Genomic DNA, 288,358 nt, shown 5'->3' on the forward strand with positions numbered 1-288,358 from the left:
GGACAAGCCAATTCTAACTACACACAGCCAATCTTCCACAACTCTACCTTCATCAATCATTTTCATCACCTCCTCAAAAAACTCAATCAAGCTCGTAAGATATGACTTGCCCTGCACAAAGCAATGCTGACCGTCTCTAATTGGGCCATAGTTTTCAAAATGCTCATAACTCCAATCCCAAAGAACCTTCTTCAGTAATTTCCTTACAACTGACTTGAGACTCACCAGTCTACAATTTCCAGGATTATTTCTGGGTCCCTTCATGAATAATAGAACAACATTAGCTACTCGCAGCCTTCCAGAACTCGTTGGAATTTAGAAGATTGAGGGGAGATCTTATTGAAACGTATAAAATCCTAAAGGGATTGGACAGGCTAGATGCAGGAAGATTGTTCCCGATGTTGGGGAAGTCCAGAACGAGGGGTCGCAGTTTGAGGATAAAGGGGAAGCCTTTTAGGACCGAGATTAGGAAAAACTTCTTCACACAGAGAGTGGTGAATCTGTGGAATTCTCTGCTACAGGAAACAGTTGAGGCCAGTTCATTGGCTATATTTAAGAGGGAATTAGATAAGGCCCTTGTGGCTGAAGGGGTCAGGGGGTATGGAGGGAAGGCTGGTACAGGGTTCTGAATTGGATGATCAGCCATGATCATACTGAATGGCGGTGCAGGCTCGAGGGGCCGAATGGCCTACTCCTGCACCTATTTTCCATGTTTCTATGTTTCTAGAACCGTACCTGGTCAAAGGCTCATCAATCTCTTCTCAAGCCTCTCTCAGTAACCTGAGGTACGTCCCATCAGGGATATACCATCTTATCCATCTTAGTTAGCAAATTATTGGTAAGTTCCACTTGCTTGCTGTATTGATGATTCCATCACTTCCATAGAAACCATAGAAACTACAGCACAGAACAGGCCTTTTGGCCCTTCTTGGCTGTGCCGAACCATTTTCTGCCCAGTCCCACTGGCCTGCACACGGACCATATCCCTCCATACACCTCCCATCCATGTATCTGTCCAATTTATTCTTAAGTGTTAAAAAAGAACCCGCATTTACCACCTCGTCTGGCAGCTCATTCCATACTCCCACCACTCTCTGTGTGAGGAAGCCCCCTCTAATGTTCCCTTTAAACTTTTCCCCCCTCACCCTTAACCCATGTCATCTGGTTTTTTTTCTCCCCTTGCCTCAGTGGAAAAAGCCTGCTTGCTTTCACTCTATCTATACCCATCATAATTTTATATACCTCTATCAAATCTCCCCTCATTCTTCTACGCTCCAGGGAATAAGGTCCTAACCTATTCAACCTTTCTCTGTAACTGAGTTTCTCAAGTCCTGGCAACATCCTTGTAAACCTTCTCTGCACTCTTTCAACCTTATTTATATCCTTCCTGTAATTTGGTGATCAAGACTGAACACAATACTCCAGATTCGGCCTCACCAATGCCTTATACAACCTCATCATAACATTCCAGCTCTTATACTCAATACTTTGATTAATAAAGGCCAATGTACCAAAAGCTCTCTTTATGACCCTATCTACCTGTGACGCCACTTTTAAGGAATTTTGTATCTGTATTCCCAGATCCCTCTGTTCCACTGCACTCCTCAGTGCCTTACTATTAACCCTGTATTTTCCACGTTGATTTGTCCTTCCAATACCTCACACTTGTCTGTATTAAACTCCATCTGCCATTTTTCAGCCCATTTTTCCAGCTGGTCCAAGTCCCTCTGCAGGCTCTGAAAACTTTGCTCACTGTCTACTACACCTCCAATCTTTGTATCATCAGCAAATTTGCTGATCCAATTTACCATATTATCATCCAGATCATTGATATAGATGACAAGTAACAATGGACCCAGCACTGATCCCTGTGGCACACCACTAGTCACAGGCCTCCACTCGGAGAAGCAATTCTCTACCACCACTCTTTGGCTTCTTCCATTGAGCCAATGTCTAATCCAATTTACCACCTCTCCATGTATACCTAGCGACTGAATTTTCCTAACTAACCTCCCATGCGGGACCTTGTCAAAGGCCTTACTGAAGTCCATGTAGACAATATCCACTGCCTTCCCTTCATCCACTTTCCTGGTAACGTCCTCGAAAAACTCCAATAGATTGGTCAAACATGACCTACCACGCACAAAGCCATGTTGACTCTCCCTAATAAGTCCCTGTCTATTCAAATGCTTGTAGATTCTGTCTCTTAGTTCTCCCTCCAATAACTTACCTACTACCGACGTTAAACTTACCGGCCTATAATTTCCCGGATTACTTTTCGATCCTTTTTTAAACAACGGAACAACATGAGCCACTCTCCAATCCTCCGGCACCTCACCTGTAGACAGCGACATTTTAAATATTTCAGCCAGGGCCCCTGCAATTTCAACACTAGTCTCGTTCAAGGTCCAAGGGAACACCCTGTCAGGTCCCAGGGATTTATCCACTTTAATTTTCCTCGAGACAGCAAGGACCTCCTCCTTTTCGATCTGTACAGTTTCCATGATCTCACTACTTGTTTCCCTTAATTCCATAGACTTCATGCCAGTTTCCTTAGTAAATACAGACGCAAAAAACCTATTTAAGATCTCCCCCATTTCCTTTGGTTCCGCACATAGCCAACCACTCTGATCTTCAAGAGGACCAATTTTATCCCTTACAATCCTTTTGCTCTTAATATACCTGTAAAAGCTCTTTGGATTATCCTTCACTTTGACTGCCAAGGCAACCTCATGTCTTCTTTTAGCCCTCCTGATTTCTTTCTTAAGTATTTTCTTGCACTTCTTATACTCCTCAAGCACCTTATTTACTCCCTGCTTTCTATACATGTCATACAACTCCCTCTTCTTCTTTATCAGAGTTGCAATATCTCTTGAGAACCAAGTTTCCTTATTCCTATTCACTTTGCCTTTAGTCCTGACAGGAACATACAAATTCTGCACTCTCAAAATTTCTCCTTTGAAGGCTTCCCACCTACCAATCACATCCTTGCCAGAGAACAACCTGTCCCAATCCACACTTTTTAGATCCTTTCTCATTTCTTCAGATTTGGCCTTCTGCCAGTTAAGAACCTCAGCCCTAGGACCAGATCTATCCTTGTCCATGATCAAGTTGAAACTAATGGTGTTATGATCACTGGAACCAAAGTGCTCCCCTACACAGACTTCCGTCACTTGTCCTAACTCATTTCCTAACAGGAGATCCAATATTGCATCCCCTCTAGTTGGTCCCTCTATATATTGATTTAGAAAACTTTCCTGAACACATTTTACAAACTCTAAACCATCTAGACCCCTAACAGTATGGGAGACCCAATCAATATGTGGAAAATTAAAATCCCCTACCACCACAACTTTATGTTTCCTGCAGTTGCCTGCTATCTCTCTGCAGATTTGCTCTTCCAATTCTCTTTGACTATTGGGTGGTCTGTAATACAATCCCACTAATGTGGCCATACCTTTCCTGTTTCTCAGCTCCACCCACAAGGACTCAGTAGACAAGCCCTCTAATCTGTCCTGCCTCAGCACTGCTGTAATATTTTCCCTAACAAACTTCATTGACAACTTGATGGTTGTTAGCTAGATTTGATTTGTCCTGATTGTTTTGAATAAATTGGGGTGATTTTTCTGTATTTTGGGTGGATGTCAGTGTTGAAACTGCACTGAGCCTGGTGGATTGAATGGAAATGGGAGGAGCAAGGATAAATGTTTCCTTGGCAGAGGAGTCTACAATCAGAGGTCAGTGTCAGTGTCGAGAAAAGGAGATGGTTCTTTACCCAGAGGGGCTTCTTTGCTCTGGATGCCGTGGAGGCTTGGTCACTAGAGTCATTCGAAACATGGGCTGACAGATTTCTGGGTAGTCATAGTAGTGTTAGTCATACGAATCAAGGGAGATGGGGAAGAAGAAGGGCAGGTTTGTAGTTCAGCTCCTGCTCCTGTTTCTTGTGTCTTAGTCCTTGCCTAGTTAGTCGGTCAGCAAGTAAGAGGTGAATTCTGATTGTTTGGGGAGAATTCCCTGATATTAAACTGAACTATTGAACACCAAATTATATGAAACACTGTGAGAAAGGGAGTTAGGGCAGATTTGTTCATTTGTTGGGAGGCGTGGGATCCAAGGAGACATTGCTTTGTGGATCCAGAACTGGCTTGCCCACAGAAGGCAAAGAGTGGTTGTAGACGGGTCATATTCTGCATGGAGGTCGGTGACCAGTGGTGTGCCTCAGGGATCTGTTCTGGGACCCTTACTCTTCGTGATTTTTATAAATGATCTGGATGAAGAAGTGGAGGGATGAATTAGTAAATTTGCTGATGACACAAAGGTTGGGGATGTGGAGGGCTGTCAGAGGTTACAGTGGGACATTGATAGGCTGCAAACCTGGGCTGAGAAGTGGTAGATGGAGTTCAACACAGATAAAAGTGAAGTAGTTCATTTTGGTAGGTCAAATAAGATGGCAGAATATACTATTAATGATAAGGCTCTTGGCAGTTTGGAGGATCAGAGGGATCTTGGGGTCCAAGTCCATAGGACACTCAAAGTTGCTGCGCAGGTTGACTCTGTGGTTAAGAAAGCATATGGTGCATTCGTCTTCATCAATCGTGCGATTGAATTTAGGAGCCGAGAGGTAATGTTGCAGCTATATAGGACCCTGGTCAGACCCCACTTGGAGTACTGTGCTCAGTTCTGGTCGCCTCACTATAGGAAGAATGTGGAAACCATAGAGAGTGTGCAGAGGAGATTCACAAGGATGTTGCCTGGATTGGGGAGCATGCCTTATGAGAATAGGTTGAGTGAACTTGGCCTTTTCTCCTTGGAGCAATGGAGGATGAGAGGTGACCTGACAGAGGTATGCAAGATGACAAGAGGCATTGATCGTGTGGATAGTCAGAGGCTTTTTCCCAGGGCTGAAATGGCTAACACGAGAGGGCACAGTTTTAAGGTGCTTGGAAGTAGGTACAAGGGAGATGGCAGGGGTAAGTTCTTTACTCAGAGAGTGGTGAGTGCGTGGAATGGGCTGCCAGCGACGATGGTGGGGGCGGATATGATATGGTCTTTTACGAGACTCCTGGACAGGTATATGAAGATCAGAAAAATAGAGGACTATGGGTAACCGTAGGTAATTTCTCTGGTAAGGACATGTTCGGCACAGCTTTGTGGGCCGAAGGGCCTGTATTGTGCTGTAAGTTTTCTATGTTTCTATGTTATGTGCCGAGTCGTATAACATGGGTGATCATGGTCTTTCCATGACTGTGATTGTTCTTGGCCAAGAATCTTGCCCAAGGGTGACCTGCTGGCTAGTGGAGGGAAGGAGCGCCTTACACCTCTTTTCGTAGAGACGTACCTCCACCTCGCCACCCTAGGGCAGATTACAACGTTAAAGTGACATCTGTTGAGAGTATTAACGATGCGTGCATTTTTATTGGACAGCTTAGAATAAAGTTACAGTTGAGAGTGAACACATTTATATACTCTGGACTAGAAGGTAAGTTACGTGTTCCAGGTCAATGGTTTTTGCTGAACGAACAAGTGAAGATGCTTACACTGCACAAAGTATGGATGCTGTCCTGAAGTTTCACAGCCTTCCAGTTTTGTGGAGGATTTTGCTTTCTCAAAGGAAAATGGAGTATGTAATTTACCTTTTGTTCTTTCTCCAGATTACGTGAAGAGTTCGGTCTGCAGCTCCAGCACATGTTCCCTGAACAGCAGTGAGAATCCATACGCTACCATCAAAGACCCACCAGCGCTGGCCTGCAAACACTCTGAAAGCAGCTATGTGGAGATGAAGTCCCCCGTCCGCAGGGACCCTCTCTACGCGGAGAGTGAGACCACCAAAAACAGAAACGTCTATGAAGTTGGCAAGTGCATATCAGGAACCTCACAATATTTTTAGAAAAATGCTCGAAGTTTTGACTTTATATCGTGCCGCATGTCATAACTCCAAGGAGTGGTTATATAACCACCAGAGTTTATTTTGCATGCTTGTTCCTGCTGCCTTCATTCCAGTGCCAACACACACTGTCCTGGAGACCCTGCCTCATTACCTGACTTCTTGCCTCATGTCAATTCTCTCAGATCAGGCTTTTGTATTGGACCTGTCATTTATTGAGTTCTTGCAGATTCCAGAATCTTGACTTGAATTTGTTCCTTCATTATCTCGTCCTTGGTTGAACTCAGTACCCATGCCAGGATACCAACAGGGTTAAGGCTTGGTACTGGACACACCCTTGGATCAACCTACCGATCAATTTCCAGTGACTTTTCCATGTGGAAATATCAGGAGAATGATGCAGGGTCTCATTCACTGCTCTGTTCAGATGCCTGATTTCTACACCGGTGTGGGGGAATGTTGAGTGCATCTGATTAATCATCATGCTGATAGGGATATGGTGGAGGCTCTGGCCTTCTCCAGTCATTTCAGCAGTCAGCACATAGCTGAATGTGTGGCCTCCTTCCTACTTCTCCCAGTTAAGTCACTATTGAGTCAACACATTAATCTAGTCTAGTAAAAATTAAGAATCAGAATCAGGTTTATTATCACTGGCATATGTTGTGAAATTTGTTGGTTTATGGCAGCAGTACAGTGCAATACATAAAGTATACTATAAATTATAATAAATATATATTTAAAAATTAAATGAGTGGTGCAAAAATAGTGAGGTAGTGTACGTGGGTTCATAGTGCATTCAGAAATCTGATGGCAGAGGGTTAAAGCTGTCCTAAAGCACTGAGTGTGTCACTTTGAACGTTTGCCTGTGGCAGCTTAGAACTCTTAAAGCCAATTCATGTAGTGACCAAGTGATGTAAGATGGAGATATATGGGGTACTTACTTTGGAGAAGACAAGGTCTGTGTGTGGGATGTGGGAATTCTGGGAGACCTCCTGGCCTCTCGTTTAACCACATCTGCGCCGAGCTGCAGCTCCTCAGGGAACGTGTGAAGGAACTGGAGCTGCAACTTGATGACCTTCGACTCAGAGAAACTGAGGAGGTGATAGATAGTCACCCCGAGGTTGCAGGAGGCCGGTGGAAGGGTGGCTGTCTAGGGAGGGAAGGGAAATAGAGAACCGGTACAGAATACCCTTGTGCCCATTCCCCTCAATAACAAGCATACCATTTGGGGGGGGGGGGTAAGAAGGCACACTAGAGGGGTGCCACAACACAACGGATGGGTTTCTGTCACTGAGTCTAGCACTGTGGCTCAGAAGGGAAGGGGGCCAAGGAGAAATGCAGTGGTGAGAGGAGATTCCATCATTAGAGGAGTACATTGGAGATTCTGTGGACCTGGTACAGAGACCCAAATGGTATGTTGGGAGGTGGTGGGGTGGGGTTTTGACATACCACAGGTGAGCTGCAGTGGCTAGGTCTCTGGCACTGAGTCTAGCACTGTGGCTCAGAAGGGAAAGGGGAAAAGAGTGGGAATAAAGGGATCCTTTTCAGATTGGCCGCCAGTATGTATTGGGACAACTTCTTTCTACGTTGAATGATGAAATTGATGCCACATTTGCAGACGATATGAAGGTATCGTTGAGGATGCAGAGAGGTAGTAGAAGGACTTAGACTCGGAGAATAGGCAAAGAGGTGACAGATGCAGTTTTGGAAAGTGTATGGCCATGCACTTTGGTAGAAGAAATAAAAGCATAGACTATTTTCTAAACAGAGAGAAAATTCAAAAATCCAAGGCATAACCATATAACATATAACAATTACAGCACGGAAACAGGCCATCTTGGCCCTTCTAGTCCGTGCCAAACTCTTAATCTAACCTAGTCCCACCGACCTGCACTCAGCCCATAACCCTCCATTCCTTTCCTGTCCATATAGCTATCCAATTTAACTTTAAATGACAACATCGAACCTGCCTCAACCACTTCTGCTGGAAGCTCGTTCCACACAGCTACCACTCTCTGAGTGAAGAAGTTCCCCCTCATGTTACCCCTAAACTTTTGCCCTTTAACTCTCAACTCATGTCCTCTTGTTTGAATCTCCCCTACTCTCAATGGAAAAAGCCTATCCACGTCAACTCTATCTATCCCCCTCATAATTTTAAATACCTCTATCAAGTCCCCCCTCAACCTTCTACGCTCCAAAGAATACAGACCCAATTTGTTCAACTTTTCTCTGTAACTTAGGAGATGAAACCCAGGCAACATTCTAGTAAATTTTCTCTGTACTCTACCAAATGGATTCAAGAGTTCTTGTGCAGGATCACCTAAGGGTTAATTTGCAGGTCAGATCAGTGGTGAGGAAGGTGAATGCAATGTTAGTATTCACTTCAAGAGGTCAAAGCAGGGATGTAATGCTGATGCTCTATAAGGCACTGGTGAGGCCTCATTTGGAGTATTGTGATCAGTTTTAGATCCTGTATTTAAGAAAGGATATCCTGACATTGGAGAGGGTTTAAAGATGGTTCACAAGAATGATTCTGGGAATAAAAGGGTTATTGTATAGGCAGTGATTGAAGTGGGCCTGTACTCACTGGAATTTAGAAAAATGAAGGGGAATTTCATTGAAACCTATTGAATGTTGAAAGGCCTAGATAGAGTGATTGTTTCCTTTGGTGGGGGAGTCTAGGACCAGAGGGTAAAGCCTCAGAGGGACAGCCATTTAGAACAGAGATGAGGAGGAATTTTTCTCACCAGAAGGTGGTAAATTTCTGGAATTTGTTGCCACAGGCAGCTTTGGAGGCCAGGTCACTGGGTGCATTTAAGATGGAGTTTGATAAGTTCTTGATTAGTCAGGATGTGAAAGGTTACGGGTAGAAGGCAGAGGAATGGGGCTAAGAGGGGAATGAATCAGCCATGATAAACTGGCACAACAGACCTGATAGGTCGAGTGGCTTAATTCTGCTCTGTCTTATGAGTATAAGCTGGCAGGCGATAGATGAGGACGAAGGTGGGTGGGGGGAGGGAGATGAAGTAAGAAGCTGGGAGGTGTTAGGTGGAAGAGCTAAAGGGCTGAAGAAGAAGAAGGAATTTGATTCGAGAAGAGAATGGATCTTGAGAGAAAGCAAAGGCACCAGAGGGAGACGATGGGCGGGGAGGAGAAGGGGTAAGAGTGGAACCAGAATGAGGAATGGAAAAAGAGAGAAGGGGGAAAGGGGAGAAATTAATTGGTTAGAGAAATCAATGTTCATGCCCTCAGGTTGGAGGCTACCCAGATGGAATATGAAGTGTTGCTCTTAAACCTGAGTTTGGCCTCATCATGGCAGTAGAGGAGACCATGGACTGACATATTAGAATGGGAATGGGAAGTCGAATTGAAATGATTGGCCACTGGGAGTAGAGATAACCAAGGAAATTATCGACCAGTGAGTCTTACTTCAGTGGTAGGCAAGTTGTTGGAGAAGATCCTGAGAGGCAGAATTTATGAGCATCTGGAGAAACATAATCTGATTTGGAATAGTCAGCATGGCTTTGTCAAGGGCAGGTCATGCCTTACGAGCCTGATTGAATTCTTTGAGGATGTAATAAAACACATTGATGAAGGTAGAGCAGTGGATGTAGTGTATATGAATTTCAGTAAGGCATTTGATAAGGTTCCCATGCAAGGCTCCTTCAGAAAGTAAGGAGGCTTGAGATCCAAGGAGACCTTGCTTTGTGGATCCAGAATTGACTTGCCCACAGAAGGCAAAGTGTGGTTGTAGATGGTTCGTATTCTGCATGGAGGTTGGTGACCAGTAATGTTCTGCAGGGATCTGTTCTGGGGGTCCACCTCTTTGTGATTTTTATAAATGACCTGGATGAAGAAGTAGAAGGGTGGATTAGTAAATTTGCTGATGACACAAAGCTTGGGGGTACTGTGGGACATCGATAGGATGCAGAACTAGGCTATGTGGCAGATGGAATTCAACCCAGATAAGTCTGAAGTGGTTCATTTTGGTAGGTCAGATTTGAAGACAGAATATAGGATTAATGATAAGACTGTTGGCAGTGTGGAGGATCAGAGAGATATGGTCCATGTCCATAGGACACTCAAAGCTGCTGCACAGGTTGACAGTGTTGTTAAGAAGGCATATGGTGTGTTCTCCTTCATCAACCATGGGACTGAGTTCAAGAGCCGTGAGGTAATGTTACAGTTATATAGGACCCTGGTCAGACCCCACTTGGAGTACTGTGTTCAGATCTGGTCACCTCACTACATGAGGGATGTGGATACTATAGAGAGAGTGCAGAGGAGATTTACAAGGATGTTGCCTGAATTGGACGGCATACCTTATGAGAATAGGTTGAGTAAACTTGGCCTTTTCTCCTTGGAGCGACGGAGGATGAGAGGTGACCTGATAAGGGTGTATAAGATGACATGAGCCATTGATCGTGTGGATAATCAGAGGCTTTTTCCCAGGGCTGATATGGTTAACACGAGTGGGCACGGTTTTAAGGAGCTTGGAAGTAGGTACAGTGGGGATGTCTGGAATAAGATTTTCACACAGAGTGTTGGGTGTGTGGAATGAACTGCCGGCGAACGTAATAGAGGCGGATACAATAGAATATTTTAAGTGCCTCTTAGATAGGTACATGGAGCTTAGAAAAATAAAGGGCTATGCAGGAGGGTAGTTCCAGACAGTTTCTAGAGTAGGTTACATGGTCGGCACAACATTGTGGGCTGAAGAACCAGTAATGTGCTGTAGATTTCTATGTTCCATGTTCTGTAGGAAATCCCACCTTTGTGACAGATAGAGCAAAGTTGCTCAATGAACTGGTCCCCAAATCTGCGTCGGGTAACGAGCGATTTTTGTTTCTCCTCTCTAGAGCCAACTGTCAGTGTGGTGCAGGGTGGTCAGGCACCTCCCCCAAGCTGCAGTCAGAACCCCTATGACCTCCCGAGGAACAGCCACATCCCAAGTCACTACGACCTGTTGCCAGTGAGGCACAGCCCAGTACGTGTCTCTGGAGATAAACACCAGCCAATCAAAGAATGACTATGGTCAGCTCACCCAACTTCAGCATCTTTTGCTTGCGACAAGAGGTGGCAGAGAAGACTATCTTTTTGCCCTAACATATGCTGAAACTCAAAGATGACTTGAAAATAAACTGATTATGAACTTAACATTGACACTGGCACTCAGCCAGCCTCCTGGGACTTCCCGCATGATTTCAAGGAAAGATATTTAATTTAATCAAATGAAAAGGCTCAAGTCCAAACCAGATATTGACTATTGTTTCTGAAATAAAAGTTTGCTGTCACTGCCAAGTTCAGGGTTAAACTAACACCAAGGTGAGGTGAGGGAAACGATTAAAACTGACAGCAATAAACTGAGCATCAGAAGTACAAATTCATTATTGGTGGAAGTTCAGAACAAAATCTGGCAAACGTTGCTCTAACTTTAATTAAATATTTTATTGCCATAATTCTGATGACATTGAACTAGTGCCACGGTTTAATAGGATTAGACAAGTGTGGCCACAGTGTAACTCACCATTCTGGTTCTGTACTTCAAGATGTGGTAGGGTCTTCCTTAAGGTAATAACATACTGAAGGAGAAACGAAGGTGAGCAGTTTCCACCTGTATTTTTCATGTTCAGAGTGCCATGGGCTGGATTTCATTGTAAATTAGTGGTCTGGAGATGTTGAGGTTTGAAGATTCAGGGGAGTTAAATTTAAATTTCAGACCATTCATGTTTGGATGGCCCATGAGGATTAATTTGCCTGCCAGGTTCGTCTGTGACCTGTCTTATCCGCCTGCTTGATAACTTAACTTGGAATAGATACTGTGCTGAAACGAACATCACACATAGAGGGAGTCCTGAGCAGGTGTGGCACACATCTTATCACACTATTGAAGACATGAAGAACATAGGTTTGCCTCTGTCATGAATAATTACTAGGGGAATTACAGTGAAGGTTGCAACATTCACTGACAAACCATGTATAGGAACAGTTAGAAGCTCCACAATAAAGTGTGTTTCTAATCACACCCTCCACAGCAAGAACAGGGGGAGTCTTCAAGATCAATGAGCGGTTTTGGCTACAGCCACCATTCAGGTTCTTCTTTTAGATGGTTTCAATGCCTCCCTCAGGAGGCTGACCAGTCCCTTTGCCGAGGTTGTTTTGTGTGTGAGAGTGTGTGTGTGTGTGTGTGTGTGTACATATGTACGTACAAAACAAAGTACAATTAAATGGCAAGTGAGTGTATGGTAAAGCAGCCATAAATGGCATGGACTCAGTCCTTGTAGCTATAGAAGAGGTTGAGAAAGTCGTGGTACCAGTACAACTGCTGCTGCACCATCAACATTCTTTGGGAGGAACTTTTCACAGAGCAATAAAACGTGATCACTTTATATTTTAAAAATTACAGGTTGACACTGACGTTAATACATTATTCAGGTTGAGTCATGTTAACATGGAGTATGTTTGGGATTCCCCAGCTGGAGGTCTATAAATAATGAAAAAAGAATGTTTCCAGTTAGAGAGGGAAAACAGATTTCATGCAGCCCGATTGTACAGTTACAGTAACAATTCAGGGTCCTTGAAACAGAGTCCTTATCTAAAACATTCAGAGTATACATGCATGGTTTGTGATTTTATAAGTTAGTAATTATTTTGCTATTGTCTGGCTTTGCATATCTGTAATTGAACAGCAAACCAATGCAGCAGGGTAGTCAAATCATTTCTCACTTCAATATTTCCATTGTTCTCTGTTTGTTATACTATTTTTGGATGAAGTTTATTAAAACTAAAATATTCCCATTAAATGTTGGTCTGGGTTTGATAGTACTAAAATGTGACACTGTTGATTTTTTTTACGTTACCTGCCATGCAAAGTATTCCTTCCCTTACTGTTACTTTATATGAAGTTGTAAAAGCTGGTTGGATGAAATGGGTTAAATTTACTCCTAAGAAGGAAAAAGAGATCTCTGAAAAAGTTACAAAACAGAGAATTTGCTGTAACCATGTCCAGATGAGATTCAAGGGAACAGCTAGCAGAATGGGAAATACAGAAAGAGCAGAAAGACTCCTGTGAGGAAAACTGGCAAATAGAGTTTCGAAACTTTAGACTGAGCTTCACTGATTCTTGTAACAGAGAGTTATTCTGTTGTTACAAGATGATTACATGTCACTCACTAACTTCATTTATCAGGAACTTCAGCTTTAAGTTTACAGTATTTTTCCCCATTGCAATAAAATGTTTAGGAGTTAAGTTGTTAAAACTTTACATCAGACCCTAGTTTTGAATAAAGCAGGAGTTCCCACTCTGGGGTCCAGATACCTTGCTTAATGCTATTGGTTCATGGCATAAAAAACGGTTGGGAACCCCAATTATGGAGGGTAACTAAACATTTTAAGCTTTCTCACCTTGAAAAATGATGGGGGAATAAACTAGGAACAGAAATCAAATCAGTTGTTGCTGTCAGTTAATCCCTTCAAAGTCCTGGTGAGGATAAACCGAAATGACAGGATTACATCAGTATAATCACGTCAAATAAGGAGTTGTGCAAATCAAGGAATTGTCTACAAAAAGTACACAGAGGAGTAATTGATTACTTGATGAATATTATTTTCAATAAAGGTTAGGAGAAATTGTGCAGGATTCGTGTAGAAAGGAGGTTGGTGTGCAGCAATGGCCATCGCCAAACGGTTACCACCTCCAGTTCAATGTTTTGTAGTAGATACAATTTTGAATTAGAAAAGGAGCAGTAATCATGGGGTTAAAGTAGTTGATGTTTAATGAATAGCTGGCTACAAAGCCGAGTGTTGAACAAAATTAATTCCTAAGAACAAGGAAGAAGTAGGGTTTAGTTGTGTAAGAAAACAGTTGGGTGAAAGTTCCATATGATGTTTCCGGGTTCTTCAGTTCACTGATGTGCACCTCTGTGAGACTAACCCACAAAGAAAACCCCGACAGTCAGCCGGTATTAGCATGATTGGCTGCCTATTTGCCCAGGAACGGTGTACTTATCAATATGAAGCCACAGCAAAACTACTTCAGAAAGAAAAGCAAAGGAAGACTTTCATTTCAACTGCCGTTGGGGCCATTCCAAAGTCTCTGCATCTTCATATTCCACTTCGTTTGAAAGGTTTTGTTTGGGCAGATCCTCACAGCAATTTGGAGTTCGAAGATTGGCAATGTTCTTTTCCATTTAAAATTGAGGACCAACCAGCAACTTATCAGTAGATTATACTTCCCAATGTACAGAAGTGTGAAAGTCATCTATGAATTTGAGCAGCTTTAATATAGCGCCCTTTATGATAGCTGCTCAGATCTTAGCCTTTGGCTGATGCTCACGTTATTTTTCTTTAACCAAAACAAGGTATATAGAGGTGAGCGGTGCCAGCTCCATGAACAGAACAGGTGGCACAATAATTCCATTGTTTAAAGAACTACTTTGTCAAACATTTGCTGTTGTCACATTAAAAATAAATATTACTTTCACCAGAACTATATCTTATGCTTTTTTATTTGTAATTACTTTATTCTGTCCCTTTAGGACAGTGTTTGTGGTGGGGACAGTCAGTTCTACGCAGGTAGTTGTTGCATTGTTCACAACCTCCTGCGGATCACTTCCTGGTTTTACTATTGGGAAGGAGTCAATCCAATAGATTGCTACTTTCGTTAAAAACTGATTACAAAAAACGCTGTCCATTTCAAAACTGACTTCATGAAAGAGATTAGAAAGTATTACCATGAGGCTCAGTGCTAGGCTCCTTGTTTTTCTTGACATATCGAGACCTCACACAAAAGTGTATGAGGTACGAAGCTAGCAATGGTTATCAGGGGAATAAGTTCAAATCTGCTGCCTTGGATCAGGGTGCTTAAGTAAGCGCAAAAGTACAAATGAAATTCAATCTCTAGAATTGTGAAGCAATGAGTTTTTTTTGGGGGGGGTCTTTAAACAATGCGGGGGGAGGTACATAATAAAGGGGATAGAGGAAGAGGAGAAAACCAGAGACTCCTGAATCTATCAGGACAAAAAAAATTTAAGTGTATTAGATATAATGCTAGAACTGTATGAAGTACCATTTAGGGCACAGCTAGAATCCTGCATACAGTTCTAGACACAGTACCAGAGGATTAAATAGCAAAGAGACACAAGGATATAGGAACAGTTAGGAGAGACTGGATTTGCTTTGCTTCAAGCAAAGGAAGCCAGGGAGAGGGATGATTAGCGAAGCCTTTGTCAAAGTTCTCACATAGCTGACCAGACTGGAAGGTTAAGATTGCATGGAATCCTATGTGATCTACTCAGCAGAATACAAAATCCTATATGATTGGTGGGGCATTGTAGGGATCAGTGGTGTGCCGTAGGGATCTGATTGGAGGTCATCGGCCAACGGTGTGCCGTAGGGATCTGATTGGAGGTCATTGGCCAATGGTGTGCCATAGGGATCTGATTGGAGGTCATTAACCGACAGTGTGCCGTAGGGATCTGATTGGAGGTCATTGACCAGTGGTGTGCCGTCAGGTCAGTTCTGGATTTTGCAAGCAACAATGCATTGTAATAAATAATATCTATAAAAAAAATGAATATGTAGCACAAAAAGAAAAAATTGTGAAATAATGTACATTGGTTCATTGTCCATTCAGATGGTGGAGAAGCTGCTCCTGAAACATTGAGTGTGTGTCTTCAGGCTCCTGTACTTCCTCCCTGTTGATCACAATGAGAAGCCAGCATGTTCTGGGTGATGGGATCCTTAATGACACAGGCCACTTTTTGAGGCATCACCTTTTGAAGGTGTCCTTGATGCTGGGGAGGTTGGTGCCCATGATGGAGCTGGCTGAGTTTACAACTTTCTGCAGCTTTTTCCAATCCTGAGCAGTTCCCCTCCAATCCGGACAGTGATGCAACCAGTTAGAATGCTCTCCACGGTGCATCTCAGAAATTAGCCAGAGTCTTTGTTGAGTGTCCTCAAACTCCTAATGAATTATAGCCGCTGGTATGCCTTCTTTGTAATTGCATCAATATGTTAGTCCCAGAATAGACACATAGGAACGTGAAACTGCTCACCCTTTCCACTGATGATCCCTCGATGAAGACTGGTGTGTGTTCCCCCAACTTCCCCTTTCTGAAGTCCACAATCAACTCCATGATCTTACTGACACTGAGTGCAAGGCTGTTGTGACATCACTCAACCGGTGGATCTGACTCACTCCTGTATGGCTCTTCATCACCATCTGAGATTCTACCCATTGGCAAATTTACAGATGGCATTTGAGCTGTGCCTAGCCACACAGTCATGGGTGTAGAGGAAATTGAGCAGTGGGCTAAGTACATATCTTTGAGTTGTGCCAGTGTTGATTGTCAGCAAAATTTTACTTCCAATCCACACTGACTGTGGTATCCTGATATGGAAGTCAAGGAGCCAGATACAGAGGGAGGTAGAGGCCCAGATTTTGGACCTTTTTGGTTAGATCTGAGGGTATGATGGTGTTGAACACTGAGCTGTAATCAAGAAACTACAGCTTGATGTGGGTATTGCTATTGTCCTGCTGATCCAAAGCCGAGTGCAGAGCCGGTGAGTTTGCATCCGCTGTGAATCTATTGTGGTAATAGGCAAATTGCAGCGGGTCCAGATTCTTGCTTAGGCAGGAGCTGATTTTGGCAAAACAAACCTCTCAAAGCACTTCATCATAGATGTGAGTTCAATTGGGCAATAATCATTGAGACAGCTCACCCTGCTCTTCTTGGGACTGGTATGATTGCTGCCCTTTTCTGTCAGATGGGAGCCTCCAACTGCAGCAGTGAGAGACTGAAATTGTCTACCACCAGTCAGTTGGCACAGGTTTTCTGTGCCTTACCAGGCATACCATCAGGACCCGACACCTTGTGAGGGTTCATCGTCTTGAAAGATGTTCTGACATTGGCCTCCAAGTCAGACCACAGGGTCACCAGACGATGCAAGGACTCACACAGTTATAGTTTTATTTTCCCTTTCAAAGTGTGCAAAAAAGGCTTTGAGCATCAGAAAGTGAAACATCACAGCCATTAACAATGTTAGGTTTCACTTTGTAAGAAGCAATGACAGAGCAGACGTCCATTTGATTTCATTTCTAACCTCCATTGGAATTGTGTTTTCACCCTTAAAATAACCTTCCATAGGTCACACCTGCACTTCTTGTGTAGTTCTGATCACCGGCCTTGAATGCCACAGATCTAGCCGTCAGCAGATTATCAATCCTCTGGTTCATCCACAGCTTTTGGTCTGGATATGTTCAGTATGTTGGTACACACTCACCTACACAGGTCCTAATAAAGTTGGTGACAACTGTGGCATATTCATTCAGATTTGAAGATGAATTCCTGAATATTGGCCAGTTCACCAACTCAAAGCAGTTCTGTAAGCACTGTTCTCCCTCCCTTGACCATATCTTCTCAGACCTCACCAGTGCTGTGGTCTTTAGTTTCTGCCTCTACGCTGGAAGTAGAAGTACACCCAGGTGATCAGACTTTCCAAGAACAGAGTGGGGGATGGCATGGTAAGTGCCCTTGATAGTGCTGAAGTGTCATGGACAAAATGCTGGAAGCTTTCTGCAGGCCAGGCAGCTTCTTTGGAAAAGAGTAAACAGTCAACGTTTCGGGCCAAGACCCTTCATCAGGTGGGGGGAGGGGAAGAAGTACAAGGTGACAGGAGATAGGTGAAACTGGGAGAGGGCATGGGGCTGAAGTACAGAGCGGGGAAGTTGATTGCTGAAAGAGAAGGGCTGGTAAAGGGGTAATCTGATAGGCAAGGGTAGACCATGGAAGAAAGGGGAGGAGGGATGAGATGGGCCAAAGGGTGTAGATTTGTGCTGAAGAATTCCATGACAGCTATGACAGATACACAAAATTAAGAGCATAGATAGCAAATTGTACATAGCTTTTCCTGTTGGCTAAAAAAGGGGAGAGATTTGTATGAGATTTGAGAGGTAGCTACACAGAGGGTAGAGAGTACCTGGAATGAGCTGTAAGAGGAAGTAATTGAGGCAGATGCATTTGCGACATTGAAAGGTATTTGGAGAGGTCTACACCCTGGGGGCAGGAAAGTGATGGGCTGAATGAATGCAACTGGGTGTGTCAGGTAAGACACTGGTTTGCATGGATGAGTTGGGCTGTATCCATGCTGTATGACTCCAGCTCAGTCCTGCAAAAATAAACATTAGTTGGCCACGAAATAAACAAAACAAATTCCCCTACAACTCATTTTAATTAAGATTTAAGTGCACAGAATATATTTTGAACTGTTATAACTAAAATCTTGGAAAAACAATCAAAGTACATGCACAAAATACACAGGACTAATTTACAAAACATTGATTACATCCAATATGACAGAGGAAATGAGGGAGAGAGCAGCGATGAGTGAGAAAGAAATGCCGTCTGTGTGGGGAAACACTTCATGAACATTCCGTCTTGTAAAGCACCTACGACAGTAAGGCTTCGTGGTGTTTTATTCAACAAGCCGTTTGCTAACACCACTTAAAAACAGCATTACTTTACATGATAAACTTATTTTTACACTACTTGTGAATATTATAAAAATGCTCTGTAGCTGAAATTAATTTAATGCATTAATTTGCTTATAAAGATGTGTAACAAGTTGAAGGTAATTGTAACATTGATCATATTTTAATTACAAAACAAACAGCAAGCGACAGACACAGGTTCAACAGACCCAGGCCCAGGAATGGTGGATGAACTTGGTTCAGATATTTTGACAGCACTGCATCTTTGGTTTGTTTTCAGTCGTTGGAGGCATGTGAATGGGGACCACGTTATTACTCGGTGACATGTCGTTTTCACGCTTGTCTGATATTTGCTTCTGCGACACAATACGATAAATTTCTAGAGGGGAAAATATAAAATTATTACAAACCTTTGAACTAGAGCCAACAGTATTAATTCAAATTTTACAGAGTTCATTTTTGTGAAACCCCAATTTCACCAAAGGCAGTAGTTTTAGTGACAAGATGGTACCAACCTTGTTTTTTTTTAAAAAAAAAATCTTCAATTCAGAATAGAGATCACTCTAATTAGAATAGAGATTATTTTTTAAAAAAACATAAAATGCTGGAGGAACTCAGAAAACAGGCAGCATCTATGCAGGGAAATGAACAGTCAACGTTTTGGGCCATGACCCTTCACTGATAAAAGGACTCAGCCTGAAACATCGACTATTCATTCCCTGCTGAGTTCCTCCAGCACCTTGTATGTGTAGATCTCTGGATTTGCAGAATACTGTGCCTATGACTAAAGTGCAAATGTAACAACTAAAAATCCATAGGTAGCCTCAGTTTCCAAAGCTCTGCAGTGAAGGACTGGAGATCCAGCTCCTCGTCCACTGCACTAGATCGAAACATCAAGTTGAAGGGAGCAGGAAGCTTGCAAAGAAACTATGGCAACAGAGGGAGGCGTAGCGAACTACAAACTCATCCCCTTTTCGTGGTGTTTTTTTTTGGGGGGGAGGAATGGTGGGAGGGGTGCACAAGAACAAAGTAGAGACAGCAAACTACAACCTCACCACCACCTTCCTCTATTTTTTGGAGGGGGGGGCAGGGGTGCACAAGAACACAGTACAGACCAGTCCTCTTCCCTGATCTGCCTTGTGCTTCCCTTTTGACACAGAGTAAAGATTGTCACGATGAAAGTGAACAACCAGTAGTCAAAATCTTGTTCCCAGCAGGCAACCACACCCTCAGCGGATGGATAATCCTCGTTCCAACTCAGCTCTGAAGAGCAGCTACAGCTTCTCATTGTTAAAATTAACGCAATCTAGTCTCTGGCAAAAGGCAGCCTGGAACATTTAAATCTGCCTTTAGCCAGTCAGTAGGAGTTCAATGCTCTCCAGAAATAATACTTTTGAATTGTGTCCCAACTAGTTAGATTTTTAACAAAAGATATAATCAAGTGAAAATTATATTGTTATAAATTCTGCTTATGCACAGAAGTTAAAACAAAATACAAAGGTCCAAATCAGCAAATCTCTAACCCCCAGAACAAGCCATTGCTCACACATGATGGGCTTTGTACAATTACAGGAAGTGAGTTTTAAACAGAAATCCTGTGTTATTTTTCCTCTCTTCCTGCCTCCGGGTTTACCAGCTGCCGCTATGCTTTCTACATTGTTTGCTGATGGAGAAGTGAACTCCATTAGAATTGCAGGTGAAGAGGACAGGACTGGTTAAACCAGGAGAACGGGTAGGTATTACTCAGCCAGACCATTGCAATGCCATACAGAACCTAAACATCTAGGCCACTGTCAGTGAGGACTAACCAGGACAGCTGCTGCTGCGGCTACTGAGAAGGTACTGTGTAGCTGGCTGAGGGATCCCACGGGCTGCTGTGTGTGAAACTCATCTGCAAGGGTGGACTCTCATTACACCAAACCCACAGACAAGCTCAGCTACGTCAGCTGCCCTTCAGCCCATCACCGTCATAACCCCATTTAGCTGCTGTGTAGTCCTTGTTGGTGACCTAAGTGCTCTTTGATGGTTGGATCACGAGAATCTCTGCCTCCACCTCCCCTCATTACAACCAGATGTGGGTGGAAAAGTTCACCCTCTGGTTCTGTCCTTACCCCAAAACTAGACCGTCAATGGATAGATATTTCTCACTGTCCACCCAGGATTTGCACTCAGGCTGTTCCTCATGACTGAAGTTACCTTGGGGAAATCTCCTCTACTCCCTCACCATCACTTCCTTCCTACAGTGCAGAGCTCAGAACGCACAATATAGCCTACAACATTGTACCGTCACCTCCTAGCTCATACCGTGCCCCAGCGAACAAACTTATCCTAAATGCCTTCAACACCCTATCTACCCGGGCCGTGAATTCAGGGATGCTCGAGCTCATAAACTGAAGTCCCTCTGCTCCTCAGTACTTCCACTGTGTAGTGCCTAGTCTCATTAATCCTCCCAAACTGCAGCAACTGCCACTTAAAGGGCAAATTCCCCTCGCCATTGTTGGCCCATGCTACTAATCGATCAGTATCAGCTTGTAGACTACAACCACCCTCCACAGTCACATGATCTGTACCTCCATTCATAAACACCCTCCAGTCACATGATCTGTACCTCCATTCATAAACACCCTCCAGTCACATGATCTATACCTCCATTCACAGCCATGTCATTACTGTCTGTAACAACCAGCAAGGGTCTGAGCACCAATGTGGGCAGCAAAGTGGCACAGTGGCTAATGTAACGCTATTACAGCCACCTGGGTTTAATTTCCATTGCTCTCTGCAAGGAGTCTGTACCACACGTTCTCCTCGTTACTGCATGGGTTTCCTCCCACACTCCAAAGGCGTGTGGGTTAGTAGGCTTCCATAAGACCATAAAATATAGGGGCAGAATTAGGCCATTTGGCCCATGACTCTGTTCCACCATTTCATCATGACTGATCTATATTCCTTCTCAGCCCCAATCTCTTGCCTTCTCCCCGTATCCCTTCACATCCTGACTAATCAATAACCTATTAACCTCCGCCTTAAATATATCCAATGGCTTGGCCTTCACAGCCTCCTGTCTTCCACAGATTCACCATCCTCTGGCTAAAGAAACTCCTCCTCTCTGCTCTAAATGAACGTCCCTCCATTCTGAGGCTGTGTCCTCTGATCATAGGCTCTCCCACCATAGGAAGCATCCTCTCCACATCCACTCTATCAAGGCCTTTCACCATGTGATAGGTTTCAATTACGTCACTGTTACAGAGTGGTTTTTTTGGTTTAGGACATACACATTTAACAACTGACTTTGGCTGCCAGTCTTCACATCTGAGTATGTGTTGTGGATTTAATTTAGATCATAAAACCATAAAATATAGGAGCAGAAGTAGGCCATTTGGCCCATCAAGTCTGCTCCACCATTCAATCATGGGCTGATCCAATTCTTCCAGTCATCCCCACTCCCCTGCCTTCTCCCCATACCCTCTGATGCCCTGGCTAATCAAGAACCTCTCTGTCTCTAATTCGGAGAGCAGCTCTGAGCAATGGGTTGCTAAAAGCTGTGAATCCCAGTCCAGACAATCCTGATCAAAATTCATTTCCATGTCTGTGGTGTGGATGTGAATCAGGAGGTGTGACGGTTGTATGTAGTTTCAAAGAAAGCATTGTCCGTACATTGTAAATATGGAGTTGTCCTTTGATGTTTGGCACATAAAATATCGAGCCCCACGTCGGGCCAGCAGACCTTTCCACCAAAAGCATCTCCATATGAAGCCTGCTGTACCTTGTTTTGTCGAATAAAGAAGTTGTTTTGCATCTACCAGGAATTTTCTCCAGTGACTTCATTCATGCAACAGTCACCCTTCATTCTTCAGAGGTCACCCCAATTCTAAACACCTCCAACATCCTCTTCTGCCTCGTATCAACGACATCCCTGTGATCCACCACTGGCCCAGGCTTCCAATTCTAAACACCTCCAACATCCCCCTGTCTCCATCACTTATAACCATACAACAATTACAGCACGGGAACAGGCCATCTTGGCCCTTCTAGTCCGTGCCGAACTCTTACTCTCACCTAGTCCCACCAACCTGCACTCAGTCCATAACCCTCCATTCCTTTCCTGTCCACATATCTATCCAATTTAACTTTAAACGACAACATCGAACCTGCCTCAACCACTTCTGCTGGAAGCTCGTTCCACACTGCTACCACTCTCTGAGTAAAGAAGTTCCCCCTCTTGTCACCCCTAAACTTTTGCCCTTTAACTCTCAACTCATGTCCTCTTGTTTGAATCTCCCCCACTCTCAATGGAAAAAGCCTATCCACGTCAACTCTATCTATCCTCCTCATAATTTTAATTACCTCTATTAAGTCCCCCCTCAACCTTCTACGCTCCAAAGAATAAAGACCCAACTTGTTCAACCTTTCTCTGTAACTTAGGCACTGAAATCCAGGTAACATTCTAGTAAATCTCTGTACTCTTTATTTTGTTGACATCTTCCCTATAATTTGGTGACCAAAACTGTATCACTTCTGGATTCAAATTGTCAACTTACCTTTGGCTCTGTTCAAAGGAAAAAAAACTTGATATCAACGTACATATGTTATTATATATTGGATTTTGGTTAACTGGGACACATTCACACTGGTACATTTTGGCTATATTAAGTGGCTGCCCCAATTAGTCCAAGTATCATGGAAATAGTTAAAAAGGTATAAAAAAGACAAACTGAGTAACAAATTATACATTTTAAATGAAATACAGAACAAATCAGAACACTAAACATAATACTAATATTAGTTCCTAATAGTTATCAACAGAAATTCAGTATACGCTGCTCTGTTCTTTTGACTGACTGTAAATGAATAACATCAGCACAGGCCCTTGGTGCGGATAATGGACTTTAAAAGTCCAGTTTTAAAGTCAAAATAAAAAAGTTATGAAAAAAAATCACTGCTTTCTGAACCTGTCCTTCAGCACAAATGGATAACATTACACAAGCACACACAACTGAACATTTTGAAAACGGTTTGCGTTAAGCACTGTGTAGTGTCTGAAGGCCACACAGGTGCACGACTGACACTAACTAGAAACTGTTCGGCAACAGGCTCCTATCCCAACTAACTGGAATCCACCGCATCATCCCGAGATTCACTTACTTGCAAACATTGACAGGAAAATAAAGAAATACAATAGAATTTATTAACAACTATACAGAAACAAATACTAAATTTGCAGGAAAAAAACTAAAGGAATTAGGAAAGCCAGGAGAGGCCATGAAAAGTCTTTGGCAAGTAGGATTAACGCGATCCCAAGGCATTCTGTACATACAGCAGGGGTATGAGGTTAACTAGGGAGAGGGTGGGACCACTCAACGATAAAGGGAGGGACATTTGATTGGATGCAGAGGATGCCAGTGAGATACTTAATGAGTACTTTGCTTCAGTACTTCCCAAGGAGCAGGAGATCAGTACGGAGCATTTCAGCTTTTGGAGGACAAGGAGGTTGAAGTGTTGGGCTTCCTATTGAGTATCAAGGTGGAAAATGCTGGAAAAAAATTCTTGGGGATAGGATATATGAGCATTTGAAAACCCATGGCCCAATTAGTGAGAGCCAACATGGCTTTGTATGTGGCAGGTCACGCCTTACCAACTTGAGAGAGTTTTTTGACAAGGTGACAAGAGAGATTGATGAGAGTCAGGAAGTGGATGTTGTCTACATGGATTTTAGAGGGGCATTTGACAAAGTCCCTCATGGGCGGCTAATCCAGAAGATTAAGATACATGGGATCTGTGGTGAAATGGCTGTTTAGATACAGAAATGGAAGACGGGTTGTGGCTGAAGGGATTCTTTTGAGCTGGAGGTCTGAAATTAGAGGAGTTCCACTGGGATCTGTGGGACCTCTGCTGTTTGTGATGTATATAAATGACCTGGATGAAAATGTAGATGGGTGGGTTAGTAAATTTGCGGATGATACCAAGATTGGTGGAGTTGTGGATAGTGTAAAAGACTGGCAAAGAATACAGCACAATATAGATCATTTGCAGAAATAGGCTGAGAAATGGCAGATGGAGTTTCATCCTAATAAATGTGAAGGGCTGCACCTTGGTACAGGAAATGCAAGGAGACAGTACACCGTTAAGGGCAAGATCCTTAACAGTGTTATTGAGCAGAGGGATCTGGGATCCAAGTTCATGGCTCCTTAAAAGTAGCTACACAGGTTGGTAATGTGGTTAAGACTTGTTTTTATGAGTTGAGGCAATGAGTTCAAAAGTCAGGAGGTTATGTTGCAACCTGATAAAACTCTGGTTAGGCCACACCTGAAGTATTGCAGACACTGTAGGAAGGGTGTTGAGGTTTTGGAGAGGGTGCAGAAGAGGTTTACCAGTATGCTTTTCAGCTGGTCAGTTCCTGTGCTGTACTCTTCAATCTTCTATGTACACGTATATTACAGGCATTGCTCATCAGAAGCTCCTGGCATTCACCACCTTTGATAAGCCGAGATGTCAGAGGCAAGTATTTTTTTTAAAACACACACAAGGAACGCACTGCCAGGGGTGGTGGTAGAGGCAGGCACATTAGGGACGTTCAAGTGATTCTCAGTTAGAGGTGAAGTTGAAAGAAAAGTGAAGGCCTTTGTATTAGAGGAGGGTGAAATTGAACTTGGTGTAGGTTAAATGGCTGGCACAGCATTATGGGCTGAAGTTCCTGGACTGTGAAGTAACGCTCGCCGTTCTATACGTACACGCAGATTTATGAGTATCCCTCCTTATCTATAGAAACCAAGGGCAGTGAACATTTCTTGCTTTTCTCAACTTCTGCTGTAAACAACAGGAAGCTGCTGCCTACACTGGAATTCAGAAATGTGGTCACAGGAAGTTGTTGATCCAAGAAACCCTCATCGTTACGAGAGGGAGCTTGGTTAGCCAAAACAAAATTACCCCTGATCTGCATAATGACTTGTTTATCAGACCTGTATGTAAGATTATCTGACCCTAGTCTAACAGATAGTCATACACAAGGCCATGTACCTGTGAGAATGGTCTGGAAAGCTGTCTCCACGTTTGTTGAGTCCAAAGCTGATGTTTCTATAAAAGACAATCCATTTTTCTCTGCAAAAAAACACATTCACATCAGCTTCAGCAAGAAATGGATCTGCTTATCTACAGAGCATAGACAGCCCCTCCCACATTCCATGGTGACTGTCACAAGGACTCCTCCCCACCCACTAACAGGCAGTTCCCCAACCTTCACTGAACTGGCATTGCTTCCACATTGTACATTTACAAGGAAGAAATTAACTACTTAATAATGACATTCAACTACTGAATATAAAACCTTTCCCATTATAAACAGGACACAAATTTAAAATAGTCAATTCCTCTAAACTACAAATTGCAACACAGCCTCCTGTCACAGGGATGAATGTTATAATAGTGCAGACAATCTCCATACCCTCAAGCTGCCTGTTAAATTGATGCTTCTGTCATTTAGTAAATTCAGTTTGAACTAAAACTCTACAGTAAGAGCACGATTTACAACTTTAAACAAGGATTGTACTCTCCTCCACACTCTGCATCTCCTGCCCTGGACCCAAACATCGTGCAAAACCATAGATTCGGAATACTCCAGACCAGGGGTCCATGCAATAAAAAAGGTTGGGAACCCCTTCTCTAGACTAACCCAGGAACAGAGTGGAAGATTCCACCCAAGTTGTAAAGAACTACCCAGCAAACAGACTGCAGAGTGAAAAGTGGGAGGGACTGGCTCGAAGTTATCAAGCCTTAAAGTACAGAATTTATCTTCAGGAGACCTGCCCTCTGTGCATGTCTTCTCCAGCCCCAGGGGAACTCTCCAGCCAGAAAACTGTTCAGTCTAACACTGAAATGAGCTGGAGGAACTCATTCATCAAGCACCTGGCGGAACCTGCTATACAACCGAAATGGTCCAGAACACGAACCTGCAAAGGCCTTCGCCTCGTCTGTGGGGACAGCCCGGAGATGCCGCAGATCACTCTTATTGCCAACCAACATGATGACGATGTTATTGTCCGCATGATCCCTCAGCTCCTTTAACCACCTCTCCACATTCTCGTATGTTAGATGTTTGGCAATGTCATATACCAGCAAAGCGCCAACAGCTCCACGGTAATATCTAAAAACACAACAACATGCAGAGTTAGCTCATCAACACTAAAGGCACATTCAACCTCATTAGATTGGGCCAAAATGTTGGAGGTTTCAACTACAGAGCTTGTTTGCACGCTGGCCAAGACTAAAACTCATTTGGATCTATGCTTATGCCAAAGCAGGGATTCCCATCCTGGGCTCCACAGACCGACCCCTGGCCCAATGGTATTAGTTCATGGACCGACCTCTCCCTCAATGGTACTGGTCCACGGATCTGGGGTTCAGAGACCCCTTGTTATATGGTGTTGGTCCACAGCACAGAAAAGGTTGGGAAGCCCTAGCCTAAAATGACCCCATTTGCTCTTAAATGACAGGCTCAGACGTGTAACACCAAACCAAACTGGAAGATGTGATACCTGCAAATGGAACTACTGTTACCACCCAACCTGTGGCCCCACCACCACCAGTCAGATAGGCAGCCTGCTACCCTCTGACTGTGACATTGAAATGTTGACACCCTATAATCAAACCAAACACCCAGCTCAGCTCTGTAGCTGAAATATAGAAGCGGTGAGGGGGGAGGAAAAATCCCTTGACCCAGTGAATGCCAGACTTACGCTGATGTGATAGCTCGATATCTCTCCTGACCAGCCGTGTCCCAGATTTGGGCTTTAATGGTCTTCCCATCTACTTGGATGCTCCTGGTTGCAAATTCCACTCCAATTGTGCTCTTGCTTTCCAAGTTAAACTCATTGCGTGTGAAGCGGGACAGGAGGTTACTTTTGCCCACTCCCGAATCACCAATCAGGACAACTGCCAAACAGAGAAACAATAAGGAAGCTGTTACTTGCAACGCACTGATTGAGGTCTTTCTGCCAGAGGCAAAGCCTAAAAAATAATTCATTGCCATATATGTTATCCCACAATGATCTTAACGACCTTCCACACTATCCACATCACCACCAACCTTCACGTCTTTATCTCTGAAAAGATGCGTACTTGGATCAGTTACCCCGAGAGGACAATCACCTCAGAACCAGAGAGATGTCACATTCACAGGTTAGAAATGTAACTCCACAGGTACCCACAGCTCTTGCTTGTCTGGTACAATAATCTGAGCATGTCTACACAGAGCTACAACTTGGTCAGAGCCAATTTATCAAAACTAAATCAAGAACTCATGTTTATGAAATAGCTTCTGCAATCACAGATCTCAACAAAGCAAGGTTCATTTGAATAGTGGACGCTGCCCTGACACAGGAAACGCCTGCACATCCTTCCTGTCATTTATGAAGGGGATGCATTTTCTGCCAAATGTTTTGTTAAGTGAAAGGTTATAAATGGAAAACGCCAGGCAAAATCCACGATGAGTATTTAAAAGCCTGTTTCTGTCTGAGGCGGGTAGCGTGCGATTCATTTCAGAGTTGTAAGGCAAAGACACGTAGCCCAAAGTCAGTGTTGGAACAAAGATTTGCAAATCACAATACAGCAAGAACCAAACCAGACATAATGAGTCATTTGTCATAGAGAACTACAGCACAGGAAGAGGAACTTCAGCGCATCCAGACTGTGACAAATACGAGCTTTCGCCAGTCCGGACATCAGAAGTTTGAGAGGTGCAGTAGCTATCAGAGTGGACAGAGTCTTGAGGCTTTAGCTCGTCGTGACTTTAGCGAAGAAAGGTTCTAGGTTGGCTTTTCCCTTCCCTTCTTTATAACTGCTCAACGGCAGGTGCCAGGCAAGAGAGTGGGAAGGCAGAGAGACCTCCAGTATTCCTGATGACTACAACTGCGAGAAGTGCTTAGAGCTACAGCTTCTAACAAACTGGGTTAAGGAGTTGGAGCAGGAACTGCATGAACGGGACCATTCAGGAGGTTGAGGGGGTGATAATTGGACATATAGAGAGGTAGATACACCCAGGACACAGGGAACTGGGTGACAGTCAGGATGGGGAAAGGGGTTAAGGAGCCAGTGCAGAGTACCCCTGTGGCAGACCCCCTCAACAAAGAGCATATAATTTAGGATATTTTTTGGGGGGGTGGGGGGGGAGGGGGTGGATTGTTGACCGTCAGAGGAAAGCAACAGCAGTCGGGTCTTTGGAACTGAGTCTGACTCTGTGACTTAGAAGGGAAAGGGGAGAAGAAGAGGCACCCTCTGGTGACTGGGGATTCGTTAGTTAGGGGAATGGATTCCCTGATGGTACATTGCCTCCCGGGTGCCAGGGCTCGGGACATCTCGGATCTAGTCCTCAGCATTCTTAAGTGGGGGGGGTGAACAGCCAGAGGCCGTGGTTAACGTAGGTACCAATGACACAAGTAGGATGCGACGAGGTTCTGCACAGGGAGTTCGGTGCTAAGCTAAGGGGAAGAGCTCCAGGGTAGTGATCTCAGGATTGCTACCCGTGCCGTGTGCTAGGGAAGTCAGAACTGGGAAGATTATACAGTTTAATACGTGGCTAAGGAGTTGGGGTAGGAGGGAGGGCATAAGATTTTTGGATCACCGCGCTCTCTTCCAGGGAAGGTGGGACCTGTACAGAAGGGACGGTTTGCACCTGAACTGGAGGGGAACTAATATCCTAGCAGGAAGGTTTGTTAATGCTGCATGGTGGGGTTTAAACTAGAGCTGCAGTCTTGCCAAAGGTTTTTGGCCCAAAACGTGAACTGTACTTTTTCCCACAGATGCTGCCTGGCCAGCTGAGTTCCTCCAGCATTTCAGGTGTTTTTCTAGAGCTGCAGGGGGATGGGAACCAGATTGCCAGAACAGGGAGTGGCGAGGTTGTGGGAGACTGATGTTGGTAAGACCTCAGACAAAGACAAGAATCAAAAGGTTGAGCATGGTACAACTAGTGTCCTGTATTTCAGTGCAAGTAGCTGCATAGGAAAGGCAGATGAGTCGAGGGAATGGATCAACACCTGGAATTATGACATTAGAGCCATTAGTGAGATTTAGTTACAGGAGGAGCAGGTCTGGCAGCTCAATATTGCAGGGCTCTGTTGTTTTAGACGTACAGAGCTGCAGGGACTGAAGGAGGCATGGCATTACCAGTCAGGGAAAATATCATGGCAGTACTCAGTCAGACTAGAGAACTCGTCTAGTGAGGTGTTATGGGTGGAACTGACAAATGAGAAAGATATGACCACGTTAATAGGGCTATGTTACAGACCACCCAACAGGCTGAGGTATTTAGAGGAAGAAATTTGTAGAGATTAGACTGTAGCAAAAAAAAATAGGTTGTTATAGTAGGTGATCTTAAATTTACAATGTGGGAGTCCCAGTCAATATGTGGAAAAGGACGAGATGGGATAGAGTTTGTCAAATGTGTTCAGAAAAGTTTTCTCAATCAGTACATAGAAGTACCAACAAGAGAGTGTATGATACTGGATCTGCTATTAGGGAATAAGACAGGGCAGGTGATAGAAGTTTGTGTAGGGGAACACTGCATTGTGACCACAATGTCATTAGTTTCAAAGCAAATATGCAAAGATGTAGGTCTGGTCCATGGGTCGAGAATCTAAATTGCAGAAAGGCCAATTCTGATGGTGTGAAATGATCTGACAGGCAAAGGTGTACTTGGAAAGCTGGGAGGCCTTCAAAAATGAAACATTGAGTGTACAACGCTTGTATGTGGCTGCTCAGAATAAAAGGCAAGGATAACAAGTGTAGGGAACCTTGGTTTTCAAGAGATATTGAGGCCCTGGTTAAGAGAAAAAAAAGGAGGTGCATAGCAGGTATAGGCATGTAGTAACAAATGTGGTGTTTATGGAGCACAAGACATGGAAGAGAGCAATTAATAAAGAAATCAGGAGGGCTAATAGGATGCATAAAGGTGAAGGAGAATCCTAAAGAATTCTACAGATATGTTAACAGCAAAAGGATTGCTCAGGACAAAAACTGGTCCTCTGGAAGACCAGAATGGTAATCAATGCATGGAGCCAAAACAGATGGGAGAGATCTTAAAAGAGTAACTTAAAAAGTTAAGAGAGAACTTCCGTTAATGCCCCACCTTCCCTTCGTACCCTATCCGTTATTTATTCATTTATTATTTTTTTTTCTCTCTCTCCTTTTTCTCCCTCTGTCCCTCTCACTATACTCCTTGTCCATCCTCTGGGCTTTCCCCCTCCCCCTTGTCTTTCTCCCTGGGCCTCCTGTCCCATGATCCTCTCGTATCCCTTTTGCCAATCACCTGTCCAGCTCTTGGCTCCATCCCTCCCCCTCCCACTTTCAAATCTCTTACTAGCTCTTCTTTCAGTTAGTCCTGACGAAGGGTCTCGGCCCGAAATGTCGACTGTACCTCTTCCTAGAGATGCTGCCTGGCCTGCTGCGTTCACCAGCAACTTTTACGTGTGTTGCTTGAAATTCCAGCATCTGCAGATTTCCTTGTGTTTGTACTTTGATAATAAATTTACTTTGAACTTTTCAACTTCAGACCTTAGGTTGCAAAGATTGTTAAGCACAATTTCCACCAACTGGGCACCTCTCAGTGCAAGAACAAGCAGGCAGAATCTGACCTCACAGCAATTACTTTTGACTATAACCTCACTCCGATAAACTTGCCATTGCACCAGCACGAGTCAGTAGCCGGGAGGCAGTCTGGTGAATTGTCACAATGCAAAAGCAAATGCCTTCAGCAACACCCCTCTCTGCAAGGCCAACTGCACGCTCCAGAGTCTGGAGCAAACTCAGCATTTGAGGTTAAACTTTGTCACACTCCAATTTCAGTACAAGTTTGTGCAAAACTGAGGTGGGAGTGGGGGGGGGGGGAGGAGTGAGGAAAGAACTACATTTATACATTACCCTTAACATAGCAAACAGATACATACAAACAAACCATAAAAGACTTTGGAGCAGAATCAGGCCACTCAGCCATCGAGTCTGAACCACCATTCAGCCATGGCTATTTTCCCTCTCAACCCCATTTTCCTGCCTTCTCCTGATAACCTTTGACACCCTGACTAATCAAGAACTTATCAACCTCCACTTCAAATATCGTTTTGTTTCTAAAGGCGTTATTTATTTTGTACAAACATCACTTCCTGTTCATAAGTTTTTTTTTAAAACATCATTTCCTGCATGGGTTAATTTAGATTTTGACTTGGAGCAAACACGATAGGAAGACATCCATCTCCATCCACTCTTTATTTGCCCTTGAAGCAACAATATCGAGAATGAGCTTCCTAATATTGGCAAACATTTCATAGATGTACTTTGAAGGAAGTATTATGACCATTGCTCGTTGTTATTAAGTTATTGGTCACACCATGATTTGCCCTAGTTCCCAGCATAACTGTAGACTGTTGCACATGTTATTCTGCTGCTTAACACTGACAAGAATAATTGATACTATTACTTTATTCAGGCACATGACGATTCTGTATTGAATCTAATACACGTTCTGTTTAACTCTCTGCAGTTTCACTAAGTTTTTTCATTAAAACCCTGAAGAAAGCTTCCGGCTTGGGTAATTTTTGAACTCCCTGCCGAGCTTTGTACGCAATGCACTGCAAGGTCAGTAGAAATACACTCAATGGCATGGTCTCCACAGTCATCTGATGCAAAAGAATTCCAGATTCACCACCCTCTGACTAAAGAAATTCCTTCTCATCTGTTCTAAATGGAAGCCTTCGATACTGGAGCTGTGCCCTCTGGTCCTCGACTCCCCCACAACAGGAACTTGAAATGCAACCACATGGGAGATGCTGAGAGAATGACTCAGAGTTACAGACGGTCCTGCCAGCTCATCAGTAGACGTTACTGTCGGGGGAGAACCCCATGAACCCAAGCCAGGCTGATACAGGGTTTAATGTGCCAACCACTGTACAAACTGGGAAGGGGAAAGAGTCAAGTCGACAGCCTTATGAAATAGAAATGACTGGACAGGCACGGGAAGCAGCAAAAAGGAAGCTGTTATGATATTTTAGGTGACCCTTTCAAGAGAACTCAAACTTATCTCCATTAGATTCAGACATGCGGACTTTGTATTTCCAATAATATTTAATTCAGGGGGTTTTGTTATATTTTTAAACAATGCCAATACGACCCTTGCGTGGACTGACCTGTCAGCATTAGCTGCCTCTACACAACTCACAGCCGCTTACAATCACAAGTACTCGGCCAGAACAAAATGCTCCAACAGTCAAAAGTCAAGCATATTCTGCGGCTTTTTCAGAATTTGAGTGAACACAGTTCACAAAATAAAACACAGGACCAATACAATAGTGCTCAAGTTCTTCCAACGAAGTTAAAGTAAATTTTAATCGAAGTACATATATGTCACCATATACAACCTTGAAATTCAATGTCTTGCAGATATTCTCAATAAACCCAGACAGTAACCATAACAGAATTAATGAAAAACATGGGCATGCAACCAGTGTGCAAAAACAAAAAGAAATTTAATAATAAATCAGCAAGAAATATCGAGAACATGAGATAAAGAGTCCTTGAAAGTGAGTCCACTGGCTGTGGGAACAGTTCAGTCAGTGATGGAGTGAATGAGCTTGAGTGAAACTCTCCCCTCTGGCCAAACAGCCTGATGGTTGAGGGGTAATAACTGTTCCTGAATCTGGTGGTGTGGGACCTGATGGTTGAGGGGTAATAACTGTTCCTGAACCTGGTGGTGTGGGACCTGATGGTTGAGGGGTAATAACTGTTCCTGAACCTGGTGGTGTGGGACCTGATGGTTGAGGGGTAATAACTGTTCCTGAACCTGGTGGTGTGGGACCTGACGGTTGAGGGTAATAACTGTTCCTGAACCTGGTGGTGTGGGACCTGATGGTTGAGGGGTAATAACTGTTCCTGAACCTGGTGGTGTGGGACCTGATGGTTGAGGGGTAATAACTGTTCCTGAACCTGGTGGTGTGGGACAATAACTGTTTCTGAACCTGGTGGTGTGGGACCTGATGGCTGAGGGGTAATAACTGTTCCTGAACCTGGTGGTGTGGGACCTGATGGTTGAGGGGTAATAACTGTTCCTGAACCTGGTGGTGTAGGTCCAGAGGCTCCTGTATCTCCTTCCTGATGGCAGCAGCGAAGGAGCGTGTCCTGGGTGGTGGGGATCTTTGATGATGGGCGATGCTTTCCTGTGACAGTGTTTCATGTGGACATGCTCAGTGGTGGAGAGGATTTTACCCGTGATGGACTGGACCATATTCACTACTTTTTGTGGGATTTTCTGCCCAAGGGCATTGGTGTTTCCTTACCGGACTGTGATGCCGCCAGTCAGTATACTCTCCACCACACATCCATAGAAGATTGTCAAACATCGGGGTTTGAACAAGCATCACCTATTCGCACAAATGATACCCAATGTGACAATGCCAAAACTATCTCCAGTATTGATCTATAAATCCCATCACTCTAAGAAATCCTTTTTCCAAATTTCTTTCAGCAACTTGGGTAGGGCAGGACAGAAATCCTGCAACAAGCCATCAGCAGAGGCCCAAGATGGAGTCCCCACTGATCTCTGGTTTGCATCCAGATAGAGGCCAAGGCTTTAGCTATATTTAAGGCAGAGGTTAACAGATTCTTCATTGGTCAGGGCACAGAGAGAAGGCAGGAGATTGGGGCTGAGAGGAAATTTGGATGAGCCATGATGAAATGGCAGAGCAGACTTGATGGGCCAAATGGCCTAATTCTGATCCTATATCTGAGGAATCCCAGAGCCCATTTCACAACCTTTGAACAGCTCAAATCAACTTTATGGCAGGAAAGTAACTGAGATGTTGGAACATCTTCATGTGGCAAAACTTTGACGCGCAGTAACAAGATACACGACATGCCGTAGATGTTACCCGAGGGACCGAGGGACAAAGCACGCCACAACTTACCCTGAAGTCTTCAGAATGTGGGAGGAAACCGTAGTGCCCGGAGGAAAGCCACATGGTTACAGGAAGAATGCACAAACTTCTCACAGACGACAGCGGGAACTGATTGGTGACCATTGGCACTATAAAGTATTAATGCTAACCACTACACAAGTGTGCCCCTCCTTCTCGTTCTAATGCAAGATTCTAGTTTTGACCAATCATTGGAAAGACTACAGCTTTAAGCGGGATGAGAGTCTGACACATCCAGATCTAGTAAAGGATGGCGGAACTTAATGTAGTTGCTGATAAGCCGTGTGTTTCTGGAAAAACGGACTCATGTATAATCAAGCTGGAGCACAAGGTCAAGAGGTGTGCCAGAACTGCACTGGATTGTTTGAATTTAAACTGCTTCACCTCAAGTAATGAAGACAAGGAGTAACTGGACAGGAGCCAAGTGCAACAATTATCTAGAACTGGATTTGCAAATCCATTTCAAACCTGTACAATAATGAAACAGGGATATTTCTATGAAACAGTAAGAGCTAAAGACTGAAATTTAATTGCGGGACAAATTGGAGTACCAACCTTTCCACTGAGGCTGAAACTCCTCAACCTCTTCACATTTAGCTGCAGTTCTACTTTTGCCTGATATTATTCCACAACTATTACAAAGGTGTCCCAGTTTTTAACACCGACAGAAAAAAAATTACAGAAATAACATAGTAGGTGCCAGAAATCAGAAATTTAAACAAAAGGAAAGCGGAGAGATCTGGTTAACGTTTTAGGTAGATGAGCTCGCAGTCCGAAGTTTCTCTTTCCCAGATGCTTTCTACACTATGGAATGGTCTGGCTTTCACATTTCAATTTCATATTGAAATCCAAATGTTACATGTTCTGTTGACTCAGATTGTATTCATTTCACATTTTATTCGATGGTAAATGGTCAATGTATTGAGTTAGATCAGGAAAAGACAACGTTAGTAAATTTCTCTGGATTCTGCACTTATTGTCTACCTGAACTGCATCTTCTGTGTAGCTGTTACACTTTATTCTGCATTCTATTATTTTACCTCAATGCACTCTGTAATGATTTAATCTGAGTGAACAGTCCGCAAGATAAAATTTTTCACAGTATTGAGTATGTGACAGTAATGAACCAATTTCAATATTAACAAGTTACTGTGAGCCACTGTCGAATGATGAATAAAACTGACGTCTGGGTTACAAAACGGAGCGAACTGCAAACCAAGCTCTCACAATAAAATCCCCTGCAAGGGCAGGGAGATAGTTCAAAGATGCTGAGCACAAGCTGAACACTCACAAATCTCAAGTGACACCACAGTGGCATAGGGGTTAGCATGACGCTATTGCAGCTCCGCACGTTCCGGAGTGTGGCCTTCTATTCAGGGTTGCTCTGCAGGGGCTATGTATGTCCTCTCGGTGGAATCCACGACTTTCCTCTGGGTCCTGCAGTTTCAACCCACAGCCCAAAGACACAGCAGGTAGGTTAATTGGTCTTGTAAACTATCCCGTGATTAGGTTAGGGTTCATCGGGGTTACTGGGAGGCTCTATTCTGTACCCTATTGATAGATAAATATGAGAGACTATATGATGATCACCTTCATGTTGAAAGGAACTTTGACCACAGCTGCACAGAACACTGGTTTGACTTCCCCTGAAACAGTGACCCTGGGCCCTAGGATGAACTCTTCACTGGGGCAGCACGGCACGACACGCAGCAGTTAATGTAGTGCTTTACAGCACCAGCAATCAGGATTCAGTCTCCACCTGCCTACGAGGAGTTTGAATATACACCCCACGACCATGAGCTTTCCTCCAGGTACTCCGATTTCCACCCGCTTTCCAAAGGTTAGGAAGCTGCGGGCACGCTCTGTTGGCGGCGGAAGCGTGCCAACATCTCTGGGCTGCCCCCAGCACATCCTCAGACAGCGTTGATGGAATGTGGGAGAACGTACAAGCTCCGCAATTGACACATCACACTATCTTTAAGTTTTTTTTATTAACCAGGGAGACTACCTGGCTTTCCTAAAACCTGAAAATGAAGTAATCTACTCTTTCAGAAAAAGTGAAAACTTATCGAAATATTCATTCAGGACCCATTCCAACATTTATCAATCAGAAAGGATGAGCAATTTTAAAGGACAGGAAAGCCAACGAAACAAAGACCTGCCCAACAGATATTTGCAACGCATCCTGCCAACAGCTGGTTTAGGGTTCAGCTATTTGCAACACCTCAATGAAGTGTCAGGAATGGCCATTTCTCCCCCGAATAAATGCATTCCTTGTTTGTATAGTAAATGGGTTAACTTCTCATTCAGGCTGAACTTTGAGAACATTTTATTGGAAATTCCAAACAGCTAACACCAGTAAAAAAATTCCAGTGGCTATTTATATTATGACAGTGTCAGCAATGTTCTGGATTACCTGATCAATTGTGTGCACAGTGCTGCAAGCAACTGGCTCAGTGACAAGATGGGGAGGAAGGATGAATCATACTTTTTGCTTATTCAGGCATCGGTACACAATCCAGCAGTAGATCACTGAAGCATTACATTGTTATCTTTTTCACAGAGGCCTGCTTCATAGTTGAAAGGCAGACATGAATCTGAGTGTTGAAAAGGTACTGAATTCCAGCTAGCACACAGAGTGGTAGCAGAAAGATTGTCAGCAGAATTAGTTCCACTAGATCCTAATATAACCACGTCCCAGTGAGGAGGTTTGTGATGAGTGGATAGCTGTTCTATTGGAAAACACAAGTAGGTGCATGGAGTCAGCTTAGAGATTAGCCACAATCTCCAAATTCTGTTACAATGGCTCCTGATACTGCTCTCGCCAACAAGCAACTTCAGTTGTTACTGAAATACTCACTCAGGACCCATTCTAACATTGATCAATCAGTTAAGGAAAGCCAAGACCTGCCTGATTGATATTTGCAATGCATCCTGCCAACATCTCTTCGAGTGGCACCGCATTTCTAAAGAACCTGTCAATTCACTGTGGCCCATTGGATTGTGGGTGGCGTAGTAGATCGTGCAATCACTTTACAGCGCCAGCCAGTATTACCGCTGTCTGCAAGGAGCCTGTACGTTCTCCCACACTCCAAAGATGTACGGGTTAGGGTTAGCAAGTTGTGTGCATGCTATGTTGGCGCCAGAAGTGTGGGACAATCCAGCACAATCCTCGCTGATTTGATTAGACACAAACAATGCATTTCATCTTTCAGTGTACACGTGACAAATAAAGCTAATTTCCTAAAACACAACAGCAAAGGTCACAAAGGTGACAAGGTCCACGACCAGCTGATTGTCAATGGATATAGACTTTACCACTAATTGATCTACTATAGGATTGAACAAATCAATACAAAGATCTCATTGCTTTCAATGCTCTAAGAAAATAAATTTGGTAGGAGCCAACAAGCACTCCAACAGTCAGCAGGGAACACTTTAACACATTTAGCCTCATTCACATTAAACTGTGAAGCCAGTCACCAGCACAAACTGATCACCCTGACAATGACAAAGACATCAATGTATTAGTCAGATCGAGTGTTTGAAACAAGGACAAGGTCAAAGCAACAGGCAGTAAAAATTAAACTGATTTATAATTAATAGCTACTATTCCCAATCTAGCCTCTTACCTCTTCTCCTCACCTATCAGATTCCTTCTTCAATCCTTTACCTTTCCCACCCACCTGGCTTCACATATCACCTTCTAGCTAGTCGTCCTTCCCCTCACCCGCCTCTTTATTCCAGTGTCTTCCCCCTTCCTTTCCAGTCCTGAAGAGGACTCTTGGCCCAAAGGGTCAACGGTTTATTCATTTCATACATCTGCCTGACCTGCTGAGTTCCTGCAGCACTGTGTGTGCTGCGCTCTGGATTTCCAGCATCTGCAGAAACTCTTGTGTTTATTAAACCACTTAGTTCATCACCTTTCACCTGCTCAACGTCCTTCTGACAAACATTTTGCTTTGGTTATATACAAGAAAGAGCAGGTCATTCTGCCCTCTCTGCCTGCTGTCACGCGACTGATCTGTTACTTGCGGCTGACATTTCCTACATGAACCCTACACCCTTTAGTAGGTAAAGTATTTGAGAAGTCAAATAGTGGTCAGACATACAGTAGATGAGAGTATAAAGGAATTTTTACAAACACCAAGACTGAGAGGGCCCAAGCCCATAGTTCCCTGAAAGTGGGTGCATTTGGACATGAAGACATATTGCATCCTTCTCTTCACAGAATATGAATATTGGAATGTTCTGTTGCAGCTTTACAAAACAGAGTGTTGCGAAAGTAGGGTGTGATGGCACTGGACAGAATCCGGGGTGCCTGGATTGGAGGACTGCAGTTATGAGTAAAGATTGACTGGCTGGGCTTGTTGTCCCTGGAATGAAGGAATCCAAGCGATGACATGGTCATGAGTCGTATAAAGTATGGTGGACGTGTATTTATAATATATACACACACACTCACAGAGTGAGGGTGATGATCACACTGTCAGTGTGGGTCACACAATCTGTCTCTTAAACATCAGATTCAGCAGAAGAGACAAGACAAGACATGGAAAGTCATGGGCTGGATACAGCAGCAAGGGTTAGTGAAGATTAGCAAAAAGGCTGACACAGATATGGTGGGCTGAAGGGCCTGTTTCTGTGCTGGACGACACCCTATGACTCCGTAGGAAAACCACACCTGTTCACAATACTCCCGATGAATCTCTCCCCCATTTTGTATCTGTGCCTTCTGGTTTTGGTCTTGCCAACTTGACAGAAATCTATGACTGCCAACTTTATCTGTACCCCTCATGATTATATACACATCTGGGATTTCCCCTCATTCCCCTACGCTCCAAGGAATAAAGATCCTGCGTGGCCAATCTCTCCCTATAGTTCAGGCTCTTTAGTCCAGCCAGCATCTTCGTAAATCTCTTCCTCCCCCTCCCCAGCTCGACTGTAATGCAGTGACCGAAACCGTACACAGCACTGCCGAGTGCGGCCTCACCAGTAGCTTGTACACAGCAATGTAATGTCCCAACTCCTAAAGTCAATGCCCTGACAGCACACTGAGCACCACCTTCACCACCGGCTACGTGCACGGTCACTCCCAGTGAACCGTATTCCCAGGTCCCTCGCTTCCACAACACTCAGCACCCTGCCACTCACTCTACACGTCCTACCCTGGTTTGACTGTCCGAAGTGCATCTTCTCACACGTCTCCAAGTTGAAACCCATTTGCCTTTCCTCGGCCCATCTCTCCACCTGAGGTCTCTTCACAATTGACTGTAACCTGCTTCACTCTCAACAAGGACCCCCCCCCCAGTGAATTTGCTTTTCATGCCGTGTACATCCATATGCAAATCATGATTAAGGGGCATAATGAATAACAGAGTCCCAACACTGAACCCTGGGACACCGCACTAATCCAGTCAAAGAAAGGGCCTTCAACCATCATCACCCCCTGCTTCCAATCATCAAGCCAGTTCTGAACCTAATCCCTCCTGAATCCCAGGCCGCCTAACCTTCCAGACCAGCCTCCCATGTGGGACCTAATCAAAGGCCTTAAAAGTCCAATAGACATCCACTTCCCTGCCTTCATCTCTTCTAACCTTCCTTATCCCTTTGGAAAAACTCCAAATGTTCAATTGCTTGCTGTACCTAGATGCAAATGCTGTGTGATTCATGTCAAACAAAGGTCCTTCTGAATACAAAATTACCATTTTAACTATCGCAAAGGATGATCTCACTTCAGGCGTGCCCTGAACTATTTCCTTAACCTGCCTCGCTCCACCACCGCCTCCCTGAATTCTTCTCACAACCACACAGGTGCCTAGTGTTGTTCACACTCAGTCTTTTTATCCAAACCATTGACGTGGATTTAAACTGGAGTCCCAGCACCGATTCGTCAGACACCCCACCCACAGACACAAATCCTCCTGCTGTGTTTCATTGTTGGGTAATCATTCCACAATACATGGAGAGAGCTGAAAGGAGGCTAGATAGACTAGATGTGGAGAGGATGTTTCCTATGCTGGGGGAGTCGAGTACCACAGGGCACAGCCTCAGAATAGAAGAACATCCATTTTGAACAGAAATGAGAAGGAATTTCTTTACCCAGAGGAGCTGAATCTGTGGAATTCATTGCCACAGGCCAAATCATTAGGTATACAGTATTTAAATCAGAGGTTGATAGATTCTTGATTAGTCAGGGTGTCAAAGGTTACAAAGAGAAGGCAGGAGAATGGGGTTGAGAAGGATAATAAATCAGGCATGGTGGAACGGTAAAGACTCGATGGGCTGAATGGCCTAATTCTCCTTTATCTTATGGTCCCAATACCGTGCGGTTGTTTCGTCTAATAATCGAAACATTATATAAGAATTCAGAGATATCAGTGTAACCAGATGTCAAAATGTCTAAACCACGAGAGTAAAGGAGGGACAAACTTTAACGCAGATTATTACCTAGAGAACATTTTTTAGGTGAGCCTACCGTGCAATCGCCAGGTGGGTGTGGAGACAAGAGCCAGCGGTGTCCCGACCACCAGCAACACGGCTCAGCTGGGAAAGGGGGAGAGGAGGTGGATTTCGGGCCGGGAGGGAAGAGTTGGAGGACGGGACTGGCGCCGGCGATGGGAGAGAGGATAAGGGGCGGCGTCGAGAGGGGAGAGAAGACGCAACCCGGGAACAGAGCCGGGCTGGGCTGGGGGTCGGTGGGGTGGATAGAGCCGTGGGGGGGGGGTGGTGGATAGAGCCGTGGGGGGGGGTGGTGGATAGAGCCGTGGGGGGGGGGGGGTGGATAGAGCCGTGGGGGGGGGGGTGGTGGATAGAGCCGTGGGGGGGGGGGTGGTGGATAGAGCCGTGGGGGGGGGGTGGTGGATAGAGCCGTGGGGGGGGGGTGGTGGATAGAGCCGTGGGGGGGGGGTGGTGGATAGAGCCGTGGGGGGGGGGTGGTGGATAGAGCCGTGGGGGGGGGGTGGTGGATAGAGCCGTGGGGGGGGGGTGGTGGATAGAGCCGTGGGGGGGGGTGGTGGATAGAGCCGTGGGGGGGGGGTGGTGGATAGAGCCGTGGGGGGGGGGGTGGTGGATAGAGCCGTGGGGGGGGGGGTGGTGGATAGAGCCGTGGGGGGGGGTGGTGGATAGAGCCGTGGGGGGGGGGTGGTGGATAGAGCCGTGGGGGGGGGTGGATAGAGCCGTGGGGGGGGGTGGATAGAGCCGTGGGGGGGGGTGGATAGAGCCGTGGGGGGGGTGGATAGAGCCGTGGGGGGGGGTGGATAGAGCCGTGGGGGGGGTGGATAGAGCCGTGGGGGGGGTGGATAGAGCCGTGGGGGGGGTGGATAGAGCCGTGGGGGGGGGTGGATAGATCCGTGGGGGGGGGTGGATAGAGCCGTGGGGGGGGGTGGATAGAGCCGTGGGGGGGGTGGATAGAGCCGTGGGGGGGGTGGATAGAGCCGTGGGGGGGGGGTGGATAGAGCCGTGGGGGGGGGGTGGATAGAGCCGTGGGGGGGTGGATAGAGCCGTGGGGGGGGTGGATAGAGCCGTGGGGGGGGGGAGACAAGGACGGGTCGTGCCGGGAGAACGGGTGCGGACGGGAATGAGGGTCAAGCCGCGACGGGAGGCGGCTTGAGGGGAAAGGGGATCGGGACAAGGGACAGCTGGAGGACGGAGAGTGGTGGGGCGTGGCGGCGGGGACGGGCCGGGAGAAGGGATGAGGACGGCTGCGGTAGGGAGAGAGAAGAGGAGGGTGACGGGAGCGTCGGGGCCAGGCCGGCCGGGAGGAAGGGAAGAGGCCGCCGCCCCCGGTCACCGCGGCCTCGCCCCGGTACTGAGGACCCCAAACCGGGGCTAGGGGTGGGGAAGGACACCCACCTTTGAACAGGTAATCATACTCGTCGTCCCGCGTTCCCATTTCCTGTCTGCGGAGAAATAAATAAATTAAAGGCAACGTCCGAGCAGCGACCGAGCACCAGTCCGGTGGAAAACCGACTTACACTTCCCCTTCCGGGGTAAAGTTCATCAATAAGTTCTTTTGCAATCCTACACGTAGTTTGTGTTTTTTTAAATTTCCCTTTCAGCAAGGGGATGTGACTAAATCTTTTCGCCCTCTGTCACCGGTCGAGGACGGCGTGTTTAATAGATCGGTGTTTGAACCGGGGCAATATCCTCACGGTATCGTCAATCAGGAACTGGTTGAGGTAACGTCACGTGGGACTGGACAGTCCGGCTGTCAATCATTATCGCGCCGGGCTGCAGCGCCCCCCGGGAGGAGGCGGCGCGGAGGAGCAACTGCAGCGGGTGGCCGGCGCCCGGAGCCCCACTCCGGGACGGGGCTCGCCCCCTTCAGTCCGGCTCCTGATGGCTTCCCCGGGCCCCCGGCTCGCCGCCTCCGGCAGACTGACCCAGTGATGCGGGGGCAAAGCACCAGCCAGTGGCGCTGGCTTTGAAACTTGTCACGGGTGTAGATGGCAACCCACATAAAAGTTGCCGGTGATGGAGACTGTGGGGTGGGGATGGGCACCGTTTCAGTCCCGAGGAAGGGTCTCGGCCCGGATCATTCCACCAAATCAGTGCATCAGCCTCGTAAGGTAACAGTGCGGAGCAGAGAGAGAGTGCAGTGCAGGCAAACAATAAGGTACACGGCCAGAACGAGGTGGATGGTGAGATTAAAAATACATTTCATTGTTAAAAAAAAACTTTCAATAGTCTCTCACAACGGGTGAAAGCTATTCTTGGTTCAGATAAAAGCAATTACGGGTGGCAGGCCCGAGAACTGGACAAGACTCAAAAGATAGTCATAGTCATAGTCATAGTCATGCTTTATTGATCCCGGGGGAAATGGTTTTTGTTCAAAGATCAATAAAGAAGGAAAATTTAGTGCACAAGATAAAACAACACTGACCGTAAGGTAGTACGGAGAATTCCAAAAGTAATGTTGGAAAGTGTTGTTCTGGAATTAATGAAGGGAAATGAATGAAACAGGTAGTTTGCGCCGGTTCTCAGTCCAATTCCGTCAATCCCATCCCACCCCCCCCCCGCGTTAATTCCATTCCCTCCCGCATCTCCCGCCGCACAATTAAATGAGTGATGATTTGCTGTGGCTGATTAGGGTTAACACAAGAGACTCTGCAGATGCTGGGAGTCTGTAGTAACACACACACAATGCTGGAGGAACTCAGCAGGTAAAGCAGCATCTTCTATGGAAATGAATAAACAATCGACGTTTCAGGCTCGCGATCGGATGAAGGGTCTGGGCCCAAAACGTCAACTGTTTATTCCTCTCCATAGACGCTGCCTGACCTGCTGATTTCCTCCAGCATTTTGTGTGTGTTGCTCTGGATTAGCAGCAACTGCAGAATCTCTTCCGTTTGCAATTCATTCACTTTGTGTTTGGTTTTTAAATTACTGTATTTATTGTTTACTGGGATTGAATTGGTGAAGAGAAAGGTACTTGTTTTAAAGGTTAATATCTCTGTGTTTTTTGATGACAGCTCGCTGGATTTGAAATACTAGTTTTAAATGAAATTTCAAAACCCTGAATGTAACAGCCTTTCATTATGATCAATAGCATAGAAACTGACTGCGTTCTCTGTAAATTTCACAGAAATTGCCATGAAATTGGAAATGTAAATCATAAGTTTGTGTTCACAGGGTGCTGCTCCATCAAAACCTAAGCAAACAAGAGACTTGCCATTGAAACAAAGAAAGATTCAAAAAACTGACTTTATGACCTACACTACAGTCTCACTGTCGAGGACTCTTTACAGCTCGTGTTTTCAGTATTATTTTATTTGCACAGTTTGTCTTTTTTGCACATTGGCTTTTTGTCTATGTATAGTTTTTCACAAAATCTGTTGTAGTTCCTTACTTGTCTGGTGAATACCTGCAAGGAAATTAATCTCCGGGTGCTATATGAGGACATATACTGTCCACACTATGACAATACTTCAACGAGGATCATCACCTTGTCGTGGTGGAGATGCTTGTGGGTTTCTGAACTCCCGAGAGCAGAGTCCCCTGGAGTTTAGCTCCTAGCAGGGTCACCCAGAGCAGGAAGGTCAGGGGGAAGTTCTACTCAAAGAGCGATCCAACCAAGACCTCAGCAGTGGAGCTGGCGGAGGATAATGACACACCACGCCGGCAGTGAAGGTCGCAGTGGTGCAGGGTCCCCAGTCCAAGCCACTGGACCTGACTGACCTGGATCTGTCAAGGACCGTGTGTGGCTGCCCGTGCATCAACCTCCCCACGTTACACAAAGTCACGCACAGGCGCTCTCCACTGACGGGATAACTCCTCAATTCGAGGGGTTAATAATAAATAACTTGATCATAAATTTACTTTGAACGTGGAACTTTGAATAAGTGCACCAGAAGCAAGTCTGGCATGAAAATTAGCAGGGTTTTGCATGTTGATACTTATTCAGACCTTAATGTGTGTTGAGAATTTGAATAACTGAAATTATTTAGATAAAAAGAATTCTCTCCATCTTATTTCTTTAATCCAGTCTTTCTTTCCGTGCCTTTGCTTTCAGGTCTTGATTTGTTTGTAAATTTGAGTCTAGGTAATACCAGCAGTGAATGAGAATCAGGTTTATTATTTCAAACCTCTGTGTGTTGCATCAGCAGTTCAGTGTGATGCCTGAAGTACACTGGGTGGCCACACCTGTACATCGGCTCGTAATGCAAATGTCTCATCAGCCAATTACGTGGCAGCAACTCAATGTCAAGCGGCTCAGTTGTTGTTCAGACCAAACATCAGAGTGGGGAAGAAATGTCATCCGAGTGACTTTGACTGCGGAACGATTGTTGGTGCCAGACGGGGTGGTTTGAGTATCTCAGAAACTGCTGATCTCCTGGGATTTTTACGCACATCGGTCTCTAGAGTTTACAGAGAACGGTGCGAAAACAAAACAGAAAATTCTGGTGAGCAGCAGTTCTGTAAGAGAAGACACCTTGTTAGTGAGAGAGGACAGAGGGGAACGGGCAGACTAGGTCAAGCAGACAGGAAGGTGACAGTAACTCAAATAACCACGCGTTACAACAGTGGTGTGCAGAAGAGCATCTCTGAACGCACATCGTCTTGAACCTTGAAATGGATGGGCTACAGCAGGAGCACACCAGTTTCCTCTCCTAACCCTAACAAAGTGGCCACTGAGTGAAAATTCAAGCAACACACAGCAAAGTTGCTGGTGAACGCAGCAGGCCAGGCAGCATCTGTAGGAAGAGGTGCAGTCGACGTTTCAGGCCGAGACCCTTCGTCAGTCCTGACCTGCTGCGTTCACCAGCAACTTTGATGTGTGTTGCTTGAATTTCCAGCATCTGCAGAATTCCTGTTGTTTACTGAGTGAAATATGTTGTTTTGTGGCATCATTACAGTGCAATATGTAACATATACTGTAAATTACAATAAGAAATATATTATACACACCGTATATACAGAAATATATTATACACACCTTATATACAGAAATATATTATACACACCGTATATACAGTGCACATACATATAACTCACATGTTCTTGAAGAACAAAAACAAGTTGAGAAAATAGCCTTCATTTCTTCGGGACACTGCTGTTTAACGGTGGTGTCTGAAAAGAGGATGCTGTCCAAGTTGCATGCCATCTTGGACAATGTCTCCCATCCACTACATAATGTACTGGGTGGGCACAGGAGTACATTCAGCCAGAGACTCATTCCACCGAGATGCAACACAGAGCGTCATAGGAAGTCATTCCTGCCTGTGGCCATCAAACTTTACAACTCCTCCCTTGGAGGGTTAGACACCCTGAGCCAATAGGCTGGTCCTGGACTTATTTCATAATTTACTGGCATAATTTACATATTACTATTTAACCATTTATGGTTCTATTACTATTTATTATTTATGGTGCAACTGTAACGAAAACCAATTTCCCCTGCGATCAATAAAGTGTGATTATGACTATGACGAATTGGGGCAGGAGACGGTCAGTCGCGTGCAGTCGTGTGTCTGTCAGACACTACACCGTGCTCAGGGTGAACAGTTACATGTGCCTGTGTTACCTTATCCTTTTGGGCTGGTGGCGCCAATTCAATCTCGACTAGACCAAATTGAAAGCTATCCACCTAACAGCACTCATCATCAGTTGTTAGAGATAACCGGAGAGCTGAAATCTACAACTGCAAGCTTGAAACATCAGCAAGGTAAACTAAAAGTTCAAAGTAAATTTATTATCAAAGTAGATATGTGTTACCATGTACAACCCTGGGATTCATTTCCTTGTGGACACACTCAGTCAATCTATAGACTAATAACCATAACAGAATCATGTGGACATGGTGGAGGATTACAAATACCTGGGGATACGAATTGACAATAAACTGTACTGGTCAAAGAACACTGAGGCTGTCTACAAGAAGGGTCAGAGCCGTCTCTAGTTCCTGAGGAGACTGAGGTCCTTTAACATCTGCCGGACGATGCTGAGGATGTTCTACGAGTCTGTGGTGGCCAGTGCTATCATGTTTGCTGTTGTGTGCTGGGGCAGCAGGCTGAGGGTAGCAGACACCAACAGAATCAACACACTCATTCGTAAGGCCAGTGATGTTGTGGGGATGGAACTGGACTCTCTCACGGTGGTGTCTGAAAAGAGGATGCTGTCTAAGTTGCATGCCATCTTGGACAATGTCTCCCATCCACTACATAATGGACTGGGTGGGCATAGGAGTACATTCAGCCAGAGACTCATTCCACCATGACTATGACTATGAAGGACTGTCCAATCAGAGTGAGAAGACAACAAGAGCCTGGTGGTTGAGGGGTAATAACCGTTCCTGAACCTGGTGGTGTGAATCCTGAGGCTCCTGTACCTTCTCCCTGATGGCAGTATGTCCTGGGTGGTGGGGGTCCTGATGATGGAGGCTGCTTTCCTGCGACAGTGTTTCATGTGGATGTGCTCAATGGTGGGGAGGGCTTTCCTTGTGATGGACTGGGCCGTATCCACTGCTTTTTGGATATACTTTGTCATAGTTATAGTCATAGTCATACTTTATTAATCCCAGGGGAAATTGGTTTTCGTTACAGTTGCACCATAAATAATTAAATAGTAATAAAACCATAAGTAGTTAAATAGTAATATGTAAATTATGCCAGGAAGTAAGTCCAGGACCAGCCTATTGGCTCAGGGTGTCTGACCCTCCAAGGGAGGAGTTGTAAAGTTTGATGGCCACAGGCAGGAGTGACTTCCTATGACGCTCTGTGCTGCATCTCGGTGGAATGAGTCTCTGGCTGAATGTACTCCTGTGCCCAACCAGTACATTATGTAGTGGATGGGAGACATTGTCCAAGATGGCATGCAACTTAGACAGCATCCTCTTTTCAGACACCACCGTCAGAGAGTCCAGTTCCATCCCCACAACATCACTGGCCTTATGAATGAGTTTGTTGATTTGTAGGGTTTTCTATTCAAGGGCTTTGATGTTTCCATACCAGGCTGTAGTGCAGCCAGTCAATATACTCTCCACTATACATCTGTAGAAGTTTGTCAAAGTTTTAGATGACATGCCAAATTTCTGCAAACTCCTAAGGAAGTCGAGACGCTGATGTGCTTTCTTTGTAATTGTACTTACGTGCTGGTCCCAGGACAGATCCTCCAAAATAATAACACAGAGGAATTTAAAGTTGCTGACCCTCTCCTCTTCTGATTCCCCCGATGAGAACTGGCTCATAGACCTCTGGTTTCCTCCTCCTGGATCAAAAATCAGCCTTGGTCTTGCTGACATTGAGGGAGAGGTTATCGTTATGACACCACTCAGCCAGATTTTCTGTCTCTCTCCGGTCTGCTGATTCGTCACCACTTTTGATTCGGCCAATGACACTGGTGTCATCAACAAACTTGAATATGGTATTAGAGCTGTGCATAGCCTCACGGTCATGCGTGTAAAACGAATAGAGCAGGGGGCTGAGCATACAGCCCTGTGGTGAGCCTGTGCTGATGACGATTGTGTGGGAGATGTTGTTGCCAATCTGAACTGACTGGGGTCTGCAAGTGAGGAAATTGAGGATCCAATTACACAGGGAGGTTGTGAGGCCGAGGTCTTGGAGCTTATTGATTAGTTTTGAGGGGATGATGGTATTGAACGCTAAGCTGTAGTCGATGAAGAGCACCCTGATGTACCTGGTGAGAAGAATGGGCATGGCTTAAGGGACAACAGAAGCGTCCCAAAAACGGAAGCAAGAAGGTCAGGGTTTGGGTGTTGAAGAGGCCCTCAGTCAGTGGTTTTCCATTGGAACTGGATGAGGTGTGTGTGTGTCAGTGGACCAATGTTAAAAAATGTCAGAGGAGCTAGCTAAGGAGATGGGCCATGAAGATATGAAAGCAACAGCTGGTGGGTTGTCTCGATGGAACTGTTGGCACCACATTAGATTGAAGAAAGCACACACGAGAAAGTGCAGAAACGTGGAAATCTACAAAACTCCCAACTTGCTTCAGAAAATGTGCGGATGGTATCTACAATGCCAATGAAACAGGCCTTTTATTGTCGTGCCCCGCCGGGTGGTTCCCTTTGATAAAAACATGCAACACTATCAGGTTCAGAGAAGGCAGTGGATCACATAACGGTGTTGTGTTCTTCAAATATTGAAATTAAATTGTTGGCTATTGGGAAAAGCGTTAAACCTCGATGCTTTAACGGGCTGAGAATGGATAGTTTACCAATTGACTGCTGTGCCAGCATATACTCGATGAATTCCTCTGTCAGTAGCCATTACAAGCTAATATATGATTTTATAGTACTATTGGTAGTGTTCTAATTTGTTCCATATTTCATTTAAATACATAATTTGTTACTTAGTTTGTCTTTTTCGTACTTTTTAATCTATTTCCATGAAACTTTGGCTAATGGGGGCAGCCGCTTAATTGGGCCAAAACACTCTGGTCCCAATGTGCCCCAGTTAAGGAGAATATATAAATTAAATAAGTTGAGCAAAATTAGTGAAGTGGTGTTCATGGGTTCATCGTCCGTTCAGAAATCTGATGACGGAGGGGAAGAAGCTGTTCCTAAAACATTGAATATGTGTCTTGAGGCTCCTGTCCCTCCCGTCTGATGGTAGTAAAGAGAAGAGGGCATTTACTGGGTGGAGGGGGCCTTGATGATGGGTACCACGTTTACGGCATTGCCTTTTGAAGGTGTGCTTGATGGTGGGAAGGCTAGGGCCAGCGATGGCTCTGGCTGACTGGTGCTGTGCAGTCGATCCTCTCTGCCAAGTGGTCATGCAACCAGACCGAATTCTCTTCAGAACCTGGCTAGAGTCTTCAGCAGCATACCAAATCTCCTCAGAATCTTAGGATGTACAGCCACTGACATGTCTTCCTCATTACTTCATCAATATGTTGGTGTCAACACAGTTTGGATCTGGCCCAAGTGCAGAGTGAGAGACACCGAAGCAGGTCGATAGTTCACAGACTTTAATACGGACAGTGTTAAAGGGAAAATAAACAATAAACGTTAGGCCGAACAGGGCCATTAACTAAAACTCTCAAAGGAAAACAAACAACATACATCAAAGTCGCTGGTGAACGCAGCAGGCCAGGCAGCATCTGTAGGAAGAGGTGCAGTCGACGTTTCAGGCCGAGACCCTTCGTCAGGACTATTCCTTCAGTTAGTCCTGCGTTCGCCAGCAACTTTGATGTATGTTGCTTGAATTTCCAGCATCTGCAGAATTCCTGTTGAAAGGAAAACGAAGCCTACACTGCGGCTGAAAAGAACATCTAAACGTTAAACGAATGCCGCTAGTCTTCAGAGTCAGTTGATTTGGAAGTCCAATAGTTCAGGGAAGGTCGAATACAAAACATTGCTGTGCTCTGTCCAAGTCTCGACAAGCACTATGATGACAAGTATGGAGTTAAATACAATCACAATTAAATAATAATTACCTGACACGTGCAAATTCACAAGTGCAATTGCCATATCTACTGTGTTGCCGAATCTGTGGTTGTGACAGTTGGGCGCAGGACAGATGCTCTGAAATGTTTGTACCCAGGAACTGGAAACTGCTCACCCTTCCCACCGCTGACTCCTTGGTGTAGACTGGTGTGTGTTCTCCCAACTTCCCCTTGGTGTGGACTGGTATGTGTCCTCCCAACTCCCCCTTCCTGACGTCCACAGTCAGTTCCTTGGTCTTTCTGACGTTGAGTGCAAGCTTGGGGCTGGCATCACTCAACCAGCTGATCTACCTCGGCCCTGTACACCTCCTTGTCACCATCTGAAAGTCAGCCAACAAAAGTTGTGTTAGAGTTTGAAGAGATTTGGCATGTCAACAAGTATGCTCGAAAACTTCTACAGTTGCACCATGGAGAGCATTCTGACAGGCTGCATCACTGGAGGGGCTACCACACAGGACAGAAAGAAGCTGCAGAGGGTTGTAAATCTAGTCAGCGCCATCTTGGGTACTAGCCTACAAAGTACCCGGGACATCTTCAGGGAGCGGTGTCTCAGAAAGGCAGCGTCCATTATTAAGGACCTCCAGCACCCAGGGCATGCCCTTTTCTCACTGTTACCATCAGGTAGGAGATACAGGAGCCTGAAGGCACACACTCAGTGATTCAGGAACAGCTTCTTCCCCTCTGACATCTGATTCCCAAATGGACTTTAAAGCTTTGGACACTACTGCACTTTTTTTAATATATTGTATTTCTGTTTTTGCACATTTTTATAATGAATTCAATGTACGTAATTGATTTACTTGCTTATTTATTGTGTTTTATTTTATTTGTTATTTTTTTCTCTCTGCTAGATTATGTATTGCATTGAACAGCTGCTGCTAAGTTAACAAATTTCACGTCACATGCCGGTGATAATAAACCTGATTCTGATTCTGATTCATCAGCAAATTTATCAATGGTTTTTGAGCTGCGTCGAGCCACACGGTAACAGGGTTAGAGAGAGTAGAGCAGTGCGCTAAGCACGCGTCCTTGAGGTGCGCCTGTGTTAATTGTCAACAAGGAGGAGATGTTATTTTCGATCTGCACAGACTGGTCTCCCAGTGAGGAAGTCAATGTCCCAGTTGCAGAGGGAGGTACAGGGGCCCAGGTTTTGGAGCTTGTTGATTAATACTGAGGGTATAAAAGGCATTGAATGCTGAGCTGTAATCAATAAATGACTTGGGTATTGCTGTTGTCCAGGTGGTCCCAGTCTGAATGCAGAACTAGGGAGATTGTATCCTCTGTGGACCTGTTGCAGGTCTAGGTCCTTGCTCTGGGAGGAGTTCATTCTAGCTACAACCAACTTGTGAAAACGATTCATCACAGTGAATGCAAGTGCAACTGGATGATAGTCATTGAGACGGTTCACCCTGCTCTTCCTGGGCACCGGTATGATTGTCACCCTTCAGAAGCAGGTGGGAGCCTCCAATTACAGCAGTGGGAGATTGAACCTGTCCTTGAACACTCTCGCCAGTTGGTTGGCACAGGTTTCCAATGCCTTACCAGGTACACCATCAGGTCTTGGCACCTTGCAAGGGTTCACCCTCAAGAAAAGTGTTTTGACTTTGGCCTCCAGGACAGAGATTACAGGGTTACCAGCTGCTGCAGGGATTTGCACAGGGATTTATTCTGCCTTTCAAAGCTGCATAAAGGGCATTGAGCTCATCTGGAGTGAAGCATCTTGTTGGTAAGAGATGGAATTACATCTTTAGAGAGAGATGACATAGGGTCAGAGAATGTTGAATCCTTGTGGGTGGAGTTAAGAAACCGCAAGGGTAAAAAAAATATTATGGGAATCATGTATGTGGGGTTGAGATTGCAAAGGAAGCTGGAAAAGGCACGTAATAAGGGTAATGACACAATTGTAATGGGGGACTTCAATACGCAAGAGGATTGGGAAAATCAGGTTGGAGTCAGATCGCAAGAGAGGGAGTTTGTTGAATGCCTGTGAGATGGCTTTTCAGAGCGGTTATGCTTAAGCCTACTAGGGGAAAGGCTATCTTAGATTGAGTATTGTGTAATAACCCAGATCTTATTAGGGAGCTTAATGTAAAGGAACCCTTAGGAGGCAGTGAACATAATACGATTGAATTCATACTGCAATTTGAGTGGGAGAAGCATAACTCACATGTATCACAATGGAAATTACAGAGGCATGAGAGAGGAGCTTGCCCAGGTGGATTGGAGAGGGATACTGGCAGGGATGACGGCAGAACAGAAATGGCTGAAGTTTCTGGGAATAGTTCACAAGGTGCAGGATAGATAGGTCACAGAAGAAGAAGTTCTCAAATGGCAGGGATAGGCAACCGTGGCTGACAAAGGGAGTTAAGGACTGCATAAAAGCCAAGAAAGGGCATATAAGGCAGCAAAAGTGAGTGGGAAGTTGGATGATTGGGAAGCTTTTAAAATCCAACAAAAGGCAACTAAGAAACCCTCAAGAAGGGAAAAGACAAAATTTGATGGCAAATGAGCCAATAATATAGAGCAGGATACTAAAAGTTTTTTTCAGTTATATAAAGAGTAAAAGGGAGGTGAGAGTTGATATCAGACTACTGGAAAATGACGCTGGTGAGGTAGTAATGGGGGACAAAGAAATGGCAGATGAACTTAAAGAGTACTTTACATCAGTCTTCACTGTGGTAGACACTGACAGTGTGCCAGAGGTCCGTGAGTGTCAGGGAGCAGGAGTGAGTGCCATTGCTATTCCAAGGGAAAAGGGGCCGGGCAAATTCAAAGATTTTAAGGTGGGTAACTCACCTAGACCAGGTGGACTAAATCCCAGACTCCTGAGAGAGGTTGCTGAAGAGATGTCAACTGTTTATTCATCTCCATTGATGCTGCCTGACCTGCTGAGCATTGTGTGTGACTTGCTTTGGATTTCCAGCATCAAGTGTTTATGAGATGAAGAGTCCCTGAAGGTGAGTCCATAGCTCGTGGGGACAACCTAAGTTGCAGTGTAGAGTTGAGAACAAAACTGAACTCATCTGAAATTGTTGCTGGCACCATGAATAATGGAATGGCTTTTGAGAATCAATGGCTGTGGTAAACAGTTTTATTGGCTGAAGAGTGGGGTTACCCGTGGGTCATCGCTGAGACCGCTACTTGTCGCGATGGTGTCAAGCACTTGAGCAGGACGCAACTCAATCTACTTTTTAAAATTCAAAAATACTGCAGGATAATAGGCCCTTCTGGCCCAACAAGCCCACACCGCCCAGTTATATGTGACCAACCAACCTGCTAACACTTTGGAATGTGGGAGGAAACCAGAGCACCCGGAGAAACCCACGCGGTCACAGAGAGAACATACAAACTCTTTACGACAGCAGCGGGAATCGAATCCCAGTCACTGGTACTGTCATATCGATACACTACTGTTCCACCCTACTTCTGATGATGGTGCAGTTACACCAACTCCACTTGCTGGTTGGTGGAGGGGGACAGTGAAATTAAGAAGAAATGCAAAGTGATAGATTTTGCGAGGAAGTACAAAGTTGATGTAATCCAAAGGCTACAGTTCTGTGGGGGGGGGAGGGGGCTCAAGAACAGTGAAACCCAGAAGCATATTCGAGAAAAGTCTCCTGAGACAGACCTGAGTGACAAAGTTATTCTGATGCCTATGGGCTCCCAGGAAATGTATGCACAGACACATTTTTGAGAACTGTTATAATCGTAAACACAAGGAATTCTGCAGATGCTGGAAATTCAAGCAACACACATCAAAGTTGCTGGTGAACGGAGCAGGCCAGGCAGCATCTATAGGAAGAGGTACAGTCAACGTTTCGGGCCGAGACCCTTTGTCAGGACTAACTGAAGGAAGAGTTAGTAAGTACCTCTTCCTAGAGATGCTGCCTGGCCTGCTGCATTCACCAGCAACTTTGCACTTTTACAATGTTCTGGTAAGGAGGCATTGACGATATTGTGTCCTTTTCCAATCAAAGTCAAAGTCAAATCTGATATCGAAGTATGTTTATGTTGTACACTGCCTTGAGATTCATTTTCTTGCAGGCATTTACAGGACAAGCAAAGAAATGCAATAGGATTTATGAAAAACTAGCTCAGGACAGACTTTGATACATAAATAAAGATCAATAGATAATTGATGTGCAAAAGAAGACAGATTGTGTAAAAAAAATGATGTGAAGTTGCTCAAGATGACAGGAAAGTCACTGGAATGGGTCCAGAAATGAGGGATATTTGCTCCTGGGGAAGGCTAGAGAGCAATAGAACAGACAATGGTGGGATATTGAACAGAAGTGTTGAAAATCCTGAGCTGTTGGTTTAATAGACAGATAGATACTTTATTGATCCCAAAGGAAATTACAGTGTCACAGTAGCATTACAAGTGTACAGATATACAAATATTAGAAGAGAAGTAAGAAAGAATAAAAAATAAGTTATCTCAAACAGCCTAACCGGGGGGGGGGGGTGGCGGGTCTTCACTTCCCCGTCTCATTATAGAGCCTAACGGCCGAGGGTAAGAGTGACCTCAGATAGTGTTCTTTGGAGCAGCACTCGTGTCTCAGTCCATCACTAAAAGCGCTCCTCTGTTCAGCCAAGGTGGCATGCAGAGGGTGAGAAACATTGTCCGGAATTGCCAGGATTTTCCACAGGGTCCTTTGTTCTGCCACAGGCTCCAGTGTGTCCAGTTCGAATCCTATAACAGAGACAGTCTTTCTAATCAGTTTATTGACCCTGTTGGCATCACCTGAGTTGATGCCATTGCCCCAGCACACCACCAGATATAAGATTGTACTGGTGACACCAGACTGGTAGAACATGCGAAGGAGGGGCCTGCATACTCCAAAGGACCTCAGTCTCCTCAGGAAGTAGAGGTAACTCCGCCCCTTCTTGTACACAGCCTCTGTGTTGGTGCTCCACTCAAGTCTGTCATCCAGGTGCACCCCAGGTACCTGTAGGTCCTCACCTCATCTATGTCCTCACCATCAATAATAACAGGGAGCACTGCAGGCTCAGCCTTCCTAAAGTCCATCACCATCTCCCTTGTCTGACTGATGCTGAGCTGCAGATGATTCAGCTTGCACCATTTGACAAAGTCCTCCACCAGGGCCCTGTATTCATCCTCCCATCCTCCCTATGTATGCCCAATTATTGCTGAGTCATCAGAGAATTTCTGCAGATGTTGTATCTAAAGTCGGAGGCATAAAGGGTAAACAGGAATGCAGTCCCCCGTGGGGCCCCAGTGCTGCTTATAGACATGCCTGGCACACAGCTCTGAAGCTGCACAAACTGTGGTCTGCCAGTTGGGTACACGTGGGTATCGCCCCCCGCATATCCCAAATTATGTTGGTTGTTACAGTGCAAACGATGTATTTCACTGTGTGTTTCAATGGACAGGTGAATAACAATTACACTGGTTCCGGTTAATTGGGCCATCGGTTAATCGGGGCAGCTGCTTATTTGGGGCAACACTTAAAGAACAAAAACTAATGTTGAAAATAGGATTCCCTTCGACTATGTGCCGTTCGGTTGGTCAGGAGTCTGTTGGATTTCTCTGAGCAAAGACTCTATGGTTAAGTGCCCATAGAGGGCGCTGTGGTATATCTGTGCGCCTTCGGACTCCGAGGATATCCCTGATAAAATATGAGGCTGGCTGGAAATTCATTCAAGGGCTCAAAACATTGTACCAGAATTGTTTTCCGGCTTTCTTTTACGTCATGTCACCATGGTCTTGCATCCAAGACGGATGGTTATCGTGTCAGCCGGATATCAGAGATCTGAGCTCACTAACTTCGACTGTCCCTGTTTACGACTAAAGGGTTGCAGCTGGCAGGGGGAGCGTGGTCCAGTCAGTGAGATAACGCTGAGAGAATGTAGCATGTGGGAGGGAGAGGCACACTGTGGGGAGGGGTGGTATTGAGGGAGAGTTACACTGTGGGTGGGTAGTACTGAGGGAGGGGTGGTATTGAGAGACAGTCACACTGTGGGGGGCGGGTTTGAGAGAGGGTTACACTGTGGGTGGGTAGTACTGAGGGAGGGTCACACTGTGGGACGGACAGTACTGAGGGAGGGGTGGTATTGAGGGAGAGTTACACTGTGGGAGAGGTAGTACTGAGGGAGGGGTGGTATTGAGGGAGGGTCACACTGTGGGACGGGCAGTACTGAGGGAGGGGTGGTATTGAGGGAGAGTTACACTGTGGGTGGGTAGTACTGAGGGAGGGGTGGTATTGAGGGAGGGTCACACTGGGACGGGCAGTACTGAGGGAGGGGTGGTATTGAGGGACAGTCACACTGGGGGGGGTTTGAGAGAGGGTTACACTGTGGGTGGGTAGCACTGAGGGAGGGGTGGTATTGAGGGAGGGTCACACTGGGACGGGCAGTACTGAGGGAGGGGTGGTATTGAGGGACAGTCACACTGGGGGGGGTTTGAGAGAGGGTTACACTGTGGGTGGGTAGTACTGAGGGAGGGGTGGTATTGAGGGAGGGTCACACTGGGACGGGCAGTACTGAGGGAGGGGTGGTATTGAGGGACAGTCACACTGTGGGGGGGTTTGAGAGAGGGTTACACTGTGGGTGGGTAGTACTGAGGGAGGGGTGGTATTGAGGGAGGGTCACACTGGGACGGGCAGTACTGAGGGAGGGGTGGTATTGAGGGACAGTCACACTGGGGGGGGGTTTGAGAGAGGGTTACACTGTGGGTGGGTAGTACTGAGGGAGGGGTGGTATTGAGGGAGGGTCACACTGGGACGGGCAGTACTGAGGGAGGGGTGGTATTGAGGGACAGTCACACTGTGGGGGGGTTTGAGAGAGGGTTACACTGTGGGTGGGTAGTACTGAGGGAGGGGTGGTATTAAGGGAGAGTTACACTGTGGGAGGGGTAGTACTGAGGGAGGGGTGGTATTGAGGGAGGGTCACACTGTGGGACGGGCAGTACTGAGGGAGGGGTGGTATTGAGGGAGGGTCACACTGAGGGAGGGTCACACTGTGGGACAGGCAGTACTGAGGGAGGGGTGGTATTGAGAGAGAGTTACACTGTGGGAGGGGTGGTACATGAACAGTCCATGGACACAACTTCATTACTTTGCTCTCTGCACTATGTATTTATATTTATATATTCTTATTGTAGTGCGAGTAATTTTTATGTCGTGCTCCGCAGAACAGCATATTTCACAACATATTTCAGTGATAATACACCTGATTCCGATGTATGTCGATTTGCTTTACAGGCACCAGATTGTAAAATATCTTGACTAATGCTCTGATGTGGAAGCTACCGTAAGTTTGGGAAGGCAGCATCCTGCCCACAAGGTCGGAATGGCCCTGAAAATTCAAACTGCTGGGGGATCGTTTCACATATGGAAACGTGAAATAATCGTGCCACTCCAAGGGACTGGGAAAAATATTCACAGTGACACGATGACGTGACAAAGAAATGACCCCAAAAGTTGTATATAGTAATTTGAAATATTCGTCTGACTTCGAATATTGGTCCTGACCCATCAACACTGCCTTGTTATTCCTTTTTCCTGCATTATTTATTTATTTTATATTTTATAGTCATTTTAATGTCGCTGCACTACTGCTGCCGCAAACTATAAATTTCATGTCATGTAAGTCAGTCGTAAGGGAGTAGAGGGTGCGTCGGTGGGTGGGAGGGAGGCAAAGGGCTTGTTTTTGCTGTTCTGTTATTGTTGTTGTTGGTGTTTTCTGCTGAACACTGTGGGTGTGCCATGTTGTAGGTGGAACGTGTGTTTTTCAATGCAAACTACGTATTTTACCGTCTCAAACAGGAGGAAATCTGCAGATGCTGGAAACTCGTGTGTTGCTCTGTCAGGGTGGGCGCTAGGACCGCTCGGCAGCAGCCGGTTACGGAGAGGGGCGGGGCCAGATAGCGGTACGGCGACAGCGCGCGTTGCCTTCACAACCAAGATGGCTGCCGGCGAGGAGAGAAGGGTAGTCTCGGGATCACCGTCAGTGGCCGTCACCGATAATGAATGAGAGTAGCCGCCGTGGGCGTTTATGTAGTTGGCTGTAGTCTGGCGAAGGGCGCGGGGCTCGGCGCCCCCTGGAGCGGTGAGTGGTGTCCGGTGACCGGCGAGCGGATCGCAGCCGGCACTTCTGTCATAGCGCATGTGCAGCTGGGGCAGATCCCAAACAGCCAATTCCCGGGGATAACGGGAAGGGTCGGCACCGGGGTCATACCGGGAGGGGGAGGGTCGGCACCGGGGTCATACCGGGAGGGGGAGGGTCGGCATCGGGGTCATACTGGGAGGGGGGAGGGGGTTCGGCACCGGGGTCATACTGGGAGGGGGAAGGGTCGGCACTGGGGTGATACCGGGAGGTTGGGTCGGCACCGGGGTCATACCGGGAGGGGGAAGGGTCGGCACTGGGGTGATACCGGGAGGTTGGGTTGGCATCGGGGTCATACCGGGAGGGAGAGGGGTGTCGGCACCGGCGTCATATCAGGAGGGGGAAGGGTCGGCAGTAGGGTCATACTGGGAGGGGGGAGGGGGAAGGGGCGGCACCGGGGTCATACCGGGAGGGAGAGGGGTGTCGGCACCGGGGTCATACCGGGAGGGGAAGGGTCGGCAGTGGGGTCATACTGGGAGGGGGGAGGGGGTTCGGCACCGGGGTCATACCGGGAGGGGGGGGAGGGTCGGCACCGGGGTAATACCGGGAGGGAGAGGGGTGTGGGCACCGGGGTCATACCGGGAGGGGGAAGGGTCGGCAGTGGGGTCATACTGGGAGGGGGGAGGGGGTTCGGCACCGGGGTCATACCGGGAGAGGGGGGTGAGTTATTAAGTTTGCTGATGACACAAAAGTTGGGGGTGTGTGGATAGTCTGGAGGGTTGTCAGAGGTAACCGAGCCATCGATAGGATGCAGAACTGGAGTGAGAAGTGACAGATGGAGTTGAAACTAAGTGTGAATTGGTTCATTAGTGGAGTGAACTGGTGGCGGTGGTGGTGGAAACGGATACTGTACAGAGCCTCTTGGATAGGTACATGGAGCTTAGAAAAATAGAGGGCAATGCGCTAGGGAAATTCTAGGCAGCTTCTAGAGTAGGTTACGTGATCAGCACAACACTGTGGGCCGAAGGGCCTGTAATGTGCTGTCGATTTCTATGTTCTAACATACTGTATCTTGTGTTGGTCTCAACAGAATGGAAATTCTGTAGTAGCAGATGAAATGCTTGTTGAATGAGGTTGTAAACGGGAGAACAGACATGCTTTTGCTTTGAGAACAAACTGTAAAGATTCTCCAAGGGGCGCTTTTGTGGTGTGTGTGTATTCTCATTGCCTGATTGAATATGTCCTTGCATTAAATTCATTTAGGATTTGGCTAGTTTTTCACAATTAGAATTCAGGTTTCGACATTAGTTTTTGAAGAATGTGGGGGAGGGGGTGGATTCATTGAAACCTATCAAATATTGAAAGGCCTGGATAGAGTGAATGTGGAGAGGATATGTCTTAAAGTGGGTGAGTATAGGACTAGAGAGCACAGCCTTAATTAAAGGGCATCTATGTAGAACAGAGATGAGGTAGAATTTATTGAGCCAGAGTGTGGTGAATCTGTGGAATTCATTGCCATAGGCAGCTGTGGAGGCCAAGTCATTGGGCATACTTAGGGCGGAGGATGATGGGTTCTTGATTAATTAGGACATCAAAGGTTACAAGGAGAAGGCAAGAGAATGGGATTTAGAAAGATAAGCAGAGTGGCCGAATTCTGCTTCTATATCTCAAAATCAGAATCAGGTTTATTATCACTGGTATGTGTTGTGAAACTTGTTAACTTAGCAGCAGCAGTTCAATGCAATACATAATGTGGAAGAAGAAAAAATAATAAATAAATCAATTACAGTATATGTGTTACAGCTTATGGTCTTAAATAGTAATTTCAATTTTATATGAAGAATTGGTTGCCAAACTTTTTGATATGTGTCACATACAGGGGATTTCAGCCAATCTTTAGCAAAATGTGAAGATAATATGAGAATATATATCGACTGAAATAACTGATCAATTTTCAACTGTGACACTTGTTCTATACATGTATGTGTGGGAATTTGATGAGAGTTTCAGGTCTCGAGAATTATTACTGTCATTTCTGTATGCACTTGTCAATAGGGACTTTTCATAAACAATCTCATCTCTAGGTGGGAAGTACTTCTGTGTGAAAAACTTGAAATTTATATGTCATGACAGTTTTGGAGCTATGTAGTGTGTTTAAGATAATTGGGCAAAATATCTGACTGTTGCTGACATGTTGAATTCTAGAATCTCATCACTTAAGAGGAATTAAACATTTTAAAATACTTTTCTGAATAAACTTCACAGCCACATGGCTGCAACCACAAATGCACAGTTTGGAACTGGCTGAAGTATTTAAAGTTCTGAACTGGTGACCTGTAACAAGCTGTGAATTGAATGGAACTTTCACTGTTGTTGATCAGTTATGCATCTCTCTATTCGTAAACAGCGTATTTCCTAAGACACTACCAGTATGGCAGTGCTTCCCCACAGACTGGCTAATTTAGTTTTTGTTCCCCGATGCAAGCAGCATTGTTGGCCGCGTGCCAGAGGAGCAGGTGTTTCATTCGCTGCACAGCTTTGTGATTGGTTTCTAGGTGGAGTGATTTTCCTGATCTGTCTCTGTACTGCTCTATCATTTGAGAAAACATTCAGTAATTCTAGCCGAACTTACATGAGCTGTGGAAATCTCCCTATTCCCATCATGTGATTGTGGAGCTGTTTTTAAGTTACAAATTCTAATTAAGCATCAGGTTGCTGAGATATCCCCAAAGGTTTTGAAATCACCTCATGTCTGCAGAATCAACAGCCTTGACCTATTTGCACAGCAAGTTGCCATAGGAAAACACACACAAGGTGTTGAATCAGGATCTGAAGCAGGGTCTTGGCCTGAAACATCGACTGATTATTCCCCTCCGAGGATGCTGAGTTCTTCTAGCATCTTGTGTCTTGCTGTGAATTTCCAGCATCTGCAGTATCTCTTATGTTTGTGACAGCAGGGAAGCTCTATTAGAAAGTGATTGTAGTTTAACACTTGTTGCAAAACTAACAGTATTGGTTTAGACCCGGGACTGTTTGGATGGACTACAGCTTCATTGCAATGTCAAACCTAGCTCGGAGAGTTGCTCAGCAGCTGTCATCTTTTTTGGATCAACCTGAATGACACAGATGTTAAATACACAGATGTTCAGCCTTTTCTTGCCTTGTTAAAACAAACCAGTTCAGCTTGCTTCCTCACATTTGCATATTTACTTCTGACACAGGGTGCAGCCATTTGGGGTTCATTGAGTTTCTGTCAGTTCTTGTACAATTCCATCAATCCTATTCCCCACTTTATTTCCAGTGATCTATTCCCTCTTGTACTTCCTACCTCCCAATTATGGGGGATAACTTACATTGGCCAAGCAGCACGGTGAGTGAGGGAACAGGAGCAGCTGTAGCTCAGTCCATGTCGCTGCATGGAGAGAGCTCCTCACATCACCAGAGTCAGAGTCAGCTTCTACTTGCTACAGTCTAATACTCTCCTAACCCTGTAACTTTCCAGCTTTCATTCCAGAAATATGTTTTTCCTGATCTGAAATAGAAACATAGAATGGTACAACACAGTACAGACCCTTCAGCCCACAATGTTACGACCCTTTAACCTGGAACGAGCTTCCAGCAGAGGTGGCTGAGGCAGGTTCGATGTTGTCGTTTAAAGTTAAATTGGATAGATATATCGACAGGAAAGGAATGCAGGGTTATGGGCTGAGTGCAGGTCGGTGGGATTAGGATAGGGTAAGAGTTCAGCACGGACTGGAAGGGCCGAGATGGCCTGTTTCCATGCTGTAATTGTTATATGGTTATGGTTATATTCTTACATCAATCTCACCTGTCCCTCCCATGTACCCCTATTTTTCTTTCATGCAATAATACAAGCTTTAAATTGATTCTTATTGATCACAACATGGTATATCCATGCTGGAAGGTCTTTTCCTAACTTGAAATTCACATTCCAAGTTAGTAAGAAAGTACTTTTTGGACATTTTGCAGTGAATAAGACTTCATTTCAGGAAGGTTGACTTTGTTTATTAAGGCCACTGACCTGTGTTACTTGTTTTCATGGCTGTGAGATTTGATCAGCAGGAGGTTTGGGCCAAAGGACGAATTTGACAAGTATAACTACATGAACATTTCCTTTCCAAGCAGTCCTTTTTAACATAGCGAACTTTGATTAACTATTGTGTTCGTCGTGGAACATATTAAGTACCTCAAAAATAGTTAAAGGGGCAAATAGTGAGAGAAACTTAAAGCAATCATTACATGATGGAATACATTTGGACAGGTGCATAGATAGGAGCGATTTCGGTCAGACATAGTCAGATGCTACAGGCTTAGCTGGGCATTTTGGCATGGGCGAACTGGCTCTCTGACTTCACTATATAGTGTAAGGCAAATAAAACTAGGACCCAGTACAGTACGGCAGAGAAATAGGCCCTTTGGCCCACAGTGTTGTGCCAAAATAGTTAAATTAGTAATCAAATGTCCAATTAAATTAATCTCTTCATCCATACACCTTCATTTCTTGCCCCTTCCCTTCATGTGACTGAGCTCTGAAATGCCCCCATTGTGTTTGTCTTCACCAGCACCTCAGTCAGCACACAGCACATCCCAGGCACCCACGCTCTGTGTAGTAAAAGGGAAAAAAATGGCCCCACAAATGTCCTTTGAACTTATCCCCTCACCTTAAACACATGTTCTGTGGTATCTGACATTTTTACTGGCTGTCTACTCTTATCTATGCTTCTTATAATCTTCTAAACCTATATCAGATCTCCCCTCAGCCTCCATTACCCCAGAGAAAATAACCCAACTTTATCCAACCTCTCCTTTTAGCACCTACTGCACCCCCTTCAGAGAGTCGACATGCTTCCTAAAATAGGAGCTGAAAGCAACACTCCAGATGCACCCTGACTGGAGTACGTTAAAGCTGCAGCATCCCAAGTCTTGAATTTATTTTCTTGATTAATAAAGGCAAACATGTCATATGCCTTCTTTACATCTTATCAAGGTGTGCAGCCACTTCATGGCTTCTGGTATTGGGGCCATATTATTAACAAGGATAGTGGATTGGTAAGGTTTCAGTACAGCAAAGTATAAATAGTGGTTGCAGTGGAATTGTTGGGGCTAAAGCAAAATACGACATCAATGAAGGGGGTTGAGTGTATTGTATCGCAGTTGTTGACATAAACAGTAATGAGCCCGCAGAGAGAATGCAAAGAGTTGTAGATGGGTTAAATGAGGAAGCAGAAAGATGGAAGATTGAGGCCAGGTGGGGCCATCCATTTTGCGAGAGGAAGAGTGAAAACATTGCCTGGATTGGGGAGCATGCCTTATGAGAATAGATTGAGTGATCTCAGCCTTTCCTCCTTGGTGTGACAGAGGATGGGAGGTGACCTGATAGAGGTGTATAAGATGATGAGAGGCACTGATCGTGTGGATAGTCAGAGGCTTTTTCCCAGGGCTGAAATGGCTAGCACGAGAGGGCACAGTTTTAAGGTGCTTGGAGAGGGGATGTCAGAGGTAAGTTTTTTACGCAGAGAGTGGTGAGTGCGTGGAATGGGCTGCTGATGATGGTGGTGGAGGCGGATATGATAGAGTCTTTTAAGAGACTCCTGGATAGGTACATGGAGTTGGAAAAATAGAGGGCTATGGGTAACTCTAGTTAATTTCTAAGGTAGGGACATGTTCGGCACTGCTTTGTGGGCCGAAGGGCCTGTATTGTGCTGTAGGTTTTCTATGTTTCTAACATTATATACTGAATGAAAGGGTTAACATATGAGGGTCATTTGATGACTCTGGACTGGAGAAAAATGAGGGGGGAATCTCATTGAAACCTTTCGAATATTGAAAGGCCTAATTAGAGAAGGTGTAGAAGGGGTAGGTTTCCAATGGTAGGAGAGTTTAGGACCAGAGGGCACAGTATCAGAATAGAAGAACTTTTGTTTAGATTAGAGATGAGGAATTTCATTAGCCAAAGGGTGGTGAATATGTGGAATTTGTTGAACAGATGGCTGTGGAAGCCAAATCATTAGGTATATTTACAGAGAAAGTTAATAGGTTCTTGATTAGTAAAGGTGAAAGGTGTCAAAGGTTATAGGGAGAAGGGAGGAAAATGGGGTTGGGGTGAAGAAGGAAAATCAGCCTTGATCAAATAGTCGAGCAGATTCAATGGGCTGAATGGCCTAATTCTGCTCCTATGTCTGGTTTTAAATTATTTGAATCTCCTAAACACTGAAGTTTCAAGAGCTTTTGGTGTCCCATAAGTTAACATGTAGGTACAACAGCTAACCAGGAAGACGTATCTCATATGAGAGGACTACAGAGCTTAACTTTCTTGCAAAGAGCCTGACTGGTAAACAGGAGGAGTAGAAGCCTTGATCAGCTGTGATCATATGTTACTGCATTCACTGAGACATGGTTGAAAGTCTAGGCCTGGCAACATTGCATTTCAGGGGATAGAAACTTTAGGAGGAGTGTAATAGAGGACGGAACATTCGATTATTGATGAAGGAGTCCATCACCACAGTAATGAAGGGGGATATCTTAGAAAGCTTTTCATTTGAAGCTGTATGGGTGGAGTTTTAAAATAAAGAAAGGGTGCTTACTTTGCTGGGATTTTCCTGCAGGTGGGAGAAAGAAGTTGTATAACACACAAGGCTGGAGGAATTCAGTGAGACAAACATCTTCCATGGGAAGTACACAGTGGACAATGGGCTATCCATTTCTCTCCATAGGTGCTGTTTGGTCCTCCGAGCTTCTCCAGCATTTTGTATATTGTTCCACTCTGCAGATTTGTAGTCTCTTTTGTCTCCATAATTGTCAGGGGAATTCAATTTTCTCAATATTAACTGGGGTTGCCATACTGAAAGGATTAGCTGGGGTGCAAATTTATTGTCTTTCTTGGGGAAAGTAGGAAATGAACCTGATCCAATGGGAGAAGAATTTAGACCTTTGTAGATAAAGTTTAGTGTAGTAATGCAAAGGGATAGTCTAGAAACTTTCCAATTTGGAACAAGGAAAGAGTGGGGCCATTAGGGACAAAGAGCTTTAATGTACGAGCCAGAGGACATGGGCAAAGACTTAATGAATATCAAAGTTCAAAGTAATGTATTGATTTAGGAATGAAAGACCATTGTGGTTGGAGATTTCAATTGGGATTGTGAAGTTTTAGAGCATGTATTTAACTTTAAAGTTATTAGATAGCGAGGGCAGAAAGGTAGATGAGTCCCTAGAGACTGATGAAATGTATTCCAGACTTATGGTGGCCTTAACAGAGTATTTAAATCTGCTGACTAGCAGTGAGGTGCCAGCGGACTGAAGGACAGCAGTTATACTACCTTTACTGTAGAAGGGTATCTATAAGCCAGGCATTCTGGCTAGTCTTACATCAATGGTAGGGAAATTATTGGAAAGCATTCTGAGAGACCCGATTGAAAGGAAAAAACTGATCAGAAATATTCAGAAATGATTGGTTGGTGGGAGATTCTGTCTGACTAGCGCAGTTAAGTTTTTTGAAGAGGTAAGTATACTGATGAGGTTAGAGAAGTTGATGTGGTGTTATGTGGATTTCATTAGGGCTTGATTCCATTATTAAGGACCCCCATTGCCCAGCACATGCCCTCTTCATTGTCACCATCAGGGAGGTGGTACAGGAGCCTGCAGACACACACTGAACATCTTAGGAACAGCTTCTTCCCATTCACCATCAAATTTCTGTTACAGTTGCCAGTTGCAGAGAAAATACAGTGTAGGTAGACAAACAAGATGAAAGAGCCACTGTGAGGTAGAGAGAGAGATCGATCAAGGGTTCATCTTTATCGTACAAGAGGTCCGTTCAATAGTCTTGTAACAGCGGGGATGGAAGCTGTCCTTTAGCGTGGTGGGCACGTGCTTTCAAGCTTTGTATCTTCCGCTCAGTGGGAGAGAGGAGAAAAGAGAATAGTCAGGGTGGGTGGGGCTCTTTCATTATGCTGGCTGCTTTCTCAAGGCAGTTAGAAGTGTAGAAAATCAATGGAGGCAAGGCTGGTATTCGTTATAGACTGGGCTGTGTTCACAAAACTGCAGTTGCTTGTGGTCTTGCATAGAGCAATTGCCATACCAAGCTGTAATATATCTGAATAGGATACCTTCTACACTGTATTTTCAAAAAAAAAATTAGTGAAGGGTCTTTTGGGGCATGCCAAATTTCCTTAGCCTTCCGAGGAAGTAGAGGCACTAGTGTGCTTTCTTGCTTATAGCATCTATGTGGTTGGATTAGGACAAACTATCGGTGATATTTATACCTTGAAACTCTCAATCATCTCCACCTTAGTACATTTGATGCGGATTGGGGCATACACTGTGTCACACTTCCTGAAGAAAATGAGCAACTCTTGTGATGGTGACATTGAAGGAAAGATTGTTGTTTTGCCAGCATGTTACAAGGCTTTTTATCTCCATCTCGTATCCTCTTCTGTTAAGAGATGTATATCGGCTTTTTTTTGTCAACTGCACCACTCAGTCCTTTTACACCACTCAGGTCTGCACCCGGTGTTTGTTCACAAAACAAACTTTCTTGTCTGTGACCAACCGTATCTCCACATTTCCTTCCCGAGACTTGGAGTTCGTAGACTGGATATTGAGAAATAAATATTCTAATATGTGAGGTTATTGTTAAAATAAAGCATTTGCATAAATACAGCCTAAATCTACTCTAATCACCTTCATCATTATGTGACATGTTATGTGATGTGGGTGATCATGGTCTTTCCATGACCGTGATTGTTCTTGGCAAATTTTTTTACAGAAGTATTTTGCCATTGCCTTCTGTGAAGTGTCTTTACAAGACGGATGATCCCACCCATTATCAATCCTCACCAGAGATTGTCTGCCTGGTGTCATTGGACTTCTGATAATGCACCAGCTGCTCATACGATCATCCACCACCTGCAGGCTAGTAGGGGGAAGGGATGCCTTACACCTCCTGTGGTAGAGACAGGGTCTCCACCCCACCACCCAAGACCCTGAACAGTTGCTTAAAATTCTCTTCAATTCTGTTTTGGACCAGAAGCTGGTAGAAAGGAGGGATGAATTTCTGTGGGAAGCTCAAACTTAGATGGATGCATCAGACTGTCCTGGTTGATGGAGTTGAGGGCTTTAACATGGTCAGAACAGGCCAAATGGATTTGTTGACACTGTTTTCTGCATTTCTTTCTGACTTATCCTCACCATAGAGCCATTAACACGAGATTCTGCTGATGCTAGAAATCCAGAGTAATATACACAAAATGCTGGAGGAACTCAACATTCCTGATGGTCAGGACTGTTCTGATGAAGGGTCTCAGTCTAAAGCTTTGAGTGTTTATTCATTTCCATAGATGTTGCCTGACTTGCTGAGTTCCTCCAGCGTTTTTTGTGTGTTCCTCTCTCCCGCAGCTCTTTCCATAATCGACACAAATTCAGGGAGTCAATGGTGATGACGTTCCCTGTGGCAAACAGCAATAAGACCTTTTTGCATGTCCTGCAACATCTCCTTTCTTGAAGATGCTCACAATTGTATTTCTGAGGTGCCCTGGCATGTCCAGGCATTTTCTAGACTGGAGGTTGAGGTTGTGAGTTTGTGATTGAAGTTCCAGGATTTCATCTGGAATGCCCTCTATTCTCAAGCCCCTGGTTATTAGTTGCCAAGTGGTCTTTTTAACTTGGTCGGGGGATGATAAAGTTGGATTGGATGGCTTGCTATGGGACCATGATCATGTCAAGGACAGAGTCACAGTTGAGTCTTTAAACTGTTCCTTCCAGTGGACACTGATAATGTTTCTAGAAACATAGAAAACCTACAGCACAATACAGGCCCTTCGGCCCTCAAAGTTGTGCCGAACATGTCCCTACCTTAGAAATTAATAGGCTTACCCATAGCCCTCCATTTTTCTAAGCTCCATGTACCTATCCAAAAGTCTCTTAAAAGACCTTATTGTATCCGCCTCCACTACCATTGCCGGCAGCCCATTCCACGCACTCAACACTTCCTGTGTAAAAAAAAACTTGCCCCTGACATCTCCTCTGTACCTACTCCCCAGCACCTTAAACCTGTGCCCTCTTCTGGCAACCATTTCAGCCCTGGGAAAAAGCCTCTGACTATCCACACGATCAATGCCTCTCATCATCTTGTACACCTCTATCAGGTTACCTCTCATCCTCCGTCGCTCCAAGGAGAAAAGGCCGAGTTCACTCAACCTGTTTTCATAAGGTATGCTCCCCAATCCAGGCAACGTCCTTGTAAATCTCCTCTGCACCCTTTCTATGGCTTCCACATCCTTCCTGTAGTAAGGCAACCAGAACTGAGCACAGTACTCCAAGTGGGGTCTGACCAGGGTCCTGTATTTCTCTATCAGTTGACCTTTGTTCTTGGCTGTTATTGGGTTGGGCCTAAGGGTGTTTGGGCTGCAGATGGATTTGATGGTGTTGAGGATTCCATGCATGGGGATAAATAAGATACCAAATCCACTCTATGTTCATTAGATTAGATTTCATGTACTTGTGGAGCTGTTATTTCCCTTGGTGGACTTTCCAATCCAAGAATACCTCATGTTTGCAATTAATTTGCTCCACAGTCCCTTGGGAATTCTCATTAAGCCAGTGCTAGTTTTTATTCAGAGTCTTTAATTATGGTGAACTTCAGGGTCTGTGGACACTCTGCAGTTTCTCTTAGTTAGGACTGACCTAGTGAACAGATTGCACTAAGCAAAAAACCACAAGAGATCTGGTACCACACTAATGATCAGGACATATGAATAAGCATAATGTGTGATTTCTTCAGTACTATAAGTGCCACCCAAGGGACAATGGTGCTCATAGACAAGACTGGACACAAATTTGCAAGGGAGGTGACCAGTATCCACTGGACAAAGCACTTTGGAGAAGCAACTCATTTCTTTACATGCTTGCCCTTGATCCTACTCTGCACTTGCTTTGTCTTTGCTACCACCTCTGACGGATAGAACTCACAAAAAGGCCAGAGACATAAGAACCTCTGGAATCTGGAGCGTAGAACAAATGGAGCAGGAGTTGGGTCCAGCAGTGGCTAAGGCAGTGTTTGTAGAAGCAAAGGCCTCCTCTACATTGGCAAAATTAAAGACTGGATGACAGTTCTGCAGAGCACATACAGTGTGCCAAAATTGGACATCTCGTGCTTTTGGCTACATGCCACTTTAAAATCCCTTTCCATTCATTCACACATTGACCTTCAGTCTTTAGCATTATCCTCTGCATATTGAGGTCAATTGCAAACCTAATGAACAACACCTTAGATTCCAATAATCTCTTCTCAGGCTTCCAGCTAGGTGAAGGTATAGATTATAACCAATGTGTCGATGACAGACTCTGCCATCTTCTCCATACCTGTACCCGACTGGAAGCCCGAGGAGAGTTTATTTGTCATATATGCAGGGAATTCTACTTGGGCAGCTGAACGGCTAACGGTGTGAACATTAAATTTTTCAATTTCAGGTGACCTTTGTTCCATTGCCACTCCCACTTGTCCATCTATGTTCGCTCTCTAATTTCCATCTGTCCATCATTCACACATCTATCCACTTTGGTTTGTGTTCTCTTCTAACCTACCCTGGTTGTTCTCTCCCTCCCTCCCTCAAAAATCTGGTTCCTTCTGCCCATTACCCCTCTCTTATGTGTTTTCATCAACACCTACCAAAGTTCTATATGTTTTCACCTATCACCCACCAGCCTCTGGCTCTGAACTGCCTTCCCCCCTCCTCTACCTGGTTCCATCTGCCCATCGCCCCACCCACCCATCTTGCCTCGTTCCACCTCTCGTATACCATCCACTGTCTCATACCAACATCTCTTTATACTGGTTATCTTCCCATTACAGACTCAGTCACAAGCCAAAATGTCTGCTTCCACAGATGCTGCTTCACATTCTGAGTTCCTCCAGCTGTTTGTTTTTAATCAAAAAGGCCATTTGTCAACTGAAGGACAAGGTCTAGGGACAATCAGGAGCCCTGCTGAACTTCTGAGAAGATGCAGAGGAACTTCAGTTGAGACATTATCAGAAAACAGCCGACTTTGCTGCAAAGACCTTCATTATGTTTTCCTGTGGCAACATAGAGTAGGTTTTCCAGATACCTTCCTCAAGCTGGCATTTGAATGTGAAATGGAAGAGTTTTATTCTACAGTTGACTGTCCTGTGCTCACTGAGACGACTGTATTTGCACTGGGTGTTTGGAATTGTGACTGTGTAAAGATTTAAAGTAAGTTAAAGATTTGAGTGCATTGAGCAACAAGAAAGGACAGTAGATGAAGTGATCAATAGAGTAATAAGTATAGGCATGATTTTAACTGGCTATTCAGATACAAGTTAAAGCATAATGAATATGTACACTTAACCCTCAGTTATTTGGAGTAATGAGAGATTGTGCAGACATAGTTAATGCGAAAACTCCTTCAACCACAGTGAAAAGAGTCTAGACACAGTACCACCGTGTCAATAAACTTCCATGTTTCTGAAATCATTAATCACTTCTTAATTCAAGCTAACAATAATAATTGCACTTCATTTCAATTACAGTTAATAGATTATTTCTGTTCTCTTATGTTATTTAATGTATTTTCACTAAACACTTTTCAGATGTAGGCATTTGAAATCTGAAAAAGAACCTTTAAACCAAGCATGAATAACCCGTAACCAGTACATTAGTTGCTGGTTAATCAAGTATGCACAATTTGAAAATGTGTAACACAAGGATATGGCAAGAAGATGAATGTTGAAGGAACTGACACTCAGTTTTATGATTGCATCATCTGTTCCCCTTGCAAGAGTGAAAAGATAGTTGCCTCTTACAAAAATGGAAGTGAGCATTGTATATTGTGCAAAATAACAGGAAATGTTTTGACATGATTAAAGCCCTCTGGTTTTGGGTATATGCTTACTGTTTTAAAGTAAACCAAACTTCCATCATGGAGTACTTGCCATTTCGTTTGAAATTTATGGTGCTGTTAATGCATGTCATGTCATTGTGTTATATGGGGTGAACTACAGGTCTTCATTGAAATAAGTGCATTGTTCCCTTATACTTTAACTGAAGTAAACTAGTTTGCCATCTCAAAAATAAGTGCCCTTTCATTAATGAAAGGATGGCATTGCTTACAGATTGTCAGATGTTTTTGAAGATTTCTCTGCAAGTTTATCCAGAATAAATATAAAGTGTAAGTGTTTATTACAACCGTGAGGAATTGGATTGTGCCACTGCTCTACGTACCGTTCTTACACATCTGGAGAAGAAGGATGCTTAAGTGAGAATGCTGTTCTTGGACTACAGTTCAGCATTCAACACCATAATTCCATCCAGGCTCAACAAAAAGCTCAGAGACCTTGGCCTTGACCCCACCTTGTGCAGCTGGATCCTGGACTTCCTGTCAGATTGCCGGCATGTGGTAAGAGTGGGCTCCCTCACCTCCACCCCTCTGACTCTCAGGCCTGTGTACTAAGTCCCCTCCTTTATACCCCGTATACCCATGACTGTGTCACCACCCACAGCTCTAATCTGCTAATTAAATTTGCTGATGACACTACATTGATTGGCCTAATCTCAAACAATGATGGGGTGGCCTACAGGGAAGAAGTCATCTCTCTGACACAGTGACATCAAAAAAACAACCTCTCCCTCAATGTCGTAAAAACAAAGGAGCTGGTTGTGGATTACAGAAGGAATGGAGATGGGCTAACCCCTATTGACATCAATGGGCCTGGGGCTGAGAGGGTAAACAGCTTTAAGTTCCTTGGCATCCACATCACCGAGGTCCTCACCTGGTTTGTACACACCAGCTGTGTGATGAAAAAGGCACAACAGCACCTCTTTCACCTCAGACAATAGACAATTGGTTGAGGAAGTTTGGTATGGGACCCCAGATCCTAAGGACTTTCTACAGCAGCACGATCAAGAGCGTCCTGACTGGCTGCACCACTGCCTGGTACGGGAACTGTACTTCCCTCGATCGCAGGATGCAGCAGAGAGTGGTGCAGACAGCCCAGCGCATCTGTACTTGTGAACTACCCATGATTCAGGACATTTACAAAGACAGGTATGAGAAAAGGGCCCAAAGGATCATTGAAGACCCGAGTCACCCCAGCCACAATCTATTCCAGCTGCTACCATCCGGGAAACAGTTCCGCAGCATAAAAGCCAGGACCAACAGGTTCCGGGACAGCTTCTTCCACCAGGCCATCAGACTGATTAACTCACGCTGATCTGAGTGTATTTCTATGTTACATTGACTGTTCTATTTATTATAAATTACTATGGCATTGCACATTTAGACGGAGATGTAACAAAGATTTTTACTCATGTATGTGAAGGATGTAAGAATAAAGTCAATTCAATTCAATAACTGCATAGTAGTGATGAATTATCCAAAATGAAGGGTGAGCTATGATCTTTCAGCAAAGGTCTGCAAACCATTTCCTAGTAATGTTCTACTATATGGGACAGATATAGTTGGGTACGAGTCAGCACTATCAATATTCATGGAATTCAGAGTATGGTCTTACGCCACTTTCTCCTTGCTCATATAACTGGGCACATTCCTGATTTGGGGTTTTAACCCAGAACATGGACAGTTCTTATCCCACCGATGTAGCTCGACGCGCTGGGTTCCTCCAGCAGTTAGTCTGTTGCAAGCAACAACAGGAGGTCACTTACCTCCTTATGTATGCTCAATAAATTCATGCCAAAAACTGGGGATCTACGGAGGGGGGGAAAACAATTTCAACTCATCTGGCTTATTTTTAATTAGTGAAAGAGAAAGCGGGTTAGAGTTAGTAAGCAATACACATCAAAGTTGCTGGTGAACGCAGCAGGCCAGGCAGCATCTCTAGGAAGAGGTACAGTCGACGTTTCGGGCGGAGACCCTTCGTCAGGACTAACTGAAGGAAGAGTTAGTAAGAGATTTGAAAGTGGGAGGGGGAGGGGGAGATCCAAAATGATAGGAGAAGACAGGAGGAGGAGGGATGGAGCCAAGAGCTGGACAGGTGATTGGCAAAAGGGATATGAGAGGATCATGGGACAGGAGGCCCAGGGAGAAGGAAAAGGGGGAGGCAGGGAAATACCCAAAGGATGGGCAAGGGGTATAGTCAGAGGGACAGAGGGAGAAAAAGGAGAGAGAGAGAAAGAATGTGTGTACATAAATAAATAACGGATGGGGTACGAGGGAGAGGTGGGGCATTAGCAGAAGTTAGAGAAGTCAATGTTCATGCCATCAGGTTGGAGGCTACCCAGACGGAATATAAGGTGTGTCTCCAACCTGAGTGTGGCTTCATCTTTACAGTAGAGGAGGCTGTGGATAGACATATTAGAATGGGAATGGGATGTTGGAATTAAATGTGTGGCCACTGGGAGATCCTGCTTTCTCTGGTGGACAGTGCGTAGGTGTTCAGCAAAACGATCTCCCAGTCTACGTCGGGTCTCGCCAATATATAGAAGCCCACATCAGGAGCACCGGACGCAGTATATCACCCCAGCCGACTTGCAGGTGAAGTGTAGCCTCACCTGGAAGGACTGTCTGGGGCCCTGAATGGTGGTAAGGGAGGAAGTGTAAGGGTATGTGTAGCACTTGTTCCGCTTACAAGGATAAGTGCCAGGAGGGAGATCAGTGGGGAGGGATGGGGGGGACGAATGGACAAGGGAGTCGTGTAGGGAGCGATCCCTGCGGAAAGCAGAAAGTGGAGGGAGGGAAAGATGTGCTTAGTGGTGGGATCCTGTTGGAGGTGGTGGAAGTTACGGAGAATAATATGTTGGACCCGGAGGCTGGTGGGTGGTAGGTGAGGACCAGGGGAACCCTATTCCTAGTGGGGTGGCGGGAGGATGGAGTGAGAGTAGATGTGCGTGAAATGGGGGAGATGCGTTTGAGAGCAGAGTTGATGGTGGAGGAAGGGAATTTAAAGTTCCCTTTAAAGTTAGTAAGTTGTGAGCATTCTGGTGGTGCCGGAAACCTGGACACAAGTGCCACATTTCATTGTGTTTAAATGTACGTGACAAATAAAGGTAAGTTTTAATTGGTGCAGCTAAGTCTCAAAGATTGAGTTTTAAACCTTAGTCTCTGCTTAAACATCCTCTCGACATTCACACAATCTTGTGTATTTCAGATTTAATCTTGATGCCTGTGCCCCATTCTGTTGCCCATTCTTCACCTCACTGGTTTTTGAAAAATATGGCATTTAGCTCATAAAGTTTATAAAGGAGCTCTCTGGCTTTCCCTCTCCTTTCACAAGATCACCCCTGGTGATGGTTTTACATATTAATATATGAAGGCACAAGTAGTCAGTTGTGATTAGTAATTAAATTTCCCAGTGTTTTCTGACTGAACCTATTTGATCACCATTGCCCTTCAGAACAGATGACTCATTGCTTATCTGAACATGGACAGTTACTGGAAGGGAGGTGTGATGCAAGCCACGATGAAATGTTGAACACAGTTTGGTGTTGTCCAGCTGCTTGCAGCTAGCATAGACTGTGCTAACCTGACATTGGAATAGGAACAAACATGGAACTTTGAATGTCAACATATGACATGTTAAGCATAAGATTCCTCTTGTTCTGTTCCCTGGTTTGTTCCTTTATTCTTGAAAGTGACGTCTGTTGGATGTTCATCTGTGTACTGGAGTCAGCCAGTGTTTATAAGTCTTGCCTATCCAACTTATCAACTTGTAAAACGTTTTTTTTCAGGAATGTACATGCTGCAGAATACTTTAATGGACATTTTAATTTAATTAAAAAATACATGTTCTTAGATTGCTTTCATTGTGTTATATGAGAGTCTGATCAGATAGGAAGGGAAAACTATAGGAGTTTCAGGAATGAGTGTTCATTTTTTCAACTAAGTACCACAGTCGTGTAAGCTTTTTAATTCATAACTAATTTTTTTAAATTCCCTTTTTCTGATTGTGGGAATCAAATTTCTCTCTTGTAGAACATTTATATTGAATGTTAATGTTGAAAGACAGCCACGATAGTAGGAGTGTGATTCCTTAAGTCGAGTTTGATGTTCTCCTAAGGATTCTCTATTGGCGAAGGCCGATCAGGGATCTATGTATTTTGGTGAGTTTGGGCAAAGAGTCTAGTTTCTTTGCTTCTGACTGCATATATTGATCATCTGGACATGGTGACTAGCGGCTTCCAGGCCTCATAATTTTTCCACTTTCACCACTTGCTGCTGATCGCCACAAGACTTAATTCAGGACGTTGGGGGGAGTTCCCTTATGGAGAACGCCTCTGCGTGACTTTGTTTAATGTGGGAACACAGATGCACAGACAGCCACCACACAGTGTTTGACAGGTTGGGGTCAGGGTTCAGAGGTGTGGAGAGGAAGGTGACTAGGGACCCTTCACTTCTGCAGCCTTCCTCCACCTTCACTGCTGTTGTGATGCATCACTATCTTCTGCTAAATCTTCACAGTAAATACAAGAAACACAACAGAATCAATGAAAGACCACAGCCAACAGGACAGACAATAACCAATATGAAAAAAAAACAAACTGCAAATACAAAAAGAAAGAGAAAAAAAGAAGTAATAATAATAAAGAAATGAGCAATAAATATCGAGAACATGAGGTGAAGATTCTTTGAAAATGAGTGCAGTTCAGTGTTGGGCCGAGTGAAATGATCCCCCCGGTTGAATCAGTCTTTGTCTAAAACCTCCCCCTTGACCTTACTGTGACACACAACATTCACACTCAACATCTGCATGTTCCTCCTTCTTTCATTCTTCAACTCATTCGTTATTATTTTGAGGATGTTCTGGCAAGGTCTGCAGTTATATCCATCTCCATTTGCTGCCCTGAACTGAGTGGTTTGTTGGAGTTTTTGGAGTTCATTAAATATCTACAACATTCTATGTCAGTGCTCACATTGTGCCAAGCAGATGGTAAATTCACCTCTGAAGAGCATTACCAGGTGGCTTCCAAATGCATTCTGCTCAGTTCAGGAAATGCACTGATGATGTGTGTTTTTTTAAAACTTATTTCAATTCTTTAAGTACCTGAGTAGGATTCAGATTTCACTCTGGATGTCTATTCAGGTTCAGTGGGTCAAATGGCCTTATTCTGTTCCTATATCTATGTCCTATAGTCTATCCATTGTTACAACGCCATACTATCTTATCCCTTTGGATATTTCTGGGAAAGAAGGAGGTGTATTCGTAACTGCATCACAAAACTTATTGGAGATTTATATCTGTATTTCTGATTTTTTTTTCTTACTATGCCAAAAGGTTGCAAATTTCCTGTTGGTAAAGGAATTACGCAACAACGTACGCTTTCCTTCAATATTTGCTGGCAATCATTTAAACAAAAACAACTTCAACTTGCTCACAGGAGATGTCCACAACATTGAACCTCTTCAACACACACACAATGCTGGACTCTTTTCCATAGATGCTGCCTGGCTTGCTGAGTTCCTCCAGCATTTTGTGTGTACAGTATTGCTTGAATTTCCAACAACTGCAGATTCTCTTGTTTGAACCTGTTAGTCATTTAAGAGGTGGTACTTCAAGATAGATGCTTCATTGATCTCAAAGGAAATTATAGTGTCACAGTAGGATTACAAGTGCAGAGATATAAATATTAGAAGAGAAGTAGAAATAAAAAATAAATTACCACAAACAGTCTAACTTCCCCAGATATAGGCTGACTCATTATCGAGCCTAATGACCTCATATAGCGCACTTTGAAGCAGCACAATTGTCCTAGTCTATTACTGAAAGCTGTCCTCTGTCCAGTCAAGGTGGCATGCAGAAGGTGAGAAACGTTGTTCAGAATTGCTAGGATTTTCCATCGGGACTTTTGTTCTACCACAGCCTCCAGTGTGTCCAGTTTGACTCCTATAACAGAATCAGCCTTTCTAATCAGTTTATTGAGCCTGTTGGCATCACCTGTGTTGATGCCCTTGCCCCAGCACACCACTGCATAGAAGATTGTTCTGGTGACAACTGCTGGTAGAACATGTGAAGGAGAAACCTGTATACTCCAAAGGACCTCAGTCTCCTCAGGAAGTAGAGGCAACTCTGGCCCTTGTACACAGCCTCTGTGTTGGTGCTCCATTTAAGTCTGTCATCCAGATGCACCCCCAGAACATTAAATGGAGTCTCTGATTTAAAGTGCAATAGATGAGCACAGATGATGATAATACAGTCCAGCCAACTTCAAATTGTTGTCAATTTACTGTAGTGTTATGGCTCAATATTCCTTTCAGACTCAATCCGGTTTTGGAAAGACAAAGTAACACACAAAATGCTGGAGTAACTCAGAAGGTCGGGCAGCATCTATGGAAATGAATAAGCAGTTAACGTTTCGAGCTGAAACCCATCGTCAGGCTGGCGAATTCTGAAGAATGGTTTCGACCCCCAGAGGTGCTGCCTTGCCTGCTGAGTTCCTCCAGGGTTTTATGTGTGTTACTGTGGATTTCCAGCATCTGAAGAATCTCTTAGTTTTGGAAAGACAGAATCTCAAGCTGTACTTCAAAATAAAAACTGAAAATGCTGAAAACACTGAGCAGGTCAGACAGCATCAATGGGATGAGAAACAATTTTAATGCACAAGGTCAAAGACACTGTTCTTATGAATGATAATTGACCTAAAATGTTAATTCTGCTCTGTTTCTACAGATGCTGCCTGACCTTTGGAGTGTTTATAGCATTTTCTTTTATTTATATCTAGCATCTGCATTTTGACTTTCTAAACTGTGACAATGTAATGTCAAATGTCAATCGCATTGCTGAACATCCAGCTCATCAACCAGATGAGCCAACTTAAGCAACACAGTATTGACTAATACCAGTTCTCTTTGATTCCTGCTTTTTATTAGACTCATAGACCCTAGTGCTTCTGAGAAGATATTTCCCATAAAGGCAGAAACAAAATATTTAATTGCTCTGCTCTTTCTTTGTTTGTCATGATAAATTCTCCCATTTCTGACTGAAGTACCTACATTTGTCTAATTCTTACAACTATATAAGACCTTGGTCAGACCCCAATGGGTCACTTCATTACAGAAAGGATATGGATACTACAGAGAGAATGCAGAGGAGATTTACAAGGATGTTGCCTAGATTGGAGAGCATGTCTTATGAGAATAGGTTGAGTGAACTTAGCCTTTTCTCCTTGGAGTGATGGAGGATGAGAGGTGACCTGATAAAGGTGTGTAAGTTGATGAGAGGCATTGAGCATGTGGATAGCCAGAGGCTTTTTCCCAGGGTTGAAATGGCTAACATGAGTGGGCATGGTTTTAAGGTGCTTTGAAATAGGTACTGAGGGGATGTCAGGGGTTAAGTTTTTCACAGAAAGTGGTGGGTACGTGGAATGCACTGGCGGTGGTGAAAGCGGATACAATAGGGTCTTTTAAGAGTCTCTTAGAGGTTAGAAAAATAGAGGACGATGCGCTAGGGAAATTCTAGGCAGTCTCTAGAGTAGATTACATGGTTGGCACAACATCGTGATCTGAAGGGCCTGTAATGTACTGTAAATTTCTATGTCTTGCACCCTGGTTGAAGCTTTTACAATTTATTTTCATGTATCTTGCAAGTGTACTGTAATGTAGTGATTCAGCTTGTAGACGTGCCATCTCACAGTGACAGATGCTCAGCTGCTTTGTGAAGTTTGCACATTTTCCCTGTAGCCATATGAGTTACCTCTAGTTTCCTACCACATCCCAAAGATATGTGGGCTATTTGGTTAATTGTCCCCCAGAAATTACCCCTAGTGTGAGAGTGATTAGGATGATCTGGGAGAGAAAGGTAGGGATATGTTCAACACAGCTTTGTGGGCTAAAGGGCTTGTATTGTTCTGTAGGTTTTCTGTTTCTATGTTTAGAATCAAGAAGAAAGTATGAATGTCAGATTAGTGTAAATGTGTGAGTCATGGTTAGTGTGGGCACAATGGGCCAAAAGGCCGGTTTCTGTTCTCTTTGGCTGATCAATCTCTCGATTTATTTTGCTGAATTTAAAACCACTGGTTATCCTCAGGCTTAGTGGCAACTTTGCACAACTCTTCTTTCAATCTAATAGTAAAAATCTAATGAGGTACTGAAGCCTGTAAGTCCCACAGCAGGTTCAAGAACACCAACTTCCTTTTAACCCTTTGGTTCTTGAACAAACCTGCATAACCATAGTCACTACCTCAATATAGCAACTCTGTGACCATTTTGCACTACAGTGGACTTTGTTTTTATTGTAATTGTGCTCTTCCTCGTATAATTGGATCTTTCTGTGAATGTGTATTTGATGCTCCGCGCCTCTGCTGCTGTAAGTTTTTAATTGCACCTGTGCATACATGTACATATGACAATAAACTCAACTTTGACTTTTAATAACAATTCTTAGCATGATTAAAGCACATTTTTCATAAGAAAATAGTATCTAACTATTGCTGATCCTACATTCTATTGCTCATCTGTTGTCACGTCTCAATCTTCAATGGCCAACGCACTCCTTAATGCTTTTGCTTTGTTTAGATTTAGAACTCTAGTTTCAGAATGAACTAATTTATGAAGGATTTTATCATGTTGTGGTCCCTTTTCCTTAACGAACCTTCCACAACAAGATTTTTAATGAATGCTTTCTCGTTGTGCACTACTCAGTGTAGGATGGCCAACAGCCTCATTGCCTCCTCAGCACCCTGGTCTAACAAAATCAGTTTGGGACTTTATCGCTGTGATTGCTTAAACTAAAGACAGATACTTGAGTAGTGGGTAAAAATATTCTGCAGAAAGTCAGAAAGCATTGAGGTTCTTGTGTGTTTTTTCTTAATAAGTAATTATCCAGGTCTGAAAGGAAACCACAGCTTGAAATAATTGAAAGATATGATCAGTAAATCTGACTGTTTGCAGGGAATCAGCATTTATTTTAATAACTTTCCTATAATAAGTTGAAGTCCTGAACTTATTGAAGCTTTGATTTCCTTCCCTCCCCCCATCCCCCTGCCCAGGTGATAAGAAGAGAATCTTCAGTTTTGAATGAAAAACAGATTTTTATCTAATGGAGATAGAGAGGAGAAGCAGTTGTATATTTAAAAAAAAGAACATTTATTAAAGTTGTGAGAAGTGATAAATCTAGATATTTTATATTTGATAAATATTGATATTTAGTAATATTTAAGAAATTCATAATCAGAGTGAAAGGATCATTGTTAGGAGCATAAGGAGGAAAAATTGCAAGACATTTCTTTTTACTTGAACTTTTATTCAAATTATGAATATATTATTACAAATAGATCTAAAATCTAATTTAATTGTATACTTCTACAATTTTTTTTAGTATAGTTTGAGGTTAAGATATATAGAGAAATAAAATGCAGAAGTTGTAGACCCAACAGTATAATGTGATTTGATTTGCAAAATGTTCATGTTTATCCACGTTATAACCTTAAACTTTATTACCAAGACAAATCAGTATCTGTTCACTCCTCTACAGATAATTTAACAATTAAAAGTTATGAATAATGATGTCTAAATATCATTCTAGAGGAACCAAAATATTAAAATTCAAAATATAAAATTAGTGTTGTATTAAATTCTTCATTGGAATTAATGGTATAAAGTTGATGTTCGAATAGGCCTTCATAATTAACAAAGTAGGCCTTTGAAAAGCAGAGAGCAGGAATTATTAGCAGGAAATGTACAAGTGTTCAAGTTCATCACTCATGGTAAAGGGCAATGGGAACTTTATATGCTCACTTGATACTCTGCTATATTATGAAGCACAATATAGATTTTTTTTTCTTTAAATCCTGTTCTAGTTTGCCAAAGAAAAATATCTGGAGCAAAAGGAAGAGTTTGATTCCCAGTGTGAAGATCTTGGTCAAAAACAGTCAATATTTTTGGTCACATTTGTCCCTGAAACTGCTTTGAGTTTGTTTGCTTAGCACTTTGTTGTATTTCAGTGGGCCGTTCAGGGATCTTTGGAAACTGTAGGGCTGCACTGAAAGTAGGAAGTGGTATAAACTGTGCAATGGGTAAGACAAGTTTAGAAAGTCAATGGTGCTTGTTGATGGCTGATTCAATGAGTGAGCATGTGTTTTTACATTCATTGACTCTGGAAATAATGAGGCATCTGACCACTTTGGGTAGTGATTTGGAAAGGATAGTGAGTATTTTTTTGCAATGCGATCTGCATTTCTGAAAGGCATGGCATGACAAAAGGTAACAATTTAATGCTCCTCAGTTTTCATAAGTAGTAGATAATTTGGGTGAAATTACAAAGCTTGTTTGAATTAGTTCTTAGTTATTCACCATCAGATTTATTATTACTGACCAATGTCATGAAATGTGTTGTTTTGCAACAGCAATACAATATAATATATTAAAATTACTGTTTAATTAATAAATATTAAAAAATAAGCAGTTAAAAAACAAAATGGTGAAATAGTGTTCATGGACAATTCAGAAATTTGATGTTTAAAAAAAATTAAAAGTAAAGAATCACATTAATTGTTCTCAGCTTTCAATTTTGGAACGTGTAACATTTAAAAAAACTCCTTCTGTAATGTAATTTTGTGATTGTGGAACCTGAAGCAAACCAGCCATGTGTTGAAGTTAAGAAGGCAGTGGCAATTTACAGTTAATTTGTTGAGTTTGTTCCCTGAAGATAAGTAAAATTACAAGGCTGACTTAGGTTTGCGTTAAAGAATATTGCCCAGTTATGCAATCATGAAAAGTGAAAGTAACAAATTTCATTGTTTTGGAAAATAACCCCTACAGATTAGTCTGGTGATTTTAGATCTAACATCAGATATGTTAAGTTATTCTGCATGAACAAGCAGCTTAACCTGAGACAGTTAAGTTTCTGATGATGATGGTGTTGCTATATGCAGTTGTGTTTATGTATATTCCCATATGCAAAGTTATGTTCATAATTTTGTGCAAGTTTTTGCTTGTTATTTATTTTGGTAGACCACAGGTCATTTTCCATCTCCTCCCACTTGGCCCTTTTACTCTGTTGGTAAAATTTTGTTCCCATCTTCTCTGGCATAACATTAGCACACATTGAAAACCCTTTAAATGATCATCAAGCATTTTGTGACACCCGAAGTTCATGAAGGCCCCAATATAAATTTTAATAATGGACTTTGCTTTGAATGAAGCTCGGAAGCAGTTCAGCTTTTACTCAGTCAGTTGTGGTTAGAAGCCACTTTCTTCAGTGTTCGAGAGTCTTATTGTATAACCATATAACAATTACAGCACGACAGTGGAGCAATTTTTGAAAAAACTAATTTCTGAGTTCAATGTATGTAGATGCAGAACTTGTAAAGTCAAAAATAGATGCTCAACAACGACAACATGAGTGTACTAATCCAGTTGGGATCCTGACATGTGTTTGAATTTATCATTCTACCTGTCAATTATGTACTACACATCCATGATCACTCGTAATGTATTTGCAACAATTAATAATCTAGACTTTATTATTAGACTTTTAAGATCCCTATCTATTGCCCTGGAATCCTAGAAGGTCAGCAACTTAAATCTGTCACAATGGGATGCAGCTGTTTCTAGCTAAGCCAATCCAGTACAAGCCTGCAGAATATCCTCTTGATAAAACCAATACAAATGCAGATCATAATCACCCACTCCATCTCCTCTGGTAGAGGCATTGTGCCCACTGGTATCATATGTTTTTATTCACCACTAACCTGCTCCTTAATGCCCAAGTTGAGTTTCAAGGAGCCACGTTGCTTTAAGCTCTTATTTCTTCCCACATCCCAAGAATGTGCAGGCTGATTGGTTGATTTGCCACGATAAATTTCCCCTAGTGTGTAGTTGTGTGGTAGAATATGGAGGGAACTGATGAAAATGTGGGGGAATAAAAAAAGTTTGATGTAATGTAAATGGATAACTGATAATCAGCACAGACCCAGTGGGCTGAAGGGCCCGTTTCTGTGCTGTATCCCTCAATGGGTGCCCTTTACATCAGGGCAGTGTTAGCATCAAGGGTTCTGGAAAAGCTGAAATCAATCAGTGAAACAATTTGTCGCTACTGGTGAAAGCGCAGGCAGCACAGCAGCGTAGTGGTTAGCACAACGCTTCACAGTGTCAATGAGATGGGTTCAATTCCCCATGACCATTTGTAACCAGTTTGTACATTCTCCCCGTGACCATTTGGGTTTCCCCTGGTTTCCTTCTGCATTCCAAAGATGTACAAGAAAGTAAGTGCATTAGTCATGTGGGTGTAATTGGGCAGCGCAGGCTCACTGGGCCGAGAGGGCGTGTGACCATACTGTAGCTCTAAGTAAATAAGGAGAAACACTTCATTAGCTGGAATCAGACTTTGCAGAAAGAATGATGATTGCGGTTGTTGGCAGTCAATCAACCCAGCCCCAAGACTTCACTGCAGAAATTCCTAGGGCAATCATGTACTGTTTGTCAGTGACTTTCATCCTTCACAACATTAAAAATCTGGAAGTTCGCTGTACACTGGACAAATTCATTTACAACTCCACAGTAAGTGAACTGGTAGCTTGTAGCAAGAAGAGGATGCAGACAATAGTCAAGGTATGGGCTGATTAAGTGGCAAGTAACATTCCTGTTAATCAGTCCATGCCTGATTATGCCAGGCACTGACAGTCTCCAACAAAAAGTCTAATCAGATAGCTTTGATCTTCAGTGGCACTGCTGAGGCGGAAGTGCACCTGAAACTCATTTGGACAAGGCACATAAATACCGGGACCACAAGAGGTAGAAGCTTCATATCTGATGTCCTAAACACTGTCCACCATCTACAAGAAATAAATCTGGAATATGTTGGAATACTTTGCCTTTGCTAGAATGATTGTAACTCCCAAAAAACATTGAGAAGCCCAATAACATCCAGAACAAAGTAGCTGGCTTAGTTGTCATTCCAGCAATCGTACTAAATATTCAACCTTTTCACCAGCAGTCGCAAGTTTTACTGCAGTTACTTGACTTAGCTCCACCAAGACCCAAGCTTTCCACACAATCATCAGGAAGGATAAGAGCATCAGGAGCCTGGAAACCAACCATCTACAGGTTCCCCTCCAAGTCACATCAACCAGAAGTTAGAAATATGAAAATGAGTCTTAATAAAGTATCGCCAGTCATTAATCATCATGGGTCTAAATCCTGCCCAATGGCAGCACTATGAAAATACCTTGACAAAGAAGGCCCATAGTGATTCAAAAAGGTGATTTACCACCTTCTGTGTTTAAAACAAAAATGAAAATGTTGAAGAATGATGTGCTGGATGTAGAGGCTGTTTGGGTGAAAGATAAGGTCCAAGGGAATTCCATCCCTTTCTGTCAGGGGAAGGCAGGGTGAAAGCAAGCTTTGGGAAATGGAGGAGTTGTGAGTGAGTGTTGCATCGAGCCAAGTTCACTTAAAAAGGACATCTCAGGTGACCTGGAATGGAAAACTTCTCAGGAACAGATGCTGTGGAGACAGAGAACCTGAGAGAAGGATCAGAATGAGGTTTATTATCACTGGTGTATGTCGTGAAATTTGTTAACTTAGCAGCAGCAGTACAATGAAATACATAATATAGAAGAAAAAAAACTAAATATAATAATAATAAATACATTACAGTATACGTATATTGAATAGATTAAAAATCATGCAGAAAACAAATAATATGTTAAAAAAGTGAGGTGATGTTCGAGGGTTCAATGTCCGTTTAGGAATCAGATGGCTGAGGGGAAGTAGCTGTTCCTGAATCATTGAGTGTGTGTCTTCAGGCTCCTGTATCTCCTACCTGATGGTAACAGTGAGAAAAGGGCATGCCCTGGGTGCTGGAGGTCCTTAATAATGGACGCTGCCTTTCTGAGATACCGCTCCTTGAAGATGTTCTGGGTACTTTGTAGGCTAGTACCTAAGGACGGCCTACTTACAAGAGACAGGGTGGGAGGAGGAATAGTCCAGTTAGCTGTGGGAGTCAGTGAGTTTGCTTTAAAAACTAGTGGATAATTTGTCTGAAATGGAGACAGAGAAATCAGGAAAGGTCAGAAAGCTGTTAGTCATAGTCCAAATGGATTTAAGGGCAGGTTGGGAGTTTGTAGTGAAGTTGATGTTATTGACTAGTTCTGAACTGGAGCAGAAATAAATACATAGTGCAAAAAGAGAACAAAATCAGTGAGGTCGTGTTCTTGGGTTCATTGTCTGCTCAGAAATCTGATGGAGAGGAAGAAGCTTCGATAGGTAAGTGACTTGGATAGGTTAGGTGAGTGGACAAATTCATGGCAGATGCTATTTAATGTGGATAAATGTGAGGTTTTCCACTTTGGTGGCAAGAACGGGAAAACAGATTATTATCTGAATGGTGGCCGATTAGGAAACGGGGAGGTGCAACGAGACCTGGGTGTCATTATACACTAGTCATTGAAAGTGGGCATGCAGGTACAGCAGGCGGTGAACAAGGCGAATGGTATGCTGGCATTCATAGCAAGAGGATTTGAGTACAGGAGCAGGGAGGTACTACTGCAGTTGTACAAGGCCTTGGTGAGACCACACCTGGAGTATTGTGTGCAGTTTTGGTCCCCTAATCTGAGGAAAGACATTCTTGCCATAGAGGGAGTACAAAGAAGGTTCACCAGATTGATTCTTGGGATGACAGGGCTTTCATATGATGAAAGACTGGATCGACTAGGCTTATACTCGCGGGATTAGAAGATTGAGGGGGGATCTTATTGAAATGTATAAAATCCTAAAGGGATTGGACAGGCTAGGTGCAGAAAGATTGTTCCTGATGTTGGGGAAGTCCAGAACGAGGGGTCACAGTTTAAGGATAAAGGGGAAGCCTTTTAGGACCGAGATGAGGGAAAACTTCTTCACACAGAGAGTGGTAAATCTGTGGAATTCTCTGCCACAGGAAACAGTTGAGGCCAGTTCATTGGCCATATTTAAGGGGGAATTAGATATGGCCCTTGTGGCTAAAGGGATCGGGGATATGGAGAGAAGGCAGGTACAGGGTTCTGAGTTGGATGATCAGCCATGATCATACTGAATGGTGGTGCAGGCTCGAAGGGCTGAATGGCCTACTCCTGCACCTATTTTCTATGTTTCTATGTAAGCTGTTCCTAAAATGTTGAGTGTGTCTTCGCGCTCCTGTACTTCCTCTCTGATAGTAGTAATGAGAAGAGGCCATATCCCAAATGGTGAGGGTCTTTAATGATAGATGCTTCCTTCATGAGCCATTGCTTTAAAAGGTGTCTTTGATGGTGGGGAGACTAGTTCCCATGATGGAGCTGGTTGAGTTTACGACCCTCTGAATCTTTATCCAGTTCTGTGCAGTGGCCGCTCTGTACCAGATGGTGATGCTCCGAGTTAGAATGCTGTCTTGAGTTAGACTGTGAATTTGTGACAGAGATTCCTTTCTGTTAAGTTTTGGAACTTTAGTCTGTTCCTATCATTCAAATATCGTCTTTTAGACTTGCTTCCAGTCAAGGGTGTCAGTGATGGGGAACCAAATAATTTTCGATGCAGTGGAAGAGTTCATATACGCGGAACAGTATTCTGGCTGAGGTGTTCTTTGATGAGGAGCCCCTTCTGATGGGTGCTGACTGCCTCTCTGTCTTGATGAGTTCAGTTCTCAGTGGGGTGGGGTATTGAGCAATTGACTGCAGATGGCCATGACAACACTAAAGAATTCATGCATATCATGGTTGTTAACACGTTTCTGGACCCTCCTGTACTCTCTTCACCAGCCATCTGTTCTGTAGGCCACATGTTTTTTTTATTGGATCTTGGCATTCATTTTCCTGTAGAGCTGTTTCTTTTCCCTGAGGTATGGTGCAGCTTTCAATCCAGGAACAGTGTGTTTTTGATTAATTAACTGCTGGATTTCCTGGCAACCCCTGTCATAGTGTTTTCTAATCAAGAAGTTGGGATGACCACAATGACTGGACACCAGACTTCAGCAGATGGATGGTATGCACACTTGCACACTTTCACACTTTCACACTTTCACACTTGGATGTGCTCAAACACTGCTGTCTCCTTCCTTTCCCAGCATCTTCCCCCACTCCTACCACTTGTTCTTAATCAAGAGGAAAATGGAAACTGAGGAAGATGTACATTATTCAGCTCCTTGTACCTGCTGCATGATTCACTAAGATCATGTCAGTCTTTTACCCCAATACCATTTTCAGCATGAAAACATAAATGTCTGTTTGGAATTTGCTCACTGACTGATTTATGAACATGGCTTCTGTAAATCCATATTGACTCTGGCTAATCCAGAAGCCTGCTATCACTTAATTGTAGATCCTAGCATTTTTTTGTTTAAGATTAGATTATGAGGACACTCAGTCCTCGTTTATTGTCATTTAGAAATGCATGCATTAAAAAATGATACAATGTTCCTCCAGAAAGATATCACAGAAACACAAGACAAACCAAGACTAAAGCTGACAAAACCACATAATTATAACATATAGTTAGAACAGCGCAAAGCAATACCGTAATTTGATAAAGAGCAGACCATGGGCACAGCACCCTACTTGACAGATAACAGATATCATTCACTGGAGTGGCTGCTGCAAGCTGCGTTGTGCTGCCATCTTCTCCCTGTTTCCTCTTTCTCTCACATTTTAAATTTCTTCAACTCTAACTTTTTAATATGCTGAGTTATTTGGGCTCCTCACTCATATTAAATCTATAGTTTTGGGAGGCTTTCCTATGTCTCCCATGAAGACATTCATACATAGAAGGATATGGAGCTAGTGCAGGCAAATAAAATTAGCGTAGAAGGTCAGAAAGGTCAATGTGGATGTAGTGAGCTGATGTACAACAGAAATAGGCACAACTCCTAAAGCCTGGCACAAAAAGCATCATATTATAGTACACTGTATTGACATAGTAACATTAAATAACCTAGGGTCATTTTAGCACATTCTTGGAAGTTTACCCATTTCTTTAATTTTTTAGATCTACAGTTTAAAAACCACCTCAGCAAATTGAGGATATTTAATTAACACACATTATTTCCTGTCACTGGATAAGTTGAATATAGTTGAATATTTCAGGTCTTTGGCTGGTTATCTTATGAGGAAAGGTTGACTGAGGTTAAATCTGCTGGAGTTTAGAAGAATTGGAATGGGATGGCTTGATCAAAACATACAGGATCCTGAGACTGAGGAGAAATCTCTCCTCTCGGAGAGCTGTGCAACTCATTGGAATTCTCTGTGCGAGAGAGCTGTGGAAGCAGCCATTGTCAATATTCATCTTGATTATTTTCAGGAATTTGAACAATGAGTGAGAATCCAAGGAGTTGGTGTTGTGGCCAAGATTGGATTAGCTATGCTTGTATTGTCTGGAGAGTTGTCATTAACACTAGAACGCACAATTCCATGCTGAGTGATAAATGTTTAAATGATTTGAAGGCATGATTGGAAACAGGTGTGAGTTGTATATAATTCTTCTGTGTAGTTCTCAATCCAGTTTCTATGCAGGCGGTTGATTACTGGTTTCCAGCTTTACCCTTCTTTGGGATTTTACAGAGCTGTTTCAATCTACGTGAAAGAGCAAAACCCTGTAGCAGTTGCTGGAAGTGTTAGCCTATCTACTGCTCGAATCCACCAAAACACGCAATATTTTGGAGGGACTGAGATAGCTGATTTAAATTTGCTCTTCATTTCCAGCAGGCAGAGTCTACAGAAAGCCTCCGGTATGTATTTGGGGAAAGAAGCAACTGTTGAGGGAACAGTGCTAGAGACCGTGAAGTGCACAATGGAGATATACATATGCAGATATGAAGTAGCTATTGGACTTAAAGTAGCATAGACTTCTTCAATCAAAGGGACTGTATCCTCACTATATTTCTCTGTGCCGGGGTTCTAGCCTTTTTTATGCCATGAACCCCTACTGTTAACTGAGGGGTCCGTGGACCCCAGACTGCTCTGTGCTCTCTGACTATAATGTCATGTCTGCTGTAGTGATTATGTTTAAGCATTCTTATCTTATTGTTTCTCAGCCTTTTGGCTAAGATTAAGTGTAGTGCTGTGTCTAAACTGTATGGCTATTCATATTATCTCTTACTGATGCTTAACAGGCATAATATTGTAATTGAATGATCATTTTGGAGAGAGTTTGGGTCTCAGCCCGAAATTGTAGACTGTATTCCCCTCCATCGATGCTGTCTGGTCAGCTGAGTTCCTCCAGCATCTGTTTATAATCTGGAGAACTAAGTTAAGCAAGGCAGTAAGGCCAATGCATATTACTTAAAGAATAGTATATCTGTAGAGATATATACCCATTTTGAAGTTGTGACTCTGGGCACAGGAACACTAAATAATAATGTGTATCAGAATATATTATTATGTGAAGCTTTGCCTTTTCTGTTCTTAAGGAGGGAACTTGCATTTAAAATAAATCTATTCTTGAGCCCAGTGTAAAAAAAAGTGTTGTCCAGGGCACCAGTAGAATATCTTTTATTCAGAATGCCCGCAGGGGACATTTTATATTTAGTCAAACAAGGTGAGCTTCAATTTAATTCTGGAAAATAATACCTTAAGCATGCAACCTGCTATACTGAGCTGTCAGCCAAGTTTGTGGTGATGCATTGTTGGACATCTTAAAACCACAGCCTTCAGATTTAATTGCAAAGGTGCTCCAAGAAATACAAACTAACCTTGGTGAATGTATTTTGTATTCTGTGTACTTAAAAATATAACAATTAGAAAATACTTAGTAGTTGACTGACTAAATTAGTTATGATTTTTAAAACTTTTTGTGTTTTACAGATGTTTAAAGTTAAAGATGTGTGTTATTTGTCTTGTACATTGAAATATACAGTGGAATGTGTTGTTAACAGGAACGACCGACTCAATCCAAGATTGTGCTGGGGGCAACTTGCAAGTGTCATCATGTTTCTGGCACTAACATAGCATCCCCACAATTTACTAATCCTGACCCGTTTGTCCTTGGCATGTGGGATGAAACGCATGCTGTCAAGTGGAGAATGTACAAACTTCTTACAGATAGTGGTGGGAATTAAACCCCAATCTTATGATCGCTGGTCCTGGAAAGCATTATGCTAACCCACGATGCTACTGTGCTGCCCTTTACATGTTTAGTATAACAAATACATTTTCTAAGCTGTTGGCTTAGAACAAATGATCTGACCTTGCCTGGTATTAACCAACAAGAACATAGTAAAATCCCAATCTGTTGTTGAGTTAGAATATGAGGTTTGAGCTAGAGAAGGTGAAACTGGAAGTAGTTGCCACAGCCTTTTACTGCGTATTGTAAAATGAAGAGGATCTCAATGGCCAGAACTCTGATCATTGAAATTACTCTGATATTTGCAGCTATTATTTGTAATGTTCTTCTAAAACCCAACAAGGCACGTTATCTAGTATCTCAGTGGGTCCTCCTGAAACTGCAGCTCACAACCGTTTACATTGACGCCATATCCATCTCAATCACAATGATATGTTGCAGGAAGATTCAAATGTCAGAACTAACGTTTTGCCTGGCATGTTTGCCATTTTGTTCTTACTTTGTGCTCCTATTGTATAATTTTATCTATTGGTGTTGCTCAGGCTGTAGCTTGCACCCTTGCACCTACCATTCTTTCACCTCCAACCTCTTGCAGCCTAACTTCAAGCTTTAGATCAGGGGTTCCCAACCTTTTTTATACCATGGACCCTTCCCATTAAGCAAGGTTTCATGGACCCCAGGTTGGGGAACCCCTGCTACAGAGCAACCCTTCCAATTGATGGATGGTTGGCAAGCTGGGATTTAGTTTTGACTTTTCTAGTTAGGGGAAAATTTTAAGGAAACAAGGGTATGTTGGTATTCATAATGTAAATGGAGAGACAATTTTACAAGACAAACTGTAATTAAATTGACTACTTCCCCTACCTCCCCCCCCCCTTTTGTTTGGAGAAAGGAGCTCTGGGTGATGGCTCTCAGGCATGGACAACGGGCTGGAGAGAGACCCCGCTCCCCCAGTGATAAGGTGTACGGGGGGTAGGAGAGAGCAATGTCAGTCAAAGAGTTCATCATACCAGAGAGCCCAGAAGAGTGCAATCAAAGGGAAAATTAGAGAAGCACAGGGAGGGTAGGAAAGCAGATTGGCAAGTGGAATGAAAGAAAATCCAAAATGCCTTCAGAGAAGGAGGATGTAAGGAAATCTTACTGAATATTTTGTACTTCACAAAAGAAGAAAATGGTACTGATGTTATTAAATCAAAATATGAAATATTGAAGTGGGATGGTAGCATAGCATTTACACACCAGCAAATGGAATATCGGCGTTTAGTTCCTGCTGCTGTCCGTTAAGCAGTTTATACTTCCCCTGGTGACAGTGTGGGCTTCCTCCAGGTAATCCAGTTTCCTCCCTCATTTCAAAGACATGTGGGTGAAGAGTCTTGGCCCGAAACATCGACTGTACCTCTTCCTATAGATGCTGCCTGGCCTGCTGTGTTCACCAGCAATTTTAATGTGTGTGGGTTAGTGATTATAAGTTGTGGGCATATTATACTGGAACTGGAATCATGACAACACTTGCAGGCTGCCCCCAGCACATCCTTGGACCATGTTGGTTGTTGACACAAATGACTCATTTCACTGTATGTTTGAATATTTCAATGTACATGTGATAAATAAAGCTGATCTTTAATGTTCATCTTTAAATATGAGCTGAGAGAAACAGAGGACAAATTAAGGGATTTATTATCTTTGAAAATTAGTAAATTGCCAGGCCCATATGAAATGTATCCCAAATGATGCTAAAAACATTCCACCCGATGAGGGTCCTTCAGCCTGAAACAATAACTCTGTTTCTCAGCAGATGACCTACTAAGTGTTTCAGCATTTTGTTTTCCTTTGTGATTTCTGCTGTTCATGACCGCCAGCTGAGAGTCAAAGACACTTAAGAGCTATTAAAATTGAAGCAAGTACTATTTAATGCAAAAAGTAAAACCTCGCTTTAAAATTCCTGAGAAGTTAAAACGTTAGGATTATTTTGCTATGGTCTAAAGGAGTATCTTGCCTTATCCTGAGTCATCACTAGTTTATAATCCCAATTGTAATCATTGGGAAATAGTGAATAGACACATTTGACCTTTTGAATCCAACACAAACATAACCTATATTCCTTAAAGTTCTGAATGCATGGAATGATTTTTGGAGCATATGTTGTCTCATGGTATTGACTGGTTCTGTTCCATTCCTTTGACCCTGCTGATGAGAAGGGAATTCCTGGGCCACTCCAGCTGGAGCCGTTCGCACTGTTCAGTTGGTATTCCACACAAAACAAAAAAAAACAATTGGGAGTTGGAAGAGGAGGAGGTGGCCAGGCCTTTAGGCCTGCCTGTCACTCAGTGCAATTGTGATCTATGTCGGCTTTGATTACTCTTCTGTGCCAGTTGATCTTTTGAATATTTATCTATCTCCATGATAAATGATCTGGCTTCCACTGATTTGGGGGCAGCAAATTCCAGAGTTGAAGAAACCTTCAGTGAAGGATAGATAGACTTGTGCCGGAGAACCTGATGCTCCGTCTGGATAATTTTTGTTGTAATTTTGTAAAATTGAATTAATATCGGTTTAGTCCTCAGCGTGAACCATGGTGAAATCTCTGACCTATGCAGAATTAAAATGTGCACATTTGAGAAGGGGAATGTTTTAGGCATTAACTCAAATGATGGAGTTTTATTTATTTTTTATGTGCCTGCTGCTCTTATAGAGTCATAGAGAACTACATCACAGAAACAGACCCTTCGGCCCAACTTGTCCGTGCCATTACTGTTACGCTGCCTAGTCCCATCGACCTGCACATGGACCATAGCCCCCTATATCCCTCCCATCTATCCCCTTATCCAAACATTTCTTGAATATTGCTATTGAACCTGCATCCACCACTTCCACTAGCAGTTTGTTCCATGCTCCCACCCAATTCTGAATAAAAAAAGATCTCCCTCAGGGTACCCTCAAATATTTCACTTTTCACCCTTGACCTATGACCTGTACTAGTCTCATCCAACCTCAGTTTAAAAAGTGTGCTTGCATTTACCCTATCTACTACATACTTACAATTCTGTATGCTTCTGTGAAGCCTCCTCTTATCCTCACCTACTCAACCTTTTCCTATAACTCAGCAACATCCTTGTAAATTTTCTCTGTATTCTCAATCTCATTGATGTCTTTCTTGTGGGTAGGTGACCAGAACTGCACGCGATACTCTGAATTTGCCCTCACCAACGTCTTGTACAACTTCAACATAGTGTCTCAACTCCTGTACTCAACCTTGATGCCGTGTCCAATCAAGAACCTATCAATCTCTTAAGTACACCCAACGATGAAGGCCAAAGTGATAGGCCAATTTACACCCTATATTAGATAGCATTGAGGAGGTTTGCGTTTATTAATTACAGGAATGTGCCAGATTAACATAATAAATAGCTTCTAACTATAGAGCATAGGAGAATGAGGAGAGATTTGTCAGAGGTATACACAATTGAGGGATATAGGTGGGGTAAATGTAAGCAGGCTTTTTCCACTGAGGATGGGTGAGACTAGAATCAGAGGACAGGGTTTAAGGATGAAAGGTGAGATGTTTAAGGGGAATACGAGAGGGAATTTCCTCACTCGGAGGGTGGTGAGAGTGTGGAACGAGCTGCCAACAGAAGTGGTGGATGCAGGTTCGATTGCAATGTTTAAGGGAAATTTGGACAGATACATGGATGGGAGGGTTATGGAGGACTATGGTCCCGGTGCAGATCAATGGAACCAGGTAGATTAATAGTTCAGCACGTACTAGATGGGCTGAAGAGCCTGTTTTTGTGCTGTAGTGTTTTATGACTTCTATCGGTACAGGAAATCAGATAGTTGTTAGTAAAGGGTACAATGATATGCATGTTGATGTAACTATAATTGGTCTACCAGTGACTTTGGTTTAAAACGAATCACTGTTTTTTGAATCTTTTCAAGGGTTTGACACTTTTTACTACAACCTTCTGTAATCTGTGTCCAACAATTTGAATGAATCCTGATTTTAATTGCACTTCTTATGCATAAACATTGGAATTCAATCTTTCTTCTGCTTAAAAACTCTGATCAAATCTGTGGTCGCCTGTCCTTTCATAATTTGGTAGATAATATGTAATCAGGTATTGCAACAGTGTGGTGATAGTTTGATCATTATGAACTCACTGTGGAGTAAAGTTGAGTTTTTCAGTGACCTTGGAAAAGCCATGAAACAACTGGTGATGGGAGGTTTATTGTGTTCTTATATTTGATGTGAACTGACTTAGTGCATTGAAGACTAAATACTAATCCTGAAGATGATCTAGTCCCTTGACTTCATTAGGTTAATTCAGACAGAATCCTCTGACCATTTATAAAACTAATAAATTTTGCATGTGTTGTCAAGATAATAATTTTCGCATTTCTAACATAAACCTATAAAAAGAAGAAATGGTTAACCATGTTCTAACAAAGGACACAGCAATGGCATTTTCCAGCTCTGATTAAGTACTTGCAACTTGTGCTTGGACCTTTATGAGATCTTCATGATTTACTGTTTGTCTCCTTACCTTTTGTAGATTAGGCATTGATGATTGAAGGTGTTCTGTTTAGCTGGGACAGGAAGTTATATCAGTCTGTATTATCTCTATGGAGCTGTAATGGCCATGTTATGATTGTCATTTCAACTGTGTACCTGTCTGCTTTATCCAGAAAACAAAGGATACCTGAAGAGCACATCTAAAGCATGTAATGGATATTTTGAAAAGACTGGCAGTAACATGCCTGCAGTGTATTTTGACTGGGATTATAATTCTCTGATTTTTTTGTATTTAGCAATTTGTGGGCAAATCTGTTTTAAATACATTTCTTTGGGTACTATTTCATCATTAAACTTGGGAATAATAGCTTCAGAAATGGGATATTTGAAAGACTTTGTTTTCCAGTTAGCATTAAACTTAATTGAGAACCATGATAGTTGAAATACAGAATAATACTTTCTATATTTTGTATAGAAAGGGTACAGAGGAGATTTACCAGGATGCTGCCTGGTTTAGAGAGTATGGATTATGATCAGAGATTAAAGGAGCTAGGGCTTTACTCTTTGGAGAGAAGGAGGATAAGAGGGGACATGATAGAGGTGTACAAGATAATAAGAGGAATAGATAGTGGATAGCCAGTGCCTCTTTCCCAGGGCACCACTGCGCAATACAAGAGGACATGGATTTAAGGTAAGGGGTGGGAAGTTCAAGGGGGATATTAGAGGAAGGTTTTTTACTCAGAGAGTGGTTGGTGCGTGGAATGCACTGCCTGAGTCAGTGGTGGAGGCAGATACACTAGTGAAGTTTAAGAGACTACTGGACAGGTATATGGAGAAATTTAAGGTGGGGGGTTATATGGGAGGCAGGGTTTGAGGGTCGGCACAACAATGTGGGCCGAAGGGCCTGTACTGTGCTGTACTATTCTATGTTCTATGTTCTGTAGTCCAATAAATATCATATCAACCTTTAAAGCCACCAGGAACCAGAAAGACGTGTCAGTGTTGAAAGCAACATTTGGGGCTGATTGTGGGGTGTGGCGGGTGGAGACAAAATATGTAGATATCTGAAATAAAAGCATGCTTGTCTCAGATCAGACAGCAGCTGTAAGAAAGTAGAATTGTGCTGGAAATCTTGTCGTTTAGTAATCTTCCTGAGTTGGCATTGGTATATCAGTCAGCCAACTAGTTAATTGCAGCCCTACTCCGGTCAGAGGAGGGACTGTTTAAGGTAATTCTTATGGGGATTAGTTTCATTTGGGGAAAGACAATTGTTAGAAGACAATGACTGGCAGGCCACGTTACCTGCCATTTGTTAAGTACTAGCCTTAAGTATTTAAGTTTCCACTTGAAGGCAGGATACGAGAACCAATAACCATGAAACCTTGCATCTCAAATCTGCTTCTCTAATCACTTTGTGAGCAGATCATTAAATCTGCTCAAATCTGCTTCTGTATTCACTTTGTGAGCAGATAATTAATTATGCAGCAAGAAATTTACTTTTCATCTTGAGTTATTCACCCTCTTTTTATTTTCAATGTCATTAAATCTAGATAAATCTGAATAGTTGATGACTAGAAATTAGATTTAAAGTAGCTTAATTGATTTTATCTCTAGAAATGAGAGTGGGGTAGTCAGGGACAAAAAGGGGAATTCTGTGTATGGAGCTGGATAACATGGCTGAGGTCTTTAATGAATATTTTTCATTTGGATTCATGAAGGAGAAAAACATAATAGTTGGAGATGTTTGAAGCCCAAAGTAAACTTATTATCAAAGTATATGTCGCCGTAAATGACCCCGAGATTCATTTTCTTGCAGGCATACTCGATAAAGCCATGATAGAATAATAACCATAATAGAATCTACGAAAGACTGCACCAACTTGGGTATTTAAGCAGTGTATAAACGACAAACTGTGCAAGTACAAAATGAAAGTAATAATAAGTAAGCAATAAATTTCGAGAACATGAGATGAAGTCCTTGAAAGTGAATCCCTAGGTAGTGAGAACATTTCAGTGATGGGGCAAGCGAATTTCAGTAAAGCTATCTCATCTGTTTTAAGAGCCTGATGGTTGAGGGGTAATAACTGTCCCTGAACCTGGTGGTGCGAGTCTAGAGGCTCCTGTACCACCACCTTGATGGCAGCAGCAAGAAAAGAGTGTATCCTGGGTGGTGGGGGTCCTAGATGATGGATGCTGCTTTCCTGTGACAGTGCTCCGTGTAAATGTGTTCAGTGATGATGTGGGCTTTACTCGAGCTGGTCAAGGCCGTATCCACTACTTTGTGTAGGATTTTTCTGTTTAAGGGCATTAGTGTTTCCATACCAGGCTGTAATGCAGCCAGTCAATATATTCTCCACCACACATCTATAGAAGTTTATCAGAGTTTTAGATGTCATGCCAAATCTTCGCAAACTAGTGGAGGGGCTTTGGGGCCTTCTTCGTAATTGTGCTTGCGTGCTGGACTAGGGCAGGTTTTCTGAAATAATAATACCAAGGAATTTAAAAACATACAAACACGAGAAAATCTGCAGATGATGGCAATTCAAGCAACACACACAAAATGCTGGTGAACACAGCAGGCCAGGCAGCATCTATAGGAAGAAGTACAGTCGACGTTTTGGGCCGAGACCCTTCGTCAGGACTAACTGGAAGAAGAGATAGTAAGAGATTTGAAAGTGGGAAGGGGAGGGGAGATCTGAAATGATAGGAGAAGACAGTAGGGGGAGGGATGAAGCTCAGAGCTGGAAAGTTGATTGGCAAAGGGGTTACAGAGTGGAGAAGGGGGAGGATGCCTGCTCTCCATCTTCCTCTGGGCTCCCCTCCCCCTTTCTTTCTCCCTAGGCACTCCCAACCTGATGGCATGAACACTGATTTCTCTAACTTCTGTTAATGCCTCTCCTCCCCTTCTTACTCCATCCCTTATTTATTTATTTATCCCCCCCTCCCCATTTTCTCTCTCTTTTTTCTCTCTCTGTCCCTTTCATAATCACTTCTTGCCTGCTCTCCATCTTCCACTGGGCTGCCCTCCCCCTTGCTTTCTCCCTAGGCCTCCCATCCCATGATCCTCCCCCTTCTCCAACTCTGTATCCCTTTTGCCAATCAACTTTCCAGTTCTTAGCTTCAACCCTCCCCCTCCTGTCTTCTCCTATCATTTCGGATCTCCCCCCTCCCCCTCCCACTTTCAAATCTCTTCCTATCTGTTCTTTCAGTTAGTCCTGACGAAGGGTCTCGGTCCGAAACGTCGACTGTACCTCTTCCTATAGATGCTGCCTGGCCTGCTGCGTTCACCAGCATTTTGTGTGTGTTCCAAAGAATTTAAAGTTGCTCTCTACTTCTGATCCTCCAATGACCTCTGGCTTCATCCTCCTGAAGTCAATGATCAACTCCTTGGTCTTGCAGACTTTTAGTAGGAGTTTGTTGTAGTAGTACCATTCAGTCAGGTTTTCAATCTCCCTACTATGGTGAAATTCCAGAGCACATTAAGATTAAAAAGGAGAAGGCATTAGATCTCTTAGTGGGAAATAAAAGTGAATAAATCCCCAGATATATTCCAGACTGCTATGGGAGGTGGTGGAGTCGACTGCTGGGTCCTTGCCAGATGACTGAGAGTCATGATGAAGGGCAGCCAAGGAATTGCAGGCCAGTGAGTCTAATATCAGTAGTGGGGAAATTATTGGCAAAGATTTTGTTGGACACGAATGATCTACGCTTGAAAAAACAGAGATTGATCAAGGATAGTCAGCATGGATTTGTTGGTAGAAGGGCAAGTATAATTAATTTAGCTGTGCTTTTTTTTTTGAAGAGGTAGCTGAATGTGATTTGCATGAATTTCAGTGAGGCCTTTGACAAGGTCACACAGGAAAGGTTGCCCAAGGATTGGAGCCTGAGGGATCCAAGACAAGTTGACAAACTTGGATCCAAATCTGACTTGGTAAATGAGACAGAGGGTGATGGTGGAGAGTTGCTTTTTAGTGACTTGAATCCTGTGGCTGTACCGTAAGGATCGGCTCTGTGATTCCTGGTAACTATTAATAACAAATGCGAATGTAGGAGATGCATGGATTCTATACCATGGTTAAAGAAGACATCTGCAGATGTACTAATCATAAGAGCAGGGGAGTCATGGTACAACTTTATAAATCATTGATTTGGCAACAGCTGGAATATTGTTTGCATTTCTGATCACCAGAATAGGAAAGGCATGATTGCCCTGGAAAGGCGATAGAGGAGATTTACCAGCATGTTGCCTGGGATGAAGGACCAGATAGGCTGAGTTTGTTCTTGGAGTAGAGGAGGCGGGGGGTGGGGGGTGGGGACAAGTGTACAAAATATCAGAGGGAGATGTAAACAAACTTTCCCCATGGCAAAAGTGTCTTAGACCAGAGGGCATAGGTTTAAGATGAGGAGAAGTCAGTTTGAAGGAGATGTAAGGAAGACTCTCTTCAGCTGGAACATGGTTGGAAAATGGAACACACTGTCTGAGAAGGAGGTGGAAGTAAGCACGCTTGTGACATTTAGGAAATATCTGTATGAGCACCCAAATTGCGAAGGCATGGAGGACCAGGTGCTGGGAAGTGAGGGGAGTACAAATAGTTTCTTGATGGTTAGTATAGACATGGTGGTCCGAAAGGCCTGTTTCTGTTCTGTGTGGCCTTGATTCTAATAAATGTAATTGGCCTTCCTACGTAACTATTTCCTGGAACGTTTATTGGGTTACATAAAGGGACTGTTATAGACACTGCCTTACACCTGTTAAATGTGGAGAAAGGGCAGCATGTCCTTCACCTCAGTTGGACGGTGTACCATTGCCTTTCTAAATTAAATCATGTATTCAGCTGAACAGGAACAGAAAGGAGCATTAAATGGCATGCATGCAGAAAATCCTCATCCTGAGGTGATTTATCTGTGTTGTAAATCTGACCTTGAATTTAGTCTGTGATGTAAATGTATACTCCAGTGAACTCTACTTTGTAACTGTTACGTTCTCGGTACATTTCAGTCCAACCATGTGTGGTTGGGAGCAATGCTTCCCTTGGAATGAGATTGGGAGAATTAACAATGTTAATGAGCTGCCGATATAAGAATTTTGCAATAATTCAGCCCTTTACTGCAGGATTGGACTGTCTCTCAATCGTGCACTCGTCACTTTGCATCTTGCACAACGCTGGTTATAAATAAACCATGTAACTAAACATGGAACACGCAGTAATAGGCCCAATCAAACTGGATTCAGTCCACCATCCAGACTCTCTCTCTGTCCGCACTTTACAGAGGTGCAAGATGAATTTGTGCAGTGCATGAATGTTGGTTTTTGGAACAGTATGTTGAATCTATCTAGGAACAGACTGTTTTAAATTTGGTTGTGTGTACTGAGGCAGGATTAATGAAAGGTGTTGTGTTTAAGGACCACCATGGGAGGTCTACTATTACATCATGATGGATACAGTTTGGGGATGATTAGTCCATAACCAATGTCCTCATTTTGTATATGGATAATTGCAGGGTACGAAGGCAGAGTTCACTGAAGTGGATTGGGTAAATAGGCTAACTAGTAGATCATCAGAAGAGCAGTGACAGTTATTTAAGCAGTTCACAACACTCAGGAGAATTTTGGTCCCTTTTAGAAAGGGGGATCCAGAGAAAAGACTCCTGATGAAGGGTCCCAGCCTGGAACATTGACTGTTATTCCCCTCCGTGGATGGTGCCTGACCTGCTGAATTGCTCCAGCATTTTGTGTGTGAGTGCTCAGAAAGACTATTCATTCAATTTTAAGAGATCAAGCAAGATATGTAATCAATGACTAGAGTTTACAGAGTGGTGAAGTCTAATGGTAGAGGTTTTGGAGGGGGGGGGTGGGTACCTAAAGAAGAAAGAATAAAAAAAAACTGGAAGAACAGGGAATTGAAGCAAGTGAAATCAGCACAGAAGAGGGATAAAACCTGGAACAGATCAGCTGTGATTGTATCGAATGAATAGGCAAGATAGAGGGGACTTTCTTGTGTTTATGAAGATGGAGAGGGCTTGGTAAACTGATCCTGCGTATATGAATCAGGTTTATTATCACCGGCATGTGATGTGAAATTTATTAACCTAGAAGCAGCAGTTCAATGCAAACATAATGTAGAAGAGAGAAAAACATAAATAAAATTTAAATATAAATAAATTACGATATACATACATTGAATAAATTTTTTAAAAGTGTAAAAAAAAAGAAATACTGTGTATTTAAAAAAAAGTGAGGTGGTGTCCAAGGGTTCAATGTCCATTTAGGAATCGGATGGCAGAGGGGAAGAAGCTGTTCCTGAGTCACTGAGTATGTGCCTTCAGGCTTCTGTACCTCCTACCTGATGGTAACAGTGAGAAAAGGGCATGCCCTGGGTGGTGGTGGTCCTTAATAATGGACGCTGCCTTTCTGAGACACCGCTCCCTAAAGATGTCCTGGATACTTTGTAGGCTAATACCCAAGATGGAGCTGACTAGAGTTACAACCATCTGCAGCTTCTTTTGGTCCTGGGCAGTAGCCCCCACCCACTCCTCACCATACCAGACGGTGATGTAGCCTGTCAGAATGCTCTCCATGGTACATCTATAGAAGTTTTGAGTATATTTGTTGACATGCCAAATTTCTTTATAACTACATCGATATGTTGGGACCAGGTTAGATCCTCAGAGATCTTGACACCCAGGAGCTTGAAACTGTTCACTCTGTCCACTTCTGATCCCTCTGAGGATTTGTATGTGTTCCTTCGTCTTACCCCTCCTAAAGTCCACAATCAGCTCTTTCGTCTTACTGACGTTGAGTGCCAGGTCATTGCTCTGGCGCCACTCTAGATCCTAGCTTTTGGCTAGGATCTTTATGACCTCGCTGTCCATGGGAATGGTACCGTAGGATTGGAGGGAGGCATATCTCACTCCTGTACACCCTCTCGTCACCACCTGAGATTCTACCAACAATGGTTGTATCGTCAGCAAGTTTATAGATGGCATTTGAGTTATGCCCAGCCACACAGTCGTGTATACAGAGAGCAGAGCAGTGGGCTAAGCACACACCCCTGAGATGCGCCAGTGTTGATTGTCAGTGAGGAGAAGATGTTATCACCAATCTGCACAGATTGTGGTCTTCCGGTTAGGAAGTTGAGGATCCAACTGTAGAGGGAGGTACAGAGGTCCAGGTTCTGCAAATTCTCAATCAGGATTGTGGGAATGATGGTATTAAATGCTGAGCTGTAGTCGATGAACAGCATCCTTTCATAAGGTTTGCGTTGTCCAGGTGGTCCAGAGCTATTTGAGATTGCATCTGCCGTTGACCTGTTATGACAATAGGCAAATTGCAATGAGAGCTAGCAGTAAAGGCACAAACCAACAGTTGGGCTTTGGGTGGTAAACGGAGATCTCACACCCAGAACATTGTCTTAGTCAAAGCTGCTAAGGCTTTATGACTCTCACTCTGATTTTAAGAGAAATGTAATGACTGATAAAGTTGCCTGTATTTAAGATCTTCTGAAATTTAAAAAACACTGAAATACTAAGCATAGGTTAGTTACCGTGCATTTTTCTCCTCTCCAGAACGGGAATCCTCTTTCAAAGAGCATTAGCCCAGAATGGGATGGCAGAGACAGATTCCCCAGCATAATGCCACTGAGCTCCAGCATGTGTAGGCTTTGCCACTGGACCCTATGTGAAGCCCACATGCCCAGGATGTGCTTTCTTGAGGATGACTAGGTGGCAGCAGTTTCTCACAGAAGTATAGTCAATGCAGTTTGGTTGAAAGTAGTGTTGTGTCAGTGTTACGATGGGCAGAGCAATTTGTTCTGAGTCCTCAAATATGCAAATATGCTTTCCTAAATTTTTGCTGAAATTGGTTAATACAGTGGATTCTGGTTAATTGGGCCATTCTTTAATTGGGCAGCTGCTTATTTGGGACAATTTTTAAAGAACAAAAGCTAATTGCTTTTGGCTAGGATCTTTATGTCCTCATTGTCCAAGGGAATGGTACCGGAGGATTGGAGGGAGGCGAATGTTGTCCCCTTGTTCAAAAAGGGTAGTAGGGGTAGTCCTGGTAATTATAGACCAGTGAGTCTTACGTCTGTGGTGGGAAAGCTGCTGGAAAAGATTCTTAGAGATAGGGTCTATGGGCATTTAGAGAATCATGGTCTGATCAGGGACAGTCAGCATGGCTTTGTGAAGGGCAGATCGTGTCTAACAAGCCTGATAGAGTTCTTTGAGGAGGTGACCAGGCATATAGATGAGGGTAGTGCAGTGGATGTGATCTATATGGATTTTAGTAAGGCATTTGACAAGGTTCTGCACGGTAGGCTTATTCAGAAAGTCAGAAGGCATGGGATCCAGGGAAGTTTGGCCAGGTGGATTCAGAATTGGTTTGCCTGCAGAAGGCAGAGGGTCGTGATGGAGGGAGTACATTCAGATTGGAGGATTGTGACTAGTGGTGTCCCACAAGGATCTGTTCTGGGACCTCTACTTTTCGTGATTTTTACTAACGACCTGGATGTCGGGGTAGAAGGGTGGGTTGGCCAGTTTGCAGATGACACAAAGGTTGGTGGTGTTGTAGATAGTTTAGAGGATTGTCGAAGATTGCAGAGAGACATTGATAGGATGCAGAAGTGGGCTGACAAGTGGCAGATGGAGTTCAACCCGGAGAAGTGTGAGGTGGTACACTTTGGAAGGACAAACTCCAAGGCAGAGTACAAAGTAAATGGCAGGATACTTGGCAGTGTGGAGGAGCAGAGGGATCTGGGGGTACATGTCCACAGATCCCTGAAAGTTGCCTCACAGGTAGATAGGGTAGTTAAGAAAGCTTATAGGGTGTTAGCTTTCATAAATCAAGGGATAGAGTTTAAGAGTCGCGATATAATGATGCAGCTCTATAAAACTCTGGTTAGGCCATACTTGGAGTACTGTGTCCAGTCCTGGTCGCCTCACTATAGGAAGGATGTGGAAGCATTGGAAAGGGTACAGAGGAGATTTACCAGGATGCTGCCTGGTTTAGAGTGTATGCATTATGATCAGAGATTAAAGGAGCTAGGGCTTTACTCTTTGGAGAGAAGGAGGATGAGAGGAGACATGATAGAGGTATACAAGATAATAAGAGGAATAGATAGAGTGGACAGCCAGCACCTCTTCCCCAGGGCACCACTGCTCAGTACAAGAGGACATGGATTTAAGGTAAGAGGTGGGAAGTTCAAGGGGGATATTAGAGGAAGGTTTTTTACTCAGAGAGTGGTTGGTGCATGGAATGCACTGCCTGAGTCAGTGGTGGAGGCAGATACACTAGTGAAGTTTAAGAGACTAGTAGACAGGCATATGGAGGAATTTAAGGTGGGTGGTTATATGGGAGGCAGGGTTTGAGGGTCGGCACAACGTTGTGGGCCAAAGGGCCTCTAATGTGCTGTACTATTCTATGTTCTATTAATTGATTAAAATAGCTGGGATTTCCTCCTTTTATTTGGGACACAATGCAGCTTAATTGGGACAGGTGACTGTTGCCAGTTTCTGATTAGTGTCAGTTAATGCACTTGTGTGTTATTAGACACCACACTGTACTTTAAAGCAAACAGTTTTTAAATGGCATCTGGTGCATGTGTTTGTGTTCGAAAGGCAGCAATTTTTGTCGCTGATATTTGACGAGAAATAAGCAGTAAGATGATTCAGAACTGTTTTGCTCACCGTGGTTTCAAACATTCACGCTTTGAAATGCCAGAAATGGCTGGGAGTGAAAATGAAACTATTTCACTGCTTGAAAATGAAACTATTTCACTACTTATGAATTACAAAGAATTTGAAAGCATCAACAATCATCTTGAATGTTACAATGAAAATGAAGATTTGAAGGATTTAGTCGTTGAAAGGCTTGCATGACAGCAGTCCATTATCTACACTAGGTGCCTCTGCTGATTTTGTTCATATACAGCCAATCAAAAGAACACTGGATGAATTCCTCCATCAGTAACCATTAGCAACCATTACATGTTTTGTAGTATTGTAGAGGTATTAGTAGTATTCTAACTTGTTCTGCATTTCATTTAAATACATAAATTGTTACTTAGTTAAATGATAGTTTAACTACCTTTTTAACTATTTCCATGAAACTTCAGTTAATTGGGGTACCCACTTAATTGGGCCAAAGTGATGTGTCCTAAGTAACTGGAATCCACTGTAATAAGATGGATAGCTTTATTCCCTGTTAGCTTGTACTAAGACCTTCAAACTGTTGCTCCTCAACCAGATTTTTTTTCTCATCTATTGATATTTAACTTTTTAAAACTTGTTAGATCTTGCCTAATCCCGTAATTTGTTTTAACTTTTCCAATTTATTTCATTTTTAAGCCAGGTACTACTGAACCCTACAAGTTTTGCAATAAAAAGCTATTTATGTTCTTTGAGCTATTGTTTCCCATTTGATTGATTCCATTAACATTGATGAGATCATATATCGCATATGACTGATGTGTTGATAGATTTTCAAAGTAAATGGAATAATGACCATTATTCATGCAAGTTGATAGGCTGGTTAAGAAGGCATATGGTGTGTTTGCCTTCATTAGTCAGGTGGTTGAGTTCAACAGCCTCTGTAAAACCGTGGCTAGATCACACTTAGAATATTGTGTTCAGTTCTGGTCATCCCATTTTAGGAAGGATACGGAAGCTTCAGAAAGGGTGCAAAGGGTGCTGCCTGGATTGCAGAACATGTCTAATGCAGACTTAGGGCTTTTCTCTTTGGAGCAAGGAGAATGAGAGGTGTCTTGTTAGAGGTGTACAAGATGAAGATGCTTAGATGGAGTGGACAGCCAGAGACATTCTCCCAGGGGGAAATAACTAGTACAAGGGGGCATAATTTTAAGGTGATTGGCGGAATGTCTGGGGGGGATGTCAGAGGCAAGTTTTTAACATGGAGTGGTGGGTGTGTAGAACACCCTGCTGGGAGTGGTGGTAGGGAAATTGAAGAGGTTCTGAGGCACATGGATGAAAGAAAAATGGAAGGCTCTGGGGGAGGGAAGGGTTAAACTCATCTTGAAGTAGGTTCAAAGGGTAGCACAACATTGTGGGTTGAATGGCCTGTACTGTTGTAAATTTTTCTTGGCCGGAAGCATTGACTGTTCATTCTTTTCCATAGATGCTGCCTGAACTGCTGAGTTGCTCCAGCATTTTGTGTGTGTTGCTTCCTCTAACCACTCTTCTGTGATTGTATTGGGTTTAATTCTTGAAAGCTTACTTGAAGTGTTACAAGCCACTGGTACCTTTTCACTGCAAAAGTGTTGAATTACGTGTGGTGTAAAATGGCCACCTTTGATTGTCTGCCATGAAGCTTTGCAGTTTGCAAAATCTTCATATTCTTTTTGTATTTCAGGTGATCAGTCATGATGGAAGACAAATGTCCACGTGTTGCTGACTATTTTGTGGTGGCAGGCATGACAAGTGCATCAAAGCCACTTGAAGAGGAAATACATTTTAATGACAACTGCCATAAAGTAGCTAAACCGAAAACACCAATTACAGATGTCGCTGTCATTGTGAAATCACTGGGAGAAGAAGTTCCCCAAGGGTATACATGTGTGGAAACTACTCAAACTGGATTATCAGCTGATCTCAATAATGGAAGCTTGATGGCTCCTCAGATTTTTCTCTGCTACAAAAGAGGTAGAGATAAACCACCACTGACTGATCTAGGGTATGTTACTGAAATTAACTTCTTTCCACATTATGTGCTAGTGAATGCCTTCCATCTTTATATGTACTCGGCATTCATTTCAGCATTAGGTATAGCTTGTTTACAATGGGCATTTCAGAAAGTACATCCAGTATGTCACCATATACCAGGGTGTTCCCAAAGGTTTTTATACCATTGACCCCTACCATTAACCGAGGAGTCCGTTGACCCCAGCTTGGGAGCCCCGCCACAAACTGCCTTGAGATTCAGTTACTTGCCGGCACTTACAGTAGATACAAAAAAGCACAAAATAGAATCAATAATAGACTACATACAAAGATGGAGAATCAATGAATGTGGCAAAGACAACAATTTGTGGATGTAGAAAAAGAAAAACAAAATAATGATAATTGAATAAGTAATAAATATTATTGAGAACATGAATAGTATACTCCTTGAAGGTGAGTCCATGGCTTCTGGAATCAGTTCAGAGTTGTGGTGAGTGAAGTTAACCATGCCAGTTTGGGAGCCTGAACTTGGTGGTGTGGGACCTAAGACTCCTGTACTTCTTTTCCCAATAGCTACAGCAAGAAGGGAGCATGATTTGGATGGTGGGAGTCTTCGATGATGCATGCTGGTTCCCTGCAACAGCGCCTTGTAAATATGAGTTTATCAGTGGTGGGGTGGCCTAAAGATATATTGAATTGGATGTCGTAGAGTCATAGAACACTACGCAGAAATAGGCCCTTTGGCCCATCTACTTCATGGTGAACTATTTATCTGCCTAGTCTCATCTACCTGCACCTGGACCATAGTCCTCCATACCCCACCCATCCACGTACCTATCCAAATTTCTTTTAAATGTTGAAATCAAATCTGCACCCACCACTTCCGATAGCTCGTTCCTCACTCTCGCCACTCTGAGTTCACCCTTAACCCATGATCTCTAGTCCTAGTCTCTCTATCTGTGCCCCTCATAATTTGGTATCAAATCTCCCTTCATTCTCCTATGCTCCAGGGAATGAAGTCCTAATTGATTCAACCTTTCCCTTTAACTCAAATCCTCAAGTCCTGACAACAACCTGATGAATTTTCTCTGCACTCTTTCAATCTTATTGACATTTTTCCTGTAGGTAGGTGACCAAAGCTGTACACAATTATGCCCACAACTCACTAACCGTGACTTGTATACCTTGGAATGTGGGAGGAAACCCATGTAGTCACAGGGAGAGCGTACAAACTCCTTACAAACTGCAGCAGGAATTCAAACCTGATCACTGACACTGTAAAGTGTTATGCTACTGTACTACCTGATTATGGGATCTAGCTTTCTGCTCCAAAAGTTGCTCATCTGATTAGAAAGGAAGTTCTCCCAGACTTTACATTAATTGGAATGCCCGATCTTCTGAAGATGTTAATGAAACAACTCATTTTCAGTGTAAGAGCATCATAGTTGATTTGCAAGCTTCTGTAAGTCTGATTTAGTAACAGTATCTGATTTGTACTTGGTGGTGTAGTGACATTAATAGTAATTGACGTAGTTGTATTGTTTTCTAGCGTTTTGTACGAATGGAAGGAGAGACTGAAGCACGGATGCCAAATCATTCAAACCACACCTTATGGCCGACCTGCTAACATCAGTGGTGGCACCTCATCTCAGCGAATCTACATAACATATCGGCGAGCACCAGAAAACTTTGCCCAGAATTCCCTGTCTGTTACTGATATCTGTATAATTATTCCAAGTAAGGGCGAGACCCCACCACACACTTTCTGCAGGGTGGACAAAAACGTCAACAGCAGCATGGTAAGATACCAGATCACCAGCCTACTTTTGGGTAACTGGATTTGCTGTGTCGTCCAAACTCAGTAACAGACAGATAAATCTTTTAAGGATAGGTTGAGTGAGCTAGGGCTTTTCTCTTTGAAGCAAAGGAGGGTGAGAGGTGACTTGATAGAGGTGTACAAGATGATGAGGCAGAGATTGAGTGGACAGTCAGAGACTTTCCCCCAGGGTGGAAATGGCTAAAATGAGGGGGCATAATTTTAAGGTAGTTGGAGGAGAGTGCACAGGGGAAGATCAGAGGTAGGTTTTTTTACACAGTGGTGAGTATGTGGAATGTGCAGCTTGGCTTGGTGGTAGATGCAGATACATTAGGGACACTGAAACTCTTAGATACTCACGTTGATAGAAATGGAGGGTAACCTGGGAGGGGAGGGTTAGATTGATCTTGGAGTAAGTTTAAGGGTCAACACAACATTGTGGGCTGCAGGGCCTGTACTATGCTGTAATGTTCTATGTTGCAAGTCCTCCACGGTGTGGTAGCCAAATCTATATTTGATACTGTCTGTATTCAAGTACAGTACTTGTGTTTGAACAAAGTTATGAATGTAGATGAAGCCTACAGTTTATTAATGTTTAAAATAATTGCTATTTTGTATCCCTGCAATAATTCTAAATAATTCTGTTTGACCCACTCCCATCAGGGAGGAGGTTATGTAGCATCCACGCCAGGACCACCAGGCTCAAAAACAGTTACTTTCCCCAAGCAGGTGCTCTGATCAACACTCCCACCCACTATCTCCACCACTTCATTATTTCTCATCAATCACATTATGTATAGCCTCACATCACTTTATGGACATCAGTCAATCTATGTATATAAGCTATTTTTATTATTTATATTTATTGTTTTTTATTGTGTTGGTTATCTTTTTTTGTGCTGCATCAGATCTAAAGTAACAATTATTTCGTTCCCCTTGCACTTGTCCTTGCACAGGAAATGATATTAAGCAATAGTGAATAATTTTAAAGGAATGTTTATTTATTCTTTAATGAGGATTTCACCTGTAAATAGTGAATTCACCAACTGCCTGCAAAAATTACTTTTAAAATAACCCATCCATAGCCCACGGTAATTGGTGGTTTTTGATTGCAACATAGTAACAGAATGAATGAACAGAAATAATCTCAAGATTCAACTTCCCTAATGTTACCATCCACTTAATGCTGTTGGAAAATCTGATCAAATTAAATCAACACATATTGAACTGCTAGAGGTTTTTAAAAACAACAGATTCTCAGAAATGTCTCAAGACTCTTCACAACAAAATACTGTGTTGCATTGAAACATAGTGATTGTTTCACATAAATCAAAGAACATTTAACAAAGTGATTAAAACAGTGATTCAGTTCCTGGTTTTTGATTGATAAGGTACCTGGAAGATTAGTTTTCTTGATAATTGTGCAACTCAGTCTCCGGGACAAAAAAATGTAAGTAACACATGAAGATGGAACTTTCAAGAGTGCAATACTCTATCAGCTAGCATCAGCCTAACCAACGTAACGCACACAAAACACTGGGGGATCTCAGCAGGTAGGGCAGTATCTACGGAGGGAAATAAACAGTCGGTATTTCTGGCTGAGACCCTTCATCAGGACATCAGCCGAGCCACGTACTTAGGATCTCAATTGGAGCAGAAACCAATAATGTCCAATTTGGATGCAAGAATGTCCTAGAGTGTTTTGGGGGGTATTGGAATGAAACGTAAGGCATATAAAAATGTTTATTGTTCACTTGAATTGTGAAAAATATCCAACTGGATAGACTTTGCTATGTTGCCTGGACTGTGTCAGAAGAAGGCATTTGATTTGATTCCACCAGAAGAAGTGGGATTTCCCAGTGGCCACCTATTTTAATTCCACGTCCCATTCCCATTCTGATATGTCAATCTACGGCCTCCTCTATTGTAGTGATGAAGCCACACTTGGGTTGGAGGAAAGACACCTTGTATCCTGCCTGGGTAGCCTCCAACCTGATGGCATGAACATTGATTTCTCGAACTTCTGGTAATGCCCCCCTTCGCTTCATCATCCCCCATCCCCTCCCCCCTCTCACCTTATCTCCTTACCTGTCTATTGCCTCCCTCTGGTACTCCTCCACCCACCCCCCTCCTTCTTTCTTCCATGGCCTTCTGTCCTCTCCTGTCAGGCTCCCCCTTTTTCAGCCCTGTATCTCTGTCACCAATCACCTTCCCAGCTCTTTACGTCACCCCTCCCCGCCCGTGTTTCTCTCTCCCTTCCCCCTGCTCCCACCTTTAAATCTACTCATCTTTTTTTCTCCAGTCCTGCCAAAGGCTCTCGGCCTGAAGTGTCGACTGTACTCTTTTCCAAAGCTGCTGCCTGGCCTGCTGAGTTCCAGCATCTGCAGATTTTCTCATGTATTTGATTTTAATTTTGTGAATTTATGATGAAATGCAGAGTTATTCCAGCTGAAGCTGAGTGTTGAGCTACAGTGAAGATGTAATCTATTTCAACTCTTCCCCCAGGCTTAAATGCATGCTTATGGATATGTTCTGATGTAAAGTATATTGCAAAGGTTATTTATTTTGAGGAAAACAATATTTTATGTAATTAAACATCGGTTTTATAGCACATTGGATAGTGAGGAGGTTTAAGAATTAACATTTTATTCCTCTGTATTGTGCTGTGAAATCACTTTTCAACTTCTGTTTTGCAAACAGTTAAAATTGTAGGTCATTCTTCGGACAATTTGATATACCCTGTGGTAGACTAGAGTACCAAATATCTCTTAAGCTAAGAGTGACTGTCCATACATTTGCCTGTTCAATTATCAACGTCCTGTTACTTTTGATAACTGTTCTCTTTTGTGATTTGTAAGAACTGTGTATGCCCACCATTGTCTGTTCCAAATAAATGCTTCCACTTTGAAAAGATTAATGTTATCATTTAATAAGTAACAACTATTTGCACCCTCAAGAGATATCTGCAAAGGGGACAGCCTGCAACTAAAGCATTTGTTTTAAAAATGTACACAAGTTTGTTGCTTCATAATATCAATTTCCATACTTCCTATCATGAAGAAGGCATTTTAGCCCATCAAATCTACCCTGGCAAACAGGGAAATTCCACTCTCCCACTACTCTTTCTCTGTGACCTCTTCGCCCCACATTCCCTTCAACTGCTCCGGATATACCACTCACCTACACATGAGCTGCAACTGAGAGTGGCCAATCTGAGACGTGGCAGGAATAATGTGCAAATTTCACTGATACACTGGATGCAAAGGTGGAACTCAAGGTGCTGGAGCTGCTCCTGTGCATGTGCTTAAGGAAAGCTAACGTGCCACCAAAATTGCTGGCTAATTTTTATATATGTGTGATAGAGAGCATACTGGTATACAGAATTGCAGCAAGACAGATCACAAAGCACTCCCAACAGGTGATTAGGACAGCTCGACACATCATTGGGACTTATGAACTACTGGACCTGGAGACAATCTACAACTCTCAATGTCCACGGCATGTTCGTAACATCTTTAAAGGCCCATCCCATCCTGGATACTGTCTGTTCAATCTCCTGCCAAGACAGCAAGACTGAAAAACAGCTTCTTCCTGAGGGCTGTTGTGCAGCTGAATAATGCTACACCCTGGCTTGCCAATGGCCTTCGAGTACTATGCACTATTGAAATCACTTGTTGCATGTAAATATGCGATTTTTAAAAATTAAGCTGTATTACATGCATTGCAAATATCTGTTTTTCATGGACTGGGGTAGCACTGCAATCTTGTTGTCTTGAGCAATGAGCATAAAGGTCTATTCTGTCCTGTGCTGGTCTTGTTTTGGTGAATATTAGTTTGTATGTGCAATCATGTGATTTTATTTTTGTTCCAGTGGGGATCAGCTGTATATCTGTGCTACAAGAAGTCTTTGGCCAAGACCAACACTATAGCTTACAAAGCTGGTAAGTGCTGAATCCGTAATTAGATCAGGGTATTAACATTCGTGCTCCAACTAGGGATAGCAATGAATCAAAGACAACATATGGCATTAGCATGAACATTTCTAATATGCTTGAAGTTAGATTATTGATTAGAGCATGAGACAAAGATAAATTGGAAATAAGATGTTAATTTGCTCTCAGGACTTCAATATTAAAGTGGGTTGGTTGTATTTTATGAACCTGATTAATTGATTATCATAAGTCAAATACCCAGTGGCCACTTTATTAGGTGCACATGTACACCTGCACAATATTGCAAACATCTAATCAGCCAATCACGTGGCAGCAACTCAGTGCATAAAAGCATGCAGACATGGTCAAGAGGCTCAGTTGTTGTTCAGACCAAACAGCAGAATGGGGAAGAAATGTGATCTGAGTGACTCTGATTGTTGGTGTCTCACGGAGTGGTTTGATTAGCTCAGAAACTGCTGATCTCCTGGGATTTTTCACACACAGCAGTCTGTCGAGTTTACAGAGAATGGTGCAATAAACAAAAAAAAAAGTCCAGCAAGCCCAAGTTGAAAATACCTTATTAGAGAGAGGTCAGAGGAGACGGGCCAGACTGGTTCAAGCTGACAGGAATGTGACAGTAACTCAAATAACCACATGTTACAACAGTGGCGTGCAGAAGAGCATCTCTGAACACACAACACATCGGATCTTGAAGTGGACGGGCTACAGCAGCAGAAGACCACGAACATACACTCAGTGTTTGTACAGGAGGTATCTTATAAAGTGGCCACTGAATGTATATAATAATTTTTCAATATACTGTGTTCCCTTAAAGTAGACTTACAGTGCTTAGCATTTAGTGTATGGCTCTAAACAAGGCTGTGTAAATTACTTATTTCTCCTTTAACTTCTGTTTCCAAAGGCATTTGCGTTTTTATCTGTGATTAATTTTAGCAAGTCATAATTTGAGTAGTTGGGGGAAATTTATTCTTACTTGCTAGGTGCCAGGAATGCTGCTTAACTGCTCAACAAAGGCCTTAGCCATGAGGTTTGCAGTGGCTCAGGTGACAGCACCAGTCCTGAAAATTCATGCTTTTCTCAGTGAATTGCTCAACTTCCAGTCAATTCAGTGAAATTCCAGATTGTGTGAAGGGGGCCTCAATGGTTCCTGCATGGCTATTCATGGCTATTGCCAGGGGTCTGTAAAGTCCTCTGAGGGAAAAGTTGCGAAAATTTGCAATTCTACTCTGAGCAAGTCATGGTGTAGTGACCAAAGAAGTAATTTTTGGACCTTTCTCTTGTCTCTATTGCAGGTTTGATATGTAGATATCCAGAAGAAGATTATGAATCCTTTCCTTTGCCTGCATCAGTACCTCTCTTTTGCCTGCCGATGGGGGCAACCATCGAATGTTGGCCTAGTAACACCAAGTATCCGCTCCCTGTTTTCTCTACGTTTGTGCTTACGGCAGCTTCTGCAGAGAAGGTATATTCTCATCATGTGTGTTAGTAGTGCATTATGTTCCTGTTGGGATTTGCTTGAGAGTTGGTTGTGTGTAATTGAAGGATTCCTCATCACAACGTTACTAATTGCTGAGAAGTAGCCCTTCACATATTCAGATAATTTCAGGTTTTATGAATTGTAAGAATTATTTTTAAAAATTAATTGCTCCTTTACTTGCATTTTAAATTGTTGTTGACTATAAACAAGGATACACTTATGTACAGGCTTTTTGTGTTATTATAAATTAAGAGTTGGCAGTTAAGATAATCTCATTGGAACATATTAAAAAAATGCATTGTGACCTAATATGGTGGGTGCGAATGATGTTTCTTGTTCATGATCCAGAATTTACAGACTTAAAGAGCAGGCCATTATAGGGACTGAGGTGAGAACTTTCTTCACTCAGAAGATACCAAGTGTCAAGAAGGCTGTTGAGATTCAGTCGCTGATTATATTCAAGGCAGAAGTAAATAGATTTTTTGGATATTAAGGAACTGCAGTCATACAGCCATAGAATTATACATCACAGAAAATTGCCCTTTGGGCCAACTTTTCTATGCTATCAAAATGTCCCTTCAAGCTCATCCCATTTGCCAGCATTTGACCAACAGCCAAAACCTTTCCAATCTCTGTACCTGTCTAAGTGTTCTTTAAAAGTTGTTATTGTACCTGCCTCAGTCACTTCCCTGGCAGCTCAGTCACGTAGATACCACTTTGTATAAAGAACTAGTTGCCCTTCAAGTTGCTATTAAATCTTTTCCCTCTCACCTTCAATCTATGCCCACTAGTTCTTGATTCCCTAACCCTGGCAAAAATACTGAGTGTATGCACGCTATCCATGCCCCTCATGATTTTATAGACTCCTGAATTATCACTTCTTGGGTGTCCTATGCTCTGAGGAGCTGAAACCCTTCATGGAAAGGAAAGGATAGGAAGGATGGGAGGGCTGCGGAGGAATACAAGCTGGCAGGTAGGTGATAGATGAGACCAGGTGAGGGAAGGGGATAAAAGAAGAAGCTGGGAGGTGATGGGTGGAAGAGGCAAAGGGCTGAAGAAGAAAGAATCTGATAGGAGAGGAGAGTGGACTGTGTAATAGAAGGATCAGCCAGTCCAAAGTTTGTAGTAGACCTGACTCTGTCAGAAACTAGCAAACGCTGCACTTTGAATAATCACAGATGGTAAATTTAAGAGAAAAATAAAAAGCAAGGCTTACCACCTGAGTTATGGTTTAGAAATTATAAAATGCAGTGTTGGGTTACATTTTAACTGGATTGCTTGTGCATTTATGACTACAGTGTACTTGTAATTATCACATGGTATTGTTCTGCACTGAATAGATTCAAATGTCGTTGTCCCCAGGTTTATGGTGCAGCCATTCAGTTCTATGAGCCTCTTCCTCAAGAGAACTTAACAGATAAACAGCGATCACAATTGGGGCTGGTCAGTGCAGCTGACCGAAAACCTATCCTCTCAAAGACTGTTCACACTAGCAAGTGTATTTGTCTTCTGTCACACTGGCCATTCTTCGAAGCTTTTCGAAAATTTCTTACATTTTTATACCGCTATTCAATCTCTGGACCTCATGCACTACCTATTGAAAAGTAAGTTTCCTATATAAGGTGATTTTGTTTTTCCTTAAATGTACTTAAAACTATCAGTACATATTGCATGGTCTCAGCTTGGTGCTCAGTTGGGCAGTAACTATAGGTCACAAACGAGCAAATCTGCAGTGCTGGAAATTCAAGCAACACGTAAAATGCTGGAGGAACTCAGCAGGCCAGGCAGCATCTACGGGAAAAAAAGTACAGTCTACATTTCAGCTGAGACCCTTCAGCAGGACTGAATAATAGGTCACTGTCTGGAGAGTAGAACTACAAGATTTCCACACTCACAGTACTCAGCAACTCCTGATAGAAGTGAATGCTTCAAATATTTGGTTGAGGACCAAGTACTGTGGTTCCCCAGTGACCAAATATCCAGAGAAACACTGTGTCAAAATTTATTGTTGAAAGTCAATAAAGGATCTGAAAGGGTCATAGTGAACCCTTAAGGAAGTGCGGGTTACTGCCTTTGGCAAGGAAGGGACGGATACAGCTGGCAAAGATGTTTATAGATTAAAGACTCTGTCTATAAACTCCACTCTGATAAACAGCAGTTCTGTAGTGCCTGATATAATTTCCTTTTATTTTCATTCTAAAGGAAGACTGACTCATTGCAAAAATTTGGGAGGTTAAAATATTTATTGTGAATGAGTTGTTGTTACAAATAAACGAGTTGTCACTATCACTGGTACACAGGAATTTATATTACTCACCTAAAATTGTACTGAATAATTAATGTATCTTCCACTTGAATATTTTCCTTCCACTGTTGGCAGTGTGTTGACATATTATCATACAAGAACATATGAAATAGAAGCAGTCAGCCCATGGCTGTATGAGACTACCCTGACCATTCAGAGTTCTACGTCAGTGCTGTTTCCCATCACAATCCCATGTACAAACTCCTTGCGAAGTCTCACCAAGGCCCTATACAATTGAATTAGACTTTCTTACACCTCTTGTTATCAAGGCTAACATATACTGTACTATTTTCCACCTTAATTGCTTGACACTCGTCTTCAGTAAGTGGTGTACAAGCACACTGGGGTGGCTTTGAACATCAACACAACTCATGCTCTTACTGTTTAACATTCATTCTCCTTTCCTCTTACTTGCACTAAAGTGAATGACCTTGTATTTTTCTACATTAGATATTATCTGCCAGGTTTTCACACACTCAATTTAACGGTATTCCCTTCAAGCCTCTAATCCTTCTCCACCCTTTAAATCCCACCTGGGTAATATTGTCAGCAAAGCTGGAAGTATGATATTTGGTAGTTTAAGACAAATCATTGGTTTGTTGTAACAGGTCAGGGCACGAACACCTTGTTTAATGTGGACCATAACACTGTCACTCATCTCATCACATCAAGAGACCAATGCGGAGCAGTCTTTGTTCCAAGCCTACGCTATCGCCATTCCCCAACTCTTTCTCTGATACATGGACAACTCACTGTTGTCCCCTACTTGCCCATTTTTACCTTTGGTACTACTTGCTGCTCCACTCGCAAGTTCATGTGTACTATTTCTGTCACTTCCCTTTTCTGGGTCTCTTTGTCAACATCTCAGGAGTCAAGCTATCCACTGACATTTACTATAAACCCACTGTCTCCCTCAGTTACTAAGGCTACAGCTCCTTCCACTGTCCCTCTTCTAAGGATTCCTTCCCTTTCTGTCTCCACCCCATCTGTTCTCAAGATGAGGCCTTCCATAACAGGTCATCTGAAATGTGCTCTCTTTTTCAGGAAATCAGAATCAGGTTTATCATCACCGGCATGTGTCACGAAATTTGTTAACTCAGCAGCAGCAGTTCAATGCAATACGTAGTATAGAAGAAGAAGGGAAAAAATAATAATAAGTAAATCACGGTATACATAAATTGAATAGATTAAAAATTGTGCAAAAATCAGAAATTATATATATTTTAAAAAGTGAGGTAGTGTTCACAGATTCAATGTCCATTTAGGAATTGAATGACAGAGGTGAAGAAGCTGTTCCTGAATCGCTGAGTGTGTGCCTTCAGACTTTTGTACCTCCTACCTGATGGTAACAGTGAGAAAAGGGCATGCCCTGGGTGCTGGAGATCCTTAATAATGGACGCTGCCTTTCCCTTCTATTGAGTTTGATGGAGCTTCCTCTTATTTCCTCTTTTTCAGACTTTTGTTCTCACCCTACCTTGCTCCAGTCAGAACAGAAAGAGTTGCCTGGATATTTCATCCTACTAGCCTCCACATTCAACACCATCTTTTGTCATTTCTGCAATCTGAAACAAGATTCAACCACTATCCACATCTGCTCCCCTCCACCCCCACCCCTTTTTGACTACCACAGGGACTACACCTTTTATGACTCCCTGGTCTGTTCATTCCTTCCCAGTCTTCTCTGATTCCGGATAATTTCTTTTGCAACTGCAGTCTGCAACCCTTGCTCCTGGAGTTCCTCCCACACCACCATCCAGGGATTGAAGCAGATCTCCCATGGGTTCAAAGTGTCGTGTTCAGCTTCTCCTCCTTTGCATTCTCTGCCCCTGAAGCTCCGTCTCGCTCTACGTCAGCAAGATGATTTACACAGTCCAGTTCTCTGTTTGCAGTAGTCATGCTGAACTCCCAAATACAAGCCTCTTCAACTCAAAAAAGTTCAAAATAAAGTTATTATCAAAGTACATATGCATCACTATTTTTTTTAGGCATCTGTTAGTCTCATGAGACCATGGATTTTTGCCTTGGAAAGTTTCCAGGGCGCAGGCCTGGGCAAGGTTGTATGGAAGACAGGCAGTTGCCCATGCTGCAAGTCTCCCCTCTCCATGCCACCGATGTTGTCCAAGGGAAGGGCATTAGGACCCATACAGCTTGGCACCGGTGTAGTCGCAGAGCAATGTGTGGTTAAGTGCCTTGCTCAAGGACACACACGCTGCCTCAGCCAAGGCTCGAACTAGCGACCTTCAGATCACTAGACGAACGCCTTAACCACTTGGCCACGCACCAACACTGTGTGTCACCATTTACAACCCTTGAGATTCATTATCCTGTGCGCATACTCAATAAATCCATAATGGAATAAGAACTATAATAGAATCAATGAAAGACCGCACCAACTCGGGCACTCAAGCCGTGTGCAAGTACAAAAAGAAAGGAATAATAAATTAAACAGTGAATTTTGAAAACATGAGTAGCAGTCCTTCCAAACGGACCATAAGGTATCGGAGCAGAATTAGGCCATTTGGCCCATCGAGTCTGCTCTGCCATTTCTTCATAGCTGATCCATTTTCCCTCTCAGCCTTAACCTGCCTTCTCCCATGACGTGAGATGAATCCAAATTAACTCCCTTTCCATTCCTGCATTGACCTGTCTAGCCTCTGCATTCTTCACTGCTAATTTAAACTGGAAAAACAGCCTATTCTGCCTATTCCACCTGTGTGGTCCTTAAAACAAAGGAGAAGAATTAGGCCATTCGGGCCATTGTGTTTGCTCTATAATTCCATCATGGCTGATTTATTATCCCTCAGAAAACCATTCTATTGTCTTCTTCCCGTAACCTTTGACACCTTTTCTAATCAAGAACCTATCAACTTCCACTTTAAATATACTCAATGACTTGGCCTCCACAGCCATTGATGGCAATGAATTACTTCGAATCACCACCTTCTGGCTAATGAAATGCTTCCTCATCTCTGTTCTAATGGTAGCTTTCAATGTCATTTGGGTCAGTGGTTGGTTTGGGGAGATACTAAGGTGCCTGGGAATAGACCTTAGAGAACCCATGACAGCTACCATGAGGATGCAAGAAGGGAAATTTGTGAGAATAGGATTGAATAGTTTGTTGTACAAGATCTTGGAGCACGTGTAAGGAGAGTGTTTGAGCTGTGGTGGCGGGGGAGAAGCTTTCAATCTGAATAAAAACTGCTTTGTGTAGTCTAATTTGAATGTTGAAAGAAAATCTGATTTATTATGTTCGGAAAGGTCAATTGAATGTGAACTTATTTTCTATGGTTTCAAGTAAGACTATATTAACTGATTTATTGGATCTAGTATTTGTTTAGAAATGGGACAATAAACATATAGTTGATAGCTTTTTGACCACAAGGGCCTGGTTATTAATTTACAGCCTGATTTGTATTTTGCAGACATATCTGCCACTTTATGCACAAAGTTCCATTTCCTTCTCCTCAAAGACCGAGGATTCTTGTGCAGGTGGGTGTCTGTTTAATTGACATTTTTAGCAAAGATATATTGCTGTGCAATAAATCTCTGATTGCATTAAAGCTGGAAAATGTTATGGTTTGGCACATTGATGAAAGTACATTCCAAGTACGCTGGATTGATTTTAATGAACATGAAATAATTTTGGTATGCAGTGATCTGTTAGGTAGATCTGTGTTCTTTGGCGTTCAGAAGAATGACGGGTGATGTTATTAAAGCAAATAACATCCAACAGTGGCTTCGTTGTGGAGACTTTTTCACTAATAGGAGAATTGTAAACAAGGGGACAGTCATTTAAAACCAAGCTATATGGAAATTCCTTCACGTAGAACCTGGTCCTTCTCTGAAATTCTTTCCCTGAGCATTGTGGAGACTAAAGCAATGAAAGTATTTAAAATGGAGGCAAATAATTTTTGGAAAGATAGAGATTAAGGGCTCTATAGATTTACCACAGAGAAGCTGAGCCCTGGGGAGAAGGCCATGATTAAATTGAATGCCGGGCGTGCTGAAGGAACCAGGTGGCATCATTCTTTGTTCCAGGTGATTGGTAAAGTCTAGGGTGTAATTCAAAAGCATTTAATGGTGACGAAAATAAGCAGAAGAAATCTGGTGGTGAGAGATGTGCTTTTGGGAATAATGGAGGACCAAATGAAGTTTTGGAGCAGAGAGACAGACTTTGCTGGGACATGATTTGCAGCTGTGAAAGTGTACAGAATGTTACTTTTGCCTTTCCTGTTACAGCTATCGCCTCATGACCACTTAATGCTCTGCCAGCCTGTTTCCTCACCACTTCCATTGAGGTAAGTATAGTTCAGCCCTGGTTTAATTTTATTACTTTTGAAATGTATATCCTCCTTTTTACCAGTCCCAAGTCAGCAAGAATGGGGAAGAATCAGTCACTAGCTAGAAGAGTAAAATGGCAGATTTTTTTTCCAATGTTCGTGAACAGTTTGCACAGTCTGTGAATATAAACTAATTTAAGTGACTGAATTCAAATTCACAAACTGCCATGGTGGGATTTTACAGATATCTCTGCTTCAGTGTATGCTTTAATATTAACTCCTGTGAAGACCGGACGCCACAGTAGGTTAGCGGTTTGGGCGATGCTATTATAGCTGGGGGTGTTCTGGAGTTTGGAGTTCAGTTCCGGCGCCATTCTGTAAGGAGTCTCTGTACATTCTCCCCCCGGAACATGTGGATTTTCTCTGGGTCCTCTGGTTTCCTCCCGGGTAGGTTAATTCGTCATTGTAAATTCCTTGATTAGGTTGGGGTTAATCAGATTTGGTGGGGTTGCTTCGGTGGTACACAAGGGCCTACTCCACACTGTATCTCTAAGTAAATAAAAGAGCAGCGTAAATGTTGTGAATGTAACCATTTTCTTTGTGATACTACTGGCAGCTTGTATGCCAGTGTGATAATCCCTCAATGCTTGATTATAGTCTGCATCATACTGGGAAAATAGACTGATTGCATCTCAGCATTAATAGTGGGAGATCTTGTATTTACTTATCTGGTCCTCAGAATAGGAGGGATGGCCACGTAAATGATGTACAGCTTCCAGATGGATGCCTTCATGTTTCACAATGCCATGTGCCAGACTATATACAATTCAAATGTCTCCATAATTGCGATCAATCCTGCCAGCTAAATAAAACTTTGTATGGTCACAAAGCAAAGATGAAGGTTTCCAGTAATGCTACTTTCACATCGGATGAGAATATATATTAAAAAGGTCTTCACTGAATTCTGATTGTATCTGTCATTTTACAGTGGTGGTAGTTTTGCCACTTTGCTACAGAACCTGGGCCCCGAGAAGGCAATAACTCTGCTGCTGTATGCAGTGACTGAACACAAAATTCTTATTCACTCCCTTCGCCCAGCTGTGCTGACCAGTGTGGCTGAAGCACTTGTTTCTGTAAGTATCACTTTAATTTCTGAGAGATTTGCAAAAATATAGCTTTGTTTTTATAGGAGGTATTTGATTAAGTTATTGCAGAAAGTGGATGTTCATAGTATAAGAGATATAGGTGAGCACTTGCAAGACATCAGGCCCTGATGGTGTACCTGGTAGGGCATTGAAAACCTGTGCCAACCAGGAGTGTTTAAGGACACTGCTGCAGTCAGAGGTTCCTGCCTGCTTCAAAAAGATGACAATCGTACCAGTGTCCAAGAAGAGCAGAGTGAGCTTCCTCAACGACTATGACCCAGTTGCACTCACATCTACTGTGATGAAGTGCTTTAAGAGGTAGGTCTGCCTGAGCAAGGACCTGGACCCACTGCAATTTGCCTGTCTCCATGCAATCTCACTGGCTCTCCACTCAGCCTTGGAGCAACTGGACAATAACTAAACCTACGGACTTCAGGCTACAGTTGATTGATTACAGCTCAGCACTCAACATGATCAAACCCTCAGACCTAATCAACAGTTCAAAACTTGGACCTCTGCAACTGGAGCCTTGATTTCGTCACCGGCAGACCACAGTCATTGCAGTTTAGAAATAACATCTCCTTGCTGGCAGTCAACACTGGCACATCTCAAGGATGTGTGTTTAGCCCACTGCTCTACTCTCTCTACACCCACGACTGTGTGGCTAGGTGCAACTCAAACACCACCTATAGATTTGCTGATGACACAACTATTGGCAGAATTTTAGTTGGTGATGAGGAGGTGCACAGGAGTGAGATAGATGAGCTGGTTTAGTGATGTTGCAACAATAACCTTGCCCTCAACACTGGTAAGACCAAGGAATTGATTGTGATTTTCAGGAAGGGGAAGTTGGGGGAATACACACCAGTCCTCATCGAGGGATCAGCAGTGGAAAGAGTGAGCAGTTTCAAGTTCCTGAGTGTTGACATCTCTGAGGAACTTTTCTGGGTTCAACATTGATGCAATTGCAAAGAGGCTAAAATTCATTAGGAGTTTGAGGAGACTTGGTACGTCACCAAAGACTCTTGTAAATTTCCATAGGTGTATCACAAAGAGCACTCTTAACTGGCTGCATCACCATCTGGTATGGAGGGGCCACTGTACAGGATCAGAAAGAGCTGCAGAAAGTTGCAAACTCAGGCAGCTCCATCGTGGGCACTAGCTTCCCCAGCATTGGGGCCAGTTTTAAAACGTGATGCCTCGGGAAGGTGACATGCACCATTAAGGACCCCCATCACCCAGGACATGCCCTCTCCTCAAGGAGGAGCTACGGCAGCCTGAAGAGAGAAGCAGCTTCTTCCCCTCTGCCACCAGATTTCTGAATGACAATGAACCCATGGTCAATGAGTGCATGAAGACTCCCTCGCTTTCTTTTGCTGTCTTTTTGCACGACTTAATTTTTTATATATCGTATTGTAATTTATAGACTTTAAAAGTATTGCACTGAACTGCTATTGCAAAACAACAAATTTTACAATATATGCCAGTGACATTAAGCTTGATTCTGACTAATTGAATCACTGTAAAGACAAAGCAGTGGCATTTACAAGATTATGCCCTGTCTTCATGTCAGCGTAGCTTCACAGATTGTTGAGAGATTATGCATTACTGGTGATATCAGAAGGCAGATTATATCAGTACCAGTATTAAATATTGGAATATTTGGACATGGATAGATGGTTGGCTGCTACCAGGAATCAGGGCATAAATGGTTCTTTTTCTGTTTGTCAAAGTGTAATGAATTGTATGCCATAGGGATTGTTGAGTTTCATGCATAAAATGCTGGAGGAACTCAGCAGGTCAGGCAGCATCTATGGAGGGGACTAAATAGAAGTTGTTTCGTTGTTGAGTTTCAGTATTTTGTAATTTGTGTAAATGACTTGGATATAGGTATTCATCATATGATAGCTCATTGTGCTGCTGACACAGGATGGATGCGAACGTTGGTTACGTAAGTAGGAAGTGGTCAGGAAATGGAGTATAATATAGGAAAATGTGAACTTATTTGTTCCAGCAGGTAAAATATGAATGAATATTATCTAAATCAGGGGTCCCCAATCTGGGGTCCACAGACCCCTTGCTTGATGGTATTGGTCCACGGCATAAAAAAGTTGGGAACCCCAGTCTAAATGGTGAGAAGTTGCAGAGTTGTGAGGTACACAATTCATAAAGGACTAGTGTGAAGATGCAGCTCGTCTACTGAGGCTATTTGGGTGGAACTGAAGAATAGGAAAGGGATGTCCTCATTAATGGCATTGTAGACCTTCCAGTAGTCAGTGGAATATAGAGGAGCAAATTTGTAGCAAGATAGTAGACGGTTGCAGAAAAATAAATTTGTGATAATTGGTGATATTTAACTTTCCAAATATTGACTGGGACACTCATACTATAAAAGGTCTGGATGAAATAGAGTTTGTCAAATGTGTATGAAAGTTTGCATAATCTATGACTCTCAGAATGTCATTGTTTAATGGAAAATGGGGAGGTTATGCTCATTTATACAGGGCATTGGTGAGACCTGTACCTGGAATACTGTGTGCAGCATTAGTCTACTTAAGGAAAGATGTAAATGTGTTGGGAACGCTTCAAAGAATGTTTAATATCTCAGGTGGATGGGTTTCCATAAGAGGAGAAGTTAGGCAGGTCAGGCTTTCATGTACTGTAGCTTAGAAGAGTGAGAGACAATTTGAGTGATACTTAAAAGGCCTTGAGGTAGTCTGACAGGTCAGATGTGAAGAAGGTGATTCTTGCTCTGAAAGAATCCAGAACACTTCAGCTCAGAGGATACCGATGTAAAATAGATGTGGTGAACCCAGAGAGTTAAGAGTTTGCAGAAAACTCTCCCTCAAATGCCGGTGGAATCAGAATCTTTGAATATTTTTAAGATGAGGATAGATAAATTCTTGATAAGCAAGTTAGTGAAAGGTTGGTATGAGTTGATAGAAAGGCAGAGTTGATGATACAATCAGAACCGCAGTGATCTTTTTTAAATTCAGAGATAGAGCACAATGCAGTCATAAGAACATAAGAAATAGGAGTAGGCCATCCGGCCCATCGAGCCTGCCCCACCATTCAATAAGATCATGGCTGATCTGTCCGTAAACTCAGCTCCATCTACCTGCCTTTTCCCCATAACCCTTAATTCCAGGTCCTTCTGCCACCCATGTGGCCAATTAACCTACTAACCGGCATAAATTTTCTTTTAACAACACACATCAAAGTTGCTGGTGAACGCAGCAGGCCAAGCAGCATCTATAGGAAGAGGCGCAGTCGACGTTTCAGGCCGAGACCCTTCGTCAGGACAGCAACTTTGATGTGTGTTGCTTGAATTTCCAGCATCTGCAGAATTCCTGTTGTTTGCGTTTAAATTTTCTTTTCAAATCTTTTTATTATTATTATCCAAAATTAACGAGTACATCAAAGTAGGCAACACTTACAATGTCTCAAGAAAAAAAAACATTTTTGTTTTAAAGATTGAAAACATTTTGGTGACAAAAAAAAGAGGGAAAAAAAATCCCTACTAAAGCAAAGGAAAGTGGAAAAAAAAACCATTAGGTGTTCAACCCTGGAGCCATGCGTCATACAAAAAGCTTCTAAAGATAAACATCAAACCGCCAGCAAGATAAAAAAAAAAGTACCAAAAAAATCACAATTAGATCATGGAGGAAATCTATCAATTAACTCAAATGATAGTAATGAGCAAATTAACCCCATCTTTTCTCAAAATCAAACTTAGGTTCAAAGGTTCGACTTCTAATTTTCTCCAAACTAAGACATAGCATCACATGAGAGAACCATTGTGACAGAATGGAGCCAACATATCCTTCCACTTCAACAAAATGGCCCTCCTAGCTATCAATGTAACAAATGCAATAACATGTTGGTCAGACAAAGAGATACCGCGGATATTTTGAGGAATTATTCCAAAAAGCACAGTTAATTTGTTAGGTTGTAAATTAATTTTAAGTGCTTTAGAAATTGCAGAAAAAACTGACTTCCAGAACTGTTCCAGTATAGAACAGGACCAGAACATGTTGCATAACTTTTCAATATGGGAGGAAATGGGAGCACCTGGATGAAACCCACACTGTCACGGGGAGAATGTACAAACTCCCCACAGACAGTGGCAAAAATTGAACCCAGGTGGCTGGCACAGTAATGGCATTAACCACTATGCTACCATGCTGTGCCATCTTGTTAACTAGGGGAGCATACTTGAAAGGCTAGGAGACTGACTCTCATTCTTAATCTGTATGTTCCTAACTTGTCAAGTTTTGGTTTTATTTTGCCAGGGGCTGTATCATCTTATTTAAAATTACCCATAATAATGTCTGTAAAGATTAGAACTTAGGTTTACAATGTATATAACAATTAGATTAATTCAAAATTTTAATATGAATTTTTAAATTGTGATGAAAATCTTTGTGTAGATTTCAGTCTGGAGTTGGCAAAGGATTATTGTTGCAATCATTAAAATATTTGATTCTTGAGTCGTGTAGTTTTTGGTTGATTTTATTGTATTTCTCTGTACTGCTGTGAATGTCTGGAAGAAAATGAATTTCGAAGTATTATATGGTGATTTATGCCTTCATAAATCAAAATATGGAGTTCAGGAGTTGGAATGTTATGTTGAAGTTGTATATGGTGGTTAGGCCTAATAAGTATTATGTGCAGTTCTGGTCACCTACCTGCAGGAAAGTTGCCTATAAACTTGAGAGAGTAATATATACTCTATGCACTTTGATAACAAATTTACTTTGAACTTTTCCAGAGTGCCTCTCTTGCAGACTGTTGTGGGTTGTGTTAGCAAGTTGTTCCATGGGCTCTGGCTGCCATAGCCTGTTTGATTATTCTTCATGCTGTCCCACGCAGTAATCCTGGGTGGGCTGGTACATAGGCGGGTTGGGTGGGGACTTCATTAAATCAAGCCTAGTGATCTTTCAGCCACTGCAGTGTTACCACCTGGAACTGTGATCCTCACTGCTGGCCACTCCAGGGATTCGTATTGGCAACATGACCAACATTTGCATCTGGAACCTTCTCACCATGTTTCTTGAACCAAATGTAGAGAGACAAAAGTTGAGAGCTCAGCCAACACACTTGATCTCTTTTACGTTATATATGGAGGCAAACAATTTTAATAGCTTATGTTTTGACATTTCCAGAAAATGTAAACTGATTGCACGTATAAGACCATAAGATATAGGAGCAGAATTAAGTCTTTTGATCATGGCTCATTTATTTTCCCTCTCAACCCCATTCTCCTGCCTTCTTTCCATAACCTTTAATGCCCTTATTTAGCAAGAACCATACTGGTATCTGAAACAGCTCACAATACTCCACATGCAATCTGACCAATGCCTTATAAAGCCTCAGCATTCTATCCTTGCTTTTAAATCATAGTCCTCTTGAAATAAATGCAAACACTGCACTTACTTTCCTTACACCAATTCAGACTGCAAGTTAACCTCTGGAGAATCCTGCACTAGGACTCCCAAGTCCCCTTGCACCTCTGATTTATGAATTCACTTCCCATTTAGAAAATAGTCTTTCCCTTGATTCCTTCTACCGGAGTGCACTGAAGGAATGGTGATGCACTGTGTTTCCAATTGAGATGGGAGGGAAGCCTGCAGGGAGCAGTATTCATTCCTCTGCAGCTGTTGCCCTTGTCCTTGATGGAGGAGTCATGGGTTTTGGCCGTTGATGTGGAAGGAGCCGAGATGAGCATCAGCCCTTCATTTTGTCAGCTGTTTACATGGCAGCTACTATGCGTCAATGGCAGAGAGAATGAACATTTGAGTGGTTGCAATGATGCTGTTCGTGTGGACTCGGTAGTCCAGCATGTTGTTCAAACTGCACACATCAGGAGGTTCTGACATACTGCTGGCTGGTGCATTGTGAATGGCAAAAGGCTTTGGAATGTCTGTGAGAGAGTCACTTACCACAAATACCTTCAAGGTGTCAACCCCACTCTCACTTTCATCACATTTGAAACTTTTGTCTATGTTTGAACCATTAGGAGGTGTGAATGAGTGTGATCCCAGCGAAAGCCAAGCAGGCCATTGGTAGCATAGATAGCCTCTGATCTCTATCCATAAATGCAAGAGAATCTGCAGATATTGGAAGAGCACACGCCAAAATGCTGTAGGATCTCAGCAGGTCAGGCAGCATCTATGGAGAGGAATGAACAGTTGACATTTCAGGTCATAAACAAGAGAAAATCTGCAGATGCTGGAAATCCAAGCAACCCCCACAAAATACTGGTGGAATTGGCAGGTCAGGCAGCATCTAAGGAGAGTAAAGAACAGCTGATGTCTCTGGCCAAGACCCTTCAACAGGACAGGACCTGAAATGTACAGTCGACACTTTGGGCTAAGACCCTTCAGCAGGACTGGAGAGCAAAAGATGAGGAACAGGTTTAAAAGGTGGGGGAGGGAAGTGGGAAACACAAGGTGATAGGATGAAATCGGGAGGGGGAGGGATGAAGTAAGGAGCTGGGAAGTTGATTGGTGAAAGGGATACAGGGCTGGAAAAGGGAGAGTCTGATAGAACAGGACAGAAGGCCGTGGAAGAAAGAAAAGGGGGAGGAGCACCAGAGGGAGGCGATGGGCAGGCAAGGAGATGAGGTGAGAGAGGGAAAAGGGGATGGGGAATGGTGAAGGGGGGTGGGGAACATTACTGGAAGTTGGAGAAATCAACGTCTGTGCCATCAGATTGGAGGCTACCCAGATGGAATATAAGGTGTTGTTCCTCCAACCCGTGTATGACCGCATCGTGACAGCAGAGAAGGCCATGGAATAACATATCGGAATGAGAAGTGAAATTAAAATGGATGGCCGCTGAGAGATCCCGCTTCCTCTAGCGGTCGGGATGTAGGAGTTTGACTAAACGGTCTTCCAATCTTTGTTGGGTCTCACTGATATACAGAAGGCCACACTGGATACAGTAGGTGACTCCAACAAACTCTCAGGTGAAGTGTTGCCTCACCTGGAAGGACTGTCTGGGGCCCTGAATTGTGAAGGAGGAGGTGTAGGGGTAGGCGTAGCAAAGACTTCTCCTTGCAAGGGAACAAGTGCTTCACCTGCTTTACACCTCCTCCTCCATTACCATTCAGGGCCCTAAAAAGTCCTTACAGGTGAGGTGGTCTTTCACTTGTGAGTCTTTTGGGGTCATATACTGTGTCTGGTGCTCCTGGTGTAGCCTCCTGTGTATCATAGAATATAGAAATTCACAGCACATTACAGGCCTTTTGGCTCACAATGTTGTGTCAACCATGTAACCTACTCTAGAGACTGCCTAGAATTTTCTTAGTGCATAGCCCTCTATTTTTCTAGGCTCCATGTACCTATCTAAGAGGCTCGTAACTCCAGGTCAGGGTCTTCAAAAGAACCCTGAAAGGAAAAAATAATGATATTAGAGGTAGAAATAGAGCTGTTTCCAAAGATGCAAGCAGAGGAGTTGCTGTAGGGCGCCATCATTCCTCCTAAGCAGAAGAAGCAGGATCTCCTAGTGGCTACCCATTTTAATTCCACTTCCCATTCCCATTCCAATATGTTGATACATGGGCTCCTCTACTGTTGCGATGAGGCCACGCTCAGGTTGGAGGAACAACACCTTGTATTCCATCTGGGTAGCCTCCAACCTGATGGCATGAACATCAATTTCTCAAACTTCCGGTAATGGCTCCCCCTCCTCCTTCACTACTCTCCATCCCCGTTTTCCTCTCTCACCTTATCTCTTTGCCTGCCCACCACCTCCCTCTGATGGTCCATCCCCCTTTCTTTCCTATCATATTCCGCTTTCTCCAGCCCTGTATCTCTTTCACCAACTTCCCAACTCTACCACATCCCTCTGCCTCCCAGTTTCACCCTATCACCTTGTTTCTTTCTCCCCTCCTTCACCTTTTAAATCTACTCCTCAGCTTTTTCTCTCCAGGCCTGCCGAAGGGTCTCATCCCAAAACGTCGACTGTACGTTTCAGGTCAAGCACTGTTGAAGGGTCTCAGCCAGAGATGTCAACTGTTCATTCCTCTCCATAGATACTACCTGACCTGCAGATTCCGCCAGCATTTTGGTCTATAAGCCATGGTGTTTATGTGCTTGTCCAGACGAGTTTCTGAGCTTGAGTGACTCTCGGGTTGTCGATGATAGGGGATTAAACCATGGTAATGCCATTTAATTTCAGGGCGTGTGGTTAGAATTCCTCGGAGTTGGTTGTTGCACAACATGAGGTTATTTTTCCTTATCAGCCTATGCATATTACCCAGGTTTTCTGCAAGCAGCCTCAGATTGTGTCATGGTACATAAATCATTACAGTATGCATTAAGGACCTTCCCTACCTTCTCTGACTCCAGGCACTCGTTTCTTCTTTTATCACTGATTAGTTCTTTAGACCTCCTCCTGTTCTTTAGAACATCTTAAGAGTTTTCCTTAGTCCTACTCAGCAAGGCCTTCTTGTGTCCTCTTTTAGCACTCCCAAGTCCATTATTGACCTACTTACTGGCTACCTTGTAATTCACTAGCTGATTGTAAGTATTTGTTAATGTGTAGTTTTACATAAATTCTGTTGAATTTCTTCATTTTCCTACAAATGCCTACAGGAATGTCTATGTCGTACATGGTAACATATGCACGTTTTGGTAATAAATGTACTTTGACTTTGAATCAAGAGCCCTGCCTGATTCTTGCTTTCTAAACCCGAAGTTTGCTTCTTCCTTTCTCCTGTCTAGATGTTCTACCTCTCGTCAGCCTTGGTCCCTTTGCCCTGCTATTTATTCCCTGCCTCAAAGGGATAAACCTATCTAGAGCCCTATACAAGTGTTCCATAAAAAATCCTCTGCACTGTGCATTTCTCTGAATACATCTGTTCCCAATTTATGCTCTCAAGTTCCTGCCTAATGACATCATAACTTGCCCTCCCTCAGTGAAATGCTTTCCTATTACCATCTGCTTCTATCAGTATCCAAGGCTATAATAAAGAAAATCTTTAAAGAAGACACATCTTTTAAGATTACGGCTAGTGTATAGCACTTTATCTTTGGGCTTTAATTCAGACTACTTGGATCTATTAAAGATGTTGATGTACTTCCTGTTGTCTTGTTTCTGGAATAAGTATTCTTGTCTAACTTGAGTTAATTGTGCAACATTCCTTCAATTTTAAGCACAAGAGATTCTGCAGATGCTGGAAATCCAGATCAGCATACATAAAATGCTGGAGGAACTCAGCAGATCAGGAGGCATCTATAGAAAAGAGTAAACAGTTGATGTTTCAGGCCGAGACTTTTCTTCAGGACTGGAAAGGAAGGGGGAAGACGCCAGAGTAAAAAGGTGGAGAGAGGGAAGAAGGTTAGCTAGAAGGTGATGGGTGAAACCAGGTGGGTGGGAAAGAAAAAGAGATGAAGGAAACTGATAAGAGAGTAGAGTGGACAATGGGAGGAAAGGACCCGAGAGGAGGTGATAGGCAGGTGAAAAGAGGTAAGAGGTCAGATTGGGGAATAGGAGAAGGGGAGGGATTTTTGTTTGCTGAAAAGAGAAATCCATATTCATGCCATCAGATTCGAGGCTACCCAGACAAGAGTACAAGGTGTAGCTCCTCCACCCTGCGGGTAGCCTCATCGTGGCTCAAGAGGAGACCATGGATCAACATGTCGAAATGGGAATCGGGTTTAAGATGTTGAGCCACTGGGAAGTTCTGCTTCAGCGGAGGTGCTCGACCAAGTGGCCCCCCAATTTACAGTGGGACTCACCAGTGTAAAGGAGCCTGCTTTGGGAACACCAACTACAATAATCAATCAGCAGGTTCGCAGGTGAAGCACTTTGGCCGCTTGCAGGGATAGTTGCTGGGCAGGAGATTAGTGGGGAGGGATGAGTGAACAAGGGAATCACAGAAGGAGTGATCCCTACAGAAATTGGAAGTTGGGGAGAGGTAAAGATGTGTTTGGTGGTAGGATCCCTTCAGAGAGATGGTGGGTGGAGAATGTTGTGTTGGATGTGGAGATCATGGGGTGGGAAGGTAAGGACAAGAACTCCATCACTGTTAAGGCAGCAGGAACATGGGCTGAGTGTGGATGTCCAGGAAATGGAGGAGATGCAGATGAGGAAGGGAAACCCCGTTCTTTCGAGGAGAAAGAAAAGGAAAGCCTCATCCTGGGAATTTCATTTTTGAAGACCCTGACCTGGAGTTACACGCTGACTACGGTTCTTTGCGGGAATGGAACCCCCTCTCAGGATTCCACAATCAGCCTCTATTCGGCATGCCAAAGGCTTGGCCTAAGATTTCGGCTCAGATTCGGAAGCCTGGGATCTCGAGGAACTGGAGACGGGCAGATCAAGGGTTGGTGTCGCCACAGGAGACTCATGTGTCATTGGGGGAGTCGGAACATCTGCTGTGTGCCTGGAGACCCGGGATCCTTGTGATCTTCAGACACAGAGCTCAGAAAAAAGCAACGTTACGGACTTTTAACATCATAAGCCAGCAAGTTGTTTGTTAAGTCTCCCTGCTCGTTGGAAAATGGAGTCACCTCTTTCTCCTTTATCAGGACAGAGAGAGCCTGCAGCATGTCGAATTATTGGGTGAACAATGTAGTCTTTGGGGTAACTGCAAGTCTGTGTCTTTGCTATTGCCTTGCTCACGCTTGAGTGCTGGTAGCGGGTGCACTTTACTTTTGCCGGTGGGGAAGGGATTGTTGCTCGCTTCCGCATGTGAGGGAGAGAGGGGAGCTGGGGGGACTTCGGGGTTCTAACATTTAACTGTTGTTCATTCCTGGGGCACTTCTCTGTTTTCGTGGATGTGTGCGAAGAAAAAGCATTTCAGGATGTATATTGTATTCATTTCTCTGACATTAAATTGTACCTTTGAAACCTTTGAATTTGCTTGTGGCACCAGAGAGAGGCTTTATATTGATCTCTTGAATACTAAGGAGACGACCAGCTCTTCTAGAGATTATAATATCTGAGATGTCATAAAGGCCTACAGAGACCAAGCAAAAGTTATGGACTATTTTTGAACTCAAGGACCAGGCAGTTACTGCTTCAACAGCTGTCTTTTATCACTGCTTTTATGTGCAATCTATTTTATGTAGTTTAGAGAAAGAGAGTACTATAACCCATAAAACCTTGAAATGACAACTCCTATAATTTCACTTAAAATTCCTAAAACCTGAGACAACATGGTGATTCATATTAATTGTTCTCTTAAATGTACAGATCTTTCTGGCTGAAAAAATGATCCTTGCGTATTTTGGGAGAGATTTTAGCAATGAAATATTGGATTGTAGTTTTGAAGTTTTCACTTTCACTTATTTTCTGTGAGATCTACCAAAGTCCCAACGTACAGCTGTTAGAGTTATAGAACACTATAACAGAGAAACAGGCTCTTTGGACCATCTAGTCCATACCAAACTATTTCTCTGCCTAGTCCCATCAACCTGCACCTGGACTATGTACCTATGTTGCAATCAAACCCATGTCCCCCTTAAATATTCTACTGTTGAAAGTAAACTTATCAAAGTATATATATATCACCATATATAACCGTGAGTTTCATTTTCTTGTGGGCATACTCAATAAATCCATAATAGAATAATAACCATAACAGAATCAATGAAACACTGAACCAAATTGGGCATTAAACCAAGACGACAAACTGTACAAATAAAAAAAAAGAAATAATAATAATAAATAAGCAAAAAATATCGAGAACATGAGATGAGCCCTTGAAAGTGAGTCCATATGTTGCTGGAACAGTTCAATGGTGGGGCAAGTGAAGTTATCCCCCATGGTTCAAGATCCTTTCACCCTTAATCCATGACCTCCAGTTCTAGTCCCACCGAACCTCAGTGGAAAAAGTCTGCTTGTGTTTACCTTATCAACTCTGTTTTGTACTTTGAGGAATAAAAGGCTTATGATTTACTAATTTCAAAAAATGAGGTTTGTTTCATCCTAGTGAGACGTTGTTGATTTGAGATATTAACTTTTGTACTCTTTCTGTCACTCTTGTCTTACCTGCTGGGTATTTACAGAAATTTATATTTTTATTTTGTATTGCTACAATTTGCAGTGTCTGCATTTTTAAAGATTTGTACGTTTTCACTCAAGTTGTGGGAATGTTCTAAGCAGTAGCTCTAGGTGATGTTTTGACATTAGTTGTGCTTTGATACAATGGATACATTTTCTATTTGTACTGTATTTCTGAAAGTATGTTGATTTTACTGTGATTCTTTACATGCAGATGATATTTCCATTCCATTGGCCGTGTCCGTATATTCCTCTGTGCCCTTTGGCTCTGGCAGATGTCCTTAGTGCCCCTTGCCCCTTCATTGTAGGGGTTGACTCCCGCTACTTTGACCTATATGATCCTCCAAGTGATGTAAGCTGCGTGGACCTAGACACTAACACCATCTCTCAGTAAGATTTTGACATATACAATTAAATTGTAAAATGTGGCTTTTGATTATTAGTTGAGTTTCAAAATAGTAATTATTTGTATTGCACTGTACTGTTGTCAGAAAACAGCACATTTCATGACATGTCAGTGATAATAAACCTGATTTTTATCTTGACTCTCCTCTGCACAGCAGCACCTCTCTTTCCAATTATTGTGTGACAGGCACACATTATTTACTGAAATGATTTTAAAATCTTCTGACCCACTGCTAGAGCTAATGGAAAGAATTACCAGTGTTTCTCTGCAGAAGCCCCAGTTTCCAGCACTGGCTTGTTCTTGAACTGATGGATGCATTTTCTACCTGCCGCCTGAGCTGCTGGCTGCCCCTCACGCTGATGGACTCCTCCACCATCCCGCCCCCCCCCCCCCCCCCGGTCTGTGGGTTCATGTTCAAGCTCGTGAGAACTCAGCTACTGGGATATGTGGACTTCAGAATTAAATTCAATTAAGTGTTTTTATTGATTCTGTGGCTATTTTTAATTTTTGTGAGAATAAAAAATTAATACCTGTAATATTTTTACTATAATCTTGACAAGTGCCTTGACTACTTACTGTCCAAAAATATGTCTACGTCTACCCTAGCCTGAGATACAGATTTTTGGACCATTAGGGAATCAGATGTTATGTAGAACAAGAAGGAATGTGCCGAATTAGACCACAATTCATTGGAACAGAATTAGGCCATTCAGCCCATCAATTTTGATCTGCTATTCAATCATGGCTGATTTATTTTCCCTTTCAACCCCGTTCTCCTGATCAGCATAGATCTTGTTGAATAGAGAAGACTAAAGGATACTTGTAACCAACATTTTTCTTAAGATATTTGTATGTAACTGTTCTTTCCATTAATGTGCAGATAATATCAATTGGTCATTTTGTAATTACATTAACAAGTGCTTTACTGATGATGAAGTCACAACCCCAATTCATAGTTTGTTGTCTCTATTATTGCAGTTTGCCAATCAGCATGTTCTGTACATTTAATTACATTTCAGATTTTTTTTGTTCAATTTGCTATCAGTTACAGTGTTCTTTAATTTTACTGATACTAAAAGTAATATTGTGATGCAGTTTCAAAATTCACTTGCTGGGTATTTGTGTCCAAGGTATGTATTTAAAAGTTTGTTCTTTCAGAACTGATGACAGGAAAAGCCTTACGTGGAAAGTACTTCCAAAGAAAGCCTGTAAAAATCTGATCAACTCTTTAAACAACATTTATGAACAGCTGGCTGAGAGTAAGTACGTTATGAACTCTGTATTGCTGAAATTTGTCCTTTTCCTCGAAAGATACAGGCCTTTCAGCCCACAGTGTTGTGCTGATCCTTTCACCTACTCCAAATTCCCTCCCACGTAGCCCTCAGTTTTTTCTTTCATCACTGTCTCTTGAAAGTCCCTAATGTTTTTGCCTCTACCAGCACCCCGGCGGCACGTTCCATGTACCTACCACTATGTGTTTAAAGAAAAAACCTAGCTCTGTTGTCCCTTCTATAGTTTCCTCTGAACACCTTAAATTATGTCCTCATGTATTAGCTATTGCCACTCTGGGGAAAATGGGCACACTGGCTGTCCACTCTATATATTTTTCTTTACCATCATATGTGCTACTCTCAAGTCGGTTCTCACTCAACTTCACTGCAAAGAGAAAGGCCCCAGCTTGCTCAGCTTTTCTTCACAGGTCATGCTCCCTAATCCAGGCAGCATTCTGGTAAATCACCTCCGCACCCTCTCGAAAGCTTCCACGTCCTTCTTCTAAGATGATTAGAGCTGAATGCAATACTCCCAAATTTTGTAGAGCAACAACATTACCTCAAAGCTCTTGAACTCAATCCCCTGACTAGCGAAGGCCAACACATCATGTGCCTTCTTAACCATCCTACCAACTTGCATGGCAACTTTGAGGTATGCAGGAAATCCAGAATCCAGGATGGATGGTATCTATGGACTTGGACCCCGAAATACCTCTCTTCCTTCACAATGCTAAGAATCCTACCAGTAACCTCGTGTTCTGCCTTCATGTTCAACCTTCCAAATAAAATTATTTTGCACTTTTTTCCAAATTGAACTCCACCTGCCACTTCTCAGCTCTGCATCCCATCAATCTCCTGTTGTAACTTACGACAACCTTCTCTCCTTTCCACAACACCACCAACCTTACTTTGTCATCTGCAAACTTACTATTCCACCTTCCCACATCCTCATCTAAGTCATTTACAATATTAAAAAAATCACAAAGAGCAGGGGTCCCAGAATAGATCTACTACCACCTTCTGCGTTCTGTGGGCAAACCAATTCCGAATCCACACAGCCAAGTTTCCTTGGCTCCTATGTCCCCTTACTTTCTAAATACGTGTATCATGGGGAACTTATACTCTCTACCTTCATCAATTTGCTTTGTCACTTCCACAAAAAGTCAGTAAGGCTCATGAGGCATGATCTGGCCACTACAAGCCCACGCTGACCATCTCTGTTCAGACTCTGCTTCTCTAAGAATCCTCTTATCCCTATTAACCTTCTGGTACGTCTCCTGTGGCCAGTGAGGATTCAAAGATCATCACAAAAAGTCAGCAATCTCTTCGCTCACTTCCATAGTAACCTGAGGTATGTCCCATCCAATCCAGGGGACTTTCAAACATTCCAGCACATCCTCTTAACCTCGACCTGTTCCAGCGCATAAGCTGATCTCACTTTCATCGAGATCGCTCTCTCTTGTGAATACTGATCATTCCTTTTAAAAACTAGTGACTTTCAGATACCATGGAGACCACAGAGTTATCTGTGCAGCAGCAAGGGATCTTTGCCAAATCACTGTCATATCCGCAGTCTTTTGGTCCTGGTAACTCGTGAAGTGTAGAGCTGGCTTAGCATCGCCTTGCATGTATCTTATATATATTGTGTATTTCCAATATCCTGTAATACACATCGTATATTGGAATTATTAAAAAGGATGTGTATTTTCTAGGAAAAGGTTCTATGACTATAATTTCATTGAATTGGCTGGTCCTGGACCTATTTCCTGGCATAATTTACATATTACTATTTAACTATTTATGGTTTTATTACTATTTATTATTTATGGTGCAACTGTAATGAAAATCAATTTCCCCCGGGATCAATAAAGTATGACTATGACTATGAATTGTATAATCCTTATACTTGGTAATACATGAGATGCTGGAGGAACTCACCAGGTCAGGCAGCAACTATTGAAAGGAATATAGAGTTAACGTTTTGGACCAAGACCCTTCATTGGACCCTGATCGAGCCCGAAATGTCAGCTCTTTGTTCCTTTCCGCAAATGCTGCCTGGCCTGCTGAGTTCCTCTGGCGTTTTGTGATTGTTGCCCTGGGTTTCCAGCATCTGCAGAATCTCTTGTGTTTATCCTTGTACTTGCCCAGGTTTGTTGACATCAGATGTGCAGTCTGATCACATTAGTTGCTCATGCACTTAAAACAGAGTTTCTTCTTGATCAAAGCTGCAATTCTTAACTTCACACAGGATGCCTAGTTCTCTTTGTAATCATCCCAGGCACTGTAGAACTCCACTTTCAGTTTACAGAAATCAAAAAGTTGCAGGATATCTTGATTTTTTTTATTGGATACAAAATTCCCAATCAAATTGCTTAAGATTTAGAAGGCCACAGAGCTGATTTGCAATTCTTAATGTGTGTTCATTTTTGCTGAAGCCAGCAAGATTGTTGTTCAGACTCTTAAAATTACCTTCACCCAAGATTGTGGAGACCAATAGTCAGCTGCTTCTTCATCTTGCCAGAAACATACATGCTTTAATGTTCTTTAGTACATTCAGTGTAAAAAAAATTTGACCACTCATGTTCTCGGTATTGTTTACTTACTTACTTATTTATTATTTTTTTATTTGTGTTTGCATATTGATTGTCAGTATTTGTGTGTAATTTTTCACTGATTCTGTTGTATCTTTTTTCTATTGTGAATATCTGCAAGAAATGAATCTCAGTAGTAATGGTGACATGTAAGACTGTAAGATATAGAAGCATAATTAGGCCATTTGGCCCATTGAATCTTCTCTGCCATTTCATCATGGCTGATACATTTTCTCCCTCAGCCGCAATATGCTTTCTCCCCATATCCCTTCATGCCCTGACTAATCTATAATCTATCAACCTCTGCCTTCAGTATACCCAATGACTAGGCCTCCCCAGTCTCCTATGGCAACAAATTCTACAGATTCACCACACTGTAGCAAAATAAATTCCTCCTCATATCTGTTTGAAAAGGACACCCCTCTATTCTGAGGCTGTGCACTCTGTTGATAGACTACCCCACCATAGGAAACATCCCCTCCACATCCACTCTCTGGAAGCCTTCCAACATTTGATAGGTTTCAATGTGGTCACCCCTCATTCTTCTGAATTCCAGGAAGTACAGGCGCAGAGCCATCAAATGCTCTTCATATGACAAGCCCTCAATCCAGGAATTATTTCCGTGAACCTCCTATGAACATTCTCCAATGTCATGTCATCCTTTTTTAGATAAGAGGCCCCAAACTGCTCTCAGTACTCCAAGTGAGGCCTCACCAGTGCTTTAAAGGGCTCAACATTACAACCTTGTTTTTATATTCTTGTCCTCTTGAAATAAATGCTAATATTGCATTTGCCTTCCTCACCACAGATCCAACTTGCCAATTAGCCTTTAGGGAATCCTGCATAAGGACTGCTAAGTTGCTTTGCACCTCAGAATTTTGTATTTTCTCTCCATTTAGAAAATAGTCTTCCATTTTACTACTTCTCCCAAAATGCCTTCCCATACACTTCCCAAAACTGTATTCCAGCTGCCACTGCTTTGCCCATTCTCCTAATCTGTCTAAGGCCTTCTGTAGCCTCTCTACTTCTTCAAAAAACTACCTGCCCCTTTACTTCGTATCATCCGCAAACTTGGCCACAAAGCTATCATTTCCATCACCTTAAGTCATTGACATATAATGTACAAAAAGGGGTCCCAACACAGACCCCTGTGGAACGCCACTGGTCACTGGCAGCCAACCAGAAAAGGCTCCCTTTATTCCCACACTTTGCCTCCTGGCAATCATCCAATACTCTATCCATGCTCATATCTTTCCTGTAATACCATGGGTCTTAACTTGTTAAGCAGCCTCATGTATGGCACCTTGTCAAAGGCTTTCTGAAAATCTAGTACACATTCACCAATTCTCTTTTGTCTATCCCGTTTGTTATTTCTTCAAAGATTGCAACAGATTTGTCAGGCAAGATTTCCCCTGAGGAAACCATGACTACGGCCTATTTTATCATGTGTCTCCAAGTACCTCGAAACCACATCCTTAACAATTGACTCCAACATCTTCCATCCACTAACTGTCAGACCTATAGTTTCCTTTCTTCTGCTTTTCTCTCGAAGAGTGGAGTTATATTTACTATTTTCCATTCCACCAGAACCATGCCAAAATCAATTGATTCTTAAAAGAAGGTTATTAATGCCTCCACAGTCTCTTTAGCCACCTCTTTCAGAACCCTGGGGTGCATACCATCTGGTCCAGGTGACTTATCTACCTTCAGACCTTTCAGTTTCCCAATAAGCCCCTCCCTAATAATTCCAACTTCACACACTTCTACCCCCTGACACACTCGAACCTCTGACATACTACTAGAGTCTTCCACAGCGAAGACTGATGCAAAGTACTTATTCACTTGGGCTGCCATTTCCTTGTCACCCCTGTTACTACCTCTCCATCATTTTTTCAGCGGTCTGATATCCACTCTCACCTCTCTTTTACACTGAATGTATCTGAAAAAACTTTTGATATCCTCTTTAATAATGGATACTCTAGAGGGAATGCAGAGGAGATTTACAAGGTTGTTACCTAGATTGGAGAGTATGCCTTCAAAAAGAATAGATTGAGTGAACTTGGCTTTTTCTCCTTGGAGCAACGGAGGATGAGAGGTGACCTGATAGAGGTGTATAAGATGATGAAAGGCATTGATTGTGTGGATTGCCAGAGACTTTTTCCCAGGGCTGAAATGGCTAACACGAGAGGGCACAGTTTTAAGCTGTTTGGAAGTGGGTACAAGGGGATGTCAGAGGTAAGTTTTTCACACAGAGAATGGTGGGTGGGTGGAATGTATTGCCAGCAATGGTGGTAGACACGGATACAATAGGGTCTTTTAAGAGACTCTTAGATAGGTACATAGAGCTTAGAAAAATAGAGGGCTATGCAGTAGGGAAATTCTAGGCAGTTTCTGGAATTGGTTACATGGTCAGCACAACATTGTGGGCTGAGGGGCCTGTAATGCGCTGTGCTGTAGATTTCTATGTTCCATGTTCTAATATTAATGGCTAACTCACCTTTGTATTCCATCTTTTCCTTTGACTTTTTAGTTGGTTTTCAGAAGCTTTCCAATATTCTTAACTTCCTATTAATTTTTGCTCTATTATATGCCCTCTCTTTGGCTTTTGTATGACTTTGACTTCTCTTGGCAGCCACGGTTGTGCCATCTTGCCTTTAGAATACCTTTTTGTCTATGGGATGTGTATATCCCGTGCCTTCGATATTGCTTCCAGAAGTCTGGCCATTGCTGCTCTGTTGTCATCCCTGCTTTCCAATCAGCTTTGTCCTGCTCCTCTCTGATGCCTCTGTAATTCCCTTTACTCCACTGTAGCACTGATACATCTGACCAGCTCTCCTTCTCAAACTTCAGAGTGAATTCTATCATATCATGATCACTTGACCCCTAGGGTTCCTTTACCTTAAGCACTCTAATCAACTCTGGTACTTAGATATATGTACTGCGATAATGAGTTTACTTTGCTTTGAAAAACAAATAATGCCATCAGGATTACACCATTGTTAGCTCTTTGCCTTTTTATTCTGATTCTGTTTCCATAAGTTGTGTAATTTTTTTTCACTTAAAGTTAAAATTGAGTAGCTTTCATTTTTTTTTACATTTCAGTGAAATAATGCAAGTGTAAATACTTATTGTTTATGCTTACAAGGGAAAATTAGCCCTGTGAGGCTTCAGTGGATTTATATCTGTCATTAATCAGGGCATTGACGGGGGAGGAATTAGAAAGGATAATATTCCCAATTTTTTTTCAAGTCAGATCTTCAAAATCAATTAAAATTGCTCTATTTTCCACTGCTGTTCATTAGAGGATGCGTAATTTACATTAAGCATTTAAATGTAAAACTAAATGTGTTTCCTTTCAGTGCATCAAAGACCAAGAGAGGAAGCTTTAATGGAATTAACAATGAATGATCATGATTTAAACTCTGGTAAAAAGATGCAGGTGTTCGAACTGGAAATACAAGAAGCTTTTCTTCGCTTCATGGCTTCCATTTTGAAGGGTTACAGAACATACCTCCGACCTATCACAGAGGCTCCTTCTGAGAAAACAACAGACGCTAGCTCACTGTTTGATCTTCAAGGTGGTTACCGTTACTTAAAAATGTCTCTGATTTTTGAATTTGCACTTACCAAGTATTTGAGACATACACATTATTAACTAAACATGCAAATTGCTTGAATTCAAAAATATTAGTGAGTTCCTTGGTTTTAGATCAAGGTTAAGTTTTGCTGTGAAAGATAAATGCTTCATAGTTTATAACATTTCCTTTTAATCTAGTAAAAAAAACCTCATACAGTCCACAAAACTAATGTTATGATATTGTGGAAATAAGAATAATTCATCTCCGTGCAGCTGTTAACTTTGAATGTTTTTCCAAAGAAATATTTAGAGCACAGGTTCTGGGCACCAAACTTTGATCTGTTTGTGTATTTTTTAGTGCAATGTTTTTACAGCACCAGTGACCTGGGTATAATTCCCACCGCTGTCTGTAAGGAGTTTGTACTATATGTTCTGTCTGTGACTGTGTGGCTTTCCTCTGGGTGCTTCAGTCTCCTCCAACATAAGGAGTAGGAATAGGAGCAGGAGTAGGTCATCTGGCTTATCGAGCCTGCTCAACCATTCAATAAGATTATGGCTGCTCTGGCCATGGGCTCATCTCCACCTACCTGCCCTTTCCCCATAACGCTTAATTCCCCTACTATGCAAAAATCTATCCAACCTTGTCTTAAATATATTTACTGAGGTAGCCTCCGCTGCTTCATTGGACAGAGAATTCCACAGATTCACCACTCTCTGGGAAAAGCAGTTCCTCCTCATCTCCATCTTAAATCTACTCCACAGAATCTTGAGGCCATGACCCTAGTTCTAGTCTCACCTACCAGTGGAAACAGCTTTCCTGCCTCTATCTTATCTGTCCCTTTCATAATTTATGTTTCTGTAAGATCTCCTCTCATTCTTCTGAACTCCAGCAAGTACAGCCCCAGGAGACTCAATCTTCCCTCATACTCTAACCCCCTCATCTCTAGAATCAACCTGGTGAACCTCCTCTGCACCACCTCCAAAGTCAATATATCCTTCCTCAAGTAAGCAGACCAGAACTGCACGCAGTTCTTCACGTGCGGCCTCACCAGTACCCTGCACTGTTTGCAGCATAACCTCCCTGTGCTTAAATTCAATTCCTCTATCAATGAAGGCCAACCTTCTATCTACCTTCTTGATACACTACTGCACCTGCAAACCAACCTTCTGTGACTCGTGCACAAGCACTGCCAAGTCCTTCTGCACAACAGCACGCTGTAATTTTTTTTACCATTTAAATGATGATCTCTGTCATTTTTCCTTCCAAAGTGAATGACCTTGTATTTACCAACATTGTACTCTATCTGCCAGACCCTTGCCCACTCACTTAACCTATGTATATCTCTCTACAGACTTTCCGTATCTTCTGCAGAATTTGCTTTTCCACTCAATTTAGTATTGTCAGCAAACTTAGCTACACTATACTCGGTCCCCTCTTTCAGATTGTTAATGTATGTCGTGAACAGTTGCAGGCCCAGCACCAACCCCTGTGGCACACTGCTCACCACTGATTGCCAACCAGAGTAACACCAATGTATCCCAACTCTCTGCTTTCTATTAGTTAACCAATCCTCTATCCGTGCTAATACATCAACCCAACTCTGTGAATCCTTATCTTATGGATGTCTTTTATGTGGCACCTTATCGAACGCCTTCTGGAAATCCAAGTAAATAATGTCCATCTGTTCCCCTCTCTCCACTACGCTTGTTATATCCTCAAAGAACTCAAGTAATTACAAAGGTGTACCAATTAGTTGGTTAATTGGCCACATGGGTGTAATTGGGTTGCATGAGCTTGTTGGGCCGGAAGGGCCTGTTACCATGTATCTCTAAATAAATAAATAAAATCAGTTTCTTCTTCCAGATTACTGATTTCCTGAATATTTGTAGCATATTCTGTTTTCATTTTACAGTTCAGTTTCACTCAGAAATTCCCAGAGCTATATTGTATAAAACAGTTAAGAATTCTAACGAGGGCCAACCAAGATTTTGATTTGTATAGTGGAAACAAATTTAATTGGACAAAAATATATTGAAAATCATTTACTTCATGTTAATTATTGTAGGTTTTCTGAGAAGCAGAGATCGTTCCCACCAGAAGTTTTACTCATTGATGACAAAAACACAGATGTTTATTCGTTTCATCGAAGAATGCTCCTTCGTGAGTGACAAGGATGCAAGTTTGGCTTTCTTTGATGATTGTGTAGACAAAGTAAGTCACTGTAGATTTTTATTAAAGAAGGAAGTGAACTGTAGTTAAAGTTAGGGCTTCTGAAATTGGAAATCCTTTCAGATCCTTGTGCACAATTTTAAGTGGTCCATGTTTAAGTAATTCTGCAATGCTATCTACTTTGCAGAACTTCAGTCTGTTTCATAACTGAGTCAAATAAGGGATGTTCATTTAGAAACTTGAGTTGACAGTATTCACCTGACCGCAATCATGTTCCTGTGTGAAACTTACCAGTATCAAACAAATTAATAATCCATAACATCCAAATGTCGTTAAATATCTTTCATTCATCACTAATACTATCTAGTGATGTATTATCAAGAAAACAACCATAAATCAGGGTTTGAATACAAAATACCAGTGAAGATTTGATATGCCAACTTTGTAGTTCAAGCAAGCAACTTTACCATTATTTTAGTTTGTATGTGTTTGCTTATTTTCTAACTTGGTTAATGAACTAAAGTGCTTTGTTAAATCTCATGTTTTGTGCTAATACTAATAATGTGGAAAGGATGTTTCCTATATTAGGAGAGTCTAGGGCAAAGAGTGCACAGCCTCAGAAAAGAGGGACATCTCTTTCCAATGGAGACAAGGAGTCATTACTTTAGCCAGAGGGTGGCAAATCTGTGGAATTCATTACCACAGATGGCTGTGGAGGCCAGGTCATTGGGTATGTTTAAAGCAGAGGAGGATAGGTTCTTGATTAGTCAGGGCACCAAAGGTTAAGGGGAGAATGGGATTGAGAGAGGAAAATAAATCAGCCATGAAAGGTAGAGCATCTTGATGGGCTGAATGGCCTAATTCTGTTCCTATGTTTTGTTTTTTAAACTCTTTTTGTTTTCTGTCTGCAGAGTTAGCAGAATTGCTATGGGTCGATATGAACGAATTTGCTGCTTTTCTTTAGGGCTTGAAGTTACAGTGTGTTCTAGCTGGTAGTGCGCTACTTGACTGTTGGGGAAATGCTTATCCAGAGAAATGGATCATGGCCTCTTCCACAATGATAGTACAAGGGTTTAGTTTGCACAGTGCAGAGTCATTTGACAGACAACAACTCTGACCTTTTACAGCTGCTGTATTTACTGTTAATTTCCAGTCACTATCACCCACAGCATGCAGATAGATCAACAAAGGTGCACCTGAGGATGTGTGCTTAGCCCCTGCTCTGCTCGCTCCACACCCATGACTGTGTGGCTAGGCACAGCTCAAACTGCATTTATAAATTCGCTGATGACACAACTATAGCTGGCTGAATCTCAGATGGAGACTTTCCCTGAACTGAGTTGAGGCGTTAGGGTTAGGTGTTCAAGGGATGTCATGATACAAAAGCTCTTATTACATATAGTACTTAGGCACCCTAGTTTTTTGTTTTAAGCATTTATTTTTGTCTTCTACATTAGTGGTGTCAGTAGAAAAGAGCAAATTTTACATTCCTGAGCATTCATATTCCAAAAAATTAAATGTTATTGGTTTTTATATTTCTTTAAAGAAAGTGACATTAAGCGATAGAGCACTTTTCAAATAAAAACTTGATTACTTTGTGGATTGACAGCCCAGTGTATGATTAAACAAAGGTGACATCAACATAAGCTGAATGAACTAAATGATTAACTGAAACAGAAACGGTGTAGAAAGAATCAAACGTGGCAAAGGTGAGCATAGCAACAAGACGCAAGATGATCATCCTGCATCAACAAGGTTTCTCCCAAGCAGAAATTTTGCCTCTGACTAGAGTTTCCCGAAAATGAAAACCAATTTCCCCCGGGATTAATAAAGTATGACTATGACTATGAGTTTCAAGCTGTGCTGTCTGAGCTCTTCTGAAGAAGCACAAAAAAAAACGCAGAAGGTTGAGGACTAGAAATGCAGTGGTTGGCCACGGGAACTGAGTGCAGTAGATGAGAGATACATCAAACTGACCTTCCTTTTAACTCGGAAGAAGTCCAGCACTGCTATCAGCTCTGAACTCAGAAACAACTGGAAATCAAGTACACCCTCTATAGTCTGGGGAAGTCTTGTCAGAAATGGTCTTCATGGAAGAGTTGCTGCCAAAAAGCCATTCCTCCAAGTGGAAACAAAGCCAAGTGGCTCAACAGTGCAGGAATTGACTTTATTTCTACATCCCTCACATACGGGAGGAGGAAAAATCTTTACGTTATCTCTCTGTCTGAATGTGCAATGTGCAAATTATAGTAATTTGTAATAAATAGCATGTATAGTAAGATGTACAACAGAACAGTCAAAATAGCTTAGAAATACGTTGTGTCAGCATGAATTAATCAGTCTGATGGCCTGATGGAGAAAGCTGCCCTGGAGTTTGTTGGTCCTGGCTTTAATGCTGCAGTACCGTTTCACAGGTGGTAGCAGCTGGAACAGTTTGGCTTGGGGTGACTCGAGTCCCCAATGATCCTTCACGCCTTTTTTATGCACCTATCACTGAAAATGTCCTGAATAATGGGAAGTTCACATCTACAGATCTGCTGGGCTGTCCGCACCACTTTTTGCAGAGTCCTGCGATTAAGGGAGGTACAATTCTCATACCAGGCAGTGATGCAGCCAGTCAGGATGCTCTCAGTTGTACCTCTGTAAAAAGTCCTTAGGATTTGGGGACTCATGCCGAACTATTTCAACTGTCTGAGGTGAAAGAGGCGCTGTTATGCTTTTTTCACTACACAGCCGGTATGTACAGACCACGTGAGATCCCCAGTGATGTGTATACCAAGGTAACTGAAGCTGTTCACCCTCGATCCATTGATGTCGATAGGGGTGAGCCTATCTCTGTTCCTCCTGTAGTCTACAACCGGCTCCTTTGTTGTGACATTGAGGGAGAAGTTGTTTTCCTGACACCACTGTGTCGGGGTGATGACTTCTCTGTAGGCTGCTTCATTATTATTTGAGATTAAGCCAATCAATGTAATATTGTCAGCAAATTTAATTAGCAGATTGGAGCTGTGGGTGGTGACACAGATCTTCTGCTGAAGATCTGACAGGAAGTCCAGGATCCAGCTGCACAAGGCAGGGTGAAGGCTGAGGTCTCTGAGGTTCTTGTCAAGCCTGGAGGGAATTATGGTGTTGAACACTGAACTGTAGTCCAAGAACAGCATTCTCGCATAAACATCCCTCCTCTCCAGGTGTGTAAGGACAGTGTATAGAGGTGTGGCTATTGCGTCATCTATCAATCGGTTGTGTCGGGAAGCAAATTGTGGGGATTCCAGTGTGGGTGGTAGCAAGCTGCAGATGTAGTCCTTGACCAGCCTCTCAAAGCATTTGCTTATTATTGAGTTGAATGTGACAGGACGCCAGTGGTTTGGACGTGGTACCTTGGTCTTTTTAGGTGCAGGGACAATGGTGGATGTTTTGAAGCAGAAGGGCATTATACACTGGAAGAGGGAAAGATTAAAAATGTCTGCAAATGCACCAGCCAGTTGTGCCGCACACACTTTGAGTACCTGCCCTGGGAAGCAAAAACACAAGGACTGGAATGCTGAACAATGGCAGCAAATGCTCTGTACTAACGAGGCAAAATTTGAAAGTTTTGCCTCAAGCAGGAGGCAGTTTGTCTATAGAAGAGTTGGAGAGTGCTTCTGCAAATGGAGTTTATGATCTGATGAGAATTAATGGAACCCTCAATGCCGCGAAGTACAAGCAAATTCTCATCCACCACGCAGTATCATCAGGCAGGTGGCTGATAGGTCCCAACTCATTCTGCAGTAGGACAATGACTTCAAACACACAACAAAGATCATAAAGAACTATATTCAGCAAAAAGAAGAGCAATGAGTTCTGCAACAAAAGGTATGGCCTCCACAGAGCCCTGATTTCAACATCATGGAGGCTGTCTGGGATTACCTGGAGAGACAGAAGCAAGCGAAACAGCCACAGTCTGTAGAACTGTGGCAAGTTCTCCAAAATGCTTGGAACTTTCCGGCCGATTTTCTTATAAAACTGCATGACAGTGTACCTAAGAGAATTGATGGAGTTTTAAAAGTAAAAAATGGTCACACCAAATATTGATTTAATTTATCTTTTACTGTTCACTGCTCTTTATAGTAATTTTTTATATATTAAGAAAGAGTTCATTTCTTTATTTTCAAAAGCATCTTCACTTTACTGTTTTTTTTACGTGTCTAATACTTTTGCACAATACTGTAAAATCAAAGTCTTATTTTCCATTCTTGGTGCTCTATTTTGGAAATTCCTAAATGTATAACTTTAAAATATATGGTAACATAAATAGATGATCAAGTTTCCGGAAAGAGTTCCAAAAATAAGTCTCATTTTCTATTTCACTGGTGTCACTCATTTTACTTTCTTGCACAAGTGTTTGCCACATTGTATTACTAAGCACGCAGGCAGAGACTATTTACGAGCTGAGAGACTGGAAACAATTCTACTGGGTTTGCTTTACCCTACTAATATGCTAATTGAATTGAAAAGCTGCTGACTCTCCATTTAGGATGCAGAAAATCTCTCTTTCTTTCAGCAGTCTTTGTTGCTTTGCTTTGGGTCAAATCGAACAGCAAAATTAGGTCACCTGCCATTCTCTGGAAGAGAATTATTGCAAGTGTATCTGCTGGTCTCACCACATAACAATTTGGCAAGTCATCTTTATTTCAAAGTATTTTTTATTCATTTGAACTGTGAAAGCACCTTTAGTTGTATGTTGATGTCAAGAATAAAGCATTACTTTTTAATGCACTGATATGTCTTACAAAAGGGCTTAATGCTTCCCAGCCAGTGGTAGATTTTTGTCCTTTTAATGAGATTTAACTGTGTTGGAGACGAGCTTTTTTGGAGTGACTGAGGGTAAGATTTATTTGATGATTTTGATGTTGGCAGAGGAATCAGTGACCTCAAAGTAGAGCTTTACTCCGTAGAATGAACCCAATAAGTGTCACATCTGTTTCTCTGTGAAACTTTGGGTGCATGAAAGAATTTTGGCAGAGCAGCCAGTCGATTTGTTTTTATTCCTTCAGCTGGCATTGAGCAGAAACATGTTGTTGCTGTCCACTGTGTGTATGAAATTCTGTAATGGAATATGAGCTGCACTTTCCTGTGACACATGAGATGAACATTCTCTGGACACCTCATAATTATTAGACAGTGTCTATCCCTCTGAGAACACCGTTCCTTTCAGACCAGTTTATCTGTGAAATATTGAACTGTATCTGTGTGTGGAGAAATCAATGGTACTAGATTGAAGAAACCTGTTTCTGCATACATTTTATTCGCTTGATATTCTTGATGCTCAAGTGTGTGCAAAATTATAACTATACATGTGAAGGTTATTGTGATTTCTGGGAACTGAACTTGTAAATTGTCTCTTTAAGTTCACTCTGTGTGAACAGTGCAATGTATAACTACAAGAGAAAAAATGTAAATTACATTTTTTGCTTCCTGCCAACTCTAATCGTAACTTCAGATGTGCTGCTATCTGCATTCGAAAGCGAGCTGCATGCCTTGGTAAATTAAAAGTGACTTTGGGGAGAGCAATGTTCGGCAGTCTGGTACCCCAGGTCGTGACCATGGAACAGTGTTAATGAACCATACATTCTGTTATATTCTTTAAAGAATCATTCAATGTCCTTCAGAATGCTGTGTTCAATTAATAACGAGTTGTAGCAATGGGTATCAGTTTCCTAGTGCAACTGGGTCTTTTTTGTTAGAAATATTTTAGTGTCTAACTACTTATCTTGATATCAATGCATCGTTCTCTTTAATAAAGATGACAGTTCAAACAAATATTTCCTTGTTTTGAACACTTTTGCCAAGTCCCACTGCAGTGTTGGCAGTGGGTTGTCTCTGTAACTCAGACCTCTGCCATTTTTTGCTTGAGGCCTGTGGCGAGATGCTGCATAGGAGCAGGCCCCTTCGACCCCAAGCCCCACCAATCATCAGACACTGGTTTCACGTAATCCTGCATTAATCCAATTTCTTTTCTCATCAAACCTTTCAAACTCTACCACTCACCCTCACACCAGGAGCAATGTGTAGTGCCTAATTAACAAAGATTAGTTTTATTTCTCACATATGCATCAAAACAATGAAACCTGCAGTAAACTGCATTGTTTACAAAAAGCAGTGGAGACGGCCCAGGGCGCTTCCCACCTTTGAGTAGATCTACATGAAATGCTGTCGCGAGGAAGCAGCATCCATTATCATGACCCCCCACCACCCAGGACATGCTGTCTTCGCGCTGCTGCCACAGGAGCCTCAGGACTCTCACCACCAGCTTCAGGAACAGTTATTACCCCTCAACCATCAGGCTCTTGAACCAAAGGGGATAACTTTACTCAGTTCTTGCCTGCCAACAACTTGCCCTAACCCATACATTTCAGTAATGTGGGAGAAAACCAGAGCACCTAGAGGAAAACCGTGTGGTCACAGTGAGAACTTGCAAACTCCTTACAGACAGAGGCAGGAGTCAAACACTGTTCAGTGTCCACTGGTGCTCTAAAACGTTGTACTAACCATTACACTACCGAGCTGCCTCTCCCACACAACACATCTTTCAGAGTCCTGCTTGAAAGGTCTTGGCTGGAAATGTCCATTGTACTCTTTTCCATAGATGCTGCCTGGCCTGCTGAGTTTCTCCAGCATTTTCTGTGTGTTTCTTGGATTTCCAGCACCTGCAGATTTTCCCTTGTTTATGTAGATAAACTCTTTCCCTTTGAGCATCTGTGAGCACCTTCAGACTATCCTGGTTTACATTAGAAATGGATGTCAATGGTAATCAAATTACTGGAGTTCCACACATTAGCTCAAGCAACAGGAAGTATAATTTGGACAAGTTGCTGGAGGACATTGCTGAAATTTGAGAGGCTCAAGTCAGATGTATCAGTGTTGTATTGGAGTGAAGGGAATTACAGAGGCATCAGAGAAGAGTTGGCCAGAATTGATAGGAAAAGAACACTGGCAGGGATGACATCAGAGCAGCAATGGCTGGAATTTCTGGATGCAATTTGGAAGGCGCAGGATATATGCATCCCAAATGGAAGAAGTAGTCTAAAGGCAAGATGACACAATTGTGTCTGACAAGAGAAGTCAAAGCCAACATTAAAGCCAAAGAGAGGGCATATAATTAGTGCAACACACATCAAAGTTGCTGGTGAACGCAGCAGGCCAGGCAGCATCTCTAGGAAGAGGTGCAGTCGACGTTTCAGGCCGAGACCCTTAGTCCTGACGAAGGGTCTTGGCCTGAAACGTCGACTGTACCTCTTCCTAGAGATGCTGGCTGGCCTGCTGCGTTCACCAGCAACTTTGATGTGTGTTGCTTGAATTACCAGCATCTGCAGAATTCCTGTTGTTTGCATATAATTAGTGAGATGTTAGAGGATTGGGAAGCTTTAAAAAAAACAGCAGAAAGCAACTAAAAAAGTCATTAAAAAGGTAAAGATGGAATACGAAAGAACCTAACCAGTAATACTTAAGAGGATGCCAAAGTTATATAAAGTGTAAAAGAGAGGTGAGAGTGAATATTGGACCACTGGAAAACAATACTGGAATGGTTGTAATGGGAAGAAGGACATGGCGGATGAACTGAATAAGTATTTTGCATCAGTCTTTACTGTGGTGAAAGTCACGAGTGGTATGGTAGAAGTTCCAGGTGTCGGGTCATAAAATGTGAAGCTATCATTATGAGAAGTTTCTTGGGAAATTGAAAGGTCTAAATGTAGATAGGTCACTTGGAGTTGGTATGCACCCCAGGGTTCAAGAAGGGAGAGAGGAAAAAGAAAGGAAATTATAGGCCAATTAGTCTGACCTTAGTGGTTGGGAAGATGTTGGAGTTTATTATTAAATGGATAATTAAGGATGAAGTTTCAGTACTTGGAGGCACATGATAAAATAGGCCGTAGTCAGCACGGTTTCCTCAAGGGAAAATCTTGCCTGACGAATCTGTTGCAATTCTTTGAAGAAATAACAAATGGGATAGATAAAGGAGATTTGGTGAATGTGTACTTGGATTTTCAGAAGGCCTTTGACAAGGTGCCAAACATGAAGCTGCTTAACAAGTTAAGACCCATGATATTACAGGAAAGATACAAGCATGGATAGAGCATTGGGTGATTGGCAGGAGGCATAGAGTGGGAATAAAGGGAGTCTTTTCTGGTTGGCTACCGGTGACCAGTGGCATTCCACAGGGGTCTGTTTTGGGACCCTTTTTTGTACATTATATGTCAGTGACTTAGATGACAAAATTGATAGCTTTGTGGCCAAGTTTGTGGATGAAACGAAGTAAAGGGGTAGGTAATTTTGAGGAAGTAGAGAGGCTACAGAAAGACAGACAGATTAGGAGAATGAGCGAAGAAGTGAGATGGAATAGTGTTGGGAAGTGTATGGTCATGCATTTTGGAAGAAGAAATAAAAGGGAAGACTATTTTTTAAATGGAGAAAAAATACAAAATTCTGAGGTGCAAAGGGACTTGGGAGACCTTGTGCAGGATTCCCTGAAGGTTAATTTGCAGAGTGAGTCTGTGGTGAGGAAGGTAAATGCAATGTTGGCATTTATTTCAAGATGACAAGAATATAAACGCAAGGATGTAATGTTGAGACTTTATAAAGCACTGGTGAGGCCTCACTGGGAGTATTGTGAGCAGCTTTCAGTCCCTTATCTTAGAAAGGATGTGCTGAACCTGCAGAGGGTTCAAAGGAGGTTCCCGAAAATAATGCAGTGAATGTAGAGAGGATGTTTCCTATGCTGGGAGAGTCTAAGACCAGAGGACACAGACTCAGAATAGAGGGGTATCCTTTTAGAATGGAGATGAGGAATTTCTTTACCCTGAGAGAGGTGAATCTGTGGAATTCTTTGCCACAGACAGCAGTGGAGGCCAAGAACTTGTGTATGTTTAAGGTGGAGGTTGATAGACTCTTGATTGGTCAGGACATAAAGGGATCCGGGGAGAAGGCAGGAGATTGGGGCTGAGGGGGAAAATGGATCAGCCATGATGAAATGGGAGCAGACTCGATGGGACAAATGGCCGAATTCTGCTGCTGTTATGGCCTTGTGTATTACTGCATAGTAAAACGGGGAGACTGGGAGGATAAAAATCAGTAAGTAAGGTGGCGGTACAAGTGCAAGGGAAGTGCTGTTCAGCATCTGGTGTTTGTGCTCAAAACCATCATTTTTTTCTAAACAATTCTCCTACATTCCAAAGACGTACAGGTTAGTGAGTAAAGTGGTGTAATCGAGCAGTGCAGGATTGTTGGGTCAGAAGGGCCAGTTACCCTGTTGGATCGCTAAACAAAATTTAAAGATATAAAAAAAATCAGCAGCTTTCCAGTGGCAGAATTGTACTTTTATTGATTAAAATTACCTGAAGAAATAAGATTTTTGACAAACCCCAGATGACTACAAGATATGACAGCTTTACTTCTGAAGAAATTAATTGGCTTTGAAGTGTTTTGGAATAAATTTAGTGCAAAATATGATATTTTGTCTATATGATCAGGCATTTCTTCAACATAAAATTTCATGCCCTTTTTGTGCACAGTGAGCAAATGACATTGAAAAGGATCACTGAAGATAGGTTTGTAGCAGATCAAGGCTGGTGATGCAAATCAGCTGTATTTACAATGTGCAAATACTGCATTCTCTAATGTGGCTTTTTATAATGAGTAGAAATTTTAATGTAAGTTATAAATTGTAAGATTCTGTGAGAAACACAATTGGTTCCTCAAATCTCCACTGTTCTTATCTTTGTTTATATAAGGATTAGGTTTTAGAGTCAATTTTCCATTGAATTCTCCAAAAGCATTTGCTAATTTTAATGGCTTTATATCAATGTGAATTATTGTAAGTACTTGGTAATCAGATTTTGGATAGCATTTTAAAACCAAGGAACGAGTGCAAAGAGGATTAAGTAGAAAACGACCTGTAATATTGAAGGCAACAGGAGGTGGAATTGAGCTGAGAAGGCTATGGAAGATTTCAGAGGCATCTCTAGAAGCAAGAGGGTTTGATAAAGTAAGAAGCTGTTTCTCTGGCAGATGAAGCAGAAACAGATGATGTTGGAGATTCTCACCAGGTCAGGAACATCTGTGGACAAGGAACTTGTCAATGGCAGATGAATTGGTATCTACACAGTGACGGGTTCAGGATAATCAGTGAGTGGCCCAGTAGCATGGTTTTACATGGTGAGTTTCTGTCAGCAGGAATGCACTTCCTCAAAGATCAGTAGAGAGAGATTCAGAGAGACTGTCAAAAGAGAACTTGATAATCTTGGAATGGACAAGAATTACAAGGATGTAGAGAGGCACCTGGGAAAAACAGAGCAACTTCAATAATTGAAATGGTGACACCGACCTGATGAACCACATGAATGCCTCCTGTAGTAAAATCTTGTCCTTCCAGTTTTTAGTTTGATGTCTTTGTGACTAATCTCCTTTCAGAATTTCACACAGCAGGGATCTGTTGCAGGGAGGGACTGACCATTTGTGGTCAACTTCATTCCCTCATGTGGTTCCAGAGTGTCTGCAATTTGGATGGAGGCTCATGCACTTCATTAAACTGAATAAATAAAACTCTTCCCAGAAACATTGATTTGATGATTTACTGGTGCAAGTCATTGTTTTGTTTTATATTGGTTTTGTGGTAGTATTTTCGTGGATTCCAGTTATTTGGGACTCATCGGGACCAGTACATTTTTGGCCCAGTTGAACAGCTACCCCAATTAGCCACAGTTTCATGGAAATAGTTAAAAAGGTATAAAAAAGGCAAACTGGGTAACAAATTATGTATTTAAATAAATACAGAACAAATTAGAACACTATTAATACTATAGTACCATAAAACTGTATTAGTTCCCAATAGTTATCGACGGAAGAATTCATCCAGTGTACGCAATGAACACATTCAGGACAGGCATCTAGTGCAGATAATGGACTGCCTTTAAGTAATGCTATCAATGATTGCATTCACCAAATTTTCATTGTAACATTTAAGATGATTGTCAATACCTTCAAATCGTTCGTAGTTCCTAACTTGAAGCAGTGAAATCATTTCATTTTGGCTACTGACAGTTTCTGGCATCTCCAAGCCTGAATGATTAACTGCAGTGAGCAAAGCAGATTCGAATTGTCTGACTGCTTATCTCATGACAACTATCAGTGACAAAAATCACCGCTTTTTGAGCACAAGCGCGTGCAACTGATGCTGTTTAAAAACTGATGGCTCTAAGCGCGGTGTTGCATCTAACAGCCATACAAGTGTCCATGAGTGTTGCTAGCTAGAACCTGTTCAGCAACAGTCTCCTGTGCAGTGTGCCAAATAAGCAAAGGGAGTCCTGGCAATTTTTGTTCTATAAGAGTTGTTCCAAGTAAATGGCTGCCCTGATGAACTGATGGCCCAATTAGCTGGAATCCATTGTATGAAGCACTAAATGTCATTATCAGGGATTCATGTTAATTATGTCTTTAAATTTACTATCTTATCCTGTTGTTTGGTTAATTTTTACTGAGAAATATTTTGAGTTCCGGTGGTGTTAAGGGTTTTAGCCACTTTGAATTATCGTTACATGATTTTACAAGGAAGTAACATCATTGGAGATGTATTCATTAATATGGAAGTTTTCTTCATCTATGATATTTGATTCTTTCACTTGAGGTGTTGAAGAATGAGGAAAGTGTACAATATCGTTTAAAAATATATTCATATGGTAAGGAAACAATAGCAGAAGGAATTAGGTGAATTATGGAATGTGGGAGCATTTTGACTCAGTACAACGGGAGTAGAAGTCATGAACAAGGCAGCAAACAGATGATATTCAGATGTGTTTTGAACAGGATGATTTGGGAGAAGATTATACACATTTGATTTGTGCTGGCTGTAATTTCTGACCTATTGTGTTACAAGTGCGGTCTTCTGAAAAATGCAATGGATGCATTCTAAACTTCTTGGCAACTTCTCTGTTACACACCATGTGGTTTAAATGGTGACGGGTGTGTGAATGGGAAGCCGAGTCCAATCTGACGTTCTACGAACAAAACCAAGTGGAGAGGGAATGGTCAATGTTAGAAGTTAGTTACTTCACCTCCAGGAAATTAAACACAGGACTTGGGTAGAAAAAGGGAGGGGGTCTTGAAAACAGAGCACAGGGAGTTCAGAAGGAAGCTGAAAAGCAGGACCTCAAGGGTGGTAATCTTGGGATGTCTGCCTGTGCCACACCACAGTGAGGATAGGAATAGAATGAGGTGGCAGATAAATGCGTGACTGAAGAATTGGAGCGGGGGCAGGGATTCAGATTTCTGGATAATTGGGACCTTTTCTGGGGCAGGTGTGACCTGTACAAAAGGGACGGGTTTCACTTGACTCCAAGGGGAACAATATTCCTGCGGGCAGGTTTACTAGAGCTGTTGGGAGTGCTTTAAACTAATATGGCAGAGGGATGGAAACCAGTGTGATAGAGCTGAGGATGAGCCAGCAGGTTTACAAGTAGATGATGGGTGTAACGTGAACGTAAGGAAGGACAAGCCAGTGACTGGATACAAATGCAGACAGAGTAAAGAGTTAAATTGTACCAGAGAGGCAAAATTCAAAAGGGTAAAGAATGCAGGACTGAAGATGCTTTATTTAAATGCACTTAGCATTCAGAATAAGGTAGACGAATTAGAGATGCGCAAATAGAGATTGGTCAGTATGACGTTGTGGGCATCACTGAGTTGTGGCTGAAAGAAGCCCATAGTTGGGAGTTTAACATCAAAGAATATACTTTGTATCGAAAGGGCAAGTAGGAAGGCATAGGTGGTGGTGTGGTTCTGTTGGTAAGAGATGGAATTACATCTTTAGAAAGAGGTGACATACAGTCAGAGAATGTTGAATTTTTGTGGGTGGAGTTAAGGAACTGCAAGGGTGATAAAAACACTATGGGAATCATATATAGGCCTCCAAATAGTAGCCAAGCTGTGGGATTGGGGTTGTAAAAGCAGCTGGAAAGGCATGTAATAAGGGTAATGACACAATTGTTACGGGGGACTTCAATATGTAAGGCGGTTGGGGAAAATAAGGTCGGTCAGGACTGCAAGAGAGGGAATTTGTTGAATGCTTACGAGATGGCTTTTTAAAGCAACTTGTGCTTGTGCCTACTTGGGTAAAGGCTTTCTTAGATTGGGTGTTGTGTAATAACCCAGATCTTATTAGGCAGCTTAATGTAAAGGAACCCTTAGGAGGCAGTGATCATAATATGATTGAATTCATACTGCAATTTGAGCGGGAGAAGCACAAGTCACATGTATCAGTATCACAATGGAATAAAGGGAATTACAGAGGCATGAGCGAGGAGCTTGCCCAGGTGGATTGGAGGAGGATGCAGGCAGAGATGATACTAGAGCAGGGATGGCTGAAGTTTCTGGGAATAGTTTACAAGGCACAGGATAGATATATCTCACAGAAGAAGTTGTTCTCAAAAGGTAGGAGTAGGCAACAGTGGCTGACGAGGAAAGTTAAGAACATAAGAAATAGGATCAGGAATAGGACATCTGACCCGTCAAGCCTGCTCCACCATTCAATAAGATCGTGGCTGATCTGGCTATGGTCTCATCTCCACCAACCTGCCTTTTCTCCATAACCCTTAATTCCCTTAGTGTGCAAAAACCTTGTCTTAAGTATATTTGCTGAGGTAACCTCCACTGCTTCATTGGGCAGAGAATTCCACAGATTCACCACTCTCTGGGAAAAGCAGTTCCTCCTCATCTCCATCCTAAATCTACTCTCCCGAATCTTGAGGCTATGTCCCCTAGTTCTAGTCTCATTCATCAGTGGGAACAACTTTCCTGCCCTCTGTTATCTATCTCTTTCATAATTTAGATGTTTCTATAAGGTTTCCACTCATTCTTCAGAACTCCAGTGAGTACCATCCCAGGCAACTCAATCTCTCCTCATAGTCTAACCCTCTCATCTGTAGAATCAACCTGGTGCATCTCCTCTGCACCACCCCCAAAGCCAATATATACTTCCTCAAGTAAGGAGTGCATAAAAGCTAAGGAAAAGGTATATAAGGTAGCAAAAATGAGTGGGAAGTTGACTGATTGAGAAGCTTTTAAAATCTAAGAAAAGGCAACTAAAAAAACTATAAGAAGGGTAAAGATGAGATATGAGGGCAAAGTAGCCAATAATTTAAATGAGGATACTTGAAGTTCTTTTTAGTTATATAAAGAATAAAAGGGAGGTGAGAGTTGATATTGGACCACTGGAAAATGATGCTGGTGAGGTAGTAATGGGGGTCAAAGAAATGGCAGATGAACTTAATGAGTACTTGACATCAGTCTTCACTGTGGAAGACATTAGCAGTATGCCAGAGGTCCATGAGTGTCAGGGAGCAAGAATGAGTGCCATTGCGATTACAAAGGAAACTCAAAGGTCTTAAGGTGGATAAGTCACTGCGACCAGATGGACTACATCCCAGAGTCCTGAGAGAGGTTGCTGAAGAGATAACAGGTGCATTGGTCATGATCTTTCAGGAATCACTTTGATTCTGGCATGGTCCTGAGGATTGGAAAATTGCAAATGTCACTTCCCTCTTTAAGAAGGGAAGAAGGTAAAAGAGGAAATTATGGGCTAGTTAGCCTAACCTCAGTGGTTGGGGAAGTGTTGGAGTCTATTATTAAGGATGAGGTTTCGGGGTACTTGGAGACTAATGATAAAATAAACAAAGTCAGCATGGTTTCTGTGAATGGAAATCTTGTCTAACAAATCTGTTAGAGTTCTTGGAGGAAGTAACAAGCAGAGTGGACAAAGGAGAGGCAAGCTAAATTCCTATGGTGTTACAGGAAAGATATTGGCATGGATAGCAGAATGGCTGACAGGCAAGAGGCAGCGAGTGGGTATAAAGAGGGTCTTTTCTGGTTGACTGCCAGTTACTAGTGGTGTTCCTCAGGGATCAGTATTGGGACTGCTACTTTTCACACTGTTTGTCAATGATTTAGATAATGGAATTGATGGCTTTGTGGCAAAGCTTTCGGATGATACGAAGATAGGTGGAGGGGTAGGTAGTGCTGAGGAAGCAATGCGATTGCAGCAGGACTTCGGCAAACTGGAAGAATGGGCAAAAAAAGTGGCAGATGGAATACAGTGTTAGAAATTGTATGATAATGCTTTTTGATAAAAGGAATAATAGTGCAGACTATTATCCAAATGGGGAGAAAATTCAAACATCAGAGGTGCAGTGGGACTTAGGAGTTCTTGTGCAAGGTGCCTAGAAGGTTAATTTATAGATTGGGTCTATGGTAAAGAAGGCAAATACAATGTTGGCATTTATTTCAAGCAGAATAGAATATAAAAGCAAGCAGATAATGCTGAGCCTTTATAAGACACTAGTCAAGCCACACTTGGAGTATTGTCAACAGATTTGGGCCCCTTATCTCAGAAAGGATGATTCTGGGAATGAAGGGGTTAACATATGAGGAGTGTTTGGCAGCTTTGGGCCTGTACTCACTGAAATTTAGAAGAATGTGGGAGGATCTCATTGAAACCTACAGAATGTTGAAAGGACTAGATAAAGTGGATGTGGAGAGAATGTTTCCTGTGGTGCAGGTATCCAGAACTAGAGGACACAGCCTCAAAATTGAGGGGTGACCTTTTAGAACAGGGGTAAGGAGGAAATTTTTAGCCAAAAAGTAGTGAATCTGTGGAATACTCTGCCACAGACTGCAGTGGATGCCAAGTCCATGGGTATATTTAAATTTGATAGTTTCCTGATCCATCAGGGCATCAAAGGGTATGACGAGAAGGCAGTGCAATGAATGGGGATCTGAAGCACAGATCCACAAGATGCCATAAATGTTACAAAGATTAGGAAGGAAAGATACTAAAAGATATTGGTAAAGGACAGTGAACCAGGATTATAACAAATAATGTCATGGACAAGTCACAGAGGAAGCTCGTGTTCCTGTAAAACAGGAGAGGTTAATTTGAAGGGCTTCTGTGTAATTCAGTGCAGTGGTGCACTATATCGATTCCTGAGCTAATGACATGCCATTTTCCACACATTTGCTTTATTGTTCTCCCTGAAGTCAACTAGAAGTAGGACCAGGAACTCAGGCTCAATCTGATACTAGGTGCAACAACCTTGTACTTATCGTCAGAGGAACCACAGAATTGATTGTGGACTTCAGGAAGAGGAAGTTAAAGGAATACACACAAGATCGATCCCAGGCTCGATATATTGACTCTGTTACAAAGGGATACACACAGCACCTGTATTTCATGAGGTGCTCGAGATTTGGTATGTCACCAAACACTCTCACAAATTTCTGCAGGTGTACTGTGGGAGAGCAATCTAACTGGTTGCATCACTGTCTGGTACGAAGGGATTGGAAAAAGATGCAGAGAGTTGTCAACTCAGCCAGCTCCATCATGAACATTACCCTCCCCAGCATTAACAACTCCTTCAATAGGTGATGCCTCAAAAAGGCTGCATCCAACATTAGGGATCCCCATCATCCAGGTCATGCCCTCTTCTCATTGCTACCATCAGGGAGGAGGTACAAGAGCCTGAAGACACACATGTGGTTGTTACAGCAACAGCTTCTTCCCCTCCATCAGATTTCTGAATGGACAATGAACCCACAAACAGGATCTCACCGTTGTTTCCTATCTCTTTCTGCACTACTGATTTAATTTATATTTTCTGTATGCTTAGTGTAATTTATAGTTTTTATTATTATGTATTGCTCTATAGCGCTGCCACAAAACAACACGTTTCACCACATATGTCAGTGTATTAATTCTGATTTTGAGAACACACGCCAGTCTACCTTGAAGGTGTCAGCGGTGGAAAGGGTGAGCAGTTTCAAGTTCCTGGGCATCAACATCTCAGAGGATCTATATGGGGCCCATCAAGTTGATGCAATCACGAAGGAGGCATGCCAGCAGCTCTGCTTCGTTATGAGTTGAAGATTTAGTGTGTCACAAAAGATTCTTGCATATTTCTATGGTATGGAGGCTCCAATGTGCAGGATCGAAAGAGGCTGCCGAGGGTGTTGACTCGGCCAGCTCTATCACAGGCACAGCCCTCTCCAACACTGTGGACATCTTCAAAAGGCAGTCCCTCACGAAGATAGCATGATTATTAAAGGCCTTCACCATCCAGGGCATAACCTCTTCTCATAGTCATCAGGGAAGATGTGCAGGAGCTAGAAGATGCTGATTTGATGTTTCAGGAACAGCTTCTTCCCCTGTACTGTCCAATTTCTGAACGGTCCATAAACACTACCTCGCTGTTCCTCTCTTGCACTATTTATTTGTAACTTGTGGTAATTTTCTGTTTTGTACTGTACTGCTGTCACAAAACAACAAATTTCACGCCATGAGTCAGTGATCATGATTTCTGATTCTGTTGCTTCATTTTCTTCCACATCCCAACGATGTGTGGATTTGTCACTGTAAAATGCCCCAGTGTGAGGGTGAATGGTAGAATGAGGGAGAAGTTGAAGAGAATGTGGGAAAAATACAAAATGGAACTGATGCACAATTGGTGTACTGTAACCGAGTGGTTCATAGTTGGTGCAGGCTAATGGGCCGCACAGTTTGTTTCCATGCCCTGTCTCTCTGTGACTGTGAAATGCAGAAACTGTGTGAGTTAATGCATGTGCTAAAATTACAACTTGTCTCATTCTCCTCCCACATCAGTTTCCACCACTGTTTACTAATGATAATGTATGGCTGTATATAGAGTAAATGTGCAAGAAAACATTTTCTGAATAAGCTATCTTATTCCACTTCTGATGTTCTGCTTTTTGAAATTATCCAGTTGGATGCAGAGCGCATAGAGGACTTGCGCCTCATAGAATTGGATGAGTCTCACAAAAGTGAGCACACAGTTTTCATCACGCCACCTGAGCTTCCAAGTCTTCCTAATGAAGAAGAGTATCCGCTTCAGTACAGGTATGTGTTCAAGCAAGTGTGGAGCTCAATCACAGCTGCAGTTCAAAATGTGAGAGAGATTTGCAAATTGTTTCCTACTCTTGTTTTTTTAAAGGGATTCTATTTTTGTTAGTGTCACTGTTAGATAATTATTGAACATTATATAAAATTGGTGTTGTTACACTGAATTTCCAAATCTCCTTGCATGATGGTGGTTTGTATGTTCCTGTAACAGGGTGAAATCCAAACACTTGTTCCACCATGGTTATCTAAGGATGTGCTAAGTTGTAATTTAAAAGTCATGAGTTAATTACCGTCTCTGATGCTTTTTATAAGCTGACATACAGTATTTATAATATAATTTGGAGAATCATAATTATGCAGCAGCCTTCAAATCACCCCCACACAGCCAATTCCATTTTTATGCAGTGTCATGGTTTATTTTTGTGCTGAAGACTAACTCTGATTTGAGTTGCTGCTATACCTAAATAAGATGCATCCCGTAGATGATCTGCTGTTTACTCTGGAAGCAGAATCCTTATTGATCTGTTGTTCAAGCTTCAAGAATAGAAAGTAGATTCCTCTCAAGGTGTTGCCTTTTTGCTTGAACATGCTCCCAGAGGTTTTCTAGGTTCTCCAATAGCTCTTAAATAGCCCACCCAGATTTCTGATAGTGACCTCTCTGGGTTGGAGACAAGTCCTTAACTCGTCCTCTCTGAGGAATGTAATCTGGGCATCACAAAGTGGCACAGCAGCTGGCATATTCTCTGAACTTGCTCAAGCTGTGACCGGGGTAAACTGCAGAAATGGTCAGAAGTATCTGTGGCAAAACCTAACACTTATTATATGGCGTCATTGGTGTTTTGACCAAGTATGTGTTCCATTATTCTCTCCACGAATTCTGGGTACACTGTGGAGGGTCACTATAGTGCTTTCTATTTCCCTTTCTCAATTTGTTCCACTAGAAGTATTAATTTGGTGTCCAACAGACCCGTTGGGTTTTCCCTGTGTTCTGCTTTCTTTCCACATTTGCTGTTTCTTGTTATCTCTGAATTTACTTGTGGTTGAAATATATATTCCAATAATAAGAATTGTATTCTGCATAATGTGCATTAAAGCTGTCAGTTAATCATGGACTTTAATGAGTGATGATCATCAGCTGCTCCTGTTCTTTCAGCTACATCGGCTTCCCTGTGCTATCACCACAACTGTTTGATAGACCCGTGAGTTTACTAAAGACACCAGCCAGCAGGTTAACTTCAAAGAATAGTTGTCCCAACAGTCCAGCACCAATGGGTAGAAGAACCAAGCAGGTATGTGACTGAGTATGCCTGTGATACAGTGTATGTGAGTATTTGTGACATATCAATCTGCTATCATTATCCATTATCCTGTGGATTGTGAAGCTGTAGCACAAGTAAACTGAGCGTGACAAACAGCAGGAATTCTGCAGATGCTGGAAATTCAAGCAACATACATCAAAGTTGCTGGTGAACGCAGCAGGCCAAGCAGCATCTATAGGAAGAGGTGCAGTCGACGTTTCAGGCCGAGACCCTTCCTGACGAAGGGTCTCGGCCTGAAACATCGACTGCGCCTCTTCCTATAGATGCTGCTTGGCCTGCTGCGTTCACCAGCAACTTTGATGTATGTTGAGTGTGACAAATCTGATGCTACATTTCATACCACCTCTGTACAAGGAGAATGATAGAACTTTAAAGAGGCAGTATGGATGTTCTCAACATACATGTATTTATTTCATTCCACAACAGTTTAATAATAATTTTGTTGCATTTTAGGAGATAAAGTCAGCCCAAAAAATGGCAAAACGTTATTCATCAGTTCCTCAGATGTGGTCAAAGTGCCTCCTACGTCACTGCTATGGGCTCTGGTTTATTTGCCTTCCTGCTTATGTGAAGGTATGCCATTCAAAGGTCAGGGCCCTTCGGACGGCTTACGACGTACTGAGAAAGATGCAGGTCAAGAAATTGGATCCACCCGATGAGGTGAGTAACATTGATGTGCCTGATGTATCCCTGTTTGACGGGGAGCAAAATTGTATCACCAAACACAATTAACAATGCACACACCTTGTTTGCTATATGTCCTAATTAAGTTTTAGTGTTAGCTTTGTACCTGTCTGTATTCTCTCATTTGTTTTAAATGATTATAAGGCATGTAACTTGTTCCTACACTCCCTTTTAGTCTCCTTCATCCTGAATTCTTGCTCTGTGATCCTGAATGGTATGTGAACCAGTATCTGACACCTGTTCAATTCTCAGTTCAAAGGGAGAACTTTCACCTGCAGACAATGGTTCAGCTGCAGAATCAACACCAGTTATCCCATGTTTTCATCAGATTAATTGCATTCCCTTGCACTTGAATGGTGAAATGTGTGCTGAGCCCAGTTACTTGTTCCTGTAGTTGTGGCACTACCAAGCTTCAAATTTCCTGTCCATGGAACCTCTTCAAATTTGCCTGCCCACAGAAATGTATCTAATCATATTCATGATCCATGAGATCATGCAAGCCATGATACTAATTAACAGATCTATAACAGAACCATTTTCGGTGAAGATCAGCACCAAACAGCCGTGCACCATTTATAAATTATCTGCCAAAGATAAAAGTCATAGAGGCATATAAAACAGTGCAAGATTGCACCAGCAGGTTTCTCTACTTGGATGCAAGGTTAGACAAGCTTGTGGATCTGGATCTTGGTAAATTGGTTTATTATTGTCACTTGTACCAAGGTACAATGGAAGATCTTGGCTTTGCATGCCATTTATACAGATCAATGTATTACAACAGTGCATCAAGGTAGTGCAAGTTAAAACAGTAACAATTTGCAGAAGCAAGTGTTATATTTACAGAGAAAGTGCAGACGATAAAGTGCAAGGCCTTAACGAGGCAGATTGTGAGGTCAAGAGTTAACTGTATCTGATCAATTGCGAGAATGTGGCAAGTATGCATCCACTGAATTGATCGCACAGTGAATTGATTGGGCCTCCTATGCACAGAAAGTCCCTCTCTTTTAGCCCGGGCTTTCAAGTGCAGCCGTTTTTCATCTCGGCAGACACGGTTCATCAGTGAGTTGCTCAGTGTATACAGTGGCTAACATGACATCCTGCACGCTACAGTTCCTGAGGAGACATTAGATTGCGTAGAACAGGGGTTCCCAACCTGAGGTCCATGGACACCTTGCCTAACGGTATTGGTCCATGGCATAAAAAAGGTTGGGGACCCCTGGTGCAGAGGGAGAGAGAGTTTAAAACAAGTGAGTGGGGACACTTGACGCATTTTGCGCACCAGAGTTCTCAAGGAGCCATTGATTGCGTAAAGCAAGCGAGTGTTTAAAAGAAAGGAGCAGGGACAGTTAGCTCATTTTATGCACCACGGTTCCCAAGGAGACACCGCATTGCTTAAAGAGAAAAAGTGTTTAAAAGAAACAAGCAGGGGCATTCAGCATATTTTGTGCTCCACATCTCAAGGGGACATCGGATTGCACATAATGAGGCACTTGGCAATCAAAAGAAGTTAGGTTTATGCGGACCAGCCATTGTGGGAGTGGGCCAGTGTTGAGGCTTCAGTCATCGAGGCTTTGGCAAGGAGAGGCGTACACTGTAGGTAGATTTTTTTCATCATTTATTCTTTCTTATTTCACATTTTAGGGCAGTGGGGTTGTCAGGCAGGATATTGGAATGCTCCTCATACGGGATGTTGGAAGGCAAGGAGGCCTCCAGTGTCCCTGACAACTACAACCGCGAGCTATGGCCTCTAACAGACTGTGTTAAGGAGCTGGATAAACTCTGGATCATTAGGTAGGCTGAGAGGTTGATAGACAGGACATACGGAGAGGTGTAGGACACAGGTAACTGGGTGACCGTCAAGAGGGGGAAGGGGTTAGGCAGCAGTAGCTAGGCAGTGTAGAGTAGCCCTGTGGCCATTCCCCTCAACAACAGGTATGCTGCTTTGGATCCTGTTTTTTGGGGGGAGGGTGGAGAGCAAGCAGAGGAAAGTTACAGCAGTCAAGTCTCTAACACTAACTCTAGCTCTGTGACTCAGGGGGGAGGGGGGATAAGAGGCGAGCTGTAGTGACAGGGGATTCATTGGTTAGGGGAACAGTAAAGGGGTTCTGTCGCTGAGAACGAGGTTCCCAGATGGTATGTTGTCAGTCAGGCATGTCTTGGATCTAGTCCACAGCATTCTTAAGTGGGAGGGTGAACAGCCAGAGGTCTTGGTCCATGTAGGTACCAATAACATAGGTAGGAAGAGGGATGAGGTCCCGCAAAATGAGACGGGGAGTTAGGTGCTAAGTTAAAGGACAGAACCTACAGGTTTGTGATCTCAGGATTGCTACCCATGCCAGTAAGGCCAGAGGTAGGAAGATCATACAGTTTAACATGTGACTAAGGAAGTGGCACGGGAGGGAGGGTGGAGAGGGTGTCAGATATTTAGCTGATTGGGCTCTCTTCAAGGGAAGGTGGGACCTGTACAGAAGGGACAGTTTCCATCTGAACTGGAGAGGGTACAAATATCCTTGTGGCAAGGTTTGCTAGTGCTGCACAGAGGTGAGCTGGAGTTGCAGGAGGATGGGAACCAGAGAGCTAGAACAGATAGTGGAGAAAAATGTTGTTAAGTCTACATAGAAAGTCAGGAATGAAAAGATCGAGCATGCTGGAACTAATGTTCTGAACTGTGTATGTACCAATGCAAGAAGTAGCGTAGTAAAGGCAGGTTATCTCAACACATGGGATTATGATATAGCCATTAGTGAGAAGGGCAGGACTGATAGCTCAACGTTACAGGGTTCCGTTGTTTTAGATGTGATAAAGCAGGAGGAAGGGTGGCATTTACTGATCCGGGAAAATGTCACGGCAGTATTCAATCTAGTGAGGGAGGTTTTATGGGTAGAGCTGAAGAACGGGAAAAGTATTACCATGTCAATGGCGCTGTATTATAGACCACCCAACAGTCTGTGGGGAATAAATTGGTAGAGCGGTTACAGACTGTTACCAGAAACACAAGGTTGTGATATTAGGTGATTTTAACTTTCCACGTATTGACTGGGATTCCTATACTGTAAAAGGGCTGGATGGGATAAAGTTTGTCAAGTGTGTTCAGGGAGATGGTTAGGAGAAGGGAGGGAGCAGGAAGCACAAGAGCAACATTCTGTCATGATCAATATATCAATTATTTTTTGAATCAAATAACCTTGCCTGGTGTCTAAGGGCTGATTGTGTCTGCACCTGTACCACCACCATCTCTCCACCCAGCCCCCCTCCATCCCTGGGTCCCTGACATTCCTTCTCTGTCACCTTCCCAACATCCTTTGTTCCTGCCAGATTTACAAACTCGCTCTCTGCTCCACGTTGACAAATACAGTACTGTATGTATGCCTAAGACTTTTGCATAGTACTGTAGAATTGAGGCAATGCAGCAGCGATGTTATGGACCCTATACAGATTATTGAGGAGGAGGTGTTTGCTGTCTTGAGACAAATTAGGGTGCATAAATCCCCAAGGGCCTGACAAGGTGCTCCCTTAGATCCTCTGGGAGGCTGGTGCATAAATTGTAGGGACCTTAAAACATCTTTAGCCACAGGTGAGCTGCCAGAGGATTGGAGGATAGCCAATGCTGATCTGTTGTTTGAGAATGGCTCTAAGAATAAACTAGGATATTATAGGCCAGTGAGCCTGACATCAGCAGTGGGAAAGTTATTGGAAGGTATTCTGAGCGACCATATATATAAATACTTGGATAAAGAGGGACTGATTAGGAATATTCAACATGGCTTTGTGCATGGCAGGTTGTGTTTAACCCATCTTAGAGTTTTGCAAAGAAGGTACTGGGAAAGTTGATGAAGGCAAGATAGTGGAGGTTGTCTACGTGGACTTGAGCAAGGTATTTGACAAAGTCCCACATGGGAGATTGGTCAAGAAGGTTTAGTTACTTGGCATTCAAGATGAGGTAGTAAATTGGATTAGACATTGTCTTTGTGGGAGAAGCCAGAGAGTGGTAGTAAAGGGTTGCCTCCGTACTGGAGGCCTGTGACCGGTGGAGTACCACAGGGATCGGTGCTGGGTCTGTTGTTGTTTGTCATCTATATCAACAATCTGGATGATAATATGGTAAACTGGATCAGCAAATTTATAGACAACACTAAGACTGGGGTCATACTGGACAGAGGAAAGCTATCAAAGCTGGCAGTGGAATATGAACCAGCTGGAAAAATGGCAGATGGAATTTAATGCAGACTAGTGTGAGGTGTTGCACTTACATTGAAACACAGAAACATAGAAAACATACAGCACAATACAGGCCCTTCGGCCCACAAAGCTGTGCTGAACATGTCCTTACCTTAGAACTACTTCGTCTTTGGGAATATCAACCAGGGTAGGTGAGTGGTGGGGTGCTGAGGAGTGTGCTAGAATAGAGGGATCTGGGAATATGGATTCACAATTCCTTGCAAATGGTATCACAGGTAGATGGAGTCGTAAAGAAAGCTTTTGGCACCTTGGCCTTCATAAATCAATGTATTGAGTACAGGAGCTGGGTTGATGTTGAAATGTTATTTATAAGACATTGGTGAGGCCTAATTTGGAGTAGTGTGTGTGGTTTTGTTCACCTACCTACAGGAAAGATTTAAGTAAGATTGAAAGAGTGCCGAAAAAAATACAAGGATGTTGCAGGGTCTGGTGGACCTGAGTTATAGGGAAAGATTGAATAGGCTAGGACTTTATTCTCCTGTAGAAGATTTGAGGGGAGATATGATAGAGGTACACAAATTTATGAAGGGTATAGACAGGGTAAATGCAAGCAGGCTTTTTCCACTGAGTTTGGGTGAGACTACAACTAAAGGTCATGGGCTGAGGATGAAATATTAAATATTTAATGGAAACATGAGGGGAACAACTTCACTCAGTGGATAGTGTTTGTGGAACACAAGTGATAGATGGGGGTCAATTTCAACACTTCAGAGAAATTTAGGTAGGTACATGGATAGGTAACAGTGGGATAGAAACTGTGTACGTGTTTTCAAGTTCTTGTATCTTCTTTCAGTGGGTGAAGAAGCACGTCCCAGGTTGGGGGGGGTGGTCTTTGATTCTGCTGGCCACTTTACTATGGCAGCATGGTGTGGACAGAATCCATGGAGGAGAGGCTGGTTTCTGCGATGTGCTCAGCTGAGTACACAATCTCTGCAGTTTCTTGCAGTCGTGGGCAGAGCAGTTACTGTACAAAGCTGTTATAATTCAGGATCAATTAAAAATGGTTGGAAGTCGACAGAGATGTGCCAAATTTCTTTAGCCTCCTGAAGGAGTGGAGGCGTTGGTGAGCTTTCTTCGCGTGGCTGTTGCTTGTTATTGAAAGCACACAATGTCATTCCTTTTGTGATGCCCCTCACAACCTTGAAGTGTTGCAGACATGACCGTACAGTTTTGCAAACTACATCTGATTCTGGAGTAACTGGGAAAAATGGGTATTCCAGGGAACTACTTAAGCACCTTCACCAAGTCTTCCTGAAACTTGTTGGTCTGCCGGCACATCAAGATGCCTTTAGGGCAGGATTCCAACCCTGGGGTCCAAGGACTCCTTACTAAGTGGTATTTGTCCATGGCATAAAAAAGATTGGGAACCCTTGCTGTAGAGAATGTTGCCAACTGGCATATTCCAGGCTGCAGGACGCACCGTAGCTTAGTGCAGCAACTGAAAGGGCTCAGTGGGTTAGGACCATCGTGTGGAGTTCTGCTACTGGAGAGGGAGAGTTTGGTTTGGTTGAGCAAGCCCCACATTTATTGTCCCAGTTTGCCACCCCAGAGGGCCACATGAGTGGCGGCAGTGATTCGGGATCTAATAAAACAGTACAAAAATCATTGACTATGTATGTAAGAATTAAAATGTATTGCACTTTTTGTCTTGTAAATAATTTTTATTGTGTATAAAGTTTATTTTGATATTACAATGAAGCCCCTGGTGAAGGAGCTGTCAGTGATGGAAACTGTGTTTTCTGCGCTAGGTCTGTTACCGTGTCCTGATGCAGTTATGCGGCCAGTACGGACAGCCAGTATTAGCTGTCAGAGTCCTGTTTGAGATGAAGAAAGCTGGTGTTCACCCAAACGCTATTACATATGGTTACTATAATAAGGTAGGGGCCTTCTGTACATTACCGAAATATTTTGGTGTTGCTTTTTATTGTAACTAACTTTGCTTATTCTTCCTTAATTTTAAACTTCAAGTTTATTGTCATTCAACCGATGAATACTGCCAAACAAAACAATGCTCTCTGGACCAAGGTGCATAACACAGTACAGATAACTCACACACCACACACTGACCACAAATAATTAACAACTAATAAAATATATTCCAGAAGATTGACATAAGATACATTTACAAAGCAAGTTAAAGAGTAAACCACATAAAACAACTGGCAATTCATAAGTGATAAGACCTGGGTGGTGGCAGGGAGTTCCGTAATCGCTTTGAAGGGCCTGATAGAGTGGACATGCAGAGGACATTGCAATAGTGGAAGAATCTAGAACCAGAGAGTACTGCTTCAGAATAGAGCGATGTCCATTTAGAATAGAGATAAGGACTTTCTTTAGCCAGATGGTGGTGAATCTGTGGAATTCCTTACCAAGATGGCTGTGGAGGCCAAGTCACTACATATGTTTAAAGCAGAGGTTGATGTGTTCTTGATTAGCCAGGGCGTCAGAAGTTACGGGGACAAGACAGGAGGATGGGGTTGAGAGGGAAACTAAATCAGCCATGATGGAGAAGTTAACGGGGACAAGGCAGGAGGATGGGGTTGAGAGGGAAAATAAATCAGCCGTAATGGAGAAGACTGGCTGGGCCCAGATGGCCTGGTGCTGCTCCTGTGTCTTACAGGTCAATGTGGACTTTTGTAGCTACTGTCAATGCTGCATTTTATCACACTTCAGTCCATCTGTGGCAGCGTGGGTGGTTCAAGAAAGCTTTATGGGAGTGTCAAAAGGACGCAGGGGGTGTGGAAGAAAAGTGACATCATTCTGAATATTCCCTCCCTCAGTCGAAAAGAGTCATGTCTGCTCGGTGGCCTCTTCAATTTCATTGTAAGCTATAAATTCTTCTGGATCTAATTAAGAATAATAAATCCAAAACAATCTGAAAAATATCCACGTTAAATCAATAAGCTAATTGCAGATTTTTAAAATTTCTAGCTTCAATGGTTTATCACCTAGAAGAATCTACAGTGCTTGTGAATTTCCTACTTGCAAAGATGACCTTTTTGGTTGAATTTGCCTATTAGTCAATGAAGTATAAATGGTCTATGGATGATATTCCCATCGAACTTGCATTGCATAACCCATGAGGATAGATAGCTAATCCATCAAAATCTGGTGACCAGGACTGAAAATTTCATTTCCCTATCAGTTGTTCACAGAAAATTACCTATTTTCAACCAATCTTCTCTTTAACAAGAATGCAAAAGGCACATAAATGATTAATATTATTTGCCATCAAGCTTGTGACTTTAAGCTTTAACACAAATGAATTGAATTAAGCTGTAGAACTTTAGTGTAGATGAAGGCATTTATAATCATTGTTAGAACAACATTGTTCCCAGAGGAACGTTATTTTGTTTAGCTGGTTGAGTGACAATAAACTTGAACGTGAACTTGAAAAATCCAAACCCTTCCGCAAACTTTTAAAAATTGGAATTAAATACACAATGTACAAAAGCATTGCCTTTTGCTGCACTGGTTTTCCCCTGGCATGTTTCCTTTATCTTCTAAAGGCACCAATGTACTGGGATCTTGTTTCCATGGGAACTGGCTCTGATAGCTACCTAATTAGTGGTTTGCTCAAGAGTGGGTGTCCTTACTGAATTGGTGAGCTACTTGACCAAGAGCTGTCAAAGCTTGTCTTGGCCTTGTCTGTTCAGTGTTTTAGGAGACTGTAAGTGAGAAAAAAGGACATAAATTGTGGCTGTGATATTCCCCCATGCTCACATCAGGAAAACAGCTGAGATAACAAACCTTCACACCATATAATTGAAATGAGCACATTCAGCACATTTCAAAAATGGAATTCAGGATTAAGGTGAACCAATACCCCGCATTTCTGGTCAGTCCTGGTGTCACTTTCATATAAATACAAAATGTTTGAAACATAGATTGCACTACCATCTATGGGAAGAGAAACAAATATTTCAGGCCAATAACTCTCCAACAGAGCTGGAAGACTGAGGAAACAGAAACATGTGTTATATTATGTCAAGAGTGAGAGAAATAGGAGAACAAAGGAAATGTCTCTGAAAGGGGGGTTCAGAGTTGTCCAGGTGACGCAGTTGCTTTCAGCTCCTCTTTGAAAGAGTGCAAATAGAGGAAGATTAATGAGGGCAGTAGTAAGGTAAGTGCTTGGAGCCAGAACTGTGAAATAGTTAACTCTTCCTTCAGTTAGTCCTGACGAAGGGTCTCAGCCTGAAACGTCGACTGCACCTCTTCCTAGAGATGCTGCCTGGCCTGCTGTGTTCACCAGCAACTTTGATGTGTGCTGCTTGAATTTCCAGCATCTGCAGAATTCCTGTTGTATTGGTTCCCTTCCTGTTTACCCGTATACCTCAGTCTTTAGATACAACACTGAGTCATGTCATCTGCAGAAGTTCACTGATAACTCAGCAATAGTTGGGCATATAAAGGGAAGTCAAGAGGATGAATACACGGCTGTGGTGGAGGACTTTGTCAAATGGTGAAAGTTGAATCATCTGCAGCTCAACGTGAGTAAGACAAAGGAGATGGTGACTGGACTTTAGGAAGACTAAGCCTGCATTGCACTATTGTTGGTGAGGATGTGAATGTGGTGAGGATCTACAAGTACCTGGTGGTGCACCTGAATGACAGACTCGAGTGGAGCACCAACACAAATTCTGTGTACAAGAAGGACAAGAGTTGTCTCTACTTCCTGAGGAGACTGAGGTCCTTTGGAGTCTACAGGCTTGTCCTTCATGTGTTCTACCAGTCTTTTGTCACCAGTACAATTTTCTATATTGTGGTGTGCTGGGGCAATGGCATCAACATGGGTGATGCCAACAGGGTCAATAAACTGATTAGAAAGGCTGGCTCTGTTATAGGAGTCAAACTTGTCACAGTGGAGGCTGTGGTAGAACAAAAGACTCTACAGAAGATCCTGGCAATTCTGGATGATGTTTCTCACCCTCTGCATGCCACCTTGGCTGAACAGAGAAGCACTTTTAGTAATGGACTGAGACACCTGTGCTGCTCTATGAGGTCATTCTTACCCTCGGCCATTAGGCTCTGTAATGAGTCAACCTATAGCCAGGGAAGTGATGGCTCCCCTCCTGTTAGACTGTCTGAGGTAACTTTTTTTTTAATTCTTTCTTTCTTCTCTTCTAATATTTGTATATCTGTGCACTTGCAATGCTACTGTGACACTGTAATTTCCTTTGGGGTAAATAAAGTATCTATCTATCTGTTAGACCATGTGGGGTGACGACGTTGGGTGCTAAGGGATGAGGCAAATAAAACAAATGGTGTGTCCTGGGGAGTGTTAAGAGAGGAGCCACAAACAGCTCTCTCAAAAAGAATATGGTTAGTGGTTACAATCTGCCTAATCAAAGAGTGAGGAGCTGGTCTTAAGCTCAAGTTGAGCTTCTTTGAAATGATGTGGGTGGTCAGTATCCGTGAGGTCAGAGTTGGAATGGGGCAGGAATTTCAAGTGACAGGTGAACAGAACTTCAGAGACCTAGTCTCAGGCTACGTCCACACTAGACCGGATAATTTTGAAAACGCTCGTTTCGAGTAAAAATGACAGGCGTCCACACTACGTGTTTTTCAAAATATCTCTGTCCACACCAAAACGGATATTTGGGTGAATCTACTCCTACTGGGCATGAGCAGACACATCTACAGAAAACAAGCAAAGAGGAAATGGTATAATATTTACGTTTCCGCGGCAGCGTTGTGCTATTTCCGTTGGTCAAAAACTAGAGTACCAACAACAACAGCGAAAGAAAGTTTTCAACAATGTCTTCGAGGAATACAAAGAAAACCTCCGCTGGAAAAATCAGACCGGACTTCTTCGTTTAGACAGACAATGAAGTCGAGCTGATTCTGCGAGTTACAAATGACTACAAAGTCAGCAAAGCAGTGGAGATGTTTAATTCCAAGCAAGCTATTAGCGTAGACAATAAAGTAAAAAACACACATGAAGCCGTGCTCTACCCAAGATCAACAAGAGATTGGAATCTTCTGCCGCCAGACCTGCGCAGTATTTCTGACATTAATATTTTTAAAGATAGACTCAATCAAATCAATTTAGGGGATCTAGTCAAAAAAGCTCACTTTACAATTTAACTCTCACGCCGTTCACACTGACTGCATGTTATAACAGCCGTCTGGCAGTGCTTGCGCAGTACCAAGCAGAAGCAGAAAAAGCATTGTTGTTGTGGTGTCATGACAACGTTTTTAAATCTCTCCATTTACCCCATCCACACGGCAACACGAAACAGTCGTTTTCAAATTTACACACTCTGGAGAGTGTTTTCGAAAATCTCCATTTTGGGGGGATGAAAACGCTGTTTCAGTGTGGACGGAGGATCAAAACGAAGAGAAAAAGCTTCGTTTTCAAAATTATCTGGCTTAGTGTGGACGTAGCCTCAGATTTAATGCAGGTGTTACCTAAAGTGATCACACAATCTATTTTGTCTCATTGCTGCAAACGAGAATTTATTGTGAGCAGGAAATGGTTTATAGATTAAGTGAAGTACAAGTAAGTCACTGAACCACCTGGTGGAGGAAATACTTGGATTCCCGGAGGCTGATAGGGGGATGATAAAAGGTCAGATACTGTGGTGATGCTGAGGCAACAAAGGTGAAGGGGTGGGAGTGGGCAGAAGGAAATGTTGGAAGTGAGTGAAAGGTGAAACTGAATCAGAACTAGTGGACACGTTTGTTTATATTCTGTTATTCATGAGTCCTGATGAAGGGTCTCGGCCCAAAACAGCAACTGTTTATTCCCTTCTATAGATGCTGCCTGACCTGCTGAGTTCCTCTAGCGTTTTGTGTGTGTTGCTTTAGATTTCCAGCATTGACAGAATTTCTTGTGTTTAGGAAATCAAACCTGGTGTGTTTCAGTTTGGATGGTTCAGTTTGTTAGAATGAAGGAACTGGATGCTGAAATCCTCAGGATTTTCCAAACAATTGGATTCCAGATTATTGAAGTTTTAATATCACATGCTAAGATCTAAATTAAAAGCTTATAAATTGAATTAAAACTGCTTTGCTTAAGGTCCACAGCGGAATATGTGATAATTTCATGATATTTAACCTCTGCTTGAACACTGGGCTGATTACAGTTGATTTTCTGCAGGCAGTTTTAGAAAGTACTTGGCCATCAAGCAATAGAGGTGGATACTTCCTGTGGATGAAGCTGAGGAATGTTGTACTTGCAATAGCTCAATTCCGCAGAGCTTTGAAAAAGACTCCAACAAACCCACTACAGGCACAGGTGCTGTCAGGTAAGACTGAGATTGACCTGGGAGTGAACACAGTGAAACTCAGAGAGCGTTACATTGCTGAACTACCACATTGTGTCTAAAAGAAACTCTAGTCAAAAATATTGGCAAATATAGTTAAGGGAACACATTTTCCATTAAAAAATGGCTTTATGGACTTTTTTTCCTAATGCATTCAAGGGCTATAGTGTACCTGGCAAGGCCAGAACTAATTGGCCATTCTAATTTCCCTCAGCTCAGTGGTCATGTCACTCAGTGTAGTAAGTTAGACTTAAACTATTGAAGCCATATCTTCAAATCATTTGTCCAAATTTGTGGGTGTTCAGTTCAGTAACATGATCGGCATTGTGTGGAGAATATTGACTGACCTTTTTAGAGTATTGTACACTATTTTTTGATAGATTTCTGTTGTTTTTTGTTCGTGGAAGAAATGTACTAATGGTGAGACCATCATTTAATAACTAACCCTATTTATCCTGGTAAATTTCCTCTGCACCCTCCAAGTGTGGTCTAATGGTGTTTATAGAGCTGCAATATTACTTTGAATTTGGTCCCCTGATTAATGAAGGCCAACCCACCAATACACCACCTTAACCTTACTAACTTGCACAGTAACTTTAAGGGATCTGTGGTCGTGGACCCCAAGATCCCTCTGTTCCTCCACACTGCTAAGAATCCTGCCATAAACTGCCACGTTCATGTGCATTTATGTTGGAAGTCATGGCAATGTTAGAATAACAGCAAGGTGGGCCTTTTGCTGTTACAAAGGCACTTTTTTTTGGTGCAGAGCTATTTGTCAGCTTAACCGTTTGGAGTAGGAATGTTTGATTCAACATTTTTTGCATAAATCAATCCACCATCAAGTATTTTCAGTTAGCATAATTTCATTGAAAGTATATATATTTTTAGGAAATGCTGATTGCCAATTTAGCTGGAGAAGAATTATTAAATTTACTGGCTTGAGTGAGCTGGGCTAATATTTCAGGGTGGTTCTGCAATTCCATAATTCCATCCATCTGTGTTCTAGTTTTCTAAGCCCCTGAGCCCAATAACAGCTTCAAGTCATTTATTTCACTCAGTAATATTACCATTGGTATTAACGCCAGACACATAAGAACATAAGAAATAGGAACAGGAGTCGGCCATCTGGCCCGTCGAACCTGCTCCACCAGTCAATTAGATCATGGCTGATCTGACCATGGACCCATCTTCACCTAACTCCCTTTTACCCAGAGATCTTAATTCCCCTATTATGCAAAGATCTATCCAAAGATCTTACATATATTTATTGAGGTAGCCTCCACTGCTTCGTTGGGCAGAGAATTCCACGGATTCATTACTCTAGGGGGAAAGCAATTCCTTCTCATCTCTGTCCTAAATTTACTCCTCCGAATCTTGAGGCTGAATGCCTGGATTCTAGTTTCACTTACATAAGATTGATTTATAGGATTTGAATGGAATCAGAAATTTGGAGTTTTGAGAAAACTTCTATTTGAGGCAATTCCTTTTTAAATAGATTCTGTTACTCAACAAATTTAGAGAACGAATTATTGAACAATATGGGTCAGGACAATTACAGATTTGATTGGTCAGCTGGTATCTAATCTTAGCTTGCTCGCCAGTAGAGTCAATGCTCCAGTAACCCAGGAAAGGGATAAGGGTTCCGATTTCCAGATTGATCCCAGTCTTGCAGTCCTTTATCTGGGACGGCGTGTGTGTGGATATACAGAGAAAAAGAGAGAGGTGAGGGTTCAGACTCTGATGCCAACCTTACAGTTAAACTGCATATTAACACCCAATACTAGTGTAATCACCAGCTCAATAATGTTTGTTGGCCACTCCGACCCCTTTAGGATGGGAGGGAGAAAAATGAAATTGTCGGTTTGCAGTGACTTGTACTAATCTGTCTGTTCTCCAAGCAGATGGCAGTGATCTGGATGCTGTTAGCCACGGCAGCATGGATAGCTCTACTGAAACTAACACTGTGGAGCAGTCCCAGTTCAGCTCGGAGCAAATGAAAGTAGATTCCACTGATGATAGATCTAGTACAGGTACATCTTAAGGTGTCATCAATATCTGTTGACTCAAAACCTCTCTTTTGTTTTGTTCATTGCTTTTTGCTGTTCCCTCTGGTCTGTCTGCAATTATCTGCTTGTATCCATCTTACGTGGCTTTTAATTTCTGCTTCTCATGCATCTTGCCCTTCCATAAACCTCTTTATGTTCATCTACCATCTGGCATACCCTTGTATTACTGCTCTCTGCACACAGCTCGGCTTGGCTCTAGCTCCAGCTATGGGTATGGCAGTCAGGAGTCCTTGAATGAAAGGCTTCCTAGTCTTTCTCTCTGGATTTCCTCAGAACTGGCGGATATCCACATGTTTTCAGGTAATTGTCTAACTTTTTGTCTCCTTTCTAGTTCTGCTTTGACTGACTTAGACTTTTTTCCTGATTGTTACAATTTTTAGCATTTTCCCAGATGTGGTGTACAACATAAGACATAGGAGCAGAATTATGCTGTTCAACCCATCGAGTCTGCTCCACCACTCCATCTTGGCTGATCCCGGACCCCAACCAACCCCTACACCTACCTGCCTTCTTGCCATATCCTTTGATGCCCAGACCTATCACGAAATGATTAACTTATGCCTTAAATATATCCATGGACTTTGCCTCCACTGGAGACTGTGGCAGAGCATTCCACAGATTCACTACTCTGGCTAAAAAAAATTCTTCCTTCCTCTGTTCTAAAAGTCGCTCCTCAATTTTGAGGCTGTGCCCTCAAGTTCTGGATACCCCCACATAGGAAACATTCTCTCCATATCCACCTTATCGAGTCCTTTCAACATTCAGTAGGTTTCAATGAGATTCCCCCCACATTCTTCTAAATTCCAGTGAGTACAGGCCCAAGACTGCCAAACGCTCCTCATATATTAACCCCTTCATTCCCAGAATCATCCTTCTGAACATCCTCTGGACTCCCTCCAATGACAATACATCCTTTCTGAGATATGGGGCCCAAAACTATTGATAGTTCTCCAAGTGCAGCCTGACTAGTGTTTTATAAAGGCTCAGCATTATCTCTTTGCTTTTATATTCGATTCCCCTGAACTAAATGCCAACATTGCATTTGCCCTCTTTACCACACACTCAACCTGTAAGTTAACCTTCTGGGAGTCTTACTGGAGGATTCCAAAGTCCCTCTGCACCTCTGATGTTTGAGCCCTCTCGCCATTCAGATAATAGTCTCCACCATTGTTCCTTTTACCAAAATGCATCATCGTACATTTCCCAACACTGTATTCCATCTGCCACTTTTTTGCCCATTCTTCCAATTTGTCTAATCCTGCTGCAACTGTATTGCTTCCTCAGCACTACCTACCCCGCTACCAATCTGCGTATCATCTGCAAATGTTGCCACAAAGCCATCAATACTATTATCCAAATCATTGACAAACAATGTGAAAAGTAGCGGTCCCAATACTGACCCCTGAGGAATACCACTAGTCACTGGCAACCAACCAGAAAAGACCCTTTTTATTCCCACTCGCTGCCTCCTGCCTGTCAGCCATTCCTCTATCCATGCCAGTATCTTTCCTGTAACGCAATGGGATTTTATCTTGTTAAGCAGCCTCATGTGTGGCACCTTATCAAATGCCTTCTGAAAATCAAAGTAAACGACATTCATAGACAGAACATTCTACAACATAGAAACAGGCCTATCGATGCCGACCATCAGTTCTATCTATACTAAACCTACGTGTCTGCATTAGTTCCATATTCCTCTATCTCAGAGGTTCCCAAGCTGAGGTCCACTGATCCCTCAGTTAATGGTGGGAATCCATGGCATAAAAAAGTTTCAGAACCCCTTCTCAGTCAGGTACATATCAAGGACTTCCTGTCCAATCTTAAAGCTCCTCGCTGATTCACTTGGCAACTGGTGGAACAGTTTCTTCTGCACTTCCCTCCGGAGATCTGGTTCCAGGAGGTCTATGCGAGATCTCAGATTCCTGCTCACGAACAGCATTGCAGGTGTTTGATATGGCGTCATATGAACAGAGTTCCGATACACAAAAAGGAAGTTGTCCATCCTGTGCTTCAGAGAAATGTCCTCCTCAAAACGTCTATAGATGTACCTTGGAGAACATTCTGACAGACTGCTTCACAGTCTGGTATGGGGTGGGGGAGACTACTGCACAGGACTGAAAGAAGCTGCAGAAGGTTGTAAAATTGGTCAACTTCCATCTTGGGTACTAGCCTACAAAGTACCCAGGGCATCTTCAAGGAGCAATGTCTCAGAACAGCAGCGTCTGTTACTAAGCCCCTCCAGCACCCAGGGCATGCCCTTTTCTCACTGTTACCATCAGGTAGGAGGTTCAGAAGCCTGAAGGCACACACTCAGCGATTCAGGAACAGCTTCTTCCCCTCTGCCATTTGATTCCTAAATGGACATTGAACCCGTGAACACTGCCTCACTGTTTTTGCGCTATTTTTAATCTATTCAATATATGTATACTGTAATTGAGTTATTATTATTTTTTCTTCTATATTACGTATTGCATTGAATTGCTGCTGCTAAGTCAACAAATTCCACGACACCTGCCACTGATAATAAACCTGATTCTGATTCCTTGTCTATTGCTTTAATGGATTTCTTAAATATTTGGATAAACCTTTCAGCTAACCTACTCGTTGCTGGGTGGTGAGGAGCTGACTTGAAATGTCTGATGCCATTTTTTTTCATGAATAGTCCGAATTCTTCAGATGTGCATTGTGGTCCGTTGTCACTCACAATTTGTTCTGGTAAGCCATTTCTAGCGCAGATAGTCCTCAGAGCAGTAATAGTCTTTGCTGATGTGGTTGACTTCATTGGTATAACCTCCGGCCATTTCGAATGAGCAATCAGGAACATGGAGTCCATGAATGGCCCAGCAAAGTTAATATGTACTCTTTGCCATGGTGAAGACAGCCACTCCCATGGGTGTAATGGTGCCTGTGGGGTGTATTTTGATGTTTTGGCCTCCCGAACAGCTTTTGGCCAAGCCTTCATTCTGTTTATCTATTCCTGGCCACCACACGTAGCTCCAGGCAAGACTTTTCACCTTGACTGTACCCAGGTGACCTTTGTGCAGATTCTCTAACGTTCTGGTGCGCAGTTTAGAGGAACTGCACACAAGATCCACACATCAGCGTTCTTTGACATACAGACTCAGGACTACAATGAGCTGGCCATCCTTCCATGGTGACGTCATTGACTTTTGACAATGTTGGGTCATTCCTTATTTCTCTTATTACTTCGGGATTTGTTACCAGCAACTGGTCCACAATGTGGTGTGGAACACTTCTACTGGGTCACAGTTTGAGGACTTTTCTTCTTCAGTTGTCAGCAGTGGAAGACGTGACAAGCCATCAGCATTGCTGTGTTGTTTGGTACCCTAGACTTTTTATGTCATAAGAGTAGGGTCCTAGAAATAGTGCCCAATGTTGTAACTGGGTAGCTGTCATCACTGGAATTATCTTCCTGGGATTGAAAACAGACAAAAGGGGTTGCTGACCCTTGTGTAAACTTTTGTCCATAGGAGTAGTGGTGGAACTTCCTTATTCCCTAGACTAAGAACCTCTCGGTCAATGTATGTGTAGTTGCATTATGCGCACATCAGTAATCTTGAAGGAAACACAATTGGTCTTTCAGATGCATCTTTCATAATGTGTGACTAAACGGCTTCAATGCCATAGGAGGACGCATCACACACCAGTCTGATGGGTCATGATGGGTGAGCAGTTCTTAGGATGTTATTAGTCCCTTAGTTTCCTTGAAAGCGCTTTTACATCTTTCTGACCATTCCCACTTTGCTCCTGTCTGCAACAGTGCATTGAATGGATGCAAAACTGTCGCAATGTTGGAGAGAAAGCAGTGGTAGTAGTTTACAAGGCCTGAGTATGATCTGAATTGTGACAGATTTTCCAGTTGGGTGCCTGTAGCACTGCTTCAGTCTTCTCTTGTGACTTATGTAAGCCCTGCTTGTCAATGACATGTCCACAACTTGAGATTTCATTCTTGAAAATCTCTCATTTGTCTCTCTTTGTGCACAGACCATACTCACTCAGCCTGGTAAACACTCTACCAGGGTTCTGGAGCTGCTCTTCATTATTTTTACCAGTCATGATGATGTTGTCAAGGTAGCATTGTGTTCCTGGGATATCTTGGAGCACTTGGTCTATTGGTCTTTGTCAAATCTGACATCAAAGATGAGACGGTTGTACTGGAACAGACTCTTGTGAGTGTTTATTGTAAGGAACTTCCTGCTTGACTTCGCAATCTCCATTTACTGATGGACAAGTCAATCTTTGAAAACCTCTCCCTGCCCGCGAAAGATGAAAAAATGTCTTCTATTCGTGGCGGGGAGTGCTGCATAGTATGCAGCACCGGGTTGATGCTCACTCTGAAATCCCACATATGTGAAAGGTCCTGGCCTTTCCTTTCTTGATCACTGGGACAATGGGCGTCGCCCAGTCACTCCACTCAACCTTGGAAAGAATTCCAGACGCCTGCAACCTCTGTGGTTCAACCTCCACTTTGGAACATAGTATGTAAGGCAACGGACGCGCTTTAAGGTATCTTGATGTTGCTGCTTCATCCAGTTCAATTCTGGCCTTCGTGCCTTTGAGTTTACCAATACCCTTCTCAAACACCTTCTCATTAGCATTAAGCAGTTGTGGCAGTCTCTGCTTAGTGCCACCATTTGGCCTGCCGTTGCCTGTTGATGCCACACTGAGAGCTTTGATTGAATGCCAGTCTAGTTGAATTTTTCTCAACGATTTGCATCCGAAAAATGCTGGCCAACCACTTTTCAATACATAAAGCTCTAACTGCTGTATTTGGCCTCCATGTGTCACATTTGCTTTCAGTTTGCCTTTGGGAGACATTTTTTCACTTGTGTTAGGCTTTAGCATTGTTGAGGTCTTCTCTAATGGTATCTTAAAATAGTCTGTTGTAGTCAGCCTCTGGAATTATAGACAAGCTGACCCTCTATCCAGTTCCATTTTCAGTTTTACACAAGATGCATCTATTGTGATCCGCTTCAGTTGTCCCATGCAGTTCTAGACATGACAGTTCACCTTCGTCAGACTCTGTTGTCTGATTCTGTCTTACATTTGGTAACTTTATGCATTTGCTTAGTTTTGTGTTTGAGACTTTTCACTTGATTGTGCTTTCTGTCTGCTTTGCACATTCTATGTGGCCTTGTCTATGACATTTTCTGCAGACTTTTTCTTTGAACCAACAGTCATTTGCATCATGGAAGGATTTGCCACATCAATAACATTTCTGGCATTTAGCACTACATTCAGGGACATTTTGTGCATTTCACATTCTAATCTCCTTTTCCGTAGTTCTGTTACATCCTTTGCTGCAGTCTCTAACGATATGTCTCTAACGGTTATGTCGCTTTCTGCCAGTAGCCTCGTTTGAGTGCTTTGACTGTGCAAGCCACATACAAACCTGTCCCTTAATGCATCAGAAAGTCCATCTCTAAGTCACAGTACTGGGAAAGTTTGAGCAGTTCTGCAATGTATTCAGGAAGGCTTTCATCTTTTGACTGGTTCCTTTCATAAAATTGAAATATCTCGGCTATTATCAGCGGTTTGAGGCTCAAGTGATTTTGTAAACTTGTAACAATTTCATCAAAATTCTTGCTTGCCAGCTTCTCAGGGGTTACTTGGTTGCATAAGAGACTGTACATCCTTGCACCCATTAAGCTAAGAAATACAGGGGCTTTCTTTTGCTCCTCCATGTTGTTCGCATTACAATACAGTTCAACACTCTCAATATACAACTCCCAGCCTTCATTAGTGCTATCAAGTTCATCAGGTTTCCCGACTGAAACCATTGCCACATTATTTTCACTTTAAGTTTTGGGACGGCCTTCTGGTGCTGTTTAAGTCTCTGTTTCATCCTGTAACTGTCAGTGCAGTCAATGATATTTTCTGACATTCAGGTTCGAACTCATCGCCAATTTGTTGTGTCTATGCACAACTACATGTATATTAAATAAAAGCATGCACATGGGAGATGACTTTAACTGGTGTGTTCACATTGCAGTGAGGGCGAGAGAGAGAGAGCGATGCACATGTGTAGAGAACAGGTCAATGCGGATGCGCAAATAACAGATCAATACATAGTGCTAAGGGGTAGGGTCATTGCTCTAAAAGAAATAGATTCATACATTACAATCCCCACCACTGAATTTGCAATCGTCCACATATTTAGAAATAGTTTTTAATTCCAGAGCCAGAATCATGAATGTAGTGTGAGCATCAGTAATCCCAGTACTGATTCATGCACTCGCCATCGTTCACTGTGGATAACTATCCTAGTTATATTATACCCTACACACCAGCTCTCTGTGTTCTGTTCTGAAACCACCTACCACAATCCACTCTGCTGCTCCTTTGGCATTTTTGAACCCACAAGTCTGTTGTTGGTTACCTCAGCCAAACTGTAATGTAGGTAAATTACTTTGACAGTGTTTCTATTGTCTCTTCTGTATTAATACCTCTTCAAACAATTTAGTTTGTCAATCAAGAGTATATTTATCTCTCTCCTCCAAAAATCGAAAATCACTTTAGATTGTTTGCTTTAACTGTTGCTGCACCTAAAGCAAGGAGTGTGTATGAATAACTTTCCAAATAAGCATTCAGTCAGACTTACTCAGAGTTTTTGTAACTCATCTCGGTTCATGCTCCATTGATCCTAAAAGCATTTTCCAAGTAAATATTTAAAAAGGTCCAAGTTGATACATCCTCTCAGTTATTGGCTTTCGTTCTGTTTGAAAGCTGCGTTTGCCAGTGATAATCTGCATCTGTTTATTTGCGCTCTAGCCAAGATCAGTCTGGAACTTAATGGTTAACACAACACTTTACAGAGTGCTGGCTGCAAGATCTAGGTTCAATTTCCGATCCTGTCTGTAAGGAAATTGTGCATTCTCCCCGTGACCATGTGGGTTTCCTCCCACAGTCCAAAGACGTGTGGATTAGGGTTAGTGATTTGCGGGCATGCTCTGTTATCGCCATAAGTGTGGTGACACTTGCTCAGCACAATCCTGATTTGATTTAACACAAAATGATATATTTCACTGTATGTTTCAAAATATATGTAACAAACCTTTGATGTGGTTAACCTGTGTGTTGCAACTGTTTTCTCTTGGTACGGCTCACTTTCACTGTGTGAGTGAAGGTGTATTTAGGGTTTGCAATATCACCTTTGTTGATTGTGGTTACTGATCAAGTTCAAGTTTATTGTCATTCAACCATAACATATACTGCAGATTGAAGCAGCAAACCACTGGACAAAGGTGATCATCTGAAGAGTAAATTCTTCTTTGGATTTTTGACAGTGTGAATTAATTGTCTAATGGTTATTTCTCCCTCTTCCCTTTGCTTAAAGACAAACAAAAAGGAGCAAGAGTCAGCCACTTGGCTTTCCAGCCTGTTGTGTCATTCACTGTGATAATGGCTGGTGATCTACCTCAGTGTCAATTTTTACGCCATCCCCATAACCCTTAACGTCCAGGAATCTTATCAATATTTGTTTTGAATAAATATAATGACACAACCCACACAGCCCTTAGTAGAGTATTCTGAAGTTTCATCATCTAGTGAAGAAAATTCTCCTCGTGATTGTCCTAATAGCCTGTCCCTGTCCTGCAACTGTGGCTCCTGGTTCTATAACCCTCAGTGAAGGGAGACAGCTACCCTGAATCTAGTCTGTCAAGTACTTGGAGAATTTGCATGTTTCAAAGAGATCTCCCTTCAATCTGCTAAACCTTATCAAGAATAAGGTTTCAGTGTATTCCAGCTCACTTTATACAACACCCTAAAATTTTGTGAATGCTCTCCCTCTGTGGCAAGTACATCCATGGGAAAGGAGATCAAAGCTGCACACAGTGCTCCATATGCAGTCTCAGCAAAGAAACTTCCTTATTCCTGTATTCAAGTCCTTGGGTATTAAAGCTAGTGCAGCATTTGCCTTCCTAACTGCTTATTGCACCTTCATTTTGGCCTTTAGTTGACAAGCATTCATGCATGTTACATGCAGCTGAGTGCATAACTCCACAATTTTGTGCATTGATATTTGTTAGGCACAATCTCATCCTCTCCCTCTGCTCATCCAAATATTCTTCAGACCCCTTTCATTCTCCACCAGCCAAATCATTGATATATGTAGATTGTGAGCAGCTGGGGTCCAAGTACCCGGTGCACCACAGACTATCACCGAGATAAAGAATGGTTTATTCCTATTGTCTGTTTCCTGACTGTCGTCTCTCCTTCACTCCGTATACTCTCTGTTTCCTGACTGTCATCTCTCCGTCATGCCGTGTATTGTCTGTTTCCTGACTGGCGTCTCCCCTTCCTCCCGTATATTGTCTGTCTCCTGACTGTCGTCTCCCCTTCCTCCCGTATATTGTCTGTTTCCTGACTGTCGTCTCTCCTTCATCACATGTATTGCCTGTCTGCTGACTGTCGTCTCTCCTTCACTCCGTATACTCTCTGATTCCTGACTCGTCTCTCCTTCCTCCCGTATTTTGTCTGTTTCCTGACTGTCGTCTCTCCCTCATCCCGTATATTGTCTGTTTCCTGACTGTTGTCTCTCCTTCCTCCCGTATATTGTCTGTTTCCTGACTGTCGTCTCTCCTTCATCACGTGTATTGTCTGTCTCCTGACTGTTGTCTCTCCTTCACTCCGTATACTCTCTGTTTCCTGACTGTCATCTCTCCTTCCTCCCGTATATTGTCTGTCTCCTGACTGTCGTCTCTCCCTCATCCCGTATATTGTCTGTTTCCTGACTGTCGTCTCTCCCTCATCCCGTATATTGTCTGTTTTCTGACTGGCATCTCTCCTTCATCACGTGTATTGTCTGTTTCCTGACTGTCATCTCTCCTTCATCCTGTATATCGCACCCAATCCCATGTGCTCTAAATCTGCATGCTAACCTCGTAAGCCACCACAGCCACTGGTTCTCTCTTACCTTTTCTACTAGTTTCATCTTCCAAAAACTCACATAGCTTTATTACTTTTTTATAAATCCCCTCAATCTGATTCATTTTTTCCAAGTGTTCTGTTATTCCATGGTATGTAATAGTTTCTGGTATTTTGGGAGCTATTGTAAAGGATGTTATGATTTGCTGACAAAGGCATTTAATCAGCACTGTAATGGCGTTTTATTATTGTCGTCTAAGGTGGACAGTCAGATCTAGGATACAACTCATTATCGAAGGATGAGGTGAGACGGAGTGAAGTGCCTTCAGCCCTTGGCTCGGAGCAGTCTGCTGTGTGTCAGCCGGTGGACAAGGATGACAAGAAAGAGAGCGACTCCAGTTCATGTACATCTCAACTCTTATTCCTTTGTAAAGCGTATCTCTGTGTATGGTTCACATAGCATAAACTGGCTGGATTTGATGGAAAATTTGATCACAACACATGGTGGAGATAGTTCTCTCTCTTTGTACACTTGGCTATGCTTGAGTTGTCCAGAATTAATGTCTTGGTGTTTGGGGAGGTGTCGCTAGACTATGGGAAGATAATTGAAAAGCTCTGGGAGTAATCATACCTGCAGTTGTGAGTAGGGATGATTACTGATTCCTCAGCCCCTCAAATCTAGATCAAAAACAATCAGCCACCTGGTTTGTAAAGTAGGTTTGTATTCCACAAGTTTGATTCCTGATGAAAGGTCTCAGCCTTGACTGTTTATTCCTCTCTATAGATGCTGCCTGACCTTCTGAATTCCTCCAGCATTTTATGTGTGTGTTGTTTTTGTATTTCACTTCCGAGTACCTGAGCATTAAGGGAGTTGAGAGAGATTAGTCAAACAGCAAGTAAAAGATCGAACAGCCACCATGTTAGTTCCAGTTGTTCCTGAATTCCTGAAAGTGAAACAGCAGTCAAATGGCTGAATTTATTTGACATCTTAAACTGTGGTATTGTAGTGTGAGAGCTTCAGAAGTGTAACCTAAAACACTAGATCAGATTTCAGATTCTGGACAACTCCACTTTCCATTTGATTTGGATGATCTATTCTGGGTTCATTGTAGAAGCTGGTTTCCAATTTCTCAGACTACCTAAATGACAACTTTACCCTGAATTAATAACCAAGGTCACATTATTACTGATGTTTTATTTGATTAATTCAACATGTAACTAAATTATAATCCCAAGAGTTTCTGTAGATGCTGGAAATCCAGACCAACACACAAAGTGCTGGAGGAACTCAGTAGGTCAGGCAGCAACTATGGAGAGGAACATGAGCCTATATTTCAGGCCGAAACTTTTCATCAGGAATGGCTGATGAAGGTTCTTGGCTGAAAACGTCAACTCTTTATTCCTTTCCATAGATGATGTTTTCAGATCAAATGTTTTTGTTAATTTGCCCAATAATGATTTTTTTTTTGCATTACTTCCAGTATCTGAGTGTGAAAGTGCAAAGGGCAGTGGAGATTGTCTGCCCCATTTGGAATTTCAAGGAAGCAGTAGCAAATTGAAATCGGTCTCCAGCATCGTGAAGATGAATTGCAACTTGGAGGCTGCTCAGCCAAATCCTAATGCTGAGGAAAACAATGGTGTGTAATTCCGGCATGTTTCATATCAGGAAATTCCATTTAAAGATTATTGCAACTTACTTTCTTTTTTTTTTAATTTTATTTTTATTTGGATAAGGAGTTCACAATTATCATGTACTTTTTTCACACATATAACCTTTTCCTTTTTTATATGTATAAAACCACAATTATTTATACATTCTTAAGTACACATTGAGATGATATAAAAGCAAAATAAACATTTAAATAGATAATTATGTACTGTGGTAAATCTAACCTATTAGGCTAAGTAATGAAATTAGTTGTTAAGAAAAATGGTAATAATAGTTTCCATACAACCCTTCTGGACCATTTCCACTGGTCCAAAATGTTGCATACAAGCCTATATACCAACCATTGTAGGTGATTATATCCCAATTTGTTCGTGCTTGTTCCTGCCCGCAGACATAATTATCCAATCCCTATGTACTTATTTACTTAATTTTTTCATTTTTTTATCCCTTTCCCAAAAAAAATTTTTTACCTTCTGCCTTCAAGGTAAATCCAGCCACAGCTATTCCCCTGCTTTTTCCATTAGCCCTCTAATTTTCTCCCTCAAGCGTCTATTTACTCTCTTTCTTAGCTCCTGAATTCTGTCAGCATGATTAAACCAAGGTTCTGCTTGTTTCATTATGTGAACTTGCTGCAGCCTCTCACTTCGGTCCTTCACTAAGGCACCAGGAATGCAGCGCAGAATTCTAGAAGCAGGTCAACTGAATGTCCCAACTATCTCTAATCCCTGATCACAATAGTTTGTTCTAAGTATCCTCTGTTCCCCTGCCTTCCCCCCCCCCACCAGGTTTACTGATGCAAGTGAAAATAAATTTATCATCAATGTACATGTCACCAGATACTACTCTGTGATTCATTTTTGGCAGGCATTTACAGGAAATAAAGAAGTACGATAATATTTACGAGAAGCCATAAATAACAAAGACTAACAGACAACCAGTGTGCAAAAGAGAACCATGTGTATGGGGTGCTGAGTTCTTTATTCTGTCTGCACTGCCCAGGGTGATCCATTTAAAATGAGATGCACTTAGAGCACTGCTGCACTGCAAGCCTGGTCTGCTTGGACTGCTGTCTGTTTGTCCTTTCTGCCTGCTACTGACATCCACTTACACTGTGGAGTGACCCCACTGTGAAACATGCCCTGGGCAGATGCCAGTCTCGCAGATGCTGTGACAGGACACCAGGTACCATGTATGAAATCTGGAGCTTGCACACTTGCAAATGACAACATTTCCTGCCTCTGTTGTCATGCGGGTTGTATTTTCTTAGGAGTTTACATAGATTTAGCATGTTACTAAAAACTTTGACAAGCTTTTACCAGCTGGAAAAATGGGCTGAAAAATGGCAGATGGAGTTTAATACAGACAAGTGTGAGGTATTGCACGTTGGAAGGACAAACCAAGGTAGAACATACAGGGTTAATGGTAAGGCACTGAGGAGTGCAGTAGAACAGAGGGATCTGGGAATACGGATACAAAATTCCCTAAAAGTGGCGTCACAAGTAGATAGGGTCGTAAAGAGAACTTTTGGTACATTGGCCTTTATTAGTCAAAGTATTGAGTATAAGAGCTGGAATGTTATGATGAGGTTGTATAAGGCATTGGTGAGGCTGAATCTGGAGTATTGTGTTCAGTTTTGGTCACCAAATTACAGGAAGGATATAAATAAGGTTGAAAGAGTGCAGAGAAGGTTTACAAGGATGTTGCCGGGACTTGAGAAACTCAGTTACAGAGAAAGGTTGAATAGATTAGGACTTTATTCCCTGGAGCGTAGAAGAATGAGGGGAGATTTGATAGAGGTATATAAAATTATGATGGATATAGATAGAGTGAATGCAAGCAGGCTTTTTCCACTGCGGCAAGGGGAGAAAAAAACCAGAGGACATGGGTTAAGGGTGAGGGGGGGGAAGTTTAAAGGGAACATTAGAGGGGGCTTCTTCACACAGAGAGTGGTGGGAGTATGGAATGAGCTGCCAGATGAGGTGGTAAATGCGGGTTCTTTTTTAACATTTAAGAATAAATTGGACAGATACATGGATGGGAGGTGTATGGAGGGATATGGTCCGTGTGCAGGTCAGTGGGACTAGGCAGAAAATGGTTCGGCACAGCCAAGAAGGGCCAAAAGGCCTGTTTCTGTGCTATGGTTTCTATTGTTATGGTAAGCTTCTATAGATGCACAGTGGAGAGTATCCTAACTGGTTATATCACAGCCTGGTATGGAAACATCAACAATCTTGAACAGCAAACTCTACAGAAAGTGGTGTGTGCAGCCAAGACCACAGGTAAACCCCTCGCCACCGTTGAGCATATTTGCGTGGAGTCCTGCCAGAAGAAAGCAACTTCCATTATCAAAGACCTCCACCATCCAGGCCACGCTCTCTTCTCATTACCATTGGGCAGGAGGTCCAGAAGCTTTAGGTCCCATACCAACAGGTTCAGGAATAGTTATTATTTTACCGTCATCAGGCTCCTGAACAAGAGTAGGTAACTTCATTCATCACAACTCTGAACTGATTCCGCAACTCACTTTCAAAGACTGTTTACAACTCATGCTCAGTATTTTTAATTGCACAGTTTGTCTTTTGTACATTGGTGTTTGTCAGTCTTTGTGTATAGCTTTTCATGAATTCTGTTGTATTTTTCTTTACTGTTAGCTACCTGCAAGAAACTTTACAACACTTTTTGCTTTTACTTTTGAAAGCATTAAATGTGAAATAGACTGAAACGCACTGCAGTATTTAGCCAAATTGAAGATGTTTACTATTTGTTCACAGGTAACGTAGCAGGCATGCTGTTTACCAGCTCCTTCGATAAAGCCAGTTATCTTGAACCCGGACTAGTGCAGAGCAACAGTTTACGCAAGCGGCACAAAAGTGCCGTGGAGCCTGGCCTACAGGAGCAAATGATGTGGGGAGGAAGGAACCGTAACCTCAGTGGTGACATTTACGCAGGGCTGATGGTACACAGAGGGAGAGTGTCCAGTGACCCCCGGGAAATGGCAGACAAACTGGGCGCTGACGCCAAAATCCTGTCAACCGCTTTACAATTGGCTACCAGACCGAACACGTTACAGATTGGCAAACACAAGCATGTACTCAAACAGGCAAGCTTAAGCCAAGAGAAGGAACTGAGTGATGAAGATACCCCATTCGAATCAGATGAAACATCAGTTAATACAGAGGATAAAACAGACTCTCCTGCCATCTTTGATTTGGAAGATTTGGACAGTGAGCCTGATAATACAAAGTCTGGTGGAAAACCACATCAGGACCTGAGGCAGCCACCTAAGGAGTTGCAGAGGAGTCAAAGTGCAGCAGCAGGGGTCAAGCTGGCAGAAAGAAAGGGAGTTCAAAGAGGCTACGACCCCCTTTCTCTTCTGGCTGCAGAAACTGATCAAGAGAAGGAAGATGATGAAGATGAAGACGACGATAAATGTGTCTTCACTCCTTCAGCCCGTCGGAACTTGGCTGAAGAAATAGAGATGTACATGGACTCCATGAACAGCCCCTTGTCTAGCCGTGCACCGAGCATGGATTTCTCAAAGCCAGAGGAAGAGAGCAGTGCATCAATTAACACCAGGGTGCTGCCTGCCATGAAAGGATCAAGGCGATGTAGCCTCCCATCAAGCTCACCCAGATCAGCGGGGCTCTCTCGCTCCAGAACGTTTCAACCACAAACAAATGTCCGGCGAAGAGACAGACTTTGGTCCTCCCCATCGTATTCTCCAAGTAGCACCAGGAGGGTGGGGGCTCAGGAGACTGGTAGAGCCTTGACCCTCATGTCACCACCTCCTTTTAAATTAGACTCTTTATTGCCACCCACCTTTGATGTGCTGAAACACAGCATGTTCTCAGCAGGGAAGGGAGTGGCAGAAAAGGCAAGCAAGTGGTACACTAAGTTAGCAACATACGCTGTACCTATCAAAGAAAACGGCAAGGTAGGCAACTTTACAATGGGGGGTATTGTAAACAATGCATTTGAGTTTCCTTGAATAAATTGTAAAGTTCATTAAAAATCACCTCAGACAGATTGGCCCAGATGGTGTCTGTTATAAGTCTGATGTGTAGTGCAATCACTCAAATCAAGTATGCTGTTCTCCCAAAGGATTCTGTACAGGTGAGTCCTCTGGTGGCTGTAGAGGCCAATCTGGGATCTACATAATCCTGAGCAGTGTTGGCAAGAGTAAATGTGCCTGTGGTTAGTGACTGGGTCTTTTGGTTGTTCAGTCTCTCCTTTCACAGCTGCTGCTTGTTCTGTGTGGCGCAGTGGAGATCACTCTCATGTAAAGCATCAACCTCTTGAACAGGTTTCCTCCTGTGTGTCTGTTGAGTGCAATGTCTGCCCAGTTTTTCCATGTGTCAGGTGTAAACTGGAATTGTGCAGATGCTGTTAATGCCTCAAACCATAACCTGCTTCTGGCATTGTTGGTCTTTTTGAAAGGTGTTATGTTTTGTAACCACAAAACAGAAAATTAATTGAAAGGAAAACCAGGGAGTCAAGAGATATGAGTCTTAGTTCGTTTTTACTTTAAGCAAGTTGTGCACGTACAATATATGTGCATAATTACGTTTGCCATCTTACATTCTTTTACAGATAACCCCCGATGCATTAAGCAAACAACAAAACACTTAATAAAACAGTTTATTTACGTTCTTACCCTAATATTATTGGATGATTAAATGCACAACACTCTTCCCTTAGCTTCTCCGTGGTGGTTGTAGGAGACTGCAGCAAGTGGTTCTGACAGCGCTGGACACCTCTCTTGTCCTTTTCTCAGCTTTTCCCTCTGGATCTACCTTGATCTTCGCTTCTCACCCAGTCCCGTCATCATTCTCTCTCTCTATCCCATTCTTCATCCCTTTCACAGGCACGCTGCCCTTCCTTACCCATGGTTCTCTCACCGTCCCTATTGTGTTTTCGCTCACAGCTCCAGTCGCACTCACGCTCTCATTCCTGCTCTTTTTCTTCTTTCTAGTTTAAGCATCTTGATCTTGGGAAGGTGTGGTTAGTTCATTGGAGTATTTTCTTATTAATCTTTGTATTGCTTTCTTTACGATCTGATCTCTCTTGGTTTCCTCATCCATGTCCTCTGACAAATCCTTTGTTTTTGTATATTGACTCCTTTTTTTTTTGGCCTTCCATTCAGACAGCTTGGCTTTGGTCTTTGCATCTACTTTTATAAGCAGCTATTTCTGTCCCACTTGAAGTTCATGCAACAACCTTAATGCACACAGAGTAGATTCTGGTTCTTTATACCCACGAAAGATGAATGCTTGCAACTTTCCTAAAGCTCCCTGAACACTCTAATTAACATATCAGAAGCTTTCTCAGATATGTTACCTACAAAACTATTGTAGTCGGACCACAACTTTCATGCTTCTTCTGAGCGGCATGGTCCTTCTTTGGTCCAATATGCTTTCCAACCAGAGTCAGAGGTTGGCAGCAACACCTGTTTGCCCTCTGTTAGGCAACAGGTCATGGTGTTTAGCATGGAGACAGTTGTGGCATGTAATTGGTAGATGGATCTCCAATCAAGTTGTCGTCTCAGCCAATCATGTCCCCACAATACTGGCGCTCCTGTTGTTATTAACCAGCAGCAATAGAGATGAATTTGAGATGTTTTTTTTTATAAAATAAACAACGACATTTATTAACCTCTACTCAAAAAATCATGGAACAGTAAATGATCGATTAACTTAAACGGATGTTAACAACGTTATGCATCTATAGGTATCAAACAGTTGAACTTAAAGACAATTCTTAACAGATCTTTATTAAGCACAGTCTTAAAGTGGTAATTTAATAAGTCCAAATGATTCCTGAAATATTCGAGAGGAGAGACTTCCCAAACCAGCTTTGGAACAGTCGCCGAAGCAAAGACGTCACTGTTGACGCAGCTCCCAGCCAAAATGTCTTGTCTGAAGTTATGATGCAGAATACGATTTCTCAACGTAACTGACCTTTCGATAAAGTGATCATCACACAATACCCAAACCGTGTCGGGGTTAATAAAACGTGCGTGCCACGTACGGACGGTTCCAGATGTCAGTCACACCCGTAATGCACCGAATGCCGCTGGTTAACCCCAATCCTTTTGGGGTTCGTTCAGAGCTGGGGATCCTTCACTCTCACTCTTCCTTCTTCTCCGATGGTGTAACTACCAACGGTGTACTCCCAACAAAACGAACTACGCAACAACTGCTGTTTCCCCTTATATACCAGTTGGAATATGCCATCACATCACCTCACTATCACAAGACAATTGCATCATTCCAATGGTACGAGACCATTACATCATATTCGCGAGATACTTACAGGACAGGTAACACTGTTTTTACCACATACAAGCTCAATGTGGCTTGCTGGTTGTTGTATTTCATTGTCACGAATGTCATTCCCACAAGAGTTATTTTTTCTACAGTATAAGTTCTTCCTTGGATATCTTCAGTATCTTTGAAATGTAGTTCAAACTCATGTTGTGGAATGACTGAAATAGCTGAGGCAGTGTCCAATTCCATTTTAGTTAATTTGTCATTCACTTCTGGTGTAAGCCATATTGCTTGTCTACTAAAAATACACACAAAATGCTGCAAGAACTCACCAGGCCAGGCAGCGTCTAGGAAAAGAGTACAGTTGACGTTTCAGGCTGAAACCCTTCGGCGATACTCTTTTCCTAGATGCTGCCTGGCCTGCTGAGTTCCTCCAGCATTTAGTGTGTGTTGCTCGGATTTCCAGCATCTGCAGATTTTCTCTTGTTTGCTTGTCTACTATTAGTTTTCACATTTTAAATCTCAAGGCTACCCCTGTCCTTCATCACTCTTATTATTATCAGATTTTTCATCAACAGCATGAAGATTATTGCTGTTTTTGAAACTGCAACTTGACCTTTTATCTTTCTCTTCCTTGTGTAGTCTCACTGTATGTGTCCTACTTGGTTATGTTTTCTGCAAGTTTCACCTTTACACCTGCATTGGTCTAGTGTATGTGAGCCCCTGCCACAATGGTAACACAATCAGACTGTTTTCTGTTTAGACGTTGTAATTTTGTTCATGCTGACTTTCATTCCTGACTGCAACTGAATTGCATTTCTGTTGCTTCCATTGATACAGCTATTTCAACTGCTTTAAATGTAAGTTGTGCTTCAGTTAGGAGCCGTTTTTGAATGCTTTCTTGAAAGATACCACAAACTAAATGATCTCTCATTAAGTCCATCACTGAACTGAGAATGCTCAGACAACTTCTTCAATTCAGCCACATATGCTGAAATGAGCTCTCCTTCCTTTACATTACACTTATGAAACCTAAAGCGTCTGCGATCAACAGTGGTTTCAGTTCTAAATCTTCCTCGGGCTGGTTTAAAACATACTCGCCACCACTGTTATGTTTGTAACTGCAAAACACAAAACTAATTGAAAGGAAAACAAAGGAGCTGAGAGATGAGAGTCTTAGTTCGTTTTTACTTTAAGCGAGGTGTGCACGCATGTCTCTACATACTTTTACAGATAATCTGCAATGCATCATGTAAACAACAAAGAATGCTTATTCATACAATATATTTACAATATTACTCAAATATTACTGGAATGTAAAATGCCCAGTAGTGTTCAGCCATTAAGATTGTGTGAAAATAAATTAATTTTTATTGTAGTATTCTATGGAGTTTAGTGATGCTGGGGGACGGGGTGTGGAGGAACTCAGCAAGTTAGTCAGCATCTCTGGAGAGACAAACAGCTAACATTTCAACAAAAGGCAATCCGTCAAAACTAAGAGAGCCCCTGTTCTGAAGAAGGGTCTCAGTCTGAACAATTCTTGTTTCTCTTTCCACAGATACTGCCTGACTTAAAGATTAAAGCTTAGCTTTATTTATCACACAGAAACATAGAAAACCTATAGCACAATACAGGCAACAGGAATTCTGCAGATGCTGGAAATTCAAGCAACACACATCAAAGTTGCTGGTGAACGCAGCAGGCCAGGCAGCATCTATAGGAAGAGGTGCAGTCGACGTTTCAGGCCGAGACCCTTCGTCAGTCCTGACGAAGGGTCTCGGCCTGAAACGTCGACTGCACCTCTTCCTATAGATGCTGCCTGGCCTGCTGCGTTCACCAGCAACTTTGATGTGTGTAGCACAATACAGGCCCTTCAGCCCACAATGCTGTGCTGGACATGTACTTACTTAGAAATTACCTAAGGTTACCCATAGCCCTCTATTTTTCTAAGCTCCATGTACCTGTCCAGGAGTCTCTTAAAAAACCCTATTGTATCTGCCTCCACCACTGTTGCTGGCAGCCCATTCCACGCACTCACCACCCTCTGTGTAAAAAAAACAAACAAAGAAACTTACCCCTGACATCTCGTCTGCACCTACTTCCAAGCACCTTAAAACTGCCCTCTCGTGTTAACCATTTCAGCCCTGAGAAAAAGCCTCTGACTATCCACACGATCATTGCCTCTCATCATCTTATACACCTCTATCAGGTCGCCTCTTATTTTCCGCTGCTCCAAGGAGAAAAGATTGAGTTCACTCAACCTATTCTCATAAGGCATGCTCCCCAATCCAGGCAACATCCTTGTAAATGTCCTCTGCACCCTTTCTATAGTTTCCACATCCTTCCTGTAGTGAGGTGACCAGAACTGAGCACAGTACTCCAACTGGGGCCTGACCAGGGTCCTATATAGCTGTAACATTACCTCTCAGCTCTTAAACTCAATCTTTCATCAATGCACCGTATACCACCTTAACCACAGAGTCAACCTGCGCAGCAGCTTTGAGTGTCCTATGGTCTCAGACCCCAAGATCCCTCTGATCTTCCACACTGCCATGAGTCTTACCATTAATACTATATTCTGTCATCATATTTGACCTGCCAAAATGAAACACCTCACACTTATCTGGGTTGAACTCCATCTGCCACTTCTCAGCCCAATTTTGCATCCTATCAATTTTGTCCCTCTGCAACCTCTGACAGCCCTCCAGACTATCCATAACAACCCCAACCTTTGTGTCATCAGCAAATTTACTAACCCAGCCTTCCACTTCCTCATCTAAGTCATTTATAAAAATCACAAAGAGAAGGGGTCCCAGAACAGATCCCTGAGGCACACCACTGGTCACCGACCTCCTTGCAGAATATGACCCGTCTACAACCGCTCTTTGCCTTCTGTGGATAAGCCAGTTCTGGATCCACAAAGCAATGTCCCCTTGGATCCCATGCCTCCTTACTTTCTCAATAAGCCTTGCGTGGGGTACCTTATCAAATGCCGTGCTGAAATCCATATACACTACATCTACTGCTCTACCTTCATCGATGTGTTTAGTCACATCCTCAAGATATTAATCAGGCTCGTAAGGCATCACCTGCCTTTAACAAAGCCATGCTGACTATTCCTAATCATATTATGCCTCTCCAAATGTTCATAAATCCTGCCTCTCAGGATCCTTTCAATCAACTTACCAGCCACTGAAGTAAGACTCACTGGTCTATAATTTCCTGGGCTATCTCTACTCCCTTTCTTGACTAATGGATCAATATTTGCAACCCTCCAATCTGGAAACCTCTCCCATCCCCATTAATAATGCAGAGATCATTGCCAGAGGCTCAACAATCTCCTTCCTCACCTCCCACAGTAACCTGGGGTACATCTCATCCAGTCCCGGAGACTTATCCAACTTGCAAGTTAAAACATACAGTGAAATGCATCATTTGCATCAACGGCCAACATAGCCTGCAAATGTACTGGGGACGCCACAAGTGTGGCTGCACATTCTGGTGCCAGCTTATCATCCTTTACCAGTACGTCTTTGGAATATAGAAAGAGATGGGAGCACTTGGAGGAAACCCATGTGGTCACAGGGAGAATGTACAAAATCCAATTATCTGACTGTTTCATTTGGTTTTGTTTCAGATTTTCAGTGTCTGAGTTTTCTGTTGTGTGCAGGTAACTTCAAGCAGGAGCTCTCTACAGGAGAAAAGCATCATCTCTGCTGTTTATACTAACTGAATATTACTTCGCCCTTTATTTTTAGAGATATTATATAGAGGGAAACAGCACCTCCTCACCTGGAGTGCAGGATCCTGAAGTATCATCTTTAGATGATGAGGCATATGAAGATTCAGACAGATTACCTTACTCCCAAGCTGGGAGCATGCCTACAGGGGAGACCAGAGGATGGAGTGTGAAACAGCCTAGTGTAGACAGCTCTGGGACTCATGAGGGGACCCCCAGACAACAATTACAAGTTGGTAAGTAAATCCTGGAGTGAACATGGAAACATACAGTGAATTGTGTTGTTTGCATTAATAGCCACACAACCTCAGGATATGATGGGGACTCCAGTGTCGCCATACATTCCATCGCTGGCCTGGTTAGCCCAGCATGCCCTGTAAAACAACAAAGGATACAACAAGCAACAAAGCAAAAACAAGCCCTGTTCCTCCCTCCCACCCACACACATGGACAGTCCTCCATCTCCAGGGCAGGCCTCCAGTATCCAGGCTTCAGTCATCAGGCTTCAACTTTCAGCTCTGATCTTCTCCTCCCTCCTACCCACCCACTCACTCATGGTTAGTCCTCCAGCTCCAGGAGCTTCAATTTCCAAACTTCCAATCAACCTTCAGGCTCCAAGCTTCTCCTCGCTCCACCCGCCCACACACACAAACAGTCCTCCAACTCCAGGAGCTTCAGGCTAACCGATAATAAATTCCCAAACTCCTGGAGTAGGTGCTTCAGAAACCATTGACTCATATACACCTAACAACACACATCAAAGTTGCTGGTTGAACGCAGCAGGCCAAGCAGCATCTATAGGAAGAGGTGCAGTCGACGTTTCAGGCCGAGACCCTTCGTCATATACACCTGATAGTATTTGCACCCAAAAGTAATGCAAATAATTGTCAACCAGCAGGCAACGGCCCTTTCCTCTGTCAACTGGCTCAGAGAAATGGGCGAGGAGGCAGTGAAAGAAGAGTTCACGGCCATGTTGGGCCGTGACTTTGTTTATAGACACAGGACTGTGGATGTTGGAATCTGGAACAAACAAAAGAAAGCTACTGGAGGTGCTCTGCAGGTCCAGGCAGGATCTGTGGAGAGAAACTGACCATTGATGTTTTTGTTTAAGATCAACCACCTGGACTTGGATGGGGGCACAGGGTCAGAGCTCTGCTGATGACTAGTAATTTCATATCAGGGTCTTCAATCCAGAACGAAAGTCTGCTTTTCACAGATGCTGCCTGATCTACTGAGTCCTTCCCACAATTTCTGTTCTGATTTCAGATTTTCAGCATCATTGTTGTTTTATTTCTAAAATCTGGGTATGCAGTGTGAAGTAAACGTCTCCCAGACAAATATTTCAGCTGGTATCATCATAATGTGGAATTGAATGCTAATTGTTTATAGTAGTAGTAGTCATATTCATGCTTTATTGATCCCGGGGGAAATTGGTTTTCGTTACAGTTGCACCATACATAATAAATAGTAATAAAACCATAAATAGTTAAATAGTAATATGTAAATTAAGCCAGGAAATAAGTCCAGGACCAGCCTATTGGCTCAGCGTGTCTGACCCTCCAAGGGAGGAGTTGTAAAGTTTGATGGCCACAGGCAGGAATGACTTCCTATGACACTCTGTGCTGCATCTTGGTGGAATGAGTCTCTGGCTGAATGTACTCCTGTGCCCACCCAGTACATAATGTAGTGGATGGGAGACATTGTACAAGATGGCATGCAACTTGGACAGCATCCTCTTTTCAGACACCACTGTCAGAGAGTCCAGTTCCATCCGCACAACATCACTGGCCTTACAAATGAGTTTGTTGATTCTGTTGGTGTCTGCTACCCTCAGCCTACTGCCCCAGCACACAACAGCAAACATGATTGCACTGGCTATCAGTGTCCTTGAACAAATTCTACTCATCTTTAAATCAATGGGGCTTACTCCTAAAGTTGATTCTTTCCTTGTATGAACTGGCGAACTAAGTGGGCAATGAAACTCAATCTTTATATTAAAAATCAGTACAGAAGTGAGTACCAGCCACTGAGGTGATCAACAAGATAGTTTAAACTTTTGTCCAAGGTGTAGGATTGGAGTGAGAAATTATAGGGTGCTGGCAAGCCCTTCAATCAGCCTTTGTAAAATAGACTTACTTTTGAAAATGGGATGATTGTTCCATTAAAAGGTTATAATTGGGATGTGTTAACTAACTGGGTTTCGTTTGTATTCAGGTAGTGCTCAGTCAACTGGTTCGAACTTCCCTTTGCCAGACAAGTCAGATGTTGGATCTTCCCGATACACAAGCAGCACCAGCATCTTCCAGAACTATGCCATGGAGGTAACCAAGCTCAATGTGCAGTCACCTCAGTTATTATTTACAGTCGAAAAACGGAGCTTGTGCTTGTAGAAGCCCCATTGCTGAACTGTTCACACAACCTAAGGGCTCACTCTCAATGACTCTTCATCTCATGTTCTCAATATTTATTACTTATTTATTTTTTCCTCTTTCTTTTGTATTTGCATAGTTTACTGTCTTTTGCACCTTGATTGTTTTGTCCTTTTGGGTGTGGATGTTTGTTGATTCTTATTGTGTTTCTTGTATTTACTGTGAATGCCCACAAGAAAATGAATCTCAGAATTGTTTATGGTGACATACATGTACTTTGATAATAAAATTTACTTTGAACTTTGGAGAGTGGCTTAAGATTATAAGAGTGTAAAACACAGTAGCCAAAGATTTCAGAAATAGATTCATCATCGGAGGAACATTAAGGGAAACTTCTTCACTCGGAGGGTCATGAGAGTGGAATGAGCTGCTAGCATAAGTGGTCCATGCAAGCTCAATTTCAACATTTAGGAGAAGTTTGGATAGGTACATGGATATTAAAGGTATGCTCCCAGTGCCAGTCGATGGGAGTAGGCAGTCTAAGTGGTTTTGTAATGGACTAGATGGGCTGAATGGCCTTTTTCTGTGCTGTAGTTCTCTATGACTATCACTGATGTTTGATATGAAATATGTTGTTTCTGCACATGAGCTGATGAAGAATAACAGTGGAAAATGTGGATTTGAGCAACTTTTGAAAATGGGAAGAGCTGGAACATCGCATATGAGTGAAAGATCCAAGAGATTTGACTCCCTGGAACTGGGGTCAACAGGGGAGAGGAAGACCGTTGTTATCAGCAGATCAAGTTGGAGTGGTTCCATAGCTGAAGCTGCCAGGGGTGTAGAGAATTTTCTAAGGATTTTAAAACTCGTGTACTGGGGGATTTGAAAATGGAGAATAGTGGGGAGCTGGATGCTTTGGAAGTTGGTGAAGACTGTACTGATGAAGCTGAGGTATAGAAGAGAGCCTTAGCACTACAGAGCTCAGATGGGAGGTGGAATCACGAGTCTTCCTTTCATTTTGGGACCTCAACATCACTGACTTGGCCAGCTTTTGTTACCATCCCTAGGTGCCCTTTGAAGGTAGTACCTTGCTGAACCATACAGTCTGAGTGGAGCTACTTCCGTAATGCCGTTGCATGTCGAGTGGCAATGAAAGATTGGAGATTTATCTCCAAGTTTGCGTGATGTATCAATTCACTTTATTTTCCGTGAGGAACTTCATTTGCGCAGTGGTGAGGACAACATCACAGAGCTTAAGATACACAACACCACACTACATATAGTTAAACACAATTTAAAGTACAATAGATACAAATACTAATAATAATTGCATGTAATTTAAAATACAACTACACATAATGAAACTGACTGTTTTCACTGTCAAAGCTGCTATGCATGCTATAACTGGGTGTGAGGAGGTGAATAGAGGAAGGCACAAAACTGGATAAGGCTCTTCTGGTGCCGATGGGTCAGGGACCCGTAGTGATGCCCAGATGGCATGAGAATGTAGTGTGTGTGAAGTGTCCGTGTAATGTCCTCCAGCATTTGTTGAACCTTCTTTATTGTCCGTCTCTTATGGATGCTGCTGAGTGATCCTTGTTCCTGACCAATGATTTTACTACTTACTCTTCTGTGCAGTGGGCTGAGTTTGATGGTGCTCAATGCTCCGAACCATGCTGTGATATTGTAGGTAAATATTGATTCAGTGGAGAATTTATAAAATGTCTGGAGAATCGATAGCTAGAGCTGAAGTTTCCACATCTTCCTGAGGGAAAATGGCCGTTGTTGGCACTTGGAGAGCATCAACGGTGATTTTGTTATCTATAGTTGTGCTGAGGTACCTGTATTTTCCAACACGCCCTATCAAATTGGCCACTGATTTCCAGGGTTGAGACAGTGTACTGTTGTTTTCTAAAGTCCACTACTATTTTCTTAGTTTTACTGGGGTTCAGGTCCAGATAGTTGTTTGTGCACCATCCAGCAAATGCCTCACTGATCCAGTCATCAGAGTTGGTAGTGTCAATGATGACTGTGTCATCCAAGTACCTGATGTACTGCATGCCTGGATGTGAGCTTCTGCAGTCTTCCGTGTACAGTGTGAACAAGACTAGTGAGTTAACCGAGCCCTGTGGTGCTCCAGTTAATATTTGCCTGTTAGTGCTCATATAACCATGAAATCTCACTTTTTGATGGCTGTCTGTGAGGAAGGAGAGGACAAGGAGTATGAGGTGAGGGTTTAGATTCATTTTCTGGAGTTTGTGTCCCACGAGATGAGGTTGCATAGGGTTAAATGCACTGGAGAAGTCCACAAACAACATCCTAACAAACAATCCAGGCCTCTCCAGGTGTGTGTGGGTATGGTGCACTAACATTAGTACTGCGTCATCCACGTCCCTTTTCAGCCTGTAAGCAAACTGGAGTGGGTCAGTGAGCCCACAACATCACCTGTAGCTGTGGTAGGAGGAGCCTCCCAAAGGACTTCATTCCCAGCGATATGGGATTGAAGGAGTGCCTGTGGGTGGTGAGGTTCCCATCATTGGTGAGATACTGCTGGTATAGAAGGTGTTGTTGTAACTAGGGTGAAAAACTGCAGTGTGGTTAGTAGATGGGGTACACTGTCCATGGTGAACGGAGTAAATATTTAGTGTGGCTGGTGAAGTGCCAATTAAATGGGCTGTTGTGTCTTGGATGGTGTGTAGCTCCTCAGAGTTGCTGGAGCTGCACTCTTCCAGAGGAGTGGAGAGTACACTGCTACCTGCTTGTGTACATTGCCAAGGGTGGTTTTGTTACAGAGTGTCACATCCATTATTTCATGTTCAAGACAGAATTTGTAACACGGAAGACATAAGCAATAATGTACATCAGGGTTCAGAAGCAGAGATAACCAAGACAAATAGTTGGTTTCTGTTCATGAGTGCAACAGGTTTAAGATTCCTGTCTGAAGAGCACATTATTCCTGTAACACAATTGTCACTGTTGGTGGGCCAAGTGTATAATAATGATTGCTGTATTTGGTGGTCAGCACTTCTGGCATTTTTCTACAGAAGCATATTGTACAGAATCAGTAAAACAATAGTCTTTCACAAAGTGTTTTTTGTTCATGTTTCCCAGATTCTGATCTCCAGTTGTTCTCGGTGTCGAACCTGTGACTCGTTGGTGTATGATGAAGAAATCATGGCTGGCTGGACAGCAGACGACTCCAACCTGAACACAACATGTCCATTCTGTGGCAACTTGTTCCTTCCTTTCTTGGGGATTGAAATCAAAGACCTGCGAGGGCCTGGCAGGTAATTTATTTTCATTCCTGAAGTAAAATGCAAGTAAGAGAGCTAGATCTCATATTTCCTTGAGACATTGAAAGAAGCTATTTGGCCAGTCGAGTCTCTTCTGGCACTCTCAGCATTCCCATCGCCCACTTATAGCTCAGAAAACCTATTCCTACTCTCTCTCTAATGCCCATCACCTCTCTCTCCCCCCCCCCCACCAACAATGCAGGGATAAACTACAGAGGGCATGTACCTTGCAGCCTGGCAGGCCTTTAGAGGTGGCAGGAAACCTGAGAGGAGAGTGTGACTTGAGCTAGAGGATAGATGAGATGAGAACTAGGGCTCAGGGACTGGAACAGGTAGTCATAAGTTAAGTGTGACAGGTGAAATATTTAAGGTGAACCTGAGGGGGAACCAGAGGGTGGTGTAAGTGTGGCACGAACTGCAGGATGCCCCCGTTTGGTTCAGGACGTCAATGCTTGGACCATAGGAAAGGTTAGCTCTATTTGTCATGTGTACCTCGAAACATACAGTGAAATGTGTCATTTTTGTCAATGACTAGCACAGTCCAAGGACTGTGCTGGGGGCAGCCTGCAAGTGTCACCATGCTTCCAGTGCCAACATAGCATGCCCACAGCTCACTAACCCTAACCTGCACATCTTTGGACTGTGGGAGGAAACTGGAAGACCCAGAGGAAACCCACACAGTCAGAGGGAGAATATACAAACTCCTTACAGGCAGCGGTGGGAATAAACTTGTTTTAGTCTGCTCAGCCTTTGATGATTTATTATCCATCTCAACCCCATTCTCCTGCCTTCTCCCTACAATTTTTGATATCCTTCCCAATCAAGAACCTATGAACCCCTGTTTTAGATACACCCAATGACTTAGCCACCACAGCCGTTTGTGGCAATGAATTCTAGAGATTCACCAGCCTCTGGCTAAAGAAATTCTTCATCTCTCTAAATGGATGTCCCTCTGTTACAGAGGTTCCCAACCTGGGTCCACAGACCCCTTGCTGAATGATATTGGCCCATGGCATAAAAAAGGTTGGGAACCCCTATTCTGAGGCTGTGTTCTCTGGTCTTAGATTTTCCCGCCATTGGAAAAATTCTCTCCATGTCCACTCTAACTAGGCCTTTCAGTTTTCAATAGGTTTCAATAAGATTGACACCCTCCCCCCCCCCCCCAATTCTTCTAAACTCCAGCAAGTACAGGTGCACAGCCATCAAGTTTTAGGTTGGGCTTCTTCCAGGAATCACTGATAAATTCATTTGTTCACTTTTGTAGTATTTCGGAACTTCATTTGTGAATGTGGGCTTTTTTGAGTTTGGGTGAATAAGATGTGCAGTGTGATATCACTGTGCAAGACATGAATGTGTGTGTCGGAGTCCATTCTCAATCTTCTGAAAGTTTGGCGTCGAGCTGAATGGATTAGTTAACTGATAAAGTGACAGTCTGAGCAAACTGCTCCATAGCATAACTGCATCTTCATTTCAGACTTCCTTCCCATGACTCATCTGATTATTTTCCTGATTATAATCATTAAAAAAGAACTGCAATGTTTTTTTTTATTTTATAAGGTACTTTCTGAAATCCAGTGCATCTGCAGAAAGTATACAGAATTTGCAGTCCGTACAATCTTGCCGAGGAATTAAGAACTTTACAGTCTCTCCGTCTAGTCTGGGTGGGAGCGATGTCAACAAGCCTCACTCTCCAAGAATTATGGTGCAGGAAGTTCCAGACATGCAATGGTAATGTCAGGGTCACATCCCAAGTCTGGTCGTGCTTTCAACCCAGTGAGAATCAAACCTGCAACTCTGTTGTGCTGTTTCATTGCAAGTCGGAGATTCTGCATTCGTATCTCTATACTTCAAACGTTTTTGTCGTTATTTCAGTCACAGTAAGGGATTGGAAAGCATAGCAATGAAGGATTCCACAGTCTTGAGAACAGACCCCACTGGTTTAGGCTGACAATCTAATTTCCATTTGGTTAGGTTTAGGCTTAGAGGCAAGAGATTTGAAAGGGACGTTAGGGACAGCCTCTACACACATATGTAGACGTATACGTATGTGTGTGTGAGAGAGTATTGTAAGCTGCCAGAAATAGTGGCTGAGGTGGGCATGGATCAGAGGTCATAGTCTCAGAATAGAATGATGTCCCTTTAGAACAGAGATGAGGAGAAATTTCTTTAGCCAGAGGGTGATGAAACTGTGGAACTCATGGCCAAGTCATTGGGTATATTTAAAGTGAAGGTTGATAAGTTCTTGATTAGTAAGGGCATCAAAGGTTCAGAATCAGGTTTAATATCACTGGTATATGTTTTGAAATTTGTTGTTTTGCAGCAGTATATTGCAATACGTAATTTTAAAAACTATAAATTACAGTATTAAATATATTTTTAAAAAATTAGTTTAAAAAGAGAGCAAAAATATTGAGGTGCAGTAGTGTGTATGGGTTCATTGTCCATTCAATTATGGGGAGAAGGCAGGAGGATGGGGTTGAGAGGGAAAATAATTCAGCCATAATCAAATGTTTTGGTTTAAGTAAAATTTGAAGAGACTATCCATAAATAATTTTCTCCACCACTGTTATTTACTTTTGAAGACTCTGAACTGAATGGCCTAATTCTTTGTGTATGGTCTTATGTTAGCAATGTTTAAAATCCATTTCGATAAGTACATGGGTAGAAGAGGTTTAGAGGGCTATGGGCCAAACAGGCCAGATGGGACTGGCTCAATGCCAGTACAGTTGGCATGGATGAGTTGAAGTGAAGGGCCTTTTTAAGTGTTGTATGATTATTTAACTCCGTTCATAATTGCAATTGCATTCTAGCCCTGGAGTAACCAATAAACCTGGCACCTCCAAACTATGTATTTTGAGAAGAAAGCTGAGTGAATTTCCTCAAGTTTTAGAAGTTTAGTCTGAGTGAATTTACATATCACCAGGAAAATAAATCAGAGCAGGGGCTGGCTGTCCTGCCCTAGAGATCTGCTGCTCCAGTCATCAAGATCACAATTGATCTTCCACCTCCAGTACTGTCCACATATTCCAGGAATCTTATCAATTGGTGCTTTGAAAAGCATAAAGCTCGAGCACCTGTGATCCTCCAAGACAGAGAACTCTAAAGAATCAGCACCCGTTCATTGACAAAACAGCTTGTCATCTCACCGCTGAACAACCTAACTCTAATTCTGAAACTCAGCCCTGGTCCCAGACCCTTCAGCCAGCAGAAACCACCTCCCTGTATCTAGTTTACCAGCATTTAATGGTTTTGAAACTTCTGATGAGATCTTCTCTCAGCCTTAACTCTGCAGAGGTGGGTGAGACTAGAATTAAGGGAAACAACTTCCAGATTCGGGGAATAGATTGAGGATGGAGATGAAGAGAAACTACTATTCCCAGAGGGTAGTGAATCTATGGAATTTGCTGCCCAGGGAAGCAGCAGGGGTTACCTCATTAAATATATCTAAGAACACAGTTAAAATTTAGCACATCAAGGGAATTGAGGGTTATGGGGGAAAGGCAGATAGGTGGAGCTGAGTCCATGGTCAGATAAGCCATGATCTTATTGAATGGTGGATCAAGCTCAATGGGCTGATTGACAGACTCCTGCTCCTAGTACTTGTGTTCTTACTGAATGACAGAGCAGGCTCGATGGGCCGATTGGCCAACTCCTGTTCTTCTGCACCTGTATTTGTATCAGCATTTGTGTTCATCAGGATTTAATAAAGAGAATTTAAATCTGCATTTTATCCTTAATTGTCTGTTTCTTTGTGTCAGTGGTGTGCAGCTACCTTCAGCAAGGTGCATTCAGATTCCTTCTGATCGATGGCACGGGATCAGTGAGTCCTTCCCCTTGGACCAGCCGATAGCCAGAAGCGTCAGTGGGTGCGGCGGTGTGCCTGACGAGCCTGATACACGGCGACATATCCCCACCATTCCAACAGGCAGCCTGCCCACTCACTTGAGTCACTCAGCGGTATGTGGAGTAATGAAGGAGATGCAGGGTCATTTCAAAAAATCCTTGGAGAAGAATTAGAACATTAGTTGTTCCAATTAGCTTTGGAAAAACTAATTGCTAATTGGAACAATTCATTTTCACTCTGTCCACATTCTGAATTGTGTATGAGTCACAGGTACAGGCAGAGCTGAAAATGGAGCAGGAATATTTTTATTCCAAAGAATCCTGCTGTTATAAGATTATTGAACAATAAGATGGCCTCCTTACCTTGTAATATACCTCATTATAATCTTGTGTGATTAGTGTGGGCACGTGGCCAAGTGGTTAAGGCATTGAACTAGCGACCTGAAGGTCGTGAGTTCGAGCCCCAGCCAAGGAAACGTGTTGTGTCCTTGAACAAGGCACTTAATCACACATTGCTCTGCGACGACACTGGTGCCAAGCTGTATGGGTCCTAATGCCCTTCCCTTGGACAACATCGGTGGCGTGGAGAGGGGAGACTTGCAGCATGGGCAACTGCTGGTCTTCCATACAACCTTGCCCAGGCCTGCACCCTGGAGAGTGAAGACTTTCCAGGCGCAGATCCATGGTCTCACAAGACCAACGGATGCCTTTATAATCTTGCTCCTTCTGTCTACCCTCACTGCACTTTACTGTGGCTGTGTCTTCCCTTGTACTCCCTCAAGGATATGCAAGACAAGTTTTTCCACTATATCTCAGTACCAATTTATCAATTTCTGTATTTGTATTTCTGTATTCTCCCTATAAATTTAAAACTACTTGGAAAGAGTCAGGTTTAAGGTATCAGTCAAAATTTCATGATCTTTAATGCAGACTTATTTTTTCCAACAAAATTATTTTCTGAAATCCTTATACTTGTAATTTTCAAATAATTTATTTTCAGAATGTTTTGTTTTAAGTAAAATTTGAAGAGACTATCCGTAAGTAAATTTCTCCACCACTGTTGTTTACTTTTGAAGGATCCATTGGGCTTGGAGTGGCCACTAAGCCATCCTGAGCCCATAACAGTGCCGTATCTGAGCCCCTTGGTGTTGTGGAAGGAACTGGAGAGTTTGCTTGAGAATGAAGGGGACCAAGTGATATCCATGGCAACGTTTGTGGATCACCATCCCATAGTATTCTGGAACTTGGTGTGGTACTTCCGTCGCATTGATCTGCCCACCAACTTGCCGGGACTTGTACTCACTTCAGAACACTGCAACAAAGGTGTGACGGTAAGCCATTCGATAGGCTGAATGGCCTAATTCTGCTTTTATGTCTTATGATGTGGTGGGTGAAAAGGATAAAGGGTGGACTTTATTCACTATATACGGTTTACCTGTATGAGGAATTTGCAGTGTGTGTTGGTTGGAACACAGCATGAAACAGAAAACAACGTTCAACAATTATAAAGGTAAAGAATGTATTTTAAAAAATGGATAGAGGTTAAAGTACAGATATAGAAAAATGTGCATGAATACCAGTATGTATTTACAATGTCAACAGCATTATTAAAAGCAGTTTATAGTGTTCACGGTACAGTATTTCAGTGTTTTGTTAAGTTTAGGGACTCACTGAAGCTGGAGTCTGTGAAAGGGAGAATTGTACATGCCAGTGAGAAGTGGGAATGTTCCTGTTTGCAGTGTTAGTTCACCTGTACCTCAGCAGGTACCAAAGCTGTGTACATGGCAAACAGCGACGCCTGAATAGCGGTGTTCAGCATTGGCCGCTGTCACCGTTAACACCAGTACCACACAAGTAATAGGCAATTGTAGTTTTCTTCCAGGAAGAGTTTAATTGTCTTCCTTTGAAATGTCAGTGTAACAAGTGAAATCACTGTAATCACTAGCGTCGCATTGACCAGGCCATAATCAGACTAACTATATAAATACTGTGGTTGCTGGAGTGTTTGGATTCCGTTGCAGTTTGCCACTATCTGTTAGTCGAGCACCACAGCACAGAAACAGGCCCTTCGTCCCACTTACTCTGTACCAAAGTATAATTCTGCCTAGTCCCATCGACCCACACCCGGACCATAACCCTCTGTGCCCCTCCTATCCGTGTACTCATCCAAAGTCCTCTTCAGTATTCAAACCGGACATTTCAACAGTGAAGAGAACCAACACCATTGTATGATAAAATACTCTCTACTTCCCTGGACGAGTGCAATTCAAACAAGATTTAAACTTGACAGCATCGGGGATAAAAAAACTTGCTTGTTTGGTGCCCCATTCTGACAATCCCTCCTACACTTTCCTCCAATCACATGAAAATTATGCCCTCGCATATTTGCCATTTCCACCTAGAGAAGGAGCACAGAAGCAGTTCTGGAAGGTTACCCACCACCATATTCTCCACACTCAATGATAACTGATGGAGGTCCCCAAACACTGGTCTTGCTAGTGATGCCCACGTACAGTGAACGAATTTTATAAATGCCCTGCAGTACACTTGCCATTTCTACCACCTTCAATACCAAATATGTAAGCTTCAGTTCTTAAGTATTTTTCTTCAGTTGTAGCTCAAATGTGGAAGAATCATGAGTGTAAATTGGACAAATAAACTAGTGGGCCAAAATGCAAAGGTTTTGGGCTTTGCTCACTGCTATTGAGAGCTGAAGCCTGTAATTAAAAATGCAGATGAACTTTCGGCTTCCTAACAGCTGTGCAGTGCTGCTATCCAAATCGGGATGCTTCAATAGCGTAGCGGTTAGTGTGACGCTATTACAGCTCAGGGTGATGGAGTTCGGGGTTCAATTCCGACATTCTATGCAGGAAAGTTTGTCTGTCCTTCCAATGTACGCATGGGTTTTCTGCGGGTGCTACAGTTTCCTCCCTCTGTCCAAACGCGGACCAGTTAGTACATTAATTGGTCATTGAAAATTGCCTTGTGATTAGGCTAGGGTTAAATTGTCGGGTTGCTGGGCAGTGTGGCTGCAAGGGCCTGTTCTGGCCTGTAGCTCTAAATAAATAAAAAAAATAAATAGATTCAATTTATTAGACTTGGCTCTTCTGATCTCTTGCATGTTGCCAAGTTCCAGCCCATAATCACAGACTAGTTAATAGACTGACTGGTATAGTTAATTATAGATTTTGCAGTGTTTTCTGCACGCTGAGAACTGTTGCGAGGATTGGTTTCAGATCCCTGGCATGCAGTAATGGTTCTGTTTCACAGATCCCTCGAAGCTGGATGTCAGAAGACAGCAAACATGTCCTGGTTCAAATGCTGTGGGACAATCTGAAATTGCATCAGGATCACAGCCAGCCTTTCTACATCCTCTGGAACGCTAAGAGTAAGTGAACATCTATACTTAACTAATAATTCTAATTATGCCTTGATTTTCATCAGAAAGAAAATTAAACAGCTGATTACTGAATTCTACATCAACAATATTGCTGACAATTTTATATTAAGAGATTCACTTTGGTCTGAGTGATTTCCAATGTACACTAGAATAGGAGGGCAACACAGTAGCGTAGCGGCTAATGTACCACTTTAGAGCACCAGTAATAAGGGTTCATTTCCCGCCATTGTCTGCCAGGAGTTTGTACATTCACTCCGTAACCACGTGCTTTCCTCTGGATGCTCCAGTTGGCTTCCATGTTCCAAAGACATATTTTGAACTGTAACTTCATTCTCAAAGTACATGTATGTACTATATACAACACTGAAATTCATTTTCTTCCAGACATTCACAGTAAGCAGGCAAGTTTACTTGTATAGCACTTTTCAAACACAAGGCAACTCAAAGTGCTTTACATAGAACAAGATATAAAAATCAAACATCAAATTCTGGACAATATGAGTATAAAATCTCACAGAAATATATGATAATTATAAGTTACAGTGCAGGAGATTTGAATTAAAAGCTGCAATGAAAAAAGTTTTAAAACCTCGATTTAAAAGAGCTTAAACCTTTGAAGCTCTTACTAATCAAGAACCTATTAATCTCTGCTTTAAAGATACTCAATAACTTGGCTTCCATAGCCATCAGGTAATGAATTCCCCAGATTCACCACCCTCTGGTTAAAGAAATTCCTCCTCATCTCAGTTTAAAGAGAGGTCCCTCTATTCTAATGCTATGCCCTCTGATCCTAGACTGCCCCACAATAGGAAACATCCTTTCCACATCCACTCTATATTGGTCCTTTCAATATTTGATAGGTTTCAATGATCCCCTCATTCTTCTAAACTTTGGCAAACACAGGCCCAGTGCCATCAAATACTCCTCATATGATAAGCCTTTTTAAAGTGCAGTTTGTTGTTTTGTAGAAAACCTTACCTTTGTCTTGGATGTGCAAACACTCCTTGTATGTTAATCCCCTCATTGCTGGGAATCATTCTTGTGAATCTCCTCTGGGCCCTCTCCAATGCCAGCTCGTCCTTTCTTAGATAAGGGGCCCAAAACTGCTCACAGTTCTCCAAGTGTGATCTAACCAATGCCTTATAAAGCCTCAGCATGACATCTTTGCTTTATATTCTAGTCCTCTCAAAACAAATGCGAGCATTGCATTTACCTTCATTACTGCTGACTCAGCCTGCAAGTTAACCTTTAGGAAATACTGCACTAGGATTCCCAAGTCCCTTTGCTCTTCTGATTTCTGAATTTGCTCCTTGTTTAGAAAATAGTCCATGCCTTTATTTCTTCTACCAAAGTGTGTGACTATACACTTCCTGACACTGTATTCCATCTGCCACTTCTTTACCCATTCTCTTAACCTGTCCAAGTTCTTCTACAGCTCTCTGCTTTCTCAACACTACCTGCCCCTCCACCTGTCTTTGTATCATCCACAAACTTCACCACAAAACCCTCAATTCCATACACTATGTTCCATTAGGAAGGACCTATTTCCCTTAAAGGGATGGGGAAACAAGATGATAAGGTCCAGACAAGAGAAAATCTGCAGATTCAAAGATTCAAAATTCAAATAACTTTATTGTCATTCTAACTGTACATCAGCTCTGCAGGGCAGAATGAGACAGCGTTTCCCAGGAGCAGTGCAATCATAACATAACAAACGCAACACTAAATAATAAACATAACAATAAATAGTAAAACACAACAGCCACGTGTCAGTTAAAATGAAGTTGTAAGTGTCCAGTGCAAGTTAAAAGTGTCCAAAGCAGAGTTAGGTAGAGCAGCTATTTAGCAGTCTGACTGCCTGTGGGAGGAAGCTGTTTAGTAGCCTTGTGGTTTTAGTTTTGTTGCTCCTGTAACGTTTGCCTGATGGCAGAAGAACAAACAGTTCATGGAAAGGGTGTGAGGGGTCTTTAATGATGTACCGTGTCTTCTGGAGGCATCGACTCTGAAAGAGGTCTTGGACAGAAGGTAGGGAGACCCCAATAACCTTCTCTGCTCCCCTAACCACCCTCTGCAAGGCTTTTTTGTTGATAGCACTGCAGCTGGAGTACCAGGTTGTGATGCTAAAAATCAGCACACTCTCAACCACGCCTCTGTAGAATGTAGCTAAGACGTTAGTGGGGAGTGATGCTGAAAATCCGGGCAACCCACACAAACTGGAGGAGCTCAGCAAGCTACGCAGTATCTATGGAAAAGAGTAAATAGTTGACATTTTGAACCGAGACCTTTCAGCAGGTTTGTGTGTGTTGCTTGTGTAACACCCTAGGAAAGGTTTCACTCCGAATGTAATGGTCTTTCTGTAGAAGCAGTGTTTGGGTTATGGTTAGAGATAATGGCTGCTTTGCAATATGAGCTGGGTCTTTTGTTCAGCGTGAGATGAAGAGAGAGGACGCTGGAGAGAACTGGTCATAGGATATGACCCCGTGGGAAGATTGTGATTCGATGGAACCAGGCAGCAAGATCGACTGAGGATCGGTGAATTGAGCTCCAACTGGTGCATGTTTGGTTGCTTAATTATAATAGGCCCTTTTTGATTCTTCTTTCTTTTCTTTACTAACTCTTTAGTTAAGGTTCATAAATATAATTCCTTTAATCGCATTCAGTGAGCTGTCTGTTGTTTCTTGGCATTGAGTTGTAACAGGGTAGCAAATTACACAGCGTCCACACAAACCGGTGTTTGGAGTGGGAGAGCCGTCTCAGTCTCATGGGTTTGGCATGACTGGAGTGCGTCTTCCCTAGACTTGCGCAGCCAAGGAAACCAGGGTTTCATTTGGTAAGGTCCAGACTCATTGTCTGAAAGAGTGCTGGAGGCAGAATCCCTCCCCAGATCTAACCAATACTTGAATGTGGACTTAAAGATCCGTTACCTGCCAGGCTACAGGAGAGTGGATTCAGGCTTTCTGACAGCTCAGCTTGAAGATCCATTACCTGTCGGGCTACAGGAGGGTGGATTCAGGCCTGGCTGGTTCAATCTGAGCACAAAGGAGGCCCAAACAACAGGAATTCTGCAGATGCTGGAAATTCAAGCAACATACATCAAAGTTGCTGGTGAACGCAGCAGGCCAAGCAGCATCTATAGGAAGAGGTGCAGTTGACCTTTCAGGCCGAGACCGTTCGTCAGCTTCTTTACCATTAGCTTCTTACCATGTCTTTATATGAGCATTGCAGAACATTAAAGACCCGAGCAGTTAGTGTTTTGAGCTTCAGGGAATACAGTTCAATTGAAATAGGAAATTATTTTCTTACCTGATCTGAAAATAAATTCCAGTTCATTAATGAGGGGTCACTTCACTTGGGGCATGCACAAGGCAGTCAGCCCAGCTAAGGTCTGAGAACCTACAAATGAGAAATAATGCTTGGTGCTGGATTATTTAAAGCGTTTAATCAGGAAGGCAAGGTAAACTTTTAACCAGCAGTTCCTTCGGCACAGTTGTTTTGTGAAGTTTGTTCTGACTGTGACTAACACAACTTTCTGTGTCTTCACAGGTCTTAATTACACTCTTTTATTCGAGAGTGAGTGTCAAATTTATTCCTGATCTATTGTCATCAATTGATTATCTATTGAATGAAAATTCCATTTAGATTTTTAAAAATTATTGTTATTTTATTCATTTTAAACTGGAATTTCAATATTTACACATTTCAGAAAATCCACTCCAGGGAATTGTTTGCTGTGTTTCTGATCACTTTTCCACCAAATGCTTTTTAAACTGCATAGATTTTGAAAAGTGTGCATTGTAAAGGTTTCAAACTAATCTAATCTAATCTCTCTCTGTAGTTTTGCATACATGTTATGAAGTTATCCAGCTCCTGCTGTCAACTCAGTACTTCCAATCACTTGGACAACATGCATTACAGCAGCTCACAGTTCATTCTGTATGACAGTTGGCAAATGGAAATTTGATCAACTTTAAGCAGACTGAGTACACTGGTGACAGGGGTCTTGTGAAAAATGGGCATTTGTTCCTGCCCCACCATCCCACCAGCCCTACCCCAACACTCTTTCTAGTGAACTTCCTTTGTCCCTCTCCAATACCAACACATCCTTTCTTAGATAAGGGGCTGCTCCAAGTGATCTGACCAATGCCTTATAAAGCCTCAGCATTACATCCTTGCTTTTTATATTCTAGTTCTCTCAAAATGAATGCCAACATTGCATTTACCTTCCTCACTACCCACTCAACCTGCAAGTAGACTTTGGTTGTCCATTTTTTTATTATTGCATGTGGGACTGATCATCTTGGTCATAACTCCATTATCCAGCCCAAGAGACTGATAACATGAAAGTAGCATGCAGTGTTGCAAGAAAAGAATGTTAGGAGGATACAAAGGGACTCTAAGTTAGAACACAGCCAATTATTTCACACTGGTATTGGGTGGGGTGTGAAATAAAAACAGATGTCAAGCAAAGATGTAGGGAGAGTGAAACAGATTTATGAAAGAAGAGTACTCATGTCCATCAATTATATTTACACCATTCTAGCAATGACACACTCTGATCCAGCTTGAGAAATGCTTTGCTGACAACCGGGTTGGTAGAAGACAAAGGGAGACCACACATGCTCAAGCTTATAAATCTCTTTACAAATTCCTCAGAACTTTTGTTTCTATATGTTCTCGTCACAGCTATGAGAAAGCATTGATTTTTCTTCAGGCTGCAATGTAAATCAAATTTCCAAAGTGGATCCTTGACAAAATGCCTTACCGAAATTTACCAAATCACAGTTGCTTCAGACCACTTCCAAGCTGTTTGGAAGACTGGTCCAGGAGTAAATTCTCTCTTTTTTTTTTGGAGTACAGTTTCTTCATGCAAGAAACATCTCCTCTTTCCTGTTAGCTTAATCTAAAGCTTGGTAGAATTACAATAGTTCAAGAAAGTTACACGTTAATGGTTTTTCAGTGACAGAGATTCCTTTTACAATCTATAGATTTGGTGATAAGTTTTATTGTTAGAACAATGTAGGTGATTAAAATAGATAATTGAAGCTAAGCTATTACAGAAATTATACATTGTCATTGTGAAGTAACTAGAATACATTTGTTTTTCCAACGAATAGCTAAGAAACATCCTCTTGTTCACACTGTGTGGGACAAAAGCCATGTATTTAACAAGGATTTTCTGGATGGCATCGTTACGAGCATCCAGATGAACAACATCTACAAACCAATGAGCAAGATTCTGGATGTGTTGAGCACACAGCCAAATCTCAAACGGCAAAGGTATGTAAGGAGCTATTTACACACACAGCGGCCGTTCCTCAATTCGCCTTTTAAAGTTCAAAGTAAATCTTATTATCAGAGTACTTATATGTGACCATGTACAACCCTGAGCTTCATTTCCTGCAGGCATACTCAGCAGATCTATAGAATAGTAACTAACAGGATCAATGAAAAATCAATTAGAGTGCTGAAGACAACAAACTGTAAATGCAAATATAAATAAATTGTAATAAATAATGAGATAAGATAAAGAGTCATTAATGAGAGATCATTGGTTCTGGGAACATCTCAATGGATGGGCAAGTGAGTGTAATTATCCACTTGGTTCAAGAACATGATGGTTGAGGGTTAGTAACTGTTCTTGAACTTGATGGTGCGAATCCTGAGGCTCTTGTAGCTTCTACCTGTCACCAGCAGCAAGAAAAGAGCCTGGCATGACGGATACTGCTTTTATGTATCAAATGCAAAGTATACCTTGTTCCATGTTTCAAACTCCCCAGTGCAGTTAATTCTATTTCAAGTCTCAGTTCTCATGATATATAAATTGGTATTGACTTGTTCAGATGCTGAGTTATATTCTGGGAAATAAATGGGTTGTGGGGGACAATTGTCATCTTCACCATCTGCTCTTGTTCATTGAGCATCTTTTTCTGTCAAGTGTAAAGTTATTGCACTATCTATCCAAAGCATTATAAAGACCAACGAACAAGAGAGAGAGCTGATTAAAAAAAATTAACAAGAATGTGCAGGATGATTTTTTTTCAGATTTTTAATTTGTTTCAAATTCTTCTTTGAAGGAGTCTATACAGGGAAATTCTGTTCCTGTCGCTTGTGGCTCTTGGGAAGGACAACATCGATATAGGTAATGTTTCTTCCTACCTGATCATTCAGTACCAGAAATGTCCAGTGCCCCATGCAGACCACAAACAGGTTATCAGCACTCGCCATGTAAACTTTATTGATTCTAATCTGTTAAGCTTTTTATAATAAGATGATCTGTCCTGACCTAATTAGACAAGATTAACCAATGTGTGTCAGTATTTCAGAAGAGCCATCAGTACCTGTCAGTGAAAGCACATCAGTTTTATTCACCAGTAAATTAAATAACCAAGGTCAAATCAGTTGTAAGTACAGTATGCCCACAGACTGGTGGCATCAGTTTCTGATTAACAGTCCTAAGCCAGAGTATAAAATTACTGAGGATGTAAAGACTTACTAATTTATCTATAATAAAAAAAATTGACCTATAATACAATCCCTTTTTTGGAGGTCTATTGATCTTCAAATCAGCATAGACAAAAGTTGATTGGTTTTGAAAATAAATTTTTGTAAACCCATCTTCTGTGTAAGAGTAGAACACATTGTCTGTTAGATCTGGAGATGTTGTCCAGCAGATTCTTTGGATGTCAAGATTAAGCTGCAATCCTCTGGTTATAGCAATTTTATTAGATAAGACATGAGACACAGAAGCAGAATTAGCCCACTGGCCCATCGGGTCTGCTCTGCTGCTCGGTTATGATTGATTTATTTTCTCTCTCAGCCCCATTCTACTGCCTTCTCCCCGAAGCATTTGATCAAGAACCTATTAACCTCCACTTCAAATATATTTTACCTCTGCAGCTGTCCACAGATTCACTACCCTTGGTTAAAGAAATTCCTCCTCCATCTTTGTTCCAAATGGAAATCCTTCTGTCCTGAGACTGTGCCTTCTGGTCCTAGACTCCCCCACTATAGGAAACATCTCTCTACATACACTCTATCTGTGCCTTCTGGTCCTCGACTACCCCATTATAGAAAACGTCCTCTCCAACATCCACTCTATCTAGGCTTTTCAACCTTTAATAGGTTTCAGTGAGATCCCTGCGCATTATTCTAAACTCCAGTGAGTACAAGCCCAGAGCCATTAAATGGAACCCTTCCATTCCTGGAATCATTCTCATGAATCTCCTCTGGAGTCTCTCCAATGCTAGTGTAAGATTTGTGAATAAAACATGCGAGAGTCGTTTTATGTGCTGAAAACAAGCTGCAGCCCTTTACTTCCAAAACGAACAAATCAAATGCAGTTGCCTTACACTGATGTCATTACATATAGACACCGTCTCTTAAGGTGATGCAATTCAATGAAGGTGTTTGTGAATGATGTAGAACAGTTTCTAAAATGTGCCATCTGCCACCCATTACATTACCCTACACTGGCATCTCTTTTAGATTAGAGTTCATCATACATACCAGTCAGACAAAGTCACCCTCCACCAAAGAGTAACAAAAGAACCTGAGCACATGATTTCCTCATGCTACAAGCTAGTCTGAACTGGTTTAGCTATGAAACTTGTGAGCAGGTACTGACCTCGTCATGATTCAGCTTTGTAGCTTACTCCTTCGGCTAAAAACAAAGGCTTCGCTCTAAAGATAAAGCTTTGTATTCTCATTATACATCAGAAGGGTAAATGTCGTGGATTTATAAATCTCCTTTGTCTTACTTGCTGCCCATTATGCCTCCGGCTTTTAGGCCAGCAATGAAAGTCCTCCACCTCTGGTGGTGTTCAAGGTTTCCTTCATCATGTCAGTAGCTTCCTCTCACTGTCAGTCATGCAAGTCCTGTGTAGAGACTCAGGAATACCGTCAACACTCAGATGGAGAAGGATTCTTCATTGCTGTTTCCGTAACAACTTTGTTTTACTAGACAGGGTTGTTAGCCCTGGGCTGACCCCCGAACCCAGAGGACCAGTGGGCCACCCTTGGTCTGGCCTCTACCCTTTGACCTGTTTGGCATGGATGACCCTATCAAGAGCCAAAGCATAAAAGCCTGATGCCAGTCAACATAGCGTTCCGGGTTATTGAGACATGTAAACTTCCAAACCCTTCAGGAATTTGTTCTGTAAAACATTAACTCAACTTATCGTCAATGAATGAAGATGATTGTAGGATATACAAACCACAGTAAGATGTAAGGAGTCTGTTTGATTTAAATACTTCAACATTCCTTAAAGTGTTAATATTATATGTTGTCTCCATATCTGTCCTGTATTTTACACAGATGCATTTGACCGAGAGTATAAGATGGCGTATGATCAGCTGTCTCCTATCCAGGTGAAGCTGACCCATAACTGTGACCGACCTCCCAGCTCTGGCGTCATGGAGTGTCGCAGGATCTTTGGCGAACCCTACCTCTAGGAGTCCTGCTGAATTTATCCTAAGTTCAGGCTCACATCAGTCTGTCTGCACCCACCGCATTGCCCATAGGGCAGTGAAGAGAGTCTAAGTTTAACATTGCTAAATTATGATGGTTTCTGTGTAATTTTAAGACTAGAATTGTACAGGGAATAAGGTCAAATAGAAAGCTTTGTAAATATAATTAAAGGTACTTTAAATAGCTTTATATTATAGTGCTATTGATCACGTTAACAAAAAAAAAGGATTGCATTGATGCTGGAGGGCTCAGCTCTCAAAAGTAAACTGCTACCATGTACATAATAGTCCTAGCTCCTGCACCTCATCAAGTCTGTCATCCATATGTTTTTTTTTAGCAATTCTTTTGGTCTGAATTGTAAAAATGTTCATAAAAGACAAATGTGCAGCAGAGGCACTTTGTGGAAAAGTGACATGTCTTCACATTAAAACAAAAAGTACTTTTCAGTATTTGTATATTTAAATAACAAGGTCTTTTGATGCTATCAATCTTTATATACACTTATATGACGTAGCTTTAAAATATGCTTGATTATATATTATATAATGTGGTGCAATATGTTCCTTTTAGAATTTGCTTTGCAGTTTTTGAGGTACTAGCCATCTCAGAGAAATCACATTCAGCCTTCTGAATTCCAATCTGGAAAGGAACAGACGAGGCAACAGTGCAAGAAGGACTTTGTGGCTCTTTTACTGACGGGTTGGAGTAACTTGCTGTCTAAACAGATACTGAAGGATCAGAGCAACTTGCTGCCTGTTTAAACAATATTTGTTGGGACTTTGAGATCAAAGCTAACATGCAACCTCTCTTTTTATGTTGAAAGTCAGTTTCCTATGGGAAAATTACTGTATTTATTAGCTTATTAAATAACACTTTTTAATTATTATTATTATTGGATTTGTGAATATGAAGATCCACAAAATATTGATGTCTAATAGAATATTTTTATGCTGCAAATATTCTTGTCTAACTGCAGTGCTTTATTATACAATCTGGGGTTTCTACATTTCATTTCAGCCTGAGAGGCCGTAGGCCACAATACAACCCTGTCGTTCTGTAAGTAGATGACTTCCATAGAAAAAGTCTTCTAAGCCTGTCCCTTTGAAAATTAAATTTGACAGCACAGCCAAGCTACTTTAGCTGAGTCTTATTGTTAACACAAACCAACAGCTAAGCTTTTCAAACTGCCTCTCTCACTGTTCATCGGCCGTTAACATGAATGAAAAGCAGGATTTATGCAACACAAACAAAATGCTGGAGGAACTCAGCAGGTCAGGCAGCATCTGTGGAAATAAACAAACAGTTGATGTTTCCAGCCAAGACCCGTCTTCAGGACTGGAAAGGAAGGGAGAAGATGCCAGAATCTAAAAGGTGGGGGAGGGGGAGGAGGCTAGGTGGAAGGTGATAGGTGAGGCCAGGTGGGTGGGAAAGGTAAAGGGCTGGAGAGGAAAGAATCTGATAGGAGAGGGGAGGGGCATGGGTAGGTAAGAAGAGGTAAAAGGCCAGAGTGAGGCTTAGAGGAAACGGGGAGCGGGGTGCAATGTTTTACTGGAAGGAGAAATCAATGTTCATGCCATCAGGTTGGAGGTGACCCAGACAGAATATAAGGTGTTGCTCCTCACCCTGCACTCAGTGGCCATTTTATTTGGTATAGCTGTACACCTGCTCATTAATGCAAATACCTAACGAGCCAATTATGAAGCAGCAAGTCGATGCAGGCAAACATGGTCAAGAGCTTCTGTTGTTTTTCAGACATAACATCAGGATGGAGAAGAAATGTGCTCTAAGTGATTGACCGTATAATGATTGTTGGTGGTTTGGGTATCTCTGAAGCTGTTGATCTCCTGGGATTTCCACACACAACTGTCTGTAGAGTTTACAGAGAAAAAAAAAACATCCAGTGAGTGGCAGTTCTGTTAATGAGAGAGGTCAGAGAATGGTCAGACAGACTCAAGCCAACAGGAAGGCAACAGTAACTCAATTAACCACGCGTTACAGCAGGAGTGTGCAGAAGAGCAACTCTGAATACACGCACAGAACTTTGAAGTGAATGGGCTACAGCAGCAGAAGATCACACTGGGCTCCACTCCTGTACCTAATAAAGTGGCCACTGAGTGTTTGTTTAAATAGCAGCACAGCTCTAAGAGATGGATGCATTGTTTCAAGTCAAGTCACTTTTTATTGTCATTTCGACCATAACTGCTGGTACAGTACACAGTAAAAACGAGACAACGTTTTTCAGGACCATGGTGCTATATGAACAATACAAAAACTACACTGAACTACGTAAAACAGCACAAAAACTACAATAGACTACAGACCTACCCAGGAGTGCATAAAGTGCTCAAAACAGTGCAGGCATTACAATAAATAATAAACAAGACAATATTTACAGTAGAGGGCAGTAGGTTGCTGTCAGTCCAGGCTCTGGGGATTGAGGAGTCTGATGGCTTGGGGGTAGAAACTGTTATATAGTCTGTTTGTTTCTCCATTATCTGCTCCTACTGTTCATTTTGGCTCATAAAGCTGATACTGACCCAGACTCACTTCAGAGGACTGGACACGTAATGCAGGCAGTGCCAGAAGCAATGATGTAGTCAGCTCATTTGTAAAAATATCGGTCTTCATGGGTACAAGGCCAATATATCACTTGTATAAAATAGTATAGAATGCATTAAACATTTGTTGTATTTGTTATGCTTGACAGATGGGTGTTGGAATTGCAAGATGGAGCAAGTCCTTCTGGTCCAGTAGCAAACAACCTGGTAGTTGTACAGTTCGACAAAAATGGAGTTCGGTAACTGCAAATTCAAGTTCAGTTTGTTGTCATTCAACCATACATATGTCTACTGCCAAACGAGACAACATTCATTGTCGATCAACCGTACACACGTATACTGCCGAATAAAACAGTGTTTATTGTCGTTCAACCGTAGACACATATACCACCAAACGAGACAATGTTCCTTGTCGATCAACCGTACACACGTATACTGCCAAACGAAACAATATTCATTGTCGATCAACCGTACACATATATACCAGCAAAGGAAACAATATTCATTGTTGATCAACCATACACACGTATACTGCCAAAAGAAACAGCATTCATTGTTCAACTGTACACGTATACTGCCAAATGGAACAATGTTCCTCCAGGCCAAGGTGCACAACACAGTACATATAATTCACAGAAATTAGACATGAAGTATTATTACTACAAATAAATTAAATAATAAAGCAAATTTATGATACAAATTAAAAAGAAAATGTATAATGCTACTGGTGCTTCATACGTGGTGAGACCTGGGTAATGTCAGGGAGTTCAGTAATCTCACGGTGTGGGGGAAGAAGCTGTTTCCGATCCCTGAAATGAGACCGATCTTCCTGAGTGGGCAGAGAGACTCAATGGCCCAGTCATCATCTTCTACTCTTTGTTTGTATCCTTATACATTGATGAATTTTCCACAGAGCTGGGTGAGGCAAGGAAGTCAGTGAAGGGCAAAGTCTTTGGGAAGCACAGGAGCAAAGTCCCTGCTCCCCCTCCACTTGGCAGTAACGACAATCCCCAAGATGTTCCTGTGCTAATTTGCATTATTTTCATAAAATTCATTTAAATTTTATTTGAATCATCGTTTTCTCTCCATGCTGTCCTTGTATGTCTTAGGAAAATTAGCAAATGGGCTTGTTATGGGTGGAATGTTCAGTATACGTAATGGTAACACTGGTAATGAAGTTAGTAATCTAGGTTGGGAGTTGGTATTGACTGGAAAGCAGTACGAGGTGATTAACAATGTGAAAGTAAATATTATATCATGCAGTTGTGTAATGAAACTTTCAGTGAATATTGCCAAATTGTAGTGAGATTCCTCTTGTCAGGTGCAGGATCAACTTTATTCACCCTATATATTTACATATATTAGGAATTTGCTGTGGTGTTGGTCAGGATGCGTCGTGCAACAAAAAAGACATGCAGCAATTATAAAAAATAAAGAATTGCATTTATTTATCAGTACAGCATGGATTAAGTCCTTCGAGCCATGCTGCCCCAGCAACCTAACCTAATCACAGGGAAGTTTACGATGATTAATTAACCTATCCAGTAGGTTTTTGGACTGTCGGAAGAAACTGGAGCACCCGGGGAAAGCTCAGGCATTCCATGGGGTGGACGTACAGAACAGCGCTGGAATTGAACTCCAGGATGCCCTGAGTTGTAATCGCTAGCTGCCATGGCTATATATAAGAAATAAACAGAGGTTAAAGGGCAGATATGGAATAAAATGTGCATAAATACAAAAATACCAGCATTTGTTTACAATGTAAACAGCTTTATAAACAGTAGTTTAAAGTGTTTTACAGTGCAGTGATGGTGGTAATAGAGGGGGAGGTGTGCGGTGGGCTAAATAGAATGACTGGTCAGATTAACTGCACCGAGGAATAAGCTTTTAAAGATAGTGTGAAGTTGTATTTTAATGTTTTAATAGTCCTATAGCACTCTCCAGAAGGGAGCTTTTGGAAGAACCTGATCAATGTTTTCTCCATTTCTCTGACTTATTAAACCTCAGCAGCTGTCAATGACCGGGTGCTCCAGCCATCATTTCTATTCAGATATTGTTGAATCACCACCCACTTAACTGTAGACTGAGTGAGTGAGTGTTTTTAATCAATAGAATGTTGCTCAGTCCATGAAGGGCATTCTTCATCTAAGCAACACACACACAGTTCTGGTGGAACTCAGGCAGCATCTAGGGATGTTTCAAGCCAATACCACCCCAGAGCCGGAAAGGAAGGGGGCAGAAGCCAGACTAAGTTGAGGGAGAGGACCAAGTACTTTGCTGGCTGGTGATAGGTGAGAGGGAAGAAAGATGAACCAAGAAGCTGGGAAGTAATTGTTTGAAGATGTAAAGGACTGATGAAAGAGGAACCTGATAGGAGAGGAAAGTGGATCAGAGGGAGGTGATGGCCAAGTGAGGAGATCTAGAACGGGGAATGGAAAAAGAGGTGGGGAGGGAGAGAAATGGACAGAAGCCAGAGGAATCGATGTTCTTCATTTACCCACCTTTGCTACGCTGATGGTTTTTGTGAAATATTTGAAGGTGAACAAGTCGTCTTTTCTACAACTGGAAATTATTTTTTTTTTTTTGTGATTTAATCTCTTGCCTACAATGATAAGACCACAGAGGTCAATAAGACCATGATACATAGCAGAATTAGGCCATTCAGCCCATCGAGTCTGCTCCACTATTCAATTATGCCTGATTTACTATCCCTCTCAACCCCATTCTCCTGTCTTCTCCCCGTAACTTTTGATACCCCAACTAATCAAGAACTTATCAACCAGCACTTGAAATATACCCAATGACTAGGCATCCACAGCTATCTGTGGCAATTAATTCCACAGATTCACCACCCTCTGGCTAAAGAAATTCTTCCTGGTCTATGTTCTAAAGGGGCATCCCAGTATTCTGGCCCTAGACTACCCAACTATAGGAAATATCCTCCCCACATCCACTCTACCTAGGCCTTAAAATATTTGCTAAGTTTCAATGAGATCCACCCCCCCCCCCACCTCATTCATCTAAACTTCAGCAAGTACAGGCCCAGAGTCATCAAACGCTCCTCGTATGTAAACCCTTTCATCTTGTGAAACTCCTCTGGACCCTCTCCAGTGCCAGGACATCCTTTCTTCGACAGGTGCCCAAAACTGCTCACAGTACTCCCAAGTGCTACCTAGCCAATGCTTACAGAGTGTCAGCATGACATCCTTATTTTCGTATTCTAGTCTTCAAAATTAATGCCAACGTTGCATTTTCCCTCATCGCCACTGAATCAGCTTGCAAGTTGACCTCTGGGGAATCCTGCAGGAGGACCCCCAGGTCCCTCTGCATCTCTGATTTTTAAAAATTATTTAACCTTCAAGCTGCACCACCCCAGCAACCGCTGACTACCCTAAATTAACCCTAACCTAGTCATGGGACAACTTACAAGGACCAATTCACCTATTCAGTATGTCTTTGGACTGTGGGAGGAAACCAGAGCACCCGAAGAAAACCCACACAATCCATGGGAAGTGTGTACAGCGACTCCTCCCAGAGGATGTTGGGATTGAACTCTGAACTCCAGTGCCCCAAGCCATAACAGGGTCATGCTACCATGGCACCCATTTGTATTTAAAACAAAGATTGTAAACACTGTGATGCAATTACACTCCTCCCCAAGTTAAGCTGTAGTGCCAAAGCTGGGTGATACAGTATGTGGGATATGTCTGGTTTAAGTGTGTATGTCGTATTTTAGCATGTACCAGCAATGCTCTTCTTCACACCACTGTTGTAATGTGTGGTTATTTGAGTTCCTGTCAGTCTGGCCATTCTCCGCTGATCTCTCTCATTAACAAGGTGTTTTCACCCACGGAACTGCTGCTCACTGGATGTTTTTTTTTGTTTTTCACATCATTCTCTGTAAACTCGAGACTCTGTTGACTGACGTGCATGAAAATTCCAGGAAATCAGCAGTTTCTGAGATACTCAAACCATCCCGCCTTGCACAAACAGACATTCCACGGTCAAAGTCACTTGGATCACATTTCTTCCCCATTCTGATGTTTGGTCTGAACAACAACTGGACCTCTTGACCATGTCAGCGTGCTTTTATGCATTGAATTGCTGCCGTGTGATTGCTGATCAGATATTTGCATTAATGAGCAGGTGGTAAAGTGGCCTCTAAGTGTACACAATAATGACTGGAGGTACGCGCATTTTAAAAAAGCAAAAATGTGGATATGCTAGAAATGAAATAGAAACTGATTTCTGGCAGGCGTCGTGATGGTTTGGCAGTTAGTGTGATGTCATTAAAGCTCAGGACATCTGAATTCAGAGTTCAATTCCAGCGTCATCTATAAGGAGTCTGTACATCCTCCCTTTGGAATACATGGGTTTTGTTCTCTGGATGGCCCAAAGACTTGCTGGGTAGTAGGTTAATTGGTCATTGTAAATTGATGATTAGGCTGGGGTTAAATCAGGGTTGTTGGGTGGTACGCCAGGTTGGGCGAGAAGAACCTGTTCCACATTGTATCTCTAATTAAATTAAAAATGTTGGTCACGACAATTTGCACGAGGGTGAAGAATTTTCCTCACTTTGGTTACTCTTCATCCCACCTGGTGTTGTTGAACTGGGTGGTGATTCGGTACTGAGTGCCTCTGACTTTCTCCTCTGTGTGAGCAGTGTCCTGGGTCAGACCCCCTGCCACCACTGTGACTATCATCTATATGTCAGAGATTGTCCTTCACTTCTACTCTGTCTGTCACATTGTTCACAGAGTGGAACTTTGCGGCAAACTCATCACCACCTATTTATGAACGTTTATTAGCTGATATTGCCACAAATATGTTCTCAATAGTACAATGAACCTTTTTAAATTAAATGTTGTATTCCAAAAAACACCCAAGTCCTTCTGTCATCTCATTCAGTCCGCCCAACCATCTACAACGCAGTATGTGCAGCATTCTAAAAGTGACTGAAAACAGGTGACATGCATGCCGAGCTTAATATGTTATAGACACACAGACAGCGACAGAAACACTCACTCAGACATCGACACAGAAACACATATATTAAACTCAGTAGCGTAGTGGTTAGCACAATGCTATTGTAGCTTGGGGTATCGGAGTTCAGTGTTCCAACGTTGTCTGTGAGGTGCTTGTGCATCCATCCCGTGAGTGTGTGGGTTTCCTCCGGGTGCTCCAGTTTCCTCCCACAGTCCAAAGACGTACCGGTTAGTGGTTAATTGGTCATTGTAAATTGTCCTGTGATTAGGCGAGGGTTAAATTGGCGTGTTGCTGGGTGGTGAGGCTCGTTGGGTGGGATAGGCTTGTTCCACACTGTACTTCCAAATAAATCCAGTTTCTGCATTTGTTTCGTGAAAATGATCAAGTAGTTAGGTCAATGTTGTTTTTTCCTTTCTGTCACTAATGTAAATCAATTTTTAAAAAATAGATTATTTTGTTTCTTTTCCAGGGTTAGTGTTTTTTTACTCAGTAACTCAAAGTGCCTACTTCAGCATTCTTGCATTCCATTATCCCCTTCTCTCCCAGCATAATGAAGGACTGTAGCTATAACTGAGCTTTGTCCACTGTTCCAGTATCTCAAGTCAATTTAATGTTATAATATATTCCAAAACCATGTACCGCCTCCCCAACTCCCCATACGCTCATGACTATGTGGTCAGATTCTGCACTAACTCCATCTACAGGTTTACAGGCAACACCAGCAGAGTGGGTCGTACTTCAAATTAATGAGTCAAAGTATAGAAAGAGGTCCCGAGCTCAGTTGCATGCTGTCCATAAGACATAGGAGCAGAATTAGGCCATTTGGCCCATCGAGTCTGCTCTGCCATTTCATCATGGCTAATCCATTTTTCCTCTCTGCCCCAGTCTCCTGCCTTCCCTTCATGTCCTGACCAATCAAGAATCTATCAATCCCTGTGTTAAATATACATAAAGGCTTGGCCTCCACAGCTGCCTGTGGCAAGGAATTCCACAGATTCACCACTCTCTGGCTAAAGAAATTCCTCCTCATCTCTGTTCTAAAAGGACACCCCCTCTACCCTGAGACTGTGTCCTCTGGTCCTAGACTCTCCCAACATAGGAAACATCCTCTCCATGTCCACTCTACTGAGGCCTTTCACGAGTTGTTAAGTTCCAATGAGGTCACCCCTCATTCTTCTGAATTCCAGTGAATACAAGGCCAGAGCCATTAAATGCTCTTCACGTGACAAGCTGTTCAATCCTGGAATCATTTCTGTGACCCTCCTTTGAACCCTTTCCAGATTCAACACATCCTTTCTAAGATAAGGGGCCCAAACCTGCCCACAATACTCCAAGTAAGGCCTCACCAGTTTCTATAAAGCCTCAACATCACATTCTTGCTTTTATATTCTAGTCCTTTTGAAATGAATGCTAACATTGCATTTGCCTTCCTCACCACAGACTCAACCTGCAAATTAACCTTTAAGGAATCCTGCATGAGGACTCCCAAGTCCCTTTGCACCTCAGTTTTTTTTTGTATTTTCTCTTCACGTAGAAAATAGTCAACCCTTTCATTTCTTCTTCCAAAATGCATGACCATATACTTCCCAACACTATTCCATCTGCCACTTCTTTGCCTATTCTCCTAATCTGTCTGTCCTTCTGTAGCCTCTTCTTCCTTAAAGCTACCTGCCCCTCCACCTATCTTTGTATTGCCTGCAAACTTTGCCAACAATCCATCAATTCCATTATCCAAATCATTAACAATACCTTTAAAAAAATCAGTTCCAATGCAGACCCCTGAGGAACACCACTAGTCACCAACAGCCAACCAGAAAAGGCTCCCTACATTCTCAGTCTTTGCTTCCTGCCAGTCAGCCACTGTTTTATCCATGCCACAATCTTGCCTGTGACAACTCGGTTACACAGGTTAGGGTTGGTGGGCTGTGGTCTTGCAACGTTGTCATTAGAAGTGTAGCAGCTCTTGCAGGCTGCCCCCAGCACACCCTTGAACTGTTGTTCATTAGCGTAAAGTGATGCACTTCACTGTATATTGTGATGTAACTGTAACAAAGCTGATCTTTGATAATGTCCAGTTTATTCAAATTATACAGTCAGGAATAAAATAATTTTAAACAATCTTTGCTGACCGGTGGTGTAGTGGCATCTGCACTGGACTTTGAGGTGATTGGTTCCGGGCTCAGATCTGGCTGGCCCCTTGCACACGTTCCATCCGTACTGGTCGAGTGTCAAGCCAGCAACTGAGTCTCATAAAAAACAGACAAATGCCAAGGAAACAGCAAAAAATGCCACCCAATATGCCAGAAGGTGTAAAAAGAAACAAACAATCTTTAATTTTCTATATGAAAATAGTTTATAATTTGTTTAAAAGGACTGAAAATAGTTAATAATTTGTTTAAAAGGACTGATGACCTTGTAAAATGGTATAATTTCTGTTCAATATGATTTATTACTTTGGAATCACAAGAGATTGCAAATGTCAGAAACTGGAGCAGCAGATCATCTGCTGAAAGAACTCAGTGAGCAGCTTCTGTGGGAGGGAAAGAATTGTCAAAACCCTCTCCAACTCAGATCATGGACAATTCCTTTCCTATCACAGAAACAGTTCATCCCACTGAATTCCTCCAGTAGACTGTCTATTGCTCCAATTAGCTTGATGAAATGTTCTGGAGAAAAGTACAGTGGATTCCGGTTAATTTGGCCATCGGCTAATTGGGATAGCTGCTTATTTGGGACAATTCCTACAGAATAAAAACTAATCAAGAAAATTGCCAGGATTCCATTTATTTATTTGAGACACTATGCTGCTTGATTGGGGCAGGAGTCTGCTGCTAAACAGTTTCTAACTAGTGTCAGTCACATGCACGTCGTGTGGCCATTAGACGCTACACCGTGCTTAGAGTAAACAGTTTTTAAATAGCGTTACATGCGTGCTTGTGTTCAAAAAGTAGTGATTTTTGTCACTGATAGTTGCAAGAAATAAGCAGTAAAACAATTCAGAACGGCTTCATTCACTGCGGTTTCAAGCGTTCAAGCTTGGAGATGCCAGAAACAGCCAGGAGTGAAAATGAAACAATTTCACTACTTCAACTAGTTAGGAACTATGAAGGATTTGAAGGTATCAACAATCATTTTGAATGTTACAATGAAAATAAAGATTTAGAAGATACAATGATCAAAAACATTGTTTGAAGGAAGTCCATTATCTGCACGAGATGTCTGAGCTGATTTTGTTCATTTACAGTCAATCAAAAGAACACAGCAGCATACACTGAATGAATTCCCCTGTCAATAACTATTAGGAACTAATGCACAGCTTTATAGTACTGTAGTAGTTTTGGTAGTATTTTAACTTATACTGTATTTTATTTGAATACATAATTTATTACTTAAATGTTTTTTTATACCTTTTTAACTATTTCCATGAAAGTTCAGCAAATTGGGACCACCACTTAATTGTGCCATAATGTATGGGTCCTGATGTGTCCTAATTAACCAGAATCCACTGTGTATACTTTGAGATCCAGTTTGGAGGGTGTGATAGTAAAAGGGACTTCCATCAGGATAAGCCTTTGGCACCTGGTATCAGAAACTATTTTTCTTCAATTGATTTTGGAGGTTGGGAAAAAGCTCTTCCTTCACGTTCAACATCATTTCCATTAACTGATCCATCTCCCACACCCACCATTCCTACTCAATAAGTAAAAATCCCAAATTAGACTCCAGGACACCTGTCCGAAATAACAAGAACCACACAGAAAACAACTGTTTCTTCTCTGTTATCCTCTGAATTTGCCTATCAAAATGTTATGTGCTTCCGTTATATTGTTATATTGCTATGTCGCTGATGTTATATTGCTAAATAATGCCAGTTCATTATGATGCAGATAGCATGGGTATGAGGTTGCTGTCCCTGTGGCCAGCATTGGAATGGAGATCTTGGAACCAATGGATTTACTTCAGTACTGCCTTTATAACTAACCAAAGGTGAAGCAATTGAACAGCATACTCCATGGGCTACTGCTTTATCCGTCATTTCTCTTTTGGTGTCTTTGAGTTTCCACTTTCTAAAACAATGCTGATTTGCTTAACTAAAAAGTTGCATTGCAGTAACTAAAAAGCTCTGAAAAATGTTGAATATGAGTTGTCCACACGTGGCTTTTTCTTCATTCCCTTGGTGGAGGATCTTTCAGTCTTCTTCACATAATGTTTTTACACGATTTATTTTAAAACGGTTCCATATTTGTTTTAGGAGAGCTCACGTGGACCTGAGTTTGAAGCTGATATTCTGCCTTGTTACTGGTATATGAACTGTGGGAACGTACACTGAGGGTACATCATTATGAAGTTTTCGATACCTTTGGGCAGCACAGTAACGTAGCGGTTATCGTCATGCTATTACTGTGCCAGCGACCAGGGTTCAATTCCCACCACTGCCTGTTCAGTCCCTCCCTGTGGTTGTGTGGCCTTCCTCCAGGTGCTCTGGTTTCCTTCCACATTCCAAAGACATACAGGGTGGTGGGTTAACTGTCACAAGGGTGTAATCAGGGGGCGCTGGCTGGTTGGACCGGAAGGGCCAGTTATTATGCTGTATCTCTAAATATAATAAAAATCGTATCCAGTTAGGAAACTGCTCTGCTCTGTAACTTCTGGAGCAAGACAGCAGGGCTTGATAAACTTGTAGCCTTTCTCCCAATGTCTATACTGTAGTTGTTGACAATCATTTCCATTTTTAAAGCAAACCTCCCTCAATACTGGTCTAAATTTATTAAAAGTCAACATGTAAGTTGTTGCATACGGTTGTCTCCTTTAACTTGTCATCTGTGTGTTGCACAGCCAGTTGAAGTCATCAGAATTCCCCCTCTGCCAGGTGAAGGATAGGAGTTTAGAGTCTATATGGACACTGGGCACACAATGATCCGGTCCTCTAGCATTACGCTGATAATCAGAAACATGAAATAGAGGCAGAACATGGTGAAGCCCAATATCTTGTTCATCTTCCACTTGGAGAGACCGATGGAAATGATGACGAAGAGCAGCATCAGGAAGAGGAGTACGATGGCACAGAACAGGCCATTGCTGCTGACCGGAACTGGCTGGAAATGGTTAAAGGTCGTGTACAACAGCCAGGGCACTGGAAGTCTGTCACAGAGAGAACAAACAAATTTGAAAGGTGTGTGGTAGCTGTGACTCAGCATTTGCCCCTGTCTTTATTCAACCCTTGATATCCCTCTAGGCTTCCTTAGGGAGAGTTAGTGCACTGTGGCCATGGTCGGAGACATGGAATGAAGAGCAGACAACACACATGGTATACTCGGCTCTTCAGGTTGGTTATTAATAGAACTGGATAGGTTAGAAAACATTTACTAGTCCTTGGGGTGTTGGAGATGGGGGTAGGACAATGATTAGAATTCAGCATTCTCATCCTCTCGATTTGTCTGAATGTCCTCACCCATCCCTTCTCTGTGTAATGAATGGTTCTCTGTAATTTCCCTATTCGGCAGATCCTTTAGCACGTGCTAGTGAGCTAGGTCAGGTGTGACTGAAGGGATGTTGTCATTCTTATCCAACATTATCCTAAGGTTGAAGGGTAAGGAAGCCTAGGAAACCCTGGATGTCAAAGAGGTTCTGAGGGTTAGATAAAGACTGGGGGAAATCCCAAAGGATGTGTAATTATTATTTTAAATGGAAATGGACAATCAGGGAGAAAAGTAGAGTCTATCAGAAAGAGGCAATGTGCATGAAGCTTCAGGAAAGAGGCGAGATCATCAGATGAAGACACAGAACCTTCTGAAGATCATCTTTCCTCGGTAGACCACGTGCACCTGCCTGTTTGTCTTTGTTCAATGGAGCCCATACCCTGTCAGGAAGGCAAACTACTCAGAGTTTTGAAGGAAATATTGGAAAGTTAGGCACTCGAGGTGTGGGTTTGGATTTCTAAAATGGTCTGCAGGAATGATGAAATGTAGTGTAAAAAGAAGTGCCTTTGTATTGACCCTCACCTCCACCATGTGTGGAATAAGAGACTCACCCAACTGTGATGTCAAAGATGTTGCTTCCCACTGAGCTGGACACGGCCATGTCCCCGAGACCTTTCCGAGCAACTATTACACTGGTGATGAGGTCAGGGATTGAGGTGCCTGCTGCTAGAATGGTTAGGCCCATTATCTCTTCAGAAATCCCAATTGTTTCACCAACCTGAGTGAGAAAGGAGATGACTGTGATCCCAGTGCTCTAACAAACAGGATCAGAAGCTGGTTATTATCACTGACGTACAGTGCTGTGCTGAAGTGTTAATGCACAGGCTTAGCCAGGGTACCGAAGACTTTTGCACAGTACTGTACTTGTCAACTTGGAGCAGAGAGTGAGTTCGTAAATCCGGCGGGAGAAAAGGATGTGGGCACGGTGAGGGTGGAGCCCCACCGGAGAGGTGTGGGACAGGTGGCAGAGAAGGATGGAGTTGGTGCGGGTGCAGACACACCCAGCCCTGACTCCAAACAGCTGGTTTATTGATCATTACAAAATGTCCCTCTGGTGTTTCCCACTCCCTCCCCTCTCCCTTCCCCTTTTCCCAGCCATGATTCCCCTCTCCCTGTCCCCTTCCCATTCTCAGTCCACAACAAAGACCCACATCAGAGTCAGGTTTATCATCACTCACATATTTCATGAATTATTTTGTTGCGAACTCTGTGAAAGCTTCAGGCACACTAGCGATATATATGTGCCTAAGACTTTTGCACAGTAGGTCATGGAATTTGTTTTTATGGTGGCAGTGCATTGCAATACATAAAACCATCATCAATTGCAATAAGGAATCTATATAATAAAAAAAACTAAGTAATTTTGGTGGTGGCAATTGTCAAGCAGAAAAATTAGGGCCATTTAAAAGACATTTAGACAGGCACGTGGGTGTGAGGATAATGGAAGCATATGGACATTGTGCAGACAGCAGATATTTAGTTTAGCTGGCCATTTGATTACTAATTTAATTGGTTCAGCACAGCAATGTGGGCCGGAGGGCCGGTTCCTGTGTGTACTGTTGTGTTCTAATTAGTGCAAAAAGAGAGCATGATTTGTGAGGAAGAATCGATGGGTTGATTGACCATTCAGAAATCTGATGGTGGAGGGGAAGCAGCTTTTCCTAAATCATTGAGGCTCCTGTACCTCTTCCTCGATGGTAGCTACGAGAAGAGGGCGTGTCCTGGGTGATGGGGGTCCTTAATGATGGTTCTGCCTTTTTGAAGATCCAAGAAGTGATGAAATGTTGCCTGAAGTGCAGAGTGTTAGTTGGGTTAAAACCAATGGACTGATCAGGTGAATGGTTTCACCCAGTTGGGCCCTGATGGGTCACAGGTTGGACAATAATTCCCACTGCCGCTGGGAATTTTGGAAAATAGCAATTAAAATTCCCATTGCTTACCACTGGAAGCTGTGCCAACACACCAACACTTACTGACAGCTAGTGATAAGTCAGAAAATCTGCCTTCTACTATTTAAATCTCTGGGGTCCCACCACTGAAAAAGCTGCTGCAGATATGAACCGAGCAAATGAGAACAGAAGATATCGGAGCAAAATGAGGCCATTTGGCCCGTCAAATCTATTCTGCCATTCCATCATGGCTGATTTATTATCCCTCTCAACCCCATTCTCCTGCCTTGTCCCAGTAACCCTTGACAACTTACTAAAAAAGAACCTATCAACCTCTGCTTTAAATATACCAATGACTCGGCCTTCACAGCCACCTCTGGCAATGAATTCCACAGATTCACCACACTCTGGCTAAAGAAATTCCTCCTCATCTCCATTCTCAGTGGACGTTCCTCTATTCTGAGGCTGTGTCCTCTGAACCTAGACTCCCCCACTATAGGAAAAATCCTCCTCACATTCACTCTGTTAGGTTGTTCAATATTCAACAGGTTTCAATGAGAGCTCCTACATTAACCCTTTCATTTCCAGAATCATCTCATGAATCTCCTCTGGATCTTCTCCAATGCCAGCACATCTTTTCCTAGGCATGGGGTCCAAAACTGCTCACAATACTCCAAGCTTGGTCTGACCTATGCCTTATAAATCCTCAGCTTTACATCCTTGCTGTCACCTCAGAGACAGCCTGTACTTTCCAGGATTGTATCCTAAGGAGAGATGTCACATGAAAACTCTCCCAGAGACCGTCTGCATTTAACATCAACAAGAGACAGGAATGCTCTTCCCATTCATTCAGCTCAAATCCTTTAAGGCAAATTCCACTAGTCTACCTTTCACCCAGAGGACTGAAAAAACAAATTATTCACGGATAGTTCATGGATTCAGAGAACCCTACAACACAGAGACAGGCTCTTCAGCCCATCTGGTCTCTGCCAAACTATTATTCTGCCTAGTCCCATCAACCTGCCCCTGGTCCATAGCCCTCCCATCCACGTACTTATCCAGACCTCTCTTAAATGTTGAAATTGAGCCCACGTCCACCACTTCCTGTGGCAGCTCGTTCCACACTCTCACCACCCTTTGAGTGAAGAAGTTCCCCTTAAATGTTCCTCTTAAACAGTTCACCTTTCATAACTTCTGGTTCTAGTCTCAATAACCTCAGGGGAAAATGCCTGCTTGAATTCTCCTATTGTACCCTTCGTAATTCTGCATGCCGCTGTCATATCTGCCTCATTCTCCCACGCTCCAGGGAAAAAGCTCTAATCTATTCAGCCGTTCCCTATAACTTATATACCTATAACTCAAGTCCCAGCAGCATCCTTTGTGCAGTCTTTCAGTCCTATTGATATTTCATTCTGTTGGTAATAATTTTATTCAGCAGAGTACTCTCCCAGTCAGGATGTACTGAGAAGATTTAGACCAGCGGTCCCCAACCACCGGACCGCAAAGCATGTGCTACCGGGCTGTGAGGAAACGATATGAGTCAGCTGCACCTTTCCTCATTCCCTGTCACGCACTGTTGAACTTGAACATAGGGTTGCCAACTGTCCCGTATTTGCCGGGACATCCTGTGTATTGGGCTAAATTAGTTTGTCCCATACAGGTCCGCCCTTGTCCCGTATTTCCCCCGCTAAGGTAGAGCATTCCTATGAAACCTTTCGTGCCGAAATGGCATAAAGCGAAGAAGCAATTACCGTTAATTTATATGGAAAAATTTTTGAGCGTTCCCAGACCCAAAAAATAACTAACAAATCATACCGAATAACACATAAAACCTAAAATAAATAACACTAACATATAGTAAAAGCAGGAATGATATGATAAATACACAGCCTATATAAGGTAGAAATAATGTATGTACAGTATAGTCGGGAAGAAGAAGGCAAAACGGATTTGTGGGGGAAAGAATCGGCACGTACACGCAAGCACAGACAGGTGCCCGCGCGAGGCTTCATAGTCATGGTAGTCTTTCCTGGAGTAGTGTCCCAGGATTTGACTGCTACGTTTGTCCTTTATTCGGGAGTGAGAAAGTTGGCAACCCTACTTGAACACCCGTCAGCCGGTCCGCAAGAATATTGTCAATATTAAAGCGGTCCGCGGTGCAAAAAAGGCTGGGGACCCCTGATTCAGTCACACACATGCCTTAACACAATATAATTGTTTTAATGCTAATTCAAGCTACGTAAATTGCAGCGGTGGGGTCACTCACTGCTTTTAAAATCTGTAATGCAGACTGGTTCTGTTTACGGTGTTGAGTCAACTTTATCAAGTTGAAGTGCTCAGTTGGAGCGCAACACTTCGAGCTGTACTTCACTGGAATTTCTGAGGATTAAGCACCTGGTCACGTAGGATTTCTCTTTCAAGTGTAAACTCAAAGCTGTGCCGAATAGGTTTTATATTCTTGCGTAGTCTACACAACTGTGAATCAAGAAGGTTTTGGGAACTTTGCACCTACCTGGTGGGCCCACCACACCATCAGGTATGAAAATGCACCAATCCACAAAATGGATCCAAAAAATGTACCAATGAAGTACTTCTTTGAAGCCTGTTGGAGAAGGAAACGACACACCATCAATATTCTCTCGTTTGCTGTCTTCAGGAAATATAACCCAAAGAGGGCAGAGCAAAGTAATTCACATATTAGAAAACAATTAACAAATTGATATCGAAGCGTGGAGGCACAAAAGCTGAGATCCTTTGTCAGCACTGGAAAAGAAAGAAGAAGTCAGAATAAGGAGCTGAAGAGAAGGAAAGGGCACAAGTTGCCAAGTGATGGGTGCAAGTCTGGGTGAGCATGCGGTCGAAGAGTCAGAGGGCAGCAGAGATCACAGAGGAGGAGCAGAGAGAGAGAGGCTCTCACTGAACTCCCGATAAAGAGGTTTAATCTTCAGGATGGGTATGCCTCGAAGAGACTTCGTAGTGAAGTCTTCACAGTTTTAAATTATGATGACAGTGAATCATAAACACAAGAGATTGTGCAGTTGCTGGAAATCCAGAGCAACACAAACTACTCAGGAAGCCAGGGAGCATCTATGGAGAGGAATAAACAGTTGACGTTTTAGGCCATCTAAGCCTCTGGTTTAAGGGAGTCCTGCTCAATATTAGGGAAGTTAATGTCACCTACAGTAACTTCAAAACTTTAAACTAATTCTAACAAAGACACAGGAGTCTGGAACTTCCCAGTTTACTTTTAGTGAGACACGCCCGTGTCACGTGGTGGTGTGATAATGTATGCAATTCACGTATTTGTACACATAACCTGTAATGAATTATTTAAATGAACAAGGATGCTTAATTAAACAATATATGTGCAAGATTACTCAAATACTATAGAAATATTAAATACACAACACGCACTGTAACCCTAATTTTTACATCATTCCATCATCCGCCCGCCTGTCTATTCCTCAGTCTCCTCACTGGTCGTTGAGAGGTCTGTACTATCACCCGTCAGAGTGATTGTATCCTTCTTGTTCCCCAGCTCTGCCCATGTTCCTCACTCGATGAGCCCTCCAGTGTGACGTCTCTGGGTACTGCCGTGACATCCTCCTCTTGGATACCCCCTCTATCTTGTCTGAAAGTTCTGAAGCTTGGAATGTTTTGGATTATATGAAGAATTACTTTAATTTCATTTTCTCTGTTTTTAATGATGTTTTTCACAACACAATCAGATTTCATGCTTGTCACATGACCATTGCTAATGACTCACTTTTTCTGTCTCACTTACTGGGTTTCTGACGTCAGGCACTGTTAGCCAGAGTGGAAACACGATGGGGAGAAGACACAGGTACGTGATCTGTTTTCGTCGTGTTTCTGGCCATTCAAGACTTAAAGGTTCATCATCATTGGATTCCTCCTCATCCTCATCTTCATCATCATCGGAATCATCATCACTGTCGTCACTATCATTGTCATCATCGCTGCCGTCAGAACCCCCGTCGCTGCTATCTCCTCCATCATCTTCACCCGTCTGGTCTTCGTTCTACCATCAGAAAGACAAAGGTTCATTCAAAGTGTTTCACCGCACGTTGAGCAGGTTGTGAGTGAAGCTGTGGTTCAGCAGCAGAGCAATGGTAAGTCTGTACTGAATGAGTGTGGTTCCCCAGGGCCAGGGGCTGAACTTACTGTACAAAACTTAACTGATGACAAACACTCACTCAGAAACTGTAAAGTCAAGCTCCACACTAGCAAACAAATGCTGAGTGACTCAAGCACTTTTCTTTATTGGAGAGTGCCTGCCAGCAATCAGCCTCCACCCTCCTGGCGTCTCCACAAACCTCACTGTTTACAGCATCTCAGCACAGTTTTAAATTATGACCTATGTTTCAGACTGCACATTATTAACAAGTGTGACAGGGGGCAGTGCTTCACATCGCCACCCTAGGAATCGACAACTCAATCTCCCCACCATTCTGAGATCCAACGTTTCACATTACTCTCTGGTTACTATCTCTGTGGCCGAACTTGGATCCTCACAACTGACCTCTCCAGATTCAATTCTGTTATTGTCTGGCATTTTATCAAAATGTTTCTGAAAGTCCTCATAAGCTTATCACATACATAACTTTTTCTGCTTTTTCTCAAGAACCTTGGTGCCATGCTAGGCAGGTGTTAGCTGAAGTGCTTCCACTTGCCTCTCAATTAAATCATCCCTGTGATGGTGTCCAACCAGTCTGTCTATTGAATCCTCACCCATCTTTACAGAGTGCCCTTTCAAAATAGTGCAGGCAATCAAACCAGGCTCAGCGAAAATGTGTGCAGAAAGTTCTGGGACATAGAACATGGAAAACTAGAGCACAGCTCAGGCTCTTCGGCCCACAATGTTGTGTCAACATTTTAAGCTACTGTATTACAAGATCAATCTAGCCCTTTCCTCCTACATAACCCTCCATTTTTCTATCATCCATATGCCTATCTGAGAGTTTCTTAAGTGTCACGAATGGATCTGCCTCTATCACCAACCCTGGCAACAAATTCCACCCACCCACCACCCTCTGTGTTTAAAATTAAACAACCCGCCTCTGACATCCCCCCTACACTTTCCTCCAGTCACCTTAAAATTATGCCCTCTTATAACCAACACAATAGGAATTCTGCAGATGCTGGAAATTCAAGCAACACACATCAAAGTTGCTGGTGAACGCAGCAGGCCAGGCAGCATCTCTAGGAAGAGGTACGGTCGACGTTTCAGGCCGAGACCCTTCGTCAGGACTAACTGAAGGACAAGTTAGTAAGAGATTTGAAAGTGGGAGGGGGAGGGGGAGATCCGAAATGATAGGAGAAGAAAGGAGGGGGAGGGATGGAGCCAAGAGCTGGACGGGTGATTGGCAAAAGGGATACGAGGCTGGAGAAGGGAGGGGATCATGGAACGGGAAACCTGGGGAGAAAGAGAAGGGGGGAGGGGAGCCCGGAGGGTGGAGAGCAGGCAAGGAGTTATAGTGAGAGGGACAGAGGGAGAAAAAAGAGAGAGGGAGAAAAAAAGGGGGGGGGAAATACATATAAAATAAATAAATAAGGGATGGGGTATGAAGGGGAGGAGGGGCATTAACGGAAGTTAGAGAAGTCAATGTTCATGCCATCAAGTTGGAGGCTACCCAGACGGAATATAAGGTGTTGTTCCTCCAACCTGAGTGTGGCTTCATCTTGACAGTAGAGGAGGCCATGGATAGATATATCAGAATGGGAATGGGACGTGGACTTAAAATGTGTGGCCACTGGGAGATCCTGCTTTCTCTGGCAGACAGAGCATAGGTGTTCAGCAAAACGATCTCCCAGTCTGCGTCGGGTCTCGCCAATATATAGAAGGCCACATCGGGAGTACCGGACACAGTATATCACCCCAGCCTACTCACAGGTGAAGTGTTGCCTCACCTGGAAGGACTGTTTGGGGCCCTGAATGGTGGTAAGGGAGGAAGTGTAAGGGCATGTGTAGCACTTGTTCCGCTTACAAGGATAAGTTCCAGGAGGGAGATCAGTGGGGAGGGATGGGGGGGGACGAATGGACAAGGGAGCCGCGTAGGGAGCAATCCCTGCGGAAAGCAGAGGGGGGGGAGGGAAAGATGTGCTTAGTGGTGGGATCCCGTTGGAGGTGGCGGAAGTTACAGAGAATTATATGTTGGACCCGGAGACCGGTGGGGTGGTAGGTGAGGACAAGGGGAACTCTACTCCTAGTGGGGTGGCGGGAGGATGGAGTGAGAGCAGATGTGCGTGAAATGGGGGAGATGCGTTGGAGAGCAGAGTTGATGCTGGAGGAAGGGAAGCCCCTTTCTTTAAAAAAGGAGGACATCTCCTTCGTCCTGGAATGAAAAGCCTCATCCTGAGAGCAGATGCGGCGGAGACGGAGGAATTGCGAGAAGGGGATGGCATTTTTGCAAGAGACAGGGTGGGAGGAGGAATAGTCCAGATAGCTATGAGAGTCAGTAGGTTTATAGTAGACATCAGTAGATAAGCTGTCTCCAGAGACAGAGACAGAAAGATCTAGAAAGGGGAGGGAGGTGTCAGAAATGGACCAGGTAAACTTGAGGGCAGGGTGAAAGTTGGAGGCAAAGTTAAGCATCAACTGTACCTCTTCCTATAGATGCTGCCTGGCCTGCTGCATTCACCAGCATTTTTTGTGTGTGTTGCTTGAATTTCCAGCATCTGCAGATTTCCTCATGTCTGCCATGCTAACCTAGGCAACCTTCTGCTGAATCTCATTCACACTCTCTCTAAAGCTTCCACATCTTTCCTATCATGAGGTCAGAACTGAACACAATATTCCAGACACGGTCTAACCAGGGCTTTATCGAGCGGCAACATTACCTCACGCCCTTTGAACTCAATCTCCTGACTAACGAAGGTCAACACACCACACTCCTTCTTAATCACCCTATCAACTTGTATCACACAGAATGTTGGAGGAACTCGGCAGGCCAGGCAGCATCCATGGAAAGAGTACAGCTGACTTTTTGGGCCAAAAAACCTTCTTGGCCAAAACATCGACTATGCTCTCTTCCATAGAGGCTGCCTGGCCTGCTGAGTTCCTCCAACATTTTGTGTGTGTTGCTCAGATCTCCAGCATCTGCAGATTTTCTCTTGTTTGTGATTGGCTATCAACTTGCACAGCAACTTTGAGGGATCAGTGGACTTGGACTCCAAAATCCTCCTCTTCCTCCACACTGTGACGAATTCTACCACTAACCTTTTACTCTGCCTTCCACTTTGACCTTTCAAAGTGAATCACTTGGTACTTTCCTGGAGTGAACTCCCATCTGTCTCCTGTCAATGTCCCGCTGGAAGCTCAGAACTGCGAGGGTACAGAGCCCACACTGACCTGTCCCAGTAACGCTGCCCTCACCACCCTCCCCTCCCATTGCGTGCTGCCTTCCAGCTGCTAAGCCAAACAGGCGGAATGAACAAGAAGCCAGGGATGACGTACAGGGTCCTGGCTGGGGTTGGCATCGTCCTTGTCTCCAGGTGGCGATGTGGCCGCTGGCTCGGATGGGGGTGTCACTTGGACGTTCACCGTGTTCGGGAGATCTGTCTTCTCTGTCTCTCCACCTGAAACAGAAGGTACAGGAACCTTCAAGGCCGCATCGCTCTGCATGGTACAAAATGACATCTTACCTCAGCAGCAGAGTTTTATTCTGGTTCACTCCTTGCAAAGATTTAACCTAATAAACAAAAACTAAAAATTAAGAGTTGGTTTCGGTGAACCTGGTTCACCAGCTCAGGGAGCTACCCTCATACATGGACTGACCAAGTGTGACTCCAGTCTCTTGCCAATTACCCCACTCTGAGACAATCCAGCAGGGCGTTCGGTAACGCCATCCTCCAACTCCGCTGGACAGTCACTGTAGTTCCCAACTACAATTTGACTTCAGAATAAAATTCTCTGTCTGAAATTCATCATGGCTGCTCCTGCATCCCACTCAACCCCACACACCTGCCTTCTCACCAGATCCTTTGATGCCCTGACCAATCAGGAAACGATCAATTTCTGTCTTAAATATACCCACGGACTTGTCCTCCACCACAGCCTGTGCCAGAGCATTCCACAGATTTGCTACTCTCTGGCTAAAAAAATTCCTCCTTACCTCTGTTCTAAAAGGTCGCCCCTCAGTTTTGAGGCTGTGCCCTCTAGTTCTGGATACCCCCACCAGAGGAAACATCCTCTCCACATCCACTTTATCTTAACACTCGGTAGGTTTCATTGAAATCCCCCCCACATTCTTCTAAATTCCAGTGAGTACAGGCCCAAAGCTGCCAAACACTCCTCATATGTTAACCCCTTCATTCCCAGAATCATCCGCGTGAACCTCCTCGGGACTCTCTCCAATGACAACACATCCTTTCTGAGATATGGGGCCCAAAACTGTTGACAATACTCCAAGTGCAGCCTGACTAGTGTCTTATAAAGCCTCAGCATTATCTCCTTGTTTTTATATTCTATTCCACTTGAAATAAATGCCAACATTGCATTTGCCGCTTTTAGCACAGACTCCAACTGTAAATTAACCTTCTGGGAGTCTTGCATGAGGACTCCTAAGCCCCTCTGCACCTCTGATGTTTGAACCTTCTCCCCATTTAAACAATAATCTGCACTATTGTTCCTTTTACCAAAATGCATCATCATACACTTCCCGACACTGCATTCCATCTGCCCCTTTTTTGTCCATTCTTCCAATTTGTCAGAGTCCTGCTGCAATCGCATTGCTTCCTCAGCACTACCTACCCCTCCACCTATCTTCATCTCATCCGTAGACTTTGCCACAAAGCCATCAATTCCATTATCCAAATTATTGACAAGCAATCTGAAAAGTAGCGGTCCCAATACTGACCCCTGAGGAACACCACTAGTCACTGGCAGCCAATTGGTAAAGGTTCCTTTATTCCCACTCGCTGCCTCCTGCCTGTCAGCCATTCCTCTGTCCATGCCAGTATCTTTCCTGTAACACCAGAGGATTTCATCCTCATGTGTGACACCTTATCAAGTGCTTTCTGAAAATCCGAGTAAATGACATCCACTCCCTCTCTCTTGTCCACCCTGCTTGTTACTTCTTTGAAAAACTCTAAAAGATTTGTCAGGCAAGATTTCCCTTTACAGAAATCATGGTGACTTCGACTTATTTTATCATTAGGCTCCAAGTACTTCAAAACCTCATCCTTAATAATAGACTCCAACACTTTCCCAACCACTGAGGTTAGGCTAACTGGCCTATAATTTCCTTTATTTTGCTTTCCTCCGTTTTCAAAGAGTGGAGTGACATCTGCCACTTCTCAGGCCACTTCTGCATCCTATCAATGTTCCACTGTAACCTCTGATATCCCTCCAGACTATCCACAACACCCCCAACCTTTGTGTCATCAGCAAACCTACTAACTCGCCCTTCTACTTCTTCATCTAGGTCGTTTATAAAAATCACAAAGAGGAGGGGGCCTGCGGAACATCACTGGTCACCAACCTCCATGCAGAATACAAACCATCTCCAACCACCCTTTGCTTTCTGTGGGTAACTCAATTCTGGATCCACAAAGCAAGGTCTCCTTGGATCCCATGCCTCTTTACTTTCTGAAGGAGCCTTGCATGAGGAACCTTATCAAATGCCTTACTGAAATCCATATACACTACAGCTACTGCTCTACTTTCATCAATGTGTTTTGTTACTTCCTCAAAGAATTCAATCAGGTTCATAAGGCATGACCTGCCCTTGACAAAACCATGCTGACTATGCCTAATCAGATTATGTCTCTCCAAATGCTCATAAATCCTGCCTCTCAGGATCTTCTCCAACAACTTGCCCACCGCTGAAGTCAGACTCACTGGTCTATAATTTCCTGGGTTATCTCTCCTCCTGTTCTTGAACAAGGGAACAACATTTGCAACCCTCCAACGCTCTGGTACTTCTCCCATCCTTATTGATGACACAAAGATCATCGCCAGAGGCTCAGCAATCTCCTCCCTCGCACCCACAGTAGCCTGGGTTTTATCTCATCCAGTCCCGGTGAGTTATCTAACTTAATGCTTTTCAATAGTTCCAGCACATCCTCTTTCTTAATGTCTATATGCTCAAGCTTTTCAGTCCACTGTAAGTGATCGCTACAATCACCAAGATCCTTTACCCTGGTGAATACTGAAGCAAAGTATTCATTAACTGCCTCCACTACCTTCTCTGACTCCGTGCACACGTTTCCACTCTCACTCCTGATTGGTCCTGTTCTCACACTGCTCATCCTCTTGCTCTTCACATACTTGTAGAATGCCTTGGGGTTTTCCTTAATCCTCCTCACCAAGGCCTTCTCATGGCCCCTTCTAGCTCTCTTAATTCCATTCTTAAGTTCCTTCCCAGAAACCTTCTAATTTTCTAGAGCTCTAATAGTACCTTGTTTCTTGAACCTTTTGTAAGCTTTTCTCTTCTCCCTATAACCTTTAACGCTGTTACTAATCAAGAACCTATCTACCTCTGCTTTAAAGCTACCCAATATCTTGGGTTCCACAGTCATCAGCAGCGATGAATTTCACAGATTCATCACCCTTTGGCCAAAGAAATTCCTCTTCATCTCTGTTGTGAAGGCACCTCCTTTTCTGAGGCTGCGTCCTCTGGTCTTAGACTCCCCCACTATTGGAGAGTCTCGGACCAGAGGACACGGCCTCAAAACCATCCTCTCTGTATCCACTTTCAATATTCAATAGGTTTCAGAGAGATTCTCCTCCCCCTTCATCCTTCTAAACTTCTTTCAGTATAGGCCCAGAGCCTTCAAATGCTCCTCACATGTTAACCCTTTCATTCCTGGGCTCAGTCTCAAACCTCCTCTGGATCCTCTCCAGTGCTGGTCATCTTTTCTCAGGCATGGGGCCCCATAACTCCAATGACAGGAGGGAAGCTCCAGAAAATTCCTCTTGTACCCCAAGTTGATTGAGACTACTGTTGGAGGTTGGGCATTCTTTCTCTCCTAAGATTCGTTCTACTAACTTCCAGTGGTGCTAAGGAATCGGATTGTGCAGGAGGATGGCAGAGTCACCTGTGAGACTTGCAATCCGGCAGCTTCAGGAGGAAGTTTGGGAACATTGTTACTGCACCCAGGGTTATGGAGCAATGATAAACTACGGCAATGGTGAGACTGGAGGCAGGCGGATGAATCGTTGCTCCCAACTCATCTTGCAAACAATGTAGAAAGGCCAGCTGCCACTGGATAGGGGAATGAGGAAGTGCACATACTTGCCTGCCTGACATTAATCACTGATCACTGAGATAAAGAAAAACAGCAGCTTCTGGCAGCTTTACAAAAGTAAAAGCAGGAGAGGTCCAGCAGAAGTAAACGAAGTAGATATCAGTAATGTTGAACGAGAACGGAGAAAATTTACAAGGACGTTGCTGGGGCTTGAGGACCTGAGTTACAGGGAAAGATTAAACAGGTTTGGTCCATGATGCGGTGCCAATATTTTAACCCACTCCAAGATCAAATCTAACCCCTCCCTCCCACATAGCTCTCTGTCTGTCTTTCATCCATGTGCCCATCTGAGTTTCTTAAACATCCCAAATGTATCTGCCTCTACCACCAAACCTGGCAGTGTGCTCTACGCACCCACCACTCTGTGTTTAAAAAAACCACCTCTGATGCCCCCCCAGACTTTCCGCCAATCACCTTAAAATTATGCCCCCTTGTATTAGCTATTTCCCCCTGGGATGAAGTCTCTGGCTCCACACTCCTTAAAAGTCTCTTCATCTTGTACACCTCTAACAAGTCACTTTTCATCCTCCTTCGCTGCAAAGAGAAAAGCCCCAGCTCACTCAGCTTATCCTTGTATGACATGCTGTCGAATCCAGGCAGCATTCTGATAAATCTTTGCATCTTCTCTAAAGCTTCACATTCTTCCTTTGACTCCCTCACTAATCAAGAACCTGTCAATCTCTGCTTTAAATATACCCACCGACTTGACCTTCACAGCCATCTGTGGCAATGAATTCCACAGATTCACCACCCTCTGGCTAAAGAAATTCCTCCTCATCTCTGTTCTAAATGGATGTCTCTCTAATCTGAAGCTGTGCCCTCTGGTCTTGGACTTCCCCACTACAGGAAATATTCTCTCCATGTATACTCTATCTAGGCCTTTCAGTATCCTATAGGCTTCGAGGAGATCCCCCCCCACCGCCGCCGCCCCCCGCCGGTCTTCTAAACTCCAGCAAGTACTGGCTCAGAGTCATCAAACGGGCCTTACATGTTCCATCAGAGTCTTTTTACCCTTGTGGTTTCTTAACTCTACCCATAAGGATTCTACATCTTCTGATCCTATCCTTTCAAAGGATTTAATTTCATTTTTTACCCACAGAGCCACACCGCCCCCTCTGCCTTCCTGCCTGTCCTCTCAATACAATGCGTATCCTTGGTCATTAAGCTCCCAACTATAATCTTCTTTCAGCATTGATTCAGTGATGCCCACAACATCATACCTGCCAATCTGTAACTGTGCTGCAAGTCCATCGACCTTATTCTGGAAACTGCGCACATTCAAATATAACACCTTCAGTCCTGTATTCACCCTTCTTGATTTTGTCCACCCTTTACATTGCACTAACTGCTTCGTCTCCTTCTCCTGGGGGTCACCCATCTGCTATCTGAAGCTTGCACTCTGACCACCCAGTTCCTTGATCTTATCAGCCAGGAGCTGAGCTTGGGTGCACTTCCTGCAGATGAGGTCATCAGGAAGACTATCAGGTGCCCTGCAATTCCACACCTTTCAGGGGGAGCATTCCACTGCCTAGACTTGTTATCGCTTTGCCTCTAAATTTTTAAGCTTAGAGTCTACAACCAACTAAATGACTCCAAACGACTCAACACCTTTATCCTCTGACTGTTCTCACTGAAGCCTGTTGAGCCAAAGCCTGACCACTCTAACATTGGCCCACTCCCACAGTGGCTGCTCCCACAATTTGACCATCTGATCTTTATAAGTTGATCAAAAGGTCTGCAGAGAACATGAAATGATATTTAAAAGTGTTTTCAAAATTAACGTAAAAAGTCTCTGCAATTTTCTTAAAAGCTGGAGAGGCAAGGATATTGTGTCCCATTAAAATCTAACACATATGCAGAAACCCAGCATGGATTCAGAAAGGGGAAATCATGTTTTACTAATATGCTGGAGTTCTGTGAAAAGGCAACCAAAATTTATGATAAAAATAGAGCAGTTGATATCATTTACCTGAACTTTTAGAATGCTTTTGACAAGATACCCCACAAGATGTTATTAATCAAATGACAGGAGATAGGGATTCAGGGTAAGTTGTGCAAATGGGTGCAGGATTGGCTCAAAAATAGAAAACATCGAGTTATGGTTAGAGGATCATTTTTATTCCTGGAAGATGTTAAGAGTGGGGTTCTGCAGGGATCGGTTTCGGGGCTGCTGCTGTTTTCAATTTACATTAATGATTTGGATAAGCACATAACAAATAAACGAGTAAAGTTTGCCAATGACACAAAATTAGGGGGACGAACTAATAACATTCAGGCAGCAGAATCAATACAGTTAGATCTAAACAAAATCCAGATGTGGGTAGCTAAATAGCCGATGAAATTTAATGTAGGTAAATTTAAGGTGTTACACATAGGAAGTAGAAATATTAGATATAAATATACAGTGGGGGGGTGTTGAGTTAGAAAGTGCACTGTTTGAGAAGGATTTGGGCATCGTGATAGACATCATTATCAACATCTAGACAATGCACAGAAGCGATTAGGAAGGCTAATAGAATGATTGTATATAATCGCTCAGTGGAGTTCAAGTCAAGAGACGTTCTCCTTAAGCTATATAATCCGCTTGTGAGGCCACACCTTGGGTATTGTGTAAATTTTGGTCTCCATGTTTTGTGAGAGATGTGAAGGGCCTGGAGAGAGTTCAGAGAACAGCAGTGGGACTCATTCCAGGTCTGCAGGGTATGAGTTATGAAAAAAGATTGAAGGAATTAAATCTTTTTAGCCTGAGTAGATGTAGAATGTGAGGAGAGATGATAGAAGTGTTCAAAATCATTAAGGGTATAAGTAAGGTGGATGCCAACTGTAACTTCAAAAATTAATCCATCAGCGAGGACACGGGGCCATAGATGGAGACTGGTTAAAGGGAGATTTCAGACTAACGTCAGGATGCATTTCTTTATACAGCGAGTTGTGGACTGACACATTGTCCAAACTATCTAGCTGTGTGGTTGAGAGGAGTGCGTAGAGACTTTTAAATCTAAACTCGATAGTTATTTCAGCATACTTGAAATTTGGCAAGCTTTGTTGTGCCGAATGGCCTGCTCTTGTCAAAAACTTTCTAGCGTTCTAATGTTGCAAATGGACGTAAGAAAATGGTGGACATTGAATAATTACATCATGTCTGTCTTTAAAGTTGAGACAGGAATTCTAAAGAGAAAGGGTCTTGGTTCCTTAACTGTTCCTAGGAGGGTATATCCTAACCACATACCAATGTCATCTCATGCCTCCTCTTTTTGACCCCCGCTCCCGATATCTTCTACAAGCCAGTGTTTTATTTGTGTGCATGTTGCAGTTCAAGCTAATTTGATGTTAATTGGCAACCAGCGATCTCCCAGAGACAGTTGTTTGGGGAATATCAGATTCACAGGTGATCGGTGTCCTCTGGACTGGCCCTGAGACTGGACTGTGGCCTTCACTGGAACAAAGCGGGAGCTGACCCAGAAACCCCTGAAGCACATAGCCCACTGAGAAAAGTTTGAATAAAATGCTTTTTATTTTGTTGTTTAAAGTTCAGAAGAATGGGGTGGGGGGAGGGATCTCATTGACCTATTGAACATTGAAAGGCCTAATCAGGGGTCCCCAGCCTTTTTAATGAATGAACCATTAAATAAAGAGTCCGTGGACCCAGGGTGGGAATCCCTGGCCTGGATAGAGTGGACATGGAGAAGGTGTTTCCTAGAGCGCAGGAGTTCAGGACCAGAGGGCACAGCCTCAGAATGGAGGGACATCATTTTAGAACAGACATGAGAAGGATTTTTTTTTAGCCAGAGGGTGGTGAATCTGTGGAATTCATTGTCACGGACGGCTGTGGAGGCCAAGTCATTGGGTATGTTTACAGCAGGGGTTAATAGGCTGTTGATTAGTCAGGGTGTCAAAGGTCACAGGGAGAAGGCAGGAGAGGGATAAATCAGCCATGATGGAATGGGGGAGCAGACTTGATGGGCTGAATGGCCTAATTCTGTGCCTATATTTTATAGTCTCTCATGGTCTTTTTGCCTCAAGCCTCTGCCAGACAGTACATTGCTGGCAGTTGCCTTGGGTTTGCTCTCTGTTTGCATCTGAAACAATGTTTGGAGTTCTGTGTCCTCAACATTCACTAACCAGTGACAGGATTGAGGTTGTACTGCCTCAGTTTGTAGCTTTTCTATTTAATCTCCCCGGTGCTACACCGTCACTTGTCACCGGATGGTAAACTGCAGGAACTCCAGAAGCCAAGAGAAATGAGGGACAAAGGAATGAAATCTGACGTCAGCACTCCTATGCCATTGCAGGAAATGCAACTCTGCAGCCTTGCAGTGTCTGGTTGAGATGCAGCACTGCACCCTTGCAGTGTCTGGTTGAGATGATGCTTCCACAGCTACCAGGCAGGAGAGCTGGGGCGTTTTAGACTTTAAGTTACAGGAGTCAACGTTCAGTGAGTTCTGTGTGATTGTACCTGACAGCCTAGTGTGACTGCAGTTCCTCGAAAGCCACTGTAAATAGTCCTCAGCTCAACAGAGACAAGCGGAGAGGTCAGAACCCAAGGGGTGTGGGTCTAGGGGCAGTGGTAGAATCACTGGAGGGGTGATGAATGGGAGAATTTTCACCCATAAGTCACAGGAGTAGAATTAGGCCATTCGGCCCATCGAGTCTACTCCATTCCATCATGGCTGGTTTATTTTTCCTTCTGCCTTCTCCCAGTAACCTTTGACACCCAACCTTTTGAGGAAACTATCAACTTTTGCTCCCAGAGGGAATGGATGAGACGAAAGTGGAGACAGGCCCTCATCACACGTGAACTTGAAGAGCTGTGCCCTGCAGTGATACAGAGCCCATGCTGGGAGGTGACCGTAAGTTGTGTGGCTTTTTCTCAAAAGCATACTACGATGGGTCGAATGGTCTCTGTGTCACGTGTACCTTCCAGGCCAATTCACCAGAGGTTCTGGGTCACGAGGAGCAAGTGGCTGGTGGAGGTATTGTGTCCGGAAGAGGGTGGCGAAGCAGAGGGAGAGCTCAGAAGCATAAACGATCCTCGCAGTGAGGGAGCCATGATGTCTGCCCGGTGTGTGAGCAGTGCCGCCGAGCAGAACGTGACATCAGACAGAGTCCACACGGACCCCGAGGCACCCTTCATTCCAGCAGATTCCAGCAGATTCCTACAGATGTAGTGTGGGGATCTCTCTGACCGGTTGTATCATCGTCCTGGACAGGGGAGCCACTGGAGAAATCTGACAAGGGTTGTAAAGTCAGCCTCCCCATCAGCCTCCCTGGCATCGAGAACACCTTCAATGCCTCAACACGGCGGCATCCATCATTAAAGATCTGCATCGCCCCGGATGTGCTCTCTTTTTATTGTTACCATCAGGAAGACTTTGTTTCTCTTATTGTATTACTTATTTAATTAAACGGTTTAAATATATATATATATATATATATATACTTACTGTAATTTAGTTTGTAGTTATTGTATATTGCACTGTACTGTGGCCGAATAACAACTAATTTTACGACAAATGCCAGTGGTATTAAACCTGATTCTGAAATTAAATATTTAGTGGAAAAAGAGAACTGAGTAGTAAGGTGGTGTCCATGGGTTCAATGTCCATTTGGGAATTGGATGGCAGAGGGGAAGAAGCTGTTCCTGAATCGCTGAGCGTGTGCCTTCAGGCTCCTGTAGCTCCTCCCGGATGGTGACGGTGAGAAGGCAGCATGGTGATGGGGGTCCTTAATGATAGATGCCGCCGTTTTGAGGGCATCGCTCCATGAAGGTGTCCTGGCTGCTGGGGAGGCGAGTGTCCATGGTGAGTTTAAAACTTTCAGCTGCTTTTTCCGATCCTGTGCAGTTCCCCTCCAGACCAGGCATTGATGCAAACAGTCAGAACACTCTCCACTGTGCATCTGTAGAAATCTAGTGACACCAAATCTCCTCAAATGCAATTATATATATAATTATTTAATAATTTGACAAATATTTGATATAAATAGTGTGTATTTCTTATTGTAATTTACAATTTTTATTCTGTATTGCAATGTACTGCTGCTGTATAACAACACATTTCACCACATGGACAGGGTAGAAAGTTTAAAAAGGAGACCACCCTATACAGCGGGCAGCGGAGTGAGTGGCAGCAGAGTGTAGGGCCTTGGCTCAATGGGCTTCGGCGGTAACGGGAAGAGGGGAGAGCGTGGCACCAACTCTTATTTTTCCCCTTTGGCGAATCGGCCCGGACAGACAGAGGAACAGCAGGGATCACACAGCTAACGGTTTATAAAGTTTGTGTGTTTGGCAAGATAAGTGGGTGAGTAGACTTATTTTTCCTTGTTTCATTCTTGTAGAATTAGGTAGCATGCCTGCAGGGTTAGTGCTTTGTTCACGGTGTCAGATGTGGGAATCCTGGGAGACCTCCAGCCTCCCTGATGGCCACATCTGCGCCAGGTGCACCGAGATGCAGCTCCTCAGAGACCGTGTTAGGGATCTGGAGCTGCAGCTTGATGACCTACTGCTTATCAGGGAATGTGAAGAGGTGATAGACAGGAGCTACAGGCAGGTAGTCATCCCTAGGCTATAGGGGTCAGAAAACTGGGTGACTGTCAGGAGAGGGAAGGAAAATGCCCGGATAGTGGTGAGCACCCCTGTGGCTGTCCCCCTCAGCAACAAGTATCTTGTTCTGGATGCTGTTGAGGCGGATGACCTGACAGGGATCGCCCACGGTGACCGGGTCTCTGGCACTGAGCCTGGCGCTGTTGTGCAAGAGGGAAGGAGAGAGAAGAGGAATGCGGTAGTCATAGGGGATTCCATAGTCAGGGGAACATACAGGAGATTCTGTGAGCCTGACAGAGATAACCACATGGTGTGTTGCCTCCCAGGTGCCAGGGTACGGGATGTCTCGGATCGGGTCCAGAATATTCTGAAGGGAGAGGGCGAGCAGCCAGTTGTCTTGGTACATGTTGGTACCAATGACATAGATAGGAGAAGGGAGGAGGTCCTGAGGAGAGATTCCTGGGAGTTAGGAAGGAAGCTAAGAAGCAGGACCTCCAGGGTAGTAATCTCGGGATTGCTACCTGTGCCACGTGCTAGCAAGGGCAAGAATAGTAGGACCAGGCAGATGAATGCGTGGCTGAGAGGCTGGTGCAGGGGGCAGGGCTTCAGATTCTTGGATCATTGGGATCTCTTCTGGGGGAAGTATGATCTGTTCAAAATGGACGGGTTACACCTGAACCTGAAGGGGACCAGTATCCTGGCGGGAAAGTTTAATAGAGCTGTTAGGGAGGATTTAAACTAATTTGGCAGGGGGATGGGAACCAGAGTGATAGAGCAGAGGAGGGGAAAATCAGAAATAAATCTAAGATAGTGAGCAGTAAAGATGTCAGGAAAGACAGGCAGGTGACAGGGCAGATTTGCAGCCACTGGGGTGAGCTGCAGTGCAATCAAAGCAACAAGTACCAAATACTGGTCTTAAGGTGTTGTACTTAAATGCACGCAGCATTAGGAATAAGGCGGATGATCTTGTCGTACAGCTACAGATTGGCAGGTATGATATTGTGGCCATCACTGAGACGTGGCTAAAGGATGCATTTCTCTGGGAGCTGAACGTCCAAGGATACATGGTGTATCGGAAGGATAGGAAGGTAGGCAGAGGGGGAGGCATGGCTTTATTGGTAAGAAGTGATATTAAATCATTAGAGAGAGGTGATATAGGATCGGAAGGTGCAGAATCTTTATGGGTTGAAGAAATCGCAGAGGTAAAAGGACCCTGTTGGCAGTTATTTATAGGCCTCCTAACAGCTGCAGTGATGTGGACTACAAATTACAACAGGAAATAGAAAAGGCTTGTCAGAAGGGCAGTGTTATGATAATTGTGGGGGATTTTAACATGCGAGTGCATTGGGAAAATCAGGTCAGCACTGGATCTCATGAGAGAAAATTTGTAGAATGTCTGCGAGATGGCTTTTTAGAACAGCTTGTTGTTGAGCCCACTAGGGGATCGGCTGTACTGGATTGGGTATTGTGTAATGAACCGGAGGTGATTAGGGAGATTGAGGTGAAGGAACCCTTAGGAGGCAGTGATCATAACATGATTGCATTCACTTTGAAATTTGAGAAAGAGAAGCCGAAATCTGATGTGTCGGTATTTCAGTGGAGTAAAGGAAATTACAGTGGCATGAGAGAGGAACTGGCCAAAGTTGTCTGGAAAGGGACACTGGCAGGAAAGATGGCAGAGCAGCAGTGGCTGAAGTTTATGCGAGAAGTGAGGAAGATGCAAGACAGGTATATTCCAAAAAAGAAGAAATTTTCCAATGGAAAAAGGATGCAACCGTAGCTGACAAGAGAAGTCAAAGCCAAAGTTAAAGCAAAGGAGAGGGCATACAAGGAAGCAAAAATTAGTGGGAAGACAGAGGATTGGGAAGTTTTTAAAAGCTTACAAAAGGAAACTAAGAAGGTCATTAAGAGGGAAAAGATGAACTATGAAAGGAAGCTAGCAAATAATATCACAGAGGATACTAAAAGCTTTTTCAAGTATTGTAAAGAGTAAAAGACAGGTGAGAGTAGATATAGGACCGATAGAAAATGATGCTGGAGAAATTGTAATGGGAGATAAGGAGATGGCGGAGGAACCGAACGAATATTTTGCATCAGTCTTCACTGAGGAAAACATCAGCAGTATACCGGACACTCAAGGGTGTCAGGGAAGAGAAGAGTGCGCAGTCACAATTACGACAGAGAAAGTACTCAGGAAGCTGAATAGTCTAAGGGTAGATAAATCTCCCAGACCAGATGGAATGCACCCGCGTGTTCTGAAGGAAGTAGCTGTGGAGATTGCGGAGGCATTAGCAATGATCTTTCAAAAGTCAATAGATTCTGGTATGGTTCTGGAGGACTGGAAGATTACAAATGTCACTCCGCTATTTAAGAAGGGGGCAAGGAAGCAAAAAGGAAATTATAGACCTGTTAGCTTGAGGTCGGTGGTTGGGAAGTTGTTGGAGTCGATTGTCAAGGATGAGGTTACAGAGTATCTGGAGGCATATGACAAGATAGGCAGAACTCAGCATGGTTTCCTTAAAGGAAAATCCTGCCTTACAAACCTATTGCAATTTTTTGAGGAAATTACCAGTAGGCTAGACAAGGGAGATGTAGTGGATGTTGTATATTTGGTTTTCAGAAGGCCTTTGACAAGGTGCCACACATGAGGCTGCTTAACAAGATAAGAGCCCATGGAATTACAGGAAAGTTACATACGTGGATAGAGCGTTGGCTGATTGGCAGGAAACAGAGAGTGGGAATAAAGGGATCCTATTCTGGTTGGCTGCCGGTTACCAGTGGTGTTCCACAGGGGTCTGTGTTGGGGCCGCTTCTTTTTACGTTGTACATCAACGATTTGGATTATGGAATAGATGGCTTTGTGGCTAAGTTTGCTGACGATACGAATATAGGTGGAGGGGCCGGTAGTGCTGAGGAAACGGAGAGTCTGCAGAGAGACTTGGATAGATTGGAAGAACGGGCAGAGAAGTGGCAAATGAAATATAGTGTTGGAAAGTGTATGGTTATGCACTTCGGCAGAAGAAATAAATGGGCAGACTATTATTTAAATGAGGAGAGAATTCAAAGTTCTGAGATGCAACGGGACTTGGGGGTCCTCGTACAGGATACCGTTAAGGTTAACCTCCAGGTTGAGTCGGTGGTGAAGAAGGCGAATGCAATGTTGGCATTCATTTCTAGAGGAATAGAGTATGGGAGCAGGAATGTGATGTGGAGGCTCTATAAGTCGCTGGTGAGACCTCACTTGGAGTACTGTGGGCAGTTTTGGGCTCCTTATTTAAGAAAGGATGTGCTGACGTTGGAGAGGGTTCAGAGAAGATTCACTTGAATGATTCTGGGAATGAGAGGGTTAACATATGAGGAATGTTTGTCCGTTCTTGGACTGTATTCCTTGGAGTTTAGAAGAATGAGGGGGGACCTCATAGAAACATTTCAAATGTTGAAAGGCATGGACAGAGTGGATGTAGCAAAATTGTTTCCCATGGTGGGGGAGTCTAGTACGAGAGGGCATGACTTAAGGATTGAAGGGCGCCCATTCAGAACAGAGATGTGAAGAAATTTTTTTAGCCAGAGGGTGGTGAATCTATGGAATTTGTTGCCACGGGCGGCAGTGGAGGCCAAGTCATTGGGTGTATTTAAGGCAGAGATTGATAGGTATCTGAGTAGCCAGGGCATCAAAGGTTATGATGAGAAGGCGGGGGAGTGGGACTAAATGGGAGAATGGATCAGCTCATGATAAAGTGGCGGAGCAGACTCGATGGGCCAAAAGGCCAACTTCTGCTCCTTTGTCTTATGGTCTTATGGACATCGGCCAGTGAGACTAACCCTGATTCTGAAATTGTGATTGATCAGAATTTTGTGAGAAAACTCCATTGATCACAATCTTCAAAGTGTGAAATGAGAAAACTTTCACATTTCATTCCAAACGGTGAAGGTAAAATTCTAACGAACCTTCCCCCTCCAGCCCACCCCGACACAGTCAAAGGAAAATTCCCGATTGCTGGGTCTCTACCCAGTCTGCAGCCACATCTAACACCCGGTCCCCTGCCTCAGTGCCAGGGCAGTGAGTCAGGCAGTGACACCTTTGGGGAGGGCATCTGAGCCCAGTGACAATCTGCCCACATCCCTGCGGTTTCTATAGTGTAACATTCCTTTCAAAACTAAAACAACACACACAAAATGCTGGAGGAACTCAGCAGGCCAGGCAGCATCTATGGAAAAGAGGACAGTCAACGTTTCGGGCCGAAACCCTTCAGCAGGACTGGAGAAAAAAAGCTGAGGAGTAGATTTGAAGGGTGGGGGAGAGGAGAGAGAATCACCAGGCGGTAGGTGAAATTTGGAGGGGGAGGGATGAAGCAAAGAGCTGGGAAGTTGGTTGGTGAAAGAGACAGAAGGCCATGAAAAAAAGAAGAAAGGGGGGAGGGAGGCGATGGGCGGGCAAGGAGGTAACATGAGAGGCGGACAAGGGGAAGGGAAATGGTGGGGGATGGGGGGGAGGCATTACCCAAAGTTTGAGAAGTCAATGTTCATGCCATTGGGTTGGAAGCTACCCAGACGGAATATAAGGTGTTGCTCCTCCAACCTAAGTGTGGCCTTATCCCGACAGGGGAGGAGGCCATGGATGAACATATCGGAATGGGAATGGGAAGTGGAATTAAAATGTGTGGCCATTGGGAGATCCTGCTTGTTCTGGCAGATGGAGCATAGATACCCAGCGGAGTTGTCTCCCAATCTACGTCGGGTCTCATCGATATACAGGAGGCCACACCAGGAGCACCGGACACAGTAAATGACCCCAACACACTCACAAGTGAAGTGTTGCCTCACCTGGAAGGACTGTTTGGGGCCCTGAATGGTGTGAGGGAGGAGGTGTAGGGGCAGGTGTAGCACTTTTTCCACTTGCAAGGATAAGTGCCAGGAGGGAGATCAGTAGGGAGGGACTAATGGACAAGAGAGTTGTGTAGGGAGTGATCCCTGCGGAAAGCAAAACATGGGGGTGTGGAGGGAAAGATGTGTTTGGTGGTGGGATCCCGTTGGAGGTGGCGGAAGTTTTGGAGAATTATGTGCTGGATGTGGAGGCTGGTGGAGTGGTAGGTGAGGACAACAGTGGAGGAGGCCATTGATGGAAATATCGGAAGGGGAATGGGAAGTGGAATTATCCTTGGTAGTGTGGCGGGAGGATGGGGTGAGAGCAGACGTGTGTGAAATGGAAGAGATGCAGTTGAGGGCAGCTTTGATGGTGGAGGAAGGGAGGCCCCCCTTTCTTTGAAAAAGGAGGACATCTCGTTTGTTCTGGAATAAAAAGCCTCATCCTGAGAGCAGATGCGGCAGAGATTGAGGAAATCTGAGAAGAAGATGGCGTTTTTACAAGTAACAGGGTGGGAAGAGGTATAGTTCAGGTAGCTGTGAGACCCCGTTGGTTTATAATTGACATCAGTGGATAAGCTGTCTCTGGAGATAGAGACAGTGAGATTGAGAAAGGGGATGGAGGTGTCAGAAATGCGCCAGGTAAATTTGAGAGCAGGGTGGATGTTGGAGGCAAAGTGGATGAAGTTGACGAGTTCAGCATGGGTGCAGGAAGCAGCACTAATGTAGTCGTCAACGTAGCGTAGGAAAAGTGCGGGACAGTCACCAGTGTAGGCTTAGAACATAGACTGTTCCACGTAGCTGACAAACAGACAGGCATAGCTGGGAGCCATATGAGTGCCCATGGCTACACCGTTTGTTTGAAGCAAGTGGGAGGAGCTGGTGGAAAAATTATTTCGAATGAGGACAAGTTCCACCAGACAGAGGAGAGTGGTGGTGGAGGGGAACTGGTTGGGTCTGGTGTCCAGGGGGAAACGGAGGGATTTGAGGCCTCCTCAGTGGAGGATGGAGGTGTATAGGCAGTGGTCATCTGCAGTGAAAATAAGTTGATGGGGGTCAGGTAACCTGAAATCATTGAAAAGATCAAGAGCGTGTGAGGTTTCACGGATGTTCCATTTGGGTAGCCTCCAACCTGATGGCATGAACATCAATTTCTCAAACTTCCAGTAATGCCTCCACCCCCCGCCCCCATCCCCACATCACTATTTCCCATCCGCTTGTCCCTCTCTCATCTTATCTCCTTGCCCAGCCATCACCTCCCTCTGGTGCTCCCCCACACCCTTCTTTCTTCCATGGCCTTCTGTCTCTTTCACCAATCAACTTCCCAGCTCTTTGCTTCATCCCTCCGCCTCCAAGTTTCACCTATCACCTGGTGTTTATCTCTCCCTCCCCCCACCTTGCAAATCTACTCCTCAGCTTTTTCTCTCCAGTCCTGCCAAAGGGTCTCGGCCCGAAAGATCGACTGCACTCTTTTCCATAGATGCTGCCTGGCCTGCTGAGTTCCTCCAGCATTTTGTGGGTGTTGCTCGGATTTCCAGCATCTGCAGATTTTCTCCTGTTTGTGAAAACTAAAACAATCTGAGGCAAGAAAGGAGACTCTACTTGTATCCCCAAAGGTGACAGCACCTTTTCCTTTCCTGTCCTGCCCTGTATCTGGTTATTGGCATCCTGTTCATCACTGGGTCTCTCAGACAAGGAAGGAGACCCGGCTTATAGCCCCGACAGGGACACCAGCCGTTCCTTTCCTGCCCTGTATCCGGTCATTAGCATCTCTTCACCTCTGGGTCTCACCTTTCATTTTGGTCTCTTGTTCAGCCTTTCCGCTTGCCCTTCCCTTGGCCATACTGTTCATTACTTCAGCCTTCTGCTTAAACTTCACTGCAAACAAAAGAGATGTTACAGACAGAGAAGGTTCTGCAAGGTCTCAGCTGACACTGAAAGATCTCCCCTGGAACCTCCTGGCTCCTGGGATGACCTAATATTCGATATGAGAGTGGACCAAGTGAAAGTGGAACTGATGGTCTGTTGTCACTGTAGAACCTCCTTAACAACAATGGTTTGGAAGGTAATTTGAAGGAACATGTCCCAGTGAGCCTGGACAAAAGATGGTGAAAGGCCAACCAAGGTCAGGCATCAAGTCAAATGATGGGCTGAGTGGCCTCTTCCAAAGCTGTCCAATTCAATGGTTCAGCTGGAAAGCTGAGGCAGCATCACTGAGCCCTGATATTTCCAGGACCAAGTTAGGAGAAGGAGGAGAGGGGCTTTGTTTTCTCTTCGGATGAAAATACAAAACTAAAATGAATATGATCCTGATCACATTCACCTTGTGAATCATTTCAACAGAAATCTAATGTCAGAGTTTAGGCCGACAATGATCAGCTTAAAAAAATCTCAGCCAGAGACTTTTCGCGGGGCAGACATGGCTAATACAAGGGCACATGATTTTAAGGTGAGTGGAGGAAAGTTTGGGAGGGGCGTTAGAGGTAAGTACTTTACACAGAGAGTGGTGGGTGTGTGGATCACCCTGCCAGGGTTGCTGGTAGAGGCAGATCATTTAGGACTTTGAAGAGAGTCTTAGACATATGAATGATAGAAAAGTGCGGGGTTATGTAGAAGGGAAGGTTAGGTTGATCTTCGAGTAGGTTAAAATGCTGGCACAGCCTCAAGGGCTGAAGGGCCGGTACTGTGCAGTAGTTTTCTAAGTTCTGTCATCAGTGACCTAACACCAGATAGCTCCTGAATTCTTCCTGACCCAGCATAATGTCCACCTGTTCTCACAGGCCGACACCCGCCTTCCCCCGGATTGCCCGAGCCTTTTCACACATGGTACAACACTACTTTGAGGCAGAACACTACGGCACAGTGCAGGCCTTTCGACCAATGATGTTATACCAACCTTTTAACCCACTCCAAGATCCATCTAACCCTTCCCTCCTACGTAGTCCTCCTTTTCTCTATCGTCCATGTGCCTCTCTGAGTCTCTTCGATGTCCCTAGTGTACCTGTCTCAACCACCCCCCCAGCAGGGCGTCGCACACACCCACCACTCCCTCTGACATCCCCCCATACTTTCCCCCAATCACCTTGAAATTCTGCCCCCTCATATTCACCTTTTCTGACCTGGGAAAAGGTCTCTGACTGTCCACTCGATCCAGTGAACAGCCAATAGCAGTAACTTTCCAATGCTCCCTCTGGCACTTTCTACAAACGTGTAGCCACGATGACAAACCACAGGCTCTCCCTGTAACTGCGGCCGTGAGATTTGCTGGAGGCTGGGGGCATTCCTGGACAGTGTTGTTCCTTCAACTTGCACTAGTCCTCACTGTTACAGCGGTCACAGACAGAGATCTGAGCAGGTTGGGGGATTAAAGTGGGAGGTAACAGGAGCCTCGGTCACCCTGTGGACAGTACGCAAGTTTTCTACACTGTCGCCTCCCTGCCTGTGTTTGGTTTCCCAGATCACTGTGAACACTGACTTCCGTTCACTCATCCAGAAGGCCAAGGGAATGGCTGCCGGCTTGGATCCCAGAATGGTGGGAGGGGAGGAGGTGAAAGGACGATACGGGTTATATTCGAATGTGAATGGTTTCGAGCAGGTGAAAGGACGTTATGGGTTGCGTACGAATGTGAACGGTGTCAAGCAGGTAAATTATACAATACAGGGAAGAGTAAGTGAGTGTGAGGATGAGGTGAGTGTGAGGATGAGGTGTGTATGAGGATGAGTTGAGTGAGTGTGGGGATGAGGTGAGTGTGAGGATGGGGTGAGGGAGTGTGGGGATGAGGTGAGTGAGGGAGGGGATGAGGTGAGTGAGGAAGGGGATGAAGTGAGCAAGTGTGGAGATGAGGTGAGTGAGTGTGTGATGAATGCTCGAGGTTGTGTGATGGGACTTTGTGTGATGGAAGAGGTGATGGAACTTTGTGTGATGGAAGGTAGTGATGGGACTTTGTGTGATGGAAGGTAGTGATGGGACTTTGTGTGATGGAAGAGGTGATGGGACTTTGTGCGATGGAAGAGGTGATGGAACTTTGTGTGATGGAAGGTAGTGATGGGACTTTGTGTGATGGAAGGTAGTAATGGGACTTTGTGTGATGGAAGAGGTGATGGGACTTTGTGTGATGGAAGGTAGTGATGGGACTTTGTGTGATGGAAGGTAGTGATGGGTCTTTGTGTGATGGAAGAGGTGATGGGACTTTATGTGATGGAAGGTAGTGATGGGACTTTGTGTGATGGAAGGTAGTGATGGGACTTTGTGTGATGGAAGAGGTGATGGGACTTTATGTGATGGAAGGTAGTGATGGGACTTTGTGTGATGGAAGAGGTGATGGGACTTTATGTGATGGAAGGTAGTGATGGGACTTTGTGTGATGGAAGAGGTGATGGGACTTTGTGGGATGGAAGAGGTGATGGGACTTTGTGCGATGGAAGAGGTGATGGGACTTTGTGTGATGGAAGGTAGTGATGGGACTTCGTGCGATGGAAGAGGTGATGGGACTTTGTGGGATGGAAGAGGTGATGGGACTTTGTGTGATGGGTAGGGGCGATGGCGATATTTGATGGGAAGGTTTGATGAGGGAAAGGGTGATGTCCACCATGGTTCTGTGGTTCTTGAAGTTTCTACACTTACCCCTCTGCTCCCAGGACACAGAAGCCTTTACACTCCGGTCTGTGATCATCTCTACAGAATGAAATGAGCAATGTTCAGAGTGTCAGAGGAGAGGAATTGTTTTTGCAAGAAAATGGACCACCCTGAACTCTCCTCCCTCTGGACACCACACCCCGTGAATCGCTCATCCACCCTGACCTCTCCTCCCTCTGGACACCACACTCTGGGTTTACATTTCTGTTTGGGGCAGCATGGTAGGATAGCGGTAGTGGAACAATCTACACTGCCAGTGGCCCAGGTTTAATTCCCACTGCTATCTGTAAGTGGTTTGTACTCTGGGCACCATGCTGGACATTACTGGTCACTGGTCATCCCACTGGACATCACCAATACTGCACTGGGCACTGTGCACCACGCTGGACATTACCAGCACTGCAATGGACATCACTGGGCACCACGCTGGACATTACCAGCACTGCAATGGACATCACTGTGCACCACGCTAGACATTACCAGCACTGCAATGGACATCACTGGGCACCACGCTGGACATTACCAGCACTGCAATGGACATCACTGGGCACCACGCTGGACATTACCAGCACTGCAATGGACATCACTGGGCACCACGCTGGACATTACCAGCACTGCAATGGACATCACTGGGCACCACGCTGGACATTACTGAGAACTTGTTATCTATTTCAATGATCTAGATAATAATGTTGTAAATTGGATCAGCAAGTTTGCTGATGATACTAAGATTGGAGGCATTGTGGACAGCGAGGAAGGCTTTCAAAGCTTGCAGAGGGATCTGGACCAACTGGAAAAATGGGCTAGAAAATGGTAGATGGAATTTAAAGCAGACAAGTGTGAGGTGTTGCATTTTGGAAGGACAAATCAAGGTAGGACATACACAGTAAATGGTGGGGCACTGAGGAATACGGAGGAACAAAGGGATCTGGGAGTTCAGATACATAATTCCCTGAAAGTGGCGTCACAGGTAGACAGGGTTGTAAAGAAGGCTTTTGGCATCCTGGCATTCATAAATCAAAATATTGAGTATAGGAGTTGGGATGTTATGCGGAGGTTGTATAAGACATCGGCAAGGCCAAATTTGGCGTATTATGTACAGTTCTGGTCACCCAACTATAGGAAGGATATCAGTAAGATTGAAAGAGTGCAGAGAAGATTTACTAGGATGTTGCCGGGTCTTCAGGAGTTGAATTACAAGGAAAGATTGAACAGGTTAGGACTTTATTCCTTGAAGCATAGAAGAATGAGGGGAGATTTGATAGAGGTTTGCAAAATTATGAGGGGTATAGACAGAGTAAATGCGAGTAGGCTCTTTCCACTTAGATTAGGAGAGATAAATACGAGAGGACATGGCATTAGGGTGAAAGGGGAAAAGTTTAGGGGGAACATTAGGGGGGACTTCTTCACTCAGAGTGGTGGGAGTGTGGAACGAGCTGCCATCTGATGAGTTAAATGTGGGCTCACTGTTAAGTTTTAAGAATAAATTGGATAGGTACATGGATGGAAGAGGTCTGGAGGGTTATGGACTGTATGCAGGTCAATGGGACTAGTGGAATAAAGTTTCAGCACAGACTAGAAGGGCTGAAGGGCCAGTTTCCTGTGCTGTAGTGTTCTATAGTTCTATGGTTGTATGGTTACTATGCTGGACATTACTAGTCATTGGTCGCCATAGCAGACATTATTGGGCACTGGTCCCTGCACTGGACATTACTGGGTGTTAATTATCATTGGGCACTGGTCCCTGCACTGGACATTACTGGGTGCTGGTCACTACGTTGGACTTTACTAGCCACTGGCCACTGCACTAGACACTATTGGGTACTGTTCACTGTGTTGGTCGTTACTGGCCACTGGTCACCACACTGGACATTACTGGGCATCGTGCTGGACATTTCTGAGCACTAGCCACTGCACTGGATATCTCTGGGCACTGAGCATTATGCTGGACATCACTGGGCATGAATGTCCATGCCGGACACCACTGACTACTGCGCTGGATGGTGCTGCCCCCTACACTGGATATCACAGGGTACTGATCTGTGCTGGACGTTTCCAGGCACTGGTCATGGCACTGGACATGACTGGGCACTGGTCACCGCGTTGGACCTCACTGGGAACTGGCCACTGTAGTTGTCATTGCTGGGCACCAGCCACTGTGCTGGACATTACTGGGCATTGGGCACCACACCAGACATCACTGTCACTGCATTGGACATTACTGAGCACTGGTCACTGTGCCGGACATTGTCACTGGTTACCACCCTGGTCATTGCTGAGCACTGGTCACTGGCCACCACGGTGGGTGTTGCTGTACACTGGGCACCAAATGGGAAATTATTGGGCCCTGGCCACTGCACTGGCCATCACTGAACACTGGACAAAACAGTCACCATGCTGGGCACTGTTCATCACACTGGATATTACTGGGTGCTGGGCACCACGTTGGACATTACTAGGTTGTGGTCGCAACGCGGGACTTTACTGGGCACTGGGCCCTGCACTGGACATAACTGGGCACTGGGCACCACTGAGCATTGGTCGCCATGCTGGATATTATTGGGCACTAGTCACCGCATAGGACATTACTGGTACTGGGCAGTGGCCACCATGCTGGACATCACTGGTCACTGGTCACTGTGCTGGGCATTACTGGGCACCACACTAGAATTTACTGGGAACTGATTACTGTACTGGACATCACCGGACACTGCATTGGACATTACTGGACAGCTGGCCCAGGCTATTCTTGGAATGCGTGGACCGGGAAACTCCACCTGATTGAGGGTCGGTTGTTTGGATTGGTTGGGTAGCAGTTTGCAGATTCTAATGTTCAAGATTGTCATATTGTGAGAGTGACATTTCCAGAGCAGCACGGGGTGGGGTTTAAATCATCCTCTCTACTGCCGTAAGCAAACATACGTTTGACCCGTCAGCTGCTGGCGACTCCACCGAAGAACCCTGCCCACCTCGTCCTGCTCAGCGTTGACGGGAAATGGCTGCGTTTGTTCAGGGGAGGCTGTGTAAGTTATTCAAAGAGCTTTCAGTGCCATGGACCAGGTTCACCAGCTCCTGACCTCAGGTGTTCAGTACATGAGCCAGGAGGGGGAGGAAGCCTTTCGACCCCTTTTCCCTGTTCCACCACTCATCCAGATCACTGCTGTGTCCCACAGCTCATCTAACGTACAGATATCTATATATCTGACGTACAGATGTCTATACATCTAACGTACAGATGTCTATACATCTAACGCACAGATATCTATACATCTAATGTACAGATATCTATACATCTAACGTACAGGTATCTATACATCTGATGTACAGATATCTATGCATCTAATGTACAGATATCTATACATCTAACGCACAGATATCTATACATCTAACACACAGATATCTATACACCTAACATACAGATATCTATACATCTAACGTAAAGGTATCTATACACCTAACATACAGATATCTATGCATCTAATGTACAGATATCTATACATCTAACGTACAGATATCTACCTGTCTTGGCCATGAGTTTACCCAGTAACTGACATCTACTACCTGGATAGAAAATTCTTCACCCTTTTAGAAAATGTACGGTATTTTAAAAATATACCCTTAACATATTCTTCACCTCTTTTTAAAAAGAGATGACAGATGTAATTTAATGCCAAGTGTTACATTGTGGTAGGAAGGACAATTTGGAGTAAAGGGCTAAGTACACAGTGGTTTGTACAGACTGGCTGAGAAAGTTTGGGAATATCAATGTCAAAGCAAGGATTCTGGGTTTTGTAAACGGGAGCGAGGACATGAGAAACCGTTTAATCCACTGGGTAACACACGGCAGTGTTTGAATTGCTAGTTAACACATGGTGGTGTTTAAATCACTAGTTAACACACGGTGCTGTTTAAGCCCCTGGTTAATACACACTGGAGTTCAATCCACAGGCTAACACACAAAATATTGGAGGAACAGCAAGTCGAGGAGCATCCATGGAGGGGAATAAACAGCTGGTATTTTGGACTGAGACCTTTCATCAGGACTCGGCCCAAAATGTTGGCAGTTTGTTCCTCTCAATAGATGCTGTCTGACTTGCTGAGTTCTTTTGACATTTCATGTGTGTTGCTCAAGGTTTCCAACACCTACAAAATTTCAAACACGAGGAAATCTGCAGATGCTGGAATTTCAAGCAACACACATAAAAGTTGCTGGTGAACGCAGCAGGCCAGGCAGCATCTATAGGAAGAGGTACAGTCGACGTTTCGGGCCTACAAAATTTCTTAGTTTTAAATCACTGGATTTGGTTCAAGATCAATCGGTCTCTGAGGACAATCTCCAAATGTTGTCAGGGATGAATAGACTGGAGGAGGTGCGATTGTTTTTGGAACTGAGCTGGATGCCAGAGGATCAGACAGGGGGGTTTAGATTCCTGTGGATTGTGGACAGAGAGAATCTGTTCCCATTAGGAACTGGGAATTCGGGATAGGGAATAAAGCTACCGGCAAAGTAGCCAAGAGTGACCCGGGGAGATAATTACCTGTCGAGCGAAGTAGAAATCTAAGGCTGGGGAATTGGTGGGGGCAGGATTCACGTGTGGCCTTCACAAAGAAACATCGATAAGAATTGATTTGTGGACCCATGGGAGAGGGCAGAGTGTGGGGAGTTGTGGACAGACCCAACCACACACTCGGCAGTTGAATGGGCGTCTCTGTGCTGAAACCGTTGTGTGGCTGTGTGGATCCAGTCCTTCCAGCCTCGCACTGACTCGTCGCTTGGTGTTAAACTAATTGGCTCTTGCTGTGATCAGCTTTTCCTCAAATCTGATTAAAACACAAGAACTTTCTTTCATCTGACATACTTTCCGTGACACGAACTGGTGATGGTACCACACCAGGTTACCAGGAAGGTCAAACATGGGATTTGCACGGAGGCCAGCACTTAGTGATCAGTGAATTCCACTGATTTCACCAATGTTCCCTTCGTCCTTTCACTGAGCTATCATTGTGTGAGCTTAGGAAACAATTCTGACGTCCGGAGCAGAGATTTGAGAAGGACCCATCCCTGACACTGAAACTAACAGACTTTACTTTTAGTAACGGGGCAGGCCTAGCTATATCCTGGGAAAGTGCAGTTTAATTTTCTCCCCCCGAACTCTGAGAGGAAATTTAAATCCCGGCCATTAGCTTTGACCCAGAAAAAGTTGGAGCTGTGAGTGTTGGTTTGCCCTGTGGAATTGTTCTTTTCCTTGTAGTTTAACTTGGTTCTGTTTGTTAGCATTTGTATATAATTACCGATAGACATATAATTGTCAGTGAGATTTTCAGTGGCTGTAGTGGCCTTTGTACCTTTCTGGAAACAGTGTCAGTGGTGGGCATCATCTAGGAGCTACTTTACTGGTTAATTTAAGCAGTGGAATGTGTGGGTAGAGGACTGGACCACACTGGTCTCTGTTCTTCCTCCTTATCACTAGTCTTTGGTTTTGCTCTTTGCTATCTTCCTCCTTCATTCCTTTGTTCTTGCAGCACTTCACAAAAGTGAACGTAAGCAGCAAGCTTCCTGCCTCATTCTTGACCTCTGAAGAACCTCGGATCACAAGCACATTCTGATCCAGCAGGAGGGAGGCTGCAGCTGCTGGTCTCGGGGTCGAGGCTGGGACATTCCGTTGAGGGAATTGGTACAGAACGTACTGGCATCACGAGCACAGGGCAGAGCCTCAGAACTCAGAACAGAGTGAGACTCCCAACCTTTCTCATGCCATGAGCCAAGACCATTCAGCAAGACCTCAGGTTCATATCCTCAGGATAAAGGGACAGAGATGAGGAGGAATTTCTTTAGCCAGAAGCTGATGAATCTGTGGAATTCATTGTCACGGGTGGCTGTGGAGGCCAAGTGATCGAGAGTATTTGAGGCAGAGTTTGGTGGATTCCTGATTAGTCAGGGCACGAAGGGTTACAGGGAGAAGGCAGGAGATTGGGGTTGAGAGGGATAATAAATTGGGCATGATCGAATGTCAGAGCAGACTTGATGGGCCAAATGGCCTAATTCAGCTCCTGATGGTGGATGGGTGAGTTTGAAGATTCTGCGTTGAAAGCCTACCTGCAGTGTGTATAAATCAGTCCATTAATCATCTCTGCCCAGTGCCGATATGGTGACACAAAATCAAACATCTTGCACCAAACACGGGCAGTGAAATGAGGAAGCCAATCCCGCTTTAATATTCTGTCTTCTTTTGATGAAATAAAACTCTTTGGAAGTTAAAGGTATGGCTTCCATGTGTGGAGTTGGGCAGAGGGCCTGGGTATGACAGTGTAACACATTACAGCGCCACTTGTAAAAGCAGGTTCAGTTCCCACTAGTGTCTGTGAGGAGTTTGTACGTTCTCCTCGTGGCTATGTGGGTTTTCTCCCACAGTCCAAAGTTGTATGGGTTAGGGTTCGTAATTAGAGGGCACGCAATGTCAGCATGGTGACACTTGTGGGCTGCCCCCAGCACATCCTCGGACTGTGTTGGTCATTGATACAAATGATGCCTTTTACTGAATGTTTCAATGTACAGGTGACAAATAGAGTTCATCTTTTAAAACTGGCTGTGGGGAAACCGATAGACATCCAATGGGCAGGGCTAGGGGTGTAGCAACTGAGGTGTAGCAAGCTGATAGACACCCAATGGGCAAGGCTTGGGGTGTAGCAAGCTGATGGACACCCAGTGGACAGGGCTTGGGGTGTAGCAAGCTTATGGACACCCAATGGGCAGAGCCTGAAGGCTGGAGGTAACGATGAAACCTCCAGTGAATTTACCAGCTGGACCTGGCCATTATGAGCAGTTTTCCATCTTGGATGGGGCAAGGGAATGATGTTGACTCAGCAGCCCTGAAGGTCCTGTAGGATGGGACGGAGCTGAGCTCTGCCCCAAAGGAACAGGACAACAGTTTCAGCGCCCACCTTGTCTGATCACCTCCCAGTCTTGTCTTCTCTATCACTGAAAGGCTGGTAATGCTCCACCAGAGGTGAACTGAAGAATGTCTCCTGGCTGAGCAAAAAGGGCAGATTTTATTGAGAATTTGAAACTAGATACTGTATTAGGAAGTTCAGTGATGGGATAGAAGGACAATCCTTCTACGTAAGTGGCCAGACTTCGAAACACTCCAACAGGGGTCAGACTGCTTGTCCATTCTCCAGAACACGTAACTGCATGAATTCGGAGCATTTAGAGGGCATTCAGCCCCTCAGGCTTGTCCCGTATATCACGGTTGACCTGCCTGCAATCTCAGCTCCATGTTCCTGCCCCAGTAACCTGTCACTCCCTGCTTAGCAAGAGTCTGTCACCGTCTGCTTTTGGTATGCTTGCACCTCTCTCTAAGGGGGAGAGAGAGATCAATTCCCTGAGAAAAAAGAATTCCACTCCATCTCTGTCTGAACTGGACTGCCCCAATTCCTTAAACTGGACCCTTCATTTCAGATCCTGCCTCGAGAAGGAAACCTGCGAGAGTCTCTTGAATTTGAGGAATGGGGAAGATCAGCACTGGGGGAAAATCAGGAAAGATGTTCAAATCTTTAATGATTCATTAAAGGGGTTATGCCTCCACGGAAACTGTTTGAACATCAAAAGGTAGGTCCTTTGTCCACTGTGGTTATACCTTCACACGGTCAGCCTGCCTGACCTCTTGGTTTGTGCAGGAGACTATTGTTTTGGATTAACATTGAATTAATTTTTTTGCCTTAATCTTCCTACCATGAACTTTTGCAAACAAGAAGTGCCACTTTTCAGTATAGGGGGCATCTGCTGTTGACCCAGAGTGAGCTGGTGTGCTGAGCACTGAGGTGCCCTGTGCAGAGCTGCCCATTGCTGAGGTGCCCAGTGTACTGAGGTGCCCAATACTGAGGCACCCAGTGCTGAGGTGCCCTGTGCAGAGCTGCCCATTGCTGAGGTGCCCAGTGTACTGAGGTGCCCATTGCTGAGGTGCTCAATGCTGGTGCCCAGTGCTGAAGTGCCCGGTACTGAGGTGCCCAGTGCTGGCTGTCCCAGGGTGAGACGGTTCCCCGTTCTGCCCATTTACCTTCGGTTAAGGGATCCAGTGTGTTGATCATCAGCTGGAATATGGTGTTTCTCAGTGTGCTGTTGTGTAGAGAGGGCATGCTGCTTCCTCGCGTTAGAACCGCTTTGGGCTAAATATTAAACAAGAAAATACACCAACTTATTCGATCTGATTTCTGTCAAGGACTGAACAAGAACTTTCAGTGGTAATTGAACAAATTTAAACAAATGGTGTGGAGAGGGAGAATAAATCAGCCATTAGAAGGGTGGAGGAGACTTGATGGGCTGAATGGCCTCATCTTGCTTCTATATCTTCTGGCTTCATGGTCGTATGGCACTGGTCTTCCCAGCATCGAGGACCTTCATAAACTGACGCCTTAAAATGCGGCATCCATCATTAAGGACCCCCATCACCCAGGACGTGCCCTCTTCTCATTGCTGCCATCAGGAAGGAGATACAGGAGCCTGAAGACACACACTCAACAGCTTCTTCCCCTCCACCATCCAATTTCTAAATGGACAATGATCTCATTAACACTACCTTACGACTTTTCCTCTCTTTCTGTGCTACTAATTTAATTTTTATATATACTTGTAATAATTTATCATTTTTATTGTTATATATTGCAATGCACCGCTGCAAAACAACAACTTTCATGACGTCCACCTGTGATATTAAACCTGAATCTGATTCAAATTAGGAGAAGGGGGTAAAACCACAGTTGATCGGGGTATAACCTCAAATCTGTGTTCCCAGCTGCCCTGAGGCTCCTCTCATCCACTTGACTAGCCCATATCTATCAACCATCCTTAAAAAATAATTCAAAGGCTCTGCTTTCTCCATCCCCTGGGGTTGAGAGTTTCAAAGACTCTCTGAGAGAAAGAACTGTTCTCATCTCAGTCTTAAACGGGCAGTCCTGTCATTTTAAACAGTTCCTGAACATAGAATAATACAGAACAGTACAGGCCCTCCAGCCCACCTTGTTACACCGACGTTTTAACCTACCCTAAGATCAATCTAACCCTTCCCTCCCGCAGAGCCCTCCATTTTCCCTTCATCCATGTGCCTCATTTAGAGTCTTAAACATCCCTAATGTGTCTGCTTCCACCTCCCCTGACAAGGGCGTTCCACCACCCGTGTAAAAACCTACCTTTGATATTCCTCCTCCCCCATACTTTCCTTTAATCAATTGTGGACTCTGGTATCACCCGTTTCTACTCTGGGGTAAGGTCTCCCACTGTCCACTCGATCTATGCCTCTTATCTCCTTACAGACTTCTATCAAGTCACCTCACTCTATCTCTTCTCATAAGACACCCTCTCTAATCCAGACAGCATCCTGGTAAATATCCTCTGCACCCTCTCTAATCCAGGCAGCATCCTGGTAAATCTCCTCTGCACCCTCTCTAATCCAGGCAGCATCCTGGTAAATCTCCTCTGCACCCTCTCTAATCCAGGCAGCATCCTGGTAAATCTCCTCTGCACCCTCTCTAATCCAGGCAGCATCCTGGTAAATATCCTCTGCACCCTCTCTAATCCAGGCAGCATCCTGGTAAGTCTCCTCTGCACCCTCTCTAAAGCCTCCACATCCTTCCTGTGATAAGAAGACCAGAACTGAGCACAATGCTCCAAGTGTGGTCTAACCAGGGTTTTAATAGAGCTGCAACGTTGCCTCACAGTTGGTTCTGGGTTCTCCCACAGCAGGAAACATCCTCTCCACATCCGGTTGTGAGACATCACTCCACAAACACTTGCGTCAGTCAACTCCCCCACTCACTCTCCTAGCTTTTTCTGCTAGGTGTGTCTGAGGGAAGTGTGGGAGCTCTGACTGGCTTCAGTAGGTACCTGCAGCATAAATCCCCAAGCCTGCCTCACAACCCAAGCGCTAGCTGAACTGGGAGCTCGTACTTTGGTGCCTTTGAAGAGGAAATGGAGGCAGAGGATCATAGAGCACTACAACACAGAAGCAGTTCCTTTGGCCCATCTAGTCCGTACGGCTAGGGCTAGTAGGTTTTGGGAATGCTATGTTGGTACTGGAAGTTCTTGGAGGATGTAATCTGCACTAAGATTAAGGGGACTCAGTGGATGTATTATCTAGAAAGTTGCATCAAAGGTGAGAGTCAGAAATAAAAGCTCCCAGTAGGAGGGCCTGCATTGCCATGGACAGAAGATTGGTTGGTGAAGAGGAACCAGACAGTGATGGAAATGTCTGTCTGCATTGAGAATGTGGTGTAAAGTATACTGAGAGCAGGGAGTGGGAACGTGGATTGTACGAGGATATAAGAACCCTACAAAAGGATGTGAAAGATTACAGCATGCTGCTGTGCAGAGGGACCTGGGAGTCCTTGTGCATGAATCACACAAGGTTGGTTTGCAGATGCAGCAGGCTATCAAGAAGGCAAACAGAATGTTGGCCTTCATTGCTAGAGGGATTGAATTTAAGAGCAGGGAGGTTATGCTGCAACCATACAGGATACTGGTGAGGCCACACCTGGAGTACTGCATGCAGTTCTGGTCTCCATACTTGAGGAAGGATATACTGGCTTTGGAGGAGATGCAGAGGAGGTTCACCCACTTGATTCCAGAGATGAGGGGGTTAGGCTATGAGGAGAGATTGAGTCGCCTGGGTCTGTACTCGCTGGAACTCGCTGGAACTTAGAAAAATGAGAGGAGATCTTATAGAAACATATAAAACTATGAAAGAGATACATAAGGTACTGGCAGGAAAGTTGTTTCCACTGGTAGGTGAGACTAGTACTAAGGGACGTAGCCTCAAGATTCAGGGGAGTAGATTTAGGATGGAGATGAGGAGGAACTGTTTTTCCCAGAGAGTGGTGAATCTGTGGAATTCTCTGCCCAATGAAGCAGTAGAGGTTACCTCAGTAAATATATTTAAAACAAGGTTGAATAGATTTTTGCATAGCAAGGGAATTAAGGGTTATGGGGAAAAGGCAGGTAGGTGGAGGTGAGTCCATGGCCAGATCAGCCATGATCTTATTGAATGGTGGAGCAGGTTTGATGGGCCAGATGGCCGACTCCTGTTCCTATTTCTTATATTCTTATATAGCTGGGTTAACTGAGTGAGCAAAAGGCCTGAAAAATCTGAGGATGGGTGTTAATGCATTGGAAGCTGTTCTGAGAAGATTTACAACAAGATGCCTACAATGGACAGGTCGATGTCTTACCAAGAGATGGTTAAACGAACTGGACCTGACGAGTCTCGACCTGAAACATCGACTGTTTACTCTTTTCCATAGATGCTGCCTGGCCTGCTGAGTTCCTCCAGCATTTTGAGGGTGTTACTCTGATCTTGTATTTGTTGGACTTCAGAAAAGTGAGCAGGGACTCGACTGAGACATAAGATGCTGTACTGTAGGGAAATGTGAAATGTGTCTATTTTGGCAGGAGTAACAAAAAAGGAATGTGTTACCCAACCGACGAGAGGTTGTAGACATCAGAGATGCAGAGGGGCCAGGGATTCCTGGTAAATGTCTGGTGTACAACTGCAGGAAATAATCAGGAAAGCCACAGGGGGAAGGGAGGACAAGTTTCAGCTACAGATGGGACATTGGCAAGACCAGTGTGAGGCACAGTGTCGCGTTATCTGGGAACTACATCCTTGCATTAGAAGCTGTTCAGAGAAGATTTATTACACAATATCTGGAATGGACAGGTTGTTGTCTCAACAAGAAAAGGTTCAACAAACAAGACCTTGGACTTGCTGGACTTGAGAAGTGTGATCAGGAGCGTGACTGAAACGGAAGACCCTGAGGGGTTTTGATGTGATGGATACAGAGAAAATGTTTCCTCTGGTGAAGGTTTCTAGGCGTAGGGTGATCTGTTTCAGATAGAGATGAGGTGGGTATATTTCCCTGAGGATAAGGAAGCTCTGGAACATCCTTCCTCAAAGGGTATGGAAGCAGAGTCTTCAGATCTTCGCAAAGCAGTGCTGCATACGATGGGTGAGGCAGTGCGAGATTGCCTCTGGCAGGCAGACGTGCAAAGGTGAGGTTAGAGTCAGATCAGTCATGGCCTCATTGAAGGGGAAACAGGTTTAAGGTGCTGAAGAGTAGTGTCTTCATTCTCCCAGCTTCCCTCTGCAGTGAGAATTCTCCACCCAACAACCCCTGTTGGATGCTATGACCCTGTGCCCTAGCACCCCCAGAGCTATGGACAAAACTGCTAACGATTCTCTGTTAGACCAGGTTCACTCAAACTGAGAATCTATTCTTTTTTTCACCTTTTAGCTTGGGACTCTTGGTTTGTAGAGTGAGAGAGATTCACTCCATGAAACCACAGTTCTCTTTGTAAACCTTCGAAAGCAGGGGTTCCCAATAGTGGGTAGAAAAGGTTGTGAACCCCTGTAATCTAAAGCCTTCACCTGAGTCTGGTTTGGTTTTTACCTTGAGCCTGTTATTATCAGTCACTTCTTCAGCAGTGGGCTCAGAGTCGTTACTCTTCTTCATGTAAGGAAAGAGAAATTGGAAATTATTCACCAACCAAATATTCTCTAGTACTGGCTTCAGCAGAGCTTTGAATGGAAAATGTTGCCTTGGGACAGGTTAGATCAGTGTGTCTCATTCCCTCCCCTAATCAGACCAGAGGGGATAACTTCACTTGACCCATCACTGAACTGTTCCCACAAACTATGGACTCATTTCAAAGACTCTTCATCTCATCTTCTCAAAGTTCATTGCTTATTTATTATTATCATTTCCTTTTTTCTTTCCTTTTGTATTTGCACTTCGTTCTCTTTTGCACATTGGTTGTTTGTCAGTCCTGTTGGGTGTGCTCTTTCATGAATTCCATTGTGATTCCTGTATTTACCGTGATTGTCCGCAAGAAAATGGATCTCGGGGCTGTATATGGTGACATACTCAATGTACTTTGAGAATAAATTTACTTTAACCTTTAATAATTCTTTCCAAATCTTCACAGTAAGACATCCCAACTCAGAGGGGTTTCAAAACTGGAGCTCAGAGCCTGGTCAAGGAACAAGGTCCAAAATGCTCTCGCAAACCAGAAGGCGAACTCTGAGCAGTTGGGGAAGGGGCTCCCGTCTCTGCCTGGAAACGAGCTACAGCATATTTCAGCCTTTGAGAATAACTGCATCCTTTTCTGATTCTAAGCTGCACAGAACCCTACAACTGTGCCCCAGAGAAACCTCACGCTGCTCAGCCGAGTAACCGAGAGGGGAAGGCAAGTTATTTTTATCATTTCAATACTGAATTATTTCTAGGTGTTTTATTTAGTTTAGATTTTTTTCCTGGATAGATCATTTAAAAACTCTTTAAGTATTTAATATTTTCAAACTTGTTGAAATCATTCATAGTTTTGAAAGTAAGTGAAGCTCCGCCCCCACCTTTGCCTCCTGTCAAAGGTCATCACTGATTAGAGGCGGGGCCTCTTCTTGACTCCGCCCATAATGCTGTCATTCAGTCATCACTGTGTGACCGGGGGTGCAAGGAGCGGCTGAGCTGGTCGTTGGGCGTGGCGGGGAACGGCGAGCGCTGATTCCAGGTCACAAGATGCACGGGAGGCAGCTCCGACTGTCTCTTCCACCTGGCTCTCATCCTCAACAACTTTTCTTTGGATTTCTCCCACATGCTACAGACGGAAGGTGAAGCCATGGGCACCCTAATGGGCCCCACGACACCTACCTTTCCATCTGCTCCTGGCACCACACCTCAGCTCTTTCTCTGCTGCATCGACAGCTGGTGCTGTCTCCTGCCATCTGTGGATCTTGTCAAGTTGCCGCTGAATTCAGCTCACCCTCATTTCTTACACTTTTCCGTTCCTAGGCCCCTCTGCCTCCATCTCAGGATGCGCACGATCTCAGTATTGTTGGGGTTAGAGCAACGCCATACAGACCCAGCAGTAAAGATCCAGGTTCGATTCCCGCTCCTGTCAGTGAGCAGTTTGTACGTTCTCCCCGTAACCACGTGGGCTTCCTCCGGGTGTCCCGGTTCCCTCCCACTTTCCAAAGACATACGGGGTAGGATCAGTGAGTTGTGAGCATGTAATATTGGCACTGGAAACATAGCGACACTTACGAGCTGCCCCCAGCTCATCCTCGCCTCGCTGATCTGATATGATGCAAACGTCACTTTCCACTGTCTGTTTCAACGTACACGTGAGGAAGGGTGTCAGCCTGAAACATCGACACTTCATTCCCTTCCATAGACGTCGCCTGACCTGCTGAGTTCCTCAAGCCTCTTGTATGTGTTATTTTGCATCTCCAGCATCTCTTGTGTAAAAAGAAATGTATCTACTATACAACAGTATGTATATTATCTGCTTTATACATAATCCTACACTACTTTGGCTGCCCCTCCTCCCACTGTCTCCTAGAAGGATTCCATTGGTCTCTATCAGTTTCTTGGTCTCTGCTGCATCTATTATCAAGGGACTCTCTGCTCTTGGACTTCTGAATTCTCCTCCTTCAGGAAGTGTGTCCTTCATGGAAGGACATCCTCACACATGTTATCTCTATTTCCTGCCTGTCTACACTCTACTCACCACCCAACAATCCACCTAACACTCCATCCAACACTCCATCCAACTCTCTACCCAACTACCCACCCAACACTCCACTCAACACTCCGCCCAACACAATCCACTCAACACTCCACCCAACAGTCTACCAAACACTCTACCCAGCAGTCCACCCAGCACTCCATGCAACACTCCACCGAACACTCCACGCAACTATCCATTCAACACTCCACCCAACTCTCTACCCAACACTCCACCCAACTATCCAACACTTCACCATGTTCCCAAACAGAAAAGGTCAAATTAATCTAATCTTGAACTTTCATCCAGCAAGCCTTCACTTCCAACACAACAGATCCCAACGGCAGCCACATCTTCCCCAGCCCTTTCTACTTTCTGCAGGAATCACCCTCTCTGTGACTCCCTTCTCCACTTGCCCATTTCTACCCCCCTTCACCCCACCTTTTCACCAACCACAGGAGATCCAGCACCTCTCCACTGCTCTCACGTCACCATCCAGGGTTTTAAGCAGCTTGTCCAGGTGAGGCACAGATTCACAGCACTGCCCCAACCTGGATGTCGCACCTCATGCCCCCAGTGTGGCCTCCTCTACTTCAGAGAAGGCCAAGTGCCGAGGAGGTGGCCACTTTGAGCACCTGGACTCTGTCTGTAATGACCACTTAGAGCTCCTGCTGGTGCATCACTTCAGCTCCCCTTCCCATTCCACTCTGATCTGTCTGCCGCTGGTCTCCTCCTCTGCCACACACAGACTGGAAGACAAGCCTCACATTCAGCTTGGGTGGCCTGTAATCGAGTGGTATGAATATTAGTTGGTCTAGTTTTAGGTGACTCGCTCCTCTGGTGTTCCACAGGCAGTATGATAGCACGGCGGTTAGCCTGGCGCAGTTACAACACCGATGACCCTGGTTCAGTTCCTGCTGCCGTCTGAAAGGAGTCTGTACACTCTTCACGTGGCCACGTGGATTTCCTCTGGGTGCTCCAGTTTCCTGCCACACACCACACACCTACCGGTGGGGGTTAGTAAGTTACGGGCGCGCTGCGCCGCTGCCAAAAGTCAGGTAACAGCACCATCCTCACTGATTTGATTTGACAAAAACGAAGCATTTCACTTGTACGTATGACAAATAAAACTGATCTAATCTTTCTTTCCAACTTCCAGCAGTCCACCTAGGGTGTCTCTTTTCCATTCCTCCCACCTGTCTGCTTTTCCTGAAACCCCTTCCTTTATTAGGGTCCACCCATCACCCCCCAATCTCTGTCTCACCTCTGGGTCCCTCCCGCTGCCTTTTGTACACTGGCCTTTCGGTCACGCTGTGGTGTCTCACCCTGGGACTTCCGCCATCCCTTCATCTGTACAGACTTTGGTCTTTCTCCCCAGACTCCCTGCTTTCTCCTGGATAGTTTCCTACACATGTCTACGGGGTTAAACAGGTGGTCAATTTCAAGATATTTGTGTGGTCTAAATGGCTATGAGATGGTGTAAAGATTTACTTCTGAAGTCAGTGGGGGTGAGGGGGAGGTGGTGATGCTTTATACAAAGTGAACAGAACCCCTCGGCTTTCGTTAACACATGGTGGTGAATTTATTATCTACAGGCAGGGTACCCGGTGTGGTGTTCTTCTCCTGTAGCCTATCCACTCCAAAGTTCAACATGTGCATTCAGAGATACTGTACGTGTGGTTACTTGAGTTACTGTCTACTTCCTGTCCGCTTGAACCAGTCTGGCCGTTCTCCTCTGACCTCACTCATTAACAAAGCGTTTTTGCCCACAGAACTGTCACATTCTGGAAATAAACTCTAGAGACTGTTCTGCGTGAAAATCCCAGGAAATCAGCAGTTTCTGAGATACTCAAACCACCCCATCTGGCACCAACAATCATTCCACAGTCAAAGTCACTTAGATCACATTTTCTTACCAGTCTGGTATTTGATCTGAATGAGCTGTCAGCGTAAGTGGTAGATGCGAGCTCGTTTTCAATGTTTAAGAGAAGTTTGGATATGTACATGGATGGGAAGGGTATGGAGCGGTAAGGACTGGGTGCAGGTCGATGGGCCTGGACAGATTAAGTGATTCAGCATGGACAAGATGGGCCAAAGGGTATGTTTCTGTGCTGTCCTTCTCTATGCTTCCATGACTCTATAACAAATAAACCTGCTTCAAATGTTTAGACGCTGTTGTGCATTGAGTTGCTGCCACGTGATTGGTTGATGTGCATTGTGAAGAAGGTGTACAGGTATAGCTAGTAAATTGGCTACTGAGTGTGCGCGTGTGTGTGTGTGTGTGTGCGTAGGTGTGCGCGTGCGCGCGAGTGAGTGTGCGCGCGCGCGTATGCATGTCGGTGCGCGCGCGCGCGCGCGGTGTCTCAGCACGCCACTTCCATAAGTTCCTGCAAAGCCCCGCAGTAATCATTCTAAGATGGGTCAAGGTAAGACAGGATTAATCAGAGTGAATTATCAACAGTCCCTGTGAGACGAGCTGCTGTTAGAGGTTGTTCAAGGAAGGAAAGCAAAGAGGAGTGATGATATTTAGAGGAAGATTCAAGATAGTTTGTTGTCATTCTTCCGTTCGCTCGTTATGTGCCGTGTCGTATGACGTGGGCGATCACGGTCTTTCTATTACCATGAGCGTTCTGGCAAATTTTTCTACAGAAGTGGTTTACCATTGCCTTCTTCTGGGCAGTGTCTTAACAAGACGGGTGGCCCCAGTCATTATCAATACTCTTCCGAGATTGTCTGCCTGGTGCCAGTGGTCGCATAACCAGGACTTGTGATATGCACCAGCTGCTCATACGACCACCTACCACCTGCTCCCGTGGCTTTGTGTGACCCTGATCAGGTGCTACACCTTGCCCAAGGGTGACCTGCAGGCTAGCGGAGGGAAGGAGCGCCTTACACCTCCTTTGGTAGAGACATATCTCCACCCCGTCACCCACCATTCTTCAGTACAGAAGTTTAAAGGAGAATGAATAGGTGGACAGATTCAGGCAAGAGTTCATTGATGGAGTCTAGTGAATGGATGACATGGAGATTGGGTAAGGGGGGAGAAATTCCCAAACCCACCTGGAGGGGCATATTGGTCTCCAGAACATCTCTCCAAGACAAAATGTAGCTCCACATCTTAGGAAGTAAAGTTCTGAGAACTAAAGCATAGTGCTGACGTTTAGACAAGCAAGAATGGACATGTGCTGAACAGGAGAGTGAATTGAGCAGAATTCTACATTGATAAAGCAACATAACTGTGCGAAATAAACACCGAAACACTCAGCAGGTCAACCAGCATTTGTGGAGAGAGACACTGAGTCTATGTTTCTGATTGAAAGCCCTTGGGACGGGAGACCAAATCTCAACTGGCCTTCTTTCCTTGTTTTCCCTATTCTGATGATGGGAAACATGGATTCTATTTTTCCTTGCACAGACTCTGCGTTTTCATAATTTTCCCTGTTTATTTCCAGCATCTCCTTGCTTTTGTGATTGTCATTTCCAGGAGACTGCTGGCTATGTCCAGCAGGTTGGGCAGTGTGAAGAACAGCCAATATTATAATGGGGACCTTATGGCGAACCTGGCCAGTCCAGATATAGACCAAAAAAGTGAGTTATCTGAGAACTAAATCCATCATTTAGTCCCAAGGCATGCTTGGATGGAAGAGAAGGTGTTGTTCCTCGAGACTGGGATTCACTGGATAGTGCAGGGGGCTACAAAATAAAAAGGTCAGAGTAACATTGGAATGGAGGGGGAAGGTGGGATGGAGGGAGAATGGGGGATGGGGAGGGAATGGGGGATGGGGAGGGAATGTGGGATGGAGAGGGAACTGGGGATGGAGGGGGAACTGGGGATGGAGGGGGAACTGGGGATGGAGAGGGAACTAGAAGCTCAGGGCTGCCCCTGTAGTTTGTGTGGGGCATCTATGATACCATCTGCCATGTTGCCCAAATGGCCCACTTCACCATGGAAGTCCTGTCAACATCACCCCTTAGCTGTGGGGGCTGAGAGTCCTCACTGATCGCGACCCACCCCATCTCACGCTACTACACACTCTCCTGGCTGAACCTGTCTCACATTGAACGTCTCCCCCCACCCCCCCCCCAACTCTACACTCACTCTCCAGATCAAAGATAGGGACCTGATCCGGCCCAAGCTACGCCTATTTATTTCTGAAGTACTTGAGTAATCCCTGTCTCTGTCCTGTTCTGGCCCAGTCCCTCAGTTCCTATTCTACACACACACACTCACACTCACACACTTACCCACTCTCACTCTCACGCTCACTCACTCACTCTCACTCCCACTCTTATCTACTATCACAATCTCACTTCTCTCACTCACTCTCATCCATTATCACTCTTACTCTCACTCTCACTCTGACTCTCACTCACTCTCACTCCCACTCTGACTCTCACTCACTCTGACTCTCACCCACTCTCACTCTGACTCTCACTCACTCTCACTCCCACTCTGACTCTCACTCACTCTCACTCCCACTCTGACTCTCACCCACTCAGTCGCACTCCTCTCACTCTCATCCACTATCACTCTCTCACTCACTCATTCTCACTCTCACACACTCTCACCTTCATTCTCTCTCACCCACACTCACACTCAGTCTCACCCTCACCGTCACTCCCGCTGATACTCACTCGGGGGCGGGGAGGAGTGCGCGGGGCGGGGGTAGGGCGAGGGTCGCGGAGCGGGGTGCGGGCTGTGGGGTGGCCGGTGTTGGGAGAGGAGGGATGGGCGCTCCGGGGCGAGGCGGGTCTCTCACTCACCTTGGCGCCGTGCAGCGCGGACATGACCTTCACCACGCTGGTGTTGCTGGTGAGCAGCCGCTTGAACCAAATCTCGATGGCGCCGTTGTTCTTCATGAAGCCGACATAGGCCAGGTATCCGGCCAGCAGGCAGAGGCTCTCCCACCAGCGGATCACGTTGTCCAGGAAGAAGACGATGAGCAGCATCAGGTCGAGGATGTAGAAGGAGACGTCGCGGAAGAGCGGCCACCAGGTGAGGTGCAGGATCTCGCGGGAGAAGACGGCGCACATGCCGATCACGAAGAGGATGTTGAAGACGGCTGACCCCACGATGGTGCCGATGCCCACGTTGCTGTGGGCGATGAAGACCCCGATGAGGGAGGTGAAGAGCTCGGGGGCCGAGCCCCCCGCCGCCATGAAGGTGGCTCCCGCCACGTCGTCCGAGATCTCCAGGCGCTCCGTGATCGTCCCCAGCGACGGCACGAAGAACTCGTCGCACACCAGCGCCAGAGCGATGAACATGTACACCATGCCGAGCACGTGCAGCAGCACCCAGCCCCGGCGCCGCTCCTCCACGCTGAACACGTCCACCGGGTACTCGCCCTTGGTGTGGCCGAGCGGCGGCTCCCGACTGCTACCCGACTCGTCGTCCCTGTCCGCTTCCCCGCCGTCCGGGGCAGCGGTCCCGGGAGCAGGGACGATCTCGTTACCCACAAGAATGCATCCTCTCAGTCGGGGCTTCTCCGACGCCGCCGGTTCTCTCGCCATCCCGCTCGTTCTGCCGGCGGCGCTGGTCTGGTTAGACGGAGCCGCGGTTGAATGGGGCCATAGTTCCGGGACTCTGGTTAAAGTGGACCCGGGCTGCCCGCTCCCGAGAACTTCTGTATTGGGGTTTCTTCGTCCTGGAAAGCTGGTATTGGGGTTCCTGGTTCCAAGAACCCCAGAAAGGGGTCTCCTTGTCCCAGGGTGTCTGGTGAAAGGGTTGCCGGTCCTGGAGTGTGCGGTGAAGGGGTTACCGGTCTTGAGGTGTCCAGTACTGGGGTTCCCGGTCTCGGGGTGTCCGGTATTGGGATTCCCGACCACATGGAGTCCGGTATTGGGGATCCCAGTCTCAGGGTATCCGGTGTTGGAGTTCCCGGCCCTAGGGAGTCCGGTGTTGGGGTTCCCGATCTCGGGGTGTCCGGTGTTGGGGCTCCTGGTCTCGGGGTGTGCGGTATTGGGGTTCCCGGTCTCGGTGTGTCCGGTATTGGGGCTCCCGGTCTCGGGGTGTCCGATGTTGGGGTTCCCGGCCCTAGGGAGTCCGGTGTTGGGGTTTCCGATCTCGGGGTGTCCGGTGTTGCGGTTCCCGGCCCTAGGGAGTCCGGTGTTGGGGTTCCCGGTCTCGGGGTGTCCGGTATTGGGGTTCCCGGTCTCGGGGTGTCCGGTGTTGGGGTTCTCGGGCCGGGGGTGTTCCGTGCGGGCGCTGCCAGGTCCCGTGACTTCAAGCAATCTCCGGCCGTAAGAGAAAAGGTTCTCTCCGGTCTTCGCTCTCCAAGGTGCTGAATCGGACCAGGTTCCGATGGGGAAGCGGGCCAGAGAGCAAATGGTCAGCGCCGAGAGCAGGAAGACCACCCGGTTCCAACTCAGCCTTCTCCTGCGACCCGGGTACATCCCGGCTCCGCCAAGTTCACGGGTCGGTGCCCAGTGCTGGAGATTTAAACCTCGCCCATCAGTGTTGCCCCGGCCGCGCTCCCCGTCCTGCGGTAGGAGGAGGTGACGCCCCGACCCTGCGTTACGGACACATTTCTAGGGACACTGGCTCAGAATCTGCCAGCTTTCGCCTTCTCGGTCTAGATAGATTAAGGAGCTGGTGAAGGCGGCAGGTTAAGCCGGGATCTGTAAGCAGATCTGTCTGCGCGCTTGCCCTGACCTCATCCTGTTGCCGGAGACGGGAGACGGCCCCCATGAGTGACAAAACCGAATGGCCGACGTTAACCAGGCTTCCACAATCTTGACTCATTTCTGAAAAGGAAAAGCGACTCAGGAATCGGTTTCTATGGAAACCGAAATAATTTACTCTCTGAATAATCGAACAACTCTAATCAGAATCCATTAAATATTCTGTAAAACAGCGAAGAATCCCGGTCCGCTTTCCGCGCTTGCTGTTCCTGTCCCGAGCCGGTCGCGCCTCCTCCCCCCCCCCCCCGGCTCCGGAGACGGGACGTACCAGACTCTCGGTTTGGAGCGGGTTTCTGCGGGCGGTCATGCTAACTGATCCCGTCACCTTCTGAAACTACAGAGCGGAATCGGCGTGGATTTGTGATTGGTTAACCTGTTGGAGTATTTTGAGATTGTGACTGGTAGAATGGATGGGGTGGGGTTGGTGAGGTTGCCCAGGGTCGCCGGGGGCCGGGGGCTTGGTGAGGGCATCGTCAGGCGATTGATCATCAGAGAGTTGGGGGCAGCTGCTCTTCCGTAGGCTGAGAGTTGGCGGATGACGAACAGGTGCGAGCGATTGTTGTCAGCGGCAGTTCGCTAATGAATGAAGCTCGATGCGAAAGTAAGCAACCAACCTGACTGATGCACCTTCACAAATCGGGATCTCCATTAGACATAGGGGCAGAAATAGGCCATTTGGCCCATCGAGTCTGCTCCGCCATTCAATCATGGGCTGATCCTTTTTTCAATCTCCTCCTCAATCCCAGTTCCCGGCCTTCTCCCCATAACCTTTGCTGCTGTGTCCAATCAAGAACCCATCAATCTCTGCCTTAAATACACCCAACGACCTGACCTCCACGGCTGCATGTGGCAACAAATTCCACAAATTAACCACTCTTTGGCTAAACAAATTTCTCCGCATCTCTGTTTTGAAAGGGTGTCCCTCTATTCTGAGCCTGTGCCCTCTTGTCCCAGACTCTCCCACCATGGGAAACATCCTTTCCACATCAACTCCTGTCGATGCCTTTTAACATTCGAAAGGTTTCAATGAGATCCACCCTCATCCTTCTGAATTCCAATGAGTACAGACCCAGAGCCATCAAACGTTCTTCGTATGATAACCCTTTCATTCCTGGAATCATCCTTGTGAAACTTCATCTTTTCTAAGATGAGGAGCCCAAAACTGTTCACAATACTCAAGGTGAGGCCTCACCAATGCCTTATAAATTCTCAGCATCACATCCTTGCTCTTATATTCTAGACCTTTTGAAATGAATGCTAACATGATCCATATCCCCCCATTCCCAGCATACAGTCCATATCCCCCCATTCTCAGCACGCAGTTCATATCCCCCATTCCCAGCATGCGGTCCATATCCCCCCCCATTCCCAGCATACAGTCCATATCCCCCCATTCCCAGCACATGGTCCATAGCCCCCCATTCCCAGCATACAGTCCATATCTCCCATTCCCAGCATGCAGTCCATATCTCCAATTCCCAACACATGATCCACATCCCCCATTCCCAGCACATGGTCCATATCCCCCCATTCATAGAAACATAGAAAATAGGTGCAGGAGTAGGCCATTCGGCCCTTCGAGCCTGCACCGCCATTCAGTATGATCATGGCTGATCATCCAACTCAGAACCCTGTACCAGCCTTTCCTCCATACCCCCTGATCCCTTTAGCCACAAGGGCCATATCTAACTCCCTCTTAAATATAGCCAATGAACTGGCCTCAACTGTTTCCTGTGGCAGAGAATTCCACAGATTCACCACTCTCTGTGTGAAGAAGTTTTTCCTAATCTCGGTCCAAAAAGGCTTCCCCTTTATCCTCAAACTGTGACCCCTCGTTCTGGACTTCCCCAACATCGGGAACAATCTTCCTGCATCTAGCCTGTCCAATCCCTTTAGGATTTTATATGTTTCAATAAGATCCTCCCTCAATCTTCTAAATTCCAACAAGTATAAGCCTAGTCGATCCAGTCTTTCTTCATATGAAAGTCCTGCCATCCCAGGAATCAATCTGGTGAACTTTCTTTGTACTCCGTCTATGGCAAGGATGTCTCTCCTCAGATTAGGGGATCAAAACTGCACACAATACTCCAGGTGTGGTCTCACCAAGGCCTTGTACAACTGCAGTAGTACCTCCCTGCTCCTGTACGCGAATCCTCTTGCTATGAATGCCAGCATACCATTCACTTTTTTCACCGCCTGCTGTACCTGCATGCCCACTTTCACCGACTGGTGTATAATGACACCCAGGTCTCGTTGCACCTCCCCTTTTCCTAATCAGCCACCATTCGGATAATAATCTGTTTTCCTGTTTTTGCCACCAAAGTGGATAACCTCACATTTATCCACATTAAATTGCATCTGTCATGAATTTGCCCACTCACTTAACCTACCCAATTCACCCTGCATCCTCTTAGCATCCTCCTCACAGCTAACAATGCTGCCCAGCTTCGTGTCATCTGCAAACATGGAGATGCTGCATTTAATTCCCTCATCTAAGTCATTAATATATATTGTAAATAACTGGGGTCCCAGCACTGAGCCTTGCGGTACCCCACTAGTCACTGCCTGCCATTCTGAAAAGGTCCTGTTTATTTCCACTCTTTGCTTTCTGTCTGCCAACCAATTCTCTATCCACATTAATACCTTACCCCCAATACCATGTGCTTTAAGTTTGCGCACTAATCTCCTGTGTGGGACCTTGTCAAAAGCCTTTTGAAAATCCAAATATACCACATCCACTGGTTCTCCCCTATCCACTCTACTAGTTACATCCTCAAAACATTCTATGAGATTCGTCAGATTTGATTTTCCTTTCACAAATCCATGCTGACTTTGTCCGATGATTTCACCGCTTTCCAAATATGCTGTTATCACATCTTTGATAACTGACTCTAGCATTTTCCCCACCACCAATGTTAGGCTAACCAGTCTATAATTCCCCGGTTTCTCTCTCCCTCCTTTTTTAAAAAGTGGGGTTACATTAGCCACCCTCCAATCCTCAGGAACTAGTCCAGAATCTAACGAGTTTTGAAAAATTATCACTAATGCATCCACTATTTCTTGGGCTACTTCCGTAAGCACTCTGGGATGCAGACCATCTGGCCCTGGGGACGTATCTGCCTTTAATCCCTTCAGTTTACCTAACACCACTTCCCTACTAACATGTATTTCCCTCAGTTCCTCCATCTCACTGGACCCTCTGTCCCCTACTATTTCCAGAAGATTATTTATGTCCTCCTTAGTGAAGACAGAACCAAAGTAATTATTCAATTGGTCTGCCATGTCCTTGCTCCCCATAATCAATTCACCTGTTTCTGTCTGTAGGGGACCTACATTTGTCTTAACCAATCTTTTTCTTTTCACATATCTATAAAAACTTTTACAGTCAGTTTTTATGTTCCCTGCCAGTTTTCACTCATAATCTTTTTTCCTCTTCCTAATTAAGCCCTTTGTCCTCCTCTGCTGGACTCTGAATTTCTCGCAGTCCTCAGGCGAGCCACTTTTTCTGGCTAATTTGTATGCTTCTTCTTTGGAATTGATACTATCCCTAATTTCCCTTGTCAGCCACAGGTGCACTACCTTCCCTGATTTATTCTTTTGCCAAACTGGGATGAACAATTGTTGTAGTTCATCCATGCGATCTTTAAATGCTTGCCATTGCATATCCACCGTCAACCCTTTAAGTGTCATTTGCCAGTCTATCTTAGCTAATTCACGTCTCATACCTTCAAAATAACCCTTCTTTAAGTTCAGAACCTTTGTTTCTGAATTAACTATGTCACTCTCCATCTTAATGAAGAATTCCACCATATTATGGTCACTCTTACCCAAGGGGCCTCTCACGACAAGATTGCTAATTAACCCTTCCTCATTGCTCAATACCCAGTCTAGAATAGCCTGCTCTCTAGTTGGTTCCACGATATGTTGGTTCAAAAAACCATCCCGCATACATTCCAAGAAATCCTCTTCTTCAGCACCTTTACCAATTTGGTTCACCCAGTCTATATGTAGATTGAAGTCACCCATTATAACTGCTGTTCCTTTATTGCACACGTTTCTAATTTCCTGTTTAATACCATCCCCAACCTCACTACTACTGTTAGGTGGCCTGTACACAACTCCCACCAGTGTTTTCTGCCCCTTAGTGTCATGCAGTTCCACCCATATCAATTTCATATCCTCCCGGCTAATGTCCTTCCTTTCTATTGCGTTAATCTCCTCTCTAACCAGCAATGCTACCCGACCTCCTTTTCTTTCATCTCTATCCCTCCTGAATATTGAATATCCCTGAATTTTGAGCTCCCATCCTTGGTCACCCTGGAGCCATGCCGGACCATATCCCCCCATTCCCAGCACGTGGTCCATATGCCCCCATTCCCTGCATGTTCGTATGCTGTCTAAATGTTGTTATCATACCTGTTTCCACACTCCAATCTCCCCCCACCACGCACTATGCTACCTGCGTATAAAAACAAAGTGCCTTGCATATCTCCAAAGCTCTTTTAAAGTCTCCTTACTCTCCTTTAAAGTATGGCCTCTTGTATTAGACATGTCCACCCTGAGAAAGAGACTCTGTCTAACCTATCTTTGCCTCTCATAATTTTGTAAACTTCTGTCAGTTCTCCCTTCTGCCGCTGTTGTTCCTGTGAAAGCAATCCAAGTTTATTCAACCTCTCCTTATAGCTAATACTCTCTAATCCACGCAACATTCCAGTGAACCTCTTCTGCCCCCTTTCAATATCTCCACGCCCTTTCTGTAATATGGAGACCAGAATAACAGGCAGTACTCCAAATATAGCCTAACCAAAAAGTTTTCTATAACTGCAACATGACTCCCCAACTTTTAGATTCAACATCCTGACCAGTGAAGACTGATATATCGTATACCTTCTGTCTACTTGTCTTGTCACTTTCAGGGAGCTGTGGACTTTCACCCCAACATCCATCAGTGCTCCTCGGGGTCCTGTCATTGACTGCACACTTTCCACCTATTCTTGACTTCCCGAAGTGGAATAGGAACACCTTACTCTTATCTGGATTAAACTCAACCACCACACACACACACACACACACACACACACACACACACACACACCAGGAGTGTCATAGACCAGAGAGACTCCAGGAGTGTCGTAGACCAGAGAGTCTCCCAGGAGTGTTATAGACCAGAGAGACTCCAGGAGTGTCGTAGACCAGAGACCCCCCCCCCAGGAGTGTCGTAGACCAGAGAGTCTCCCAGGAGTGTCGTAGACCAGAGAGATTCCAGGAGTGTCGTAGACCAGAGAGTCTCCCAGGAGTGTCGTAGACCAGAGAGACCCCGGGAGTGTCATAGACCAGACAGACTCTGGGAGTGTTGTAGACCAGAGAGTCTCCCAGGAGTGTCGTAGACCAGAGAGACTCCAGGAGTGTCGTAGACCAGACAGACTCCGGGAGTGTCGTAGACCAGAGAGTCTCCCAGGAGTGTCGTAGACCAGAGAGTCTCCCAGGAGTGTCGTAGACCAGAGAGGACGAAAATAGTGACAAGGATAAACAAAGTGAGCAAAAAAGTCAACATTTTGGATAAAAACCCTCATCAGACGAGACCATTCTGCACCTGAAATTAACAAAAATGACTCAATGCAAGGATGAATTTTATCTGCAAATTAAAGTTATGGCTTTGAGAGCTTTGATTCGACCTGCACCAACATAGAAGGACTTGTGTACTCTAAGCTCTCAACGTGCATTCACAGATACCTGGATGACATCGGGGACACAGCTGATTGATACCATGTTAACACACGTCTCACGTACATTAGATTAGAGGAGCCTTATTGCAACAGTACCAGCCTCAGGGCATAACTCTGAAAAGGTGGGATCTCCCAGCAGCCACCCATTTTAATTCCACTTCCCATTACCATTTCAATAGGTCTATCCATGGTCCCCTTTACTGTTGTGATGAGGCCACGCTCAGGTTGGAGGAACAACACCTTATATTCCGTCTGGACAGC

At 43.5% G+C, this 288,358-nt stretch overlaps 4 protein-coding genes across 12 annotated transcripts in view; 2 read left to right on the forward strand and 2 right to left on the reverse strand.

The window, feature by feature from the left end:
* The window catches only part of megf11 (multiple EGF-like-domains 11), a 454,053-nt gene extending 439,698 nt beyond the window's left edge, over window positions 1-14,355 (forward strand). For 3 of the 4 annotated variants that reach the window (XM_063066247.1, XM_063066248.1, XM_063066249.1), the window contains 2 exons: window positions 5,652-5,852; window positions 10,744-14,355. In XM_063066247.1, coding sequence (XP_062922317.1) covers window positions 5,652-5,852; window positions 10,744-10,913 — 371 coding nt within the window. In that variant the 3' untranslated portion in view covers window positions 10,914-14,355. Of the gene's footprint in view, window positions 1-5,651; window positions 5,853-10,743 lie in introns of those variants that run through there. The other variant, XM_063066250.1, reaches the window with a different exon arrangement.
* A 3,747-nt stretch (window positions 14,356-18,102) lies between these two features.
* On the reverse strand, window positions 18,103-42,493 carry rab11a (RAB11a, member RAS oncogene family). The gene is made up of 5 exons (XM_063066251.1): window positions 42,176-42,493; window positions 27,104-27,299; window positions 26,318-26,511; window positions 25,389-25,469; window positions 18,103-18,753 (listed from the first exon to the last, which is right to left on the reverse strand). Exons 1-5 carry the CDS (start codon window positions 42,213-42,215, stop codon window positions 18,614-18,616), a joined length of 651 nt encoding a protein of 216 aa, XP_062922321.1. The 5' UTR covers window positions 42,216-42,493; the 3' UTR covers window positions 18,103-18,613.
* A 15,617-nt stretch (window positions 42,494-58,110) lies between these two features.
* On the forward strand, window positions 58,111-220,036 carry dennd4a (DENN/MADD domain containing 4A). Of its 6 annotated transcripts, XM_063066252.1 has the most exons (34): window positions 58,111-58,294; window positions 106,156-106,476; window positions 108,013-108,262; window positions 112,151-112,220; window positions 113,525-113,694; window positions 115,072-115,313; window positions 119,437-119,503; window positions 120,254-120,312; window positions 121,283-121,427; window positions 133,669-133,844; window positions 135,019-135,119; window positions 141,082-141,300; window positions 143,366-143,511; window positions 161,271-161,404; window positions 162,561-162,696; window positions 163,180-163,386; window positions 169,398-169,526; window positions 174,752-174,899; window positions 176,819-176,947; window positions 177,167-177,283; window positions 186,133-186,276; window positions 187,354-187,509; window positions 190,313-191,475; window positions 197,566-197,782; window positions 199,761-199,867; window positions 203,027-203,202; window positions 204,766-204,936; window positions 206,967-207,165; window positions 208,128-208,382; window positions 210,322-210,439; window positions 213,995-214,021; window positions 215,566-215,728; window positions 216,526-216,590; window positions 218,766-220,036. In XM_063066252.1, exons 2-34 carry the CDS (start codon window positions 106,166-106,168, stop codon window positions 218,900-218,902), a joined length of 6,054 nt encoding a protein of 2,017 aa, XP_062922322.1. In that variant the 5' UTR covers window positions 58,111-58,294; window positions 106,156-106,165; the 3' UTR covers window positions 218,903-220,036. The 6 variants fall into 6 exon arrangements, with proteins under 6 accessions (XP_062922322.1, XP_062922327.1, XP_062922325.1 ...); XM_063066257.1 differs by lacking the exon at window positions 204,766-204,936; XM_063066255.1 differs by lacking the exon at window positions 176,819-176,947.
* Window positions 220,037-228,640: 8,604 nt separating this feature from the next.
* Window positions 228,641-282,083, reverse strand: slc24a1 (solute carrier family 24 member 1). The gene is made up of 11 exons (XM_063065105.1): window positions 280,455-282,083; window positions 276,042-276,058; window positions 273,578-273,629; window positions 269,197-269,305; window positions 261,128-261,178; window positions 258,295-258,381; window positions 241,306-241,427; window positions 237,616-237,870; window positions 236,344-236,433; window positions 232,494-232,660; window positions 228,641-231,604 (listed from the first exon to the last, which is right to left on the reverse strand). Exons 1-11 carry the CDS (start codon window positions 282,081-282,083, stop codon window positions 231,355-231,357), a joined length of 2,829 nt encoding a protein of 942 aa, XP_062921175.1. The 3' UTR covers window positions 228,641-231,354.
* Window positions 282,084-288,358: the final 6,275 nt, after the last annotated feature.

Source organism: Mobula hypostoma, chromosome 13 (assembly GCF_963921235.1).
Source record: "Mobula hypostoma chromosome 13, sMobHyp1.1, whole genome shotgun sequence".
NCBI classification, from domain to species: Eukaryota; Metazoa; Chordata; class Chondrichthyes; order Myliobatiformes; family Myliobatidae; genus Mobula; species Mobula hypostoma.

What these genes read in the sequence shown, in the direction of transcription:
- rab11a (XM_063066251.1), bottom strand. Translation starts at nt 42,215, where the DNA reads ATGGGAACGCGGGACGACGAGTATGATTACCTGTTCAAAG. An exon ending in GTATGATTACCTGTTCAAAG is followed by an intron (nt 27,300 to 42,175) that starts GTGGGTGTCCTT and finishes TCTGTTTGGCAG; the next exon opens with TTGTCCTGATTGGTGATTCG. An exon ending in TTTCCAGACCATTCTCACAG is followed by an intron (nt 18,754 to 25,388) that starts GTACATGGCCTT and finishes TTTCCCCTCTAG; the next exon opens with AAATTTATCGTATTGTGTCG.
- dennd4a (XM_063066252.1), top strand. Translation starts at nt 106,166, where the DNA reads ATGATGGAAGACAAATGTCCACGTGTTGCTGACTATTTTGTGGTGGCA. An exon ending in GGATATCCACATGTTTTCAG is followed by an intron (nt 177,284 to 186,132) that starts GTAATTGTCTAA and finishes TTGTCGTCTAAG; the next exon opens with GTGGACAGTCAGATCTAGGA. An exon ending in CTCACTTGAGTCACTCAGCG is followed by an intron (nt 207,166 to 208,127) that starts GTATGTGGAGTA and finishes TTACTTTTGAAG; the next exon opens with GATCCATTGGGCTTGGAGTG.
- slc24a1 (XM_063065105.1), bottom strand. Translation starts at nt 282,083, where the DNA reads ATGTACCCGGGTCGCAGGAGAAGGCTGAGTTGGAACCGGGTGGTCTTC. An exon ending in TGTGTCCTGGGAGCAGAGGG is followed by an intron (nt 258,382 to 261,127) that starts GTAAGTGTAGAA and finishes TTTTGTTTGCAG; the next exon opens with TGAAGTTTAAGCAGAAGGCT. An exon ending in TGCCTGACGTCAGAAACCCA is followed by an intron (nt 236,434 to 237,615) that starts GTAAGTGAGACA and finishes CTTCTCCAACAG; the next exon opens with GCTTCAAAGAAGTACTTCAT.